Source organism: Dipodomys merriami, unplaced genomic scaffold (assembly GCF_024711535.1).
Source record: "Dipodomys merriami isolate MVZ:Mamm:240054 unplaced genomic scaffold, mDipMer1.0.p SCAF_49, whole genome shotgun sequence".
NCBI classification, from domain to species: domain Eukaryota; kingdom Metazoa; phylum Chordata; class Mammalia; order Rodentia; family Heteromyidae; genus Dipodomys; species Dipodomys merriami.
Genome location: NW_027206057.1, coordinates 1800389 through 2053286, shown reverse-complemented (window position 1 = coordinate 2053286; position 252898 = coordinate 1800389). Strand labels below are relative to the sequence as shown.

Here is a 252898-nt window from a genome sequence, read left to right as displayed (position 1 = left end):
AGGTGGCTCAGTGGTAGAGCGCTTGCCTTGCATGCATGAGGCCCTGGGTTCGATTCCTCAGCACCACATAAGCAAAAAGAAAAAAAGCCGGAAGTGGCGCTGTGGCTCAAATGGTAGAGTGCTAGCCTTGAGCTGAAGAGCTGAGGGACAGCACCCAGGCCCAGAGTTCAGGCCCACAACTGGACCCAAAAAAAAAAGGAAGAAAATCTCTTCTATAACCTACCTTTTCTCTTAAAACCATCCAATCAGTCTCATCCTTTGTACCCACCCACATGTATACTAAGTTGTTCCTCTGCGGCAAACCTCTTTCTGTCCAAGGCTGGTTCCCTTACTCTTTTGGAACCTCCTGATTCTTAGGGCAAAAGAACCTGTGTGATAGAGGACAAAATCCAACTAGTCACAGCTTCTACTTTCTTCTGAAAATTGTTTTCTAAAACTGCCTCTGAGACATATAGATCATGTAACAGCAGAATTGGGGGTAAATAATATAAATCTGGGCAGTATTATAGTTTTATGTTTAGAGAGGCCATTTCCATTTCCTACCAAAAAGTGATCTAACAATGAGACATAGATGTTAAAAGGGCTGCAGAAGCTTCTCATTTTTTGGAATTATCAGAATTATCATGGATGCTTACTATTCACTGGAAGTTTAGGAAGTTTGCCAGTAGATCCTTTGACTGTGGAAGTTTATGAATCTCAATGAACCCACAGTTAAATCACCACCACGTTAGGACAATATAATTCCACTGGTATCCTCACAAAAGGCATGCTACAAAAATATGACAGGCAATAAACACAATCCTATGTGGCCACTTAGGTAGACAAAGAACTTCATTTAAAATCATTTGAATTGTTTCATGCCCTGCTTAAAATCTCTGAATGTCACTCTAGCAATTCTTATGGGGAGATATTGGATAGAATTCAATGATTGGTAAACTTAAATGGAAATGTTTTAGTTTCCACTAACTTCCAACTAAAGTTTAGAATTTCCATCAATTTTGAATTAATGGTAGTAACCAGTAGTAACCAGACCACTTTAATATCAAGTCATAATCAGACCACCTTTATAACATATCACAGTTGTTATCACACAATATTGTTTATTCTAGGCACAATTTGGAAAGTGCATTAATCAGACCCACTGCTAGATCATGTTGTTTTAGTATCAAAGAAGCACTTACTCTATGTTATACAGGTGGTTTCAATATGGGTTTGATCTACCATAGAATTGGTTTGATATCTTTTTTTAACGTAATTGGTTTCTAATCTCACACATCTTATTTTGGCTAAAAACATTATTCTTTGAAGCGGTTCATTGGTTTTGTTAAACTGCCAAAGGTATTCATAACACAAAAAATTAACTTTTTAAAAACAGAATAAAAGAAGAAGAATTATTCCACCTCTGGAATAAGACCATACAACTGTAGCTCTAGACAGATGTTTTCAGTCATACACTAGCCATACACTGCTTTGTCTCTTATGAGTTTTCAATTTCATTACTTTTTCCCCAAAGTTTTTCAACCTCCAAAACATAACACACAAGAACACAAGGCCAACTGAAGTACTTTCGGTTTCTTTGGTTGCTCAAGCGCTCAATCTCCCCAACCCCCCTCTCTTCTCTCTCTGTCTCTCGCTCTCTCCCTTCTGCTCCACATCTGGTCAAACTCTTATCTATGACCCCTTCCCTCAGGCTCTGGATAGCCTTCCTGCCAAATGCACACATATCTGTACAAATATACTTGAGAAAGGCTCTCAAGTCACACCAGGCCGCCTCCTCTATAGCATTCCTTCTGTCCCCTAGTGCACTGCTTGGGGCTTTGTTGCAAGCTTTGCATAAACAAATACTACTTATATCTAGCACAATTTGGCCTTAATAAACATGTAGTAATTTGATCTTTGAACTAACAGAAGACAATGGTTCCTTTCTTTCATTCCTTTTTCTGTCTGCAAGCCTACACTAAAATTCTCTCTATAATGTTTCCAAATACTAAACACATCGGACAATTCCTCCTGTTATGCTTCAAACCACGACATGCTGTTGACACAACTTACATGTTATGTCTATTCCACCTCACCATTACCTTACAAGATCTGTAATGGTCTACAAGCACACTGTTTGAATATTAGCTCACTGTAATTTCTCTTTGGTTTAGATACCATCATGTGTTTTTGTTTTTTTATTTTTTTTTATTTTATTTTATTTGAGAACATCCTGTACAGAGGGGTTACAATTACATGGGCAGGGTAATGCATACATTTCTTACCAAGCATTGCAGCCTCCTCCTTTGTTTACCCTTCACCTCCCTTCCCAGCCTCCTCCCTCCCCCCCCCAATCATACCCCCCTCCCCCCCCCACTCCGACATTGTAAAGTTGGTTTTGACATGACATTTTGTACTTCTCATTGTCCATCATGTGTTTTTAATATCCCTGTCACCTACCAAGTGTTTCCTCTGAAGTTTCCCCTTAAGTCTACCTCACAGAAATCAGGGCCATCACTCCTGCCCCTAGCAAAAATCCTGCACCACACACACATCAGGCTTGTGAGTCATCTCCTTAAGAAATCTCAGACTGTTGCAGATTTTTAAAAAAATCAAGAGAGCATCCAGACGGGACAAGGTGAGGACGTGTGGAGGAATAGAAATCTCATGAAAATCCTTTAGAGAAACTTTCTAGAACATATATCCTATTATTTCCCTACCCCTCAATTGGGGCTTAGTAGATCTCTTAGAGCCTGTTCTGAGACCTTAATGATGACCATAATAACCTGTAGTTTATGTTCCCAGTGTTAATGATATTCACTTATTTATACAAAAAATACTTTTGGAAACTATGTATCAGGCATTGCCTCTCTCTCTCACAGGATTTCCCAGCTGAGCCACAGAACTACAAAAGTGGTTTTCTTAACTCTATTCAGTTTTCCCAGGGTACCATTCTACATATACAGGAGAGAGAGTAGTTCAGGACACACATATACCTCAGGCAGTTGGCTTCATTCACTTATGGGACCCTGCATAAGAAAGGTTGTGCCATAGCACAAAGTCCCTCTTATAGTGACCTACCTTGTGGTGAGAAGAGATGAAAATATCAGGACAGATTTAAGGAGTGCTATGAGAACGGTAAATGGCCAAAGGCAGAGATCAGTAAAGGTTTGAGGAATTGATTGCATTAAGAGCTAATGAACGGGACACAGCAAGTGAATGGACTCAGCTATAAAACCAGAATCCCAAAGACCAGTATGATATGCACAGGACTCAGCAAATAAAAACTGGGTGTTTGAACAATATAAGGAAGCCAAGAATTGGAGGGGAGCTTCGTGAAGTATCCAGAGTGGGATAAAACAAGTAAGAGAGGCAGAAAAGGAAAAAAAAAATATGGTCTTATAGGAAAAGTTTTTTAAAAAATGGATTTCATAGCAAATGCTGTAGAAAGGTTAAAGGTTTTCTATAAAGGAGTGACATTATAAAATCTGTTTCTTGCGTGGCGCCGGTGGCTCACACCTGTAATTTTAGCTACTCAGGAGGCTGAGATCTGGGGATCACCGTTCAAAGCCAGCCTGGGCAGAAAAGTCCCGGTGAGACTCATCTCCAAGTAGCCACTCAAAAACCAGAAATGGTCCTGTGGCTCAAAGTGAAAGAGCGCTGGCTTTGAGCAAAAGAACTCAACGACGACCACACCGAAAATCTGTTCCTTCTAAGTTTTTGTCAGGTGAATCTCTCACAAGGTGCAATGAAGAAATGCCCTCAAATTCTGCGCTCAGGTCTTCCACAGGTCTGAGCCCTGGGAAGGGCTCCATTCTAGGGTTCACACCCTGCTGTTGACATAAATTCTTAATGCATTTTGAATATGAAGGTCCACAGTCCCATTTTGCACTGGGCACTTGCAATAATACATACATACATGAAGTATGATGGGATTTAGGTAAGCGGCACATTATTCCTTCACAAGTGGTCTGAGGTGTGTGGGCCAGGAAGGTAAGGTTCTTTCACACTCTGGCGGACCTAGGTTTGGTGGCAAACTCACCTTGAATAGCGATCCCCTTAAAAAAGAGGGGTGAAGCCTAAGGAATGTCAGTCTCCAGGCCTCCCATTTTCAATGAGCCACACAACCAGCGGGCAGGAGCCTCGCAGCTTTCCTCTGCCAGGCAAACTCACGGCCGTGACTGGGCTGCTCCCCATCACACCTCCCGCACGTGCCCTGCAGTCATCTTAGCTGACAGGCGGGGGGGGGGACCCCAAGAGAACAGGAAGCCCCTCGCAGATCCAGCGAGAGGATGCGGAAGCCGCGGCGCAGTCGCCGCCCGCACCTCCCGCCTGCACACTCTGGTTTTGCGGGATGACCCCCCGGGGGGCGCGGAGGACCCGGCGAGGCGCGCCCGGCGCCGGCGCCCCGCGCTCACAGGTGCAGGCTGCGGCCCGCCCCCGGGGAGGGCAGCGCCGGGGGGTGGGGACAGACCGCGGCCTTCCAACGGTAACCCGCCCGCACCCCATCCCCACGCTTCTCCGGCCCAGCTGGGAGCGCGAGCGCGTGGTTCGCGAGGGGTTCCACCCCGCGCAGGCCCGGCGGCGGCGAGGCTCGCGGGCGGGCGCTGGGAAAGCCCCGGGCCGAGCATGCGCACGGCCCCGGGTTCTGACTTTCGCTTTTCGGTTTCCTATCAAAACTAGGGTTTCTCGTTCCGGGCTTGTTTCCCCGAAAGCACGTGGGGCGGCTCTTCTGAGCAGCTGCGTCCCTCCCGCGGAAGCTCGCAGACCGACCCGACCCGACCCGCCGCGCAGCGCCCCTGCTGGACAGTCGTGGGATAACCGGGCCGTGGGGCCCTGCTGGGATCCAAAGGACCCTTCCATCCCCACCCCAATCCCTGCCTGCCCTCCAGGACTGAGTGATTAAGGGGGCTTCACTAGGAACCTAACAGTGCTCCTTGTAGGCATTTTTTAAATTGTATAGCAGTGATCAGGAAACTAACGTTTTAGACTATTCTCCGAATGCTTGCACTTATTTACATTTCTGTATATTTTTACACGAATAGGATGGTATCTATGTTTCTTGTCCTTCCTGTTCACTTAGTTTTACGAATGGGTATCTTCCAATGTCATTAGACTTTGGAAGTACAGCTTTGATATTCTGGCATATGAATTGTGCGTTAAGATGTGTATTGTTTCTGATTTTTCTATATTATATATGAACAGCTTTGCGCGCGCGTGCGCGCGCGCGCACACACACACACACACCTCTTTTAGCCTCCTAGATGGTCATTTTCTGAGTGGATTTTTCTATAAGTCTTAGAGTAGTATAAAAATCTTTCAGAAACAATTACATTCATCAATTGTAATGCCTACTAGGGTTCTGGGTAATGTATCACTTATAGTTAATGAAAGAACATGGTTTACTTGCATATAGACATTTTTCTAAAGTACTCATGGCTTTCTTCTATATTGGTAGGAAATGTGTCATGTGTACAGAGATTTTTCTCACTGCATTTTAAACAAGGTGTTGTTGGAGGCCTCCCTCCTATGGCTCTGTGTTTTATTAAATGCATTTGTATTTTATTAAACACAAAACAAGTAAAGCAAGTGTCTGTATAAAATCTACATGCAGAGAGCTAAAGGAATTTTAGAAATCCTCTATATCAATCCACTATACTACAGATAAACAGGCCTCACTCATTTTGGGACATTCTCCGGGTTACACAGTAACAAGGCTTACAATTAAAGCTGGGGAAAAATTCATTGGCTGGCATCCTTGGGAATGTTTGCCATTCGGTAATTAGAGTTATATCAGTACTGTCAATATTAGGGAAGTATGGCTAACATACAATATGGAGAGGAGAGGGAGAGTCTTAATTATTTTGCTGTAAGTTGCTCATCAGATTTGTAGCTGCCATCTTGAAACAGATCAAGGCTATAAAAAAAAAAGAACCAGGAGAGTTGGTTTTTTGAATGACTCACAGGATCAGGTATTCTTTGAAAATGAGATGCCCCAGGGAAATACCATGGGGAAGGACAGTAGGACAATTCCACTTGAGAAGTTTACAGAATTCAGCTGTAGAATGCTTTGTTACCTCCACCTACCATAAAGATCTAGATTAGTGATCTAATATGTCCAATGTGTCACAACAGAGCCAACCAAATTAATCTCAAAACTCATTGTGGGTGAGATACAATTTATCAGTGTTTGTGAGTCTAGAATTGGTCTGAGAGTTCTGCTTATCAGGGTCAGGCTGATCTGATCATTCCCAGGCCCTCTCACACATCTGAGCCTAAACTTGGACAATGGCACTAATCTAATCAAGGCTGTGTGGTCTCTCATCACGAAGAAGGCTAGTCTGACTTGTGAAAGTGGCAGGGCTCTGAGGTTTATAAGGCTAGGCTAAAATTGGCATAACATTTCATCTGCTAGACAAAGCAAGTCACAAGCCAGGCCAACTTCAGTGCTTGGGGAAACAGCCCTAATCTCTTCAGAGTCACATTACAAAGGGGCATAAATAATAGAGAAAATAATAATATAGCCATTACTAAATAAATCTACTAGATCTCGTTCTTAATTTGTTATAATAACTATAACTGATAATTTTTTTGGCCTAGCTGGTAGGTTTTGTTGTTTTCTTTATGCTTCTCGATGTCATAAATATTTTTGTTATGAATTGTTTTAAATACTTGGTACAACAAGGCAGATATAGCCATTTAAATAACTGGATGATTGGGGAAAACAAGAAGTGTGAATGAAGAATAGGTATAACTTTTTTTTCAAACAAGAATATTTTTTTTCCAAGTGAGAGATCTAGAATAGCTTCTAAGACTCTTTCTACTGCAATATTACATGAACGCATGAGTTACTTTGGTGCCTCATTACTCACTGTAAGATGTAGTTTCTATACTCCTTAGTATCTTTGTCTTATTCTGCCTCAGGGATGAAAAGTCATAAAGTTTCTCCTACCTGCTATTTCTGATTGATTGCTAGTGACATAGGACAAATAAGTGAGCCTATAGCTTATGGATCTATAGCTCAACTGCAGCAGTTCTGCAAAAGCTGTATCTCCTTCCCAGATCAGGCTAAAGGAGCAGCAGCTACTTGAAGTATGGTGTGTCCTAATACCGGAAAGGTACACACAAGAACACACAATGATTGCTATCATTCCTTTAGCTAGAGCAAATCACATGGCCAGTGCCATAATTAGGCTGGAAAGAAAACTCTTACCCCCTAGTGACCCCATGACAAAAGAATAGGAAATAGTTTCAAATAATACATTTTACAGACATGGCATTAACTTTTTTCTCCAAGTTTTGAATAATTGATATAAAGATACAGCTTCCCAAGCTGACAGCCAAAAGACAGGCATTATGTATTTACATCTAGCAAAATCTGGATTTTTGTTTTGGACTACTTGGTTTTTAAAGCAGCCAGTATATTAATGGTCACAAATATAAAACACATACTTTATTCTCCAATAACTTTTAATTGTAGAGAGATAACACTTGAAACATGTAAGGACTTTAATAACGAAATCCTCCTTTATATAAAAATGTAAGCTAATATTTAATAAAGACTTGCCCCATTAAAAAAAAAACAATAAAGGGGAGTTAAAATTAAAAGCAACACCCCGGAGCCAATGGCTCACACCTGTAATCCCAGCTACTGAGGAGGCTGAGATCTGAGGATTGCAGTTCAAAGCCAGCCCAGGCAGAAAAGTCCATGAGGCTCTAATTTCCAATAAACCATTAGAAAATGGGAAGTGTTGCTGTGGCTCAAGAGGTAGAGCATTTTCCTTGAGCTAAAGAGCTGAGGGACAGCATCCAGGCTCAGAGTTCAAGTCCCAAGACTGACCAAGAAAAAAAATTGAAAGCAACAGGCTAGAGGGCAGATACATAGATAAGTTTAGTCAGGAAATTGAATCATGAGAGACAGGTTGAAAGAAAGACTGTCTATATTTGAGAATGATCCACACTTGCAGTCAACTCAGTGCTGGCTTTGTGAGTATACATTTGGGACAAGGAAATAAAGTATATAGATAGGAAAAGAGAAAAAGCTGTAATATCTGAACATATATGCATATTCTTGGGAAATCATTTACATCATTCTCCTATCTAGAGTTGCCATACTAGTCAAGTTGGATTCAAATCTCATGTACTTGTAGGAACTAATTAGTTTTAAGATATATACTGCAAGACAGTCTAGTCTGGCCTAGATACTACCTACCTGTGAAAGTATTTAAACTGAAAAACCTAAAAGATGAATTCGCCAACAAAGAAGTTGGGGAAGGGGGATGTTGAGAAGTTGGGGAAGGGGATGTTGGTCAAAAGGACTTTGAGAGAACTGCTGGGAAGAAGGCTAAGTTTGGAGAAGATTTTGGCTTATTTCAAGATCAAAAATGGTGAATTAAGCAAAGAAAAGAGTAGCACAAGACAGCCTTAGAGAATACTATAGGTAAAACACAGCGGAGTCCACTCATCTTAGATAAGTCAGGCCCAGAGAAACAAAGGATACATGTTTCTTTTGTGTGGAAGCTACATTTAGCTTATAAACATAGAAGTAAATACTTTTGGTGGTAACCAAGTGTATACAAATGTATTCCTTGAAATACAGTAGATTCAAGGAAGAACTCAAGTAATGTAGTTTCTTAGAAAGGCAAAGTTTAACGAAATAAACACCAGGAAGTGGGTACTTGAAAGGGGTTAGTTGGGGTCAAGGGGAAATGAAGAGGACAAGGGAGAATGAGGTCAATAATTCAATGTATATACTACACAAAGTTAAGAGTGAAGGAAGGGGTGGGAAAGGACTGGGTGAGAATGTTGAAGGGGTGACATTGATTATGATGTATTGCTTTGTTAAATGGCATCTCATTTGTACAATTACTTAAAGATAATTTAAAAAAAGAAATTTGAATTAGAGCAAGAAAAACCATCATAAAGATTCCAGGTTTGCAAAAGTGCATGATCTACTTGCAATTAAGACACACACACACACACACACACACACACACACACACACACACACACACACACACACACACAAAGTATGGAGTATTTCAATACAGAGAATAAATTAAATGGGAGCCATAAAGGAAGCAATCATTTGGCAACTTACTGCAACGAAAGGGGGGTGGATAGCTAAAGAGAACTGAAAAACAATTAGGAGCAAGAATCATCAAATCTTGAAGACCAGTGTGGGTAGGGGATTGTTGGTGGGGGAGAAAGCAATGTCAAGGAATAGCTTCTAGGTATTTGGCATGTACTAATTCCAGAAAAAAAAAGTCCAAGTTTGAGGATCAAGGTGATAACTCCTGTTCTCAACATAACAAGTGTGCAGAGGTCACTTGCTGTGCAAGTTGAGTCAAGTGGAGGCTGTGAATGCCGAGCTCAGAGGAGAGGTGTGGACATATCATATGCATCTAGAAGATCATCTAGAGTGTTATATAGACTAAACTCTAGATCACGCAGATTCTAGAAGGACATTGAAGTTGTGGTGAGGTCACCACAGCAAAGTATGAGGAAACACGCAGGTAAAGAACTAAACCCACGTCCGGACGCAGGCATTTCTCATTTAAGGGTTTAGTAGTGGAGATGGAATGCCATAGAAGAATAGCTCCTGAGCCTGCAGACATGCTAATCATCATGACTAAGGAAGAAACTGTTTCAAAATGGAAGTTTCCTCCGTGTCTGTCGTTCCTGAGAGGTCACTAAGTAAAAACAGAACCAAAAAGTGTCCTCTGGGTTTGGTAAAAGGAAGGTCAGTTGTTAAACGAAGTTTCTAGAACGACTGTGTTTCTTGCCTTCTGCCTGAGGTCTTAGTGATGAGGCTAAATCAGAAATCAAATTAGAGCCACTGCCACCGCGGAATCTCCTTCCGTTGCCCTTTGGGCTGTGGAAACAGAAGTACCAGTCCTCCCCATGACAGCCGGAAGAGGGCGTCCAGGCCTGGGAAGAGGAAGCCGGGCGCCGCAGCCCGGCGGGGGGAGAGGCGGCGCGTCCACAGAACAGCCGCACGCGATTGGCCGAGAGCGGCAGCCGCCCCGTGATTGGCGGAGGCGGAAGGAGGCAGTCCCGCGCCGCCTTTTCTCCAGCTGGATTCTTTCGTTTTCCTGGAGGCGCCTTGCTGCTACCCTCGAAGGCCACTCGGGGCTGGCGCTTCCGGACTGAGCAAAGGCCACCCGCAGCCAGGGGAAGGCTGCCCTGCCGTCCCGCAGCCCTGCCCGCTGGCCTCCGCGTGCAGTGAGTGGACGCGAGGTTCTGGGTTTGGGGAGCGTCAGTCCCGGGGTGGGGGGCGCTGGGCTGCTGGACTCCGGGCAGCCTGGGCTTGACACGGCCGCCCGCCGTCCACCTCCTTCGGGGGCAGCGACGGAGACTTGCGAAGAGGAATTGCTCCCTTCCTCTCACGGTGCCCGCTTCCAGCGTAGTAACTTTTTCTTCTCTTTGCAGAAAGTTGCACCTGCCCGGTGCCCTTCCCCAGCGCTGCCATCCTGTGCGTGCAGTTCCCACAGCCTTGGCACCCAACCTGCTGCGCGTAGCGGCTGCTTGCACGGAATCCTCAGCCTCTCTGTGGGCACAAGGTGCCAGGTCAGTACATGTTCATGGAAACAAATTCATTTGAAATCTTTTTTTAAATTATTATTATAAAGAGGATGTGCAGAGTCATTTGAAATCTTAATTGCTTACCTATGCTTGAAGATGCGGAGCTCCCTGTCCTCCGAGAATTTAAGATTACTAAAGTGGTATTTAATAGCTGCAGAAACTCACATGCTATAATTACTCTTTAGAAATTCTAACCAGTAAAGAAGACTTCAGGAGTGAGGCATATTGGATGTGTGGTTGGTTGTACTTTGGATGTCATTTGTAAAAGTTAGGAGGGAGATGTTCTTAGTGAATACAGTAAATAGTTATACCATACACTCCACTGGGCACCATTGCTTGGTTAACTTGCCAATTCTATGTGAAATATACAAGTGTCAATTGAACAAACCTTATGTTCACAGTAAGGCACAGGGGTTGATCCATATACAGGACAATATACATTGTCCAAGATCCAGCGGAGGTTTAAAAGAAAAATGCTGCCCCTGGAACTCTATTACACGTAAATCAGAGACACCATAGAGCTTTGAAAGGGGGATTGGAACTGATGCTTTAATAGAGAATGCAGTGGCCAACAGGCCAAAACTAAATATTACTGGGTATCAGCTTCATGGAAGAAGGGGACATCTATACCTAGTTTTAATTGCTTGTGGGATTTACAGAGGCAGACATATCTGGTATATCTGTTGGCAAAGGTGAGTAGCAGCAGGAGAAAAGCAGAAATGTTAGGTTCAGTCAAAATATTGCAACCACTTTGGGTTGATGGATAGAGATGAGTTGGGATGAAAAAATCAGCCTAAGAATGGACAATTAAGCATTTTTGCACAGGAGTATAATGTGTTCCTATTGATATAGCAGAGGCTTGACTAGGAAGAAAGAGTGTTAGAGGAGCCAGTCGAGACTGAAGAGGAAAAAGTCATTCTTGAGGTTTGATCCAAGTGGTTGTAGCAGGTTGTGTGAAAAGATAAGATTGATTTTTTTATTTGTTAACGTGGATTTATTGATTCACCCTACTTTGTGCTAGGTGCTGGGTAGGTACTAGCTTGTAACCATCTTGTTGCTAGGAGAGTAACAGCTTGAGTTCACATGGCTGCTAGGAGGCATTATAGACCCCACTGGCTGCCCTCACAGTCCCAACATATTTGCTATTTATGTACATCCCTAACAGGGAAGAAGAAAGCCATTATTTGGAGCTTTCTGCTCAGAGAAATAAATTAGAAGTAAAAAGTCAAATTGCAACAGCATGTATGCAGAGCACATGGGTGGGTTTGAATCCATTTCTACTGATATTTGTGATGGTAACTAGCTTTAGCCTAGAGATTGTGTCACTCTGCTTCAGAAAGACATTTATGCCGTAGGCATGGCTTCCTGCTTGTACGTGTATATTTCATAACAGGCATGCATCCACATGTTTCCGTACTCTTTTTGGAAATACAGATTTCTTTCTCAAAGCTATGTCAGGATACACAACATTGCCAGCCATGTGCTGATGCACGTGTATACTGATGTAAATCTTAATTATGTGATGGTCAAGTAACACAGTGGTCTTTTTTCTAAAAGGCTATTGGACTTCCTTAAGAGTCAAGGTTTTGTCATAATTTTTTATCTTCAAGTTCATTCTATAAAATACACACATAGAGATAACTATTGTTTTATCCTTTCCAATTGCATTAACAATGTTGCTTCAGCTTTAAAAAGTCATTACAAGATGAAAGATTTCTTCATGCTAGGTTGTTTGCAGCAGGCAAAGAAGAAAATGTATCTCTTTAAAAATGTTTGACAAAAATAATTATCTTTACCATATAAATCATAAAATATAAAAAACAAATCTAAAAAGCTTTTAGATTCCTAAAACCTACAGTTTTTGTGTCATTTGTATAATTGTGTATAATGTGCATAGTGTATAATTTGTGTCATTTGTCTTAAATCTAATAATGTTTTCAATTATTTGGTAAATGTCTATGCATTTGTTCTGGGGTATATAAAATCTCTCCCCTCCCCAGCATTTCCTGTTGTAAGACAAAAACAAGTTATCAAAATAAAAAAAGAAAGTAGGTGGTACATTTGAGGGCAGTAAGTACTTTGAAGAAGAATATACATCAGAGAAGATAGTGTTTTCCAAGGCAGGAGTGGTACAGATACTTAAATCGGGGCAGGCTATGTTGAACATGTTGACATTTGAGCAAAGTTCTAAAGAGGTAAAAAAAAAATATTGATCCCAGAACCCACTTTAAAAAAACGATCTTGGGGCCAGGTACCAGTGACTCACACTGATAATCCTAGCCCTTCAGTGAGACTCTTTTAGCTCTAATTACTCACAAAAAAGCTGGGAGTGTGAGTTGTGGCTAAAGTGCTAAGGTGCTAGCCTTGAACTCAGGGACAGTGCCCAGGCCCTGAATTCAAACCCCAAGACTAGCACACGCATGCATGCTCACGTGTGTGTGTGTGTGTGTGTGTGTGTGTGTGTGTGTGTGTGTGTGTGTGTGTGTGTGTGTGTGTGTGTGTGTGTGTGTGTGTGTGTGTGTGTGCGCGCGCGCGTGCGTGCACAAATGGACTTTAGGGGCTAGGGATGTAGCTCAGTGGTAGAGTGCCTGGCTCGTATAAGGCCCTGGTTTTAAATACTTTGCACCAAAAATGAGACGAATAAAAAAGTAGACTTTGGATATACAGACAGCATTTGAACATTTTATTTTACACGCAAATTATTTCTTGTATTAAGCAAGATATAACAGATACGTAACTAGATGTTTTCTGTGCCATTGTGGATATCTATTCATGGTGTACGTTCTTTTTCTCATAGGATGTCTCAGTGGTGTGAGCTTCAACAGCTTGATTCCAAATTCTTGGAGCAGGTTCACCAGCTGTATGATGATAGTTTTCCCATGGAAATCAGACAGTATCTGGCCCAGTGGCTAGAAAAACAAGACTGGTAAGCAAAATTCATTGGGCAAGGAAAGAAGTTTATTTGTGCTTTAAAAATACTTGTAGAGTCACGCACCACTGGCTCACGTCTGTAATCCTAGCTACTCAGGAGGCTGAGATCTGAGGATCCCTGTTCAAAGCCAGCCCAGGCACGAAAGTCTGTGAGACTCTTATCTCCAATAAACCACTCAGAAAACCGGAAGTGGCGCTATGGCTCAAGTGGTAGAGTGCTAGCCTTGAGCTGAAGAGCACAGGGACAAAGCCCAAGTCCAGAGATCAAGCCCCATGACTGACAACAACAGAAAAAAAATTGTAGGTGCTTTAAAAATGTTTGGTTTCTGTATATAGAAATGAACCTCACCAATGATTATTGGATTTTTCTGATGCAGAAAAAGCTTGTTGACTTAAAAAAGGACATATGTCTACAAAACCAAATGTATTAGTCATTAGCAGTTTTTTTTTATTTTGTCAAATCTAATTGTGTACTCCTAAATGCTTTAAATAAATTATATAATGTGCTCTATTTATTTTCCAACATAGCATCCAGTTATAAGCCAGGTGCTGATAATCCTAGCTACTCAGGAAGCTAAGATCTGAGAATTTGTTCAAATCTAACTGGGGCAGGAAAGTCTGAAATTTTTACCTTCAATTAATCAGCAAAAAGCTGAGTGGAGGTATGGCTCAAATGGTACAATACCAGACTTAAGTGAAAAAGCTATAGGATAGTGCATAGGCCCTATGTTCAAGTCCAAGTACCAGCACACATGTGCGTGTGCGCACACACACACACACACACACACACACACACACACACACACAACCGAGTTATAGAATATTGTATGTGAAAGCAACAAAGCTAAATTATGGTAAAACATTGATTAGAATATGAAGAAAGTAATAGATTAAAGCAATATCACTTAAAACTCACCCATATGTGTTGTATTTTAAGATATTATTTACTGATTGCAAAAGTTAACAATCTGAAAGCATTTGACATAGAAAGTAAAGGCCTCCCTGACTTTTTTCTCTCATTAAGTAATCATCATGAATCACTCTCTTTGTAATTTCTTAAGTGTTGTCTAGCCGTGTAACTGCTGGTTTAAAAAACGTGTCAATTTTAAAAGAAGAAAATCAGCCGGGCGCGAGTGTCTCAAGCCTGTATTGCTAGCTACTCAGGAGGCTGAGATCTGAGAATTGCGGTTCAAACCCAGCCCGGGCAGGAAAGTCTGTAAAACTCTTATCTCCAATAAAACATCAGAAAATCAGAAGTGGGGCTGTGGCTCAAGTGGTAGAGCACTTGAAGATCTCAGGGACAGTGCCCAGGCCCAGAGTTCAAGCCCCATGACCGACCAAAAAAAAAAAAAAAATCAAACCTAAGAAATACTGAAAATATTATTTTTTTAAATAACCCAATAAGGAATGCTGAGCTTCTCTTGTCAGGTTTAAGTAGCATCTAGAATAAACTTTAAAATTTAAATTTAGGGAGCATGCTGCCAATGATGTCTCGTTTGCCACCATCCGTTTCCACGACCTCCTATCACAGTTGGATGATCAATACAGTCGCTTTTCTTTGGAGAATAACTTTTTGTTGCAACATAATATAAGGAAAAGCAAGCGTAATCTTCAGGTAGGAGCTGGGTTTTGTGTTTTACATGCAGTGCTCCCATGCTTAACTGAAATGGTTTTCTTCTTTTAACAAATAGTACTGAGAATTGAGTCTAACTTTAGAGAGGTGACAAAGATAGGAAAACACTATGTGATGTGTGTGTGTGTGTGTGTGTGTGTGTGTGTGTGTGTGTGTACATATAATGCCAGTTTATTTTATAGCACACAAAAAAATTTCAAGTTGAAGAAATCTTTGGAGAAAGATTGGTGATTCAGTAACCTTGTTTTGCTAAAATTTTTCAATACTTAAACCAAAGAAAAGGAGCAACATATTAAGAACATTGAGTCATTATACCATAGTAAACTCCAAGGAATTTTAGTGATAAGTTAAATTCTAGTGCCCAGTATGCAGATGAAAGGTAAGTCTGGAAAGGTTTGACTTACCGGAAGTTTAGTAGTAACTTGGACTGGATCCCACTTTGCTTTGCTTCTGGTAGAGCTGCCCTCCCCTGAAAGAGAAAACAAAAGGTGATCCAAATGCAGAGAATGTATGGCAGAGAATTAGGACATTAACTTTACCATCTTCTGTATTAGTAGAAATTTTTGTTTTATTGGAAGCAAAAGGTATCATTTTCTTATTTTCTTATGGTACCAAACCTCTTACCTTAGCTAATTGGAAAAACCTCTTACCTTAGCTAATTGGAAACTTGCTCTTATTCTTTTTGAACGTCCCTGTGATTTTTGTAATACCAGTGAGTAGAGAAATCAGATTGATATTATATATATATATATACACATATATTTGCTCTCCTTCAGGCTTTGTCCAATTGTGTTTATTACAAAGAACATGACTGATAATATTTTTCAAACTAGCTTTGACAGTGGACACACACAAAAAAGATTATTTTTGGTTAAATTCAAAGTGGAAGTCAACACACAGATGAACTGAAAAATATTGTAGTTCTTATATCATTTTCATAATTGGCTTTAAGGAATAAGGAAAAACATTAAAAATGTTTTTGAAGGGCTGAAGATGTAGCTCAGTGGTAGAATACATGTGTAGGATATTTGAGGGTCTGGATTTACTCCCCAGCACTGAGTAAAAAAACTAACCATGTGTGAAAATATCTTGTTTTAAATAAAGTACTCTTAAATTCTTGTACTTAAATGGTAAATTAAAGCAATTTTTGTACTGGGTTATGGAAGAACTACTTTAACTTCTACAAAAATAGCTTATTCTTAATTTAATAGATGAAATTAAGGTTACTCATGGACTATGAAGTTCATATTTATAACTCAAAATAGTTTAAATATTTTGAATTTCATTTTTATTTTGGCCACCCATATCCAGGACAATTTTCAAGAAGATCCAGTTCTGATGTCAATGATAATTTGTAATTGTCTGAAGGAGGAAAGGAAGATTTTGGAAAATGCTCAAAGATTCAATCAGGTACGATTTTGTTTCTAATGTAATACTAGCACAGCAAAAATGTATTCATTTATATCACAAATATTTCCAAGGCCCAGATCAAGACAATGATGAATCTCCCTTTGATTTTATTGTCCGAAGAAGTAGAGAAAGTTGAATTTCAAGACTTGATAGAACTAGGCTTAAGGAAGATCCTTATCTAATGGAATTAAGGGACAATGAGGAGAGAGACCATAAGATAAACAAGATACTTCCCGAAAGTATTAGGGGTAGTGAAGATAATATGTGGGGTTTGGAATGACTGAAGGGATGGAGCTGTTTCTTTAGGTCAGGGTCAGGAAGTTTTCCTGATGTTCTAGTGCAGAACAGAAGTAGGCAGAAAGTTAGGGAGTCCCTGCAGAAGTTCAAGGGAGCAGCCATAGAAACTGTGCTCAGATCAGTGGAGGAGGGAAGAAGTATACAGATTCAGGTTATGTTTTGGCCTGATGCCAATAGAGTTTAGATAAAAGGATCAGATGTGGGCATGAAAGAGAGTGAAATATGGAAAATGGCTCTGTGATTGTGAGTTGAGTCACATGAAGAATGACAACCATGTTTATGAAGCTGGGAAGAAGTCTGAACAGGATTTTTGCAGATCACAAGTCTTGGGAGAACAGATAAATCAATAGAAAAATCAAGGCCTTTGTTTTGAACAATTAATTATTCACAACAATCCTAATCATAACTGAGTTAGTTTTTCTAGTACTGAGATCTTTGACCATAGTTGTTCATCACGCAAGTCTTCCCAGCAATCAGAATGCTGTAGTTTTTTTTAAGATGCTATAATACTGATTCTTTTTTCAGTAGTGGGATGATGAGAACAATCCAGTAGGATGGCAGTTACACAACGGTGGTATGAATTGGTCTGGCGAAGGCCATTCCAATATGGAAAGAGAATGCAGGGGACACAGTAGAATGTGTACTGTGTATATTTTACCAACAGATAACAAAGTGAACTGGAGGAGGAGGGAGAAAGTAGTGGTGAATGACTTTCTTTGACCCTTGAGAATGTCTTCTTCCCTAGGACATTTAGTTTCTGTCTCTCTGTGACACCAAAAGGACTTTGCTGTGTTAAGCATGTAAAGCTTATTCGTTCTTAATTTAAGCTGGCTGGTGTGTTTGGTCCCCACTTTGGAGAACAAAGCTGTATATTAAGGTTAGGGAGAAAGTTACCACCATCTCTCTACTTGTCCCCAGCCTAGCATGTACTTGGGAAGTTTGCAACAGGGAATTTGATTATGTCAGACTTTTGTTGTAATAGAAGCATGAAAATGCATGCTCTGTATTTCAAAAGCCTTGAAAGGACAGCCAAGAGAAGAGCTAGACAGAAGACCAGGGTGAACACCTTTGCAACCCAGGCATGCAACCTCACTCTTGGCTTCTTAGCCCAGAGTTCGCATTGCAAGTAGAGTAGGGAGATCTTTATTCTACCATATCAGCCTTACCCCTGACTTTTCTTTGGGTCTTGAAGTCTTGCTCACTTTTAAGCTCCCTGTTGACAATGTAGGTGATTGGGGGAGGTTTACTTAAAGATAACTGAGTGACGAACATCATGGGGGAATGCTAAGAGTGTAAGGGACAGTCTCATTGTCAGGGAATGTTAGAGATAATGAGATCCTTTCCTTTCACAATCTTCTAGCCTGGTCTTGACTGGAAAATTCAGAAATGTTTCTTTTTTATTTTCTCCCTTAACCTTTTGTGTGTGCACTTGTGTGCATATGCACCCCTTGGTACTAAGGCTTGAACTCATGCTTTTGCTTGGGTTTTTCACTCATGGCTGGCTCTCTACCAGGTGAGCCACACCTCTAGTCAGCATTTTTTTGTTGGTCATGAGGCTTGAACTCTGGGCCTGAGCACTGTCCCTCAGCTCTTCAGCTAAAGGCAAGTTCTCCACCACTTGAGCCACAGTGCCACTTCCGGTTTTTTGAGTGGTTTATTGGAGATAAGAGTCTCACGGACTTTCCTGCCCCAGCTTTGAACAGAGATCCTCAGATCTCAGCTTCCTGAGTAGCCAGTGCCCGGCTTAGTCCAGCATTTTTGCTGGTTAATTTCAGAAAGAGTCTTTCAGACTTGATTGCTCAGGCTGGCTCTTCAGATCACAGCCTCCTGAACAGCTAAGATTACAAGTTTGAACCACCAGCCCCAGCCCCAGCCCTACTCCCAACATGGTAACCTGTTATATACAGTTTTCATGTTTGTATGCATCTATCAAAAATAAATTAACAGTACTGGGATTTAAATTCAAGACTTAAACTAGGAAAGGCACTCTATGACTTGAGCCATACCTCTAGCCCTAAATTATTTTTAAAGTACAAAATATACAATTCAAAAATGAAAATGAAAAAAGAAGGCATGCAAGTCCTAGAGAGAAATGGTGAATTCCTTTCTGCCTTTCAATAGAAAAAGACTTTCTAATATTAAGTAACATCTAGGTACTAAAAAGCTGACATTTAAATACATAGAAAATTCATATAGAATCTGTGCGATGAGTAACACAGGTCTTACTGTCTTTTGCTTGTTTCTCCAAACAGAAACAATATCCATCTAGAATATGATCTCTTTGAAAATAGGGACTTGTGTTACAACTCTAACAAATAGGGTGAGCTATTACCAAATACTTACTTAACACATAGTTAAGTTTATACTGCGTGATATGCGAACTGTCCACTTGATGTGATGAACAAAGACATCATAACTTGTGAGTCTTGTGATTGCACTGAATACTCCTAGGCAAGCCTGTGTTTATGTCCATTATTGACTTTGTAGTAGCAGATTTTCACTGGAGCCCCTGGTGGCCATGCATTCCAGTTTAGTGCACCTCTGAGTCACCGGGGATAATGCTCAAATAGTATTCTAATTTTTTTTATCAGATTAAGACCTGAGATGCTCTATTTCCAGCCAGATCCCACGGTGATGATATTGGTCTGGAGACCACACTGAAAATTACAGTTTATATAAACAATTATATAACTAATCTTACATACAGAATGTGAGAAATAATGCCCTTGTGGCATGTATGAATTAAAGGAAACTTTAAGAAATGCTTTTTTAGGCATGAACTGAGCCTAGACTTTCTAGAGACCTAACAGTTTGCCAGCATTTCCCAGGGTCTTGGGAACTGAGCTATATCTTATTAACACGAATGTGGCACATTTCAGAAGATTTGATATGGAGGTGGGCCAGTAGGTATGGACTTTAGAGTGTAACCAGTGAGTAAATGTATCAGAAAAAATAGTCACTGCTGACCAAACACTTCTCATTACAGGCGCAGTCGGGGAATATTCAGAACACCATGATGTTAGACAAACAGAAGGAGCTTGACAACAAAGTCAGAAATGTCAAGGAACAAGTTATGGTGAGTAGTGAGTACATATGTCTTTCATGGTCTGTTGGGAAAGAAAGTTTCAGTGACCTTGAGTATAAGCCCAGTCCTTCAGGCAGAAAAATTTTCTACAATTCTAAACCAGAACTAAACAAATAGTAAAACAAGACTTTTTGTGGGCTCTCTTAGAATTTTTGAACATTGAAGTTATTTTTTTCTTCCCTGCATCATGCAGTAAACGTTGACTTTGCCCTCATTATGCAATAAACTAGATGCTTGTTCTAAGTAATCCTTTATGTCCATGCCTTCCTTTTTTTTTTTTTTTCAGGTAAGGGGTAGGTTTATTCAGTAGACCTGCTGGGACCAGGCAAGGTTGGCATTCCATGCATCTGGGAAAGGCCTAGGAAAGAGAGAGAGCTGGGTAAGAGAGAGAGGAAAGAGAGAGAAAAGAGCTTGAGAAGAGCTAGACAAGAGCAGAGAGAGAGTTTGTCTGGGCCTGGGCTAGGCCTTATCTAGAGTATGGGCGGAGAAAGGTATGGCCACATCAAATTCAGATGTGACCTCTTCCAGATTTCCCAGTTGCCTAGGTAAGGCAGATACTGGGTGGAGACTTTGCTGCGAGGAGGGTGGAGTCTGCTTACCATCCAGGAGTGGACCTTACATTCCAGCCTTTTAATAATCATGAAATAGGGCGCAGATTATATCTGGGTGTACCTGGGGGGGTTATCCAGAGCCACAGTATAAACATGGCCCACCTTTCTCAAGTATCTGTTTGGTTCTAAGACTTGAGAGAGGAACAAAAGTTATTTCATTGACAAAAAAATTCTGATACATTTGTGATTGGAATAGGATCTGCACAGCAATTTTAATATAAGCCACCAAGATAGCTTTAGAGAAGCCTGGCACAATTGTTGGCATGTGTTTACTCTTGTCCCTGTGAAAGGTATTTTAGGACAAGGCTAAGGAGTTCTGCTTCACACAAGATTTGTATTTGTGGAAAAGACCTGCTCGTAAGTTGGTATAGCCCAATGAGTAACATTGGGTTATATATAACCCAATATTATAATATATATGTATAACATTGGGTCTGAGTAACAGCAAAATGGCCTAGACTCATGTACTTAACACAACATCTTTTTTTGGGGGGGGTGGGTCTGGTCATGGGGCCTGAATTGTGGGCCTGGGCGCTGTCCCTCAGCTCTTCAGCTCAAGGCTAGCGCTCTACCATTTGAGCCACAGTGCCACTTCCGGCTTTTTTCTTTTTGCTTATGTGGTGCTGAGGAATCTAACCCAGGGCCTCATGCATGCAAGGCAAGCGCTCTACCACTGAGCCACCTTCCCAGCCCAACACAACATCTTTTTTAACTCCAGTTACTTGCAGCAATTTTATTCTGCAATCTCCTAGAGAAAATATTCCATTAAAAATGTAGAAGCCAAGTCATCTTGATGTAAAAGTAGCTAGGGGAATCCAGAGAAGAATCTGTAGAAATGTGATTAAATCTGAAAAGAGTGATCATAAATCAGACTCTCATTCAAAATAAGTAACTTGGGCTGGGAAGGTGGCTCAGTGGTAGAGCGCTTGCCTTTCATGCATGAGGCCCTGGGTTCGATTCCTCAGCACCACATAAGCAAAAAGAAAAAAGCCGGAAGTGGCGTTGTGGCTCAAGTGGTAGACCACTAGCCTTGAGGTGAGGGAAAGCGTCCAGGCCCAGAGTTTAGGCCCCACGACCGGACCCCCCCCCCAAAAAAGTAACAACTAATTCATTAAAATAATTAATTAAAATAGTAAATATACGAGACAGTAGGATGTGTGTAGTCCCTTTCTTGTAAAGAAAAGCGGGGGTGGTTCTCATGAGCTTGTTTTTGTTTTTTTTCTGCTGTATGCTTCATAATTAAGTCTCTGAGGAGACTCAAAAATGATGGGGAAGAGCTGGGCATTATGGTACATGCTTGGCAGTTCCAGCAATCAGGAAGCTAGGCCATCCTGAACTACATTTTTTTAATATATATATTTTTTTATTATAAAGACACTGTACAGAGGGGTTACAGTTACATGAACATGGTAATGAGTCCATTTCCTATTGACGTTGTTACCCCTCCTTTGTTTTTGCCCTACCATCCCTTTCCTCCCCACCTCCCAACTCTTCTCTCCCTCCTCCCAAAGTTGTAAAATTCGTTTTCAACATAGTGTCTTGTACATCTCCTTCTCTGTATCCTTATTGAGGCATTTTGTTATTTCCCTTCCCTTCCCCAAATTAGAAAAATGTATATGCAAGATGCAGGACACCAAATACAACGATACACATCAAATACAACGATAACATGGTTTTACCATGGGGAAGAGCATGCAAAAACCTATGCACATATGACCATAAAAGCTGATGCTAAGCGAAATGAACCCCAAGATAGGGAGACAAGAGATTTTATCTTACTTGCTGTTCTTTTTAGTGTACTCATAATGAACTATGTGCCTTTTTTGTTTCCTTTTATATTCTCCCCCCATAGCTGAACTACATTTTTTTAAAAAGTGAGAAAGAATGAAAATTTAGGCCCTGAAATAAGTGGTGAGAAGTTTTGAGAATTTTATCTATGTGGTTTTGTTTTTGAAAAATGTTATTGCTTTCTTTGTTTTTTTTTTTGGGGGGGGAGGGGTCCGGTCATGGGGCCTGAACTCTGGGCCTGGGCACTGTCCCTCAGCTCTTCAGCTCAAGGCTAGTGCTCTACCACTTGAGCCACAGCGCCACTTCCAGCTTTTTTCTTTTTGCTTATGTGGTGCTGAGGAATCGAACCCAGGGCCTCATGCATGCAAGGCAAGCGCTCTACCACTGAGCTACCTTCCCAGCCCCTGTTATTGCTTTCTTATTAATGAAACATATTTTATGGATGTGATTAGAGTTTTGCAAGTTTGATCCTTTTTTTGGAGGGCAGTCCTGGGGCTTGAACCCTGGGCCTGGGCATTGTAGCTAAGCTTTTGTGCTCAAAGCTAGTGCTCTATCACTTGACTCACAGCTTTACTTCCAGCTTTATGGTAGTTAATTAGAGATAAGAATCTCATGGACATACCTGCCTGAGCTGACTTGGAACCTCGATCCTCAGATCTCAGCCTCTTCAGGAGTGAGCCACCAGTGTTCTGCAAGATGATCCATTTGTGAAAGAGCTAGAATTGTTGCCGTGTTTTCCTACATTCCATAGAAGTAAAACTGCATTTCCTAAAGTCTTTGAACATTGATGATGAATGGGAAACATGTTTATCTCTTCATTTGTAGAATATAGAGCATGAAATCAAGACCCTAGAAGATTTACAAGATGAATACGACTTTAAATGCAAAACTGCACAGAACCGAGGTAAATAGTGTTGGCAATTAAAAGTGCAACCATTGGCTGTGCTTTTTTCTAACTATACTAGGTAACAAAGGCAATCATTCCTTCTTTTTGCCAAATATTTTATAACTGAATCACCAGTCATCAGTCACCTATCTTCTCAGTACCACTGATGTTTTGAGCCAGATGATTCTGTTATAGGATGTTCTCCCTCTTGGAGAATGTTTAACAGCATCCCTGACTTCTTCCTGCCAGTGCTCATAGCATTAGCCTCTAACCATCAATGATGACAACTAAGCCAGTCTCAGGATACTGCCACATGTCCTCAAGGGAGAGAGGCAAAGTCATTTATAGTTACTAACTATTACCTATGTATTATTCACTTTATGTATTGTACTTAGCTCTCTGACTGATACAGACTGAAGAATAATTGTAGTTTCCTTGTCCTTAATATCTAAAGTTCCTTCAAACATTCTAGCACCATGTGCATGTACCATGGAAAAACTCACTGTTTTTCTCATATTTTAAAAGCAGCTTCACTGTTTTATTGTTGCTACTTACTTATATATACACATACTTTTTAATGCCAGTTGCTACTTACTTATATATACACATACTTTTTTATGCCAGTCTTGGGGCTTGAACTCAGGGCTTGCTTAAGGCCAGCACTTTACCACTTGAGCCACAGCTCCACTTCCAGCTTTTTTGATAATTTATTAGAGCCAAGAGTCTCACAGACCTTCCTCCTTGGGCTGGCTTTGAACTGTGATTCTCAGTTCTCAGCCTTCTGAGTAGCTAGGAATACAGGCATGAGTCATCCGCACCCAGCTTGCCACTTATTTTTAATGACATTAGCAACTAAAAGTAATGTGCATTGTATAGAACATGTGTGAAATGGTTTTTATCCTAATAGTCATGTGATTAACAGAAAGTGGTATCAGTATCATTTGGGTAAAACATATGTGAGAAAGGAACTTAAGCTACTCCTTCCATTGTTCCTACTTCATTTTCAAACCATAAACTCCATATATATTCATCTGAAGTTTTGTGTCATTTATATTTATTTAAGTAGTACCTAGAGGTCCCTGAAAACTAGTACTTTGTGTCCAAATCTTATAATTAGGGCGTTTTTTTCTGTTATTTTCAATGAAGGTTGGTGGTCAAACTTTTAATTTGATTCTTATTTTTTCTAAGTTTAGGTGTGGCTTTAGTTGGATTTCTTTTCTTATACATTTATATTTATGTCTCTCGATTCTCAGAAATTGAAACCAACAGTGTGGCAAAGAACGACCAGAAACAAGAAAAGCTGGTTCTGAAGCAGATGTTTTTAATGCTTGACAGTAAGAGAAAGGTAGTAATCACTTTCCTAAGTGGCATGTCATAGATTTTAAATAATGGAAGATATATATTTTCATACCACCTTGGCTTCGAACCCCAATTAAGACTGAGAGTATAGTTTCATTTCTTTAAATCCTGTGATAAATATGATTTCATTTCACGTTGTTTCTTCCTTTCCTTTTAGGAAATAGTGCACAAAATAATAGAGCTGTTGAATGCTGCTGAACTTACCCAGAATATCCTAATTAATGATGAGCTAGTGGAGTGGAAGCGGAGACAGCAGAGTGCCTGTATTGGGGGACCTCCCAATGCTTGCCTGGACCAGCTGCAGAACTGGTAAGGTTTTCTGGAGTGGAACATTGAAAGCTGACCACAGAAAATAGTAGAGAGCAGCTTTAACTGTGTATTGGAATAGGCCCTGTCAAAACTTGGATTTAAAGTTTGATGTAATACAGCTTCTTCTTACCCTGGAACGCTTGGAAAGCATAGTGTTATTCATGACAGTTGCCACACTCAGCCACATCTGCTTGGTGGGGAGAGGCTTGGACCATGGGATGTGTCATTTGATTCTACCAAAACGCCAGTGACCTGGTTGATACATAACAATGTGATCAATGTGAGTTCTGGTGTTTTATTTAAAACAGAATATCTTGGGGCATTTTCTAAGATTAGCATGAAACATAGTTTTTCCAGGGTCATCTATTCAGTCTGCCATCCAGCAAATATCTGTGAAATGCTACAGTTTATACCAGGTAGTGTTCTGGGACTTGGGCGCACAAGGAGTAAGGCTCTTGGGTCTTGCTCATCAGTAGGTCTTCATGGACTGAGAGTGAATGGGTCCTTCTTGGAAATGAGGAGGAGGGGTTCTCTTTCAGTAGAGGGAAGGAGATGGGCAGAGGCACAGAGGTAAGACCTGCAGGATGACAGTACACTGGATAGCTGGAGTGCCAGGGAAACAGACTGGACAGGGGACTGGCAAGAGATCCTGCAGTGTGATGGGGGAGGTTCTCAGCATCATCCCAGGAATGGTGGGCTTTACCCAGCAGATACTGGAGAGCAGAAGCAGCACATGAATTTCTCCAATTTGGGGTGTAGAAAAGTCCCTCTGGTGGCAAGAAAGACAGTTGATTGACAGAATTGACAATAGACCTATTGATTGGTCTATGTTATTTATGTTAGTGTAGTTCAGGGCCCAGGAGAGTCTCACTTTGCATGGAGCAGAGGGAATGGAAGGGAATAGAAGGGATGGGTTACTGGAGTAGATGTGAGGGGATAGTGGCCTCTTTACCTACTTTAGTCTTGCCTTCCCTCCCTGAACTTCCCACAGGGATGATAATATCTGAGTATGGCTGTTTCCATACTCCCCTCTTCACAGTGTCTCTGATAGTCTTACTGAGGCAGGATGTGCTCATGTTACTGTCTTGGCATAAAACCCACAATGGCTTCTCACTACCTTCTTGCGTCAACTGAAGAGATCCACCTTGCTGTATCCCCTGTTTCTGTCCTGCTCTTGGTTCTACCTCTCTCTCTCTCTCTCTCTCTCTCTCTCTCTCTCTCTCTCTCTCTCTCTCTCTCATTCTTCTTCCTCTCCCCTTTCCTATTTCCTTCCTTCCTTCATTTCTTCCCCCTCTTTCCTTTTCCTTTTTCTCTTTTTTTGGTGTTAGTACTGGGGCTTGAACTCAGGGCTTGGGCACTGTCTTTAGCTTTTTTGCTTAAGCTGGTCCTCTACTATTTGAGCTTCACTTATGACTTTTGGAGATGAGTGTCACAGACTTTTCTACCCTGTCTGAAGTCAAAATGCAATTCCCAAATCTCAGCCTCCTGAGGAGCAAGGATTACAGGTGTGAGGCACCAGAACTGGGCTGCTCCCCTTTTTCAATCCCAGGCTGAACTCAACAGATCAACCTAGAAACCCCACCCTGCCCAACTCCTCATACAGATCTTAGGAACGTTCAGAGGCTTTTGTCCTCTCCAAGTAACCAAGCCCATTAATTCTGGTGCAAAACTCAATCCCCACAACACACTCTTTCTTCCTGGAGAGTGGAATGTAACATCCTGTGTTGCCCATACACAGATTGCTTTGGAACTGTTGCACCCGAAGACACCTTCTCTTGTATTTTCCCAGGTTCACCACCATTGCAGAGAGTCTGCAGCAGGTCCGTCAGCAGCTTAAAAAGCTGGAGGAGTTAGAACAGAAGTATTCCTATGAACAGGATCCCATCACAAAGAACAAAACGGTGCTGTGGGACCGCACCTTCGCTCTCTTCCAGCAACTGATTCAGAGGTAACCCCAGGGAGATTTATTCACATTTCTACAGTTAACATGTCTGGAGGAACATATTATGCCGATTCAGATCATTTTAAAGGGGTTAATAGGCTATATAACAATTTTAATGACAGTTGACTCTTACTGAAATGCCTTGTTTATGCCCATGGGTCTTCATTCTTTTGGCTACCTGGTTGCAAAGTGTAGTGACTAAAAGTCTTTACTTCTGCACCTTAACTAGTCTGCTGAGACCTAGCATGTCTAACCTCAGGAAATTTATGCTCTCCTTCCCACACTGTAACCTCATCATTTTTCAGGTGTCAAAGCCTCTTTTTTGAACTCTTACATAATAGCCTCCCAACCAGTCCTCCTTCTCAGCCCTTTTACCCTAGGTCCTGAGACCCAGTGCTGTGCAAGGGCAGCATTCCAGGCTGAGTCTTCATTTGCTATTCAAGTGGAGCCCCTCAGCTGGATAGATACGACTCCACTTCCACAGCAGGGAGCTGGCATCCTTTCTGTGCATAACTCACATGTTTTGGGCAAACTCTTGCTGTTTCCTAGGCCTGTGCTAGACAACTCTCTCTTCTCTTGGTAATACTTTGCCTCACAGTCTTCTTTTTTCCTTTCCTGTCCATATTGTAACAGCCAGAGCGTTTTATATGTCATCAGTCAGTCTTCCCAAAGCTTCCAAATAGATCCTTCCCTACTTCCACAGTTAAATTTTAGTCCTCTTTCATTCTGCCTTTTATTATATAATTGTTTATGTGTCTATTATTTTTGTTGAAAATGGAAGGTTCTGGAACCTAGAGAACTACCTTTGTTACCCTTTGCCCAAGAAGCCTCTAGCACAATGCTTTGTAAACAGGAAGCAGATCTTTTTATTTTTGTTGTAAGAACAGAATTCATTTTGCAAAGTTCGTTTTTTATTCTAACTTGTTACACTGAAAGTGTCTTTGGTTCCCTGAGGTTAATATCCAAACATAAATGCTTAAATGTTAGATCTTAGAAAAAACCGTAAGGACATTTAATTGGATTTTTTCACTGCTAGTTTGAGTCTTATTTCAGATTTTTTTTGTTGTTTGTTTGTTTTTTGTCGGTCGTGGGGCTTGAACTCTGGGCCTGGGCGCTGTCCCTCAGCTCTTCAGCTCAAGGCGAGTGCTCTACCACTTGAGCTACAGCACCACTTCCGGTTTTCTGGTGTTTTATTAGAGATAGGAGTCTCATGGTCTCTCCTGCCCGGGCTGGCTTTGAACCACGATCCTCAGATCTCAGCCTCCTGAGTAGCTAGGATTACAGGCGTGAGCTACCAGTGCCCGGCTTATTTCAGATTTGTAAAAAATCATCATCAAATTCAGAGTTTTCATTGTTGGCTGGTATCACAAGTCATTATAATTACATGGTTTTCATTGAATATAAATTGAATTTTGTTATTTACTAATTAGTAAACAGCACTCTTGTGAGGCTCTTTCAAATCCTTTTCAGGTTATGCACTCTAACTCTGTTTCTGCCCTAGGGCAAATCACTTATCTTTTTATTGCCTTCATTTACATGTAAATGCTAATTTGTCTGCCTTTGCTATATGTTTACAGCTCTTTTGTGGTGGAAAGACAGCCCTGCATGCCAACTCACCCTCAGAGGCCATTGGTCTTGAAGACTGGGGTACAGTTCACTGTGAAATTGAGGTAATAAAAATAAAATTTCGGGGCTGAGAAGGTGGCTCAGTGGTAGAGCGCTTCCCTCGCATGCATGAGGCCCTGGGTTCAATTCCTCAGCACCACATAAGCAAAAAGAAAAAAGCCGGAAGTGGCGCTGTGCCTCAAGTAGTAGAGTGCTAGCCTTGAGCTGAAGAGCTGAGGGACAGTGCCCAGGCCCAGAGTTCAGGCCCCACGACCGAACCCAAAAAAAAAAGAATTTCATGCATTGCTTGCCCTGTAGTTTGTACCTTCAGTTTGCTTTTGCAAAATTGTTAAGTAGGGTACTGTAGAGAAAATAATTTCTCAGTGAGCATTATAACATGAATTTTTACTTAGAATATGCAAGAGCCTAACTTTTATCGTTAAAATACAAGTTCAGTATATATGCATATAAACACATCTATACATATGTACTGCTTTTCCCCCAGTTGTAAATGTCATGTATGTTTACAGTAAAAAAAAAAAAAAAAAGGAATTCAGAATTGCAGAAATATATATGACAGTTTCCAACAGTGTCACAGCTCTGGAGCCTAGGCTTGTAACTGGAGCCTTTTGAACCCCTAAAGCAGAACTAGCATGCATGAATATGGCTTATGACATGTACAGTTTCTGGGGAGTCTGTTCCTAACTTTCCTAAGTGGTTTCCCAAGTGGTCCCTGATGTAAGTATCTATGCACCACCACAGTAAATGGCCTGACCTCTAACCTCACATAAGTCTACCCAAGTCTACACAAATGTGTGATCCCAAGGTATGCCTGTGTATCTGTTGAATACATAGCATACACAAAATATATGTCATATATCATTTTAAAAAGCTAATAACATACATATATGTTGTTTTCTAGTCTGCTTTTCTCCTTGATTTAATTATAGCATTGTTTCCAGGTGAGAACATATGGCCTGAATTTATTCTAGTGAATAGCTGCATTCATTTAATCACAGTTCTGGATATGAGCAGCTACAACCTAAAGATCTGGGATTGTCTTCAGGGTTATTCTGGTCTTTTTTATGGGATGCTACTGATTCAGGCCCATGGGTACTGCTGCTTTGGCAAATAGTGTTACTATATCACCTCATGCACCTTTGGAAGCCAGAACACAGAGCTGTCAGGAACAGGAGAAATCTAATTCCATCACCTGTTTGACCAAATGAGGCTCAACAGAGTCCTGAGGACTCCCTGAAGCCAATAGAGAAAAGGCTTATGGAATCTTGGCACTGTAGAGACAAGAGCCTTTAATCATTCCATCCTACCCCAGATGATATAATGTGATCTTCATTGTTCTGTTTAGGGGTGAAATATTTTATATTTTACTTTTTGGTAATTGTTTTTATTTTTATTTATTTAATTTTAATTTTATTTTTTTGGTAGGTGATGGGCTTGAACTCTGGGCCTGGGAGCTGTCCTTAAGGCTAATGCTATACCACTTGAGCCACAGCGCCACTTCTGGTTTTCTGGTGGTTTTTATTGGAGATAAGAGTCTCATGGACTTCCTGCCTGGGCTGGCTTTGAACTGTGATCCTCAGATCTCAGCCTCCTGTGTAGCACACATAAAGGTGTGAGCCACTGGCACCTGGCTTATTTTTATTTTTTTATATTTTGGTGATCGTTTCTTTCTCAGTAGGACAGAAAATTAGATACATGTTTCATAAAGACTGATGTTCATTACATTTTTTTGGGGGGGGGTCCAGTCATGGGGCCTGAACTCTGGGCCTGGGCGTTGTCCCTCAGCTCTTCAGCTCAAGGCTAGCGCTCTACCACTTGAGGAACAGCGCCACTTCCAGCTTTTTTTCTTTTTGCTTATGTGGTGCTGAGGAATTGAACCCAGGGCCTCATGCATGCAAGGCAAGCGCTCTACCACTGAGCCACCTTCCCAGCCCTGTTCATTACTTTTTAGCTACATAAAATTAGCCCAGAGTAGAAATTTTGATAAAAACCTGTATTAGTGAGGTTATATTCAGAAGCAGTTACCTTTACTGACATTTGGAAGGAATATAAAATCAGTGCTATGTGCCATCAGAATTTAATGTTACAATTTTACCCCAGCCACTGCATAACTCAGAATTGATTAAACAAATACACTTAAAGAGAAAAAAAGCCACTGGGCACTTGGTGGCTCATGCCTTTCATCTTAGCTACTCAGGAGGGGAAAACTAAGAATCTCAGTTCAAAGCCAGCCTAAGAGAAAAGTTCCTGTGAGACTCTTATCTCCAATTAACCACTCAGGGTTATGGCTCAAAGTGGGAGAGTGCTATCCTTGAGCAGAAGAACTCAGGGACAATGCTCAGGTCCTGAGTAAAAGCCCCACAACTGAAAAAAAAGCCAACTAGACAAATATTCATGTCAGTTTCATTGTTTGTAATGATCAAAAATAGGAGTGTGGGTTTATATAACTTCATAAGTGAGGAACTGGCATAAATAAGTTGTAGTTCATAAGTTTTTGAACTAATGACTTTAATTTTTCTTTCCAGGCTGTTGGTGAAATTACAAGAGCTGAATTATAATTTGAAAGTCAAAGTCTTATTTGATAAGTAAGATATCTTTACTTTTATCGAAATATTACTTGAAATGTTGGTTTTGTTACCCCAGTATAGACGCTTCCACTATGTAAAGGAGGAGAGTCACCATCTAATCAGCAACTTCTTACATAGGAGAAAGTTCTCCTTCCTGTGGATGTGGGACAGAGTCCTTGTCCCTGATACTATGACAAGTGAGAGTAAGCTCCTAATTAGATCCAATAAGGCCATTAATGACCACAGCAGATTTAAATCCATTGCTCCCTTTCTGGATGTTAGGAGCTTGTATTAACATGCTGTGGGTTTTTTTTAAGTACAATGAACAATACAATAAGCTTAAAAGATTGTATTCAACTGTCTCAAAGTGATTGGATTTTGTACACCATTCCCTCTGGTAGGCTAGCCCTACAGGAGAGCTTCTTAATCAGATACAACAGGACTGGCAAAACAAAACAAAATAAACACAAAACGTATACAGCATCACTCCCATTCATTCTATTGGTGAATCTAACTTAATATCAACAAAGACTCAGGGAACAGGGGATTATTTCTTGAAGACAGGTTATTGTATTCTGCTTAAGCTCAATTCCTCTTTTCATTTTTTTGTGCTTCTATTTTCAGTATGTTCCACCTGTTGTTTTCTTCTTTTCTTTGACAAGGCAGTTTTGTATCACACTGTTCCTTTTGCTTTAAATTCTGTTTCTTTATTCAGATGGAAAAATAGGTCCCTCTCATAGCAATTATTTTTACAGAAACATTGACCTCTTCTAGTTGAGAGAAGAATGATAGCTAACTCCTGTGAACGAGTTAATGATTTCGAATCTACATCTATGTGTTATTTGGTCAGAACATGTTGTTTGGTCAGAACATAATTATCTAAGTCTACAACAACATATGTGAAACTGGGTACTTTTTTAACATATTTCTTCTTGTAAAGATACTGTACAGAGGGGCTACAGTTACATGAGTAGGATAATGAATCTATTTTCTATGGAGCATTGTTACCCCCTCCTTTGTTGTTCCCCTACCATTGCTTTCCTCCCCACCTCCCCAACTCCTTCCTCTCTTTACAACCTCCAAGGTTGTAAAGTTCATGTTCAACATAGTATTTTACACATTTCATTGTTACAATGGGTCATCCTGTATTTTTATTTCAGCATTTTGTTATTTCCCTTCCCCTCCCCAAATTACAAAAATGTATATACAAGATACAGGGCATCAGAATCAAATAGAGTGAAAACAGGGGTTATACCATGGTGGAAGAATATACAAAAGAAACAAAAAAAATCACATAGTACATTTTAAATATGTTAAAAACAACAGAAACAAAGATAAAACCTCTTGTGTCCCTATTTTGGGGTTCGTTTTGCTTAGCATCATCTTATATGGTCATATGACATAGCTTTTGACCTTTTCTGCTTGTCCTAGACATATACTAGTAATTGCAAATAAGGGAAACCATGGGACCTATGTTTCTTTGGGCCTGGCTTACTTCACTTAATATAATTTTTCCAAGTCTTTTCATTTCCTAACAAATGGGGCAGTGCCATTCTTTCTGATGGAGGCACAAAATTCCATTGTGTGTGTGTTTGTGTATATATATGCCACATTTTCTTGATCCATTCATCTACTGAGGGGCATCTGGGTTGGTTCCATTTCTTAGCTATGGTGAATAATGCTGCGATAAACATAGTTGTGCTGGTAGCTTTAGTATGGCCTTGTTTATGATCATTTGTGTAAATGCCCAAAAGTGGGATTGCTGGGTCATAGGGGAGCTCTATGTGTAGTCTTTTGAGGAACCGCCATACTGCTTTCCAGAGGTTGGACAAGTTTACACTCCCACCAGCAATGCAGTAGGGTTCGCTTTTGGTCACATCCCCTCCAGCCTCTGTTGTTATTAGAGTTCTTGATTATAGCCATTCTAACTGGGGTGAGGTGGTATCTCAATGTTGTTTTGATTTTCATTTCATTTATAGCTAGAGAAGTTGAGCATTTCTTCATGTGTCTATCGCCATTCTTATTTCTCTTCAGAGAAGTTTCTCTTTAAGTCTTTAGCCCAGTTATTTAATGGGCAGTTGTTTCTTTGAGGATTTGTTGTTCAGATATTTAGCTTTTTGAGTTCTATATTTTAAATATGAGACCCTTCTCCATTGTATGGCTAGTGAACATCTCCCCATCTGTGGGCTTTCTATTGATCTTGCTAGCTATGTTCTTTGCCATGCAGAAGCTCTGAAGTTTCATGCAATCCCATTTGTCCAACCTTTCTTTGATTTGCTGTGTTTTTGGGTCTTTATTAAGAAAATTTCGGCCTGTGCCAAGGAGACCTTGAGTTTCTCCTATTCCTTTCCGTAATGTTTTCAGGGTGTCTGTTTTTAGAGATCTTTGATCCATTTGGAGTTGATTCTGGTGCAGGATGATATAGAAGGATCTAGCTTTAGTTTTCTACAGGTATTTAGCCAATTTTTCCAGCACCATTTACTGAAGAGGCTGTCTAACTGGGTACTTTATAAAGAAAAGAGATTGATCAGACTTATGGTTCTGAAGATCAGGAATGTCCAGCTGGGATGGCAGCATCAGGTTGTGTCACTGCATTCTTTAATAGGTATGAGAGACATGTGACATGGTGAGAGAAAGAGAAAACTGAAAAGACTAAATTCACTTTTTAACAAGCTGCTCTTGCAGTTAATCATTGATTCTCCTACAAGGCAAGCATTCATGTCTTCTGAGGGCAGACCCCAGTGGCCTCTAACTAGGCTCTGCCTCTCATCATCGCCATCCTGAGGACCAAGCCCCGATGCATGAACCTGTGGAGGATGAATCATATCCAGCCACAGCATAGAACAGCCAAGCAATCACTAGGTTGATAAAATGTGAGAGACCTTCCTCTAATCATGTGGTAGATCACTTTCTTTGCTTAGTATTCTGAGGCCTTCAACTTGATCCAGTCCCTCTCCACCCTTCCCCCCATACAAAAGAAAAACAAACAGGTACACACACAAGCTTAAACTTGCCTGTTTCCTCAAATTACTGAGTATTCTGGAAATTTCATGACAGCATTAATAAGAACAGAAAATGGAAGCATAGACTGGACACTTTAGAAAGTCCCGTGGCACGGAGCAGGGCTGTCTTACCTCCAATGCTTGGCACAGTGCCTTGCATGAAAGAAGTATTTAGTAAACAGAAGAAACTGAGATTTGCATTTACTGAGGCTCTTCCTACCCATTGACTCTTCCCAGTACCCTATAGACTTGGTACTGTTAGCATGTCACACAAGTAAGGCATATGAGGCCCAGATGGAATCATTCAGTGGTACTTGGCATAGTGTGAATGAGCTGAAGGAAGGAGTGAGTAGATGAAAGAGCATTACATCCACAGTTATACCTTTGTTTTTCTATCTTTCATATATATGAATATATGCACACATATGTGTGTATATACACATATACTCATATTTCTATTACAGCTTATAAACTTATTTTTTAACCTTGGAATTTTTTTATTGTAAAGATGATATACAAAGGGGTTGCAGTATATAAGTCAGGTATATAGCTTATAAATTTAAATACAAATAAATGATAATATGTATATATTTTTTTGCAGAGATGTGAATGAGAAGAATACAGTAAAAGGGTACGTGATACACTTTGCACTATGCCTTGGTATGTTTTTTGTTTGATAGTATGAAACATTCTAAGTATTTCTGTCCTGCCTTGTAGTTTTCGTAAGTTCAACATTTTGGGCACCCATACGAAAGTGATGAACATGGAGGAGTCCACCAATGGAAGTCTGGCAGCTGAATTTCGACACCTGGTAGGGATACTCTGTCTTCCATCTTGATATGTCTGTCTCTGGTCACACTGGAGCGGCACCTTGTGGCAATATGTGATAGGGAAGGCCCCTGTGGACTTTCCAGACGAGGAAGGAGGGGACTTTCCAGCATGAGAACATGGGGCATCCTGGTTCCTCCTTTTCCCAGGACTAGTCACTGTTCTCTGCCAGTCTTTCTTCTAGAAACACTCTTTTTGGGGCTGTTGCAATCTCAGGAAAAATAGTATGTATATCTTAATCTGTTCTTGCCACCTCTGTGGTCTGTGACAAATCACTAAACTCCTTCTATGACCTCAAGGTCCAACCTCCTAAGTACTCCTTCTCCTATCCTCTCACTGTCTCTAGTGAAGAAGGGCTCAGTAGGTATTGTAAGAAGAGAGACTGTGGCACCCTGTGTTGGTGCTGAGTTAAGGGAAGGTTGAGGAAGCACCTTTATCACTGGCACCCATCTTGTGAACTCACAGACCTCGTAGCTAGGGAATGACACAGTGTGAGACCCTTGCAACAACTTGAGAGTCTGAAGGTGTCTGGGGGGTGCCTTCTGGCCCCACATTGCTCCTTGAAAACCTGAGGGATTGAAGGCCATGTGAGGGCAGACTAAGTCTGCAGTCATTGGGCCAAGATTGGAAGACTGTTGAGGGAAGGGGAGGAGGAGAAGTTGCCTCTGAACCTGGGGGCACAAAAGAACTAGTGAAGGTGGTTCTGGGATCATTGCAGGGAAGGAAGGAACAGAATACCCCTCCCCTCAACTCCTCTGCCTCCATACCCTGGGCTGCCCACACTGAGTCAGGGTGCTGACTCATGAACCCAGACAAGGGCCAGTTTGCCACTCATTTGCCATTCTGAAGATAGTGTTGCATTGTTCTTCCTTCCTAGTTTTGACTTCGGGGATTAACGTGCAATTTACTAAAATGGTTTCTTGTTTTACAGCAACTGAAAGAGCAAAAAAATGCTGGCAACAGAACAAATGAGGTGAGCGTCTCTGGTTTGTGAGTGAGGCCCTAACTGGGCATGTCTGTGTCCAGGGAGGGGTCAGGTCCTGGGGGGCGAGGTTGCCTCACAGAGAGGTTCAAACTCAGTGTGGATGGGCATTGGGCCCATGACAACAGTGAAGACGCTCTGCCTTCCTTGATTGTTCGCTCAGTCCAATGGAAGGGGCAGGATGGGCTTTTGTATTTTTTTTTTTTACGTTCTGGGTTAGGAAATTGAGTCTGAGGAAGGTTGTAGAATCTAGCTAGAGTACACAGAATTACTAGCAGCTGGCATACGAGGCAGCTGATACTGAAGAAAGATACTGATACTGACTGATACTGAAGACTGAAAGCAGAAAGTTCTCAGTCACTGTACTCCCTTTGTTTTTCCACAAAGTGATGCTTAAGGAGTTAGGGTTGTGGTGCATCCTGAAAAGATCTGTGGACAAAGGACATGATGTTAAATTGTTTGGGATGTTTCTGTCCTTTGCACGCACACAGCATGTTGTCATTCTACAACATGAACAGTGGGGGTCACTAGAACAATGAATGAGACAAGCACTGACCTGTACAGTTCAGTTACCTTTCCGAGGTAGTTTGCATGTAACTGCCTTTGTAACCTGGGTCTGGAAGCTGCACCTCTTTATTTCTAAGTTAATGTGGACTTTTAGGAAGTAATGTTTCTAAAGACACTTAGAAAAATCTCTCATTTCTCCCCAACTGAGCCCTTTCTGACTTCCAGAGTATGAGAATTAGCCCTGCCAGGAGTCAATCACACCTGAAACTCCTATGCATTTTCCCCTCTGCCTCCCTTTCTTCCCCACGAAGATCTGGGGGCTGCAGTGCACAACCCTCATAAGTAGACAGATAGCTGGGGTCTAGGAAAGCCTTCCTTAGCTTGCAAATAAACCCATTAGAAAATTACTATTTCCCTGCTTTTTAAAAAATCTCTGAATCAATAACCTTTGGCATAATTTGAGACATCTTACTTTGAGAGAATATGGAGAAGCTGGGAATAATTAAATCTAGGGTAGATGATTTACTATTTTAGCCTTCTGAATTATAGCTGATTAGGTCTAGGCACGACCCAGTTGGCTTTTGAGAGTTGTGCAATCTGAGAATGGATTGTCATATTCTTTCTTTTTTTCTCTTTCTCTTCTAAGGGTCCTCTTGTTGTTACTGAAGAGCTTCACTCCCTTAGTTTTGAGACCCAGTTGTGCCAGCCAGGCTTGGTTATTGACCTTGAGGTAAGGTTTCTAGTGTCCTATGGTAGAAAACTTCATTTTTTACTTATAACTACTAGATATACTTTTTACTTTTCAAGTTTTAGAGTTATAGCAAGGGAAGGAGTGACACTGTTTAAAAATAAAAGAAATGTACTCATTACCTGACTTACCTAATTGTAACCCCTCTGTACGTCACCTTTATAATAACAGTATATATTAATTAGAGATACATATCAAATTGGTAATTTTTAAGCTAATACTCTCTTGACATTAATGATCTAAGAAGCTAGAAATTCAGTTAATCAAATTCTGTGAGCTAAGTATTACAGTTGAGTTACCTTATGTTAAGTTTTATATGTTAATCATCAGGAATAATTATTTCTTAACTGAAAAACTGATCACAGATAAACATGAACAAAAGCATATAGCTTTACATGATTACTTTTTAAGCATAAGATGTATACAAAATTACAAATACTCCTTTGCTTACTTTTGAGAACAAACATTTGCCTGAATGTGATTCAAAAGATTTCAAGGTCTTTGTCAACTTTTTTAGACAACTTCCCTGCCTGTTGTGGTGATCTCCAATGTCAGCCAGCTCCCCAGTGGTTGGGCCTCTATCCTGTGGTACAACATGCTGATGGCAGAACCCAGGGTATGGAAAAAAAATTTGGTTTTTACCAGGGGTCAACCAAAATCCTGCATCTTAGCTACTGCTTCTCTAAAACAGCCTCTCATGGCCAAATATTGAGGAGTATGGGCAAACCAATGGCATTGCTAAGGAGCTTGAGTAATTCCAGGAAAGTAATGCAAGTGCATATGTTAGAAATGAAAACAATGAATTTCCTTCTATGTAAATGAAATTAGCTGAGTATGTATCATTTATTGTAACTTTTTAAAAAAAGTTTATATATATATAATAAACACTCTAACAGTATACAATACTTCTGTTATCACAGTAATTTTTATTATTTGACATATTTATATTCTTTAAAGTCATTAGGAACACATAATAAGCAAATAATCACTGTTCCTAGGTAAAATAGTTTCCTGTGAACCTGTATGTGATCACAACATTTTTTTGTCAGCCCATCAATACTAAACTAATGTGTTTTAAGGCACCTTATCTAATATTTGAGATTCAAGAACACTGACCTTAGTACTGTAACTCACACTTGAACGAAGCTTATCTGATGCACATGTTTTCTCCATAAGGCTCATCTTAGCTTTCTGGTGTGGTTATCAGACAGCACGGTACATGGGTACTAACCGAATCACCAACAAAAATTACAAAATTACAAACGTGAGAAAATTGTGGCACTAAACAAATAGACAGATGGTACTTGTTTACAATATAAGAAGAGCCGAAGGGAAGGCTAGAGTGTCTGTTTGGGCCACTTCACTTGGGAACCTAAGCGTTTTAAGTGCTATCATCTATGTAGGCATGACTTCAAATGACCAGAAAAATACTTTTGAGAATTTGTTTACCATGAGTAAACAAATTCACAAATGTGAGTCAGCTAACATTGAGAATTTTCCTCCCGTGACCTTTTAAATGTTTCCATATGATAGAAAGTAGAACTGAACTTTGGAGTGGGCCCCATATACGGTACCTTGCTTGTGACTGGTGGCACTTCTGTAACCCTCAGCTTTTTGGGTGTTTTCTTCCTAGAATCTGTCCTTCTTCCTGAATCCCCCCTGTGCACGATGGTCTCAAGTTTCAGAGGTGCTGAGTTGGCAGTTTTCATCTGTCACCAAAAGAGGTCTCAATGCAGATCAGCTGAACATGTTAGGGGAGAAGCTTCTTGGTACGGTACATTAACTCTTTGTGTATATAAAAATTGAAATCTATTCAAATGTTTCTACTTGCTATCTCTCTCTCTCTTTCTCCCCCCCCCCCCGCCTCAGTTGTGGGGCTTGAACTCAGGGCCTGGGCACTGTTCCTGTGCCTCTTTGTGTTCAAGACTAGCACTCTACCACTTGAGCCACAGTGCCACATCTGGTTTTTGAGTGGTTAATTGGAAATAAGAGTCTCACAGGGACTTTTCTTCTTGGGCTGGCTTCAAACTGTGATCCTCAGATCTTAGTCTCCTTAGTAGCTAGGTTTACAGGTGTGAACCAGCACTGCTGGCTCCTACTTGCTCTTTTGGTTCCCTCTATTCACTTTTTCATTAAAGGTAGGAGAGTGTTAAAATGTGTTGGTTTTAAGCCAGGTGTCAGTGGCTCATACTATAATTGTGGAGCTAGTGGTAGATCACTACCCTTGAACAAAACAAGCTCAGGAATAACACTCAGGTCCTGAGTTCAAGCCCTAGGACCAACATCCCCCAAAAAGAAAGTGTTGGTATTTTATTGTATCTAAAGGGCAAGTTATACCTTACCTTAGAAAGAAATATAGACCTAGTAAAATAAAGAGCTTTATAACATTTCTGAGAAGGAATCCTAAGGAAAATTTTATTGGATTATGTACTGTATGTTATTTGTGACAGAAATAAGTTCTTGATAAAAAAAATATGGAGTGGTTAGGTTTTTTTTTTAATACTTGAAGTGTTTTTTAAAAAAGAAAACTACCTGATAGGGTAAGAATAAGGTCTTAGGTTTATAAACCGAATGTTCTTGTACCTAGTGGGCCCACGTGGAAAGAGATTGCCATCACCCCCACAAGGGGGCAACCTTCAGACCAGCAGTTCTTTCTGATGAGGCAGATTCTAGACAGTGGAAGATAATTCCGTCAGTGGGATTATTAGTCTTCCACACTAATCAGAAAGATTCATTAGTCCTAGCGTTGGATCTTTCAATGAATGGAAGTGAAAAAAATTTTAGAGCCAAGTGCTGGTGGCTCACGCCTGTAATACTAGCTACTCCGGAGGCTGAGGTCTGAGGATTGTGATTCAAAGACAGCAGGGGTAGGAAAGTCCATGAGACTCTTATCTCCAGTTAACCACCAGAAAACTGGATGTGGCACTATGGCTCAAGTGGTAGAGCTGAAAAGCTGAGGGGCAGTGCCCAGGCCCAGAGTTCAAGCCCTACGACTGACAAAAAACAAACAAACAAACAAAACAAAACAAAACAAAAAAACGGCCCTTAGAAATATCTTTAAAATTTCATGGAGAAATCGTATCCAGATTTACCTTTCTGCATGGCAGGATTGCATGTGCTGTAAACGCCATGCATCCTTCCTAGCCAGATGACCCTCAGCAGTACCTCTTTCAACTGTGCCACTTAATAAAAATTTTAAGGTCTCATTCCATTTTCGTATTTGATAGAAGTTAAGAGTGTGTGTTTTGTTGTTGCTGTTGTTATTGGTGGTGGTATTTTTTCCTTCTTTTTCTCTCTGCCTTGACTTCTCTGTGATTCCTTCAAAAATAGGTGGACTTGCATATTCTATGCTCTGAGCTTTCTCTAATTCTCTCACTTGGCTTATGATTTGCATCAGTTTCCCTGAGCCCATGTCCTTTTGTGTAAAAAGCTGAGGGAATCTGTAATAAGCTTGTGAAGACAAGTATCAGTTACATTAATCACCCAGGGATAAGCACTAAGATGATCTTAGTTTAAATTTCCAAAAACTTTCTGTAAGGTCTTTAGCAGTGGAAAATCCACCGAGTCAGTTGCATGAAGCAGTGGGAAAGGATACTGCATAGGGAGAAACTTGATGGAGCTTTTCCATAGAGACTCACAGAGAGGCCTTGGCGTAGTGCCAAAGACAAAGTCAGTTTGGAAGTCAAGATGATATGGTGAAACTTTAGGAGATTTGTCCTATCTTATGGGGTGGTCCTATCTGAGAGGAAGGGAGCTGGTGATGAGGCTTTGGGATGTTTCCCTTAAAGTTCTTATAGTCATGGTTCCCATCCATTCCTTCAAGCCATTGAATTCAAACTAACTGCCGAGTTTGGTGGTTCACTTGTAGTGCTAGAACTTGGGAGGATGACAAGTTTGAGATCATCCTGAGCTATGTAATGAGACCTTGTCTAAACAGATAAGGAGTTGGGTAGGTAAGTAGATGATAGACAGACAGGCAGACAGACAGATAGATAGATAAAGGCATGTATTGTGGTTCTTGTCTGTAATCCCAGCTATTCCAGAGGCAAAGATTTGGGGAGATCTCAGTTTGAAGCTAACATAGGCAAAATGATAGTGAAAACCCATCTCAACCAATAAACTGTGCATGGTAGCATGTGCTTGTCATCCTCACCGTGTGAATAGGATCAATAGGGAGATCACAGTCCAGCCATAAGCATGAGATCTTTTCTCAAAAAATAACTAAAAGCAAAAAGGACTAGGAATATGGCACAAAGTGGTAGAGTGGCTGGCTCCCAAACTTAAGGCCCTGAGTTCAACCCCGAGTAATGTGGAAAAAGAAGAAATAATAAAATCAAATGCAAGTTTTAGACTGCTTTATGTTTTATTCTATGATCATTGCTCAGTTAGTTTGGCATCAATGTACTTGTGAATATCAGCCATGTGTATCAGTCTACCTCTGTGGGGTATTCTCTTTACGAGTAATTATAGGACTTCTCAGTCTAGCCAGAGCATCAGAATCAAAATCTGTGTGCTTAAAAAAGCTTCCTTTTGTTTGTTTAGGTCCTAATGCTAGCCCTGATGGTCTCATTCCATGGACAAGATTTTGTAAGGTGGGTACTTCCTGGGTTTGCTGTCGTCCGAGTTCTTTTCACTCTGTTGAAGCTCTCTCCTTGGTGTAGATGCTGTGGTGGTAAATTGCTTATTTTGGCACGTTTATCTCCCCTCCGTGGAGCTCTGAGGGCAAGCTGTTTATTTTCCTTTAGTGCAGGAGGTTGGTCTCCACACAAACGCTGACAGGAAGCACCTGCTTGAGTGATAACATTCTTTCATATCCGAAATGAATCTTCAGTTCCCTCACACCAGCCTTTGCCCAGCAGGGTTTTGGCTTCGGTCATGTGAAATATGTGCTTGGCCTGCAAGACAGATGAGTTGATTGGAGTGTGCTCAAACAGAAAACTAGCAGGAGAGAACAGTTGGACCCTGTGCTAGGTCACCAGCCAGTGCTTACCAGCTCAATCGGCTGGGCTTTACTAATGGAAGGGCAGCTTTTGTTTTCCTGAGTCACCCTGGAAGTCAACCCCTGCTGGTTTGCTACTGTTTGAAGAGAGAAATGGAGAGCCCCAGGTCTGATTGCCATTAGGAGGCTAGGGACCCAGGCATTTCTCCACAAGGGATTACTGCTGCTCTGTGCCTGAGGTGGTGCATTTGCAAGTTCAAATACCATGGTGGGAGAAGGTAGTAAGTTTAAGATTTCTTTGTTCCTAATACATACTTTTGTGTACTTTCAGGAAAATATTAATGATAAAAATTTTTCCTTTTGGCTTTGGATTGAAAACATCTTAGAACTCATTAAGAAACACCTGCTCTCTCTCTGGAATGATGGGTAAGGACCACTGATACAGTTTTTAAGTTTTGTTAGAACAGAATGATGTTGCAAGGCTGGACAGAGCCTGACTTGGCTTCAACATTGGACATATTTGTACACATCTCACAGAGACACACACTTACGTGCTATCAAGGCTTCAGAATATATATATATATATATATATATATATATATATATATATATATATTTGTAAAACTAGATTTAAAACCTTTTAAGTGCCCTTCAAGCATCTACTCATTCAATACCTACTTTTTTGATTGCCCCTTAGAAACATAGTAAGTTGTGTCTATGACACAACAGATATTCAACAGAAGTCCTAAACTGATCAAATATATTGCATAAATGTGAAAGCATATTGTATGAATCTTCTGCTCCATATAAGAGATGCCTAAATGCAGACATTTTCGTGGGCTTTTAGATCAGGTGTTGATAAAAGATCCATTAATTCCCGAGCACCTGTGACAGCCCACTGATGTTCATGTTGGTTTTCCTTTCTACTTGTGGATGCACATGTATAAAGGAATGCTTCCTGAAGTGTGAATTAACTTTACTTGAAGAATAGTGTAGCTCGTTTTATCATATATTCTCTTGTTAATTTGTAGTCATTTTCTTGGTTTGTAAGTTGACATGAGAATTCAAGTCATGATTGAGCTACAGAGTGCCTCTGTCATTCTTGATACCCAGTTGCATTGTGGGCTTTATCAGCAAGGAACAAGAACGTGCTCTGCTCAAAGACCAGCAGCCAGGGACATTCCTGCTGAGGTTCAGCGAGAGCTCCCGGGAAGGGGCCATCACATTCACATGGGTGGAGCGGTCCCAGAATGGAGGCGGTGAGTAAAGATGTTGGAGCACCTGCCTGGGCACTGCCCTTGTCTGAAATCTTTCTCCATCACTGCAGGTAGCCCGTGTAGGTAAAGAGCTTTGGACATGAAATTGCTAATCCCATGCTTAGCTCAAGTGAACCCCACTCCTAGATGAGGTGCAATAAACCCCTCTGAATATCAGTGCTTCCCTTCCTAGAACATACTGTGGAAACAATAGTTATTAAAAGAAAAGGTCAAGTCCTTTCTGTCACATTTGTCATCTGCAGATCAAGGATGTGAGTCAGTATAATCTGTAACCACTTCTTGGAACAGATCACATTTCCCACAGCACAAAATTCCAGAGTCCCTCAGTGCAGTGTAAACTGGGTTGGACCAGTTCTTACACTCCTGTTAGGATGAACAGGATGAAGGGACTGCTGGAAGGAGCTGTCTTTAAGCACAGCAGCTGTACATTTATTCTCTGTTATATATTGGCATTTTATTTAGCCAAATGAATCTGTAGCCCAAAGACACTAGAAATGGTGTTATAAAGCAGGTTTCTGGAAACAGGTGAACAGAAAAGATGAAGAAATGACAGTGCCAAATTGATTACTTCCATGGTTGCTTATAGTTTGCTTAGAGACTGAGGGAACAGTGGATTTATCCCAGTGGCTTTTATGTTTTCAGTGGGTAGGTTTTGGAACAATGGAATACCTTTATTGTTCTATTCAATTGTTCTTCTGAAAAAGCCGATGGGCTGGTATCGCAGCCTGTTGTAGGCTGCTGTTGGGAACCTGCTCATTTTCTCTTTTCCCTAGTAACTTATTTCCTGAATCAACTGAGAGGTGGAGTTAGCAAACCAATCCGTGAGAAAGAAAATGCTTGGCACCCAGCAAAGTTTAAGACTAAGTTACAAAGGGCAGCTGTAACTACCAAGATTTAGGATACCATAGAGTCAGAAGTTCTAGGAAAGCCCAGACCACTGAGCCTCAGCTTCTGGGACTTGCACATCCAGAGGCAGCTTTCTGGATAAATTACAAAGAAGGTCCTGAAATAGGTCTGAAAATAACCGAAGTGATTGAATTCTGGTTTATTAAAGAGCAAAGGTAGCATAGGATCTTTTTGTGTTTCAAAAATTGTCTTCTAGGGCTGGGAAGGTGGCTCAGTGGTAGAGTGCTTGCCTTGCATGCCTGAGGCCCTGGGTTCGATTCCTCAGCACCACATAAGCAAAAAGAAAAACAAAGCCGGAAGTGGCCCTGTGGCTCAAGTAGTAGAGTGCTAGCCTTGAACTGAAGAGCTGAGGGACAGTGCCCAGGCCCAGAGTTCAGGCCCCATGACCGGACCCCCCCAAAAAAATTTGTCTTCTACATATAATCATTATATATTTTAATTAAAAGATGTTTTTCAGTATGAAAAGAAATAAACCTTTTAGTAGCTTAATCCTATAGCGAGGGTGGGGAACCTTTTTTTCTGCTAAAGGCCAGTTGGATATTTATAACATTATTTGAGGACAATACAGAATTATCAGTATAGGCAGCCAATGAGAAGCTTCCATTCTTGTCCTAGCATGTACCAAATAATATCACTGGCTTTATTCAGCCACAAGCCATAGATTCCCCATCCCTGATCTCGGCATGAGCTAAGATGACCCCATTGATAATTATTTAACTGCCTATGGGCAATGTTTTATTGAAGATGTAGGCTTTTAAAAATGTTTTCGCCAGATTTATGAATAAACAAATAATTGTTAATGATGTGTGAAGATTGACTTTGCTTTTCCTCTTCTTAATGCATGATTAAAACATTCAGATGTAAAGATTGTAGTCCACTAAATGTATGATAACTCCAGGCACACTCAAATCTGAAGTCTGCAGAGCTTTGCTTTTTCTCTGTTGTTTGGGGATATTCTTTAGGCCTCACAAAGGTTTTTTGTTTTTGTTTTTTAGAACCTGAATTTCATGCAGTTGAACCCTATACCAAAAAAGAACTTTCTGCTGTTACTTTCCCTGATATTATTCGCAATTACAAAGTTATGGCTGCTGAGAATATTCCAGAGAATCCCCTGAAGTATCTGTATCCAAATATTGACAAAGACCATGCCTTTGGAAAATATTACTCAAGGCCAAAGGAAGGTAAGTGGGTGGCAAGAAGCCACTGCCTGAAGAGAAAGAGCACAGCGCAGCCCTTCCTGGTAGTAGAGTGTTTGTTCTCAGATGTGTCCTTGACATCCCATAGGTGGAAGGTGCCAGCACAAACGCCCACAGTGCTGACACTAACCCACCACTCTGTTCTGAGCTGGAAACAGTAGGCTTTCAAGCTATAGCATAAGTGGCATGGTGGCCCCTACCTGCAGTAGTAAATTGTTAGTTCTAGGTGATAATACTAGGCTGTCAGTTCTAGGCTAGTCTGAATGTTCAGGAGACTCCATCTCAAACACAAAAAAGTCAAGCATAGGGGCACACACCTATCATCCCAGCCACACAGGAAGTATAAAAATGAGGACTTTGTCCAGGTGAATCAAGACATGAATAAAAGGCCCTAACTAAAATAAAAAGGGTTTTGTTGGGGGAAAGTGAAGGAAAGAGTGATGTTGTCTAAGTGACATTGTACTCATTACCTGATTCATTAAATGGTAACCTCACTGTAAAACACCTTAACAATAAAATTATATTTTAAAAATAAAACATTTCTTAAAAAGGCTTTGGGCATGGCTCAAGTGCTTGCACAAGGTCCTGAGTTTAAATTTCAGTACTGTCAAATGAAAAAACTAAAAGAAACCACAGTCTACACTCAGTGCAGTTGGAATAAAATGGATTATTTGGCTTGATTTAGCTAGTAAGTCATTTGCCCAGCTTCCTATTTTAGAGCTATTGGGGAAAAGCCCACTCTGGTACTGTGAGTCTGTCACAGTATCACTTTTCCCACATGAAAAGGGTAAAGGTAGTAATTACAGTTAACCAATTCATGCCAGCCTGCTTGTGTTAAAATTTAGGACACAGGTCCACAGGGGGTTCATCCAAATGGACCCAGTTACTGGTTAGATCCTAGATCCTTTTTTCTGCTAGTTGCTTCTTCTGCATTCCCACCATAATTTTAGGTGACTTGAAAAAAGAGATCATGACCCCTTAAAGATGCAGAACTCTTTTAAGTTGTCTAGTAAAACAAAAGAATTTTGACCCTCACCCCAAAATGTGCTTGTTCTGTTCTTGGATGATTTTTGCTAAGGCAAAATATACACATGTGCTTGCTTCTAGCTCCAGAACCAATGGAACTGGATGGTCCTAAAAGAACTGGCTACATCAAGACTGAGTTGATTTCTGTGTCTGAAGTGTAAGTGAACACAGAAGAGAGGCATGTTCGGAACCTTTAGCCAGTCTTGCTTCTGGCGGGGGCCTGTTGATTGTACTTTGCTTGCATTTTGCTTTTCCATTGTAATTGCTATAACCAGCTCAGTTGGACTTGTTGAAAAGCTCTTACCTAGAGGTTGGGTATCACTGCTTACCAGCATTTTACTTGCCTTAAAGAAACAAACAAGACAAAAAAATATGAAGTTGTGTGTAAGAGATACAATTGCTCCTCAAACTGATACTTCAAAAAAGTATAAATAAAATGGACAAAAATTGATGAGTGGAAAAGTAAGTTCTTTTCAATCTAGACAAGGCCAAAGTCATGACTGAGATACATTTTTTTTCCTCCACTTGCTTTTATTTTGTTGTTTCATTTCATAAAAGGTAGAAAAAGTTTTGGAAAGTCATTGTCAGTTATTTGGCCTGCAGCACTGTCTTGGGGTGAATGGATATAGCCTTCATGTAAAAACACTCTGTGGAGCAGCTTTATCTGCATACAAACTTCAAGGTAGGGATGAGGGACTTCCCAGACATTTCTCTGGTGCTTTTTCTGTACAGGGTATGCCACAAGGTCCTGTCATGCAGGGTAACACTACACGTGCTCACACAGGTTTCATCAGGCAACATGGCACAGGGTCTAGGCTGGCTATTGCTCACTCACATCTAAGTCTAGTACATCCCAAGGGGCTGGGCCAAGGGCATAAACCTCCCACAATCTCTACTTTTTCAGCTGTGTCTTATATAGTAGGTACTTTTCTGGAATAAAAATTAAAAGAACATGCAAATCACAGACAAAAGGTAAAAATTCTGAATTTTTACTGCTGCCTGAATCACTTAAGTACTAACATTCCTCTCCCTTTTTCCTGTTTCAGCCATCCTTCTAGACTACAGACCACAGATAACTTGCTCCCCATGTCCCCAGAGGAGTTTGATGAAGTAGCACGGATTATGGGCCCTGTAGAATTTGACAGTATGGTAAGTGCTGGGGCCCAGGTGTTGCTGCCCTCCACTCCTAGACCGTGCGCCCTCTGTGGCAGGCAGGTGTTGTGGCAGATCCTGCTTGTGAGAAGAAATCTCTGCAAAGTCAAGCAGAGGGTATTTTCTGGATGAGCCTTAACAGGTTGGAGCCTACTACAGTTTCAACAAACATTATCAGATTTTTATTCTTGGCATTCAACACCCTCCAGACAATATTAGATGGTATTTCAAACTTGTGTCTCCTTTTGTAAACCCTTTCAAATTAGAATTTCTGTCCCTGTTGAAATTTCACATATTAAAGAGCTAAGAATTTTCTGGTAGGAAATTGTGTTAGTCATTCCTGGGGCCAATAACAGGGTATTAGCCTTAGGCGTGCTGGTTTTAGGCGCTAGTGCTTGACAGTGACTATTATTCTAAATTTTAGCTCTACATTCTTAGCAGCAATGAAACCACTTCACTTGCTTTATACCTGAGGACTACTTTGCATTACTAGCTCCTGAAGTTGCAAAGAGCTCGCTAGAACAAATGGCTCAGTGAGAGTGATTGTTAATCAAAGGAGAGAATCTTCTTTTAAGAGAATATTTTTCCAGTATATCAAATAGTATTGTTTGCCTTTCAGCCTGGAATCCTTCCTCTGAAAGATTTTTTTTGGGGGGTTGGCTAGGTTTTTGCTGATGCTGTTTAATTTTTAAGCCTGTTTCCACATGGAGTTCTTCCAGTTCATTTTTAAAGGGCTTTTTCTGTAATGCTTTAAAAAAAAAACCCTGAGTCATGACTTTATACCTAGTTCCTAACAAAAATGTGTGTTCAATAATGGGAGGAGATGAGGGAGAGCCAAGTGAGAGGGATGGGGTACAGGGTATCTCTGGGTATCCATGCACCTGGGGAATGCATTTATGTGGCCTCAGTAATACCTGCTTGGACTCAAGATTCTTATGTAAACTTTTTTCTTTAGCCTGAAACACAGGCTAAAAGTCATTAAAAATTAACTACTATCCCTATTCCATTGGTACAGTGAACCTTTATCTGTATAATGTAGTATCCAGACACTGCTAAAAAAAAGGCAGGAGGCACGGTTCAAGTGGTAGAGTACCTGCCTACCACGTGCATGACACTGAGTTCAAACTCCAATACTACTAAGAAAAAAGGAAGTGACAAGTAACTGCCAGGTGCTAGTGGCTCATGCTAATCCTTGTTACTCAGGAGGCTGAGACCTGGAGGATCAAGGTTTGAAGCTAACCCAGGCAGAAAAGTTGATGAGACAAGTCTTTAGTGAACTAATAAAAAGCCCACTGAAGGCGTGGATCAACTGGTAGAGTCTCTGTTGTGGGTGAACACAAGTCAAGTAACTGAGAGGTTCTGAATTCAAGCCCCAGTATAAGCCAAAAAAAAGTGCATATAAGCCTTACACAAGAATGGGAAGTCTGATTCAGAAAATTGATGAAACAAACAAGGACTCTAGATGGATCTTTTACCTCTCTTGTCCGTAAGTTATATCGCTATCCTCACCACGACCATTGATGAGTTGATAGGTGGCACTTATTAAATATGTCCCATATGCCAGGCACAGGCACTTCTTCATGGAAATCCTTTGAGTTAGGTATAAACTAGGATGTAATAGTCAATAAATGGTAAAACAAGTGTTTGAATACACTTGAACTGGCTGCCTCTTATTCTCCATTCTGGAATATATCCCACAAATATCTAGGCTTGGCTTCATTCAAAACATACACCCTAAAGAGCCTGTTTGTACAGAGATCGAGTGCTTTATTCCGCTTTTTAAGATGAAGGCAGCATCGCCTGCGGGTGAGAGGCCTGTGATTAGGGTTTGGCAGGCAGAGTTCCAACTCTGCCATTGCTGTTGTTCCTATGACCTTGGGAACATAAGATGGATTAGTTTCCTCCATCTGTGCAAGCAGGATAGCTTCTTTTTGAGTCAGTGTGAGAGCAATTTAAATACTGCAATTAAATGTCAGGAAATGGGTTTGTGGTCTTTGGATGCCCCTATAGCCATTCCATTCCATTCTCTATGATTTTGTTCATTTTATTTGTAGAACAAAATAAGTCAGTCACACAGCCAACCAAAGTTTCCAGGTAAAGCCATGAAAGACCTAAAGAGCTAAAAGGACACTAGCGTAGAGGCGCAACATTATTAGATTGAGTAAAAATCGGACTAGTGTCAATCCTCAGTCTTAGCTGTGACTTCCATTTAGCACCTGCTTTTAGAATTAGGGCATGTATCCTGAAATGGATGCAGCTCTCAGGGCTGAATGATTTCTACCAAGTCTGCGGTTTCAGTTCTAGAGTACTGTGACCCCAGGGACTGATGCCTGGTGCAGCCTCAGGAGTAAGACGCTCCTGAGGAAATTGTCTAAAGTGAGTCAGAGCATCAGTATTTGCTGCAACATGACTTAGGCATTAATTTAGTCTGGATTTTCTGTATAATAACTTTCTCCGTGGACTTCTAACAGAACCAGACTACTCTCTTAGAAGCCTTTGTCCACAGCTCAAACTAAGAACATTTATTGTCACTATTTTTTTCTGCTATGCCGAACATTTTACATATGCCCTCTAATTCAGTCCTTTCAACAAATCCATATGCTAGTGTTGCCCAATTTCTACATATTCAAGGATCTTGATATTTAGAACGGGTAAGTGACATGCCACGGTCACACAGTAACAGGATTTGAATCAGGGTTCCTGTCCTTCTGCTTCTTTCTCCTTCTCTTTCCCCACCTCTAAGTAGACTAGCTTAACTATAAATTTGCACTGTCAACCAGGCTGCAATATGGAGGCAAGCCCTTTAATGTGCTTTTCAGTGCCAAAGAATTTTCCTACAACCATACTGTATAGTACTTACCATTGAGTGCTTGGGATTTGGAAAATCTTAAGAGGCTTTTACAGTTCAGTGTCATGTGTCTCAATCCTAGTACCTTGGCATTTGTGGCTAGATAACTTGTTATGCACTATTTTTTGCCCAAAAGATGTTTAGTAGGTAGAAGCCAGTAGACACACCCAGTCTTGATGATGAGAAATATCTTCAGACATTGCAGAGGACAGGATCACTACTGACAGTGATTGTCTGGTCTAACAGAACGAGCAGAAAATTAGGAATTCAAGGGCAAGCTAGGATTCTTGGATAAACATTTTACTGTCGGCAAGTTCCTCTGTTCCAGGGCAGTAAGCACTAGTGCAGGAGGTAAAGGAGTTCTCATAATAATTCTCCTCTTTTTGCCTGTATCTGTAACCCAGGTTTCATTTATTTTACCTACTGAATGACCTTAACGGGAAATTCATCATTTCATTTCCCTCTCATCCCTCTCCCTCCGGCATATAGTTCAGCATTTCCACACTTGTTTTGCATGGGCAGATTTGCCACATTGCTCTGTCACTAGACTTGCTTAACAGCAGAAAGCTTTATATAGTCTGTCTGGACGAATTCACAAAATTGAGTCAGCAGGCTGGAAAGTATAATCCATCAGCTTAAGTGACATAAAAGGTCTTGATTAGTCCAGGAAAATGGTTAGGACATGCTGAAGACTTTAATTTCATGCTGGTTATTTGCTGTTGGAAGCATCTTTCTGCTACTCCATTGTAGAATGGACAGTAATGTTAAATGTATGCATTTGCATGTCACAGGATCCATATAATGATCTTAACTACATTTTGTCTTTTTGCAGATGACCACAGTGTAAACGCGAATTCCTCTCATCTTCTCTGGAGACACTTTCTTCCAATGTGTGATTTCTCCTGCTACTCTGTTCCTTCATATGCTGTGTTTCTAGGGAAATGAAAGAACAAGAGTTTTGCTACAAACTGTTGATAGCAAGTGGATATTTCCCTAATTCTGAAACATGTTATTTTGAAGGGTTTCATTATCTTCTTGAAGGTTCAATGGAAAGAAAAGCACTCTATGCAGAGTGGAATTTGCAAATGGAAAATATCCAGATACACTCAAAGCATCAAGACTAGAAAGAGATTCCTTTGGGAAAGGTGAGAAGCGTGGTAACATCTAGCTACTGTAGGTCATTGGCTAGATACATGGATATTTAGGTACCAATTTAATGTAGTGATGGTAAATTTGTTTTAGAGAATTCTTATGTGTTGTCTCTGCTTTAAATATGATTGGAAGTTTTCCATTACTATACCTGTGACATAATTCACAGTCAAGTTTATATACGATGACATAATACTTTGTCAACATTAGCCATCCTACTACTGAGTAGGAGAAAAACACCTTATTTTCTTAAACTTGAAATTTCACATGTAGACAGACATAGAAATTTAAGGGGTTAACTTGTTTTATTGCTATCAATCTGTAGTCTATTACTCACAAAATTGAGAAAGGAGTAGAAAAAATAATAACTAAATAACTTGAATCATTCACCAGAGATAATGGGAGAGTCAAATGATCAAAACCCAAGTTTTGTGTAACTGCCTTGAGAACTTCATGTTTTTGCTGATTAATATGTATTTCTGACAAATTATATTTGCAAATGTCCCGTGATCTCTTCTGTACTTTTTCCAGACACTTTTTGGATGGGTGAATTTTGGTGCAGTGTGCCATGCATTTTTTTCTTCTTCCTCATTAGCATTGAAACAAACCAGTTGTTCCAAGGACTGGCTCTTGGGGTTTGCAGGGAGCTTTCACATAGGCTTTTATATGGCTGAACGTCATCTCTTCATCTTCACCACAACTATGTTCTTACATACGGGTTTTGCTTCTATTTGGGTGATAATTTTCTTAAAGTACAGCTTAAGTCTATGTAGTGCATTAAATGTAGTATGTACATATAACTCAGTGCTGCGTACAGACTGAAACGCTCTCTCCATTTTTACATAAGATAGCATTGGCTGGACTGGATTTTGTCTGCTTTTTCATTGGAATGGTTGAGAAACACAACATTTTTAAGATGTTGTCTTTAATTGCTGTGCTTTAAATGATTTGAAGTATTAAAATTCTAATATTAGTATTTAGTATAAAGATATATAAAGTTGCTGCATTATGAATTAGTATAATATTTATCTCATTAAAATATGTCTTTAAAATAAGATTAATAACATTATTTTCCTATTTGATTATTAAGATAACACTATTTCCTATTTCACTGTTTTGCCCTTATTCTGCTTATAATCAGAATCACTATGGCAGATTGAGAGAGCAGCTTGTGTTCTTACAAAATTGACCATTATAAGTTGTCAATGAACTAATCTGGCTTGAGGGATGTGTAAATATATCTAGGATGGTGGTTTATCCTCAGACAGTACATGTACCACCTGGGACCAACTTTTCATTATTAAGGAAAGAAAATTGTTCTGAAGTGACATTAAGTAAAGTCAATTTAGTCGAATTTGAAGATGGTTTTTTTTTGTTTGTTTGTTTGTTTTGTTTTTTTGGTGCCAGTTCTGGAGCTTTAACTCAGGGCCTGGGCACTGTCCCTGAGCTTCTTTTACTCAAGGCTAGCACTCTACCACTTGAACCACAGCACCACTTCTGGCTTTTTCTGTTTATGTGGTACTAAGGAATCGAACCCAGGGCTTCATGCATGCTAGGCAAGCACTCTTATCACTAAGCCACATTCCCAGCCCTGAAGGCAAGTCTTAAAGAACAAAAATAGTGCTATGTCACATCTGGCTATCCCAGATAGCATTTAAAAAATTCTTTATTTACCTTTTAAATCACTCAGAGCATTTGCCTGAGTGATATCTTTTATTATTCATTTATTAAAAGCTAGGTGTGGTAGCACATTATATAATCCCAGGGCATAGCGGAGGCTGGAGGATTGTGAGATCTATACCAGCACGAACAAATCTAGTGAGACCCTATCTCTAACACCTCTAACTCATCCCTATAAATCTAGCTACTCAGAAGGCTAAGTAAGAGACACAGAAGATTGTGGTTTGAGACCAGCCCAAGCAATAATGTCCATGAGACCCCCCCCATCTTCAAAATAATCATTAAAAAAGCAGGACTACAAGCATGGATCAGGTAGCAGAGTGCCATTCAAGCAAGCACAAGGAGCTGAGTTTAAACCCAGTATTAGCAAAAATAAATAAATAAATGAAAACAAAATAGCAGTGGGTACCTCAAGTGGTGGTTTGCCTAACAACTATGAGTCTCCTGGGTTCAACCCTAGTATTGCAAAAGAAAATTCTTATTTTTTTAAATGGTCAGATATAAAGAACCTGCCATGAGCCAGCATTAGTCATAAATGTTTGGGAAACATCAGTAAACAAAATATCCATGCTCTTATAATCTCAAGATGTTAAGTCACTGAACCATATTTTCTAGTGCAGTCACCTTACTTATTAAAGCTTAAGATTTTTGCCAAGTAAACATAGCCAAAAGCCCCAAATAATATAAATGTCTCGTTTTTTAAAAAAAAAAAAATCCTCAACTGCAGAGAAATAACATTTAAACTAGTTGCAGGAAGGCTAATCAATATTGTTTTTATAACCTACTAAGATAAATTTATATAGCTCTCAAATAATATGACTCAGTGATACTCAGCTTCCATATGTTAACGAAGTAACTTTTAGCTCTGTGCTTGCTGTACTCACTGAGAACTTGAAATGATCTACATTGATCAAACATACATAAACTTACTTAAGTTACACTGGATAATACAAAGAACATAGGCGGTCTAAAAGGTAGAAGCTTTTTATGAAATACCTATTATCAAATTCATGCATTCTTCTGTAATATCCATAATTCTATTACAATACATTAAATACCTGTTTGTGTGTTTGCAGCCTTTCCCTATTTCTTGCTCATGAAGTCTTGGTATTTTTGCTGTTATGGTTGATTGTCTTACTGTTACAGCACACATTTCAGAGGCCGAAATGGGCATGGCTGGCTATAGGAGGCTTAGACCCAGGGTCAGGCTCCAGAATGAAAGCGAGAACCTCAATCTATCTTTAATGCTTTCCGTTCAGTTGTTTTACCTTTCTCACCTCATTTTTAAGTAATTGCCTTTTTGAATCCTTCCCATCCCCAAATACACATACCTTCTCTTATCTAGTAAATCATGTCCCTTCCGAACCTAATTTTGTAATTCCCTTTCCCAGAAAGCCTCTTGGCACTAGAACCATTTATGCTCTGATGTATAAATGTATTCACCTTACTATGATAATTAGCTAATGAAATTAGGTAGTCCAAACCTCTAAAAAAATATTCTACAGTAATAAAATGACATCACTGTATAAAGAATGAGCTGAGATTTTCCATACATTTATTGTCACCTTCTATCTAGGGAGATATAATGTGCAGCTAAAATTGACTATAGGCAGGACTTAACACTGAAGCAACTATGCCCATCCTTAAAACTCAGCAGAGAGCCAGGCATGGTGGCTCATTCCTGTTAATGTAGCTATGCAAAGGCTGAGATCTAAGGATTGAAATTTGAAGCCAGACTGGGCACAGATGTCCATGAAACAGACTATCTCCCATTAACTAGCAGAAAAGCAGGCCTGGAGGTGTGTTTCAAGTGGTCAAGGGTCTGCCTTGTAAGTCTGAGCTCAAGACTGAATCAAAACCCCACTATTGTCAAAGAAACAAAAATCAGCAGAGGAAAGGCCTTAACCAATACACATGAATAAGTTAAAATGCTTATTCCATCCATAGCGGGTATGGTCTGTGTTGTAACATGTAGGGACAGAACATGGACTGTGAGTTCTGTTTCATGGCCCACTCTCAGTTTCTGTGACATCTGTAAGAGTGGGTTAGAGTAGATGTAGTGACAAGGTGGCTCCTTTGGCCAAGGGACTAAGTGTGTGATAAAGAACTCTGATAGGTGAAAATGTAATGGCCATGGTGTGCATACAATTTCTATATCCTTAGAAAAACCAAACCCCCTAAGCCTGAAAGGAATGAGCTGTAAGCAGGGTTTCTGGCTCTGGAGGAGAATGCCATCCCCACGTGGGATGAGTTAGTTAGGAACTGAGGTTTTCCAGTTGGTCCAGCTAAGATCGTGTTGTGGCAACACTGGGATCAGCTCTCCAAGTAGATTTTAAAGCTTCATGAAAAACATCTCTTCTTTCATTCAACGATATGTTTGGTCAGTAGCTCACTTCAGCAAGTATGTGCAACTGTCAAAGCAGAGGACTGGCTTCTAGAGCAGAACAGCTCACCTACCCTCATGAGCTTCAAGGATGAGTTTCTTACGGTCTCATCCTGGTATTGCCAGCTCCCTGTTTCATGGTAGGCATCAGAAATGGATTTGGAACCAATTTTTACCATGGTCCTATGCCCAAGAGAGTTTCCAACCCAGTGCCAAAAGAAAAAAAATATTTTAAGAAAGTTCATTTTTCACACAGTTTTGATACATGTATTTATTATGCTTTAAAAGCAACATTACCTAATTTTATTTAAAATAAATGTTTTCCAATTTCAGAATACTTACAATTTATAGTTTTAAGATTAGACTCACTTTGGGAGATGTTGGAAGCAAATACATTCATAGCTGTGTAATGACCTCATGGTCATTCAGTCCCTTCCAGACAGACAATAGCAATAGCAAATCCTGCTGTGCAGCTCAAGGGCAGTGTGGGCAGCAGAGGTACAGCATATCACCAAAAATAGGGCCATTAGAACCAAGATCAGCAGAACAACAGTGTGGACACAGCCTGAAATTAACATGACCTTCTAAAGCTCTTGGTGATACAAAACTCATATAGTCCTAATGCCAAAAAAAAAAGGTCTTTGGAGTTTACCCATGACAGCAGTTGACAGCACAGTCAATAAGCATTTACACCAAATGTACTCATTACCGGCCAATAGCAAAGGGTCAGCTCAAGACCAAGCTCACAGTCATAAGTAACAGCCTGGGTAAGTAAGGGCATATTTAACTAAACCACAAAGATTCTACAGAACAGTTTGATCTTAGAAAATAAGAGAACTCTTTTTGTTCCCAAATCATAGTCAGAACCTCTTGTTATTAGAGAAAAGCCTCAAAGTTATTGAGTCAAAAGCCACAAATCACTGAATCCAAAGCCACACAACTGAACCACTGTAATGTTTCATTTTAATCACAAAACTCCTGTTTGAGCAGTTATCTCAATTGACTTCAATTAAAACATGTCTACCACCTAACACCTTTTGGTGGTGTTTGGTGCTTACTTGCAAGCACCTCCTACTCACATGGCTTGACAGGTCTGTGGGGGAGGGGCATAGCCACAGGACTAGTTACCTACCCACCATCCTCTTCTTACAGTATCTGGAACTTGGGAACAGCTTGGTTGCTGCCTGGTGCTGCTAAGGGGCCCTGGCCATGGTTTCACCAGAATTGCTGGCCTGGGAATGGTTGAAGCACTCAGACTAAAAGCAAAAATCAAAGTACCAGAGGCTTCTGGCATGAGTGAGGTGCCATAAAAGAGGAAAGCAGCAGTTTGTGCTGATGGGGAAAAAGGAAATTGCCACTTTAATGTGGTAGCATTTGTGTAGTTGAGAATTTTGCTCATTACATAAAATGTAGCTTCAAAGAAGTCCATTTGTGCATGCGTGTGTGTGCACATGTGCTTAATATCATAAATCCTAATATACCTTTTTATCTCCTCCAAGGAATAATATGATAAACTAGGTGCAATTCCTAGAAAATTCTGCTCTTTCCTTTCTGAATTCTCTTTCTAAATTAACCATGAGTTACTTCCCCAAGACAAGAACATGATGAGCCTCAATTTTAAATAAAATGGCTTTTTCTTATTATTGAACTGTGGACCCCACCAAAACTATACAGTAGAATATTTGAAGGTACCTGGAGCAATCCAGGAGTCCCAAAGAGGACAAATAACTTGGTCTAGATTTCTAATGGGTTTAAAAACAGATTGGTTGTAGCAGTTCCCATAACATCTTAGTAACTGGTAGCTTAAAGCATTTTAAGTTTTGTCTTTATCCTAGAAGCTGAAAAATAACTTCTAACAGATCTGTAATAGTACATACCTTCATTCTTTAGACTGATTAATTTGGCTAATTTATACTTAGTAACTTCATGTCTGGTTCATCTTCTGTAGACAAATGGCAAAGTTATAGCTTCAATGCCAGAAATATGAGGCATTTACTGACTTACAGTGGAAACATGAAAACTGCATAGTATGCCAGCACTCATTTTCCCAGCTAAAGGGGAAGAGGCAGATAGTGAAACATCTGAGAAAAGAGGCTGGACTAAAGGGATATAGAAAAAGGAAAAATTTTCAAAAGTATAACTATATCACATATATATTTTGGTCACCAAACATATCTTAAACAGATTCCCTGATAAAATCTAATCAGAATTGGCTTATTATATTAACAGTTGTTAACTATTATAATTTTAAAGAGTTACACTGTTAGGTGAGGATGGTAAGAGACATTTTAAACACTCAACCATAAGTGCATATAACTTTTCAAACATTCAGACTAAATCTATATTGGAAGTCTTGAAAATCACACTGTTTGCTTCTAAAGACAGTCTCAACCCCTATGGACAGACTATATAACAGCTTAATTTACAAATGCATACAAGCAGATCACTATAAATTGAAAATTCATAAAACACACAAATCATGAAGATCACACAGTTATATGCTAGGATTGATAACTATTTCTTTTACATCAAATTATACAATGCACGAGGTAAATATTTCTCACATTATGGAGGGAGATTGTTTTATTTCTATTTTTGCCAAAGAAATAAGATTTGTCCTGTGTGCACAATGAAGAAAAGTCCAGTAACACTGAAATGATAAGTGTAAAATATACATCACTACCAGATAGAATACACATGTTCTTCATAACCATTTTCCACAATTAAATAGGTAAGTGATTTACATCTTGGAATTTAAGACCATTATAACAATCCATCAAGATTCTTATGGACAGTTTGATTTTCCTTTCCATTGTCAGAATCTCCTTGAGGTGTGTACTGGACTTGGTATTCCTGGAGGATTTTAAATACATCATGGTGTCCAAAGTGCAGCGCTTCATCCATGGGGGTGTTGTTCCACCTAATCAAGTGGCACAGTATGGACAGGATCATTAGGTAATTTATGAACAAAGATGGTCAACTAGCATCCTAGGTTTTAAATATGTTAAATGTTTTATATTGCCCAATTTAGACATTTGAGCAATAGTACAAGTGAAAATAAATAGCAGAAATGGATTTAAAGTTAAAAGAGTGGTGTCAGAGACAAGGTGGGATATTGAGGAGGAAGAGAACTGTTAAAGAACCTTGTTTACTATCGAGTTGACAGAATACTGCCTCTCTAGGTCATCAAGTTTAACTTCATGAAAAACACAAACTATCTCTTTTTAAATAAAATTTTCAAAGAAATTCAAGCACACAATGTGTACCACATTAGCCTTTGGCAGAAAATTTATGTTCCTAGGAACTAAAAAAAAAATCAATAAATCCCCGAAGTCTAGAAATTGGAAGTCACATATTGGAAGTCAGATTTTCAGCATGTCCAGCAAGGATGGGAAGCTGCTGGCTCAACAACCACAACCTGAAGAAATAACTAGAAGACTAACTCCCCTTTAATACTAACTGTGCTTTGGAGGGCTTTATTGTTTGTTGAGTTTGGTGGATGAAAATTCCAGGATAAGGTGTATAAATTTGCCAACAGGGGTTCATAATTTAAGCTTTTTGCAGAAGGAGACATCACTGTAAAACCAGCACGATAAAACTCACAGGCCGAGTGAAACACAGGTGAGTTCTCTAATCTTGGCAAAGGCCCGGCACCCTACCCCTTCTCTGCTACTCATTAACTTCTCCACAGCTGCCGCTCTCTTTCTCGATTGGCTATAGCCACTGCACCACCTTTCTTGGTTTCCTTCTCTGTTTTGAACCTTTTACCTTTCAATGTGGTGACAATATGAACCAAAAGGTGCTTAAAATATTCTGGTTATTAAACATTTTTGATAGCCTGGTCCTGATTTTCAAAAGCAGGTAAGTGTCCTTTTACTTTGATACTGGACTTCGTCAGTTTAGGAGTCAGTGGCATCATGTATAGACTTAAATCATTTTCAGCAATATGTTTGCGTCACTGTTTTAGGAAGATTAAAAGCAATATGAGGATGGCTTTTAAACAACACTTCATGAACTAATAAAGCTTTAAAGATTTAAAGAATAATATCATTCAGTAATATTTTACAATTGATTCTAGTTTTCATTCTGTACTAGTAGATGAACATAAAGTTACCAAGTTAGTTACTCAGCTAACACCTGTCAGATGGGTAGTTTTTTTTTATATTCCTATAGGCCTTATGAAGGGAAGAAAATTCAAGAAATACAGAACAGTATTTCCATCATGAATTAGTGTTTTGGGGGAGATTAGAAGCACCAACGGAAACACTCAGGTTTCTTGCTCTAGAAATTGCTAGGATGGGCATCATATTGGGATAACTGGGAGGACTATCACCATAACTTGAGGTTTTGGAATCCGTCCAATAAAGAATTGAAATAATGATTCTTTGTAACAACTATATAAATAAAATTGGGTAGCCAAAGTATTACTAAACTTACAAAATTGAAAACAGTTTCAAGACACTGATATTGAGACTTCTCTTGTCTTACAAGCTAGACTAACAATATCCAGACCAGAATTTAAAGAAATAGAGCTCAGCTGAACCAATCTCGTTACTAAAGTGTTATCAACTTGCTTCAAATTTAATGCAGCTGCATTTTTCAAATAAGAAATCCAAACTCTTTAACATACATATCAAACCTCTCCATGAAGTGTTTTATTTCTCTTGCATTCTGAACTTTTATTCTGATTACTCACTGTTGGCTCACCCACTCTGTTCCATTATATAACCTCCAAGTATACGAGGAAAGAGTTTACTGTGCATATACCTCTGAACTTTGGTTGCATTCTTACCCTGGCCCTAGCCAGCAGGTGGAGAGCTTTGCCACCGGATGAATAGCAGTTTACCATGTAGACCAGGAGAAAGAGAAGCAGAAAACACACCAAGTAGATAGATTTCTCCTACTACAGATAAAGTGCTCTTCTTCCTATGCTCCCAAATCTCCTCTTTTCCTGAAGTACTGATTAAAATTCAACCTCCACAAAGTCATTTAAAATTGATTCCACTCAACTCCAGAAATAACAAGCTCCAATATATTCATTTTAGAATTCTTTAACTTCAGCTTTCTTACAGATTCCTACATGCTTTTGGAAATGTTTGTTCACCCTGCGTATTGAAAAGCCTCATGAGAACAGATTTTTTTCTTTTCAAATACCAAAAAAAATCCTCTCTTCTTCATACAGTGTGTTCATAGTCAGATCTGAACATTTCTAAACAGGAAACCGCTGGTAGATAAGAGAGAGGATATGAGGCAAAATGACATATCTAACAGAGACAAGGTATTGTTTTTTGAGACAACATAGCAGACTCAAGAATGTCTTCAATCATTTGAACATTGATCCTGTGTAATAAAATACCTACTTTCCAATTATGTCAGAAGGTAACCTAAGCACTCACCTGTCCTTGGGGAAAGGATTTACTTTGCAAGCTTCCAGCAAAAACTTAACTACTTCCACATGACCTGTAACCACACACACCCACAGACAGAAAAAATACTTTAGTATTGAATTTTAAACAAATTAAATCTTGTGGGGGGAGGAGAGTGAACATAGGTGTTATCATCTATTACCCTCTGCGGCAGCTACATGGAGTGCTGTTCTAGAATCATAGTCTCTCTGTTCCATGTCCATGGCTGACAAGGCAAATCTGAAAATTCACAAGCATAGCTATTCATTATACATTAATACATTTAATTCACATTTACAACTTTTACTCCATCGGTTCAGTCTAAGGGCCTGTCAGGTGTCATCCCTTGCTGATCTCATTAAAGGTAATTAGAACTGTGGTTCATCTCCCTTATACAGATGAGCTTGGTAAATGCCACTTCACCTCTGCCTTAGCTTTGCTACCTTGGGGAATATAAAACATTGTCTCACAGGATTAAGCTGAACCACATTATTATTTGATCTAAAAAATAATGGTATTCTATTAATTCAAAATTTATGTCTCAAGAAAGCAAGAAATCGGTACTAACATTCTTTAAGCTGACATTTTAGTCTACAGTTAACAGGTACTCATGGAGACTTTAAAAACAGAATGAGGCACTGGTGGCATACGCTTAGCTACTCAGGAGGCTGAGATCTGAGGATCATGGTTCAAGGCAGTACTGGCAGAAAAAGTCTATGAGACTCATCTCCAATGAACTACTGAGTTCATGACCAATAACAACAAAAATAGATGGAGGAATTAAGCCTAGAGCTTTGTCACTTTAAAGGTTGGCTGCAACTCTACAAGAGACCTTATATTAGATATATGGTATTATACAGTGATTTGTAGGATACCAAAACCCTGATCCTCCAGTCCACCAGAGATAAGGAGTAGAAATGGAAAATGGGAGGGAATTGTGTAATTACAGTAAACCACTAACTAGTCAGCTTAGTTGGGTAGTTAACAATTGGGCAAAAAGTGATTTTGGCTTTTATAGGAAGTAGAAAAAGACAGCACTGGACAGCAGCTGGTCTAAGGCATTGGAAGTAGAGAGGTCTTTTTTTAATGTTTGGATTGTTTTTATTAGAGGAAAATTGGACATGAATTCTTAGCCATAAAATGGCTGCTCACCCAGAAGCAAATTTATAAAGAATAGAAAGCTACATACAAGTCAATTCACCCTTGTTAACATACCTTCGAAGGGCAGACACATCTCCAGTATATGCAGCAAACAAAAGGTTTATCACTGACTTGACCTGCAAAGAAAAGAAAAGAAACATAGAGTCCAACTGTCACTTAGTGATTTCCATGTACTCTGAACACTTCAGCTGGCAAAAAAGATCTCAAATTCACACCTACAACCAAAGCACACATGTGTGGTATTTTTTTAAACAGGATTGTGAAGGAAAAGTCAATACTAAAGATAACTGTCTGAGGGAAAGAATGGAAAGATGGTACCAGCTGGCACAAAAACCTGGATGCTCCCAATCTGTGAAATTTACAGTTGGAACAACTGCAAATTCTTTAGAACACTTCTCATTAGAAAGTACAGTGCACAACTGTATACTGAAAAATTCCTATCACATCATTATTACAAACTAAATTATGCCACATAAATGTCTCATCCATCCAAGTAGATACTTCCTTCACCTATGGCTTCCTTATATATATTAAGAGGTAAAAATTTAATGGTTTTCAATCTAAGAATAGGGCTGTACTTCACTGGATAATATTGTCTTTCCAAGATGATAAAAATTAGGGCATTCTCAGATACTATTGTAAGCCATAAATGGTGGGAAAATTCACTAAATTTTAAATCACTGCTATTGAGTACTCCAAGACTCAAAATGTATTTGTTTTTGACAACTATCTACTTCTCATTCTGGTAAACTTCTCATTCTGGTAGTTAAAGGAGAAAGGTAGTTATCATGAAGGCCACCCAATATCTATCTGCCACCATGAAGACTCCTCAACCCTGTGAATGAAAAACGGAACTATTAATTATACAATGTCTATAAACAATGCATATATCCCAAATTGTATTTGTTTATTTAGGTAATACTGGAGTTTGAACTCAGGGTCTCATGCTTGCTAGGCTAGATAGAGCTCTATCACTTGATTTATGCTGCTAGCCTTGCTTTTTGATGGTTATTTGGGAGATTGAGTCTAACAAATTTTTTCTGCCCAGTTTGGCTTTGAACTACAATTATCTATATGTCAGCTTCCAGGGTCCAGCATGAGACTGACATCAAGCATACATTCCCAATTTTGTCTTACAATGTGAATGTCAGCATTCATCATTTAATAAGCAGAGCTTATTAAACTGGAGGAAAAGAAAGTAGGCAAGGTCTTCAGGAACATGACCAGAACCCTGAAGCTGTGCTTCGGTACCTTAAAACAGACATTCTCCTTTTGCACTGCGAGTAGCCTTTCCCCATTTGTTTCTATTTGGAGCTGACTGTAGTTGGATTTCCTTGATATAATATTTTCGAAATGTGTTTCAAAGACACAACTACAAGAGTCTCCATGATGTAAAGGTCTTGTTTGATATGCTCTTAAAAATACTGAATTTCAGTCGGGCGCCGGTGGCTCATGCCTGTAATCCTAGCTACTCAGGAGGCTGATATCTGAGGATCGCAGTTCAAAGCCAGTCCGTGATACTCTTATCTCCAATAAGCCATCAGGAAACCGGAAGTGGTGCTGTGGCTCAAGCGGTAGAGCGTTCTCCTTGAGCTGAAGAGCTGGGGGACAGCGCCCAAGCCGAGTTCAAGCCCCACGACCGATTCCCCCCCACCCAAAAAAATTGAATTTCTTCCTGAAAACTCATAAGCATATGAGGTTCTATAGAATTCGTCCCAAACTTGCCTAACTAGGTACTTTTAGTAAAAAGTGTTGTTACTGATAGTTTTGGTTATCACTTTAAAAAAAAAAACACAAAATATCAATCCTAGTCCTTCATGTATTTAGCTTCCTTTCTGTTGTCTGTTACTACTACTGCCAGCCTCTATCCTGGAGGCAAATCCCTCTTAGACTAGAACAGCATTCTCAGGCGGGGAAGGAGAAAACACTTTGGAGAGCATGTTCTGAGAGTGTCTCTTCATGTCTAGTCGTCTACTCCTACAATTCAAATCCTTCAGATATATTTAGGGAAAGGAATTAAGCACAGAGATTTTTAGTCTCCAAGTGACTCTGATGTGCTCCTTTACTTAAAAGCACTGTCCCAGTGATTTTAACTTCTGGTGTAATCAAACAATTCTCATTCTCTCCTCTCTTCTTTCTCCTCTCCTCCTCATCTCTAACTCTTCACTACACTTGACCCTATTGTTTCTCCCATTCAGTGCATATTTCTGAAAGTAGTTTATATGATTAACTTCCTGAAAATTACCTTTATACACACTGCCACCTCCAATTAACATTCTCAAAAGCTCCAGCAGCATTCTTGAACCATCTCTGCCCTCTCAGCACTGCCCACCTTCACAGTGCTTGCTGTGCAGCCGCACTGCCCCCCGCCCAGCCACCCACTCATTCCCCAAGGGCAGTCTCTATCTTTTTTTGTCATCATAATGTCCTTCAAAGGTTTCATAAGTTCCTCTGGGCAGAATGACTTCCCTATCTAAACTTTTGATCTAAACTCCAACCCTACTCCTCCACCTGTCATTATGACATTGCAAACTCAAAACCAGTAACAGCTCTGGTAGCTCTCCAACCTGGTTCGAGAAGTCCATAACCACCTCCCTACTAGACATTGCCTCTGGGAACTTCGGTAGGGATCTCAGGCTTGTGTCCAAAACAGACCTACATTTGCTTTGCTCACCCCCTCAATGGTTAGTGCTTCTAGTCTTTCCTATTTGTGGATGACTCTACAATTCATCCATTTGTTCATTTTGGAACCCTGGGAGTCATCTAGGGCTGCCATAGTTGCTTATGTAGGCTGAGTTGTCCACAGGGCCGCCCAGCTATAGCCAAGTCAAAGGTGTCTGCCATTAGTTCTTCCCGCGAAGGTGTTCAAAACCCAGATGTATTTGCTGGGAGGAAAGGCACTTTCTTCACTCTAAGGTGCTGGGGATCTGCTTCTGCCCCAAATAAAGTTTAATCCCACAAATCCACCGTATAAATCGTTTCTTGACTCTGTATTCACAATCTACACCTAATTCATCAAAACGTACTTTGCTCCTCCTTCAAAATGTTTGCAGTCCCATCAATATTCAGCATCTCTGTCACTTCTGCTCCAGGCCTTAATACAACCTTCTCACACATGGAGTAACTGGGGCAGCCTAACACCATCCCATCATAGAGCATTAGCCACCCCACCCCCCTACCTCCCTGATGACTTGTCATCATATCTATAGTAACATTGAAGCTATCTCTCATGGCTTGTAGACCCTAACTCTTGCCTGGTTACACTGCTCATCTCATTCCTCACCACACCTCCCCTTTGGGCATTACTGCAGTTGGTGGTTACCATGGGTCTGAGGCACTCAGAACCTCCACTGCTGCCAGAGATGCTATTTTGCCAGACAGTGAGCAGGCTCCCTCAATGGTTACACAGATCCTAAAACACCCTCTCCCTCACTGTATCACACCTTATCCCTTACCTTGGTATTTCTCTTCAGGACAACTGTGGTTACTCAATGATCTCCCTTCCCTGAACTTGTTAAGCTCCTGTGGGGAAAGATCACTTGTCTTTTCCTTCTCTTATGTAACCAAGTGCCTGCCATGTATAATATTAAATACCTACTGGTGAAATGAAAATTCCCAAAACATCAATATTCAATTTGAAGATTAAATTGTAATCATTAATTGCCTCACTTTCTTTTATACATACTAAAATTTTACCAGATTTACCCAATCCTTTCACCAAAAACCAAAAAACCAAAAACCAAAACCCCCCCACAATCTTCCCTCATACTTCTAATCATTCCAAAACTTTGCTTACTGAACCTTTCTTAGCAGGGGAGTGTCAAGAAACTCTAAAATTCATCTCTGATAAAATTGAAATCCCACAGCCTTGCATTCAAGGTTCTCTAGTTTGTTATTTTTCTGTCCCAACTCCATAGCAAAAATCAATCTCAGTGCTCGTTTAGCCTTGATGTCTCAGTTCTCCTCTCCTTTGAGAATACCCAGACTCCTAAGCAAATCTCTTCTCTGCCCTTCAAGCCTAGTTTGAAATTCCCTTTCTTACTGCCACACTTTCCCAGGTCAAACCAGCCCTGCATTCATTACCCACTTAGTTTATTCTGTTTTGACATGTGCCTAGGACATGATCATCAACCAGTTACCATCTCTCCAATGACAACCCTAACTACAGCTTATTCACTTCTGAGCCACAATGCATACTATTTCCTGAAAGAACCTTTCCTTTACCTAAATCTCACTGAAATGTCATTCTGACCCCTCCTCTGTGAATGCTGCTCCAGTCTCTTAAATTGGAAGTAATCTCTTGTATTTCTTTCCCTCACTATGGTTCTATCCCACATAAGTACAAGTTATATTTCTGTATCTCATCTCCTAACTACTGAAGAAAAGTCAGATTCTTATATGCATACCATTAGTACATTACCCATAGCTCTTATGAAATACATCAGCTCTTCTAAGAAGTATTTTTTTTATGTTTCAGTGACTATATATGTGAACTCCATTCCTTTTAAATCTCTGAATTAAGCTTCTTTGAATATTACATTCATCACTAAATTTCTGTCAGGAATGGTGCAGTCCCCTGTAACATGGGAAGTTGAAGACGGAGGATCTCAACTTTGATGTCACCCTGGATTCCATAGATTCTGTCCCAAAAAAAAAACCCAAACAAAAATAGCCCATCACTGGTGGCTCACGCCTGTAATCCTAGCCACTCAGGAGGCTGAGATCTAAGGATTGCAGTTTGAAGCCAGCCTGGGTAGGAAAGTCTGTGAGATTCTTATCTTTAATGAACCACTAGAAAAATGGAAGTGGAACTGTGGCCCAAGTGGTAACTCAGGGACAGTGCCCAGGCCCTGAGTTCAAGCCCCACAACTGACAAAAGTAAAAAGAAAAAAAGAGAGAAAACAAGAAAAAAGTGTCTTATTTGTAAAACCAGTAAAAGGTTTATCTTAGAATATTTGATTGGTCTAACACTTCAGTTTTAAACATGTTTCAGCTCAGAAATAGTTTTAAGGCACAGGGCTTGGTCACAGATGGCAGGGACATTAGCTTGCCTCAAAAATTATGAGTAACATGGAAGTTCGTTACTCTTGCCACGAAAACAAAAGGCTAGCTTCTGTGCTGTATTTGACCTAAACCAGAAGATAAGAATCTGATCACAAAACTGAGTGTTTCTCTCTCCAGAACAGGAAAGCATTTGGAGGCATCATATGGCTAGGCACCATTTAAGAGTAAAACCATAAATGCGGCTTTACTGTATAGCCACTGGAATTTTAATGTTTACATAAATAATGAAATAAGGTATGGTAGAATGCCAAGAAAGAAAATGAAACTGCTTAAAGAGTGTTGAGACAACAGATGGAAATATTTACTTAGAGACAGTTCATTTCGTGGTCATGTAAGAGGGCTCTACAAATACTCCCAACTGAACGGGAGCCCTGTGTAATGCTGTCCATGCAGTTAGTCTCAAGGATGGTGTGCTCTGAAGCATTCATCCACCTCTAAGCCAACTCTGGAAGGAATGAACGTGTGCTCATCTTTGATGGAGACTCATTCCCTGATTCACCACAAGATAAAGTTCCTTTCACTTTAAGACATCTGCCAAGAAAGCCAAGATCTAGAAAATAATGCCTAAAGCATAAAATTTATGCCTAAAGCATAAAACCCATTGTTTTGATTACATCACTTCCAATAAATTATTCCTTAGTAACAAGGAAATACACTACATATTAACAATAGCAGCCGTATATTAATAAATCTGATGTTCACTAAGTGTTTACCTCACCTCTCCATATTACAAACTCTATTAAATGTTAATTTCCCAGTACTACTACATTTTCTTTATCAGATTGTGATCAGAGGTTGTCAGACCTAGACCCTTACCTTAGTTTATTTGTACAAAGTCATGGCAACAGTGGAACAAAAATGTTATAGTTCACAAGTTCATTTAATGCAAACATGCTTGCATCAGAATCTCACTTTTATATTCAACAGCTCGATGAGGGTGAGGATTCTATTAAATGACATTCTTAAGTCTTTCATGCTATCATTTTTCTATTTATTTCAACCTGCTTAGAAACTTAATTATGATTTTGGCCTCATACCCTGATATCTCTATATTACAAACAGCAAGTGTAGAATTACATGTCACTTTTTATACTGTTTTGGAGGTGTTATTGGGTATCAAATCCTGGACATTGCACTTTCTAGGCAAGTGCTTTGTCACTGAGCTACATTCCAGTCCTTTATATCACATTTTAAATACCTAAAAAAAGCAGCTATTTAAACATCTCTGTAAAATATATTGGTGGATGTTTTATTTAGTACTGCTGAGATTAAGAGTCATGGTTAATGAATTAGTGATTCAACTGAGATGGAACCTTTATCAAGATTCTCAATTCTGTACAATTTCACCATGATGAACTGAGTTCTTAATAGTATTTCACATTCTAATCGAAAGAAACAAGGACATGAAAGATTAAACAGCAATTTAGCTCTAACTCATAAAAGTCCTTTGCTAAATAATGGAAGAAAAAAGGAGAAGGAAAGAAAGGGAGAAAACAGAGGTACAGAGGGGGAAGATTGATAAACTGGTTTTACACTTTACTTCATCTACTTTATTTCCAACTGTTTCCAATTCCAAGAATGAGGTTTCCCTTGCTTCTCATATTTAGTTTTTGTTTTTATACAAAGACTAATCAGCTCTTTTGGAGTGGCTTTAATAAAATAAATAGAAAAAAGGAGCAACTGAAAGCCCATCCTTCAGTTTCTATCACCACCAGTTTGACGTAAACTGCTCTCTCATTTCCAGCTCACTACTGTATCTGTTGTCATGGAATGGATACCTTCATCTGTTAAATAAACCATCATCGTTGCAGATCCAATTTTCTTTTAAAAAGCCTCCCTCTAATTTCTCCATTTACAGTCTTTAAGTGAAAACAAGCTTTTAGACTTCATAAATATTTTTCTTATGGTTAGGTTAAAAAAACAAACCTCTTATAGTGTAGGTAATGGAAAATTTTAAGTTGCCACCAATACATGTAAATTAAATGCCTTGCCAACACCAGTAGAAAAATAAGCCTATACAATGTGTATATAACCAAAGATATTTCCTCTATTACAAGTTTGTTTAATATTACTAAGGATGTGTAAACCAAAAGTATAGTGCTCTTATGATTAGACTGTGAGAATAAGGCCACACACACCAAGCTTTCCAGTGATTTATTCAAAGCTATTAATATACTATATATAGATAAAACTAATCCAGCCTGGTATTACTAGATCAGAGGATTAGAGACAACCTTTTATAGGAAGAGTAATGCAGCAGTTGCATGACCTTATTTCCAAAATTTTACACAAATACAGGAATTTGTCATATGGTAATCGTGTAGGAGAATCAAAACAAATTTTATTCTATTTTCTAGTAATGTCACTTAAAAACAAAACTCAAAATGGCAGCTCCAAACAGTGCTGCTTGCTTTGGATTTAACTAATAAAATCGCAAGCAGCCATTTTCAAATTTTCTCAATGAGTAACTCATTAAAAATACTTTTTACTTAGTTGTAAGCTAAGACATGTGATCACAGAAACTCTGTTCACGAAGACAAACACCAACTACATGTTATTTATAACAGAACAGCTAATGTGAAGAATGTCCTCTCCTTTGGTTGAGCTAAGTGCTTAAGTATTGTTATTATTGTTTTTATTCAGAGGATGGAAAACAGAAGGCTGGTTTAAATAACTTGGTCAGGTTATCAGAGCTGGCAAGTGACAGAAAAGGCTGTCTGACACCAGGGCCAGCGCTCACAACCACTGCCTATCTATTGGGCCAAGAGAGTTCCTAGCAACTGGAATTTCCTTAATAATACTATACCAAGACAAAAATTTGTTATGATAGGAAATCAGAAAAGATTATCTAAGAAACAATTTACAGGGAAATCAGAGGGGCTAGTTTTATAGTGAGGTGACAGCAAAGCATTTTATGGAGAAAATAAAAGAATAAATTCAGTTTGATACAAAACTATGAACAACAAATGGAAAACTGTTAAAGATCGTATCTTTATTCTTGTAAGTATGAAATGTTTTAGATTAAGGTAAATAAAACCAAACATGCTTGTTACAGCATTGGCAACAACTAAACACCTTGTTATCTCAGTGACTCATATTATTCCAGTAAATGCCAATGAATGGTCTAAAAGGATACCAGTGGACTCAAAAGCATTCCTCTTTTTATACCAGATTATGAAACCAGCTAACAATATATCTTTGTATAGCCTAAAAATCAGCATTCCTAATTGGGAAGTAGCACACAGAAGGAAAATAGAAATAAGCAAAGGCAAAGGCAGCGATTCCTCTGAAGGATAAAACTGTATTTTTCATGTGGTAAGCCTAGGAGTATACACATTTCTCTGACAACAATCAGTGTTCCCTCTACTACACTGTTGGTGGGAATGTAAACTTGTTCAACCATCCTAGAAGGCAGTATGAAGGTTCCACAAAAGACTAAGCATTGAGTCTCCCTGTGACCCAGCAATTCCACTCCTAGGCATTTATCCAATTGACCACAAAGAGGCCACACTAAAGTTACCAGCACAACCATGTTCATTGCAGCACTGTTTATTTTTTATTTATTTATTTTTGTCGGTCATGGGCCTTGAACTCTGGGCCTGAGCGCTGTCCCTCAGCTCTTCAGCTCAAGGCTAGTGCTCTACCACTTGAGCTACAGAGCCACTTCTGGTTTTCTGGTGGTTTATTGGAGATAAGAGTTTCATAGAGCCTCCTGAGTAGCTAGGATTACACGCATGAGCCACTGGTGGCTGGCTTGCAGCACTGTTTATTTACCATACTCAATATATAGAATAAACTCAGATGCCCCTCAGTGGATGAATAGATCAAAGAAAATGTGGTGTATACACACACACACACACACACACACACACACACACACACACACACACACACACACATAGATACACTTTGGAATTCTAAGCTTCTATCAGAAAGAATGATATTGCTTCATTTATAAGGAAATGTTAAGACTTGGAAAAACTATATTAAGCAAAGTAAACCAGACCCAATGAAACAGAGGTTGCATGTTTTCCCTCATTTGTAGTAATTAGAATGTGCCTTTAAATTTGTAAGTACAATGGATGGTAAAAGATGGGTTATACTTGGATATGATAAACAGGACTCTAAACATTCACACAGTGAGACCAAAGAAGAATATTCTTAGGAAAGGATCACAAAAGCTCAGTAGCTATTTGCTTATGAACATATAAAATGATGTTTATTGAAGTCCAAGAAATGGAACAAGAGGTTTACTTTTTGTGATTTTGTTTTGTTCGATTTTTGTTTTGTTTTTCCCCTTCACTTGCTGTTTCTTATTTCTGTACTTTTTGTCTTATATGTAAGTTTATCTGGGGAGGGGAGGAGGAAATAGTGGGACAGGGCTTGGAATGTGGCTTAGTGGTAGAGTACATGCATGAGGCCCTGGGTTCAATTCCTCAGTACCACATGAACAGAAAAAGCCAGAAGTGGCACTGTGCCTCAAGTGGTAAAGTGCTAGCTTTGAGCAAAAGAAGCTCAGGAGGCCGGGCGCTGGTGGCTCACGCCTGTAATCCTAGCTACTCAGGAGGCTGAGATCTGAGGATCGCGGTTCAAAGCCAGCCCGGGCAGGAAAGACCGTGAGACTCCTATCTCCAATAAACCACCAGAAAACCGGAAGTGGCGCTGTAGCTCAAGTGGTAGAGCGCTCGCCTTGAGCTGAAGAGCTGAGGGACAGCGTCCAGGCCCAGAGTTCAAGCCCCACGACCGACAAAAAAAAAAAAAAAAAAAAAAAAGAAGCTCAGGAACAATGCCCAGGCCTTGAGTTCAAGACCTAGGACTGGCAAAAATAAAATAAAATAAATAAATAAATAAAAATAAAGAAAAAGAAAAAAAAAGTAGTGGGACAAAGGGTGAAGTAATTCAGCAGTGATACTAGACACTATGTTGAAAATGAACCATACAACTTTGGGGGAGGAGGTTAAAGAGGAAAAAATTGGGAGAAAATCAGGGAAGAGGTGACATTGTTCAAAAAGGAATGTACTATTACTTGACCAATGTAACTGTAACCCCTCTGTACATCACATTTACAATGAAAATAAAAACAAAAACAATATTCCCATTTACTCTTAAATGGTCTTCTTTCTCTCTTACAGAAATACTTGTAAACTTCATGAAGATTAGTTAATATCACACTTAGGTGTTCATAGATATAGTCATAATTATGGAATGACAGGTATGTTTGCTTACAATTTTTATTACAACTGAAACAACAGTATATTAGACCTCCAAGGAACCTAAAAAGCAGGAAGATGTGAAGAGAATTGGTCATAAGATACTTGTATTCCTTCAAATGGATTAAGATTCTAAAAAGCTCAATCTTGTGTAAATTAAAAATAAGTGCAGTGGTGGCTCAGTAGTAGAGTGCTTGCCTCGCATGCATGAGGCCCTGGGTTCCATTCATCAGCACCACATGAACAGAAAAAGCCAGAAGTGGCACTGTTCCTCAAGTGATAGAGTGCTAGCCTTCAGCTGAAGAGCTGAGGGACAGTGCCCAAGCCCAGAGTTCAAGCCCCATAACCGGCAAATAAAAAAAAGCTCAAACAAGGTCCCTAAGATATGAGTCTCTATTTCAAAGCAGTATTAGCAGTGATATGTATGGCAGAATTGTGAATAAATAATTCAGTGTAAAGTTCATTTGTGCTGATGGGATCTTGATTGTAGTGTTGAGGATGTGAATCTATACCTGTGCTATGACTGTATAGGCTTTATAATTCTGTAATTTACTAAGTATTATATTGTTACTATCTTCGTTAAGGGTATGTAGAGTTCTGTAATTTTTTGGAACTTCCTATAGGTTTATATTGAAAAAAGTTTTTTTAAGTTTTAAGTAAATATTAAAAAAAATAATTCAGTGTACGTGGAAGGAGAGAGCAAGCAAAGAGGTGACTGGCATTGTCCAAAAAGAAACACACTTTTTACCTGACTTATGTAAGGTAAAGGGGTTACCTCTTTTTTTTTTTAATCACCTTTATAATAATAACACATTTTTTTAAAAAATTAAAATGCTCAGGGTTCCTGAGTAGCTGGTATTCACGAACCACTGCTATTCAGCTTAATTCATTAATATGCATATTTTAAAATCATTTCTCTTTTCTTTTTTACTCTTCCAATTTCCCTGTGTAAAGCCAGTACCATTGTTATATGAAGGATGGCATTATTCAGGTTCCTGTGTAGAATAGATCTACTGACTTATGTTGTGTGTGAAATCAATTCAAAAATGGAAAAAAAATCCAGCTTAAAGATCTATATTTTTTAGCATGCCCTGGACATTGCTACAATGGCGAAAGACATATGGACCCAAGTTTTCTTTTTTTTTTGGGGGGGGGGGTCCGGTCATGGGGCCTGAACTCTGGGCCTGGGCACTGGCCCTCAGCTCTTCAGCTCAAGGCTAGCACTCTACCACTTGAGCCACAGCACCACTTCCGGCTTTTTTTTTCTGCTTATGTGGTGCTGAGGAATCGAACCCAGGGCCTTGAGCATGCAAGGCAAGAGCTCTACCACTGAGCCACCTTCCCAGCCCCGGACCCAAATTTTCTATAATTATTCCAACTACAGTCTGGCAAGTGCCCTAAAAATCTCTTGCCTCTGGATCTTTTGTAGCGGGAATCTATCTGCCTTAAGCCAAATTCAGGATGCAGTCATTAAGACATTGAAGGGAGAAACAACAGGATTGCCATAGCTGCTAGAAAATCCTGGCTGACAAACTCAGCAGTCTTCTGAGATACTGTCAGGTCCTTCAGTTCTCTTCAACTTCACAAGAAAACACATGTCCTACACCTTTTCTATGCTCTGAAGCCTCACAGTCCATTTAAAATCTCTTAATTCATGAGGATGAGCATACAGCCTTCCTCATACTCTTCAGGATAATAAAAGCTGAGGAAGTGGTACTCTCTCACGCCAACCATGTCTGCAAATATACCTTTCTGCTTCTCCTTGTCGTTTTTGGAAGTATACTTCCCTCAACCAAGCTAATCCCCCACTTATGCTGAGTGCTACATCATTTTCGACAGACCTCACTTCATTGATCATTGTCCCTCTCTCATGTCTATTTCAAGATCATTCTTTACTGAGTCTTTTCTACTCACACTCAATACTTCCCTGACCTTTGCAAATGCTGTATTTTTGACAACTGGAGGCAAGACATTACCAAACAATAAAAATTACTACCTGTTATTACCATTCAAAAAAATAAGGTAGTATTTTTTTTTCTAGTCAAGGGGCTTGAACTCTAGGCCTGGGTGTTGTCCCTCAGCTCTTCAGCTCAAGGCTAGCACTCTACCACTTGAGCCACAGCGCCACTTCCCGCTTCTGTTTATATGGTGCTGAGGAATGGAATCCAGGGCCTCATGCATGCGAGGCAAGCACTCTACCACTGAGCCACCTTCCTAGCCCCATAAGGTAGTATTTTAACATCAAAAGGAAAAAGAGTATCATGTAAACAGAAAGTTCCTATGTCAATCTCTATTTGGTATAGTTCAAAGTTCCTTGAAATAATCCTTCCTTGACTCCTGATATTATGCTATCCTGGATTTTCTGCTTTCTAAGGTTCTTTTCCCTCGTGGAAGCCTCTTCTACTCTATCCTACTTTTAAAATGGGACTTCCTTAGGGTTCCATTTTGAGCCCACTTTTCTTTCTCCTGGAGCACTACTGCTCACCACTACAGCTACAAATACTCCCTGTTATGACCACAAAACTGAAAATCCAGCTTACACCATTCTCCAAATTTTGGGGCTACATCAGCTGCTTACTCAACATCACTGAGCAAACAGTGTACTACTAATTTAGGAATCTCACAATGAAGCTGGCTTTTATATACTGCTAATTCCCCATTATCTGCCTCATCCCTTCCATCAAAATGGAGTATCTTTTAGGGGTAGTATTATACCCAAATTAAAAAACAAAACAAACAAAAATCCATTGCAGTAAGTCTGGCCAGTCTCGGGTAGGCTTCTGCAAAACCTTATTCCTAATTCAGGTACAATCCTTTCTTCTTCTTATTCCATTTTTGCCATTCGGGTGAGGTAAAAGGTCCAACAGCCAGCTTGCAACCATAAGGACTCAGACATGAGGGCTGAGGCAACATACTCCACCAGTAAGGCTGGCAGAAGTTTATCTTACTGATTGTTGCCACTAGAACTTTACTGTGTAACCCTAGATTGTTATATTGGAAAGATAACTCTTGTATAAAATCACTGTTATTCAACCAAGTGACCCATGTATAGTTGAATATCCTTAATTTTTACTCAAATTCTATCTATAATCCTATTCTGTATCTATCTCCATCCACATCTCTCGATATTCTTCACATGACACCTCAAGTCTGTTACTTCAACTTCTAACTCCATAGTCTACTTACTACAAAAAATATGCATGAGACTCTTCATAAATGCTTCCCCAAACTGTATCCAGAACTATTTTTGGCAGAGACATCTGGAGTGCACATTGAAAATCCACATTCTTTCATCAAAATTGAATTGGGTCCCCAGAAAGCTCATTTTAAGAATAAGGCATTCTGCCAATCCAGACACACATTACTATATGAGAAAGCCCATATGGTTTTCTCTCTAATCAGGGGTCAATCTTCCAGTCACTTCACCTCACTCATTCTTTCAAAATACCTGCTTTATTTTACCATCTGAATATGCTAAACTCCTTTGCTCTGGGACCTTCATTCAAGCCAGACTATCCCATCTATCCTACTCGACCTTTCCTTTTTCAAAACTGTGAATACCTTGTAGGGGGGAAAAACCCAATACCTATCCACTCTGACAAGATGAGGTCTTATTGTAACCTCTCTGCACTCTTTTTCTAACACTTATTATCATGTAGTTGCCCAGGCACATGTAGCATGTGCCTGTAATCCCAGCTACTCAGAAGGCTATTTGAGAATTACAGTTCGAAGCCAGCCTAGGCAGGAAAGTCTGTGAGATTCTTATCTCCAATTAACCATTAAAAACTGGAAGTGAAGAAAGAGCTTTGGGACAGTGTCCAGGCCCTGAGGTCAAGCCCCAGGTATGCATACATGGGCACAGGCACATGCATACACATAACACAGAGTCAAAACAATAAAGACCTAACAAGCTATTTCCCCTACATCCATCTCTCTCCTCAAAAGATTACTAAGACTTGCTTTCATGTTCTTATACTTGTAACTACATTCTTTTGAGTTTTATGAAGCCTTTTGTAGAAGTATAAAAAATGGCATTAGGAATATATTATTTTGTAACTCACTTCCTTGATGCATTAAAATAAGCTAGATCTAATTTTAAAGTAAGGCATAGCATTTAAATTATTTTCTGAATTATTCTATTCCTGTATCTCCTTTAAGACTGTATCATACTTGTTTCATTTACCACTGCCAATATAAATTCTAACAGTTTCTGATACATGACAGGCAAGAAATAAATACTGAGCAGAAGAATGGATCAGTGAACCAATAATGCACAGGTAAAATGCTAAGGTTAATTTATAAAGATATGAACTATTCTAAATTAAAGTACTGTGTGTGCTATTTAAGCAAAAGCTAGAGATACCTCCCCCCTATACATAATTTGGTCCTTTCTTGGTAGAAAATGAAATAATTTTAGTTATGTATTTATCCTGTATTCAGAAGGATCTACTACTGTACATTAGTTGGAGACATCTGTACACTATAAATAAACAAGAGGAAACATCTTAAAAGAAAGACAATTTTTACTACAGGATAAGTTGGTTTGTAATCAAAAGAGAGAAATTCAAGTGGAAACCTGGAAACCTAAAGATTCCTGGCTTTTAGTCACTTCTTAAAAAAAAAAACAATTGCACAGTAGGACAGAAACTTCACAAGAAGTATGAACTATCTGGTCACTCTTGTATCATACCATATTTATGAAAGAGGCAACATTATAAAAAGGTTACAGTAATTTAGAGTGGTAACATTAGTAATGATCAGACTGGCAGAATGAAAGGGATGAGACAGATACAAGTTATATTTAAAATATGCTTTAACAGCAGAACTGTTTTTTTTTAAACAACTCAGTATATATGGCATATATATATGATTTTGCTAATATTTATCTTTGAAGTCAAAACAAGACACATATAAGGACCAACTGGCAATGGCTCTAGATGAGTTAAAAATAATTTTCATCATTCCAGTTTTGTGACTTAAAAAGGTAAATTCATTCTTGGATAATAAACTTCCAGACTATAATCCATGAGCTTTATGAAAACGAAAATCTCTAAGGGATCAGGGCCAATGAAGATTTTTTAAAATAAGTTAAACTGGTAAAAAGTTTAGAGGAAACAAACAAAAGGACTTTAAAACACATTTTCTACAATTTTTTTTTTTGGTCGGTTGTGGGGCTTGAACTCTGGGTCTGAGCACTATGCCTGAGCTCTTCAGTTAGTGCTCTACCACTTTGAGCCACAGTGCCACTTCTGGTTTTCTAGTGGTTAATTGGAGGACTTTCTTGCTGGGCTGGCTGTGAAATGCAATCCTCAGATCTCAGCCCCTGAGTAGCTAGGACTACAATCGTGAGCCACCGGCGCCTGGCTTCTACAATAATTTTTAAGGGTTAAAGTAAAGATTGACATTCAGTGCTAACATATTAACAAATTCATAGTGCTGCAAGAATACATAATAAGAGGGCTGGAGATGTGGCTGAAGAGGCAGAGTACATGCCTAGCAAATGGAAAGCCTTGAGTTCAAACAGGAGTACATACCTACATATATACAAACTTTTGTAAGTAATAAAAAAGCACATCTATAATACAGTTAAAGAATCGTTTTATTAGTAGGATTTATAATCAATACATTTAATTTCCTACCTAGATAACTTAGAACATAAATCTGACCCTTTCATAAGTGATCCTGTCTGCTGAAAATTCCCCATGCTTCCCATCACAGAAGCCCCATAAAGTCTTTTGAGATAGAAATTTCTTTTTCTATAAGGAATACAGACATGCAGCTATTAATGTCATAGCATATAATGAAAAATAAGCTTATCATAGAATGAAGTTAATATGGAATTTCCCTAAATTCTTGCCCATGAGTTTCCTGATTTTCTCAATACATGAAATTGTTCATTGAATTTTACAATGGTAAAAAGCACGGTCACTGTCAATAGATGTATATCCTGAAAGCTGTGTGACTTTCGGGAACTTACACAACCTATCACAACCTACATAAATGCCTCCTATCTATATCAGTTTTTGAATACTAAGGGAATTCTCAAAACCTGTTTTACCCTGGTGACCCCATAGTATGTAGTTAATACAACTATACTAGAAACCATGCTATCCAAATTTTTGTGTTACTGGGTCTCTGCTGGTGGTATAGCCTTGTTGCTATGGTTGACCAAAATTGCTAAAGAAGCAAAGGAAAAAACTGTTTCTTCCAGGTTAGCCACATATATTGTCAGAGCAACCCTGGGCTTACTAGGTTTGGCCCATACCTTTGAAGAGGAACACTGCAATTAACTCATGTCTGCATATTGCTAAGCTTCCTGTGATAAAAGTCTGATAGAGGAACTCCAGAGTTCCAAGGTCTTTGGCACAAGCAATTGGAATGGATGGCATGTGGGTTGTTTTTTCATTTTAAATTGCTTCCAATTTTGTGTATACATGGTTATTTCAAACCTGTGGTTAAGGCTTCATGATAATAGATGTCATAGGAAGTGGCGCTGTAGCTCAAGTGGTAGAGCGCTCGCCTTGAGCTGAAGAGCTAAGGGACAACGCCCAGGCCCAGAGTTCAAGCCCCACGACCGACAAAAAAAAAAAAAAAAAAGATGTCATAATAAACACTATCTTCTCATGAAGCTAATTTTAGTTTCTTTTCTTGTGCAAAAACTTTTGAAGATCCTAAATTTTTTAAATATAAGACTTTATCTTCCATAGTACCCAGTAAGACTTCTGCAAAGCAAATACTAGGAAATATAATCTGCACAGAACAGCACCCCTCTATTCACAGCCCTCAAATATAATACAACTATACTAACAAATGATAAGTGGATAATTATATGAACAAAGTCCAACGTGTAAGGGGTATCAAATAAACAACAGTATTGATTCTGTGGTAGACACATATGGTGGATGTAAAATAAAACTGCAAAACAGAAAGTGAGTAAAAATTAAATCTTTTCAGTTTGGCATGGTGGTGGTATACACCTATTATCACAGCAATCCAGAGGTCAAAGTAGGGATACCAAGAGTTTGAGGCCAGTTCGAGCTACACTGAAAAATTCTAGGATAGACTTGATAGGAAGACCCTATTTCATAAAATTAAACAAATGAAATTAAAACTTCCCATGATTTTTGTTTTGTTTTTTTTTTGTTGGTCGTGGGGCTTGAACTCTGGCCTGGGTGCTGTCCCTCAGCTCTTCAGCTCAAGGTGAGCACTCTACCTCTTGAGCCACAGCACCATTTCCGGGTTTCTAGTGGTTTATTGGAGATCAGAGCCTCAAGGACTTTTATGCCTAGGCTGGCTTTGAACCATGATCCTCAGATCTCAGCCTCCAGAGTAGCTAGGATTACAGGCGTGAGCCACCGGCACCCAGCTCCAAGATTTTTTTTTACTTAGGTAAAAAATCACACAAGAAACTAGTTTTTCTTTGTTGTTTTCCAGATGAAGAAAAACATTACATTCTCTACTGTCACGTTTTAGGTGAAAAATTTCACAAACAAGTTAAGTATAAATTTAAGATTAACTTCCTCTTTAAACCATTCTCTAAAGCTAAAAGGACAAAAGGCAGAAATCTTGGTATGATTAATGAGTTATTTAGCACAATATTAGCAACCACAAAATTTTAACAAAATTATTTCTCCTGTAATTTCATCAAGATATCAATGAAATTTCACCAGGTAGAAAATGTTTATTCATCAGTTGAAATGATCATCTCAATATTATCTTATTAATTTATTTAAATAATAAATTATGTGCATACATTGACCAAACATACATGCACCCAATATTTTAAAATAATAAAGAACAAGCTATATTATATTGAAGGAAAAAGTTGGAACTTTTACATTTTATGTGTGTGTGTGTGTGTGTGTGTGTGTGTGTGTGTGTGTGTGTGTGTGTGTGTGTGGGGACACATGTACATGTCCAGGTTCTGGGCTTGAACTCCAAGCCTGGGCCTTGTCCTTTAGCTTTTGTGCTCATGGCTAGCACTTTGCCACTTAAGCCACAGCTCTGCTTCTGGCTTTTTTGGTGGTTAACTGGAGATGAGAGACTCACTGACTTCCTTCTTGGGCTTCAAACTGCAATACTCAGATCTCAGCCTCCTGAGTAGCTAGGGTTACAGTTGTGAGCCACCAGCGCCTGACATTCAGGTATACTTCTGAGAAAACGTTTTTTAGCCAGGTGCCCATGGCTCACACTGTAATCCTACCTATTCAGGAGGCTGAGATCTGAGATCACAGTTTGAAGCCAGCCAGTTCAGGTGAGAAAGTCCATGAAGCTCTCAGCTCCAATTACCCACCAAAAAGCTGGAAGTGGAATTGTGGTTCAACTGGTAGATCACTAAACTTGAGGAAAAAAGCTCAAGTATAGTGCCCAGGCCTTGGGCTCAAGCCCCAGGATCAGCAAAAACAAAAACAAAAGAGCTTTTGAGGAAAATAAAACTGAAATGGCAAATGGAAAAGCTACTAAAAAGATGTGAAAATAAACTTGTGAGAAACACTAAAGTACAGAAATGAAAATTCATGAGAAATTATCAGAATTATATTCAGCCAAAAATGATACAGAGGAAAAAAAGTACAATATATTTTTAAATTTTCAATTAAGATGTTCAAATTTGAGTATCTAGGAAAAAGAACACAACAATAGCCCTTCGGTGAAGTTCAATAACATATACCTATATTTAATGGAAGAAGGTCAAGAGTTAAAGATTACATTTTATACTGTTCCTACAAGATTCTTTGTGCCTTACTCTATTGGTGATAAACTGTGGATGTATATTTGAAATAATGAAAATTTAATTCTAATCTAGGACTAAAGAGAAGCTTAACAAGAGACTGAGTATCAATAATTAATTTGGATTTTACAATGAAATGGCTCAAATGTGAATAATCATTAATTGATGCTAATTATCTCAATGTCATTCTTTTAATGTGAATGAGGCACACAGAATTTATATTAATTAACAACAATTCTCTTAAAAGTCCAGGTTCTTGCTTTTATAAATGTATAGAGATGAGCTAATGAGGCAGTTTAAATTTTAAGAATTAAGAAACCTATACTATTTTTTCTTCCTAGTGCAGGAGATTGAACATAGGCTCCCACATATGCTAAGCACACAATCTACCAATAAGCTACAACTCCTACAAGGAACATTTCAGACTTAGTCTTAACATTTTACAAGCTAATAAAGGTTTGAAAGATTAATGTATTTCAAAACCACAATGTATTTTCCTCTATAAATAAAATCTGAACGTGAAATATAGTTTAATACCAAAGACAATGTATCACATAAAGGATAAATTAGGAACTTCATTGTGAGGCCACTCACAATTCCAAAAGTATAAAAAAAATGAGGGGAACTAGTTAGCTATTATACCTGCCCAAGTAAACCTACATGAAGAATTTTTATCTAGTGAATAATTGGTTAAAACTTGAATAGTTTTTTATTTATATATTTAATCTAACTCCAAAGCAATTTTTTAAAAGCCAGTGGTGCAACATTTATTTTTAGAGTCACATTTCTGCTACACTTACTTTCATTAAAAGGTACTAGAGTAATGTTTATTTTTAGAACTACTGTATATTTATAGCATCCTCTTCTAGCATTACCAGCCTTTATTAGCTGCATCATTATGACTCTTAGCAGAAAATACTATTAAGTTACTTTATAAATGCTGTTGGTACAATCAACAATCTGCCAAGTAACTTACAGTTATTATTAACCACTGCCAATTACACTTCTAGAACAAAATTAAGTTGTCCAACAGGCTAACCCCATAAAGAAAGCAGAATAAAGAACTGGAAAATATGCTAATAGAGAAAACAAGGTGATAAGAAACCTGCAAAAGGGGGATAGAGTTTATACCAGTTAACCCTTAAAAGTTATTCTCAGGCTCAATTTTATGATTTTAAAAAAGGAAATACAAGATTCCAGTGAAGGAAAGTATATTAAAAATCTACAAAGTTTGTACTATGTTGCAACAAAATAAAAGAAACTCTCAGGCTCTTTACAGGGTACAAATTTAATTATAACTCAGGGTTCAGGTGTAACTGTACTCAAACTGCAGGGAATTGAACATTACCAGAAGTGTGAAAACAGAAATTTGAACACTATTTTACCAGAAAAATTACCAGAAGTGTGAAAACAGAAATTCAAACACTATTTTAGAGTAATAATTTTCCTCCAAAGGTTAACCTTCCAAATAGAACTTTTTTTTTTTTTTGGTCTGGTCGTTGGGCCTGAACTCTGGGCCTGGGTGCTGTCCCTCAGCTCTTCAGCTCAAGGCTAGCACTCTACCACTTGAGCCACAGTGCCACTTCCAGCTTTTTTCTTATGTGGTGCTGAGGAATCGAACCCAGGGCCTCAGGGCCTCAGGCATGCAAGGCAAGCGCTCTACCACTGAGCCACCTTCCCAGCCCCAAATAGAACTTTTTAATCAGAGATATGATAGAGAAACAAAGACTTATTTTAATACTGTGTCTAGAAAAAAATCATTGCTTCATATTTAAAACTCTGTCTTAAAAGTATACACAAAAAATAATTTAAAAAAGTATACAAAATTGCCTTTTACCACTGAGACCTTATCAACAAAATTCTAATCAATTATTTCAGAATGAGTGAATGAGATTTCAAGTTAATTAACTTAGAATTATTATTGGCCAATTTACCAGAAGTGACTGGTACCAGTTCAATACGAGCTACATTCTTTCCATCAATATGGAACGTTCAGCCCAGGACCTCACATGTGCTAGATACCTGTTCTACCACTAAACTATACCTTAAATGCTCTAATGAGCTTTTAAAGAATAAGATCATACCTAGCTTTTTGAAAAATTTAAGCCATTCATCACAGTTTCCAATATTAAGTGTTTTTTAATTTACTACTGGATATAATTTATAGAAATATATCACAGATACTCCTAAAAATAATGCTAATTAGTATCCTATGTTTTAATTAAAGGTTATTGGATTAGGAAACCATTATACAAGTTTTACTAATAATCGACTATATACATGACCCTTGGCATATTAAAATTTACGGCTAGCCAAAACTTAACAATTACTAATTAGAAATGCAATCTACAAAATAACCCATCAAACAAAACCAATTTTAATTTTCTCCTCATCATGTTTTTCACAAAACAGAAAAATCCAGAGACTAAAGTTACAGTTTATAATACAGTTTATAATCAGTCTTTTGAAAAAGTATTTTTCCTATTACTACTTAAGAAGTTAAGAATTCTAAGAAACATCATGTTTTGCAGCTTGGTTTTATATTATACAGGTTCTTCCTTTGATGCCCTCACAGTAGTTTTCTAAATTTATTCAAATACTTATGCATGCATGTTATAGTATTCACATTAATAAACTATTGAGTTGGAAGAGGAATAAAGAACCTCAGTTAAATTTCATACATTTCTAAGCAACTCAGTTAAATTTCTTCCATTTCTAAGCAAGGTAAGAAGCAAATGTGACAAACTGTATTACAATTTGAAATTTAAAAAAATGATTCAACTTGGATAAGCTTCAATGTATGTTCATAAATAATTCTGCTCTTGAAATCCATATGAGAGAATAAAGTTCATGCTAAATGAAAATCTGTATGGGCCATAATTGATGGTACTAAAATTCCACTGTTCTACATGTCCAGTATCTGGTTTTGGTTTTATTACATAATGCACATATAGAATTTAATATAAAATGATAGAAAAGAAATAGAGAAAAAATCAAGTGTTAAATGAACTACTTATAAATCCTTTTAAAATGTATTCTGACATTTTTCAAGGTCATGTATCAGAAGAAAAATTAAGTTCTCACAAATGAGTAATGGGTTTCCTAAAATTTAAAATTGCACACAGTGAACCATCCCATAAAGCCATTACATAAAGTAAGTTGTTCATTCTGATAAGCACATTATTTTAAATTTAATATAATCCTTTATAATATATACTGGACAGTGCTTTAAATTCAAAGTCCACCTGAAACTAGATGTTCCTGCATTTTGCCTTTTCTGGATTTCCCCCCCATCTTGTTAGTTACTTTCTTACTCTGATAGTGCTGTAGCTGAACAGGAACAACCACCATAGGACCTATTAATCTTTGCAGTAAATTTGAATGTGGACAACGTAGTTTATAAACTTAAGGAAAGAAAGTTTTTTGTAAGTTCTTTTAGAAATACGGTAGATCAACATGCTATTTATATTAAAAATATTATGTGCACAGAGCTTCTCGTCATTTCTAAAATATGGATAGATTTAGTCATAAATGTATGAAAAAAACCCCACATATTAATAATGCAAGTAAATATAAACAAAAGTATTTCCCCTTACTAAGTTTTAAAACTTCAATAAAATATTTGGGAACTTTTCTCTGCAATGAGTACCAAATCAAATAGAGAAATGTAAATAACTGTACCTGACCTACAATAAATGTAGTCTTGGTAATTTGGACTATAATTTGAACATGTAGAAATGTACAGAAGTTTCCTTCTGATAATTAAATGCTTCAAGAAAGTTGTTTAAGTAGAATGTCTTATATTACAGTCATTTCACTCAATATATATTAACTTCTATTGAGGACAACAATTTTATTCTTATGCAATACTACTGATTTTGCAATAGTTTTTCTCTAATCTGTGATCAACAGATAAAATGATTAACGTAGTGAACAACAATCATACTCTTCCTCAGGAAAAAAACAACAACCCTTCAAATAGAGATAAATATATTTATCAAATGGAAAAATAAAAAGTGAGAATACATTTTTATTGAAAAAACTCTAAATATATTTATCAAATGGAAAAATAAAAAGTGAGAATACATTTTTATTGAAAAAACTCTACTACAACCAATAGGAAAGTTCCTCCCTTCTCCCCCCAAAAAACAAAAACAAAAAAGCCCCTCACCACTACAATGTATTAAAGAAAAAAAATTAAATGAAGCCTTTGTAAATATTTCTAGTTTCACTTTGCAATAGCTTCAGTAAACATCTACTAATACCTTCACAAAGGAAAATTCCTTCTTAAGTAAAAATTCCAATTGTTAGGTATACTTAAAATGTTTTTATAAAAAAAACAATAAAATCAGCTTAAAATAAATTTATTGTACAATACAAAAAGTAGGCATAACTGGAAAATAAAGGTACATTCTTAAATATACAAAGCAAATGAAAGAAAGCTAAACAACACAAATGCTTCAATTCAAACGCTAAGAGAAAATGCACAATAATTATTCTAAAACAAATATTTTAGGAATATATACTTCAAATAAAATGTTAACGATGCCAAAAGGAAAAAGAAGATAGACAAGAAAACAAACAACAACAAAAAAAAACACACCGCTATCCTGTAAATAAATACTTGAATATCAAGAATCAGTAGTGGCATGAAATATTAAACCCAATAATACTGGGTACTTTTCAAAGAAGTATTTTGAAAAGTATTAAGAATACTGAAGGAATAAAATGTCTTTTAAAACTGGCAAAGCTTTACTTACTTTCCTATTTCATTTAAGTTTTTAGGCCTATTCACAATATTCTTTCTTCCACTTTTACCTTCTATGAAATTTTTCTAGATGTTTCTTAACAATAATCTCCTAGGTAACCTACTTCATTTGTAAATGTGCATTTACACATTATCAGCACAAGAAAGAGTGCCATAAATTAACCTAATTTTGAAATTTATAAAATATGCATACAATATAAAAATTAATCTTCATTGTATAAAGTAAAACCATCAGATTAAAATTTAGAGCACAAAATATGAAAAAAAAATGTTTTTTTCCAACTAAGGAATTCAGTTACCTGAATCACAAATAACCTTAGTGAAATTTAGTAATGATGTTTATAGGTGGGTATAGGATGGCAAGTCCTTGAAAGGCATGTACATAACCACAAAATCCTTGGTAAAAACCTGATTTTTTTTTGTATCTAAAACTTAAATTTTAAAATTTAACTTTAATGCTAAAGTTACTCCAAATGGGATTTGACCAGTAGTTCTGCAAAAGAAATTGTCTTCCTAATATTATAGTTCCCAATCTTAAAGACTTTGTTTTTTAACTGATCAGTCGTGGGGCTTGAACTAAGGGCCTGGGGGCTTGTCCCTGAGCTTTTTTTTTTTTTTTTTTTTTGTCGGTTGTGGGGCCTGACCTCTGGGCCTGGGAAATGTCCCTCAGCTCTTCAGCTCAAGGCTAGTGCTCTATCACTTAAGCCACAGCGTGACTTCTGTTCTTTTTTGTTTTTTTTCTTCTCCCTGCTTATGTGGTACTAAGGAATGGAACCCAGGGCCTCATGTATGCAAGGCAAGCACTCTACCACTGAGCCACCTTCCCAGCCCTGTCCCTGAGCTTTTTTACTCAAGCTAGCACTCTATCAGTTGAGCCACAGTGCCACTTACGATTTTCTGGTGGTTAATTAGAGAAGAGTCTCATGGACTTTCCTGTCTGGGCTGGCTTCAAAGTACAATCCTCAGATTTCAGCCTCCAGAGTAGCCAGGATTATATGAATGAGCCACAGGTGCCCTGCTCAATTTTAAGACTTAAGATCATGTTTTCTGTGTCTTGCCTTTTCACTAGTACCTAATTCTTCTGTAAAATCTTTTTAATTTTACAGAATTTTCCCTACCATATATAGGTCATCAAGTTTACATTCCCTATCATCCCCAACAAATTTACAAGTTTAAATATGAATTTTAACTAAATAAATGAACTTCAAAGTGTAGGGGGAAAACACAGAAGGTAAATAAATGGAAGAAGGGAGAAATGTGAATAGGTCTTACAGAACTTTACAATCACTTTGCCAAGACAGACTAAAATTCCTGTGCATAATTATTTTAAATCAGGTTATGTGAAATCTATAGTTCTCCTAAAAACAAATTTTGATTCTCAATATTCCATTTTTATAACTAAACAAAAGAATTCAGATTTAAAAGGTATTTTTTTGTAGTATACTATGTTCATCCAAATTAAAAAATGCCTTAAGTCTTTAAAAGAGTTCAAATAGAACAAACTTTGATATATAATTTTTCTATCACAAAAGAAATATTTAGTAGCATTTATGAAATTAAGAATAAAATTACTAGAAGCTAAAAACCAAAAATTTGCACTCATAAATATAACAGAAAAAGTTATGTGAATAATATGAAAATAAAATTCATATTTAAGACACTATCTCTCCTTCTGAGTAACTAACCATTATAACTTTTTAATAATGAAATAATGTCATTATCTCACATTGGAAATTCTTTGGTTGGAATATTTCAGTAACTGAAAACATTCCTGCACATGGCAATTCTGTCAGAACATAGCAGTTGTAAAGAAAAAATGTATTTATGTATCTAGTAAAATTTTTGCTGAATTTTTTTTAAGAATTTAAAGTCAATTTATCACTACAAATGATACATACAAACTGAAGCTACGTTTAAAATTTATTTTAAATGAAAATTTGGATTCAGAAGGCTATTGTTTGTATTTAGCATAGAAATACTTTCTATTGTCATTATCAACATCTCACCAGTTTTAAAACTGGAACAGAATGAAATAAAATTTACTAATTCAAGTGGTGGGTTAAAACTAAAAAAATGACAATAGATTATAGAAGCAAAGTTTTAATTACATCAGAAACTTTAAAATTTTTCCTTGTTTTCTTTGCAAATAATAAAGCAAATATGCTTTACTTATTAAGTGATCTGAAGACTAAGAAATCTACTTTTAAATTTACTATCTTTATACAAAGATTACAAGCAAAAAATAAAAAATAAAAAAAGCTTTATGGCTCCAGAACCCAAGGTTAAGAACACAAAAAACTCAAATAAATATTTATAGTTTGCAAAAAGGCTAAAGATGTTTGAAAAGTTAAATGAAGAAACATTCTGTAACTAGAACCCATTTCTTTAGCTTTTCTCTCCCAGACTTTCCATTCTATATACTACAGTTGTAGAGATGTCCTCATTTGACTCAGGTGACACTTTTTTCCATACTGTCTCTTTTAAAGCAAGTTCTTGCTGGAGACTTTCATAGTCCAGTGGTCCAAAGGAATGCTAGTTGTTCAAGCAACATATATAATTTATTAGTGCACTTGAGTGAAGAAAGGTCCAAGCTATAAAATGGTATTTTTCAATGAATGTTATTAAAATTCATTAACATTTTCACCCACCACCACCTTACATCTTGCTCCATGCTACTTATGTCTGCACTTTGAAAAGTTTCATAACTGTTGATTTTTGAATAATTCTCAGATCAGAAGCTACTTTGAAACTAACAAAAATTTAATTTGGCATCAACAAATTTATTCAGTATGTAGTAAAAATTATTTTCTACATATAAATGCTTTATATTCTAATAGGTAATTTTACTATAAACATTTTTTATGTGGATGCAAAGGAAATGAATTAAAATTTGCCACAAGTCTCTTGATCTCTTTTTAAAAAAAGAACACAAAACTATACAGACCTAAAAACCTAAGTCCTGATTCCTAACAGTGACTCTAAAAATAGAAACAAATGTACAATAGTATGAAGCCAAACAATATACTACACAGAATTTCATAAGTATAATAAAAATTTTAGTAAATGCTCATTCTAGAAAAAAGTTGTTTTCAATGGCTTAAAAACCTGTTAAGAGGCTTCATAAGGTTTCTCACTAGTACTGAATTCCTTGTTCATTTCCATACTCATTCACATATTAGGCAGGGGTTAAAGATTTAATTCAGAACTGTAACTAACAGATATTAAGAGTAAGACAAGTCTTTTCAATTAGACTTGCTGAACGTAATATGTCTTCTTTAAATAGAATCAATTCTAATAATCTCACATAAAATAGCAGAAAACTGACCCCTGCCCTTTAGATCACTACTTCCAATTTAATAGTAAAACAATATTTAATATTTATGTACTTGTAATCCAGTATAAAAATATCAACAAGTTGTTTACATTTGTGATTGGCAAAGACAGGAGACCACTAGCATACTAAAGTTTTATTAAGTAGGCAAATCTCATCTTCTCTGTCTTAAAAGAATATTACAGAATAATTTAAGAAATGATTTCACTTACCCTTTGATCACCACCTTCTCTTCGAGGATCAAGTTTTTTTGCAAAGTGTCTCAAATTATCATAGTTGTGGAAATTACACAGAGAAACAAGATCCTGTAGAGTTGTACACAATCAGTGTTGAGATTGGCTATTCACTGACTACATTTATTTATATTTTAACAAACTATGCTTATTCTATCCATCTTAACTACTTAGAAACCACCAGTACATGCTAATCACACTGCACAACGCGTCAAAAAAAAAAGAATGAAATCAGAATAAGTTGTGAGAACACTCTTATTGATGTGACCTTTGGGCTCAGCTTAATTATCAGCATCTATAAAGCAAGATTTCTAATAACACACCACATAAAAGAATTTTATAAAATAACTATGAAATGTCATAAAAGGTTTTTATATATTCTGGTTCTGTTTATAATTCATGTTTATATTTATGGAATCTAATATTCTCTAGAATTTTTAATATAAAAACTGAAAAATAAATGTGTATTTTAATTGTAAAAGTATGCAAAAATTAAGCTATTTAACATGGACTCTAAGAAGTAATAAATCTGAATAAAACCAGAAGCTGAAATATTAGCAAGAATCAGATGACAATAAAAGACTAAACTAATCAACAGTATAGCAATTGAAAGTACAAGATACTTTTAATTGTAGTGCCTATTTTCTCAAAAAAGATATTTAAGTTAGTTTACAAATATACTCCACTACACATATAAAAAATAATTAACAAAGCATAAAATATTTAATTATTTATTTTTTTGTTGTCGGTCATGGGGCCTGAACTCTGGGCCTGAGCGCTGTCCCTTAGCTCTTCTAATCAAGGCTAGCACCCTACCACTTGAGTTAAAGCGCCACTTCCAGCTTTTTCTGCTTATGTGGTGCTGAGGAATCGAACCCAGGGCCTCATGCATGCAAGGCAAGCACTCTACCATTGAGTCACCTTCCCAGCCCCAAAGCATAAAATATTTTAAAATTACTTCTATATGTTTTGCTGAATTCTTAGAAACTGAAAATTAATTATAACAATGAAAATTAACACATAAGCATCAAACAAATGTAATTTTCTATAGCATAATCTGTGGGAACTATCTCATAGAGGAAAATTGAAGCTCTAAGACGAAAAATGAAGAATAAATGAACTATGAAAAATAGGTAAAAAATTCAATCACTGGATGGCTCAATTTATATAATCATTGTTTTTAATTAAGAAAATATGCTTACATGACAAAAGTGAATTCCCTTAACGCTGTTGCCCATCTTGTCCAAAGGAGGTGACCAGCACATCATGCCCATGACGTTGGGAACAACCAAAAGAATGCCACCAGCAACTCCAGATTTTGCAGGAAGACCAACCTGAAAATAATTCAGTAAAATGGGTCTTTTTCATGTAAACATTTAAAAATAAGACTGCTACATTTCATAGAGGAATTGGTTAAAAAATTATGCCACAACTTCAACAATGAAAATGTAAATCAAAACTTACCAACACATTTATAACACTGAAAATAAAAATGATAAATTATAAGGCAACTTTGCATACATTAGAATATAGTAAATAGAGACACACTGTAGGAACTTAAAGTAGCTAAGGGTAAACTATGGAGTAATATATTTTTATTTTTCTTAGTTACATTTCCTATTTGTTCTAAAATAAATAGGCTTTACCTTTAAATATAGTTATTTCAAAAGTATTTTATAACTAGAAAACTATGATAACTAGAAAACTATAAGAAATTATATCTTTGAAAATTGTTTCTATGATATACTATCAGAGAAAAGTCTAAGACACAGATATATAGTAATTGTAATTAATCCTCTCCAAAACATTTAAATTTACAATATATAAAACTTGACAATAATTATGATAAAAGACAAAATAATATCAAGACAGTATTCCTGAGTGGCTTACTAACATTCAGACACTAGTTTATAGAATTATACAAATAAGAAAACTTGAACACAAAAAAACTCCCCAAAAAGCAAATAAAATCATTTGAGTTGGATCTACCTATGGAAATACAAGGAACAATGGAATATAATTAGGAAAACCTACATTGTGAAAATATACAGGATAAACAACCCACTGTTTTGAAACAAAAGTAACAAGAAAATACGAGGTGCCATATACATTAAAATAGAGAAATACAGCTGATCACAATGAATGATGCTTATTTACAACCCAAATCAACAAAGATAATACAATTATATAAAATAATCCAGGGAGTATAAAAACTATCCAAATATTTTGATATACAATTTAGTGATGATTTAATAGTGGTACTATAATGTTTTGCTAAGGGTCCACATAAAGAATTACATACTGAAATAGGACAAGATGGGGAAAGTAGACATCTGAACAGTTAAACAAGGCTAGTCATGTATAATTATTGAACATGAGCAATGCATAAATCCATTTATTTTCATGTCTGAAAATTTTGAAAAATATTTTTCAAAAGAATATTATGGGATGATTGAAGCAGGATGAAATAAGACTACACATTTTATAAGTGGCAAATATGCAACAGAGCTTAAAGTATTAATTTTAAATTTAAACTTTAACACACTTTGATGTCTTTAAAACATCTATGGCTATAACCAAAGATGTTATGCATCACATCTATGTTCTTTAATGTAAGGAATTTTTGGCTATATAGTAATCATAATTGTAGACATTTATAAGAAAAAGTAATGTACTAACTTCATATTATGAAGTATCTTAACTAAAATGATGAGGCTTTATAACTGAAGTTTCAAATTTTTAATAACATTAAGTGTACAATTTAACCTCATTGCTTACTAATTTGTAACAAATTAACCTTGAAAACAAGTCACTCTGAAAAAATAATACACAGCTTTAAAAGTAAAGTTCAACCTGGATTTTAATGAACAAGTGCAGAGTAATCTGCTCGAGAAAATGTAGGTTAATAAGCAATTACTCACATGGAAAGCAAACTGCCCTGAAAAGTCATACATGCCGCAGGAATGCATCAAACTCAATGTATTTCGAACTGCTTCAGGACTCAGTACTCTTTCACCAGTGATTGGGCAGAAGCCACCATTAGCCAATGTTGCAGCCATCACACTAGCTGATTCACAAGTCACTTCGATGGAGCATAGCTAAAATAAAGAGATGAATTCATCTGGTACACTATATACAGCTGAAATATTTCTCTCAAAGGGATGATATTACTAAAAACATGAGGACCTTCTTAATATTTTAATTGGCAAAGTTCTAGACTTTAACATTTATCCTCATTTATCCAAAGTTGTTTTTAAAGGCAGAAAGAAGCTAGGAAAAGCTATGCCCTAAAACAAGGGTTTGATATTGTCTTATGTAATATTCAAATTTGTTTTAATGTTAATGCTTTCTGTGGGTTATGTAAGTGTAATTATTTTAGTACAACAGGGAAAAATAAACCGTAATACATATTTATTAAGATAAAGCAGCACACATCTGATATTATGACTGACAGAATCTATAGGAAAAATGACTACTTTTGTAAAAATATTGCTAAAACAGCAAATTACTATCTTTGTTGACAGTACTTGGACAAAACTGCATGTTATTAATAAATAGTAAATAAGATGAGGTTACTACATTTTACTATCAATCTCCACTATACCATTACCAAAAATTAAAATTAAAGCATCTTTAAAGTCAGGCAACTATATAGTAAATTTAAAAAATGAAACCAATATAATCTTTATAAATCTTAAAATTACATCTGATCAGTGATAGCAATAGTGTTCTTCTTAATAAATTGATCTGAAATAATAGGGAGAGAGGAGCAGTCTAATACTAAACCAAGGTCTAAGGCACAGACTATATGTGTAGTCTGCTTCCTGATGCCCCAGGCATATTAAACATTACCCTAACTTAGAGGACTATTGTACTCATACTATATAACACTGCAGAAATGAGTTAAAACAATTATCCTCTTAGAATTAATTAAGCTAAATGTGTTTCTAATGCATTTATAAGATTATTTCTTTGTTGCTTTGTATGTCCCTCCCCCACAGTGTAACCCCCGCTTTCACTATATTTGATGTCAGTATAACATGTGGAGGAGATGGGGACAAACAAGTCGTTTAAGGATTCAGGTGGACCTGTTGCAACAATGAGAAGTACAAAATGTCATGTCAAAACCAGCTTTACAATTTCGGTGTGGGGGGGGAGGGGGGTATAATTGGGTGGGGGGAGGGGGGTAAAATTGGGTGGGGGGAGGGGGGAGGCGGGGAAGGGAAGTGAAGGGTAAACAAAGGAGGAGGCTGCAATGCTTGGTAAGAAATGTATGCATTATCCTGCCCATGTAATTGTAGCCCCTCTGTACAGTATGTTCTCAAATAAAATAAAATACAATTAAAAAAAAAAAAAAGAATTAATTAAGCTAAGACGGAGCAATAACAAAGATGAAAAAGATTAAGTCAATAGAGAACACTGACACATAAAATTGCTAAATATAAATGCTCTAATAAATGAATAGTTTCTCCAAAGCAAAATATAAAAACAAAGAAAACAGAGCTTAGTTTATAATAAAAAGAAATCAATTTCTGGAGTAGAAATTATTTTCTAAGTATATTTTCAGAAAACAGCTTCCCTATTCTATACTAAGACAAATTTTTAGGAGACAAAAGTCAGCCTTCATGAGAATGTTATTTGAAAGTCAATGGAAAATGTACTTTCTCAGTCAAGACTGCAGAGTAAATAGGCAAGCTTACTATACTTCTTCACTATCAATCTCCACTAGATCATTACCAAAAAGTTAAAATTAAAGCATCTTTAAACACAAGCAACTTATATAATAAATTAGAAAATTAAAATCCTATATTCTTCATAAATTTTCAAATTGTGTCTGATCACTGATAGCAATAGTGTTGTTGATAATAGACCAGCATTTTGGAAAAAAAAAAAAATCACACAGCTATTTATAGACACAGTTCATAAAATTAAAGTAAATTACCTGGAAATAGAAATCTAGTATACCAACCATGTCTGTGCCTTCTGGAAAACACTGAAAATTAAGAAAAATATTTAAAAATTAGGTAACAGAAAAAAATATACACACAAAAACATATCAAGTTTAAAATGTACAAAACATTTCATTTTAGTTGACAAAATAGCCAATGATTTAAGCATAAATGAAATAAAAAATAAAGCTTGTATCATATGCAAATTTCTAGACACCAATTTAAATGCCAATGCTAAACTGATAAAAATTCAAATTGTTATTGGATCAATCATGTAAAAGTCAAAACCAAGCCAAGTGCCAGTGGCTCATGCCTGTAATCCTAGCTACTCAGAAGGCTGAGATCTGAGGATCATAGTTAAAAGCCAGCCTAGGCAGGAAAGTCTGTAAGACTCTGATCTTCAATTAACCATACACAAAGAAGTTAAAACTGGAGATGTGGTTCAAGTGGTGGAGCTCTAGTCTTGAACACAAAAGCTCAGTGTCCAGGCTTTGAATTCAAGCTCCAAGAAAAAATAAAAAATAATAAAATCAAAGGTAACCAATACTTATCAGGCATTTCATTTTAAAAATATGGATGAAACTGAGCAGAATTTGCATTAACAGGACTAGAGAATATTGTCAGACACAAATCAATTTAATGCTACCATTACAATTTGTTAATGGTGACATAAAAGTATTTAAACTTTTAAGTATTAAACTTAAAAACCTACTGTTGAGTTCTTAGCACATTAATTTTATTAAACAAAATAATGTGAAATAGAAAGAATTACCTTCTTTTCTTTTAAGTAATATCCTATGGCAAAATTTCGATCTCCACTTTCTCTTTCAGATTGAAACCTAAAAGAAAAAAAATGGCTGTTTACTTTTTTTTAAATAAGAATATGACTTGTAGTTTTATTTGTATATATAAGAACAGTACAAAGAATAGTGAACTAACAGGACTCCTGAATTCTAGTCTTAATTCTGTCAACAGGCTTGTTATATGGCTTTGGGCAAGTGATTTAAATGGTAATTCTTTCCATTTTAATTTTCTCAGCTATAAAAAGACTGAAATGAACTCAAATCCTTTCTAGTATTCATATTTTGTGGACTCAGGACTAATTTTTAAAATTTCAAAATTCCACCATTAAAATATACCAGGCACTTGTAGAATGCTTTGGTTCCCCAAAACTTAGTTCCAGCTTGGAGAAGCTATGTAAATGTCAATGAAAAGAGGGTCACATAAAATAGATCCTACTAGATTAATGGATATAAGGGAACATCTGAGCAGGAGTAAAAATTCCATGCATCACCCATAAAACACAGAAAGAATAAAAAGTACATGAAATCACCATGAAAGCAGAGAATACAGAGCTTCATTGAAGAATATCAAATATTCTGATTACCTGGAATATGGTACATGGGAAAGAAAGGAGGTACATCTAACTAGCAAAGGACACTAGAACCAAATTATTAAGGACAGTGAGTGTCAAAAAGTAATGGCTCATGACTGCATACAAAGTATAAGCCTAAAAGTTTTCAAATCAAATTCCTTGTTACATCTATGTTCTGGAAGAGCAACTGATCTGTTTGTCAAAAGAACATAGGTTCAACCTCTAGTATTGAAACAAACAAATGAAGATATTGCATATTTATGTATGTATAAAAATAAAAACAAGTATACACATGAAAAATAACAAAACAGTACTGAAAACAAAATTTCACGATTTAAATTTTTTTGGTTACAGAGGCCTGACCAACCCAGGCACCAGTGGCTCATGCTTGTAATCTTTAGTGGTTGAGATTTGAGGATCACAGTTCAAAGCCAGCCCAGGGCAGGAAAATCCATAAGACTCTTTTCTCTAATTCACCACCCAAAATTGCAAAGTAGAGCTGTAGCTCAGTGGTATCGTGTTAACCTTTAAGCAAAAAGCTCAGAGAAGTCTCCAGATCCTGAGTTCAAGCACCAGAATCTGCACAAAAATAAAACAAAACAAGGTCTAACCAACTCACGTTGCATTACTGAATCCAACATATTCATTACCAGCCATCTTATTCAAAAACTGCATCACCTATAAGCGAAATCAGAAAAGTGTTAGTAACCAAGAACTACCTATTTAAAGTAGCATGGAAACAAGATACTATAATGTACTTACATAGTCAAACTTTTCAGCGTTATTAACTCCTTGCTGAAAAATAGCAAGAGATATAAGTATGTTAACCACAAAAATTACCAGTTAAGTTTTACGCTATTATAATACAAATATCCAAACAGCTACCACTGTAATTAATACATTGCATTAGTACTTTTAAATCTAAGAAACACTTCTAAAGTAATTTAATATTTAAACTTTATATGTTAATACCCATGTGTTGAGGGGAAAATAAATAAAAACAAAGCTTTAAGCATATCTTTACTCAACCCTAAGTTACAGAATGCGTTACCCTGAAATCCCCTTATCTTTCATGACAGCATAGTTTGCTTATAGTTAAAAAAAATACAATCAGTTTCATCCTTAAAAAGAAATTAGGTACAAATAAATCATGACTTCTAACTAAGAACATTAAAAAAAGCTTTTAAGCCAATATTGAGTAGCAAAAAAATGAGTTATAAACTTACTAATCTTTTATGATTCTAATATATGCAAATATACATTTAGACTCATTTTAGAAGTACAGAGAAAACTCTAGCCTTACTATTTCTTACTTGTTATAATAATACTTGAACCAAAAAAACCCCAAATTATTTCATAGCTTCTAAATCATTAGCTACAACTGGGCACAAGTGGGTCATGCCTGTAATCCCAGTTACTCAGGAGGTCTAAGGATCTAAGGATCTAAGGATCCTGAGATCTAAGGATCACTGTTAAAGCCAGCCCAGGTAGGAAAGTCCATGAGACTTTTATCTCCAATTAACCACCAAAACACTGAAGTGGAGCTGTGGCTCAAGTGGTAGAGTGCTAGTCTTAAGCAAACTGCTAAGAGACAGACTGGTATAAAAAAGAAAAAAGAAAAATTAGCTACAAGTGGATTTAGCATTATATCAATTTAGAGTATGGAAGATGTATTGTTTCATCATTTCTATTTCTGACATTATCTACTACAAATGTCATTAGGGGGGAAAAAACCCAAAAACCTATGTAACGTAGATCAGTTCAAGTAGCCAAATGGTTTTATTTTACCTCGGCGAAGTTTACAAAGCAGTAAGTTGTAGATCTGAAATCAAACGTATTAATTGGTGATATGCACCCAATAGAAACAATACATCTCTAACTTCTAAAACAAAATTAAAATAATGTGACAACTATTCAAAACATTACCCTCAAAAAAAATCTAAAACATTACACTTCATATTATTATGGAGAAATATCTGTTTCAGAGTACTATTTAAATGAATAAATCCAGCTTCATTCTCTACTTATAAGATGTTAGGGTATAGGTGACAATGTGAAATCAGCTTATTTAAGAAGAGATATTAATATATACAATTAGTAACTAGAAGTACATCATTCTATTTCATAAAAGTTAGCCATTAACAAAAATTAAATATAATTAAGATAACACAATAACAGTTAATTGAGATCTATGTATTTTCTCTAAAGCATCCTAGGACAAAATCCATTTTAAACTCTTTTTCTCTTATATCAGAAATCAAAATGTAGAAATGTAACTCCAAAGCTGTTCAATGAAAAATAATTAAAAGAAGAAATTACCAACTTCATTGAACTGTTGCAGTGGTCAAAATATTCCATAGATCCTAATGCTGTAAAATATGTAACAACATTTAAGCCATACAAGCCTTTTTAACCTTTGAAAAAGCACACACACACACAAAATCCTTTCGGAAAATGATGTCAAATCAGAATTTGTACTGGAATAACTGCATAATTACTGGTTATATAATTAATCAATATAAAATAAACTATACTGAACTTTCATCCTTTGATCTAAACTATACACTGTGAAACTAATGTGTTTTCGTTATTGTTCTTGGTTTACATATAAAAAAAAACAAAATCCATTTCAAACTCAACTTTCAAACTCCATTTCAAACATACTTCGTCCATTTTGTGGCTTAGTAAATTAAAGCCAGTAAGTTTTAAGTTGTTTTTAAGAAACAACTGATAGTTACCAATGTCTATTATCATATAATATTTTTGATAAGCTACTATAATACCCTTAAGCAGATTGTAAACAGGATAAAAAATACTTAATGATTTTTGTGGACTGAAGAGTCTCTTCCCCATTTAAATCAAAAGGCATTTGACTAATGCTTGCTCTTATTATATACCCTAAATATGGCATTTAAATTAAATCGTTTAAGATATATTTGCCCCTGTATCTCTTGAAAAGATTTCATGTACCCCAGAAATATATGAGAACTAGCAATCATAAAACAGAGTAAAAAGCTTCTTGACAAAGGTCTTAGAAACATACATGGTCATACACAAAATGAACAGTAAATGTGCTTTTCTAAAAAAACAAAACAAAACAAAACAAAACAAAAAAACAAGGAGCCAGGTGCTGGGAGCTCACAACTAAAATCCTAGCTACTCTGGAGGCTTTGAATTAGTGATTGCAGTTCCAAGCCAGCCCAGATGGAGAAGTCCACAAGACTTTTTTTTTTGTATTTCAGTATTTTTTTTTATTGTGAAAATACTGTAGAGGGGTTACAATTACATGACCAAGGTGCACGAGACTCTTGTCTACAAATATGCACCAAAAAAGCCAGAAGTGGAGCTGTGGTATAAGTGGTAGAGTTTTAGCTTTAAGCAAAACATCTTAGGCAAATTAGGGAACAGTTCAAACCCCAGGACTAACACAAAATAAATAAACAAACAAACCAGAACCAAATCCAAAATATAAATTGTTATCAATCACCATCATTATGAAGCAGTGGGGCTGAGGATAAAAAATAGATAATTTTTTAAAAAATACTTTCTTTCCCTTCTGAAGTAGTAATTGACTTTTAGTTAATTTGTCTGTGGATATTTTCTATTGGTAATTGAGATGAGGATTCTCTTCCTATTTTTAATTTTTACACATGTATGAGCTGGAAATAGTTTTAAGTTCTATCACTCAGATCTTTACCTCTACTTCAAACACATACTAAAAATCACATAGTAATCTTAAAAAAAATTACACTAATACTTTTATTCTAATTTACTGAATTAAATCCTATTTCAGTATTTTGAAACGAAAGAACTGGTAATGATCTGGAATAGAACAGTACTTTTTACCAGTCATTACTATGATTCATATTCTCAATACCAGATTCCAGTATTTCAAAAAGCTGTCTTTTGTTGGTGCCCAAGTTATTTTTATAACCTGAAGTAATGCTCTGTAATAAAATTTGGGACACATGAGAAAATGCCTTTTTGGAAATTCGAAAGCTCCCTAGACCAAAGACAGATTAATTTTAAGAAGAGCACATGAGAAAAAAACATCTAGGCATGCAGTGAAGCATAGGTTTACTCCAGTTAGAAGGCTATAAGCATATTACATGCTTACATCATTTTAATTTTTCAAAGGTTTATACTGATCAGTAGTAAATAGAGGAAGAATTCTTCTAAAGAGAAACTAAACTGGGCAAAATAGACTACTAAAATTTCTAATCTTTTCACAACAGATTTTTTTTTTGGTCAGTCATGGGGCTTGAACTCTGGTCCTGGGTATTTTTCCTCAGCTTTTCAGCTCAAGGCTAGTGCTCTACCACTAGAGCCACAGTGCCACTTCCAGCTTTTTCTGAGGAATCCAACCCAGGGCCAATTGCATATGAGACAAACTCTCTACTTCTGAGCCACATTCCCAGCCCCACAAACAATTTTTAAAAACACAGCTGTGGTTTAAGAACTTTCTTACACTAGAAAATTACACATTTTTAAACAAGTATGCCTATCAAGTTATAAGAATTTATATACTTAAAACTATGAATGAAAATTTAATATAAGTTTTAACATTATTAAAAGAATTAATGTAACTATTTTACATTCTCCCAATATGTTCATGAACTAATTCACATTGTCAACAAAGATGTTTACCAAAAAAAATTAGCTTAAAATATGGCTCATTTAAAGTAAGCACATTTATAATCATTATTTCATAACTCACTTGATTCCACTCCATGAAGATACAAGCCAATTAAAAATTAGTGATCATAGTTTCCTCTGTGATCCTCTAGGAATCAAAAAGAGGTAACTGAAAATGATTTTATAAAATATTCTTTGTTTATTTTGATACAGAAAATGCTTTAAAGATAAATAGTTCTAAAAGAATTAAAAACAGATATTATAGCTAAAAAATGATGTTCTATACGTAGTATTTTCATAAATTAATCCTAAAAGTAACAGAACAGTAAATTCAGTTGACAAAAATCTACCTTTCATTACAAAAAAAGCCCTCAAATGTGTTTATTGACATAACCTGAAGTAAATAAACCAATTCTGTCTTATTAATGTACCAAATGCAGAACACTACCTGTTACTCCTCAGTCACAAACCACCTTAAAAATTTAATAGGTTACTGTAACATGACCAAATTAGCTACATATTCACATTAATTAAACTTGGCTTGATTTTTCATGGAGTGTGACCAAATTGTTTAGAAAAAAAAAAGAAAAATCAGGCCTCAAATTTTCAAATTTGAAAACACTTCTGATATTTAGAACAATCACAATTGAGTGAGGTACAATGACTCACATAAGTAATAAGGAAGCTGTTATCTAGAGGTTTGAGGCCAGGTTGGGCAGAAAAGGCTGAGACTGGATCTATATAATAACTAGGTAAGAGCAAGGCTGGAAGTATGGCTCAAGTAGTAGAATGCCAGCCTAGCAAGCATGAGGCCGTGGTGAGTTCAAAGCCCAGTATTGCCCCCCCCAATCACATTTCTTCATATGATAAAAGCTGAAAGCTAGACACAAATACAGACTATATGTCTTACTCTATTTAAAAACTAAAAACGCAGAGTAGATATTACTTTTAGTATGTTGCCTTCATTTTCCCACCCTAACCCTCAAGTCAACAGACTTGACTAAAAGTTGATAAAAATTTTTACCACTGAAAGTGTGTATGTTACTCATCTAAACATAACTGTGTTCCGTTCAAGTTTATTTTATTCTCTAAAATCAAGCAATAACATAATTAAGAAATAAAACAGAGCAAAATAAAGGTATTCCTTTAAAGTTAGTAGCTCCCACACAAAAAAAGCGAGGAAGTATATAGTAACCCTTGTATTTTTAAATTCTGTGCATTTTAAGTATAAAATGACATTTGTTTTTAAAAAGGTATTTACCTATATAGCTTTGTTTAAAATTTTAAATATTGGAGTTTTTCTATAAGCTTAGTAGTTAAGAATTTATGCAACAGGTTCCTTCTGTCCAAATCCTCCTTTTTTCCACAATCTGCTAATCCTTTTGAACATTTGCTCTGCCTCTTCCCCCATTTCCTGAGGATCACCACCAATCCTACGAGGAAAAAATATCAATACTACAAAATTATGAAATAAAGAGTCTTGCTAAAGACTCCACTTAATTTTCTTTCTTTTCTTTTGGGGTGGAGGGAGTAACATGAGGAGACTTGCTTAATGGCACCATAATAAAAGCCTTGGATTTTTAACAAAAATAAAAATAAAACAACCTTAAGGTCAACTAAAAGATGAGCAAAACAAAATTCACATCAAGTAGCCATGGTAAAATATCCATGCATTCAAACATCATTTGGGCATTCAAACATCATTTGGGCACTCAAACAGCATCTCCTTGGAAAGGAGCTCATTTTATTTTACAGATAGCAGGCACTGAACTGATGTCCAAAGAGTGATGAAATATAACCACTAAAGAACAGATGCAACTTTTAGGCCAATAAATCAGTATCTTTTGTACAAGTTACAAATTAAGAAAGTAGTATTTCTGCTTTTTCTGGCCAATATAACTATGCTAAAGTCAAAAGATGTCATCAAGTGATATGGTAACTACTATGTTAAATAGGGCACACTGAATTCAAATCAAGGAAAGATTTAGTGCAAAGCCAATTCTAGCTGTGAATAACTTATCCAATCTGTTTCCTAAGTTATATAAACCGAGGACTGGGCAATTTCAGCTAGTTTTATTACTTCAATTTCACATCATTACCAATTGATAAATATTACATAATCATACAACTAGCACAGACTGAATGCAGATATTTACACAACTTTTGACTCCTTTATTGAAAAGACCCTCAAAAAGTGTTATATTTGAGGACAATTTACAGAGGGTTGTATCAAGCTTCCTCCTACAATTTGTATAAATTTCAATTAAAAATAGCACTTATGAAACAGTCTATAAACAATAAGAATGACCTTAAACATGAACCATATCCCCAAGGCTCATTACCAACTTTGTCAGTAAATAACTTTTTCTATAAATTCAAAAGTACTGATTAAATTTGCAAATACAAGATGACTCAGTTAAATTTTGTACTTATGGACACTGAACCACATGTTAAGTGTCTGTATGCTTGTTAAACTCTGTTTCTAATTGTTAATACTAATGTGGTTCAATGTGGCTTATGGCATGACTAAACATGGTAAGTGAAACTAATGAAATGATGGTATGATATGACCTGACATGCAATTTCCACATGCAGCATTCCAGTATAGTTGGTTAAATCCATGAATCATTAAACAAAAAGATTCTTAACTGCATGCAGTTAAGGACTTTTTCTATTAATCATTTACACATCCCTTTTTGTGAAAACACTATGGGTGTGCCATGTTAATATTTCTCCAATATAAGAGTTCTTAATCTCGGACCTATGGATACTAATGGGGTTAGTCAAGCTTCTAAAATTATATGTGAAATCATGGTACTTGAACATTATTCTGACATATAATCAATGTTTTTCTAATTTGTTACTTGTTCAAATCTGAGTTATGCATAAAACTGTCTCATAATATATACTGAATCTAATGATAAGGACTTATTTACTCAGAAATATTCCATACTCAATATAAGCTACCTGAGGGCAGAACTGTGCCTTCTACAAATTGTACCACAATTTTCTACAATAGTTCTTTTACTTGAGAATGACAATTGTTTCTATATAAAACTGCCATGAATCATTAAAGTGAAAAAAAATTCCCTTAGCCTATTAAAATTAGTTACACTTTCAAATATTTGGCCACAATATCTGTTTTATAGTAGAATTTCTAGTATATGAATACATAAATCTCTATAAATTGGGCCAAAGTTGTAATTTATCCTCAAGCATTATTTAACTAGGGTACACCATTAGCAGTAATAAATTTAGAAAGCTAATAGTTATGTTTTATTTTAGCTTGAAATAAATAGGCACAAGTTTACTGAGGAAAGAATATAAATGTTCCAGACACAGTAGAGTTATATAAAATTTGTAAATCGAAATTGAAAACTGAAAAAACTAAAAAAATGGTTCTATCATGTGATAGACTTTTACATTTATTAACAGTGGTTAATAGAACCATTTTGAAACATTTATTTCAAAACAACAGTAGAGTTTCCAATTATTAAGGCAAACTAAATTAAAAAAGAAATCAACATACACTACAAACATCAAAACATAACAAAAATATACTTAATAATTGGAATATGCCTTTTTTCCTATAGTAATGACATGATTTAATTATAACAAATGAAACAAGTTCAAAATGAAAATTATGATTCCAGCTTATGAAAGTGTAAGACTTGAAGATATTTAATTGTCAGTAAAAGTATTTTATCTTAAACTTAACTGGAAATTTGCTCTTGTATATGTTTATAACAAAGTATAGTAAACCTTTTAATTTAATTAACATCCATTCATTATAGACGAGCCAAAAGGAAAAGAAAAAAATATTAAAACTTAAAAAAATCTATCCCTCTTATCAATAACCTTAAACTCTACCAGATCTTCAAGTCAAAAGGTAACTAAGTTATATTTACAATGAGTCATCTGTTTTTTGTTTTGGCCTCAAAATTACAACATGCAAGCATTATTTGTAAAATAAAAATTCTAAACCTATAAGGTAACTTTTTTTTTTAATCACAGAGAAAACTTTCCATAGTCCTACATAAACATTACAAGATGCAGGTTTATGTCTTAGTTATTACAAAAGGTTACTAGATTAAAAGGAAATGTCAACATTTTACCTTTATTAACGAAGTTACAACTATTGCTCCAGCATTTACCATAGGATTGTGTGGTTTATCTGTAAAATATAAGAGCAACAATATTATTTCAAATACTTGGAATCATCTTCTTGGTTACACAGGTTCTTTTCACTTAAGTATTAAGTGTTTTGAAATTAAAGTCACCACTATACTTTTTGAAGTCAGCTATATATCAAACCTGTGGCTTCTTCTAGAATTCAGTGTTAAAAGTCAATCTCATACTTCTTGTGTTCCTGTGAAGAGCCAAGATAGAGAATCACCCTACATGTTCCTCAGTGGATGAATGAATCAAGAAAATGTGATATATATTACACACACACACACACACACACACACACACACACACACACACACACACACACACACACACACACACACACACACAATGGAATTCTACTCATCCATCACAAAGAATAATAATGTACCATTCATAAGGAAATGGAAAGTCTTGAAAAAAATTATATTAAGCGAAATAAGCCAGAGCCAAAGAAACATAGGCTGCATGTTTTCTCTCATTTGTGGTAACTAGCATTTGCCTATAAATCTACAAGTAAATACACTGAATAATTAAAATAAACACATAAATTAATAAATACACACACATACTGGGACATGATAAAATTATATGATTCTAGACATACATATACTGATGCCAGTATGATATGAATGCCAGAGGATATGAATAGGAGTGATTGGCAAAGGCCAAATAGCTATGTGCAGATGATCATATAAAATAATATTCTATGAAATGAACTCCAAGAAAAGGAAGAGACATTTTATAGTTGCCATTGTTGCTGTTTTTGTTTTCTTTTCCTTTTGTCTTGGTTTGTTTGTATTTAAGAGAATCAGGGAGGGCACATAAAAGGTGAAACAAGGATGAACAAATACAAGCGATATTCACTAGACACTATGTGAAAAATGAGCTGGATATCTTGTGAGTGGAGACAGGAGTATATCTTGTGAGTGGGGACAGGAGGGAAAAATCTGGAGAGCGAAGAAGAAACAAGGCTCAAAAGAATTAATTGTACCTCATTACCTAATTCATGTAATTATAACCCCTCTGTAAATCAACTCTACAATAACAAACAGGAACATGAAAGAGTCTGAATGGTGATATAATCAAATACTACTATCCTATTAAAAACAACTTCAGAAAACTTTGCTCCAAATTTTACTTTTTAAAAAACGTGTGTGTGTGTGTGTGTGTGTGTGTGTGTGTGTGTGTGTGTGTGTGTGTGTGTGTGTGTGTGTGTGTGTGTGTGTGTGTGTGTGTGTGTGTGTGTGTGTGTGTGTGTGTGTGTGTGTGTGTGTGTGTGTGTGTGTGTGTGTGTGTGTGTGTGTGTGTCTTTGTGTTTTGTTGATTTGGGGGTGGGGGTGGGGATGCTGGTCCTGGAGCTTAAACACCAGGCCTGGGTATTGTCCTGAGCTGTTTTTTGCTCAAAGCTAGCTAGCACTCTACCAGTTGAGCCACAGCTCCACTGCTAGCTTTTTGTAGTTAACTGGAGATAAGAGTCTCATAGACTATGCTTCCAACCAGTCCTCAGATCTCAGCCTCTTGAGTAGCTAGTATTACAGGTGAGTCACCAGCACCCAGCTAAAACATGTTATTTTTGTACTTCTGTATATACAAAGCATAGAACAAATCACAAGTACAATGACACACATAAAATAAAAAGATAGGCTAAATAGTATTTTCTATACTAACATTTCCTGATAGTAAATGATTTATTTCTTATATAATTAAATAATTACTTTAAATTCAGTCTATCCACAATCCTACTTCTAATTCTTGCGATAGAATTTTCAAATCTTAACTGATTACATTTTCATTCACTGAATAGCAAAAAATGCAAACCTTTTAGAAGTAGTGAAACTATGTATTTGGAAATGTATGTCCTAATTTATCTGTTAATGGCAGTGATTTATCTCTTCACAAATATGCTCTTATCTAACTTGACAAAATTAATAACACTGAATTCCGAGAAACAGTCTGAAAGCTCTTCAAAATGTTAAACACAGAATTGCTGTATTACTCAGTAATTCTACCTTTATGTAAATAACCAAGAAAAATCAAATCATATGTTCGTATAAAAACTTGTATACAAATATTCACAGCAGTGTTACTGTTACAAGCCAGAAAATTAAATCAAGTCAAATATCAGGTGGATTAAAAAAACTTGTATTATACCTACAATAAAAATAAGTTTTTTGCTTTTGTTTTGTCAATCATAGGGCTTCAACTCTGGGCCTGGATGCTGTCCCTGAGCTCTTCAGCTCAAGGCGAGTGCTCTTCCACTTGAGCACAGTGCCACTTCTGGTTTTCTGGTGGTTAATTAGAGATAAGAATTTCATGGACTTTCTTGCCTGGGCTGGCTTTGAACTGTGATCCTCAGCTCTCAACCTCCTGAGTAGCTAGGATTTACAGGTGTGAGCCACTGGCACCTGGCTGAAAATAGTTTTTAAAGCAATAAGGCTACACCTTTAAAACAATAGCCAATCATAAAAGACCAAATATTATATGATTTCATTCACACAAAATCTCCCAAACAGAAAAATCTATAGAAATAGTAAATTGTAGAATATTAGTTTACAGGGCTAGAAAAGAATGGAAGAATAGCTGCAAATAGATACAGAATTTCCTTGGGAATGGCATTCTAACATTGATTATGGTGTTGATAACATAGCTTATGAATATAGTAGAAGCCATTATTTTACACATTTTTAATAAAATAAGTTGTGCGGTATGTATGTGAATGATCTCATTAGAGCTATTAATCTTTTTATTAAAAAATTAGAAAAAAAACTGAGTAAAATACAGACTACATTTCCTTCAACAGAAGATAAACAATGTGACTCAGAAGCTACATGAATTGTAAATTGTGAATTCTAGATTCTGCAATCTCACTATTCTGTATTTGCACCCAAAGGAAGTGAAATCATTATACTGAAGAGATATCTATATTCCTATGTTCACTAAGTGTCCATAGATTAGTGAATAGAAAAAAAATGTGGTATAAATATAACAATAAATAGTATAAAGCCTTAAAATGTTTAAAAAAAAATCATTGACAGTTACATGGATAATCCTGAAGACTGTATCATCCAAAAAATACTGGAGAGAAAAAAAAAAGGACAAATACTATATGGTTTTACTTGTTGTATAGAATCTTAAAAAAATACTGAACTCATATAAGGAGAAAATATAATGGTGGTTACAAGGGCTAAGGATGAAAGGATACAAAATTTCAGTTAGACAAAAAAAGAATAAATTGAAAAGACCTATAGGGTAATGATGACTAAACTTAATAATGATCTATTATATACTTCACACTTAATACTAATCTATTGCATTCTTCATGAGGTAATACAACTGTTATTTGGCTTGGTTTGAAAGTTGTTAATGTACACAAATGTAAGAACTCCTATTTCATAACAAAATTTACAGCAATTGTGCATTCTTAACTTCTCATGATAAATACTAGCTTCAAAAGTTAAAACCCTCATGTTATGGCTAAGTATTATAATAAAATTTTCACTTCTTCCAAATTATGCTAAGAGGTTTATAACACCTCTGAGTCCACATAAAATGACTCTACTTGCTGTTCCAGAATACTTTTACATGTCAAGAGGAAATTTTAAAAATTTTAATAATTCCAAATACAATCTATACTGAAGGAAAAACCACATGTAAAATGAAAGCTGAATACAGAAATCTGATTGTGCTAATTATTCCCTACTTGTACTATGTAGATATCTGTGTACTGGTTTCACAGCTTTTTTAAAATTCTGTCTTTTATTTTTATAAACAGTATTGGGTTTAGACCTTACAGACCTAGAAGGCAGATATGTGCACATCACAAAATGGGGTACTAAATAAATATTTTAAGAAACATTTGGGTACAGGGCTGGGAAGGTGGCTCAGTGGTAGAGTGCTTGCCTCACATGCATGAGACCCTGGGTTCAATCCTCAGCACCATATAAGTAGAAAAAGCTGGAAGTGGTGCTGTGGCTCAAGTGGTAGAGTGCTAGCCTTGAGCAAATGAGCTCAGGGACAGCTCCCAGGCCCTGAATTCAAGCCCCATGACCAGCAAAACAAAAAACAAAAAAAGAAATATTTGGGTACGAACTGATAAAATATTCAGCAAGTTTCAAATAAAATACATGTGAAATCTTTGAAAGAATACTAAAATATTCATGGCATGCTAGCCCTACTTTCAGATTAATCATGCTCACTCTCTCTTTTAAGTGCTAATTAAGCATGAACATTTGGAAATTCACAAAAGATAACACTACTCTAACTGCAGTACAGAACAGTCTTATACCTATTTTCTTATCTTCTGTAGGTAAATAGGACCTGAGGTGCTAAATTTAGAATTCTTAATCAAAGAACATTTATAGAAAGTAGAATGAACACATGCAAATTTAATAAATACTAGTTATGAAATAATAGCATATATTACAGCTTGTTGTGCCAACAAAATAAACTTGAACAATGTTTGAAATTTATGTGCATATTTTTAACTAGAATACATAAAACCAATCAGTTTAGATAACTTATTCTTCCCAAACCAAAAAATACCCAGAATATTTTCATATTATATTAGCTTTTCAAACTATTCAGCATATGAACCTCACAAAAGACTGGTTCATAATTGAGGCTAAGTAGACATCTGCTAATGTTTATACACTTAAGTACAAGTATTCTTTCTTAAAAAAGATGTTCCATTAGAATAGGCATAGTAGTACATTCCTGTAATCCCAGACAGTCAAAAGGCAGATAGGAGAATTGCAATTTGTATTTCTCGAAAACAGTATCCCCATCTTCACTCTTACTTCCTTCAATTCTGTATCTTAGCGAATTAATCATGTATATAATTGAAATATTAAAAACAGAAAACAACCCATGTGAATAGTTTATATTTAGCATCTTTATCAGATCAAAGTACTACTAAGTACTTTTTTACTCCTTTTCTTTTGAATTCCAATTAAAGTAATAAATTGACTTGTAAGTTATCCAACTATTTGTCAGGGTATGTTCTCAGATATTAAATCTAATGGGAGAAAACAAAACCACTAAAAATATAAAAATAAAATCTATCTACTGTCTGAATATTTTAACTAGTACCTGACTTTTTAATATGAAAGACTAAAAATACATATTATATACAAAGGTAGGAATATAGTCTTGTCAATACTATGTATCCTTGAATTTGTATCTCTAGTCCAATACAAAGCTTTCTGTCATGACATTATGTGAACACTCATGTATGATATGAATATGAAAAAATAGAAGTTCTACTCCCTAGTGGAGTTAGCTCCATGATAAAGCCACATCATCTCACTTGTGTACTTTCATATCCAACATTTAATTCAACATTTTATAGGCCCAATGAAGGTAAGAGCCTGAAAAAGTAGAAAGTGGACTAGAAACTTATTCCAAATATTAGTAAATGCTTTAATTCAGAATACATAATTCAGAAGAAATATGTTACCTGATTTTTCTCTTCTTAAAAATTTTGTCTTTGAGCTGGGAATGTGGCTTAGTGGCAGAGTGCTTGCCTAGCATGCATGAAGCTCTGGGTTAGATTCCTCAGTACCAATAAACAGAAAAAGCTGGAAGTGACACTGTGTGTGGCTCAAGTGGTAGAATGCTAGCCTTAAGCAAAAGTGCCCAGGATACCTTGGGCAGTGCCCAGAACACCCTGGGCAGTGCCCAGGCCCTGAATTCAAGCCATGTTTTCATGTTAAGAAGTTGACTTTGGATGTAGAAGACATTTATTTTTAAATCGAAGTATAATAGATCTTTTAAATCAGTTTTTTGCTAAACTGAATCTAAATGATATATCTAAATGATGCAAAAATTACTAATATGGCTGTAATCATACACAGCATTTTCAGCTTTATTTACTGAATTTTTTAGCAAATGCCAGACATTTTGAGATTTTACTCAAAATATTTCTCCTTCATAGGTAATGACAAAGTGAAAATTCTTATTTCTTGCTCTCATCTTCTCCCTTCTCTATTTTCATGGCATGAGATACCCAAGAATAAAGGTGGTTAAATTATCTCTATGGATTTCACAAAAATACCATGACAAATTTTACAAAGTAGCAACTCTTTTAATCTTCAAAATACTTTTGTAATTATTTAAATTTATATAGAAAAATAAAGTATTTCTTACCATCTTCATTTAAAAACAATTTGTTGAATCTTAATCCACTCGGCTCTTTCCCAACATATCTGTGTACATACTCAGTTCCAAGATCATTAACAGCAATGGCATATTTCAAAGGTTTTACGCAGGATTGAAGACAAAATGGAACTTTGGTATCTCCAATAGAATGCCTATTTCAAAGCAGATTAAAAAAAATTAGCATCCACCTGAAGGGAAAAAAAGCCATTAAAACCATAAATGGACTGTTTTTAAATTTTAATGCTAATCTAAGATTTTCCCACAACTGAACCACAAATGTTACTTCAAGAAATGAAATAAATAAAAGCATGTTTAATATGAATACAGAAAAAAGACAAAAGCTTAAAATAACCAGATAATAAGAGTAATAGTTCTAAACTAGATAAACAAGTTATATAAAAAATTACCTTTTAGGTAAAAAGGGTACTGCCCCCTTTTCCCTACCTATACTCAACCACATAAAATGAACTAGACCTTTCAGAGACTATGTACTTATTGCGGGAGAGGGAGGTTGAACTCAGGGCCTTGGCTCTGTACCAGAGCTCTTTTGCTTAAGGCTAGCACTCTACCACTTTGAGCCACAGCTTCACTTCCATTTTTTTTGAGGGATTAATTGGAGAGAAGAGTTTCAAGGAGACTTTTCTGTCCAGGCTGGCTCTGAACTGATCCTTAGATCTCAGCCTCCTGAGTAGCTAAGATTACAGGTGTGAGCCACTGGTGCCTGGCTGTACTTTTTTTTTTTAAAGTTAGTCTTAAGCCATGAGTGAATTATAATTAGGACTTAGACAAAGCTTAGCTTAGCTTGAGTACAATTTCTTGTCTGTAAGCACATCTTGTGGAACATGTCTACCCTCAGATGAAGCCCCAGAAGCAGTATCCAGTTTTGTGTTTATTATTATTATTATTTTGGTAGATACTGGGTTTTGAACTCAGGACATGGGCACCATCCTTGAGCTTTTTTTTTCCCCCAAAGATGGAGTCCTGTGCTTTTTTTTTTTCCTTCCAAAGATGGTGCTCTATTACTTGAGCGACAACTCCACTTCTGGCGTTTTGCTGTTTAATTGGAGACAAAAGTTTCATGGATTTTCCTGACCAGGCTGACTTAGAACCACATTCCCAAGATCTCAGCCTCTTGAGTAGCTAGGATTACAGGTGTGAGTCATCAATTTTATAAACGCTATAGAGCTGCCATGCCACTAAGGTACTCATTAATATGTAAGTAAAACCAATACAGAGTGTTCTATGTCATCAAACCAAGAGGTACATGAAATAGAAAAGAGACCTGGAATGAAAAATTTCCACCAAACCTCACAAGGGCAGAGATCTTCACTTTAATTTCTGGTATAGACCAAGTGTTCTAAACAACCCAACACATCACGCACACTCATTCATTCACAGTGAAATTCATTCAGTGAAACTAAGCCCTATTAATAATTACCCCCAGGGACAGGTGAGCAGACTTTAGAGAACAAACAGAAACATCTGGACACTTTGCTTCCATGTATATTTAAAAAAAAGCATGCAATATTTTTCCTATCAAATTTATGCATAATTTCTAACTTGCACTGTGACCTCAACTTTGCAATAATTCTAAAAAATGATTAAAAGTTCTATTTTATCATTATTTGGATCTAAAAACACATGTTCTAGCTCGAAGTCGATTTTAAGAATTTTCAGGCTTGGGTATGGCTCAAATGTTAAAATGCCTGCCAGCACCATCACCCAAAAAAGAGAACCCTCCCCCCAAAAATAATTCTCTACATTTAAAAACTAGAAAACAGAGAATAAGAAGAAAAAAACCACTGGCACCAGTGGATCACACCTAAAATCCTAGCTATTCAGGAGGCTGAGATCTAGGACTGCGGTTATAAGTCAGCCCTGGGAAAAAAAAGGCTGTGAGACTCTTATCTCCAATTAAACTACTCAGAAAAAGCCAGAAGTGGTGTTGTAGCTTAAGCGGGAGAGTGCTAGAGCACAAAGAGGCTCAGGGGCAGCACCTAGTACCTGAGTTTCAGCCCCACAACTAGCAAAAAAAAAAAAAAAAGGAAAAAGAAAATTGAAAATTGTTATGACATAACAAACTATTTCCTCAATAATAGTATCCCTCTAGTGGATTTTGCTGCCATGTCATCTTGTGTCCTTTTATAACATTCAACTTTTAATTAAAACTCACAGTTTTTCAAACATTTTATGGGCCCAATTGAGGACAAGAGTCTATAATGGAAGGATAAAGTAGACTAGAAACTTGGAGACTCAGGTGCTTGTTTCACCTCTGCCACCATCATGTTGATCTTGGACCACAGATTCTTTATCTTCAAAATAAATAAGCTAAAAACACATGCTTTTTATTATAAATGCTTCAGAGGGTAATTACTAAAAAACTACGAAGCACTAGAATAAAGGCAATGAGGAGATTAAAATTCTTTTAATGGAGGGAAAGGCTTTAACTGAAATATTATCTTGAAAAGTAAAACTTAAAATTATATAAGGTAACATGACTTAATCGTTAGTGTTAACAAATTTAGGATTAAATTACATCTACAAAATAAAAGCCCACTTTACTCAATGATTCATTATACTGGTTATGCCCACCTACAGTCAAACAAAAGTTCCCATGTACACATTATGAGGAACATGAGAAAAAAAAGTAATAACAGAATAAGTAAGAAATGGTGACTAATTTTATTAGTTCATTACAGTATAACATGTTTTTTAAGCAAATACAAAACTGCAGTTCCTTGATAAAACTAAAATAATATTACTATAACAATGAAAAGATAAAGTAACTCAAAAAAACCCTAAAATTACTGTTTCAGTTGAAATCTACATTGAAAAATTACACTAAAATCTAAACATATTTACCCTCTTGAAACTCATGTCAAGATTAATTTCCATTATAAGAGATGGTTCTCTTACTGTTAGGACAAGCTTAAACATTAGTTGGTTGTCATAGATCTGAAATAAACATACCTCTGTCCATCTACTGTACAAACGGACACACCCCACAAATCAGGACTGAACTTGGCCAACTGAGGAATATAGTCTGCAACCTATCAAAATATGGGAAAGAAATTAACATTAAATATAGGCAAATAATATATTTTCTTTTACTATAAAAGTTTTATCTCACCTTAGCTTCTACAAAAATAACTAGCTCTGTAGTTGGGGATCAGGGTAAGATTAAAGGACTTCTCTCAGTCTTCATTACTTGCTCAAAAACAAAGAACTAGCTATGTTCAGTGGTTCATTTTCAGAGTAAGGTAGGAAGAATACCAATTTGAGGCTAGCCTAGACTTTATAGTGAGTAGAAGGTCAGCCTAGGCTATATAGTGAGACCTTGTCTCAGAAAAACAAGAAAAAAACTGGAAAATAAAAAAGAACTTGAACTTGACTTTTTAAAGAAAATCAGGTGCTTGTAGAGTTTCACTATCCAAAAAATTAGGAATATAAAATAGTAATAATTTATACTGAAATCATCAAGATGTCATTTATAAAGCTACCCAAAGCTAAAAGAAATTAAAAGTTTTCAACAGAGATGGTATAAAATAGGCCCTACTATTATTTGGGGAAAAGAAAAATCTGAATGAAGGGAGAGTGTGAATCCAGGGTCCACTTTCCTAGTCCTAAAATTATTTTCTAAAATGAGAAACATTTTACTCAAGGTTCAAAGATATCAGTAATGTAGAAATTCCCAATAATATTATTTTAATTAATTAAAAGTTTAATATGGGTGCAGTGACTCAAGCTTGTAATCCTAGATTACTGGATCTAAGGCACAAAATAAAAAATTTGCAAGACTCAATCACAAACAATGGCTTGGGCATGGTGCTACATGCCTGTCAACCTCAATAACAGGGGGAAGCATAAAATAGGAGGACAGCAGTAAAGGCTGCCCAGCATAAGTGAGATCCTACCTCAAAATAATCAATGTTAAAAAAAAGGCTGAAAGAGTAGCTCAAATGGTAGAGCATCTATTTTTAGCAAGTTTAAGGCCATGAATTAATAAATTAAAAGCCAGGTGCAGTGGGTCAAACCTATAATCCGAGTTACTTGGGAGACAAAGATTGAGGAATCATGGTATGAGGCCAACCCAGAGAGAGAAAGTACACAAATCTCCATCTCAACCAATGGCTGATTACAGTGTTACAGGTATATCATCTTAAACTACAGGGGGAGCACAATGGACTGAGCACAATGGCACACACCTGTCAACGCAGTAATTAAGGGAAACACAAATAAGAGAACAGAGTCCAGATCAATGTGGGCATAATGTGAGACCCTATCCTGAAAAAAAATGCAAACATGTATTTGTTTAAGCAAATACAAAGGCAGTACCACTAAAAAAAACCAAGGAAGTGTCACCTCAATCACTAGAAAAATAAAAATTCTTACAACTTAGGTTTTTTTTTCCCCTCAGAAATATGTTTTAAAAGCATGTTTTAAATCCAGATACTTGATTTAAATTCTTAAATTAAAAAAAAATTTGGTGTTGGAAATTTTGCTCAGTGTTGAAGAGCACTTGCCTAGCAAGTACAAGGCCCTGAGTTTACTCATCAACATCACAAAACAAAAAATAAACAAAACTAGCCAGGTACCATATCTAAAGCCTGTAATCTTAGCTACTCAGGAAAGGCTGAGATCTAAGGATTATAGTTCAAAGCCAGACTGGGCAAATAAATATGAAAGACACATCTCCAATTAACCAGCAGAAAGCCAGAAGTAGATCTTCAAGTGGTAGAGTGCCAGCTTAGAGCCAAAAAAAAGCCAAGAAGGAGCACAAGGCCTGGATTCAAGCCCTAATACTAGCACATACTCATAAACACACACACACACACACACACACACACACACACACACACACACACACACACACACACACACACACACACATACACATATATATACAAACACACTTACATATACAACTTTATTCTCTATATATTAAATTGAGCTGAATTATTAAGCAATTGGCTTAGGAAAATATACATATCCAAAGTTACCTTTCCTCCAGACTGCTTTTTAGCACTTTCATATAATTCATCAATGTGTGAGGTAAAAGACATAAAGTCAGGAATGACAAACTTTCTTCTAAAGGCTTGTGTCAACAAAACAATGTTGCTTTGAACACATCTGTGGAATGTAAGAAAAATATTAATACACTGGGTGCCTCTCAATTAGTACCTGATAATAACAGCACTAATTAAGAGGATATTAATATCATATTTAAACGAGAGAAATTCATTTTATACTAATATATTTCAAAAATTACTCCCTTCATATATTATTCCTTCCATCCAGCAGTCTTTCATGTCATTATAAGCTGAACTTAGTAACTTAGATGTTCCTAAAAACTGTGTCATAAAGTAACAGCATTCCACCAGGTTTAAGTACTAGGACAATCTAAAACACTTTTTTATCCTCCCATTTTTTTTGACTCTTTTTAATAGACACTCAGCATGACATTTGGCTAACAAAAATCACTTTAAAATATAACAAATGAGCCAGTGCTGGTGGCTCACATCTGTAATCCTAGTTATTCAGGAGGCTGAGACTGAAGGACCCTTTTGGGCAGGAAAGGGTGTGAGACTCTTATCTCCCATCACCTGGGGGGAGTGGGGCTGTATCTCAAAAAGGTAGAGTGCTAACCTTGAACAATAAAGCTCAGGGATAGCACTCAGGCCCTGAGTTTAAGCTCTAGGACCAGAAAAAAAAAAAATCATAGATGAGACTGTTTACTTTTCAATTAACTTCAAATACATCCCTCTTAGTTCTAGTACAAATATTTCATTAAAAAATTAAAATTTCACATTCATTATTTTTCTTTAGAATTTTGAAAGACATATTAAGGAGAGAAACTAGAGACGAAGACAACCTTATATAGTCTGACTAATGAAGTATGACTGAAATACTTAAATGCTTATAAAAGTAATATATAATTTTAAATAAAGTTTCACACAAAATACCATAATAAATTTTATAACACCTGATAAACTAGAATGCTAAGTTACATTGTTCTATTTGATATAAGATATATAATACATGGTCAAGTAAAAATGTTAAAACCGATTTCAACTTCATGGTGAGCCATGTGATTAGCAGAGCATGAAATCTAGTGATTTCAATGTTTTTCTGTGTAATAAAAAGGACTTAAGCCAGAAAATCAGCACACTAATGTAACCTTAAAGAAGCGTTTCATAAATGGCTTACAACCATCCTTATCACTCTGAGATTAAGATAGCTTCAGATTTCTGAGTTTTAGTAACCCAGTAATACAATATTTAATCAAGGAAAAGATGCTAGACATGTAAACAAAACCATAATATACACCATAATAAGTCTTAACAGATTAAGATTTGAGTGCTTAAAAGATAAAATAATCAAGTGTCAAAATACTAAGCCAAACTATTATTATGAGAAGTTATTTATGTAACTGGATTCCTCACAGATAAGCAATTTGATACTACATTGCCATATCTGAACAACAGACAAAAAGTCTTGGCTTTCTTTTTTGAGTAAGTACTAAGTTACAGGTATTATTTTGTTTAACCCTCAAAATATTATTGCTTTGTGAAGAATTTCTCTATTTCACAAATTCACAAGTTCTAAATAAGAAATTTTCAAATTTTAGTATCTTAATTCAAGTTCTAGATGAAACACCAAATTAAAAACCAGGTTTCATACTTCTAATGTTAATGAAAACATTATATATTTACTTGGCTAACATGAACTTAATATACAGATTTAAAATAAAATTCTAATGTATAAAGGACTATAGTTTCAGTGATAAGGATCTAATACATTAAAAAACTAACGATTTCTACTCTATAAATGTAGTATTAGCTGACATTCTAGAGCTAACAAATATTTTATTAAGCTTCCAAACTTTAATAAATTTCAAGTAGTTTCCAAACAAAATGTTAATGTTAAAACTAAAATGTTAATGTAATATATCTCAGATATTTTCAATAGCTTTTAAAATTTCAACTTGAAGTATCAATTTTGCAAGAGAGTATCAAAGGAGACCTTCAAAAAGCCTAATTCCCAAGCCTGCACTATCTTTGTATCAAATCAAATGTCTTCATTTTATAAGAAGTTACAAATGAAAAGGATCAAATTCAATGAAGTCACTATTTGAATCTAATTAATCAGAATCTTTAAAAGGAGGATTTAAGGCTTATGAGTATTTATTGTTAGCAATATTTGGATTTTCTCCTTTGTCTTGCTTTATCTAGCAGAAGGTGCTGGCCAAAAAAAATAAAATAAAATAAGCTATGGCAATAGCTTTAATGATGAATTACCACTGATGGGAGAAAATATAACACTTAAAAGTGTTATAATAACTTCATACTGATAAATGCTTCAAATAATAATTCCTTTTTTTTTTTTTTTTTTGCCAGTCCTGGGGGCTTGAACTCAGGGCCTGGGCACTGTCCCTGAGCTGCTTTTGCTCAAGCTAGCACTCTATCACTTGAGCCATAGTGCCACTTCCAGATGTTTCTGTTTATGTGGTAATGAGGAATCAAATCCAGTGCTTCATGCATGCTAGGTAAGTAAGCACTCTACCACTAAGCCACATTCCCAGCCCAATAGTTTTTTTTTTTAATTGTGAAAATATCGTACAGAGGGGTTACAATTACATGGACAAGGTAATGAGTACAGTTCTTATCAAGCATTGTTGCCTCCCCCTTTGTTTCCCCTTCCCATCCCTTCCCATAGTTTTCTTGAAAGTTATTTTAAATATGTCATAAGTCTAACTGGAAAATAAAAAGTCACATAAAATGAATTGTTAGGAGGAAATACTTATGAGTGACATCTTTGTGTTCTGTTTAGATTTTTTAACTGTTTATTAGGAATAATAATTTCCTTTTTAAATGTTTAGGTCTAATAGCTATATAGTACATATCAATGTTTTACAACAGTTCATACACATGACTCATCAATAAAGTAACATAAGAATTTTTTTTAGAAAACCAAATTATTACAAATGCAGACCACTCATTTTCTAAAAAAAAAAAAGAAAAAACAGAAAATTATGACCAGAGATAAAAACAGCCTTATTACTTATAAAGTTAAAACATGTATGAATAAAGAAGCAGTTTTCAGCATATTTTTTACTTTTATTAAAGGATTATTAACACTAAAAGCAACTGACTATGTAGCTGGGCACAGGCAGTCAAAGACTGCAATATAAAGAGTGTTAGAACTCATTTTTCCATTTAAAAAACAATCATACATCATAGTATCTCTCTCATTACTACAATGGCCTCACACTTGCTAGACAGGTAACCTACCACTTGAGCTGCATCTCTAGCTCATTTTCGCTTTAGATAACTTTTAGAAAGGGTCTCCCTTTCTGCCCAGAGCCAGCCTCAGACCATGATCTTCCAACTTACTGCCACTGCCCCCTACACAGTAAGAGGTAGGCTTATGCCATATATCCCTCTTATTTAGATGGAACCTAACTTTATGCCTAGATTGGCCTCCAACTATAATCCTTCCACCTTCCAAGTTGTTGGAAGTTATAGACATGAGTATCTGACAAACTCCTTGAGTATTTTAGATGAAACATCAACACTTTGACTTCAACCAAAACTACCCACCTTTATATAAATTCACATTTTAACACCTCCTCCTTAGCTGTTTGGAGGTGAGATATTTTGCTTCTGGAAATACAAACTAAATAACTTCTTACATTTGGAAATAGCAAACTCTGAAGTAATTATCTTTCCAGGTGATCTGAAAAGGTGATTTTTGAGTCACCTCATTCTAGTGAAGAAAATAAAAATCCTGTGGACTAGTAATATCTGTACTTATATGGACTACGAAACACATGTCAAGTTTGGAAGTGGTTGAATTAAAACCATAGATTTTTGTAAAAATTGTGTTAACATTTACTGTCTGTTAGTATAATTATAAATGGAAAATTTTTATAATTAAGCTCATTTGGCTTCTTAATTCAGAGTATTTAAACTGCTTTTAATTTTGTATAAATCTAACATGTTTCTTTTGTTTTTTAGCTTTCATATCAACTTTATTTTCAGAGCCAACCTGTGTGAGCTAACAAATGCCGACACTGCCAACTACTGAATCATATTCCTTTTTACATGTACCAAAATCTCATATTCTTCTGGGTTGCAAAAGAGGATTTACTGTTCACATCTGTAAGGCTTTATTACAAATTAAACAAAGACACACACACAGAAGTGCTCCTAAACATAGCTTGTTTCTAAAGCACAGAATTTTGAATAGAATTAAATATGTAAAATATGAAACTACTTAAAACTCCAAGGTTAGTTTCTCATACCTATTATCTACAAATATATCTGCCACTTGCAAGCTATACTCACAGATAAAGCAAAATAACTCCCCAAATGACACTACACGTTGCATACATCACTAAAAATAAAATAATCCCTATTGCAAAGGAACAAATAAGTCTAGAACTAAACTCTCTCCCTCCACAATAAAAAAGGATTCCATAGACACAAAACTCCAATTGCAAAGCAAGACTAATTGGCACACTTTAAAATCAGCTGAGGTAACAGAACCAAGAATGTTCTGAGAAAAGATAAAAATACAAAACTTTTTGTAAGCAGTGCTTTACAGCATGCTAGGAAACTTAAAAGGATCTCAATAAAATATTTATCCCTTCTTATAACTTAAAGATCTAGGACATTCCCAGGAGATTTCTACAACTTGTCATTCAACTCCCCCTGTTCTGAAGAACCTAAAGGGAATTATATACACATATACAAATAAACTTTCAAAGTAGATGTAGAAATTATTTGGGTCTACTTCACTTTTAAGCCTTTACTGAGTACATCCAAACTGTAAGTGATATCCAAAGTAAGATGATTTAGAAAAGGCCGGTGTCTTGATTTTCACCTTCATGCAAGTTTCCTTAGTGGTTCCCTCTATTAGTAATTTAAAAATATTTAACTTTACAATGTATTACAAACATGCTGTCCATTAAATTTTTATTCATCAAACTAAAATGAGTAATGAAGAAAATAAACACGCAAATACAGAAATGTCAAAAATGTTCCCATTCAACCAAATTAAGGGTTTTAACCTCCCAAATTGTCTTTAGTTCTTAACTATGAGAGAAATTAAAAGTCAAAAGCCAGCCGGGCGCTGGTGGCTCATGCCTGTAATCCTAGCTACTCAGGAGGCTGAGATCTGAGGATCACGGTTCAAAGCCAGCCCGGGCAGGAGAGACCGTGAGACTCCTATCAACAATAAACCACCGGAAAACCGGAAGTGGCGCTGTAGCTCAAGTGGTAGAGCGCTCGCCTTGAGCTGAAGAGCTGAGGGACAGCGCCCAGGCCCAGAGTTCAAGCCCCACGACCGACAAAAAAAAAAAAAAAAGTCAAAAGCCCATGTCTTAATATGGCTAAAGAAAGAGAAGCATATAATGTCCTACGTAAATCTAAGAAACACAGAGCTATATGAAGCTCTGGAATGTCATTTAAATCACCTTCTAAAAAAAAGAACTAGGAGAAAGCTTGCAAGATGTGCAGTGTTCAACAGAGCACTCCCAAACTGTACGCAATATCCAGGTAAGATAAACTGGAAACATCCACAGCTAAATTTCCTTACCACAGGTTTAAAGAAAATACATTGTTAACCCAGTGTATAATAAACTCGTATATAATACCATCATTGTTCTTCAAATAAATCCAATATGTAGAAAGCACTGGCCTTCAAAGATGCAATATTGTTTTGAAAGCAAAATCACCACATAACATAGCAAATCACCATTAAAGGTTTGGCAGAAATTTTTACTTTTTAAAAAGATCTTTGTCTAGCATGACACCATCTGATGTTGTTTGAAGAGTTAATCTTAACATATCCATACACTCTTTCAACCTGGGATCAGACGTTCGCAATCCTGTAGATTTGAGTGCCTGTTTTTAAAAAAATAAGAGTTTGTAAATATATAGTGCAAATAATGTATATGCTTATTCCAAATACAAGTTTTAATCCTGTGCACAAAAACATCTACCCAAGACTTGATCATGTATGTGGCCTTTGTGTCACTATTACCCAATTTCTGGACAAGTTTCTCATTGTTTCTTTCATTTTCTTTCACTGATTACCTTGAAATGAGCATGATAAAATTTGAAAACATAGTAAGAGAAACAATGTCAGTCAGAATCTACATATCAGATGAGATTTAAGATTATATTTCAATAATACTCCATTACTGATTTAATACTACTAAACTTCTTAAAAGATAGAAAAATATAAAAACTTACTGTAATAAATTTATGAACAGGTATTTTTTCTTGTCCTTCAGCAATTGTATAGAACAGCAAATCTTCCAAGCTAGGTAACAGACCCTGTTTTATTTTACTAAAGGGGAAGGAGAAAAAGAAAACATTATTAATTCCTGTGCAACTATTTTAACTAAGTCCATTATTAATTGTTGAGCCAGACTACAGCTAAACTGATCAATTAGCCAAGATTAAAAGTCATAATATAAACTGATTTACCAAAATGACACAGTATCACTAAAAATAATACTAAAAAACAACTAAGGGGCTGGGAAGGTGGCTCAATGGTAGAGCGCTTGCCTTGCATGCCTGAGGCCCTGGGTTTGATTCCTCAGTACCAAATAAGCAAAAAGAAAAAAGCCAGAAGTGGCGCTGTGGCTCAAGTGGTAGAGTGCTAGCCTTGAGCTGAAGAGCTGAGGGACAGCACCCAGGCCCAGAGTTCAGGCCCCATGACTGGACCCCCCCAAAAAAAAATCTAAAAAATTATTACATAGGCATTTATTTACTCCTAAGATTTGAAATCCTATTTACCAAATCTACAGTGGTCTAATGCCTAGCAATGTGTTACAGTAATGCCTTCCTATAAAATCCAGTATAATCAATCAACATTAACCCCAGAGTTCAGTAATCATCCAGGTAGGGATCAACATCATGATTTTTTAAAATATAATTATTGACTATAATTCCAGTAGTGAACCTGATTGTAGAATCTGAAAGGACAGTAATTTACTCAATGAAAGTTCACAAAAGAGATTGAATTAGGGCTGGAAAGGTGGCTCAGTGGGAGAGCGCTTGCCTTGCATGCATGAGGCCCTGGGTTCAATTCCTCAGCACCACATAAGCAAAAAGAAAAAAGCCGGAAGTGGCACTGTGGCTCAAGTGGTAGAGTGCTAGCCTTGAGCTGAAGAGCTGAGGGACAGCGCCCAGGCCCAGAGTTCAAGCCCCACGACTGGACCAAAAAACAAACAAACAAACAAAAAAAAAAGAGATTGAATTATACAAACCATAGAGACTATTAATTATAAGTTTTATCATAAAAATACATTAACATTTTAATTAAACTACAACAATATAATGCTAAGGTTAATAAAATTTTTGTGTGGCTTTATCATTTCTTGTGTAGGATCTGAAAACATTTTATTATTCAGAATATCAATGATTATCACAAACATCATAGTGATATAAGGAAGGATTATATGTCTAAGATCAATCGCGTTAGGAAAATATACAAATACATATATATTTGTATGTATAAAACAGAATACAAATATAAAATATTCAGGAAAGGCCTTTATCTGAGTTTCAAGAAAGAATTTTAGAATTTAATATAGTCAATTCTATATCCTTGAGATACAGATATCTAGTCATTAAGTTCAGTAGAAACTTTCACAGGAAAATTATTTTATTTTGTCTACAAAACTGTCACAATCCTGCCTGTTTAAAATTAAAGATTCCTGCTTAACAATTATGTAGTAGTTTCATATATTAATATAATTGAGTATATTTAGTTACTTTCCAAACTACTATTGATCTTTGTAATTCTATCTTAAAGGACAGTAGAACTTAAGAGTTCTCAAAGGGAATATTTATGTTGCCATTAATATGTCTTCAAAATTTCAAACAAAATTTTAGTTTTAAAAATCAACCTTAAAATATATGAATTTTTTAAAAATTAAGGTTATTATTTAAAAATTCAGTGACATGTCTTGTATATATAATTATTCCCTGAAACAATTTTTGCTACTGGACAGTTAAAAATCTGCAGTATTTTAAGAATAGCTGAAATTTGTTGATCATTTATGTTCTAGATATTACTAGGTGCTTTACATACACTGTAATCTTCTATTGATCTTTTGATAGAGACAATTATTATATAAAATGCAAGACTATTTCCTTGGATGTCAGACTTAACAAATTCATCATTTGTTAAAAAGAAAAGAGTATTTCTATTTCAAGGTGAAGAAACAAAAGTTGAAAGAAATTAAGAAACTTCCCAAGGTTACACAGTAGTAGCAAAGAATTTAGAATCCCTGTTTCTCTGAATGTAGAGTTCAAGTACTCATTATACACTATGGTCAGTCTAACTTACTATTTAATTACTACATTTATAAGAAACAATTTTTCTAGGTCTTATCTTGATCTAATACCCTTAACAAAGTTCAAAAATACTGATGATCTAACATTTCAAGAGAAACTGAGCCAGCTGTCAAAAAAATTCATGGATGATAACATTCCAATTATTTACAGAAAATGGTTTGTCAAATAAACATCAGAGAGTGGCAGTTTATCATTTTTAAAAAGTGCAGAATAAGCTTTCTACATATTTACCACACCAGTAAATGGTATTTGCTTTGTCTAAAAGCTATGTAAATAACATAAAATATACACATCTTTAGCTTATGGTACCTAGTGCAAAAAAAATTAAAATGACCATGTTATTGTCATAGCTAACAAAAGGATAAATATTTACTTGCTCTGGAATAGAAACTAATTTTTATCCAAAGGAGAAATAATTTAAGCATGCCTAAAAATTGTCAAAATCTATTTTTAAAAAACTTCAGCGTTTAAAGGCTAAGCCTAAACCAGATACAGGTGCTCATGCCTGTAATCCCAGATACTAGGAGGCCTAGACCTGGGGATCATAGTTCAAATCCAGCCCAAGGAGACAAAACTGAGACTCTTATCTCCAATTAAACAGCAAAAGCTGAAAGTGAGGTGTAGCTCAAGTGGTACAGTGCCTACCTTGAAGAAAAGACTATCTTGAAAGAATGAACTACAATCAATATTCTGATAAACAGAATACAAATATTCTCATTCTTTCAAAATCATAGAAATTTTACCAAATTTCATTCTTACCTTACTGTCTTTTCTCTAATTTAATGTTTTTATCATAAAGTACTTGCTATTAAAATACAAATGCTAAATGTTAGTTTTCAGAAACTATATAGTTAACTAGAAAATTTCAAATAAAAAAAGATTATAGGAGGCTTTCAAATTGTATACTCAGTGATTATAAATCCAAGTTAGCCTTCTAGATTCTGTTCTTATTTCATGATAAAATTGTTATAATACTTAGGAAGTAAAATGACATACCTACAAGACAAATCCTACCATTCTTTAATACCTTTATATTCTTTGACTTTCTCTTAGTCTCTCTTTAATTTCTGCTTTGACCAATCCTTTTACTACCACTGTTATACTTGCTCTTTTACTCATTCATCTCCCTACATTAAACTTTACAAAATAACTGCCTTTAAAAAATGTGAAGAGGTTAGGGAGTGTTAGGGATAGAACTCAATAATAATGTTCTTGCCTTGCATGTGTGAGGCCCTGGATTTAAACCCAAATACCACAAGAAAGAAAGGAAAAATGGAAAGGAAGATTTCTATACATAAATGAAAAAGATAGATAAAGGTATATATACAGCATTATGTTGGGAAATTTTAAAGTCTAGAAAGGGGACAAGGAGGCATGTATGCAATGAGAAATTACAAGAAAAGAGTTAGGAAATCTAGACATTGGACTGACTCCACTATGATAATAAGATAGCTTTTTAGAAGAGGTGGTTTTATTTTCAACCTGAAAGATGTATTGAACCTGAAAGGTGGTTTTATATTGAACCTGAAACATGTTAAGCACAGCAATAGAGTAGGATTTCTGGCAAAGAAAACTGACTAAAAGGATAAAGGCAGGTATTCCTAGGCTATACAAAGACTAGATAACACAACACAGGATGTATATATGTGTTTTTTTCTATTTCTAAAAGTTACTATAGTGTCTAATTTTCAAGGTTGAGAAAGATTAACCAGTAAATGGGAGGAGACTATGTCCTCCTCCCAAAATACATACATACAAAGTTTAAATTCAGGTCCAACTTCTACAACATGAAAAGAAGCAGTGTTTTACTCTACCAACCAGCCATGTCCAATGTCACACAAATAAGTCTCTTCAATAGCTGGAAGAGAAGCAGCCCCAGAAAGCTAGTCCTAATCCTAGATTTTTCCTTTCTTTGCACACCAACTATATTCAAAATAGTTGTTCAGTTGTTAGCAACCTACTTTAGGAGGAATATCTGGAATTCTCTCAGAATGAAAGATGAGGTCTATACCTACTGAAGGACTGTCAACCTAAATTCAAACAAGGGAATTACTCATGTTAGATAACTAAATTTTTGTTCTGCCTTGTTAAAACTGTATCCTGTATGAAGCAGGGATGAACTTTTAAATAAAAGCTGCTGTTTTAATTGGACTTCACTAAAAAAATTTATTTAAAAGCCATAGTAAAAAGCACATGAGGAAACATTAGAAACAGGAAGCAGTTTACCTGTTTCAGGAAGGATAGACAAGGACCTAGCTAGGTTAAGTCCAGAATGCCTGTGTTTTTCTAACAACAAAATTATTCCATATGTGTACTGTAGTAACATATTCTACTTTGAAAACTGCAGGTATTATGTATTACTAAAGTGACTTGTTCAAATGAGTAACTAAAATATACAGGAATAATAAAAAGCAACTTTCAGCTACACCAAAGGAGAAACAAAGCAGCTCTAAAACATGAAATGGGTTGCCTTTCTACAGGAATGAAGTCTTGGTCAGTAGAGATGAGTGACAACAATCTGTGTATAATGTAACAGAAGAGGGGAAAAACAGCAGCAGCTGAAAAGATGGGTTTTTACGATCACTTCCAAACATAAACATAAAAAAGCAATCAATTCAATAAAACTTTATTCAACAGCTAATAACAGGTTTAAAAAACAAGTTCTATAACTGTAGGAACTTGGTTAGATAATTTATTGGCAATACTTCATAAAACAGGTAAAATTAGTATTAATGCTCTTTAAAATCACTTCCAAAACTAATTGTTTTTGAGTTGCTAAAAATGGACATTCTAAATTTCTCTTAAAAATCATAAACTTTAAGGCTCATGTACCTTTATTTTACTTCAGACTTACTTTGCTAGCTTATATTCCTGGAAAGTATGAACAATTTATGAATGCTTCATACAATTTAAGAACAACAATTGTTCTGAAGAAAGTTTCTATTTTGTTGTTGTTGTCAGTCTTAGGGCTTAGGAACATTGAGCGTAGGCACTGTATCTGAGTATTTTTGCTCAAGGTAAGCACTCTACCACTGAGCCACATGGGTTTTTGGTGGTTAACTAGAAATAAGAGACTCATGGATAGTTCTACTTGGGCTGGCTTTGAATCATGATCCTCAAATCTTAGATTCCTGATTAGGTAGTGATTATAGGCTTGAGCCACCAATGCCTAGTTAGTTTCTACTGGTTCAATAATTTATACCAAATATCAAAGGAAATGCCAATCATTCACAATATTACAATGACAAGTTGAAAAATATTACAATGGCAAGTTTGAGAACTCTGTTCTAGTAATGAGTAGACAAAATATACTTGTAAATTCTTTAAGTATCAACTTTTTATTCATTACGCAAAAATGAACAGTCCTATGTTTTACAAAAAGTAGTGCATTCTGTATAGACATTTCCTTAGAATTCAGTAAGCAATAGTGAATGTCACATACTTTCCCAAGAATGCCAAGGCACATTAACATTTTAGTGGTAGATAGAGAACTGCCAAGTAGTCACAGACACACCCACTGCTTCATAACCAAAGCAGTATTACACCTGAGTAGATTCCAGGATAAAACTGGAGTAGTAGTGAAAGGTATATATAACACTGAAAGACACCAATAATTAGTAACTATTTTTATAAATGTATTTGTTCCCTAAGCTGTGTTGAGAACTGCTGTACTAGCAAGTGATTTAAAAGATAAAAAAATATAGGCACCATAAAATACAACCTTGATTTATACAGCATTTAATTGCTGAGGGCTCCTTAAAGAATGTAAAACCTACCATTTGACTTTCAGTTTCTATTCATAATTTTTCTTCACTTAAAATATTCAGATATAGGACAGTCTTTTACTTCTTTCTCTCAATTGTTCAAATTATGAATTCAGAAGGACCTGCAGAAAATTTCTTAATGTGATTTTTGTTTCAGACTAAAATAGGGTATTCTCCCTCCCTTTTTTTGGCCTCTATTGTCTCAGAGATAAAGTTAAATTCTATTTGGTAGTCATTTCCTGAGTTAGCGGATTTTGAGGAAGACGGTTCTCTAAAAACAAGAAGCTAAAACTCAGAAACAAAAATTCAGGATCTAAATTCTGTTCAGTGAGCTTCACCTAAATATTAATGAAGTTTATTATCAATGAAATTTAATATAAATCATGCCCATGTTTATCAATGGCTAACAGATATCCATGATTCAATGCAAATATCAGACTGTAACAATATTATGATGAATGTAATTTTTACTTGCTATTAAAACAAATGGCCAGGAAAGTAGCTCAGTGATATCGAATATGCTCAACCTGCACAAGACTGTGTCTGATCTGCACTTAGGGAGAAAAAAAAAACCCACTAATAACTCTAGAGGAAAAAAAAAACTTTAATATTAAAGAAAAAGTTCAAAGGAGGGGCTGGGAAGGTGGCTTAGTGGTAGAGTGCTTGCCTTGCATGCATGAGGCCCTAGGTTTGATTCCTTAGCACCACATAAACAGATAAAGCTGGAAGTAATGCTGTGGCTCAAGTGGTAGAGTGCTAGCCTTGAGCTGAAGAGCTGAGGGACAGTACCCAGGCCCAGAGTTCAGGTCACACGACCCCCCCCCCAAAAAAAAAAGTTCAAAGGAAAAACTATATGTACTTTCATGAAAAACTGTATGTATTTTCACTCTTTAAGTAAACTGACAATGATTACTTTTAGAAATTAAAATTACATGCAATATACAATTGCTATCTTATTTCAAAAAAGGTTCTCTTTCATTTCTAAAATATATTACCTCCATCTGCCAAATGTCTCAACTTCGTTATTAGAACTATTATATGGACCCAATCCAATGTTTGCTTGAAATACCTAAGTATTATTCAATTCTATTTTGAAATTCATTTACAGTGCTCATGCAATGATTTTCTCGGTCTATACTTTCCATTAAGAACATGAACTAATTTATCAAAAGAAACTCCAGGAAATAGAAATATGGTGTGTATGTGAGAGAGATTGTTATTGTTGTGAGTGTTTGCTTTTGCTTTGGTTTCTTATTCTTTTGGCAATACAGAGCACAGACAGAGAGGAAGGGTGAACAAATGTAATCATGCTTCTCAGTTTACACGATGTGGAAAATGAACTATATAACTTGTGACAGAGATGGGAGAGGAAACTGGGGAATGAAGAAAGGGGTGACACTGCCTACAAAAAGGAATGTACTCATTACCTGAGTTATGAAATGATAAGCCCTCTGCACAATATCTTAATAATTTTTTAATTTTAAATCTTTTAAAAATAAAACAATATGAACTATCAAACTATAAACACTATACTTTCTAAAGCTAGGGTAATAATTTTTGCTTGCACTTTTAAGATTATATGATTAGGAAGTGGCGCTGTAGCTCAAGTGGTAGAGTGCTCGCCTTGAGTTGAAGAGCTGAGGGACAAGGCACAGGCCCAGAGTTCAAGCCCCACGACCGACCAAAAAAAAAAAAAAGATTATATGATTATAATTAAAAGTATATTTTAAATACTATGCCTATAGCTATGTAACCATACTGTATAAGGACATGTGTTTAACAGATAATAAATATTAAACAGCTTCCCAATACAGCTGAATTAATTTATACTTCCCATCCTTTTTGGATGGGAAGGGATGCGATCTGCCAATTTGACAAGAAAAACTGTACTACCACTTTAATGGGATATTTTCAACTTTGTGTTTTATGTAGTTTTTTTTTGTAAGGAATATATATATATACAAATATTTTTCCAGCCTAATACCTCTATTATGATGGGAGGGAGGAAATGAGAGGGAAAGAGGGACCAGTTTACACTAAGCAAAAGGAAAGAAATATAAATATCACCTGATATGGAAGGAAGTTGTATTGTCAAAGCTCATAGAATTCACAAACTTTATAGACCATGATACTGACAATTTGCCTTGTGAAGGTTAAAATGTGTTTGTGACTTTAAGTATCACTATTCCACAATGCTGTGAAATGTGAAATTTATGTAATCACCTAATCTCATTAAAAAAAATTAAAATGTCCAAACAAAAGATAATATCCCCCTTCCCAAGGATCCTCCACAAAGATAGGCCATGCACTTCCAGACTTTACAGAAATGAAGTATGTCAAACTTGACTAAAGAAATATGTGATTTATTAGTTAAATTTAACATTCAGGTTAATTAAAACTCTTGAATCATTGTACCCAGGTGAAGGGTGATTAAATTATCTCACCAATAGACTGAATTAGAGAAAAGAAGAGACATAAAATCATCAATGTGAAAACAAAATCAGATTCAGAGCTGGGGTATTAATTAAACAAAAGTAAGTGTCAAAGCTGAAAAAAGGGATGTACTGTTGAAAGGCAGATGAATGGAATAAAGATGTCAGCCTTACAGTTTATCCACTGAAGAAACCCAAAAACAGCTAGAAAAGCAGATGGAGCAACTTTTAATGAAATGAAGAGAGCCAAACAAACTTGGATTTTTTTTAAATGGAAGTGAGTGGTAACAAAATTAAATAAGACTAATACAGGAAAAACGGAGAAAAGGTTACTAACTCTTCTTTGATATGTTAGTTATATAACTTTAACCTAAATCAAAGTGAAGGCATATGAAGATGGTACGGTCTAACGGGATACTGTTTCAGAGTTGTACTGGTGTGTGGGCAAAAAAAAAAAAAAAAAATGAACAAGATTAACTTCGTTGTGTAAACAGATAACTTGGTTATAGCCCAAGGTCTTCTATAAACTAAGGCAAGATAAAGAAAATATTAAACCAAAGAAGAAAGAGAAGCAAATATCCCAATAATATGAACTAATGATATTGCTGTGGTTAAGCATTAAATTTACTGACCTTATTTATCAGAAAAGTAAAAGAGAAATTTAATATAAATCATAGCTTTTGTAAAACAGATGTGCAACACTTCATCAAAAGAAACTTTTCCTGGAAAATAAAAATTCAAAGGGCAATGACCTAACAGGTTTTTATAATAAATGAAGCAATTTTACTCTCCTTTAAGTGAACAAACAGCTGACTAGCTTTTAACACATGCCAACTATTGTTCTAAGCCTTTTACAAAATGGCAACTAATTTAATTTTCACATGGCTATTTCTTTTAGTAACACTCTAAAGTGTGGCAGAATCCTAAATACTGATTAAAGATGACCTATGCTTTGGAGTCTTGACCATTAGAACACAGAATCAAATGGAAGCTACCTCCCAGAATCAAATATTTGTCACACATAGGCAAGATGAAAGGAGTCAAGGAATAAGATGCAACTTCCGGAAAGTAGATCACTGGAGAAACAGAATTTTTAACCATAAAACACTCTTCATTCATAACTTCAATGTTGATGTTCTTTTAATTGCATATGTAAGATAAAGATAGCTGGGATTCACTCTCCTATCAAACCATTAATTGAAAGTCCTCAGTATTGTCATCTATCTGAATTGCTCCTAAACTTATCTATTTTGGTACAAACACATACACACACCAAACATATTCTCCTTTGAACTAAGGTAGACAAGGTTATCTTATTGGCTCTTATTTCCGTGGCTATCTGAGCCAGTCTAGAGAAATGCCCACCTTAAACTGGTTATATAGGAAGAAGATGGGGCACTATCCAAAATAACATTCCAAAGTTGTTTTAAGGAAACAAGTAAATCTGACAAATGTTCAATTTCCTATCTAACAACAAGAAAAAGTGAGAAGGACCCTTGGGACAAGTGAAAAGACACAGAATCAGTCTTATTTTTAACAGAAAGCAGTCCCCATCCTTCAGCCTTTAAGAGTAACTTAGATGGTAGTAAATGCACTTTGCAATTCTGTTAACTTAGGGCATATCTATTTAAACTTATTACATGCTTAGTAAAGCAGATGATGTTAAAGTGAGTCCCAAATGAGATTAAGCACACACATTCAGGTGTCTAAAACATTACAGGGAGGGGAAAATTTAACAGAAGTTCAGAGAAACACTTGATGGGATTTACACTAATCAAATATTAAATAATATGCCAGGGTTATATATAGATATTTTGTGGTACAAAACCATTATCAACAAATACCACAAATTTCTCCCATTACCAGGTGCTTTGTTTGAAAATTAATTTTTTAATCTGGGAAAACAACTTTTAGGAAGGCCACAACTTCAAGTACAGAAAACATCAAGTAGGCCTGAGATTGAAATTATAAAGTGCACAGGTTCGTTTTGACTTAATCTAGGGCTAGAAGTAAGAGTAAAAGGCAAGAACAGGATATACTGTGTCAGTATAAAGTCAGAATAAAAAAGGTATAAAGAAAGCAGTCAAGTAAATGCTCATCTAGATTAGGAAAACAATCTAGGTTTGTCTATATTACACGGGCCAAAAATATTCACAAGACTATGTCTCAATTCTTTTTTTAAAGATCAATTTTGTTTGGAGACTAAATTACTGCTATACACGTGTAAGATGAGTCAACATCCTACCACAAGACACAAAGCCGCAGATTCTTCACTGCATTCTATGCCATATCTTTTAGCTTTCTGACCTTTATTTTCTCAAAATCCGCCCTTCTCATGGAAGCCATCAAACTGGCCCAAGCTGTTCCCCAGTGTAAAGGTGAACAGGTGGTTTGTGAAGGGTGCCTCATCCTCTAGGCCACATGACCCGATTCCACCTAATCTCATTTCTCCAACATTATTTCCGGTGCCCCGATGGCTCTCTACGCACGCAAGCCAGAAGGAGCCACCTCTTTAGCACGAAGCACACTCGGCCACATCTGGCTTCCAGTAGGATGATAGCAGGGACCGAGAGGGCAGGCAGAGCCTGGAAAAAGCAAGGAGTCAGGAGGCACGAGCTCTGCTCACAGCCTGACTCCTAAATGTCACTTGGTGGAGATGTTTCGTGCGGCATCACCCACGAAGAGCTGGGCGGGGAGCCAGGCGCTAGCAGCCTGATGCCGAGGGGGGCCGAGCACGCGGCGCGGGCGGAGCAGCAGGCCTCGCCGGGGCGGGGGCCGAGCCGGGCCAGCCCCGCCGGGCTCACGACAGCTCCACTCGGGGAGACTCGCGCCGGGCGGGGAGGGGAAGTGAGAGCCCGGCAGAGGGGCGCGCGGGCGGGGAAGGCGCGGGCGGGGCCGGGCCTAATCACATGGCGCAGACGATGCAGGCCGCCTGGCATCGCTTTCTTTCTCTCGGGCGAGCCCGGGCTTCCATCCCGCCCCACCGCAGCAGCCCATCCCTCCCCGGGCCCCAAGTCAGAGCAGAACCAGGCCTTCTGCACCCGGTCACGACACTCACTTTTCACCCGCGGCCGCCAGCTCTTTGCCCTCGCTGTTGCCGAACGCGTCCGTCTCCCCAGCGCTGTCCTTGGGAGCGGGAGCGGGCGCCGGCGGAGCTGCGGGTGGCGACGCCCCGGCCTGCGGCTGCGGGCCCCCCTTGCCCAGCTCCTGCAGAATCTCCGAGGGAGAGCTGGACAGGCCCCCCGCGAGGGGCCCCGCCGGCCGGCCGCCCCCGCCCCACCACGGGTGGAGCCGCGCGGCGGCCGCCGGGCCCACAGCCGGCCGGCCCCCGCCCCGGGGGCGCCGGCACAGCGTCGCCAGGGGCTGCGCCCTCCTCAGAGCCGCGCAGACCGGAGCGGGCGGCCGCAGGAGCAGGTCCCGCAGCGTCGCCGAGCCTCGCAGCCGCATCATGCCTCCGCGTCCGTCGGCGCCCGCACGACTGAGGAGGATGCTCCGGGCGTGGGTGGCCGCTCTGGTCCCCCGAACGCGGCTACGGGAGGGACGGCGAGAGGAAGAGAGGAGAGGTCAGCGGCGTTGAGGTGTGGTGCGGCTACGGTTCCTGCAACTGCAGCCGCCGCCGTCGCCGTCCCTGAGGCTGCTGGGGCCAGTAGCTGCTCCGCACACCGCCGAGGGCTCCGCACTGAGGCGGGCGCGCAGGGGAGGGCTGGGGACATTCCGCGCGCACCCACCCGAGGGCGGGACAACGCCGGCGGCCCGCCCCCTATGCCCTCTCCGATTGGCTCTCACGCTCGACCTCTCTTCTGATTGGTGGTAGTAGCAGTCAAATTTCTCTCCGCGCCGGCTGCGCAGAGTCGGGCGGGGCGAGGGATCGAACTGACGTGTGAGGTAGGGGAGCTGGACTGGCTCTGGAATAGCCCCTTGGTTCAGGTTCCTGGGGACTGTTCTAATTGGGGACTGTTGGGTTCAGGTGTCTCGTGGTTTATGGGGCGGGTAAGTCCTTGTCGTCTCTGGGGCCTGGAGCTGTGTGGAAAACTAGTGGGCACGAGCTAGTGGGCGCAGAAAAGGGCAGGGCGGCCCGCGGCGTGGGGCTGGGGCTGGCGTCCGACCCGAAGTAGGAGAGGGGCCGGTCTGGCCTTACTGCGGACCCCAGCTATCTAATCTAACCAGGGGCTGACTCTCTGAGCACCACCGTCCTTCAAAGGCTGACCAGGACATGCTTCATTCCTCTCCCAAATTTTCTTGAAACTTTCCATGGTTGGCTTCTACCCAGATGGGAAATGTTTTGGAAAAAATGAGCAAAATCCTTTCAGCTATGCGATTTAAGCCAATAGGAGGGCTGATGTCTTTTGAGGACGAAAAGGGAAGAAATACAGAATAGAATGGGTTTCCTTTTCAAAAGCTGTTTTGTTGTTGTTGTTGTTGTTGTTTTAAATTGACCCCCAAATACTTGAACAGCAATGATTCCATTGTTCACGGTGGTCTGCTTGAAAGCAACATTGTAGAGGGTTGTGGGTTTTTGGTTTTTTGGTTTTTTTTTTTTTTTCTATTTTAAAAGCTGCTTCATTGTTTTAAGATAGAAGCATCTCGATAGAATACTGGTTTTCTAAATCCACTGGATCTGTGGGACTAACTGTGAGTTAGTCCCTGAACCTATGTACATTCCACTCTAGGATAAAAATTGTTTTAAACAATTTCCTGAAACAATGAACTTTAAATGCTGCCATCCACACAGGTTGACATGATGATTTTCATGAGAACAGGAAGGGCGTGTGTCAGGTGCACTATTAATTGAGCATTAGATTTAGTAATCTCTTGAATCTTAAAATATTATACTAGATTAGTAACTGGAGAATCTGGCTGTACCTACAGGTTATGTGACCTTTGGAATGTGGCAGCCTTGCCATGTTTAAGGTTTTTTTTTCTATCTATAACTGAAAAAACATGGAAACAGTGATCATATGTAAAGCATTTAATGGGCTTGCTGGGAAGCTGGGAAGGTGGCTCAGTGGTAGAGTGCTTGCCTTGCATGCATGAGGCCCTGGGTTCAATTCCTCAGCACTGCATAAGCAGAAAAATCCAGAAGTGATTGTGTGGCTCAAGTGGTAGAGCGCTTACCTTAAGCTGAAGAGCTGAGGGACAGCGCCCAGGCCCAGAGTTCAGGCCCCACGACTGACAAAAACAAAAAACAAAACAAAACAAAATTGCCGTTCTTAAAAAGAAGATATAGTAAAGATAACTGCACATTATTTGGGTGGTTTTTCTTAACACTTACTGTTATTTGTTTAAAAAATATTGAATGAAAGAAATGATATATTCAGGGATGGAAAGTTTGGAGGAATGGCAACGAATACTACCCCAGCATAACTTAAAAAAAAAAAGTGTGTGTGTGTGTGTGTGTGTGTGTGTGTGTGTGTGTGTGTGTGTGTGTGTGTGTTGGTCCTAGGGCTTGAACTAGGCCTGGACACAGCTTCTGTGTGTGTGTGTGTGTGTGTGTGTGTGTGTGTGTGTGTGTGTGTGTGTGTGTGTGTGTGTGTGTGTGTGTGTGTGTGTGTGTGTGTGTGTGTTGGTCCTAGGGCTTGAACTAGGCCTGGACACAGCTTCTGAGGTTTTGTGCTCAAGGCTATTACTCTACCACTTGAGCCACAACTACACTTCCAGCTTTTTGGTGGTTAATTGGAGATAAAAGTATCATGGACTTTTTAGCCCAGGCTGGCTTTGAACCACAACCCTTAGATCTCAGTCTCTTGAGTAGTTAGGATTACAGTTGTGAGCCACTGGGGCCTGTGTAATCCTTTAAAACTGACTTATTAATGACTTGCAAAGTTAATGTCTACTTTTATAGATGTAATTATCGATATTGAACACCACCTTTTCCTTACATATTCAAGCTACTGACAGATCCATTTTATTCTCTCAATTTGTCAAATATTCCTATGAAATTCTAATGTTTAGAAGTTTAAAGCTATCAAGGGAGCTCAGAAAGAGCTTTGCATAGTATTTTATGCTGGCCCATTCTAATAATCAGTTCTCGGACTATATTAATTGAATATATTTTATAATATAAATGCTATATATTATATATATTACATATATATATATTAGTCCACCAAAATACCTCCAGTAAACAAAGGCTTTCCAGGTTAACATGGTTGTAAGAACTGCTCTTAGGCTTTCTATCTGCTGCTTCTAGATGCAGCTATCATATACATGTTGTCCTTCCACAGCCCTTGTCAAGTAATCAACCATTAAAAGTTTATAAAATGGAAATAGTGCTCTCTGTTTCTATTCTGATTTCAAGAATTGTTGCTGAACTTCTTTTTTTAAAACATCTATATTACTTTGGAGATTAGGAAAGACAGATGTCCAAGATTATTCCATAACCTCAATATACATGTAATATATCATGAAAACTAAAGGATTATTATTTGTTGACCTAGAGGTAAAGAGATAGTAATTTCCCCTTCCTAACTGCTTAAGAGAATTATGTAAACTTTTTTTATTTGAAATCTGTTTGGTGAATAGAAGGCTCAGGAAACCTTCTAAATGACTTTTGGCTACTAGTTCCTTTTCTTCTGTTGGTTTCCTGTTTAACTAACCAACTTGAGCCTTACTGATAAACTCTACCAAACATAATACTTTTCAAAAGCTGAACTTCCATTTATATTGAAGTATTATAAATCCCTCATCTATAAATGAATGTATTATTAATACTTTACCACACCGGTATTGTAAGGACTAAGTGAGCAATACATGTAAGCACTTAGAACAATGCCAAATGCACTTTGTTAGCTATTATTATTATCATCCCATGATTTAATAAATTTTGGTGTGCAGTATGATCATTTGTCATGCCTGTTATTGAAAAGCCAAACAGTATTGTTTTAAACAGTTTCATCATAAAATATCATTTAAAGAGTAGTTAGCACCCCAAAATGATATAATTTACTTTATCTTTAGAAAATAATCATTTCCAAGGTATCTTGAAATAGAAATTGAATAGTGCAAAGATAGGTTATTAAAAACTGGGTTGAGTGCCCAAAGTATCAGCTATTTGGCAATAGCTAATAAAGAATGAAGACTCATTAAGAGGGAAAGGCCTTAGATGTGCAGATCATATATTAAGTATCCAAACATAAAACAATTAAAATTTAAGTCTATTTTTTAGCTTTTTCTTTCGTGTTCTCAAATCTGCCATGTATGTAAATGCAATAAAACTTTTCTTAATTGTGACATTACACAAAAAATGAGAAGATTTGAGCCAGTTGACTCATCAAATTTGAGCCAATTAGAATGCTCTGGCTTAAAATACTATAGGGAGCTTTTTGTGAGAGTCCCTTGGTAGCTAGAATGGGAGCAGAGTATGAAGGAGTTCTTTTCCTTTATTATAAGTTTCTAAGGTGAAGATTTCAGTTCAATCTTTGTATTTTATATTGTACCTAGGACATGGTACTTCCAAATACACATTAATTTTTGGAAGTGATTTTAATTGTTATTTTTTCTGTTGCTCCATAGAAAAATCAACAAAACTCCATCCCAGAGATAAGATAGTCTTACTTGTATATTAGCAAAACTTAAAAAATAAAGTTCATTTTGTAAATAGTCCAAAAGTTCATTTCAAGAATATTTACTTAAAGAAGAAAATGACCTCTATGGTAGACTGTATTATTGTTTCTAAAAATTTTTGTCCTTCCTATTGGAAAGACTGGATGGTAAGCTTGGCCTTGATGAAATGTGAAAGGATGTAATGTGCCACTGCTGAGTCATCACTTGATTCTGTCATTTCTTTTCTTTTTGGGGCAAGAATGGTCTGTCTCAGAATGGGTGTGCTTCTTTACTGGCATCCACAGTGATAGAACAAAGCCAATGACTTTGACAGATGAAACAAAGAGAAATAAACCTATTATAAATCATTTGGAGTTGAAGGTTATTAGGATAGAATGATTTAACTTAAGCTGGCTGATAAGTTATCCAATTTGAATTTAAAATACATGACACCCAGGAGAACAATATGAGTTATGAAGAGTATGTGAGAACTCTAGAAGTAGTTGAAACCCACAGAGCAGGCAAAACTGAGAATCATTGAGTTTACAGTGCAAATGCCAAAAGCTATCTGTCAGAGACAGTTAAAATACATTAAGTAGCAAACATTTTTATATTTTTCAATGGCATTTTTTAATGCCACTATGTATTTGGACATTTTAAGTAGAGAAAATTAGTAGTGGTTTGAAATAGCCACATATCAACTATGTTACACATGGTTTTAGGCTGAAATCTAATGTTGGCTCAACATTTTCTATGCCTAGAAAAGAAAAGGGAGCCTGAAAATTTATCTATTGATAGCCATCCAATGGTAAGATCATATTATCAATTCAGAAAATAATTACTGAATTCTATAAAGATATATTTGTAGCTAAATCAAAGCTTCAAAATCTACAATGCATCTTGATATACCAGGGTACAGAGGATTCAGTTTGGTCATCTGGAAAACTTTGATTCCTTCAAACTATATCTTCACTTTTCAGGTATATGGCATTCATAGTAAGAATTTTGATTCCCTCTGTCCAATGATAGGCACAAGAATTCTACAAAATGCAAGGCTTGTTACTGAACTACCTGTTGTCATAGAGACAGCACCATGTAGTGTGTTCTGAGCTAGCACTTTATGTTTGTGTGCCATGTACTTTATTACTATATGAAAGCATACTGGAATACATTTTTTAAAATCTTTTTTTTTCCCAGTCATGGGGCCTGAACTCTGGGCCTGGGCACTGTCCCTCAGCTCTTCAGCTCACGGTGAGCTACCACTTGAACCACAGCTTCACTTCCGGGTTTTTTTTTTCTGCTTATGTGGTGCTGTGGAATTGAACCCAGGGCCTCATGCATGCAAGGCAAGCACTCTACTACTGAGCTAACTTCCCAGCCCTAAAAAAATCTTACATAAGCAACCAAATGTTTATAAGTAAGAAAATGGATTCAAATAACATTTCCACATAATGGAGTAGCACACATTATTTGAAAGTAATGACTCCAAATTTATATGTTAAATATTAAAGTCACAAAAATAATGCTGAGAGGCAAAGCAAAACAAGTAGATATATAATATATATAATCATGATTATAAAAATTTTAAACATGAACAATGTATTACTCATAGGCTTCTGCATATATGCATGCATAGAAATAATGAATGCCAAATTTACTATAGTCTCTGTTATCTCTGGCTATCTATAACGGTGACATGAGATTGGAGAGTTAAACACAGAGGGCATCCACTATATATAGATATAGAGACATATTAGTGGTACTAAAGATTGAACAGTCTTATGCTTGTTAAGTAGATGCTTAGGTAGTAACCATGCACCCATCTAGATTTCCAACTAGATTCCTTGTTTATTCCTAGGCTAGCCTGGACTCAGAATCTCTTATATACATGTCTTGCGTAGCTATAATGACAAGTATGTACCACCACAGTTAGCTTTTTTATCATCGATTGAAATGAGGTCTCACAAACTTCTTTCCCTAGGTTATCCTCAAACCTTGATCCTATTGATCTCTGACTCCAGAGTAGCTTGGATCACATACATAAGCTACCATGTCCTGACTGTAGTGACAAAACAACAGTTTAAAAAAAAATCTAAAGCAAGTATGGGATTTATATGGTTTGATATATTCTAGTTTTTATTTGAAGTATTTTATAATAAACCTTATTTCAATCAATGTTGAAAACCATTATATCTAACAATTTTTATAAATGTATAAAATATTACAAATACAATATTAAATTTTTATTGACTCCTATTAAACTTTAACTTTCCTATTAATGCTGGGCGACACAAATAGTAAGCAAATGAGATACTTTGTAAATATTTTTCAAGATGCTAATTCTCAAGAAGCTATCCTTAAACTAAAGATTTTATAAAAGAATACAAATGGTTTATATATAACTGAAACTTTATAGGGAAATTATTTGATTCTTGGCTATCACAAACAAATATAAAAGCTATTCCTTCACTAATAAAATATAAATTAAGAAATCCTTCCAGCATTCCTTTGAAATTAAAGAAGCCATTTAGTTTTTGTAATATTCCTGCAGGGCACAAATGTCAATTGCTGAATTTTATGACTAAAGAAATTATAAGTTAATAAGGTCACACAGATAATTAATAATAAGGTTGTAAAGACATCCTCCAGCTGCATCTGGCCCTTGCTCTTATTTCTTTAGAACCAACAGAAAAAAGCTTATACAAGTCATGTTTATTGGAGGAAAACCACCCATGGGCTCTTTAAAATTATTCTTTGGGATTAATTTCCCCAAGTATGTGACTAGGCATGTAACCCAAATATAGTAAGCCAGGTGTTATGTGTTAGGGAATGAAGAGGCACTGGCAAATTGGAGTTGGAATATTCTTTCTAAACAATAAGTAACTAACCTCCTGAAGCTAATATTAGTTAACTAAGAATGCAGGCAGGTAGCTAGACCTCTAGAGTCTTCAAAATAATCTATAAATGTTTATTTTAAAATTAAAATTTTGGCTGGGAAGGTGGCTCAGTGGTAGAGCGCTTGCCTTGCATGCATGAGGCCCTGGGTTCGATTCCTCAGCACCACATAAGCAAAAAGAAAAAAGCCGGAAGTGGCGCTGTGGCTCAAGTGGTAGAGCGCTAGCCTTGAGCTGAAGAGCTGAGGGACAGCGCCCAGGTCCAGAGCTCAGGCCCCCAAAAAAAGTAAAATTAAAATTTTTTCTGATACTTAAATGTTAATAGCTCATTTTTTAGAACAAAGTAGTCAAAAACACCTGCAACAATATTTTGGCCCAGAGGAAACTACATTTTCAGCACTGTCTTGAACACAGGATGGCAATAATATAACATTCTTTTAGGATTATTTCCTACACAGATTGTCCTGCCCAAACATGAAAATCTAATACACTTTAAATCTCCTGCTACCATCTTGCTAACTGGAAAGGAGCCAACCTTATAGTAAAGCCATACCAAAGCCACCTGACCAGAAAGAAAGAAAACTTGGAAACTTCAAGAGGTACTAACTCAACTTATTCTGCTACCTAACCTCCTGTAAGAATTCTTTTTAGAGCTTTCTTATTTTATTAGACAAATATATTTAAATATGGGCTTCCATGGAGAAATCCTAACAGTATCGAGAAATCCGAACAGTACAATTTATTATTTTCTTTTTTTCTCTATCCTCTCTCTTCTTACCCCCCTCTCTCTCTCTCGTAGTTAATTTGAGATAAAAGTCTCACAGACTTTCTTCCCCAAGCTGGCTTTGAACTGTAGTCCTCAGATCTCCACCTCCTGAGTAGATAGGATTATAGGCATGAGCTACCATGACCCACTATGAGCTCAGCACTCTCAGTTTTTTAAACCTCACCAAATTATACGTCTATGGTTCAGCCCATTTTATACTTTATACAACTCCCCAATTATTTGGGCTACCATGCTTTAAACACAGTGATGCAATTAGAAATATACTAAGCATTAAATAGTCCGAAATTTCAGTTTGGACCCTGAGTGATTTCTTTAACTTCTTTTGCTCCCTTCCACCCACAACAAAAAATACTGAACTATAGTGAGACAATGAGCTTTACTTTTTTTTAATACTCCAATACTTGTACATAAATGGTTAGTATTTCAATCTTAACTTGCTGTGCTTAGTTCTAACAGAATAATAAATATTTCTCCTCCTAATTTTTCTTTCTTATCAATTTATATGTCTTAATGCCCTTTTTCCACCCACCAAAATTTTTCCTTCCTCAAATTTTCCATCTTACATCTCCATCGGCACATTACAAGTTCAAATCAATATCATTTCTGTCATTTGAGATGACTAGGTATTTATGTTTTCATTTTTCAGGTGAGAACATTGGCACAGAAGTGTTAAATAATACAGTCAGCATTTCAGTTGTTTGCCTTAAAAGTACTAACTACATACTTTTTTTTGGCATTTGTAGGGCTTGAACTCTGGGCTTGGGCGCTGTCTCTCAGCTCTTGAGCTCAAGGCAAGTGCTCTACTGCTTGAGCTACAGTGCCACTTCTGTTTTTTTAGTGGTTTATTGGAGATAAGAGTCTTATGGACTTCCTGCCTGGGCTGGCTTTGAACCGTGATCCTCAGATCTCAGCCTCCTGAGTAGCTAGGATTACAGGCATGAGGCACTGTCACCCAGCTACATATTTCTTGACTACATATTTTCCCCCCGCCATTGTCCCTTTACTGTCCCAACCTCAATATATATTTTCTGTCCTAAGAATCAGCTCCTTGGGGAAGCCTCCTCTGCCTCTTGTGGAAGCCTCCTCTGCCTCTTCAGGCAGTGTTAAATGGTTCATCGTTTCTATATCAGGATTTACTTGGTAACACACTCATTTATCTAGCTACTGTAATTTGCCATATCATCGGTCTCCCAACAAGGCAGAGGATTTATATCTTTTACTCATGGTGGAGGGGTTCTTAAAGTCTTTTATGTTGATAAGTAAATATTTAGAAGTCTCAACATCATCCTTAGGTTTTTGAGATCAGAGACAAAGTCTGTTATAATTTATAGCTATGGCATAGTCAGACAGGGGCTATATGGTATACAGAGACCTATGAAGGAGCTTGGTGAGTGTCAAGTGTCTTGGGCAAAGAAATAGGTGGTACACAGTATGGGGGAAAAATAAAGGTAGAGAGGCTGGAGAGGCATAGCATATATAGAGTCTTTTTTATTGGGGGGGGGGGGGGAGGGTCCGGTCATGGGGCCTGTGCTCTGGGCCTGGACGCTGTCCCTCAGCTCTTCAGCTCAAGGCTAGTGATCTACCACTTGAGCCACAGCACCACATCTGGCTTTTTTCTTTTTGCTTATGTGGTGCTGAGGAATCGAACCCAGGGCCTCAGGCATGCAAGGCAAGTGCTCTACCACTGAGCCACCTTCCCAGCCCCAGAGTCTTGAGGCCCTATAAGGAGTCTAGATTTTATTTTAAGTGCTATGAGAAGCTATTATGTGTCTGTATTTTTAATCAGAAGAGCAACTTAGTCAGATTTAAATTTTGGCCATGCAATTGGTTAAGCAATGAAAACACAGCATTTAAGGAATAAAAAATTCAGATGTTTTAATGTTAGTTTAATTGTATGCTATGTTAGCTTTGAACATATCTATCATCAGCTTGGATATAAAAATCAACATAACTGAAGCTACATAGGAGTTTATTAACTGAAACAGAATAAATACATCAGAATAAATTAACCTTTCATGATTTTATTTGAATCTTGAGTAAATTATTCAACAGCATCTCACAAAAAGGAAATTCATCAAATTTTCAAACTACATAAGTGTTTTTAAAATTTTTATTTATTGTTATGATAAAGGTTATGTACAGAGAGGTTACTGTTTTATAAGTCAGATAAAGAGTACATTTCTTTTTGAACAATATCACCCCTTCCCTCACCATTTCCCAGTTTTTCTCTCCTGTTCCTGCCCACAAGTTATATAGTTCATTTTCAATATATTGTCTAGTGAGTATCACTGCAGCATTTGTTCACCCTTTGCCCCAACATTTCTATGCCCCCTTTTAGCCTCCCAAAGACAGATAAACAAACAAGATGAAAGGCATTGAAAACAAAACAACAAAAAAGAAAAGTCTCTTGTTTACATAAGCGTTTTTAGGGACACCTTATTTGTCTGCTTATATTAGCTTCCTTGGTAGGATCTAAAATTACAGATGTCATATCTTGGCGATGGTAAATAATACTGCAATAAACATGGTTGTGCTGGTAGCTTTAGTGTAGTCTTGATTGTGCTCTATTGGATAAATGCCCAGGAGTGGAATTGCTGGGTCAGAGTGTTTAGCTTTTTCAGGGACTGCCTTACTGCTTTCCAGAATGGTTGAATAAGTTTACATTCCCACCAGTGTAATAGAAGTCTCTTTTAGCCACATCCCCACCAGCATCTGTTATTGTTTGTTTTCTTGATAATTGGATCTTTGATGTATAGCTGGTAAAAATCTTCTCTTGTTCTATGGATTTTCTTTTTAGCTTGTTAGATATATCCTTTGGCATACAGAAACTTTTAAGTTGATACACTTCCATTTACCAAGTGTTTCTTTGATTTGTTGTGTTTCTGGAACTTCATTTAGAAAGTTTTGACCTGAGCCCAGGAGCCCTAGTATTTCCCCTACCCCTTCCTGTAATATACTCATGGTTTCTGGCCTTACATTGAGGTGTTGATCCCTTTTGAATTGCTGCTGATGCAAAGTAATATACAGGGATCTAGTTTCAGTTTTCTGCATGTGGATATCTAGTTTTGCCAGCACCATTTGTTGAAGAGGTTGTCTTTCTGGCATATTTCAAGAAAATGTTGTATACATACACCATAGAATTTTACTCATTCATTAGAAAGAATGATATTGTACTATTCATAAGGAAATGGAAAGACTTAGAAAAAAGTAAAGTAAGTAAAGTAAGCCAGACCAGAGAAAGAAAAGTTACATGGTTTCTCTTATTTGTGGTAGATAGAATATGCCTATAAATCTATAGGCAAACACATTGGGTGGTATGCAAGCAGTTAAAATGAATTAACTGAAGTATAATAGACTCTATGGAGAGCTCAACTAGTATAATTCTTTAGAAAGACTAAGACAAAGCCCAACAACAGAAGTACAGGGAATTGGGTACTTGCAAGAGGGGAGGGTGGGGCCAAAGGGAGAGGGGTAGAAGAATGAAAGGGGAAAGAAGGGAATAGGAAAATTTGCAGGCAAGAATTCATTGTATACACCACAGAATTTAGAAATATAAAGGAAGTAATGGGCATCTTTACAATAAAGTAATAATAAATAAAAGAAAGTGTTGGGTTGAAGGAGGGTAAAGATGTTGAAGTAATGACACAGATCAAGATATATTTTACACATAAATTGCTTTGTTAAATGGCAAAAATACAATATATAACCTAAAATTAAATAATTTTAATTTGGGGGGGTGGGTTGGGAGCAGTGGGTCAGAATGTTGATATACTGTATTCATAAACCATTTTGGTGAATGGCAATGCCTTTGCACAAGTACTTTCTTTGTTTGTCTTGGGGCTTGAATTCTAGGCCTGGGTTTCGTCCCTGAGCTCTTCAGCTCAAGGCTAGCACTTTACCACTTGAGCCACAGTGTCGCTTCCAGTTTTGGGTGGTTAATTGGAGATAAGAGTCTCCCGGACTTTCCTGTCCAGGCTGGCTTTGAACCACAATCCTCAGATCTCTGCCTCCTGAATAGCTAGGATTACAGGCATGAGCCACCAGTACCCAGCTAATAAAAATATTTTTAAAATAATATAATTCTTAGGTTTGAGGAGCTTAATAGCATACAAACTTCTAATTAAATGCAGCATTGTAGATCTTACAAACATTTCATGTATATTTGATTAATATCATATAAAAATGAAGTCTATGAGAGAGATTGGAGAATATTCTAGAAAGAGGATGACATTTTCTAGGCATAAATCTTGGTGTATAAGGACAAAAAGAAGACTGTTTTAAAAACAAATAGATTGGAGCTAAATACAGTTGGGGAATTATGAACAAGCTGATATATTATTTACTAGTCTGGCATAGTCTTCTCCAATGTAGATGGTACATTTCTCCTTCCTTGTAGCTGTATGTACCCATGATACTTGTATTAGCTTGAAAAGATAGGACACAGATTTCTACTCTTTTTTTTTTCCTTTAGCTAGTATAACTGTCAGTGCCTAAAACTGCTTGAATGCCTGGGTGCAGAGTAAAACATTTTGTCATTTTAAGCTGCTGTAATTTTGAGGTTTTCACAGCAAAATTTATCCTATTCTGAGTGATCCATCTTCTATGACAAAAAAGTCAGAAGAAGAGTTTGGGTTACAGCAAAGGCAGATTTCCTGGCAGCATATAAAAAGGTCCATCCATAAAATGGCCACTTACCCAAAAGTATGTGCCCAAAATATGTAAGTGAATCTATGTAAGCATATTTTATGCTTTTTCTAATGAATGCCTTTTCTGACCAGCTGTTATTTCCACAAGTAACTCCAAAGTTGACAAATGTAGTCTGAGTCAAGAAAATGTCTTCACAATCTATCCTTTATGTAATCTGACAGTAGCCAAGTCACTGAGCTATATGTCCTAGACAGAGAAAAAAGTTTACAGAAGTATGTGCAACATCTTACTAAATACTTACTGGACTAGGTATTGAGCATTGAATTCTATTATATTTCCACTGCAAGGACTGTGCTACAAAGGAAAAAAGTTGCATGTAATTTGGAGTGGTACAGGTTGTACTTGAATTCTAGCAAGCTACTACCTTCCTAAAATATTACCTTCATGAATTTTGCCTTCTAGGTGACAATGATTGTATTTTAACAAGGACTTCTAGAAATAATGCCTTAACTCCTGAAAGTGCTGAAATAGGGAGAACTCCACAGCCAATGAGAGGCAAAATAGGAGACAAATGTGCCAGTTAAAACCTAAACTTTGCTATATATAGGAAATGTTAAATTATATAGGCAGAGGAGGAAATGAGGAAAGGTTTAGACATGAAGGGTATAAGGCCAGGGGTCTAGAAGCAGATTGTCCATCCTAAGATAACAGAAACACTGAACACAACATAAAAGGAAGAAGAAAGGATGAGAGATTCTTTAGAACTCAATAGATTCTTTTTTAAAAAAACCTTTATTATTGTAGATTTTCCTCAATAGTTTGTAAAGTAGACTATAGGAAGAACCTTATTGAGTGTACTTGCTAGGATCTGCCCAAATATCAAGAGAAAGCTTGTGTTTTTGTTTCAGAGGAGGAAACCAATTCATAAATTTTAAGTCCAATTCCAAACAATTTTTTTCTTAAAAGTTTATTAATAAGAGGCTGGAGATTTAGCTTAGCGGTAGAGTGCTTGTCTAGCAGTCTCGGTGTCTTGGGTTCAATCCTTAGTGCCATAATAAAATAAAAGTTTAATAATGAAAATTAATGTGATAGGGCTGGGAAGGTGGCTCAGTGGTAGAGCACTTGCCTTGCATGCTCGAGGCCCTGGGTTTGATTCCTCAGCACCACAGAAGCAGAAAAAAAAAAAGCCAGAAGTGGCGCTGTGGCTCACATGGTAGAGTGCTAGCCTTGAACTGAAGAACTGAGGGACAGTGCCCAGGCCCAAAGTTCAGGCCCCACAACTGGACCCCCCCCAAAAAATTAATGTGATATATGTACATTCTCTAAATTTTTTTCTGAACTGGGAGTCAGGAGACTGGAAGGGTATCAGTAGCCAGTAGCCTGGACATTACCTAATTGGTGGACCTGGGCAAATCCCTTGACATGTCAATGCATGTTACCGTGTCTAAAAAGTAGAAGGTTGGCCCAAGTTACTTCAAAGGTTCCGCCTGGATCCCATTTATGAGCACTGGTTACATGGAATTGTGGCATTTATCTGTAGAGTATTATATACTTACTGATGAAATCTCACATCTATTTTTTTCCAACAGATAATCAGGAATTGCAGGTGACACATTGGTTGCACCAAATAAAGTTCAGTGACTAGTCAAAAGCTATAAACAGCTTAGCAAAAGGCAGTTTTGCAAGAGTCATAAAAGGTATACACTTTTAGGTTAATGATCAAGATAATATTAAGACATGGCGTGAGAAAAGACAAAAGGGCTATATAACCAAACAACCCAATATTATTAAGAACCTCAAGGCCATATGAAAACTTGTCCCATAGTATGGAATGATGTCTCTGTAGCTTGGTTGATGTCAGTGGGTTTTTTCCAAAGGCTAAATGTTCTCAGAATATAAAGGCAATTATATCTGAGGCCAGTTCATGCCCTCTTTGGCTGGAGGGCCTCATACTCATGTCAGGGAAATGCTGTCACTGAAAGTACACATGCTCACTGTCATTAGAGACAGCTGTTATACCAGGAAATCAGACTCCTCCACCAGTCTCCAGGACAATGTATTGGTCTAAACCATTGTGCTTTCAGAGTCATTTGAGAACAGAGATAACCTCAGGTAAATAGAAAGCATGTGGACAAGCGTCAGCAGTGTGAAATACAGTTTTCAAGGCAATTACTATATTTGGTGTGTGTATATGTGCTTTTTAAGGAGCTGGTCTATCTAGAGTCTACTTGTCTCTAAATAATAAAATTACTTCACTCCTAGAAACCACTTCCTGGGAAAGAGCCTGACTAAAACATCAAAACAGTGAAAATAGGTCTTTTAGACACTTAACAATAAGAGAGGTTTAAGAGCAAAATCCCATAATAGCTTCAATCATATAAATATATCTAGTCTTTCTCAGATGAGAAGCTAGGATCATGAACTTTCTTACTGCAACAACATATGTTAACTCTTCCCTGATCATTCATGCTAGATAGGACCATCACCTAGCTACAAAAATTTTTAATCATACAATGTCGGTGCGGGGGGGGGGAAGGGGGGAAGGAGAAGGATTGGGATTGGGATTGGGGGGGAGGGGGGAGGCTGGGAAGGGATGTGAAGGGTAAACAAAGGAGGAGGTTGCAATGCTTGGTACTAAATTTACGCATTATTCTGCCCATGTAATTGTAACTCCTCTGTACAGTATGTTCACAAATAAAATAAAATTAAATTTAAAAAATTTTTTAATCAAATGATCATTGAGATTTTTATTGGCATATAGTGTATCCCATGCATTAATGCACAATAATGGAAGGAATTGTATTAATTTCCCTGCATCTCCTTGAGTTACTCCAGGCAATTGATATAATCCTAAAGTGCCCTTGCTAGAAGTAAATGAAATAGTGTGTGTATAGAATATTGTTTAAAAATAGGCACACACCGAAACACAACAGATGTTAGCTCCTCGTCCAGTAATCTGTTTCTACCCAGGAGCCAGAGGGTGATCCTTCTTAAACATAAATCGGATCATGATATTCTCCAGCTTAAAAACCTTAATGGCTTCCTTTTATACTTAGGATATATATATATATATATATATATATATATATATATATATATATATGTAAAATTCCCTACAAAGCCTTTCTGACAGTGCCTAGATTTTAGCCCCCTTTTCAGCCATTTTCCTACCAAAATTCTGTGCACTAGCTACAATTGTCTTTGGTCACATCTTCAAATGCTCCAGAGGTACCTGTAGCAGCAAAAGGGAGATTTGAAGGGGCTTATCTTTTGTAATATGCATCAAGCCCATCCTGTGTTAGATATGAACAATTAATATTTTATAAATCTATAAAATGCTAGGCATAAACAGCTCTAGACTACCATTTGGTGTAATTACTGCCTTTAAAGCCCCCCTAAATTGTCATTTTGGGAGCTGTCTTTGCTTCTACACATGCCACTTACTCTGCCTGCACCTCTTACTTTTCCTCTTTGCTTCTGGCAAAAATCTTGATCAGTCTTCAAATCTCAGCATAAATGTCACTTCCTCTCATTGAACCCTGTCCTTTCTTTTCAAGCAAATGGATACTCTGGTGTGGTTTTTTTCTCTCCCACTTAACCATAAGTGACTTGTATCTGTCTATGCTGCAATCTAGTATAGAGAAAGCAGGCAAGAAATGTCTGTTGCTGGAGCTCAAGATCTACTGACCAATAAAATCCACCTATATATAACACACACACACACACACACACACACACACACACACACACACACACATCCCATATATAACAAAAACACTGCCCACTCCAACATGAAAAAAATAGAGATACTACACTAGCCAATCTGTTATCTAATTTTGAGAGTCTGCTTGAGCTGATATCCAGGAAGAAAAGAGAAATTGTCCCCATCAAACATTATGCCTTGATTTCTTGGCCTTTTTCTATATTCTCTGTATTTCATTTTCTCCCATCTTGTCCACTGCATTTTGATATACACAGATGGCTCTGGAGCAAAATTAAATTTTATGTGGAAAGTAAGAGTTGGCAAAGGGAATGAAGGAGGAGGGAACTTACTGAACAGAAGAGATAAAACACAAGCACAGCCTCTATACACTCAGCATGTTCCTTCAGGGCATATCCTTCTGCCATCTTTCCTGGCTGCCCTATATGCCTTTACATCTATTTCCAGTGGACTAGTTTCCCATCCCAGGTCATGCTCAGCACTGGTATCTGAAAGGAGTACTAAATCCTTCTCTGCTTGGAGCCTAGTTATGTTCTCATTTGTCTATTACTCACCACAGTATTACTCTATAGCAATCTCTCCCAAGAGTTTAAGAAGCTTTTACTGGGAAGCCCTGTTCTTTCCTGTTGCTTTCTTGAGTGTTTTTGGAATGTCATTACATGCCAAAAATTGTGCTATGTGTACCCCCTGCATTCTCTGCCTTGTAAACTATCTAGAGAGTTTGTTTTGAATTTTCTTGGTTACTTTTAGTCTTTCCTGGATTTTTTTAAAGATTCTTAAATTCTGGACATTTGATTCTTTTGATTTTTTTCTTAAAAATTTCTCTTTTTAGCTCAGTTTCTCACTCTCTTTTAGAATATCTTTATTCAGAAAGTTATATGTAAATTCACATGAGAAAGGTTACTCATAAAAAAAACTTCTTAGAGGGCTGGGAAGGTAGCTCAGTGATAGAGCACTTGCCCTGCATGCATGAGACCCTGGGTTCGATTCCTCAGCAACACATAAGCAGAAAAAAAAGGCCGGAAGTGGTGCTGTGGCTCAAGTGGTAGGGCCCTAGCCTTGAGCTGAAGAGCTGAGGGACAGTGGCCAGGCCCAGAGTTCAGGCCCCACAACCAGACCAAAAAAAAAAAAAAAAAACTTCTTAGCGGTCCATGTGTGTTTAAACATAGGTCTAGAGGGTATAGCTAGGTGGTAGAGCTCTTTGTCTAGCATTTGCAAAACCCTAGGTTTGATACCTAACACTGAAAATTAAATGTATTGTTATGTTTTCTATCCTTTGACAAAATATCTAGACAAAGAAAGAAAGAGGAAGAGTTAATATGGGCTCAATGTACTAGAGATTTCAGTCCATGCTCTGGGTGCACCAGTGGATTTTGGCCTGAGGACAAATAGTAAAATATGGTGAAAGCAGCTGATCTCACAGTACCTGGGAGGAGGTGGAGGAGAGGCTGCAGAGAAGTAGGAGAAGAAAGAGGAAGAGGAAGAAGAAAGGAAGGAGAGGACAAGAAAAGAGGAGGAGAAGGAAGAGGGATGGAAAGAAGGAGGAAAGAAGGGACAGGGCACAAGATAGTAAATATCCTTCCAGAGCATTCTCCAGGGACTTATTTCTTCCAACTGGGCTCAACTCCTAGAGGCTTACCACTTCCCAATGCCATTAGCTGGCAACCAAGCCTTAGCATATGTCCTCTGGGAAACATTTCAGTCAGATTCAAAGCTGTCACTGGAGACCTGAAGCCTTCACTCTGAAGTATGAAAAGTGGTATCTGCCTTGTTGGGGTGGACGTATTGTACCTTTATTCAGAATTTCTACCCTTCCATTAATTAAGGTTGCCACATAAGCAGATCTTTTTTCCCAGAATTCTATTGTGTGCCCTGCCTCTGAAACAAGGTAAACAGAATGAGACTATTAACAGTCCTGGGGGATGAGGGGGATTGTGTAATTGTGGAAGTTAGAGGGAAGGGATGGTAGGGGAAAAACAAAGGTGAAGGCAACAATGCTTGATAAGAAATGTACTCATTAGGGGCTGGGGGTTTAGCCCAGCAGAAAGGTGCCCACCCGACGCGCGCAAGGCCCTGGGTTCGGTCTTCAGCCTTGGAAAAAAAAATGTACTCATTACCTTGCTCATGTAACTATAACCTCTCTGTACAGTATTTTCACAATAAAAAGCTAATAAAAAAGAATATTCACAGTCCCAAATACCTATTTTTATACTCTATAGTTCATCTATATTCTTTCTACCACCACCCCAACTATACTTCTATGGTGGAAACCCTTTATATATGATACAATAAATCTGAGAAGCCATATTTCAGGCTCTTAAATTCTATCTTTCCAGAACATGAAGCTCTGTTGTTTCCCTCTGCATCTTGATCGCTGCAAAAGAATTTCATACGGAGGTGTCCCTGTCTTCTCCATGGTCATACCACATCGGATTTTCCAGCTACACAGTTACTTGAAGCCTGCCCTGTCCTGATGCTCCCTTCCTCCTTCAGTTTCTTTTTTTTGGGGGGGGAGGGGGGGAGTCCGGTCGTGGGGCCTAAACTCTGGGCCTGAGCGTTGTCCCTCAGCTCTTCAGCTCAAGGCTAGCGCTCGACCACTTGAGCCACCTTTCCAGCCTCCTCCTTCAGTTTCTAATGCTCACTTTTGTTCTCTAGACACATGACTCTTCTTTTAGTAGAAAGTACCCATTTTGATGCTGATATTGTAAAACCAAGAAAACTATGCCTAGAAGGTGAAAATAAGAAGAGACTAGACTGTACACTGTGGTTTTGCTCATTTAGCAAACAATAACTCAGGAAGTTACTAAGGATTTTCTACATTTTAGCATGATCCTTCATCATGTGAACTCTTTATTGGGGAAGGAAATATACTATACAGTCTAAAAAATTGGGGAATCACGAAGTCAGAAAATGGAAAGAAATGAACCTCAGAGACACAGTCTGCTTTCTCATCTGTGTATTAATCTCCCCTGTAACATTCTTTAACTGTGACATCCAGCCACAGTTAAAATAGATATATTTACAGATAGATAGATAGATAGATAACTAAATAAATAAATAAGTGTATTTATTTATTTTTGGCGGTTGTGGGTCTTGAACTCTGGGCTTGGGCGCTGTCCCTGCAGTGCTCTACCATGTGAGTCACAGTGCCACTTCCGGTTTTCTACTGGAGATAATAGTCTCACAGCTTTTCCTGCCTGGGCTGGCTTTGAGCTGTGATCTTCAGATCTAAGCCTCCTGAGAAGCTAGGATTACAGGGGTGAGCTACCAGTGCCCTGTAAATTTATATTTTTAAACAACAATAAAACTTAGCTTTATACCTTAATCTGTATTTTTCAAAATATTCTGGACAGCCACATCAAAATTAGCTTAGATTTTGTTGTTTGAATCTACAAATACAGAATTCCATGAATATGGAATGCTGATGATATTATTTGAAAAATAAAACAAAAACAAGCCTTAACCTCTATTTAGAGGATGAGACCCTATATTCTAACAGCAACCAGACAGGGATGTGAGCAACAGATTTCCTTCTCATATTTCCCAGGACAGAAGCAGGTTTCTTACGTCTTAGGAGGACCAATCTATGCTTGCAGGCATTTTTGCAGGAATGTGATGAAAACAACTGTTTCAAACCTACGCCTGACATTTTTCCTACATCAGACTCAAAGCAGCCAAGGGCATTACTGAATCTGGCAGAAGCATAGGTTTCTGCTTCCTGATGAAAATGAGGAAGATGAGCCCCTCTTTGAAACAGAGAAGGAAAAAGAAGCTGAATATTAATATCACATTTGGTATTGGAGAAATTATGTCTTGGGCCTTCTGACAGTATAACTAGACAACCACACTAAGAGAAATGGTTCAGTGTTAACAAAAGTCTAAAGAAACAGACTTATTAGGAAGCAAAAGTAAGTAATTCTAGAGTATGGATAGGTAAATAGTCAGTTTGTTCAAGGACATGAAGGTAGAAAGATGGCCCAGAACATAGGAATATGGAAGGAAAAAAATGAAAGGAATGCAGACACCACTCAAGCTACAATAAAATGAGTCTTCATAATAATTTAACCATTTCACTGAAAGCAGCATATTTTTAGAATAAGGAGAGTTATGCAATATTTAGGCAGGCTGAACAGCAATCCCTTTGAAAGAGGTTCATAGTGAGTGTTTCAGAAAACCACGGAGGCACTGAGCTCAGTGCATAAGAGTCGGCTGTTCTAAAAATGCAAGAGCCAGAAATGACACATACCTAGAAAATGACCCAAAACAAACTGAAGCAGGACAGAGAAATCAATTCTTCTTTCTTCTACAAGGGGAAAACACCTCTCTTGACCTCCTTCTTCCTTCATTTCCTAAGAAAGAGCTTCAGACTGAGGATCAGAAAAGCCTAGACTTTAACCTTGGCTTTCTGACTACCTATATGATTTTAACCAACGAATTTGGCATCCCACGTCTAGATTTCTTTGCCTACAAATAAGATATCTTGGTCAAGATTGAACTTTAAGTTTTGTATTTTTCTTATTTTTGTCTTTACACATATTCATTCATCTATAATGTAAACTTTTTTTTGCTTTAGCAAATAAATCCACAAAAATGTCTCCTTCTAGTTATATAAATATAAGAAAAGTACCATTAATCTAAACAGGCTGTTGTTGGTAATAGACCTGGCTGAAGATGTAATTTGCGCTCAAACTTCTATCACCAAGTATAAGGTGTTTACTTATATTTAAAGTGTTCAAAATGTTTCCTACTACTAGATCTGCATTAACAGGAAATGAATTAGTTTCTTTATTTTTTTGTTGGTCGTGGGGCTTGAACTTGGGTCTTGAACTTGGGGCCTGGGTGCTGTCCCTGAGCTCTTTTGCTCAAGGCTAGTGCTGTAACATTTTGAGCCACAGTTCGACTTCCTGTATTCTGGTAGTTAATTGGAGATAAAAATCTCAAGGATTTTCCTGTCTGGGCTGGCTTGAACTATGATCTTAAGATCTCAGCCTCCTGAGTAGCTAAGATTATAGTTGTGAGCCACTATTACCTGGTGAATTACAGTTTCTTATTACTTACACGTTTCTTATTACTAATAGGTTTTTGCTTAGAGATGATGAATTGGGAGGAAACTAGTGAGATAAACCAGGAGGTAATAGTGAGATTTGGGAGTATCCTGGCTTTCTGGGCAATGGTAATGGCTGCAACTAAGAGTGAGCATCTTTGGTTTGGATAATGGGCTGTTGGATAATAGACTTACCTCTTCCCAGTGACAGCAATAGGTTCATTAGGGAAGTTTCACTGCCATAGAAATTGTCCAGACAAGATTCAAATAGGAGGAGAAAAATAGTCTCTGTGAGACAACCTTCTGTGGCTCTCAGAAATAGCAGGAGATCCTGTTTATGTTAGTGGCACTCATATGAAGCATATCTATCATACAAGAACACCTATCAGAGACATTCATGGTAAACAATGTATAGGCAGGCTCAGGAGCATTGTTCCCACTCCTCCTGATGATACTTGGATTTGAACGCAAGGTGTCCTGCTTGATAGGCTGGTGCTTTACCAGCTAAACTAAGCCTCTAGCCCTATTTGCTAGTTTTTTTGTTGTGGTGGTTTTTTAGATTAAAACTGGATAATTTTTCTGGCCCAGTTGGTCCCAAAACTTGCTCCTTTAGAGCTTACTCACCTGACTAGCTAAAATCATAGACACTGGCATTCAGGGCCAGAGAATCTGATTCATCTACCTCAGGCAATGTGCTTATACCTTGATATACATGGATGGATGGCTAGAATGAGTGGAATATTTTGATGCATACATTTCATATGAGATGGGAAAAATGTCTTGTTCATAAATGGGGAATACTTAGGTACCAAAACAGGGAGATATGCATTTAGAAATATATGTCCTGAGACTTTTTAAAATTGGTATATAGATTTCTTTTGATCAAATATTTATTACTTGGTAGATCAAATCAGTAGATTTTTAAGTAGTGCTCTAAGGACGGCCTTTGTCAGAGAATGGGTTGGATATCTGTTTCTTATTCCTCTGTTCATTTGCCTCTTTCCACCTGCTATTTCCTGGTACTCACCTCATTCTCCCCATGTACTCAGGGAAGAGGAATGAATGTGTGTGTGTGTGTATCTGTGTGTATGTGTACAATTGCTGCCAACTAAACAACATTTATATATATGTACAATTGCTACTAACAACTGAACTGTCTTGAGTAGTGCAGAGTTGTACAAGGATATCTAGACATAGAACAAGATTGTTTGATTCCCTAGATGGTATGATTTAGTATGTTTTGTATAACTTCTCTACCTCTTGGAATCCAGAGACTAATGTGTAAATCGTGTCATTTTCCTATGATCATAGGTAATAGGTATCTGCTTTTTCTTCCTTAAGTTCTGTCTATTACTGCTTTGATATTTGGATTATAGTCCATTTAAAAGTGAATGGAATGACTTGTTTCCTTTGGTCTCATCAGAGGGCAGAGGTTTATCTTTTAGAAGTCTCTAGCCCTACCACTTAGCACATTTGTCTCACTCAGAATAGGCATTCAACACATAGTCTCAGGTCTTAAACACCTGGATTTGCATTTGGGGACCATGTTAACTTGAACAAATTTTAAACTCCCTGTATGACTTAGTTTCTTCATGTGAAAATCTTGATAATAATATATGCTCTCTGACATTGATGTGATAGTTAAATGAAATAGTGACTATCATATGCCTGCTATGCTGTAAATGGTTAATGATGACAATTGTTGCTAGTCATCAGTTTGTTGTGTGGAGTATGAGTCAGAAAGAGAAATCACTAAAGGTGATGACTGTGGCACTAGAAGAAAGGAGTGGCGGACTTTCTATTTGTGCGCCTTGTACATGTTAGGCACAAATTAGGGATATCTAAACAATTTCTGTATTCTGAAAACTTAAAGTAGAGTGAGTTTATTTTTATAAACTGGCAACTGAAGTAATCCAGGCCCAAAGAAACATAGGTCCCATGGTTTCCCTTATTTGCAATAACTAGTATATGTCTGGGACAAGCAGAAAAGGTCAGATAAGATGATGTTAAGTGAAATGAACTACAGAAGATATATTGATCTTCTTAATAATGTAAATAAACAATTAACCACCACCACCGCCAGGAAAGTATCATCATGTACCAAATTTTCAATGCTTAACATGGAGGCAATTTTAAATATATACTTTGGAGATAAAGTATTAATATTATTAAACAAAAATCTTGATTATCTCAAAATCCATGCCCCTAGCTTCCAACCACTCAAGTCTTCAACAGGTTATGTTTTAAATTGTTGTAAGATGAATCATCCCAGAAGCCACATTTTAAAATATGGAATATTGGAGTCTTCATTATACAGTTAACAGGCTGCAGGCTGCCAGTTACAAAGGCCTGTAGTATGCAAATACACATAACACAGCTAGGAAACATGCTAAGAAGGAAAGAAATAACAAAAACAATACCAACAAACCAATACAGCTCCACTGGAGAGCTGAATTGGAACACCATGATGACTGGAAACCAGACAGGAGACAAGACAGGATCATAGAGACACGAATGGCATCCCCTGGCAGCTAGGCTGGTCCAGGCCTAAATAGGTTGGCGCAGGAGGCAGATCCTCAGGAAATGCCTAGTCCCAGGCACTGGACTGACAGATTCAGTAACCTATCAGCCAAGTAACTCCCACTGCCTCCAAGGGGCCAGGCATGCCCGTGGGAGGTAGGTGATGGGGGGGACTTCCTTCCCCCATCATGAAGACAAGGTGCTAGACCCTACAACCCACCAAGTGGCCAATATGGCACTGACCAGATCTGACCTCCTTACTTCAAAATGAATTGTTTTGAAAATTATTCTCTATGTAATTTTCTTGCTAATCATATCCTTTGAGCAGTATTCAATAAAATACCACTGTTAGCATTCATGTGTCTCTTACACAAATATCTAAAGGAAAACAAAAGGGCTTTATTCCACAAATGAAACTGTTTATGACCACTAAATTTTGATTTGTCATCATAAACTAGCCAGGTATTTTATCACAGTGCTATGTAGTATCCTAAAAATATTTACTTCCAAGATTGTAAAAACTTCCTAAGATTAATACAAATTGACTCACTAAAAATTTTATGAAGGAAAAATTTTAAATGAGTATCAGCGTTTTACAATGGCCTCATCTTTACATCACAGTTTTTAATATATATGATTCTTGAAAAAAATTATACTTTGGGCTGGAAGTATTGTTCACTGCTAGAACATCTAGGAAGCATCACCTTGAGTACAAATTTTATTACCACCAAAAATGAAGAAAAAAAGATCTTTTGACAGACTGTGACTCCAACTTTAGTTAGATGGAAGTCTGAAGCTGTGCTACCCTTCAGAGGAATAGTTTCTTTAAGGGCTGCTGTCACAATATTGGAAATATCAGTATAAAGCTGCCAAATTAGTCTTCATTAAGATGCCATCCCCAGAAAAGACTTTTTTTTTCAAACAAATTTCCCATACTATATTGGATTTCTGATTCATGGTGAACTGGTAGGCTAAAATTAGTTTGAGAATGCTACCCGGGAAGGGAAATTCATGTCTGCCTTTCTCCACACATACCCTCTATATGTGAAAAGAGATGTGGTCAGTAGAGGTCCAAGGTTACTCAACTCCTTTGAAGGTGAGACCAATCGACTACATTATGCTTCCCACAGAGAAGGTTCCAACTGGCTTAAAAAAGATTGGCTAGGAATGGGGTTATATAGCTCAGTGGAAGAGTGCTTACTTTGTATATGTAAGGTCTTGGGTTTAATCCCCAGTATCAATGGGGAAAAAGTTAGCTAAGAGTTCTCACCATAATTATTCCACATTTTTTAAAATGTAGAGGCAATATGTTAATTGTCATAGTGGTGGGCTGGTGAGTGTGAGGGAGAGGAGATACTTTTGGAATTCAATGGATTGAGACAAGAACTGTTGAAATTTCTACCATATATAATATAACATTATAGGAGAAAAAGTATTATTCAGCTCTAAAGCCATTCACATATCACTTTTGAGAAATATACTTTCCCCCAACAGGAGTTATGGAGAACTGGAGTTGGCTACTTGAAATAGAGGATTCTGCAGATAGGGCGTGCTGCTACTGGGTCTTGAACTCCATCCTGGGTGTTATTCCTGAGATCTTTAGCTCAAAACTAGTGTTCTACCACTTGAGCCACAGGTCCACTTTTGTTTTTTATTGCTGGTTAATTGTAAATAAGGGTCTCATGGACTTTCCTGCCAGGGGTTGGCTTCACACTATGACCCTCAGATCTCTGCCTCCTGAGTGGCTATGAATACAGGCATGAGCCACTAGTTCCCAGCTTCTATACCTACTTTTCTTTGATGGTTTTTGGTAAGCATACTATTAGATATTTCTCCAGGCATTATGAACCCTGAGTTCTTTTCTTCTCAGCCCTCAGGAAAGGGGACAATGTTGGCAGCCCCTTAAATAATAATTCTTGAATGATACCAAAAGACTAACAGGGCATGTAGAAATTCCCACTGTTAGAGTAATTTCTATGCATTAACATATTGTCTCTAAAAAGATAATTAAAATATGTTTTTTGAAGATTTAAAACCAGAATATACCATGGTTAGTTTACTAGATTAGCTATCTATCTCTTTGACAACTGGTCTCCAAGAAAACATAAACAAGTAATCTTTTTATTTTTTAAAATTAATTTACTTTATTGTTTTTGTAGCAGTAATGTACAGAAGGATGACAATTACATGAGTCAGATAATAAGTACATTTCCTTCTATACAGTGTCTTTTGTTCTCCCATTCTCTCCCAGTCCCTCTGTCCCGTCTCCACCCACAAGTTGTATAGCTCACTTTCATCAATGTCTAGTGAGCTCCACTACTGTACTTTATAAACAAGTAATTTTTATGTGAAAATGATAAAACAATGAAAATGAAGAATGAATGTCTAAAACAGATATCAAAGCAGAAGAAAGACGCTTATATATAATTTGGGCATATTCTACTCATATTGTCACTAGTATAAGCTTTCTGAAAAGCAAAATTCCATTGTCAAAATAACCTAATCCTCCCAGCCACAGTGACTTATGACTATAATACTAGCTACTTAGAAGGTATAGTCCAGGGTAGTCCAAGCAAAAAGTTCACAAAACCCCGTCTCAGCCAATAAAGTTGGGCATGATGATGTGTGACTGTCATCCCAGATATTTTGGAAGGATAAATAGGAAGATCACATTCCAGGCCAGCCTAGGCATAAACACAAGATCCTATTTGAAAAATAACTAAAACATAAAAGGGCTGCAGATGGAGCTCAAATGATAGAGAACCTGCCAAGCAAGCTGAAGGCCTTGAGTTCATACTTCAGTAATGATAAAACAGAAAAAAAGCACCCTACTCTCTTGAAAAAAGAAAAAGAACCTTTTTCTATCTACTGAATTTCACAATGCTTTTTCACCACGAACACCCAATAAGTTGGACAGTTAAGCAATCTAATACTGCATCTTAGATCGGCTTTCCAGAAAACTATCAGATTCTAGGTTCAATAAAATAGGTGCCACACAATGGTTTGTTTTGTCTTTTAGGTTCACAGTGCAGTTTTTATAAACATGAGCACACAAGTTGCTTTCTTTTAGTATGAGGAATGCTTCCAGGTGATTTAGAGGAAATTGAACCTGGATAGAAACAAAGTGGACTTTAAATTCCATATCAGCACTATGTTTGAAAAGTTTATGCCACATCCTCTTATTTTAAGATTTGAAACAAAGAAAATTTAAGTAATCTTGTTTAAGTGATAAATAATCATGTGTTATACTGGAACATGGTGTTTTCTTATATAATATGATAACAGAAATAGCAGCAAGATGATACTTGAAAAATAATATTAAGGTGAATAAGTCTTAAGTGTTTTATTTAATATATTTCAGCTTAAATATTGGCTCTTAAAGTAGATGAAGAATTTAAACTGCACTTTAAAAACCTATAATTATATCTTATTTTTCCCACATTTAATTAGTATCAATTACTTGTACAGGAGGCTTTGCTTGACATATCAATATATACATATAGCAGACTCGCTTCCTTTGAAACCCTGTCTCATGATCCATCTTTACTTCCTAAACTAGTTTCAACAAGCTTCATTGTTCCGGTTTCACACATGTACATAAAGTATTTTAATCACATTTACTCTCCACCCTCTCCATTTGCCCTCCCACCCCTGAAACACATAATGTACACCCACAAATCTTGCATTCTGACCAGATGAGAAATTTGATCAGTGAAGAATATCAGTTCCCTCGAAAAGGTAATAAGTTTGACAAGAAATGTACTTATTACCTTACTTATGTAACTGTAACCCCTCTGCACATCACCTTGACAAATAAAAATTTAAAAAGAATATCAGTACCTTCAACCATTAGTCTCCTACATTTTTTTTTTTTAGTTTTAAAAATACACCTTTGGATCCAGAGTCATAGATATCCTGTGCTGTGTCTTTATGCAAATTAAAAAGATTCATGTTTGTAGGGACAAATAAAGCTTTCCCTGACCTCCCAGGTCATGAAACTTCACACACAAAATAAGTCTGGAGTTCAGCAGTTCTGGCTCATCAAGTAATGCTACGAATACTTGTAAACATCACTGAGATGTTCTCACCTCCAAAGTCAATCTATTTTCTTTATATTTGCTAGGACTCTTCGTTATCCCATCTCACTTTTTTATTTTATTACTCCCTATAAACTACCTCCACTCTTTGCTTTCTTGTGGAGAGACTTAAAGCAGAAGAGACTGTGGCACTTAATGGTAGGAATGGTGGTAGTATACTCTGTCCTCAGATTCTAGTCACTAGCATGGAGAGGAATGTCACTCAAGTCACAGAGGCAAATGAATATATTTTTAATGCTCTAATTGATTATCTGACTGATTCAGAAATCCAAGTTTATATCATTTGATTAGTTGAAAATCCAATACTAAAACCCTGAGAAGATATAATTTTCAACAATATACAGAGGGTTTCAAATTCTAGGCTAGCTCATGTTGACTTCTTTGCTTTAAAGAACTCATTCAAAACAAATTCTAATACTACCACCTATAAGACTATAACTAATTAATAAAACCTACTAAGGGAAATCTATCTAATGTGCTATAAAGCAATTGCATATATAGTATCTTCCTGGTGGGATAGCTGGACTGTTAGCGGCAATAATGAAATACTGATTCAGAAATTTTCTTTCCAATTTTCCAAGACCACTTAAAATGTACAATTTAAAAATTATACTTTAAAAAATTAAACTGTTTCTTATATCTCAAACATATTAATTTCTTCCTTTTAATGTTTGTACTGTTAATATCAAAACAGCTTTAAATGTTTGTGGACCAGATGGAGTGGTGATAATAGCAATATATAGGGACACTTAATAATAATTATAAAGGGACATTTCTTTCTTTCTCTCTTTCTCTCTCCTTTCTCTCTTTTTCTCTTTCTTTGCTTCTTGCTAATACTGGGGTTAAACTCCAAGTGTGGAAAGTTCCTTAGATTTTACATTCAAGGCTGCTGCTCTGCCACTGGAGCCACTTCAATTCAGATTTTTTGATAGTTAATTGGAGATAAGAGTCCTCTGAACTTTACTACTTGAACTGACTTCAAACCACGATCCTCAGATCTTAGCCTCTTGAGTAGTTAGCATCATTGGTGGCTGACACATCTATACTAAAAGAGAAAATTGATATTTCAGAATGCTCCTTTTCTTTTTTCTCATTCTGTTAAAAATATTTTTATTGTAAAGATACTGTACAGAGGGGTTACAGTTACATGAGTAAGGTAATGAGTATATTTCCTCTTGAGCAGTTACCCCCTCCTTTGTTTTTCCCCAGCCATTCCCTACCTCCCCATCTCCTCCCTCTCCCCCTGCCAAGTTGTAGAGTTGGTTTTTAACATAGTGTCTTGTGCATTTCCTTGTTAAAATGGGTCAGCCTGTATCCTTGTTTCAGCATTTTGTTAATTCCCTTCCTCTCCCCAAATTAGAAAAATGTATATACAAGATGCAGGGTACCGAAATCACATACAGTGAAATCAGGGGTTATACCAATAGGGAAGAACATATGAAAGAAACAAAAGAAATCACATAATACATTATAAGTACATTAAAAACAACAGCAACAAAGATAAACCTCTAGTATCTCTAGATCTTGGGGTTCATTTTGCTTAGCACCATCTTATCTGGTCATATGTGCATAGCTTTTGACCTTTTCTACTTGTCTGGTAGCCACCTAATCTTTGACAAGGGAGCTAAAAAAAATAGAATGGAAGAAAGACAGCTTCTTCAGTAAATGGTGCTGGCAAAATTGGTCAAACACCTGTAGAAAACTAAAGCTAGATCTGTATATATCACACTACATCAGAATCAATTCCAAATGGATCAAATACCTCAAAGTAAAAGCAGATACCCTGAAAACATTACAGGAAGGAATAGGGGAAACTCTAGGGCTCCTTGGCACAGGCCGAAACTTTCCTAATAGAGACCCAGAAACACAACAAATCAAAGGAAGGTTGAACAAATTGGATTGGATGAAACTGCAGAGCTTCTGCATGGAAAATGACATAGCTAACAAGATCAATAGAAAGCCCACGTATTGGGAGAAGATCTTCACTAGGCATATAATGGACAAGGGTCTCCTATATAAAATATACTTGGAACTCAAAAAATTGAATGCCCCAACAACAAATCCTCAAAGAAACAACTGCCCAATTAGTAAGTGGGCTAAAGACTTAAAGAGAAACTTCTCTGAAGAGGAAATAAGAATGGCCAGTAGACACATGAAGAAATCTCAACTTCTCTAGACATAAATGAAATGCAAATCAAAACAACTTTGAGATTCCACCTCCCCCAGTTAGAATGGCTATAATCAAGAACTCTAACAACAACAGATGCTGGAGGGGATGTGGTCAAAAGCAAACTCTACTGCATTGTTGTTGGGAGTGTAAACTTGTTCAACCACTTTGGAAAGCAGTATGGTGGTTCCTCAAAAGACTACACATAGGGCTTCCCTATGACCCAGCAATCTCATTTGAGACATTTACCCAAATGATCACAGAAAAGGCCATACTACAGCTACCAGCATAACTATGTTTATCGCAGCATTATTCTCCATAGCTAAGATAAGTAACCAACTCAGATGCCCCTCAGTAGATAAATGGATCAAGAAAATGTGATATATATATATATATATATATATATATGAATTCTATGCTTCCATCAGGAAGAATGACACCACCCCATTTGTTAGGAAATGGAAAGACTTGGAAAAAATTATACTAAGTGAAGTAAGCCAAACCCAAAGAAACATAGGTTCCATAGTTTCCCTTATTTGCAATAACTAGTATACATCTAGGATAACCTTATCAGACAAGTAGAATGCTACTTTTCTTACTACTGTAAACTCTATTATTTATTCCCATATACTTTGTCTTTTGGGGGAACTATGCTAATGAGATGGGTTCAAGTATATAGCAAGGTTATGAAAGGATTTTTGTTGAATGTACTTAATTGTTACTACAAACTGACTTCAATATCAAGAAAAAAATTCGTTATAAATGTTAGGTGATATACATGAAAGGGATAACAGAAACAGAAATTTAGTATTTTAAAGTCATCATTATAATAATTGCTTTAGAAAAGAAATATGGGGAAGAAATAAAAGACCAAAACTGTATAAAATATGAATAATTGTTGAATCTAGATGAAAACTGTTTTCTATAGTTTTTCTTTAACTCATAAGTTTGAAAAGAAGTTAGATTCCCCTCTTGTCTTTTGTCTTACCATTTTGTTGTTCCCCTTTCCTTCTCTAATTCAGATAAATGTATATATAATACCCAGGGTACCAAAATCAAATACAGTGACAACAGGGGATAAACCATAGTGGGAAGAACACCAAAAGGAAACAAGAAATCACATAGTACATTAAAAACAACAAAAAAGTAAAACCTCTCATGTCCATGTCTTGGGGTTCATTTTGCCTAACATCATCTTATATGGTCATATGTATGTAGCTATTGAACTATTCTACTCATCTGCTAAAATTATCCTAGACGTATACTAATTATTGCAAATAAGGGAAACCATGGGACCTATGTTTCTTTGGGTGTGGCTTACTTCCCAACAATACAACAGCGATACTCACAAGACAATAGGTTGGAAATGATCTGTACAACTTGACAGAGTAATTGAGGGGAGATGAAAAGTGGGAGAAAAATGAGGGAGGGGTAATAAGTTTGACAAGAAATGTACTTATGACCTTACTAATATAACTGTAACCCCTTGGTACATCTCCTTGACAATAAAAAATAAATAAATGATAAAAATATGAAAAAAGAAGTTAGATGAGAGGTGGTAAATTTGAAATTTTCAATAGAGCTTTGCTATATAAAGTGGAGTCAAAATATGGGATTTGATACATAAAATATATATCCCAACCTTCAGATAATAGGACACAGTGACAAGTCAGAATCATTGAGATTTAGGTGAAACTGGCAGTCTGTCTGGAAGGCAGAATCAAATTTAATCTTGGTTAATTCACTCAGCTAATGATTTTTTAAAATTTCTACTATGTGCCAGCACATTGTATGTGCTGTAGAAACAGATGTGAACAAGACAGGAAGAACCTGCTCTTACAAAATTCACACAATATGGAAGCAGAACATTGACAAACATGTTAACAAAGAAATGAACCAAGTGATTTCCTGGAGAAGATGAAGCAGGTGATAGCTAGTTATACCCAGGACAGTAGAGCATCACTTTAGCCTGAACATAAGAGAGAGCTTTAAGTGGGAGATCTAATAAGTGAGCCTAGAATGACACAAAGGGTATGCCACAGGAGTAGTCAAGAAATGGGAACAGCAAGTGAAAGATATATACAACTGGTGTGTTTCAGTAGCAGTTAGAACATAGTAAGCAACGGAGAGAGAGAAGACCTGGTAAGAAGTTGTGCATGGGAAGCCACTGGAGGATTGTTTATTTATTTAATATTTTTGGTCCCAGTCTTGGCCTAGGAATTGTTCCTGAGCTTTTCTGCTTAAGACTAGCACTCTATCTCTTGAGCTATGCCTCCACTTCTGGTGTTTTTGGAACTCAGTCTCACAGATTTTCCTGCCTGGACTGGCTTTTGGACCACAGTCCTCAGATCTCAGCCTGCTCAATAGCTAAGATTATAGAAATGAGCCATTGGCACCCAACTCTTTTAGAGGATTTTTATTAGAGGATGGGAGAATAATAGTTGAAAATGGTAAAAAGTGAAAGCATTTAAAAGGTCATTACTGAAGTCCCAAGTAAGAGATATTGGGCAAGGCTAAAAGGGCAGTAGTAGAAGAGAAAGGTGAATAAATTTGGATATTTTGGAAGCATGAGTCAGAAAGACCCATAGAGGCATGAAGGGTCAGAGTGGGGCTAGAATTGCATAAATAGTATAAATGGAAAAGCAAAAGTTTTTTCAAGAGTTGATCAACCAAAGGCTCAGCAGCAATTTCAGTTCTACCAGAAAAAAAATGAATCAGATATGAACTGCTGATATTTTATTTTTACTTTCATCATTCTCTTGGTAGGTAGCTCCAGACAAGACAGAAGAGGCTAAACTACAGTAGATATCTCACAAAGAAGCTTAGGTATAAGTGAAGCAGGTTTTTTCTTTGCCCAGTCCTTGGTGGTGCTAAGAAGGGGGACAGAGGACACAGGGAGACACAGTTGACTTGAGTCCTCCTCCATCATGTGACTTTGCTGTGCTTTAATAGGAATTTCATTATGTAGACCAGCCTGTACTCAGGCCTCCTGAGTAGCTAGGATTAGGTGTACACCACCACACCTGGAACCTCATTTGAATATTTGTATTTTGAGTTTTCCAAATTATTTGTACTCCAGATAGAGTGGGATTTCTCCATTTAAATTTATGCATATTCCTAGAAGTTGGCATATTTCCTGGATTCTGAAAAAAATGAAGATTAAATATCCTTCAGATCCTGCCAGCAGGATTTGTTTATATCACATCATCATATTTTACCCTATTATGAGATGGCATGTTTCAGCCTCCTTATGAGCTTAGAATGGGTTGAGGGCAGGAGGATAATTAATACTTCCCAGCAATGGAACAAAAAAATGTTTTGTTATGGTTTTATTTTGAAACCCTTGTGTGTATGTGTCTGTATACATAATGTACAGTGTATATAATATATACAGTGGCAAAGCAAACAGAGAGAAGTACACAGTTAAGGGAAATGATGAGCTCTAGGGAGCTGGCTCAAGAGCTAGATTGGAGAAAAAGGGGGGGGAGGGATGGAGGAGAGAGAGGGAAACATTTTGTTCCCCTTGCTGAAAATGAGAGTTAAGGACTCAAAATGGTAGTGGTTACCTGTTGCCTTTATTCTTTTGGGGCTAGGGAAATATTCATGGTCCTGAGATTTAGCAACCTCTAACCCTATGTTGCCCAGATGGGTGTTACTTAGTATTCTAAAATATGGCAGTATCTCTGCACCAACCTAAAATATAGGGACTATAGGTGAGCTTTAGGGCTTCCTTTTCTCAAAGAAGGTTCTGTCTCTACTTGTCTACACAGAATTGCCAAGTTTTTACCATATATATATATTCCCTTTTAGACCCTTGTTCCATACCTTATAACTTAGCAATTGAATTGTTAGTTGTTTCTAGATTTCAGCTCTGAGTCTGGACCTATTTTATGTTTATTTTTGTTTGTGTATAGTATTGATAACATATTGTCTAGCAACTATTTCTGCTAGATTTTTGTTTGTTTTTTAATTATTTTCTTTATGAAGGGATTTCAATTCCACATGCCAGTTTGTGAATGCAATGCATCTTGACCAATGTCACCCCTTTCATCATTCTCCCCATTACTCCTAACTCTACCCATCTCCTCAATCTATCTAGTTATATTTTCACATAGGTATATTGACTCTTATGATTGCATTCACAGAAGGAGAGAGGTATGGAGGAATGAACTTTTTATATTTATTATAAGTAATATAATTTCCCTGTCTCTTAATTTATCTCTCTTGCTACATTTCCCCCAAACAGTCTTTTTTAAATTTTATTTTATTGCAAAGATGCTATCCGGAGGGATTACAGTTAGATGAGTAAGGTAATGAGTACATTTCTTTTTGAACATTATTACCCCCTCCTTTGGTTTTTTCCTGCTGTCCCTCCCTTCCCAGGGAGGATCCCTGCTGCTGAAGTTGTAAAGTTCATTTTCAGCATAGTTTCTTGTGAGTATCATTGTTGCAATGGGTCATCCTGTGTCCTTTCAGCATTTTGTTATTTTCCTTCCCCTCCCCAAATTAGATAAATGTATATACAAGATGCAGGGTACCAAAATCAAATACAGTGACAACAGGGGATATAACACAGGAGTAAGAACATACAAAAGAAACAAAAATCATATATTACATTAAAAATAGCAGCAACAAAGAAAAATTTCTTGTGTCCCTATCTTGAGGTTTATTTCACTTAGCTTTTGAGCTTTTCTGCTCATCTGATATTATCCTAGGCCAGGCGCTGGTGGGCACCTGTAATCCTAGTTACTCAGGAGTCTGATATCTGAGGATCACAGTTCAAAGCCAGCTTGGGCAGAAAAGTCCATGAGACTCTTATCTCCAATAAACCACTAGAAAACTGTAAGTGGCACTGTGGCTCAACCGGTAGAGTGCTCACCTTGAGCTGAAGAGCTGAGGGATAGCGCCCAAGCCCAGAGTTCAAGCCCCACAACTGACAAAAAAAAAATAGATTATCCTAGCTGTATACTAGTTATTGCGAATAAGGGAAACCATGGGACTTATACTTCTTTGGGTCTAGCTTACTTCACTTAATGTGATTTTTTTCCGTCTTTCCATTTCCTAACAAAACCCCTGAATTTATTATTATAAACCAACACAATGTAATAAAAACTATATTTTTGTTCTAATTTTAGTTGACAGTACTTTTTTTTAAAAAGAATTCAGGGTCTTGTGTTCACTAGCTTGATCTATCCCTCTAATTATTTTTACTTCAGGTAAGGTCTGAACCAGCTTTGACTATGAGCCTCCTACCTATGCCTTCTGTATAACTGGGATGATATTATGCCACTATGCCAGCTTATCAGTTAAGATAGGGGTTCACTAACTTTTTTCTACACTGTGCTCAAACTAGTCTTCTCAATCTTGATTCCTGAGCAGCTGGGATTATAGGTGTGAACCACTATGTCTGGCCTTGGTCTAAATTTTAACTAAAAAGCATTCTGCTAATAAATGTGAAAGACTTATTGTCTTGTTTTTACAATCCTGAACTATTTTCTCTCATTTTGTTTTTTTCCTTTTATGTTATTGTAAAGGTGATGAAGAGGGGTCATAGTTACATAAATCAGATAATTTTCTCTCATTTTGTAATACTCGAGTTTTAAGTCTGGTTATGGTTGGGCTGTGTGAATTATATTTAAAAAGCCAGATTTCTAAGACTCAGTTTGCCTATTTAATTTCTGATTTATGAAAGATTTCATGACAATGGGATGTTGCTGTCTGATGTACTTCAGAGTCTATATCCTTCTGTAAAATTAAAACCAGATAATTGGTAGAGTTTTAAAAAACTCACTAATTCTTCCTAAAATTGTTTTACTAGAAGGATGAGGATAAAGATCTTGTCCATATGCCTTCTAATTACTGAGCTCTCAGAAGTAGAGAAGTGGCTATCTCAGATCAGTTTTCCTTCGATGCATTTCCAAATTGTTGTATATTATATGTTTTTCCTAGAATTATTTTTCACTAATACATTTTTACAAGGTCATGGAATAAGAGTAAAATTATTCCCATTTAAAAGTTTAAAAAGTTGAGCATCAGCATACGAGTCATTGTGGACATTTATCCTCGCATACTCCATGAAGAATTCTAGCCCAAAGCCAGGGCTGTCTTCTACTCCAAACTACCTCTACATAGTCTAGCAGTAATTTCTCTATGAAGCCAAAAATTTGTTTGAATCTCAACAATGAGAGGCTGGCAAGAGAAATTATACTTCTTGCCAAAGCTTTGAAAATCATTGTTGGCTCTTTCTGCTTGTTTCTGATTGTCAATAAAATTCATAGAAGAACAGGAAAAGATAAGAAGAATATGCTCTTTTTTTATTTTCCCCTCCAGTTTGTTTCACCTGCTAGGAAGATGAGGAAATAATAACTTGAGAAACATTGTCTAATCAAGCTCTTTATGGCAGCTGTAAAATTCTTGCTTTTATCAGCACCAGTGACCAGATGCCAAATTGTTTTGAGGTAACAAAAGTATACAGCATGGTAGTGTAAAAGGGCTAGACTCCTGCAAGGGTGATTCAAGATGAATATACAAATCTCTTTATAAGTTGGAAGTAAAGATAAAGTTAGAATAAGTTAATTAAAAGGACTTAAGTATTAGTGAACAATATATCGAATTATTTAAATATTTTGACCTTTATACTAATGTTTAATTGTTGTATTCCCTGATAATGAGATCTTTTGTGTGTGTGTGTGGACTTTTGCTCATTGTCTAGCACTCTACCAACTGAACTGTGTCCCCTACCCCATGATATTATTGTTTAAATAACGGTTACCTTTTTTTTGCTTAAAATATATGCAATCAGTGCATGTAATCTTTCTTACTGCCATATTTCATGCCATAGTCTGATTGTCTAGAAGAAGAGTTCACAGATCCAAATGCCACAGAGACCAGGGAAACCACCCAAAGTGGGCTGTGTAAGCACATATGTGTAAGCACATATGCACACATCATACAATTGATGGAGTTCTGAAAAGGACCAGGCTATCCAAACTCAGCAACTGGATTAGGTACAGCCAATTATTACTTTAAGCAAGTTCAAAGCCAGAATTGCTGGATCTTCTGATTCATAAATAAAAGTCCATATTTTATGTAGACATTTCTGATTATGAAATACTGGCTTAAATTTTAAAACAAACAAGCCAACAAACCAAATATGACTTCTAGACACAAGTTTGTTATTTTTGGTTCTGATCATGTGATGGGCTATACGTGCCCTCTGGTGGTGATTACATTAGTTCTGCATTCTGGCTTGAACTTTAAGAGATGAGATGACAACACATTTCTGTGTTGGGTATTTTATGGCAGGAACTCTGCCCTACTGAATGGGAGAATTGCCCATTTCCAATATCCTTGCCAATGCTTCTTCAGTTTGGCATAAAAGGCCCAAAGTGAAATTCATCACTAATGTGAGAGTTGGTACTTCAAACGCTGAAAAGAAATAGTCATTAACATATGTTTATATCATAATCATGGGGAGTTATTTTTTAGCATATATAATCAAATATTCAGGGTATGTGTTGGCTATAGTTAGAACCAAAAATATTGAGTAATTGTCTTGGGCCCTAGAGGCTAAAGCTAGAGCATCTGGACCATGACTCACACAGGCAGTCATCCAGTTCCCGAACTGGTACTAAAAATGACCTGAGAAGCAATTTTCTCACCTGTAAAATATGAGTTAATAATACTACCTGGACTGTGGGGCTGCAAGGACTTACTGCCCTTGACACTGAGGGAGTTTTTACTTCTATATAGGGAAAAAGTATATGAGGAAGTCTTAACCTACTACCATATCCTCAATCACCAAGACAGGCAGGTAGGACTGGCTGGTCTTTTATGGTCACCTGTAGTCCAGACAGGGTGTGGTTCTTTGGGGACTTCCTCATTCTCTTTCAAGGTTGATTTTTTTTCACCTGATGTTCCCGTGTGAGAATGAAAAATGTGAGAGTACAGTATTAGGCTCCTTTCCATCCAAGGTCAGCCCTGTATTTAGAGTATATGAAAGATGTGTTTACTTGAAAGGAGCTTGAATGCTAGTCTGCGGTGGAAAATTACAGGAGTCTATCAGGAAAAAAAAATGTTATAAAGAACCATCTTTCACACAAGAGTTGAGAATAACTTCATGTACACCTAGGTTGTTTTTTTTTTTTAAACTAGGAGACTGAAGCAGCAGCAAAGTCTCTAAAATTCCAAACAAATAAAAAATCAAAATACAATAGAAATATAATGCTAAAAATCATATAAACATTCTTTTCTATCTGTTCCATATTTAGATATGAGAATGTAATAGAGAAAAATGAGATTCTGCTAAAAATTAAAATGTACCCATTTCTATTGTGAATGCTATTGGAAGTGAAGAGATCTTAAATCAAAGAGAAGGTACTGCATAGCACAAATGATTAATATTAATACCAGGTACAAACTAAGATAAGCAGTACAATAATTTTAAAACAAATATTATAGCTCTTTTACTTCCAATTCTACAGCAAAAGTGATGTGGCTGTACCAATGTACCACTATGGTTCAAAAGGTTATGAATTTCTTCTTTTAGATCTATACACTTTGAAAATCACTCACACTGGTTGGGGATCATTACATAAAGGTGACTTTCATGAGTGAAGTAGCAGTATTTAAATGGGAAATGATACAGACATTAAATAATATTTTTACCAGGAAGAAGACAAATTAGATGAGCCGGAGATAACATAAAATTAATCAATCATGACACTTAAAAAGATATATAAATATTTATGTAGCCATAGGGATGTCATGAAATCTTTGTGACAAAATATTTTCTCTACCCTAAAATAGTATTATGAGCAATATAGCATGACACTTACCCTTCAAATAAATGTGGGATTTTAATAAAACAAGAAGTTGAGAAAAATAGCTGATCTTATGCAGACACTCCAAAGTCCTGATTAAGAAATATGGAATCAAGTAAAGAGAGTCAAAGAGAACATTAAAGAGAACATATTAAAGAGAACATATGGAAGCTCCCCTCCTGAGATAATTTGCAGTGCCTTCCTGGAAAATTTTAAATCCATCCATCTTCTCAAATTTTTTTGAAGAGAGAAATATTTATAAAATGAGTTTGTACAAGACTGGCTGCCATTCAACTTTTGCAGAAACAAGCTGCTTATCTAATTCCTGTCTGAAGGGCATTTATTTTTATTAGTAGAAATTGTACCAGCTATTCAAACCAGCTAACTCCCCTTCTCAATAGGGAAAACATTCTTGAGATAGTCTACTGCAGACTTTTTTTTAAAAATTACACGTCAAGTAATTACATATTTGTGTCATCAACTATACATACACATGCCTAGTAGAGAAAATATCTAGAGAAAGATATCTTTATAGGAATGGAAAGGAAAATAGCACATTTGTGAGAAAGACTTTCTAAGTAGTTCTGCATAAAAAATAATGAACTTAGGCTTAGGAACTTTATCTCAATTACAGATAAACATAAAATATTGACTGAAAGCAAATCCCTGTTATAAAATGTAGTCCTGAAATTTGGTCAAAATCCAAGCACCCTGTTGTTGAAAGGAAGGGTGATATCAATGGAGATAAAGAACCTTAATCAAGCATGCAAAGACTCCAATAATTTCAAAATGTATGTAGGACCCTTATTTTATAAGTTTGTACCTTTCTTAGCCTATCTAGAAAGATAGGATTATGGCTGATGCCAGGGAGATCATTTCCTTGAAACTAATGTTTGGATTATTTGTCCGGAAAGCATCTGCTATCCTGTCCTTGAACATCCATCTGCCATCTCTCTGCCCACTCACCCAGACTGCACTCACTCCTCCTGCAGTTTATCCTTTTGACTTGGCATTTTACTAACTCAAAGTTTCATGTCATATGCCACTTCGGAGATTTCACACATATGCTCACCTCTGAATCATGTATTTACCAAACAGTTTCATAAGATTGCCTAGAGCCAATCCCTGATGTGCCTCTTCACTCAGGCATGATGGAATGTTAATGTGAAGTTTTGGCCAAGATCCCAAAGTGAAAGGTATTAGATATCAAAATGAGTTCATGAAACTTAAAGCTGATACAAATTAAAATTTTAATACTTTGAATACATTTCCCTTTCCCATAGCATAAAAGAAGTTTCACTAGGTATGAATAAAACTGACTTTGTTTTTGTTTTTGAGCAAGAGAAAATCATGAAGTACCACTTTCCTTTTATGCCAAGTAAGAATCTTAAAGTGAGATGCAAAGTGAATTATTACTATGTAATGATAGAAAGAAAATGAGTTTATATGGAAAATCAAAGGAAGGTTCAAACCCACTGCATATATTTAAGTTAGCAAAGGAAGAGAAAGTTAAAGTTGTTTTTCTGGTTACATCCCACATGTTAGTGCTTGTTCAATGCAGTGATAACACTGGTAAGACTCCCTTTATTTTTATCCCTAGAGCTTTTAGGACAGTTCTTTATCCATTAAATAATTTCTATACTGTTTTTGCTACTTTATTTTAAAGTGTCTTCAGTAAAAGCTCTTATCAAAGTGTCCCAAAAATGTTACATCTACTGCTGTGCTTTCACTAGGATATTTATTACAGGTTTACTAGTGCTTGCCTGTAATCCCATCTACTTGGGAAATAGGCAGTAGGATCATGAATTCAAGACAAATTCAGACACCAATAGTGATAACCTCTCAAAACCAATTTTTTTTAAATAAAAGGGCTAGAGCTGGGCTCAAGTAATAGAATGTTTGCCTAGCACACATGAGACACTGGGCTCAACCCCCAATATTGAAAATAATAACAATAATTTTTCTAAAGAATTCTAATATATTATCTATATTTAATTTCCTCATAGCAAAATAAAATGTCCACCAGCATGTAACTAATAATATTTTCTACCACTATATGAAGTGTGTGCACGCTTTCAATGGTCTTATGTTTATGGAAGATTCTATCATTAGAGCTTAAAAAACAGATGAGACTGTGCTGCTTTCTCCCTTCTTCTTAAAGTCAAAATAAACAAAAAATAAGCTAAGAAAACAGAAAAATAAACTAATAAAAGTAAGCCCCCTCTGCTTTCTGTGTAGATTTCTTTCTGCGTTAAAAAAAACCTAGAGTGGTCACTATTTTTACATCACCAAGGTCTTTAATGGTCAATAATTTCTACCATACTTCTGGGATATGACAATATTTTTTCATTTATTATCTTGGTTAGCTGGGGACAGTTGGGTTTCCATTAGTCTTTGCTACAATGAAAAATTATTATTCTTTTGCCCATTCTAAGGCCCCATTGTGGGGGTTAGTCCAATTACCAAGCCACTTTCAACAATGTTGTCAGGAACCAGGGAATAACCACTGTGGATCCCTGAATCCACTTGGCCAAGCGGATAATGTTTAGGTGAATCATTAATTAGCCTTGTAGATACCTACCCACTCTAGTAAGAGATGGGCACAATGATATCTTGGATATCTAGTATCAATATCAACTCTGTTTTTATATAAACAGTTTTAAAAGTGGTTATGGCTGGGTAATGGTGGCTTATGTTTGTAATCCTATTTAGGAGGCTGAGATGTGAGTATTGTGGTTCAAGGCTAGCCTTAGCAAGAAAGGCTGTGAGACTCTTATTTCCAATTAACCACCAGAAAACTTGAAGTGGCTCTGTGGGCACAAAGTGGTAGAGTGCTAGCCTTGAGCAAAAGAGTTTAGGGACAGTGCCCAGGCCCTGAGTTACAATCCCATAACTGACATGAAAGAAAAAGGTTGGTTATATGTAGGCATCAGCCATTCTGACCTCCATACATTACAAATATTGCATTTGTGTTTTCCACAGCACTAGAATATTCCCCTCCACTAGAATATTTTCCCAGTCCACCAAAGGTAAAGTCTAGGAATTGAGTCTCTATCACCTTATGCCAAGTACCATTCATGTCCTACCTGCCAACTTGGATGAATCTTTCTCTGCATCAATCCAAACTCTAATTTAAATACCTTCTTTTCCCATTTTATTCTCAGTACCACTTGTGTTCATTTGTGTCTCACAAGATGTAAGATACAAAATAGAAGGAAGGAGCAAGAGACTTATTAGGTGTTAAAACCCATGAGGACAAAATAAGGTGAATGGGAAATAGAGAATGAGAGTCAGGAAAACCATGAAACTGCAACTCTGGTTTGATTCTTTGGTGAAAAATAGGAAAAGAAGGGAAGTTGGAGAAGTTATCTTAGACTTGGGTTAATTGTAAGACAGTTTGTCAAGTCACAGAGAATTTGTGGAGTCAGGCCGCCTGTCAGATGATTGTTTTTGTTGCTCAGGAGCATAATTGCCTTAATATTCCTGCCTTGCTCCGTTTCTAGCTAGGCATAGTCCAAAGGAACTATGAGTTTGGGCTCAAATGCAGCCATGGATTTCAGAGTACTACATGAAAGGGTGCCCACAGTCAGAGATCTGAAAGGCATATTTTCTTTTCTTTAAAATTTCTTTATTTTTGGTTGTTATTATAAAGGTGATATACAGAGGTGTTACAGTTACATAAGTCAGGTAATGAGTACATTACTTTTTGGGCAATGTCACCTCTTTCCTTGCTTTTTCCCACTGAAAGGCACATTTTCAAAGCCTCACAGAGCAGAACAGTATAGGAAAAAGATAATTGGATTTGATAGAAAAGACAGTAATCTTTCATGAAACATGGGACACTCTTCCAGAATTGATGTGTCAGAGCTTCATCAACATGAAGCTATGGGTTGGAAGCTGGTGAAACAAAGGTCCACCACACAGTATGGACACCTAGAAGGCAGTAAATGTAGATTACTGAAAAGTCCCTCAGTGACAAGGGGAAAGAAAGCAACTTGCTGCTTCAGAGCAGAGGGTATTTTGTACTCTAATGAAGGTTTTGTTTATGTTTTATGGTCTAGACAGTGAGTTAGCCAGTGTGTGCTCTGTAGAAATTTGACTCCAAGATAGTTTTTTGGACAATGTGATGTCTGTGAAGAAGGAAAACTGCCAATCTGAAATGAAAGAGTGTTTCTGTGCCTGTAATCATGGACTTTGTGATTTCATTTTGGAGAAAAGCCAGTACTTAACTTTGAGACATAATCACTATATTAGATATTTTATGGCAATTTAGTCAAAGTTCAATTTGAGATTAAGCCTTTGAGGAGTTAAACTTTGAGGATGGAAATGCATTACTTTGGATTGTATCCTTTAGAAAAATGTTTCTTTTCCAAACAGAGTTAGATTTCTTTTTTAGTTTCCCTTTTCATTTGTTTATTTGTATATTTATTATCTTTAGTTGTACAAAATAGTTTTTGTTCAACATGTGGGCTTGTGAGAATAATGTGTCTTGATCAGTGACTCTCCTTTCATCATTTCCCCCCATCTCTCTCAGCCCAACTCATCCCGTCGATTTTCCTGGGTCCATTTTCATGTATGTACACTGAATAGACTTCACTGTGTCTGAAAGTTGTTCTTGTGTGGTGATTTCATGTCATTCTGGCTGAGCATTCATAAAGAGGAGATCAGGAAGGGGAACAGCAAGCAACTTTGAAAGGTATGCTTTTATCTTATGCTGGACTCTGAAGATGAGTAGACTGGGTTGATATATTCCCATATTAGACAGACTTTTTTTCTAGTGTTTTTCTGAACTAAATAAATGAACTCTGAGGCATAAGTAATTAAGCCTCAATATTTTAAAGAAGAACAAGCCATTTGTTTCACTTTCTCAATTATTATTGAAACTTTATCCTACCAAGGCACTATTGCAGCCACTTGGAAAATGTCAGTGAAGCAGGAAACAGGCCATGGTCTTTGGAGCTTAATTCTTATTCCCTGATATTCTAACTATAAAAGATCATCTTGGAGTAGGAAATAGGAAGAAGAGAAAATTTCTTTTATCTTGGCATTGTGTGATAGGACCTCAAAAAATGGGAAAAGACGCTGTGTTCAAAGATCTCTCAAACTTATGTCTTCATAAAGGACATAAGTCAGCAACTAACATGTCAACTGCTGGGGGTCCAGGTGAAAGATAACCAGCTGAGGACTCCTGCAGAGAATCTTTGTCTGTAGACTCTGAGAACTACTATATCTGGCATAAATTCTTAAACTAGCAGAAAAAAATCTCATGTGTTATTTGTTACACTTCCAGAAAAGTCTGTTAAGAGTTAGAGCCTAGTCTCAATAACTGCTTTAGGGATTGGAACGAAGTATTCCAGGCCTTCTTGGTGGTGAAGTAGTAAAAGAGGAAGTTTCAGGATTGCGTATATGCAGTTCAGAGTCATTTGATGGGGGGAGGTTGTAAGCCAGGGTATACCTCTGGAACAAGGAAAACTTGTTTGGTATTCCCAGTGATTCTTGGGAAATAGTATCCAATAATAATTTGGCTAATTAGCTGGTCACTGGTGGCTCACACCTGTAATCTTAGCTACTCAGGAAGGTGAGATCTGAAGGTTATGGTTCAAAGCCAGCCTGGGCAGGAAAGTCTATCAGACTCCTATCTCCAATTAACCACCAGAAAACCAGAAGTGGCATGGTGGTGCAAAGTGGTAGAGCACTAATCTTGAGCAAAAAAATCTAAGGGACATTACCCAGACTCTGAGTTCAAGCCCCATAACAGACCACACACACACACACACACACACACACACACACACACACACACACACACACACACACACACACACACACACGTATTGGCTTACTGAAGTCAAGCAGGACAGAAGGTTAGATACAATGTTTTTAATATCTCAAAGACAAGTATGAGTTCTAAACTGTAATAAAATCAGGTTGTTTAGCTCCTGAGAGCTTCACAGAGCACTAAAGGTGACATTTGTATATAAGCTCTAAGGAGCAACAGAGCCTGACTCACATAATAAGAATGAGACAAGGTTTTCAAAAGAGACATTATAAATGTCAGTTAAGGCCCAAAATTCTGTGCCTAACTGCATGTATATACATTCCTGTTAATAAATGATATGTGTTCCCTAGGATCCCCATTGATTGTCTTTCTTCTAAAACTTAATGGTTGAAGCACCAAACATCTCATACCACCTTAAGAGTGCAATGGAGGTAGAATCCATTCCCTAGAAGTAGTCTGTGAAATTAATTTCCCTAAGGAAGTGCACTGACCTTAGGATAAATGTCTAGGTATGACAAAATAAGTTGTATACTTTCAACCTCCATTTGTTCTTTTCTTCCACCTAAAGGTTTGTGAGAACAGACACTTTTGCAGGTATATTATCCTAGAACAAATAAAACAAACATATATAGCAATTCACCCTAAGCAAAGTGTATCATCCAAGTGACAGGGTAAATTAGCTCATTGTTTTCTGATAATAATAAACTCATATTTTAAACAGTATTCCCAATAGAAATGTTTAGCATGAAATTTGCATGTTATAATCTCATATGGTATAAAGATTATATTCTATGGCAGTAGGGACTGGACTTCCTGACTTAAGCAGCTGTTTCAGTTGTTTTCTCCCTCACTCCTTCCCTCCCTTCTTCTCTCCCTTCCTTCTTTTCTTCCTTCCTTTTTCTCCTTCTTTCTCTTTCCCTCCCTCCATCTCCTTCCTTCCTTCCTTCCCTCCTTCCTTAGTTTTATTCACACAAGACTGATGATGTTCTACTACTTGAACTATACCTCTACTTCCAGAAAAAGTCTTGGGATCTTTCTGTCTGTGCTGATTTTGAACCTTAATCCTCATATTGTAGCCTCTTGAGTAGATAGGACTACAGGCTTGAGCCACTGATGCCAGCTCTGTTGCTCTTACTGTGACTGCAATGTACAGTTTTAGATGTCAGTCTTTCATAAAGTTTATACATAATTCTAAAATTGAATTAGGTCAACTGAGCAATGTAAGAACCACTAGAATACACTGTGAAATTTGACCAAAATTTGAAAAAGAAGAAAAGGGTGAAGAGAAACAGTAATCTTTATCTTCCCTCTTCTGTGGTTCATGGACCAAAATGGCTGCAGTGCCATCCAGAAGCAGAGTCTTTCAAAACCCCCAATAGGGAGCTATTCTTATATCTTGACCTGGCCAAGAATGTGAGAGAGGTGACATTTTGTGTGTTTTGAATACATATTTCCAAAGCCTTAGAGCTTCTTCTTCTGCTCTAGATGTCCCTACACAAGATAACCTGAGTATTAAGAGAGTCCTTGTGGAGCAAAAAGCTATTCTGAGTTATCATTGTTCACCCATCTCAGCTGACCCTAACTGACTACAGATGCATGAACAAGCTGAACCGGAAGATCTATGGAGCCTGGTGAAGGCCAGAAGCACTAAGACGTGCCCAGTCTAAATTGCTGAACTATAGTTTGTTTTGGGGGAGTTTATTAAACAGCAAAAGCTAACTGATAGCTCTTCATATTTCTATGGGCCACAGAGGCCAGAAATGTCATTCACTTAGTACTTTCCTCAAAGTAAGTTCAAGTGTCACCAGGTTAGTTCAGTCAGGGTTCCTGAAAGTGCTGATCCATAGAAACACAAAGATCTCACATCAGCATATAAATCTATTCACTGCTTCCTTCAAGAAACTCTTCTTGCTACAGAGCTAGATGCTGTGTTCCATTGAAATTCCAGCACTCCGAAGGCTAACCTGGACTAGATAGTAAAAACTTCTTTCAAATAAAGAATGGAGAGATAGGGAAAGAGACAGAGAGAGAGATGGGAGGAAAGGAAGGGAAAGGAAGGGAAGGAAGTAGAGAGAAGGAAAAGGAAGGGGAAGGAGAAAGGGAAGAGAAGGGAGAAAAGAAAAGCAAGTCTTGTTACAAAAAGGACATCATCTTTAGCTGGATTGGATGGTGGTAGCTCACATCTGTAATCCTGATGGCTAAGGAGGATGATATTTGAGGATATGGTTCAAAGCCAGCCTTAGCAGAAAAGTTAATGAGACTGCTATCTCCAATGAACCACCAAAAAGCCAGAATTGGCTCAAAGTGGTAGCGTACTAGCCTTGAAAACAAAAGCACCCAGGCCCTGAGTTCATGCCCAGCACCAAAATAGAAATAAAAATAAAGGACATCATAGTGACACAGTTGATTTACATTTTGGTGTAGGGGCTATATGTTAATGCAAACTAGTGATAAATAATTAATGGACTAGCTGCTAAGGGCCACACTGTTGGTAATAATGATCTAGACATAGGGTTCAAAACTTTGTACAGGTCTGATAGCAAGTATTTTAGACTTTGTGGGCCATATAGTCACTGTCAACCCTGTTACGTTGTGAAGTGGCCACTCCCTTAGACAACTTGTTATGAACAGGTACACATAACTGTGTTCAAATGAAACTATTTTAAAAACAAGCAAAAGACTGGAATTGTTGTGTGGTATGCCTAAGCTGTATCTGCAGTTCATCACCATCAAAGGTCATGATTGGGTCTGTTTTTTTAATGATGTCAAAAGATTATAGGTATCAGGTGCTGGTAACTCATGCTTATAATCTTAGCTATTTGGGAGATGGAGACCTGAAGGATTGCAGTTTGAAGCCAGGCTGAACAGAAAAGTATATCAGAGTTCATATGACGCTAACAAGAAAAATGTAGGATTGGAAGCCTGGTAGAATGCTAGCAATGAGCAAAACAAGAAGTCTTTAGTTCAAGCCTCTTTAATTCAAAGGTTTCTTTAATTCTTTTTTTTTTTTTTTGTCAGTCGTGGGGCTTGAACTCTGGGCTTGGGCACTGTCCCTCAGCTCTTCAGCTCAAGGCAAGTGCTCTACCACTTGAGCCACAGTACCACTTCTGGTTTTCTAGTGGTTTATTGGAGATAAGAGTCTCACGGACCTTCCTGCCTGGGCTGGCTTTGAAATGTGATCCTCATATCTCAGCCTCCTGAGTATCTAGGATTACAGGCATGAGCCACTGGTGCCCGGCTTTTCTTTAATTCTTAATCTTTTTATTCTTTAATTCTCCTGCATATATATGGATGTATATGTATATATATGTATGTATAATACCTATGTTTATATATGTATGTATATGTGTATATATGTATGTATAATACATATGTATGTATAATACATATGTATGTATAATACATATATGTGTGAATAATACATATATATGTGCATATTATACATATATACATATATACATACATATATATGTGTATATAAGTAGTTAGCCACCACTAGAGATACTGCACTATTCATTTAGTGTCATGCCCACCGGATTTCCTCAATATAATGACATTTTCCTTTGGAAGCAGTATATGTGGTATGAATCTGTAACCTTAGGTATCTACCTGACCATAAACTATTTTCCTAATAGTTTTAACAAGTTATGTGATTACTTGTTTTCATCAAGTAGTCATCTGCTGCCACCTCTGTGAAATAAATGGATTTGTCTAGGTCATCTCAAACTTCACTTTTAGCTCTAATATTAGATGTCAGTCTAATACTGACATTATTTGCATTGTACATGATCAGATCTGTTGCTGAAAATGACTAAGTGATTAAAAAAAATAAATCCCTAGGAAGCAGGGAGGAAGCCCTGGTGAATGATATTTTAAGGAGGTACAATATTGGTTTCCCATTTATTTTTTTCTTCTACTGTTTTGTTAGGCTTCTGAAGAGGCTGATGTGGTAACAACAGTTTCATGCTTGAAGGTCACTGTGCTAAATATGTGTAATAAATCCAACCTCTGGAGATAAATAAATAATGACTGGTTGAATACATGGTAGACTTTTCTTGAAGCTATGAGAGAAGAGGACTGGAGAAGACTAAAGAGAGAACAAAACAACTATTTCTAAGAATCTAGATGTCTCATTCTGGGACCTAGGAAAATAGACCTATTTTTTATTGGTTAAAGAATTTAGAGGAGTAGGTGGAATTTAAAGGCATGTGGGTTACATGTCAAAATAATTCGAAATTCAAGCTGACTGGAATAAGCAGATTGTTTTTCTTTGAGGCTAAAAGGTCTTACTTACCCCTTAGAAGGGTCTCAGCTGAGACTGGTGGGTCATGGTTCAAGAATGCACAGAAGAACAGGCCTTCTGCATTGAGTCAGAAAGGAGACTGAATCACGCCTAAGACTACATTTCTACTTAGAGATCTGTCATTGCAAAGTCATCTTTGCCTTCTTCTGCATTATTGAACTCTACCTCTCATTCCACTTCTTCAACACCTTGTATATTTATCCATCTTTTGGTTCTGTTGCCACTGTGACTATAGTCTCTACTAATTATCTTTATGAACTGCATGCCTAAGACATACTTTGCTAAAGTTGTTGGTCCTGTCCTCTGTACTCCCCATGTGACTTTAATTACTTTCCAACACTCAACTCAAAATCTCTTTTAGAAGCATTTTCTTGTCTGGATAACAGCATCTTCCATGACATCCACTGAACAAAATGATATTTGTACATACTTCTATTGTACATATTCCTCTATATTGTAATTTTACATTTACAAATCTGGCAAATGAAGGTCTTCTATTTAGTTTACTGACACTGTTTACTTCATAAGGGGCAAAGTTTATTTGGGCCCATAATTTCAGAGGATTTACTCTGTGCTCATATGACTTGATTGCTTTGGGCCACCAAGTGAGAACTGGTGTCAGAGGATGCCTAATCATGGCAGGGCGATAGAGGGGCCAGTGCCAATATGTTCCCTTTGTGGGCACACTTCCGATGGCCTAACCTTCTAGTGGTACATCACACTTCTTAAAAGTTCCACATCTTCTCAATAGCACCATAGGCTTGGACCAAACCTTCAATAAATGGATCTTTGAGAGACATCCCAGATCCAAATGACAGCATCTCTTCTAGGACAAGGGTGATGCCCATACCCTTGTATTACTAGCACATGGAAGAGTATTCCCTGGAGGAGTTGATAAACACTGACTAAATAAACATTGAGATTCCACATTTATAAATTCTTATGATCATATTATTTTTTGAGGTGAGAAAAGAGGGCCTATGACCTAGGTCAGTATTTTTATATATAAAAGAGTATAGCTCAGTTTTACAACATTATGTTCCCCAGCACTCTCCTGAGGGGAATGAGTTTTCTATGGATGTTTAAAAAGAAAATATTAGCTGTAGCAATAAAAAGAAAAAGGGAAAGAGAAAAGTTATTGCAAAGAGCTTTGGGTTCTGCCAGAGCCCCATACAAAGACTTAAGTCATGTTGGTGAGGAAGACATCAAAAAATAGAAAGGATATCATCTGAGGAAAAGAAGAGAGAAACAGTAAAAAAATCAATTAGTTAAAAATTAAAAATGTATTATAGCTAGTACAAAAATAAAGACAAAAAGAGAGATAATGATACACAATTTTGTGACATTTTGATCAGACAGTCATGCTTACAGGATCCTGAAGGTTCTCAATCTCTGGTAAAGAAGAGAAGCCCAAAGGGGGCATGACACTGTTTCTGGGCAGCTTTGTGAAGAACAGGCAGAGGAAGATTAGCTGAAAGATTGGTGCTTCCCAGTGATTCAGCTACTCATGTGAGGCTTTTTCCCCTTCCTGTCCTGAGCAGAATCTCTTTGTCCTGGTGCCAGGGGAGGTACTATTTGATTCTCTTGGCTAAGACCAGTCTAAAAAAAAAATGGAGAGCAGAATTTAACTCTTATTCATTTATTTTTACAGCTTCTCCCTCCATTTTACAAATTTTGCCATTATCTTCAATTTCCTTCTAATTTCTTTATTCTCTCTCCTTCGTTCCAGTTGCTTATTCAGCCTTCCCCCTCATTTGTGGCATCCTACCAGGGCATCCTGACATGACATTCTAGCTCTTATTCTCTTCATCCCTCCTTGGTAGCCATAGTACCATGTTCATTTTCTGGAAAATTTGCTTGTCCAGACTGAGCCAAATTGCAACGACTTTGATTTTTCTAGTGTACTTTTCTCCCACACATGCATTTTGCCAGGAACTTTCAGTGGCTTAATCAGAAGATGGAGTAAATATTAAATATTAAGAACAGGACACCATTTGAAAAGCTAACTCACTTCTTTTTAAAAGTGGAGATTTCAGTCCTAAAAAAGCTTCAAATCACTAACAAATACATTTCATTAAAATAGGCAGAACACAGGCTGGGAATGTGGCTTAGTGGTAGATTGCTTGCCTAGCATGAGTGAAGCCATGGGTTTGATTCCTTAGTACCACATAAGCAGATAAAGCAGGAAATGACACTGTGGCTCAAGTGGTAGAGTGCTAGTCTTGAGTAAAAGAAGCTCGGGGACAGTGCCCAGGCCCTGAGTTCAAGCCCCAGGACTGGCAAAAAAAAAAAGGCAGAAGACACAGTATTTGAGATTTTCATTTTGCTATAATCATTTTGATAACAGCTGTTGTTATTTGGGGAGGAGTTTTTTTTGTCAAAATAGCTGACCATCTTGTACTAATTAAAAGCAGAATATAATAAGTATGCTTTTTTTGAGAAATTGATGGCAATGATTGAATTCACTATTTTTGTTGACTTTTTTTTTAATGTGTGCCTCTTCCTGACATTTCCTAACAAGGGCACACACTGCCCCACTCAGAATGAATCAAATGGTGGTTCAAATGGTTGAGTGCTAGCCTTGAGCACAAAAAGACTCAGGGAGAACTGAGCTCTGAGTTCAAGCCCCAAGACTGGTAAAAAAAAAAATACAGGATGATTTGGAGAAGCACTTTCTCTGGTCTTCTAATATTGGCTTCTGCCAGAAGAAATGATGGCCCATATCTCCTGGACTCTATTGTAGTTCTTCTCTGTACTCACCACTATACCAGTTGGCAATGCATGTAGCCATGTAATAGGCAACTCCCATACTTCTTTTTGGGGGCTCTTGAAAGCAAGATAAAAGCTAGGCATCCAGTTCACCATTTTGCATCTGTGATTTTGATGTAAACCATTTTTTCCTGTGGTCACTTGGTAACCACCTCCAGGAAGGAAGGGATTTATTGATGAAAAGTCAGCTCTACTGACAGGCAGTGCCATGTTATCATCTTGTGGCAAAATGATAAAAGAGAACAGCTAAAAGTTCAGAACGACCATTTGCCAGACAACAGTGACTTTTTTCCTTTCCCCTCGTGAAGTAATCATAACTTTTTGTGAACCTCCTTAGAGGCAAAGACAAGTCCACACCTGTGACTTGGGACTGTTTTAATTATGCACATTTACCTTATGCCAATTCTCCCTATTTGATGATGTCTGTACTCCTGAAGACTGTAAAAAGATGTTCCTAAGTGCCATCTTCTCGGGGATGCCAAATAATCTACTTTCTTTGGCCTTCACTGTGTCTCTTTATTTGGCATACAGGAGGCAATGGCTGGACCTGACATAAGGAACTCCTGGAATTGGGGTCTGAAGTAAAACATTGCAGTTTCAGGTGGTCGAGAGTAGCTTGTCAGTGTCTCTCTTCATTCTTCGCATGACAGGAGCTTCCTTTCTTTTTACACCAGAAGCTGGCTGGTCTGGGAAGGTTCCCACTTCCTCTAGAGCCCTACCCCTAGTTTGTTCACACACAAACAGCATATACCCAAGCTGAAGACCATCCTCTAAGTGCGTCGGATGGTTTGCATGGTAAGTACAGAATTGTGTATTTGATGGAAAGAGCTTGAGAAAACCCGATCCTTTGCCTACTGGTTTCAAGATTTTCAACTCTGCCCAGCAATAAACTTTCCTTTAGGAAGGAAGAGTCTGGAGAAATCAAGAAATTTTCTGGACTTGGCTCAGAGCTCTCAGTACTGCCATGCAACAAACCACAGGAGACATAGAATTAGCTCCAAAAGTGGAGAAATCCATCAGGTTTGGGGCTGTCAATCTTCATGGTAACCCACAGGTGCCTTGGCTTCCTTCTTACGACTTACTATAGGACCACTGGCCACCAGCTCTCTATAGCCCAAGTTCTCTGCTGCTCAAACTTTTCAACAGGTCTGTGTCTGTTGTCTCTTTCCCTATGACTTCCTCCTGTGGCTGTCTCTCACACAGATACTGTGGCAGCATACCAGGATCTGTGGCAGCATATCCCCAGGCTCCTTTACTTGTGATTATTAGTTGCTTTCAGGTCAGAGTAGTTCAGTCTCAAATGACAGAAACCCCTCTCAAGAAGTCTCCTGGCTACAGCACTCTAACATATGGGGAACAATGCAGTGGATTTCTTCTCCAGTGCTGGACTGGCAGACAGAGAGGATCACTATCACACCGAATCCCTGCACATGATTTAAGTCTTATTGGAACTGAAGGCTTATACTACAGCCAGGACTGCCAGTGTTTTGTCACAAGAGTTGCCTGGTTTACCTTGTATTTGTGGTTTCCAGTTCCCTGACCTCCAAGAAGCTGGGGTTGGAACTGTGGAGGTTTTTTGTTGTTGTTGTTTTGTTTTTGTTTACTTTGCTCTGCATCATCTTCAGTTTCTCCATGTTTTTAGCTGTCCTATGACCTCTTTTTATTCCTGATGGTACTTCTTCTATCTGTTCAGAATATAATCTTACTTTTGTTACCCTGATTCTTTTCATTCACGGGGAGAATTTATAATCTTCCATGTTTCCTACTACATTTTAAATATTTTAAAAGCATATTATTTATATTATAAAGAATGTATTATCACTGTATGGAGGTTAACAAACTTGCTCATCAAAGTTAGCAAGAAAAAGAATAATCTTTAGTATCAAATTATATAGTGATAAAATGATAAAAATACCACATTTTGTGGAATGAGATTTTTTTTTAGATGGTTTGCTATGGGCTCAGCAAAGTGGACTAGCTAGCCCATATAACAGCTAGTGCACATCCCAGAAGTGGGAAGCTGTCATTCTTTAGGACTTATTTATTCTCCAAGGAAAGTCAAGCACAAGTATTCAAAGTCCACACTGTCTTTTATTAAGTGGAGTAATTCATCTTTCATCATGAATTCAAAGGACCTATAACTTTAAATACATATGTACTTTCTGTGTTGTTCAGAATACTTTTAAATTGAAGGTTTTTTGTTTTATATCAATGACAAAGGTGTAAAACAGCACAAAAGGAAAGTGGTTATGTACTCACCTTGACAAAGATAGGGCAGAGAGGAAGGGTGGGTGGGAAAGATGGATGGATAGATGGATATTCGGGTCTGGGCTGTAAGTTCAGAGGTTAGCATTTGTCTAGCAAGGCTAGCAAAGCCCCAGGTATGACTCCCAGCACCAAACAATCAATCAGTGTATTTTCAGATTTCAAATTACCTTTCTCCATGGATTTTAGTATATTTAAAATAGATATAAAATAGATTCCATGTAGTTTGGAGGAAGTGGGAAGGAAGATGAAGTATAAGTTTTATCAAGTAGGTTTTCAGGAGAGAATTAAGCTCTACTTTCCTTATTATATACTATCTGTAGTAGCGTAGAAAAAAATGCTAAATCATGACTATATTCTGTGCTTAAGAGGCACACAAGGAGCACTAAGATTCTCTATAATGAACATAATGGGATGAGTGAGAGAAATGCAATAGGTGAATATCTAGAAGATAAATGTAGCATGAAAACTGACACTTAACCTGCAAAAATATTTCCTCTGAGCCTTTACCATTTAACCACTAGTACTATTGTGTACTTGATTGAAATTACACTTCAAATAATATTGTGAAAGTCTGTTTAGTAAGTTCCAACTTAATGTAGGGAGAATTGATATAAAACTGTAAGAGCTGGAGCTCTTGGTTAATTTCTAAAAGAAAGTCATTGGTAATACTTTAAATTCTAGGATGATCTGACTTGCAAACATTGTGAAATAAATTTCATTTCAATTAAAAAGAATGTATTACACCTGCTGGGCCCCTGTGACACATGCCTACAATTCTAGCTACCTGGAGAATGAGAGTAGAATGATTGAAGTTTGAGGTCAGCCCAGGCAGAAAAACTTATGCGACCCTATCTCAAAAATAACCAGCAAAAACAGGTCTGGAGGTATGGTTCAAGTGGTAGAGCACCAGACTAGAAAACTGAGAAGCCCTGAATTCAAACTTCAGTATTGCCTTTTGCTGAAATATTTTCCCTAAAGTCCTCCTGAGAATCTATAGAACATCCAATCAGTTATAAACTCCTGCTGTGTATCTTTCCTGAGCATGAATGTTGTCTCCCCAGTTGGGCCTCATTCTCCCTCAGTACTGCTGCTTTTCCATCACTTACCACCACTGCTTCTCCATGACACCACTATCTCTGGATTAGTATAGAGTCTTTCTTTTTTTCTTGACAGTTGTGAGGCTTGAACTCAGAGCCTGGGCATTGTCCTTGAGCTCTTCGGTCAATGCTAGTGGTCTACCACTTTAAGCCACAGCTCCAATTCCAGTTCTTGAGTGGTAACTGGGGACTTTTCTGGTGGGACTGGCTTTGAACAATGGTCCTCAGACCTCCTAGGTACCTAGGATTACACGAATGAGCCATCAGTGCCTGGAGTGTGGAATGAAGAAGAATATCCTCTTCTATCTTAACCTTATTTTATATAAGAAGGGGCTGCTTATGCTAGAATGGCATGCAGTAGATTAGTAAAACAAGTCTTTCAGCCTTAACAGACAGGAGCCTGAGGAGCTAGACCACAGATAAGTAATTCAGAAATAACCTCTTCTCTTGTTACTCAGTTTTTGCTGATTATATGTGAGCACAGGAAAAGTAGTAAAACAATATAGGGAAAGTGAACAATTTGACATACATTTAAATTTTAATGTAAGTACAGACTTTTAATAATTTATACATAAATGGAATTTTTACACACTCATACTGTATTCTATGGTTGGATGTATCATAATTTATTTAACTAAATCTGTTCTCATAGATTTTGATAGTTTGTTGTTGCTATTAATTACATTATGCTGTCATAAACATCATTGTTCGTGTACGCATCAGTTCTTTAGGATAGATCCTTGGGGAAACTGGTAAATGGATATTACAGGTTTGACAAACAAAGGAATGACTACTCTTCCCAGGATTTTGTACTGGAAGACAACTTAGATGGTGTGAAACTCTCCCACCAGCTCTGAATAAATCTAGCCATTTTCCCTCATCCTCAGTGGACTGGATATTATTAATATTTTTCTTTATTTTCAGTTTTATGTGATATTTTCTTCTTGTGTCAGTTTGAATTTAAAAAAGTCCACATTTGTCAATTCATCTGTATTTTTGATGATATATTTTGGTCTTTTAAACATATACACACACACGCAATTTTTTTTTGTCAGTTATGGGGCTTGAACTCAGGGCCTAGGTGCTGTCCCTGAGCTCTTTTTGTTCAAATCTAACCCTCTACCACTTTGAGCCACAGCTCCACTTCCTGTTTTCTGGTGGTTAATTCTACATAAGAGTCTCATGGACTTTCCAGCCTGAGCTGGCTTTGAACTGTGATTCTCAGACCTCACCTTCTTAAGCAGCTAAGGTTATAAGTATAAGGCCAGCACCTGGCCAAGTATATAATTTTAAATTGATATAAGAATATATTTATATAAATTAAATACTGATAGAGTTTTGATCTTAGATGTCCCCCTCCCAAAGTCTATGTGTTAAGACTTGTTCTTCAGTGTTACAGTATTGGGATGGTGGAGTTTTTAGAAGTGAGACTCAAGTGAAGGTGTTTGAGTCAATGGGAACATGCCTTCAAAGGGGGTTTGTGTGACCTAGTCTCTTTTTTCCCTTTCACTTGCCAGTTATGAGGCGAATGGTTTCATGCTGATACATATTTCCATGATGATATCCCATTATAGGCCCCAGAGCAACAGAGCCAACCAATTATTGACTGGTATCTCCAAAACTTTGTGTCAAAATAAAACTTTATCTTTATATGTTGATTCAAATATTGGTTATAGAGACAGAAAGCTGAATAACACAAATCCTAACATAGGTGTGGTAATATATAATACAGAAGTTCTTCCCTTGTTTAGAATGAGAACTCTCTAAAAAGTTCTTATTCCCCATGAACAGTCCTCATTTATATTTAATAGGAATACTCATGTTTGCCTATTAGGATAGCTATTAGGATAGGCTATATCAATAAAATGTGCACATTATAAAGTAATGTTACTTGAAAGAAAAATTGCAGTGTTAAAAATGGTAGTTATTGTCTAATGGAGAAGTATCACCTTATTCAAAATAAGCATAGTACAAAATGTAAGGTAATATCACAATAAATTTAGTATCAAAATGTATTAATCCAATGCTGGAAGCTTGAAGAAGAATTTATGGGTGATATTTTCCTAAAGAGAAAAACTTCATACATGCATGAGAGCTAAACATCTTCCCTTCTAACCCTCCTGTGATCACAACTTCAGCCTTCAACATCCACATACAGTAAGTCCACCTTATTCATTGACTTATTACACATACTTTAATGAAGTAATCTAAAAAAAACAAATGAATAAATAGCATAAGAAATTTCAAAAATTAGAAGTATTATACAGCTCAAATAATACAAAGAAGCTCTTAGTCAGTTGCACCTTATCATCAGTTGTTTTAAATCATTTGGGTGATTTGCTAAACATTTCCCTATCATTTATTTATGTATGTATTTATTTATTTATTTGGTGGTCGTGGGGCTTAAACTCTGGGCCTGGGTGCTGTCCCTGAGCTCTTCAGCTCAAAGCAAGCACTCTATCACTTGAGCCACAGCACCACTTCCAGTTTTCTGGTGGCTAATTGGAGATGAGTCTCGCAGACTTTCCTGCCTGGGCTGGCTTTGAACTATGATCCTTAGATCTCAGTATCCTGAGTAGCTAGAATTACAGGTGTGAGACACTGGCGCCTGACCCATCTTCTATTTTATAATAATATTACTCCCAGAAAGAAAATGGATCTCCAAAGAAAGGTGAAAGTTATGGCAATCCTCCCATGCAAAAAAAAAAAATAGGCATGTGATATGCCTAAGTGGTGAAAGTTTTAGATTTGTTGAAAGGTGATGTATCATTAGTGAAAGTTGGGTGGTGTCATGGGAAAAATAAACCAAGTATCCATAAAATAATACTAAATTCTATTCATCCTGAGTACTCACTGTGTTTCCTCAATAGCAGTCTCCTTGGAGCCAGCTATCCATGGTAGCAAAAGGTCTACTGCATAGTAGTGATTCTTAAATTATCTGAACACTAGAATCATCTGGGGAACTTTAAAATCTACTAGTCTCTGAACCCAATTCAGAACTTCTGAAGTAATTGGTTTCTGCTTGAGATTTTTTATACCTCCCCAGGCAATTCTAATGTAGAGCTAGGTTATGAGCACTGGGCCTACAGAGTCAGCACCATTCCTAGCTTGGAAATAATTTAAGCTTAGACTGAAGAGCTCTGATTTAAATCACATTAACTTTGCTAGTTCTTAACTCAGAGTACTACAATGAGAGAAGGGAGGAGAAAAGCAATATCCAAAACTAACAACAACAACAACAAACAGCAAATACAGCAATAGCAAATAGTACTAGAAAAAACAATAGCTATAGTTTTTCCAATTTAATTTAAAAAGCATTAATTTATGCATCTAAAAATCTCAAAGAACTTTAAGACAAATACTAAAAGGTTCATTCTCTGATACACTGTAATAAAAAACAATTACTAAGAGCTTCATTCCCTGATAGTTTGTAGTCAAAATGTTGGAAAGGCCAAAGGTTGAGAAACTCTTGAAAGCAGTTTTGGAAAATAATTTATCATACACAGAGAATCCTAATAACAGTTGACTTCTTATTAAAGAATAATAAGGCCAGAGGCAGGAGATAATACATTTAGAGTGTTGAAAGTTAAGAAACTAAGGATCAGATCTTATCACAGAACTAGCTTTCAAAAACGAAGATGAAATAGAGATACTTCTAGTTAAACAAATATGTTGCTAGCAGACCTGCTTTGCAGGTAATTATGTAGATAATTATAACAGACAGTATAATTGCATCTTTCTACATTCCTTCTTTTAAGTGGTCTGGAAAGCAATTATGTAAAACAATTATGTATATAATTCTGTCACATAATGTATGTATACTCAATATGTATATATCCCTTATGAATATGAATTTAAAAGCCCAAAAGGACATCCTGGAACATCAAATTCAGTGACATATAAGAAGGATTATATTCCATGACCATTTCAAGAATTGTTATTTTAACACAAAAACATAAATTAATAAATATACCATATTAATTGGACAAAGAAAAAACATTTTAAACAATGCTTAAAAGACACTTGATAAAATTAACATTGTTTAATTCTAAAAAATATTCAACAAATTAAGAATTGAAAGGAATTCTCTCAACCCAACAAGAGGAACCTATGAAAGCCTACAGGTTACATAATATTTAAATTAAAAATATCTACTCTTGTCATTTACACCCTACATTGCCATTGCATTGGAGATTGTAGATGAAACAATTATAAACAAACAAACAAATGCAGTCAGACAGCAAATGAAGTAGTACAACTCTCCTACTTTTAGATTATATGATCCTAAATATAGAAAACTATTCCCAATCTACTTTGAAATGATAAGAATTAATAAATATGTTTATTGATAATTCTTTGACACAGTCTAGGTACACAGCAATTTCATTAGATTATGACATTACATGAAAGTAGCACAGATTCCATAAATCAAGACAATCCCAGAGGACTATACTTTAGACATAAGTCCCAAGTGAGTTCCCCAGAGTAGCTGTACTTCTGGCCAACTGACTACAAACTTGCAGGTCCCAATGACCCCTGTTAATGTTCAATGATTTGCAAAGAGAACTCAGGAAAGTACTATATTCCCAACTATAGTTTTATCATGAATTATATGACTCAAGAATAGTTTGGTGGGAGAAACAGGTAGGACAAGGTAATGAGGATGGGGTCACAGAGCTTTGATGCCCTCTCTAGGAATACTGCCTTCCCATCATAACAATATATTCACCAGAAAATCTCTAGCTTCATCTTCAGATGAGATCAGGCATATTTATGGTGGTCTGTCTATAGATTTTAAACATCATTTTTAGAATCAATCTCAAAAACAAAATGAAAACAAAAGGGCTAGGCATATGATTCATGAGGGAGGAGGAGGCAGGAATTATATACTCTAAATAGCAAATTATAAACACGAACTATATTTTAATAAATGCATTATTAAAACTGCACTCATCCTGAACTACCCATCTCGACTTTCCCCAAATTACTTATATAATTTCTCTCATATATATGAGAGAAAGTAAAATATTGTTGAGGGGAAGGGAGGGAAAGGGAGGGGAGGGAAGGCAAGGAAAGAGAAGAGGAGAGAGGAGAGGAGAGGAGAGAAGAGGAGAGGAGAGGAGAGGAGGAAGAAAGGAGGAGAAAGGAGGAGGAGAGAAGGAGAAATCCCCAAAATACAATAGTCCCTTTTTATCTATTGGAGGTTTCACTCCATTTCAAAACACTCTCTATAGAATATCTGAAACTATGGGTAAGAGCTGAGTTCTGTACAATATTATGTTTTGTTCCGTACACTGCCATCAATTGGAATATGTAGTCTGTCCATATCTCAACCCATGTATTCAATGTCTTTTCCACATTATCTAAGTATTTATTGTAGTTTATACTTTGAAGTGTGACAAATTTAGCATGGATTTTTTCCACATTTGACATAGAGAAGACTTTTTTTTTAATCATAGATCTTTGTAACTTCAGAATACTATTATTTCTGTCTTTATTGAGAACTTCCACCTTTCACTTAGTAGAAGCTCTTTAGAGCTTCTCTTTGGCACATCCTAATTTCCAGAATCATTACTTCCATGCTTTTGGGACCACTATTAAATAAAATAAGGTTTCTTAGGACATAAACACTACTACAGCCAACCATCTGATAAGTGAGATGGCTAATGGATGATACACTGGACAAATGTATGATATAGGTCATGGGCAGAACATGGAAGGATGGTGTGACATTTCATTACACTACTTAAGTGTGCAATTTAAAATTTATGAATTCTTTATTTCTAATTGACTGTCTAGTATTTTGGACTACAGTAGGTAGGTAACTGAAATCACAGAATGTGCAAGCATGGGTGAGGAACGACTTCTTTCTGTCTGCTCGCTGCAGATGAATTACGTAGAGATCTGTAGGCAGTAAGCACTCTGTGAAAACAGTTATCCTTTCTTGCTAATTTTGGAAATGCTGTGTGTGTTAGGAAAACAAGTTTTCACCATAAGCACAACTGCTTAAGAGTACAAAATTTCTAAATTCTTAATCTCTGAAAAATGCTACTCTCTCCTATCTGAATGGCTCTCCGTGAGTCCTTTGGCTTCTGCGGGCTTCTTCTGCGGGGAAAGGAAGCACCCTAACTAACTTCTACCTACTCTCATCCCACATTTCTGTGACCAGTATCTTTGTGCCCTGGTTATCACTCTCAGAAATAAGCCAATAGGAGGAGAACTGGAAGGAGTAAAATTACTAGAGGGGGAAATAAGTTAGAAATAGAGAATACCTTAGAATCTCAATTGAATTAGTTGGATCTGGGATGCAGCATTTTTAGAGAAGCCACCCAAGCAATCAAGAAACATTTTTTAGGGATCCCTGGAATGTTGGCATCCTAAGAAATCAGAGATCCCCCACCTCCTTCTGTTCATAATGAGACTGAATAGATACGTCTGTCACCATCTGTTACTTCCTTCTCCAACTTTTTTAAAAGCTAAATATTTTTCTTTAGTTAACTTCTGCATTAATGTGCTTCTCTTCATATAATAAGCTATGGAGTATATGGCTGTAGTATTAAGAGATGCTGCTAATTCCACATGAACCATAGGAGTGTTACTATTTAATAGCTGCAATTTCATTTTTCACCTTTGGATAGGAGTCATCAGAGATCAGAGATGTGATAGGGCATATAGGTTTACATCAATCTGTTATGTGACACTAGTGCTGTTACCTCCTGACAGAAACTGGATCCTATGGAGCACAACACTCTGACAGGAGTGTCACAGGAAGGGTTAAAGCTATTTCTACTGAAATAGCTTTCTGGCTTTAGTCTGAATAGTTTTGTTTACAAGTCAGAAAAGTCTGAGCCTTCAAGTGCTTTTCACCTACCTTCAAATGAAGTTCTGATCCATTTGATTGTTCCTCAAATAGAACCAGAAAATCATCTTTATACCTACCCTCCTGACCTTAGCACTTCCCATGTTAGCACAGAAGCAGACAAAGCTGGTCTGAGGTTGGCATTGGTGATACAAAAATTTTAGATGGGTACTATAACTTAGAATACTTTTATACAGTGAGTACTACCTTAGAGGAAGTCAGGCATTTGTCTGTCAACCTGTGTAATAATTTATAGCCTTTCCTGGAAAAGATACTGCTTGTTTGCCAGCATGGACACTAATAAGGAAAACAAATGCCTACCCAGCTGATTTGAGAAACAGTGAGATAAAGATTAAATTCCCTTTCTTTTCTTTTTCTTTCTTTCTTTCTTTTGTCGGTCATAGGGCTTGAACTCTGGGCCTGGACACTGTCTCTCAGCTCTTCAGCTCAAGGCTAGCACCCTTTCACTTGGGCCACAGCACTACTTCCAGCTTTTTTCTGCTTATGTGGTTCTGAGGAATTGAACCCAGAGCCTCATGCATTCAAAACAAGCACTCTACCACTGAGCCACTTTCCAGCCCCCCTTTCTTTTCTTGTTGCTAAGTTTCATCCTTACAGAGCTTCTTCCTGAGAACTCTCAGAAATGTAGGCATTTGGAGATTATAGAGTTTTGATGGGTGTGTACTCATGACCCTGTCCATGATTGCAAGTTCAGGTAGGGTACCACACAGGCCACAAGAGCACTGACTAGATGACTAGTCCCTCTGTTCAAGGGAAAAAGCCTCTAATATCAGTATTAACTTTCTAGGGTTATCATGATAGAATAGGACAAATTGAGTGCTTAGAACACAGAAATTTGTCTCACAGTTTTGGAGACCAGCATCCAAAATCAAAGTTTTGTGGGGCCACACACCTACTAAAGGTACTAGGAAAGAGCTTTCTCTAGACCTTCCTTCTACCTTCTGATACTCTCAAGAGTTGCTTGGTTTATAAATGGCTATGTTCTCCAGTGTCTCATCATACAGTTCTCTTTCTCTCTCTCTCTCTCTCTCTCTCTCTCTCTCTCTCTCTCTCTCTCTCTCTCTCTCTCTCTCTCTCTCTCTCTCTCTCTCTCTCTCTCTCTCTCTCTCTCTCTCTCTCTCTCTCTCTCTCTCTCTCTCTCTCTCTCTCTCTCTCTCTCTCTCTCTCTCTCTCTCTCTCTCTCTCTCTCTCTCTCTCTCTCTCTCTCTCTTCTCTCTCTCTCAGCGTGTGTGTGAAATTTCTAACTTTTGTGAGGATACCAGTCATAGTGGGTTAGTGCCTATTTCCGTAACATCATTTTAACTTGATTACTTGTGTAAATCCCCTATCATCAAATAAACCTTCATTCTAACATATGAGGGGTTAGAACACAAAAATGTGAATGGAAAAGATGACTGTGCAAGCCAGTTAATAAAAAATGTGTATGTGTGTGTGCAGGTATGTTAGGCAGCAATCTGAGGGAGAATGTATATAAAGATAAATAGTAATTGAATACAGAACTTACCTAATTCACAGCATGCTTTTGTTTGGCTTTGCCTATTTAGTGACATTGTACAATAAGACTAGAGTAACATTCAGAATTACAAGAGGTCAGGACTTTAAGCGGGTGAAACAAATAAGAAGCTGAACTTTTATAAGCCACAGGGAGGCAAGAGCTATCTTAAAAAGCTTTTCCTCCCCTCAACATTTATAATAAAAAAATCTCAGATCTAAGCCTGGTGCTGGTAGCTCACACCTATAATCCTAACTACTCAAGATGCTGAAGTGGGCTCGTGTGGGAAAGTTTGTGAGACTCCATCTCCAAAACAACCAGCAAAAAATTGGGGCTGGATATGTAGCTTAAGTTGCTGAGTAAAAGCACAAAATTCTGAATCCAAACCTCGGTACCACCACCACCACCACCAGCAACAAAAATCCCTCAGACCTAGTGTAAATGAAACAATTGGATAATGAAGCTTATTTACCTAACACCTAGATTCTACAATTCACATTTGTTTTTATCACATATCTCAGTTTATACATTTCTCTATCTGCATTATTCAAGCTTTTTTTCTTTTTTCTATATTTCAGATACTTTGCTATCTGGAAGGACTTCCAGTCTCAGGGATAGCAAATTCCTACACAGTAAGAGTTGTCTTCAATCATGTATTTTATGTGAAAACTAACTAATCAAGATTTTCAAGACCTCCTTTATCAGATTTTCATACTCAGGGACACTGTTCACATATACTAGTCACTCCATACTCAGCCATGAGGCAACTAGAAAATGTCTACATTTCAGAGCACATTGACAAACTTCAAATTAATCACAAATGTACTTACCTTGTGCTATGGTCTGAATATGAAGTGTCCCTGCAAAAAAAAAAGTTCATGTGCTGAAAGTTTGGTTCCATGGCATTATTGAGATATAATTGGATTACAAGGATGCTAACTTTAAAGTTAGCATATCATAATCAATGGATTAAGGCATTGGTGAGTTCATACTGAATAGCATGTTAGGAAGTGTACTGAATAGCATATTAGGAAGTGTTTGGATAAGCTAGATCACTGAGGGTATGGATTTGAAAGAAAAATATAGTTTGTATTTAATCCCTTCTTTTCCCTTCCCCCTTGTTTCCATATACCATGAGGTAAGCTCTACAACATTCTTCCTGCCATGATACTCTGCCCCATCACCCACTGACCCAGAAGCAGCATACCCAAAGGACTATGGACTGAAACCTTTAAAACCATAAATAAACATTTTCTTCCTCTAAGTTATTTTACTCAGACGCTTATTGCAGCATTGGAAAGGCTGACTAACCCAGAAAATTGGTACCAAGAAGTAAAGTAGTTACCTGAAGGTGTGGTTCAGAAGCCATTGGAACTGGTTTGTAGAAGTTTATGAAAGTTTGGAGAAGCAGGACAAAGAAAGCCTAGAATGCTATAAATAAAAGAATGTGTAATTATAGTGGGAGCCCAGAGGACAGAATGCCAATAGAGCACAGTAAAGACTGTGCTCATGTGGTTTCAGGAACAAGGACTCTTCTGGAAATTAAACTAGAAGACACATGTGTTATATTCTGGCAAAGAGTTTGTCACATTGTCCCTACAATTTTGTATGAGGCTATTTAAAGGTGATGTAGTTGGTGGGGTATGGTGGCTTACACTTGTAATCCTACCTCCTTGGGATGCAAAGATTAGAGGATTGAAGTTCAAGGACAGTCTAGTCAAAAAGTTAGTGAGACCTTCTCAAAAAAGAAGCTGTATGTAGTGGTACATACCTATAATTCCAGATATTCAGGAGACAGGGGCAGGAGGATCATGGCACAAAGCCTGCTTGAGCAAAAATGCTAGGCTTTTCTAGGAAAATAAACTAAAGCAAAATAGGTTGGGTGCATGGCTCAAAGGGAAAAAACACTTGGTTAGCAACTGCACCACTTGTTAGTTCACATCTTATACGGATAGATATAGATAGATAGATAGATAGATAGATAGATAGATAGATAGATAGATAGATAGATAGATAGATAGATAGACTGACAGAGAGACAGATAGATACTAATAAAAGTGTTGGTGAAAATTTCAAAGCTGCTCAGAAGTCAGTCTGTCATGGGTATCCTAGTTGCTTTAAGGCAGGTCTATAGTAAATATTTGGAGCCAAAAAAGATTTTTTTTTTTAAAAAAAGCTGCCAGCAGCAGGTTGGTGTCTCATGTGTCCCACTATATACTAGGACAGATAAGGAAGACTTTTTCTTATTGGTCACACCTCAGCATGATTCCTTTCCAAGCCCCACTGATCTGTGGAATGAAAGAATTATTGATGCAAATTTATGAACCTTTAAAAATTCTAGGAGAGGGGCAGCAGTAAGGTAAGGTAAGCTATAAGGTAAATTTAGTTTCCTATTAGACATATCCAATATGGTACTAGCATCTGGGGCAAGGATTGAGAGGAGGGGTTAAGAGCAAGGTGGCAAATTTGTCTGTTTTTTAGTTACATATTACTTTTATATTTGATTCTTTTCCAGAAATGTTTCAATAGGAAATTTTGAGTGAGAGTCCACAAAGTAATCAATATCCTATACTGAATTATCTTAGGGCTATCTGTATATATGGAAGAGAGCTAGATCTTGTGGGTGGATCCAAGAAAAGGATTCTTTTCTTGGCATGCCTGTACTTTAATGTGTGACCTTGCAGGCCATCGACCTGACAAGAGAAATGACCCCAGAGATAAGGGTCTGCCTCCATTTAAAAGATGGCTGTTCATAAAGATACAATATAATCTCTTGGGTTTTACATGCTTAAAAAGACTTGTGAGAATTATAAAGATAATATCTATCAAGGACTTTGACATCTTTCAATAAAAGTGTTATATATATATATATATATATATACATATATATATATATATATATATATATATATATATATATATATATATATATCTCCTAAGGAATTCTGGTTTACAAACATTGTGACACAGTACACAGTCTTTGTATCTCAAGTTAAATGTTAAAAGCAACTTGGCTAGTGTCCAAGAGTTACACCTAGTTATAAAGAGCAGATGCTCCATTCTGTGTATTTAGCCCAAGCCCATCCTCCAACAGAAAGATAGGTAGATTTTCCTCAAGGCTCTAGAACTTGAACTGGAGACCTTTTTTGCAGTGAGAAATAAAGATAGATGAGCTCTGTTTGACAAATATCCTATGAGACATTTGTTTATAATTTGAATGAATAATACGATGTACCTTGCAGTGAAAGGTTTGTCAACTAACATTATTTCAAGTGTTATTTCTATGAGAATTCAAGTCCTGTTTTACATAATTATAAAGAGCTTCACATTTCATGATACATTGTAAGGAATTATTTTTTGGCTCTAGCAGTTTACTCTTCACAACAATATTCAATTAAGGTAATGTAAGCACCAAATAGATATACTTATGAAACGTGAAAGACAAAGATCATTTGAGTTGTGTGTGTTGGTGTATGCTTCTTGTACATTTTTAAATGAGATGGTTACATAAAAGAGACCGCTAACCAGGGAAAGGCTGAAAATGGCTGTTTCAAAGGTCAGTATGAATCAGTAGTATATTTGGTGGCAATGTGGAGGAGAAAAAAGAAAAAGAAAACCAGTAAAAATAACACCTGGGGCCAGGCAGCAAAATCAAATCAAGAAACGGGAATCTGATGGGAAAAAAAAAAAAACAAACAAAAACATGGGATAGCTATAAAAGAGGCATTTGAAACAGGAAATGATGTGAGAGAAGAAGATAATTTTAGCCTAGTTAAGGGAGGTAGCAGCTGTGGGTGTGAAGAGAATGGATTAATTTTAAATGTGTCCCAGAAATAAGAGAAAGATTTTTTTGAGGAATGTGGAAGAATAAGGCAAATCTGGTTGAGTGTTGTACACTTACTTGAAGCAAGAGTCCAGCTGGAGTATTATGTATTGGAGTTGATGTTGATATGCTTTATTATATATGGTCCTATGCACTAAGCAGTTGGGTTATTGAGATCCCCTGTTAAGAATATCATTTATGGGACTGGGAAGGTGGCTCAATGGTAGAGCGCTTGCCTTGCATGCCTGAGGCCGTGGGTTTGATTTCTCAGCAACACATAAGAAAAAAGCTGGGAGTGGCACTGTGGCTCAAGTGGTAGAGCCCTAGTCTTGAGCTGAAGAGCTGAGGGACAGCGCCCAGGCCTAGAGTTCAGTCCCCACAACCAGACCCCCCCCAAAAAAAAAGAATATCATTTATGTATTCTAGTCTCACAAATGAGGGAGATCATGCAACCTACTTTCCTTTGGGTCTGGCTTACTTCACTTAATATATTTTTTTTCCAAGTCTTTCCATTTCTTTACGAATGAAGCAATATTATTCTTTTTGATGGAAGCATAGAATTCCATTGTGTATATGTACCACATTTTCTTGATCCATCCATCTACTGAGGGGCATCTGGATTGGTTCCATGTCTTAACTATGTTAAATAATGCTGCAATGCACATCGTCGTGCTGGTAGCTTTAGTGTGGCATTGTTTGTGGTCATTTGGGTAAATTTCCAGAAGTGGATTGCTGGTTCATAGGAGAGCTCTATGTTTAGTCTTTTGAAGATCCTCCACACTGCCTTCCAGAGAGGTCGAACAGCTTTGCACTCCCACTAACAGTGTAGTAGCGGAAGGAACTGTTTTCAAAGTGAGGACACTTTTAAAGGAAATCAGCAAGGGATTAGCATGGTCTTCCAGGTTTTCTGTGAGCAAGAAAGTCCTTATTATCACCAAGCTTGAAGATCAAGGCAACAGAACTGTTTCTAAATTGTGTGTGGGTTTTGTGGTACGACTTCTGAAGGTGAGATTACAGTTAACCCAAGAGAGCCAGGGGAAGAAATATTCTACTTCTCTCTCCCAATGTCCAAACCCAACCATGAGCCAAACCCAGACAGATCTCTGATTCAGCATCCAGGGACACAGAACATGACAGAACTGAGGTCTGGAGTGGCTAATGGAAGAAACCACAGATTGTAAATTCCTCCATTAGGCACCATTGGTGCTTAGGAAAGAGTTATACTTATAGGAATGTAGCAACATATTTCAAAAGAGTTCTAGGATTCAACCCTCTGCTACCTACCCTAAGGCCAGTATTCTAAGCTCACTGCCCTCCATTGGGCTGTTATCTAAAGCTAGTGTTTAGCATCTCCACTCCATTCCAGGAAATGATGCTTAGTGAATTTGCAGAAAGGAGGACATATAGATGTTTTTCATTTCAGTGGAATACATCTCACCTTTGAGTAAGAGAACAGTTGAGCAACATTTAATTAGAAGTCAGGCTTCCTGTAAAGTAATTGAAGCCTAGTCTTTGAGTCACTTGCTTGGGCACCCATGACCACTTCTGGGGCTATAGAATGTTCTAAATGTACAGGGAAGTCAGATCAAATCTCTATGAAAGCAGTTCTGGTAAACTCTCTAAAGAAATGGCCAAAGAAATGGTTATAGATAACTAAGGCTCTGATCATTTATTGTGAATCCATTTCTTATCCTTGAAGACCATTCTTTTATAGTACCTAACTTTGTTTTTCTTAAAAAGGATAACCTAATAACATGAACTTTAGTTTCCACAAAACTGTGATTCGCCTGTCTACCCTGGGGTGTTAATTACACTCAAAACAGGTCAACCATCATTTTAAAGTAAAGAGGATATTATAAGTAAAAGGAAGCATCTGGAACGTTTGTATGTGAGAGGGAGTACAATGCAAATGACAGCTCTAGCCTTGAGAATAGGACTTAGCTATGAGCAAACTAACCTGAAAGAATTAGAATGTGTCTGTAGCCATGTTCAAGCTGATGTTTCATTTCTCCCCTTCACATTCTGATTCTTGGACACATACTTTTTAATAAACACATACACTTCTTAACTCTCTCAGACTTTCCATTATAATTACTTCTCTGCTCTTCTCCTCACACTCCTCTTGTCCCTAGAAGCTGCTGTTTTCAACTGGGATATTACTGGCAATGTCATAGAAAATGAAAAGAACAATTTCTAATATTGTCTTTGCAACTTTGGACAATGCCATTAGTTTTCCCTTCAATTGTGATTACTTCTACAAAATGTTGCTACTAAACCTAAGCATCTAGACTCATGGCTTTGAGGATTCTATTATTATTATTATTTACCACTTTGCCATGTCTACTAGAGTTCTTCAGTCTTTCTCCTGAGTATAATCTAGGAATCAGAACCCTGGCATTGCATGGGGTATTCCCCATTTTTAAATATATATATTTTCTTTCAAACTTCCCTGACTGTTTTTATGTTATTAACCTCCTCTTTGGCTTCTTTATACCTATTGTTCTAACTCATCTATTTAATCCATAAGCCTGAGTCATCTTTCATTGGGAGTACTGGAACAAATTTTTAGAAATCTGTATGCTCTAGATCTAACCTTTCATCGTGGCTCAAAGTGATTATAATACAGACCTCAAGTAATCCCATCTGCCCTGCCACTTCCCTCCTTCACATGCTAACTGCTTCCATAGCCAGATGAAGCACCTTCAAGGCATGTACCAGAAACCACATCACTTCTCATTAAAAAGTCACTTGCTTACTTCTCATGGGCAAAAAAAAAAAACCAAAAAATGCAAGATTTATCTATAAGCAGTCCTTTTGCTCTAAACTGGATCCTGTGCCATGTAATTAGTCTGAATTCATTTCATTTACAGTAACTTCATGGGCTTACTGTTAGTATCTCTGTTTCATAAGGAAATCAAGCCTTGGAAAAGGCAATTTGCCAAAGGTTATAGCCATGGTAAATGTTTCACAATATTGAGTACAATTGTCTGGTTCCAAAGTTCATATTCTTCCCTTCGGTGCCAAGTTGGTGCCATTGACTATCTACAACAGGTGTGGGTTCCTGTTTCACCATAAATTCCTAGGACTCACTTCAGTTCTACCTTTTCTCCCCCTCTTTCAACTGTCTTCTTTTTTCCCCTGTAAATCAATTTATTTTTATATTAGCTTAAATAGTTGTAAAAAGGTGTTTCATTCAATTCCACACATCAATTTGTAAGAACAATGCATCTTGATCAATATCATCCTTCCCATAAGCTACTTATCATGAACAGCAATTGGTTAAATGCAGACCTAGTAAAGTAATATTCTAACCCGAGACAACAGCAACTGTCAAGGTGGATTAACAAGAAACAGAAAGAAGGCTGTGAAGACAAGAGTCAGTGACTCATGCATGTAATTTCAGCTACTTAGGAACCTGAGTTCTGAGGACTGTGGTTTGAAGCCACCTGAGGCAGGAATGTCTATGTGACTCTTGCTTCTTATCTCCAACTAACCACTGGAGTGGAGCTGTGGTAAGTGGTAGCATGCTAACCTTGAGCAGTGCTGGGACAGTGTCCAGCAAGATTCAGATGGGTACCCCCTCAAAAAAAGAGGTCCATCAAGGCCACATGAGACCAGAGGCAGATCATGAAGGCACGGAAGCTCTGTAATTTTCACTTCATGAGATGGGAAGCTCATGGATTTATAAGCAGATAAAGGGCAGGCATGCCTGATACTATAGCAGATGTCAGCTGCCACTACAGAGCTATAGAGTAGTAGAGTGGTTGCAGAAAGCAGCTGTCCATCTTGGAGGCTCTCCTTGCACCCAGGCAGGTTGTGAAGGATATTTTGCCATTGGAATGTGGGCAGGAAGGATTTATGGGTTACTTCTGATCAGAGCTATCAAAAGAGCAAATATATACAGGTTGACCCATTGTAACAATGAGATGTACAAAACACTATGTTGAAAATGAACTTTACAACTTGGGGGTAAGGGGGAGTTGGGAAAGTGGGGAGGGAAGGGATAGTAGGGGAAAAACAAAGGAGTTGGTAATAATAATAGGAAATGTACTCATTACCTTACTCATGTAGCTGTAACCCCTCTGTACATAATTTTTACAATAAAAAACATAAAAAATCAGATATACCTGTTCCATTCTTTTTCCCTTTACAAGCTACATGTTGACTCTAACTATTGAGGTGATTGGGCTTTGCCCTTTCTCAGCTTGGCATTGACAAAGGAACTATTACCTGAGTGCTATTAGGTCAATGACAAATAAAAATTTATAATGCTCAAATTTGTTAATTTCCTTGTTACAGTAGCTACTGTTAAACTTAAAGTACATATGGCTTATGCTTATGCTTATGCTTAGCAGAAGCTATTTTGACTTTTGGGTAGATAGTGGCCTCAAGGTGGAAGGAGGTAGCTGAAGTGTCATTAGGGAGACCAGATAAGAGACTATTGCAGTAGTTCTAATAGGAATGAGGTTGGCTTAGATCAAGTTTGTACACTGGAGCACTGGAAAGAATTTGGAAGAATTTGACCTGGAGCCAACAAGATATGCAGATAGACTGGTTGTTAGAGGTGACAGGAGAGAAACCACAGGCTGCAAAGTTTTTGGTTTGGATTCATTAAAAATACAGAGCTTGCTGGTGACTTATACCTGTAATCCTAGCTACTCAGGAGGCTGAGATTTGAGGACTGTGTTTCAAAGCCAACGTGGGCAGAAAAGTCCCCATGGGACTCTTATCGCCAACTAACCACTCAACTCAAAAACTGGAAGTAGAGCTGTGGTTCAAAGTGATAGAGAACTAGCCTTGAGCAAAAGATCTCAGGGACAGCACCCAGGCCAATGAACATGTGAATATACATATACATATACATATACATATATATATATATATATATGTAGAGAGAGAGAGAGAGAGAGAGAGAGAGAGAGAGAAATAGAGAAGAGAGGAGAAAGAGAGAGAGAAAGAGAGAAGAGAGAGGAGAAAGAGAGAGAGAGAGAATTTAGTGAGTACCAAGACATGCTGGAAATCTGTTTTCAGTTCTCTCTGTATGTGATTTCCTTGAATAACCTTTTAGTGGTGGCTCTTGGGCAGCATCATTCATCAACAGTGGCCTTATCCATACTCTGTAGAACTTACATGTACTTCACATATTGGAACTCAGATGTTCTTAGATGGAACATTGGACAGTTTGATAAAAATGAAATTTATAAACAAAGTACAGAGAACCATCAATAGGTTTTTGTTGCTTTTCTCTTTTTTAGTACTTACCAGGCCAGAGGACAGAGAAGGGATGTGCCTTTTATGTCTGCAAACAGACACAAAGCAGATGGTATTAATCATGGAATTTCTGTTAGCTCTAAACTTATCTTGATTTGGAGTAAAGAGTTTGATTTGGAGTATGGTTGCAACACACTTTATAACTTTAATTGCTCTGATGCAAGTTGTTTATGGCTTTTCTTCCCTCTGTCTTCTGAATGTAGGTCAACTTAGGTTCACATTTTCTCTGGGTCAGGGTTCTGCTTACCTCATTCTACCCTGGACTTTACTTACCACAGTGTTTATGGCAGAGCTAGGTAATCATGACTCTGGGAAAGATAATGCTCTTTGAAAGAGAGATAAGGCATAAGAAAGAAGAGGTAATATGCATAAGAAATATAAGAGTGAATGTGAATGAAAAATGTAGTGAATAACATGTCAATAATTTAAGCATTTTTTTCAAATTAGTCAGAATATATGTGGGGGTTTTATTTAGAACCCTTATTTTATTGTTCTAGGAGTTCTAGAGGAAAGCAGTAGATATAGCCCTAATCCTCAGAGAGCTTGCTGTCCACTCCAGACCCCTACTAATACAAATGGAGTGATGAGAAGAGACATTATCTAACAGGTTTGTAAGTGTTGGAAAGGCTACAAATGAAGAGCTGTGGGAGGCTGTAACAGTGGGTTCTGCGCTTCCATGGGACCCAGGAGCAGTGATTATTTCTTTTGGAAAATAGCTACTTGAGTCCTCAGTGGCCATCTATAACCATGTACAAGTAGAACTAAGACAACTGTTTGGCTGTGAGGTAATTTGTCTCTTCAGTTTCTTAGCCTTTTTAGTAGAGAGGGGAGAAATGAGGGTAGTGAGGGATGTACACAGAGAGGAGACTCATTATGTACTCTGCAGAGAGCTCTGCCTGCTGTTCCGTTGCAGTCTACTACGCAGGCTTTGCTTCACACCTACTCTGTGTGATTTTCCATCTGTTCCTAACCCCATTATTGCAAATTTTATGTTAGTAACTCTTATCAACAACCAAGTAAAAGTCCATAAAAAAATCTATAGAGACTTGTCCATTCATCCACTCGCTCCATTTACTCAAGGTAGTGCTTACCACAGATGTCCTTAAGTGGAACAAATAATGTGTAAATGTCATGATAGGATTTAATGTAGGAATAGAAATAAGAGAATAACAAGAAAGAAGTAACAAGAAAGAGCCAATTAGTTCTGCCGGGGCATGTGTGTCTGAATGTTAATATATAGGCAGACTGACAAAAGATAGATTTCAAAGAAATATCCTATAATATACACATATACACACATATTATAACTTGGTGGGAGTGGCTCGTGTCTGTAATCCTAGCTATTCAGGAGGCTGAGATCTGAGGATCCTGGTTTGAAGCCAGTCTGCGCAGAAAAGTCCGTGAGACTCTTATCTCCAATTGACCACCAGAAAATTGAAGTAGAGCTGTGGCTCAAAGAGGTAGAGTGCTTGCCTTGAGCAAAAACACCTCAGGGATAGTGCCCAGGCCCTGAGTTCAAGCCTTACAGCTTACTATATGTGTGTGTGTGTGTGTGTGTGTGTGTGTGTGTGTGTGTGTGTGTGTGTGTGTGTGTGTGTGTGTGTGTGTGTGTGTGATATTATGTCAAATTGTTTCTGTTATTTACTATATTTTAATTCACATTCTCTCATATCTCTCATGCATATTGTTTCTTGTTTCTTATGCCTTGTTTCTTGTGCCTTATCTCTCTTTCAAAAAGCATTATCTTTCCCAGAGCCATAATTACCCAACTCTTCCATAATCACTGTGGTAAGTAAAGTCCAGGGTAGAATGAGGTAAGCAGAACCCTGACCCAGAGAAAATGTGAAATTAAGTGGATCTATAGTCAGGAGATATATATATCTGATATATAATAATATATAATATTAAAGAGCATTTAAAGATGAATAATATTTTATCATGCTGAGAAAAGGAAAGAGCAAAGGAAAATAAAAATATTTTAAAAAATCATTTTCCAGTGTTGACAGTAGTTTACCAGCTGTGATTCTAGTTATTTAGGAAACTGAGACCTGTAGGATCACAGTTCAAGGCCATCACAGGTAGAAAAGTTCACTAGACTCCATATCCCCAAAAAATAAAGGGGATCCCCAAAAAGAAGGGATGGAAACATGGCTCAAGTGGTAGAGCATTAGCGTCAAAAAGTATGAGACACAGAGTTCAAATCCCAGTACTAATAGATCACCACAAAAAGTGTATTCCACTTAAATCTTAGAAATTCCATCCTTGGGATATTCTGGGCTGAGCAAATCAAGATAAATCATCACATCATAGTATAATAATTAACCAATATTGGTTACTACCTATATTTAATCCATTTTATCTCTCACTGATGTCATTAGTGATATGAACTAGAAACTTGTATGGAAACACTGATGGCCAATAACCTATAGAAACTCAGATAAGAGCTACTTGAGTGTCCCACTAGATGTAGGAAATGTCTTCTTTGGCATAGGAAGAATATGACATTATCTGTAATTTTCATGCTAGGCTCAATAAAAAGTTTCTATTTGTATGACTGAATGAGTACTTTCTCTTAAAAGGAAGCATTCTATAATCTCTTTAGTTATATTTCTTCCTTAATAATAACTTAAACTGGGTGCTGGTGGTTCCTGCCTGTAATCCTAGCTTCTCAGGAGGCTGAGACCTGAGGATCACAGTTCAAAGCCAGCCTGGGCAGAAAACTCCATGGGACTCTTATCTTCAATAAAACCACTAGAAAATCGGAAGTGATGCTGTGGCTCAAGTGGTAGAGCGTTCGCCTTGAGCTGAAGAGTGCAGGGACAGCACCCAGGCCCAGAGTTCAAGTCCCACAACTGGCAAAAACAAAACAAAACAAACAAAAATAATCTTAAAAGTAGTAGTAAATACATGTTGTTTAAAATTAATAGTAAATAGGAGAATATAATAATGAAAGGTTTTCAAATTTTCTTTTGGCAGATTAAAATCATTGTGTGTATCTGTGTGTGTGCACACATGTGCGCACGTGCATGCGTGCAAATGTAGTGGTATAATCACAACTACTCAAGAGACAGAGATAGGAGGATCATGGTCTGAAGCCAGACAGACAAAAGCAAGAGCCTGGAAAAATAAGCTAAAAAGAGTTGGGAATGTGACTCAAGTAGCAAGTGTTTCATAGTAGATGTGAGGCCCTAAATTCAAATTCCAGTACTATTTTTTTTTGGGGGGGGGTCCGGTCGTGGGGCCTGAACTCTGGGCCTGGGAGCTGTCCCTCAGCTCTTCAGCTCAAGGCCACAGCGCCACTTCCGGCTTTTTTTCTTTTTGCTTATGTGGTGCTGAGGGATCGAACCCAGGGCCTCATGCATGCAAGGCAAGCGCTCTACCACGGAGCCACCTTCCCAGCCCTCCAGTACTATTTTTTAAATAATTCTTTTTTTTTCAAGTTTATTTTTCATTGATCCTAATTTTATTATGGTAAGATGGCTCCAAATGGGTTATTGGGATTACCATTAAAGTTAATGTGAGTAATAACACTCTCACAGATTCCTGACAGGAAAAAATAAAAGTCATTAATGTTATTTTGATCCTAGACAAAAAAAAAAGAGACACTGTCATTCATTCCTATAGATTTTACTGAGCAATCAAAAGTGAAGGATCTGTGTTTATTGAGTATGAGGGATGTATCGTATAACTTGTGTAAGCCAGCCTATCTACTCTAAGAACATTAAATGCATTGCTGCCCAAAGCAAAATCAGAAATCCTCCTAATGCTACTTATTCCCTAACACTTGGCCATTAGTAAGATCTTTCTGATTCCCATGTAATGACCTCATATACTAAGTCCTAGTTATTTTCTGTTTCAACTGAACCTTACCCAAGCCCTAGTGCCGTTCTATTTGAAGAGTGTCAGTGGAATGTGATTTTTGATTACCTGTCATAAGTGAAGAGCCAGAATGGTATTCTAAATATGCAGCTAGTGTTTTCTGGGCATGTGAGTTCCACAAATTTCAACTCTAGAGTTTCCTGAAGATACACTACAGCAAATGAGCACCTAATGTTTGCAGTTATTTCTTGGTCAAGAATGCAAGGCCATTTATTTATTTGTTAGTTAGTTGTTCATTTATGGAGTATCAAGGAACCAAACTTCTCTGAAGAAAAAATAAGAGCATCCAATAAGCACATGAAAAAAATGTTCAACATCTTTGGTCATAAAAGACATGTATTGAGATTCTACTTCATCCCAATTAGAATGGCCATTATCAACGAAACTAATGATAACAGATGTTGGTGGGGATGTGGCCAAAAGGGAATGATACTACACTGTTAGTGGGAATGTAAACTTGTTCAACCACTCTGGAAAGCAGTATGGAGGTTCCTCAAAAGGTGAAACATAGAGCTCCTCTATGATACCCAGCAATCCCACTCCTGGGCATTTACCCAAATGACAACAAACAAGGCCACACTCAAGCTACCAGCTACTATGTTCACTGCAGCATTATTTACCATCGCTAAGATATGGAACCAAGCCAGATGCCTCTCAGTAGATAAATGGATCAAGAAAATGTGGTATATATACACAATGGAATTCTATGCTTCCATCAGAAAGAAAGGCAGCGCCCTATTCATAAGGAAATGGAAAGATCTGGGGGAAAAAATCGTATTAAGTGAAATAAGCCAGACCCAAAGAAACACAGGCTCCATGTTTTCCCTCATTTGTAATAATTAGTATATATCTAGGGAGTTCTAGTGGAAGATGATAATAGTTCAATAGTTATGTACTATATGACCATATGAAATGATGCTAATCCAAATAAACTCCAAGATATAGAAACAAAAGGGTTTTGTTTTTGGTTGTGATTTTAATGTACAGTGTGAAGTTATTTCTTTTGCTTTCATTTTTTCCCTTTTGATTGTCACTGTTTTTTATTTCAGTACTTTGTCTTGTATATAAGTTTATTTGATTTGGGATAGGGATGGGGAATCACAGAAAGGGTGAGAAAAGGACAAAGGATGAACCAATGCAACAGTGATACTCACAGGACATTATGTTGGAAATGAACTTTACAACTTGATGGGGAGGGGAGTCACAGGGAAGGAGGGAAGTGGGAGAAAATGAGGGAGGAGGAAACAGAGTTCAAGAAGAATGTACTCATTTCCTTACTTGTGTAAATGTAACCCCTCTGTACATCACTTTTACAACAAAATTAAAGAAAAAGAATGCAAGGCCATGTAACTGTTTTCCAGCTAAACACTCATCTTTGATATAACAGTTATCATACTACTGCAACAATTTTGTTCAACTCATGTTGGTTATGTAACACTCTGTTCTGACCTATTGGCTATTTTCAGCAAGAAGTTCTATTAGTGTTGATGCAGTAGGCAAGGTGGCAGGAATAGTTTTTACCTTCAGTAATGATCTTTGACTGCAGTGTATTGCAATACTGGAACTCACTTAAGTTGAACCACAGTGCCCTCTGGCAACTGTAGCTGATATTCAATGAGAGTTCCATTGAACTCTCATTACTGGCATATCTTAATTGTGTAAAGGTTTCATTATTATATTTCCCTATGTAAGCTTATAATGTACTGTGATCCTATTCATCCCCTGTTACTCTCTTATAATTCATTCCATTTTTAAATATATAATGATTTATTATTGTATATGTATAAAAAGTACTTTGATCATATTCACTTCATCACCTTCTACTTTTGCTCTCCCAACTCCTGCTGGTTCTCATTCCCAAAGAGTCTTCATTTTATACTATTTTCATTCATTTTTTTTAAAGTTTAGATTCCACATGTAAAAGAGAACATACATTTCTCAGTCTGATTTATTTTGTTTAACATGATAATCTTCAGTTCCATCCATTTTTCCTGTAAATAACATAATTTTACTCTTTTTCATGTCTGAATAATACTGCATTATGTGTGTATGCATGTATATATATATATATATATATACACACCATAAATATAGATCTCTCTATATAGATTTCTACCTATCTATCTAATCTCTCTATCTATCATCTATCTATCTATCTATCTATCTATCTATCTATCTATCTATCTATCTATCTATCTATCTATCTATCTATCTACCTACCTACCTATCACATTTCTTTATCCTTTTATCTTTGGTGGGCATTTAGAATAATCCCACAGTTAGACTATTATAAATAGTGCTTCAGTAAACATGAGTATAAAGCTATCACTATTGTATGAAGATGTTATTCTTCAGATACATATTGAGGAGTGGTAGTTCTATTTTTAGTTTTTTGAGGAATATCCATGCGAATTTCCACAGTGACAACTAATTTACATTCCCATCAACCATTGTATAACACTAACATTTCCTTCTTCTCATTAGCATTTACTGTTGTTATCTTGATGGTGGCCATTCTGATGAGTGAAATAAAATCTGAATGCCAAGGCGGGGCACTGGTGGCTCAAGGCTGCAGTCCTAGCTACTCATGAACCCTAAGATATGTATTCAAATGTTTTTTTCTGTCATGCATTTGTTTCTAATGCATTAATAAGATTATTTCTTTGTTGCTTTGTATGTCCTCCCCCACAGTATAACCCCTGCTTTCACTGTATTTGATGTCGGTATAATTTGTGGAGGGGAAGGGGAAAAACAAGTCATTTAAATAAGGATACAGCTGGACCCGTTGCAACAATGAGAAGTACAAGTTGTCATGTCGAAAACAAACTTTACAACTTTGGTGGGAGGGGGAGGACTGGGTGCGGGTGCGGGGGGGGGGGGCTGTGAAGGGACAGGAAGGGGAAACAAAGGAGGAGGCTACAATGCTTGATAAGAAATGTACTCATCATCTTGCCCATGTAATTGTAACCCCTCTGTACAGTATTTTCACAATTAAAAAAAAAAGACTGTAAAAAAAAAACAAAAAAACAAAAAACAAAGTTCAAAGTCAGCCCAGGCAGGAATGTCTGTGAGACTGCAATTAACTACCAGAAAACTAGAAGTGGCACTGTGGTTCAAAGTAGTAGAGCATTAACCTTAAGCAAAAGAGCTCAGGGACAGCTCCCAGGACCTGAGTTCAAGCCCCATGAATAGCAAACAAAACTAAACTAAACTAAAAAACAGCAAAAAAAAAAAAACCCAAACAAACAAAAACAAACCTAATGCCTTTCTGTAGCATTTCATTTATCATTTATGGTGAAGAATTTAAAATGTTTTTTTCATGTATTAGCCATTTGTACTTCATTTTCATGGCTAGAACTCTACCACTTGAGCTACACCTTTACTTCTGGGTTTTTACCAGATAATTGGAGAGAAGAGGCTTGAGTTTGTCTTCCAGGGCTGACTCTGAACCTCAGCTTCCTTAGTAGTTGGAATTATAGGCCTGAGCCACTGGCACCAGATTTTCAGAAGCTTTTTAATTTGATGCAATCCCATTGGTCGATTCTTGCTCTAATTTCCTATTCAGAAAGTTGTTTCTATGTCTTTATCTTCAAGACCCGTCCTTACACTTTCCTGGGGTGTTTTTAAAGTTTCAGGTCTTACCTTAAAGTCTTTGGTCCATTTTGAATTGATTTTTTGTACAAGGTGAGAGATGGGGACCTTTGCATTCTTCTACATGTGGATATTTGTTTTCCCAGCAGCATTTGTTAAACAGACTCTATTTCACATATATATATATATGCATATAATACCTATATATATGTATATATTAGCACCATTGTCAAAAATCAAATGGCTGTGTCTATGTGGGATTATTTCTGGATTGTTTATTCTATTTCATTGGTCAATGTGTGTGTTTTTGTGTCAGCATCCATCTTTTAGTGTTTTGTCCATTTTCTTTCTTTAAGGTTTTTATCATTTCTATTGTATATGTCTTTTGCCTCCTTAAGTTTATTGTTAGGCTTTTACTTTGGGGATGGAATGGAATTTTTCCTGATTCTTTTTCAGCATGTTCATTATTGGTATATAGAAAAGCTAGTGACTTTTGCATATTGATTTTTTTATCCTACTAGTTCACAAAATATATTTATCAACTCTGGGCTTGTTTTTATGCAAAATGTTTGAAGTATGAAATCATATCATGCAAATAGGAACATTTTGACTTTCCTATCTGTATTCCTTAATTTTTTTTCTAGTTTCACTGCTCTGGCTAAGAGAATATTATTGAATAAAAAGTCAAACCCCTTGTCTCTTTCCTGAAATGGTTTATTTTTCCCCTTTTAGTATCATCTGCATCTATTGAGATGACAATCTGATTTTTTTAAAACCTTTATGCTATTTACATGTTGTAGTGTTTGTTAATTTGCATATGTTGAACTATTCTTTCATTTCTAGCATGGAATCAAGTTGATCATGTTCAACATTTTGAATGTATTGTTGAATTTGATTTACAAGTATTCTGTGGAGAATTCGTATATCCATTATCATCAAGAAAATATCTATAATTTTCTTTCTTATGTCTTTGCCTGATTTTGATACAAGAAGAATACTGAAGTCATAGAATTAGTTTAGTAGTATTCCTTTCCTTTATATTTTCATGAATTAGCTTGATGATCATTGTCATCAGTTCATTTTTGTAGGCCTGGTAGAATATAGCAGTGAATCCATCTGGTCCTCTACTTTTCTTTTTTGGGGAGATTTCATTACTGATCCAAAGTTGTTTCTTGTTATAGATTAATTTTAGGTGGTTTATATCCTCTTGGCCAATTTTGATAACTGATATTCACTTAGTAATTTATTCATTTCTTTTAGGTTTTCCAGTTTATGAAAATGTCAAGTTTCTGAAGTATAATCTAATAATCCTCTGGATTTCATCTGTACTTTTTTTGTATCTTCTTTCTAGTCTCTGTATTAGTTTGGGTTTTCTTTTCTTTCTTTTTATTAAACTCTTTCTTTTGGTTAGTTAGATAAGGATTTTTCAATATTGTTTTTCTTTTTAAAGAAAGAAGTGTTTTGTTGATAGAACTAAGTCAAAATGCAGATAAACATAAAATGAAGTCCCTGAATATCTTGAAGCAGAATAAAGTTTGGAAAACTTACTTAGAAATAAGACCAGAAAGTGATGTTCTTTTCTGTTTGTTGGTATACACACATACACACACACATACACACACACACACACACACACACGCACACGCACACACACATATATGACATAGGTTCTTACAATGAGCCCAACATAGTACAAGATACTGAAATGTTTTAATTCTCTCAATAGTGCCGCAGAGTGGAATTTACTATGTAGTCCCCTCTATACGGAAGAGGAAATTGAAGCCTGAGTAATTTGCCTATGTTCAAATAACAAAGAAGACTACAAAGCAAAGAAAAATCCTGACTCTTCATTATCCTATGCTTATTAAAATATGGTAAGAAAAATTTATAATAAAATGACATTAAATGACAGAACTTTCTTGACAATTTTTCTTTGCAATATCAGAAACATCCAGCAGGCTGTACCCCTGAATCAGTTTTCTAATCAAAACTCTAAACCATTAAACAAGAATTTTACTTAGTACTTCTGCTGATATTTTTATTTATTTTAAATTAGGTCTATAACAATATTTTATAAAATTTGATATGTACATCTGGAGGCCAAAGTAAACATTGTTTAAACATTAAGTATACATATTTTTCTTATGAATCAGTTAATTTAAATTTTAAAAATAATGCATATGTTATTGGTGATGTTTAGGCACTAGGTTTACTGTAATCAATAAATATGGTGTAAAGTAACCACTAACAGAAAATGGAAATGCTATATTTAATGAATTGATTTTAAATTAAAATACTACCTTATTAGCATTATTAAATACTACCTTATTAAAATTGATTTCATAGCCAAAGACAGAGCTTTGTTTTGTTTAATCCTTACAAAATTCATGCTTTTTAATTTCAGGCTGCTACACTAACTAAGCTTGATTTTCAGAAAGGTGAATTCGTTTATCAGAATGTGTCTGAATGTGGCGTATGATACAATTATTCTGGAATCATCTAAGATGACTCTAGACTTACTGAATCAGAAACTCTGAAAATGGGGTCCAGCAATTTGTTTTGACAAGGCCTTCAGGGTGATTCTGATGCTTACTGAAGTTTGAAAATCGCTGATGTAGTACCTCAACTAAGAGTAGATTTTTTATCCCTGGCCAGATTGGATCAGAATCTTTGGTGTCTAGAGACAATGTCTATTAATGTGTGTGTGTGTGTGTACATATCTTTGGCACATAGGAATTTGAGAACCACACTGGTCCATGTAATATGATTTCAGAGGACAAAGAAGGATCATTTCTTTAATATTTCTCTTGAAACACTGATCAAATCACAGCAATTATAAGTTTAAGTTTAATTGATGTTTGTTAATAAGTTTCTTCACCCTTAAGGGAAAACTGAAAAATGAACAATAAGAACAGATAGTTATTAGGCTGAGAGCCTAATATAAACATTTTGGCTTGCTGTCACCCTAGATTGACTTACAATGTCTCATATTATTTATTAGGGGATGTCATCAGTTCAGTATAATATTTTCAGTACAGCTCTTTTTGGCAAGGCACCAGTGGCCAGTACCCTTATATCCTGCTTTCACTGCTAAAAGAAGACCTTTTTAATAATGTTCTTGTCAGTAACTTAGCAATATACATAACCTGATGATAGGTAGTAGAATATTATGGAGTTAATTTGTTGTGTGGCATACTTATAGCAGAAGAAATCTCATTACTTAATTATGTCATCTAAAGCTTTTTGCAACAATATATATCCAGTTGATTGACCAGACTATGCTTCATTTCCAATAAGAGTGATTTCTATTGCTTTAAAATAATATATATGCAACATGGATGATACTAAGTTTAAAAAAAAGAACCATTGCACTTAATGAAAAAAATTAACAAAATATAACACATATTTTATGGTTTCAGTTACATGAAATATCAACAACAGATAAGTCTATAGAGATAGTAAGCAATGTAGTAGTTTTCTGGGGTACCAGAGGAGGTTTTGTGGAGTAACTGCATGAGAATGTGATTTTTCTTTTGGAGGGGTATAATAAAATTATTCTAGAATTAGATTGTAGTGATGGTTTTACAATATCATGAATGCACACCACAAAATATACTCTTAAAAACGGTTATTTCTATGTTTGTGTATTTTATTACAACAAAAATAAGTAAGTATACAGAATAGAACAGAATATCTCCTCACAGGATACAGGGTACTCTGGGTACAAAAATAATGTACCGTGGGGGAGGAACATACAAAGCAACAAAAAAAAATCACATGGTACATTATAAATACGTTAGAAACAATATCAAGAAAAAAAAACCACTTGTGTCCCTATCTTGGGGTTCATTTCGCTTAACCTCATCTTATCTGGTCATATGCACATAGCTTTTGACCTTTTCTACTTGTCCCAGATATATACTAATTATTGCAAATAAGGGAAACCATGGGACCTATGTTTCTTTGGGCCTGGCTTACTTCACTTAATATAATTTTTTCCAAGTCTTTCCATTTCTTTCTTTTTTATTGTGAGTATACCACACAGAGGAGTTACAATTACATGGGCATGATAATGAGTTCATTTCTTATCAAGCATTGTTGCCTGCTCTTTGTTTTCCCTTCCCATCCTTTCCCATCCTCCCCCTACCCTCCCACCAAATTTGTAAAGTTCATTTTTCAACATAACGACTTGTACATATCATTGTTGCAATGGGTCCACCTGTATCCCTAGTTAAACGATTTGTTTTTTCCCTTCCCCTCCAACATCAAATACAGTGAAAGCATGGATTATACCGTGGGGGAGGGACATACAAAGCAACAAAGAAATCATCTTATAAATATGTTAGAAACAATTTCATAAAAGGAAAAAAAAAAACAAAAAAAATTGAATACTTATCTTGGGGTTCATTCCCCTAACACCAACTTATCTGACCTTTTCTGCTTGACTCAGACATGGGCGATGTCATTCTTTCTGATGAAGGCATAGAATTCCTCTGTGTGTGTGTGTGTGTGTGTGTGTGTGTGTGTGTGTGTGTGTGTGTGTGTGTGTGTACCACATTTTCTTGATCCATTCATCTACTGAGGGGCATCTGGGTTGGTTCCAGATCTTAGTTATGGTAAATAATGCTGCAATAAACATAGTTGTGCTGGTAGCTTTTGTATGGTCTTGTTTGTGATCATTTGGGTAAATGTCCAAAAGTGGGATTGCTGGGTCATAGGGGAGCTCTATGTGGAGTCTTTTGAGGAACCTCCATACTACTTTCCAAAGTGGTTGAACAATTTTTAACAAGTTTACACTCCCAGGAACAATGCAGTAGGGTTCCCTTCTGTCCACATCCCTTCCAGTATCTGTTGTTATTAGAGTTCTTGATTATAGCCATTCTAACTGGGGTGAGGTGGTATCTCAATGTTTTTTTGATTTGCATTTCTTTTATGGCTAGGGAGGTTGAGCATTTCTTCATGTGTCTATTGGCCATCCTTCTTTCCTCTTCAGAGAAGTTTTTCTTTAAGTCTCTAGAGCCCACTTATTTATCAGGCAGTTATTTCTTTGAGGATTTGTTGTTAGGGGATTTAATTTTTTGAATTCCAGGTATATTTTAGATATGAGACGCTTGTCTGTTGTATGGCTAGTGAAGATCTTCTTCCCATCTGTGGGCTTTCTATTGATCTTGGTAGCTATGTCCTTTGCCATGCAGAAGCTCTGCAATTTCATGCAATCCCATTTGTCCAACCTTTCTTTGATTGGTCTCTATTAAGAAAATTTCAGCCTGTGCCAAGGAGACCTAGAGTTTCCCCTATTGCATCCTGTGTTGTTTTCAGGGTGTCTGCTTTGCTTCTGAGGTCTCTGATCAATCCGGAGTTGATTCTGGTGCAGGATGATATATAAGGATCTAGCTTTAGTTTTCTACAAATGATTAGCCAATTTTGCCAGCACCATTTACTGAAGAGGCTGTCTTTCTTCCGTTCTATTTTTTTTTTAGCTCCCTTATCGAAGATTAGGTGGCTATAGGTCTGTGGGTTCATTTCTGAGTTTTCAATTTTATTCCATCCATTGGTCCTGAGGTCTGTTTTTGTGCCAGTACCAAGCTGTTTTGATCACTATGGTATAGCCCCTGTTTTCACTCTATTTGATGTTGGTATAATTTGGGGAGGGGAAGGGAAAAAGCAAAATGATTAAATAGGTATACAGGTTGACCTATTGTAACAATGAGATATACAAGACACTGTTGAAAAATGAACTTTACAATTTAGGCAGTTGGGGGTGTAGTTGTGGAGGTGGGAGGGGAGGGATGGTAAGGAAAAACAAAGGAGGAGGCAACAATGCTGGATAAGAAATGTACTCAATACCTTGCTCATGTAACTGTTACCCCTCTGTGTAGTATTTTCACAATTAAAAAAACATAAAAAATGTACCACTGAGGTACATTCTAGAGAATTCTAGAGAATTCTAGAATGCACCCTATGTATAATGTTGTAAGAAGTGACACTAAATTTGGAAACTGTCAAGCTACAATTTTGAAAACCAATTCTCACTTTACAAAAAGATAAAACAAAAACAGGAGACTAAGTAATTTAAGATTATATAGCCATAGTGCTGCACATATAATTGTAATGGACACATTCACAGTCACTCCAATCTGAGTCTCAAGAGACTAGTTCAGAGCGGGGAGTTTTCTAAGGCACAAGTGCTCAGCTGGTTTCTCACATAGAAATAGGTGGGCTTGGGTGAGATTCCCGGCTTGACGTACCCGTGAGGCCCCTGCCACCAAGCCTCTAGAACAAATGCAGTTTTTCCCATGAGATAATTTCAGGTTGGGAATTAACTTATATGCAGGGATTAACTCTTGGTGTCAATCTGACTATACACAAAGAATATTTATTGTTACTTTCCTCCTTCAGAAAACTCAGATATTTACAGCTGTGACCTCCGTGCTTGCCCGTTTGTACTTTCCCTCCTACTACCTACAAATCAAATTACTCTCATAAAAATTCATCATTTCCCATTAAGTTTAGGTAAGAAACTTACTGCCACATCGCTTCTACTAGAATACGGGAGGAGATGAGCTGCTTTGCAATGAGACATAAGTGGTATCTTCTTGGCTTTCTGAAGGGCAGCTCCTTCTGTAGGTGCTTTTGTGAGGTTCTGTCACCCACACTACCCATTACAATTCTTACATGTACATGTCTGACCTGGAGAAAATGTAGCTGGCACTTATTTATCAGTTGTCTCCTGTCTCAAAGCAAAAGGCTAGTGCTTCCATGCAGCCTGGAATCATAAACATCATACAGAACTTCTGAAGATCAATCTTTTTAAAATAGATGTACTATTTAAAAAGTGTAGTGTTGATCCAAAAAATAATTTCAGATATATCCATGAGCGACAAAGAGATTGTAGTCTGCTATCTTTGTACACAACACACAGGCTATTCTATTTTGTATGGTCACCAATTGTATGCATTTGAAAAACAGATTCTTATGCTGTTAAGGAGACATAACATAGGCTAAGGATTTGATATTGCGCCAATAAAATTAAGAAAAAAAATTAAAACCTGCCAAATGGATGTTTGCCCTGTATTAGTGACTGTCATTTTGATATGAAGCTTAACTTTAATGAATACCTGACAAAGAAACCTTTTAAAGGAATGATTATCTTTGACATGAATATATTCAGTTACTGTTTATACAATGAAATCTCAACTAGCTGGTAAAAATGGCATAATATTACGACACAGATATAAAACACTACATAAAGAAAATGTAAGGGTTGCCTGAAGAACTAATGAATAATTCTGTTATCTAGGTTGGTGTTTCAGTGAGGATTTGCTTTGAATAAAGCTTGTGGGTTTGACTTGTACATTTAAATTATATCCAGTGCCTTATTAATGCTATGTATAAAATTATAGAAATTACCAAAGCAAGAAAGCTTTATGTTTGCATTTTCCTTTCAGATTCAGGCAAAGGAATTCTAATTATGGCCTAAGACTACATTTTATATCTTAAATTTGTAAGAAAAAAGGAAAGTGCTTGCATATGAATGTAATAATACTTAAAAATGAATACCTTAGTCATAACCGTTGTATCTTTTCTCTTAAGATGACATATTAGAAAAGGCAAATAATTATTCTGTTATATGGTGGTCTAATTGTGTTCAGAGAAAAGGAATGAAAAATACAAATGACTATGAAACATAAACCATAATGACCAGGTTGTGTTACTTGTTATTAGCTTAAAGAAAAGAAGGCTAGCTTGTGAATTTGTGATGATGCACAGTGAAACAAAAGATAACAGGCAAGCTGTTCCTTGTTCTCCATTTCCATGGAAGAAAATGGCTTACACTGGTTAAATAAAAGAACGTTCTTTATGTTGTGTCTAGGAATAACAAAGAAATGTGAAACCATTCTCCTGGGAGATATTGAAGATAGAGAACATGCATCTATAGGTAAAGATTTCTCTGGTGACTGAGTTATGAAATGATGTGCTTCTTGTCAATGGGCTTTAAAATGGTGTAATACTGCTTGGTCCCCAGAAGGTGGCAGTGTCTTTTGAATCTAATGTAAAATAAAATAAATGTTTTTAGTGTTGACCTTCATTAATTCAGGAAATTTCCAGTGGTCATTGGTGAAACCTAAATGAGTAACTATTTGTTCTTTGTGATTTGTAGTTAATAATAGAGTGAAGTATGGAAGAGGAGTTGTAAGGTGAACAAAAGAGTTGAGGAAAAAGAACACTGAATAAAATTTAAATAATTTTGATTTAAAAATTGATTTAAAATTAAAGGCAATGATTCTCAATCCTGACTGCAATTAAAGTTAGTTTAGTAGCGGGGCCTGGGCTCCGTTGACCTGGAATGATGTTCTGGCATAAACATTTTCAACATATTGAGATTTACAATGCTAGGACTTTTAAGGGCTCGCAGTGTTTATGAAATTAAGCAGAGTATGATGGCTGAAAAGCTTTGACACCAGCTATTGCTTCAGGATAATATTTGAATGTAAGATACAAACAATTATTTTCAACTGTTCTTGTATGGATAGATCCGTAAGATTATTTAGCAGAGACCTCATATTAAGAACAATGAATCTGGAAAAAAAAAAAAAGCCATGTAGACTGGCTCCTTCATGTGTGTGATATGGGGGATGGAGTGAGTTATTTTTTCACTCTGGGCTTTAGTCTCCTTATGTGAAAAGTGAGGGAGCTACATGACCTTCAAAGTCTCCCTACTTTCCTGTTGTCCGGAATTCTTTGTGATTTTATGTATCTTTTTGCAAGAATCTATATGTTTTCCTATTTGAAAATTTTAAAAAAGCCACTTTATAACAAAAGGAATGCAGAACTCTAATTGTATTTTGTTATATTTCTCATGATCTATTTAAAATGAGACATTTACTTAAGCCAACTTATGAAGTTGAAGAGAATATTGTGAAAGGCTTTATGCATGAATAACTCAGGAGACTTATTTGAGAACCTGAGCTTAGAAGACAAGTCCTATTATCAAACTCATGGTTTAGTAGGAATGACAAAGTGAATTTGTTCTCTTAGTCTTTAAAAGACATGCCTTTGTATCAACATTCCCAAAATAATAGCATTAGCCATCAGAGAAGTAGTATGAGAGATGTGGTCTTTTACTAAATTTTCTTTACAAACCATTTCTGTAAATCCCCCAGGAACACTTCCAATCTGTGTTCTGTATTGTGTTTGAGTTGCTCCTAAACCTCCAGGTAAGCATTCAGTATTTCAGCTCCATCTTAGATGTGCTTTGGTGATTAAGTGAGAATTCTGTGTACACATCTAGTGTGAAACAGAAAAGAGCAGTAACAACATGGAAAGGACATTATTGGACATCAAATAGATTGTGAAGTCTGCAGCTACAACGTCTGGTTCAGAATGGCTAGTTAATTGACTAGTGCCCATCCTGGCAGCTTGTACTTCAGCTGCTATGAAAAGTGGCTTGCTACTCTTAGGATCCCATCAATAGGAAATGTGAATAGATATTTATTCAGTAACGATTGAGCACCTTCTGTATGTTGGTTCCACATGACAGGTCTGCCCTAATGAAACCAGAGGTTTTAGGCCAGAAGTCCAAACTTCATGTCAGGTCTGGCCATTTGCCCCTATACACCAAATAAAGAGACATGGTGAAAGGCAAAGAAAGACCTATTATATAGCATATGCATGCCATGGGAAGACAGCTTCTTCAGTATTCCTGAAGACATCTTTGGGGTGCAGATATAAGCTTTAACTTTAAATAGACAAGGAACTAGGCAAAGGGACAAAGAAAGGGCATAGTTTTCAAACCGTCTTAGTCAACATGACCTGGTTGGTCAATATTTCAGTTGCTCTTTGGGGAAGGGTTTGGGAGAAGTTCTTAAAACTGGTCAGGATTAACAAGTGATAGTTGTTCCATAGGTGGTCTGTCCTGAGAACACGTTATTGTGCCTTAGGGGTAATTTCAGTCTCTTGTCTTAAAGACACTATTGATCACTCTTGTCTTTTTTAGAATTCAGGGTGATTATAAAGACATTGCAAAGAGAAAGTCTTTGAGCAAAGACATTAAAAATGGAGGCCAGTATGCCAAGTCTTTCTCCTGCTTGTAGCTAATTCATGGGCCTAGGTAAGTCGTCGGTGTTTTTCAGCAAGAGTAGCTTTTAAACACCTTTTTGCATTGTGGAGTTATTTCTCTCTCTTTTTTTCTTTCTTTTATGTTTTTTTTTTTTTTAAATTCAGGGCCAGGGCACTGTCCCTGAGTGTTTTTGTTTTTTGTTTTTTGTTTTGTTTGTTTTTTGCTCAAAGCTAGCACGCTACCACTTGAGCCACAGCTCCACTTCTGCTTTTTGGTAGTTAATTGGAGATAAAAGTCTCACATACTTTCCTGGTCTGCCTTTGAACCACAATCCTCACATCTCAGCCTTCTGAACAGTTAGGATTACAGGTGTAAGCTACTAGTTCCTAGCTACAGTGGCACATCATGCAGTCCTTACATTTTTCCTCTGTTCATGCTGAATCTAGGAGAAAGAAAATTCTTCTTTCTGTTCATTCCCAGGCTTGGCTTTTCTCCTACCTCAGAATGATGGATAGTGGAAACATCTAACATATCACCCTCATGAAATAACACTCTCCCCAAGGGCAAGATAAAGCTATAATTAAAGGATATGCTTCAAGATCTGAATTATTCAATTTTTAAAATGTCTGAATTACCAATAGGCCAGCCAGAGAAAAGATATCACCAGACCATTCCTACTCTTCACTGCAGCATGATTCTAAGGGAAGGCCAGTCTTGGCTTCTAGTAAGAGCTGTTCAAAACCGGGCTGAGAGAAAATTGTTGCATAAAGGTTATTCATATCTCTAGCAAGGGAGAGAAATTTCTAGGAGAAAACTAAATCCATATTTAGGACTGAAATGTTCATCTCTATAAGGGAAATATTTTACTAAAATAATACAATTTATATTGACCAACTGATTTAATGATTCTATCTGAAGCACTAGTTTTCAGGTTAATGGTGACAAAATATTTCAAAGAACAATAAGAAGCTAATATGCTTACAAAAGTATTCTGGTGATTTTCCTAAAGTAAAAGATAGAATGTATTTCAAGGGGGGTTAATGTTCTACTATGAACACACCTATTTCACTTGAGAACTTATTATAAACTGGATGGCATAAGAACAGAAAGAAAAGTACCGAGGAGACTTGAGGCAGGTTGGAATGAAGACAGAGAAACACTTCAGGATGAGAAATTACAGAAAGTTGGGTAGGAGCCTGGAGAAGTGGGGAGGGATATACCACAGAGTGGGTCTACACAGATAGAGCAGCACTTAGGAAGTCTTAAGGTGTATGGATAAGGGTGACTTAAAGAGGAGTAAATGTAACAATCACACTCATTTCATGGCCCTATTTGACTTTTATGTTTGAAAGTTACTAGATAATTTGGAAAGCAGACACCTTCATCCTCTACCCCATTCTCATTCAAAATCAGAGAACACAGAATTCTTTTCCAATTAGTTTAGTGAATTGCACATTCATCAAAGACAAATGGACCAAAAAATCATCACATTTCCCAGGACTTAATCATAAAGTACTTAGTATTTTTCTGTACATAGTAGGTACAGTATGTACATGAATGAATGAATGAAGGCGATGAAAAGTTAATAAACTTGTTTAAATGAGAGTATCTAAACACTGAAATAATAATAGTTTCAACTAACTTAGTAAGATAATCTCAGTTATATTATCTCACTTCATAATCACAGAAACTTCTGAAGTATATCAGACCGTTTCTTATTTTACACATGTAGAATCTATGCTCAAGGTAAGTAATTCAGGATCAGAGATTGGAAATGTAAAAAACTGAGTTTGAAATCCAGACCTATTCTAGTTAATTTATTTTTTTTTATTTACTCAAGAAACATCCACTAAAACTTCATTCTACAATTTCTCCTGTTGAGATGTCTGCATCTCATTGGTGGAACTCTAAATGACAAAGACAATTATTCAGGAAACAGACCCTATTATTTACTAGCACCATTTAATGAAGTACATATTTAGTTTGCCCTTTACCTAATCTAAGCTGGGTTACTAGGTACCTATCTACATTTTCTTTGACATTTAGCTCTGGTGAGTGCTTGTCCACTAATTTGAAAGAAGGATCAACTAACGTTATGGATGAAGGCTATAATACTTTTAAAATTAGAAACAGATTATGTTCTCATGTCTTCAAAGAAAAGAGCACAAACTGCAGAAAGTTACTTGCTTATATCCCAGATGGGAGTTGGTTTACTAGGTATAATGTTGTATCACTAGCATGCCATAAAAATCTTGTTCAAATTTGTGGTCTAATGTAGTTTTGTATAGGAATTTTGACAATATTTGAAGGTTTCTTACTTCCTCCAATAAACTACAAATTAACAATTTAAAAATAATGTTTTTAGCCAGGCACCAATGGCTTAGGCCTGTAATCCTAGGTACTCAGCTGAGATCCAGGGATCATAGTTTAAAGCCAGCCCTGGCACGAAAGTCTGTAAGGTTCTTATCCCTAATTAATTATCAGAAAGGTGAAAGTGAAACTGTGGCTCAATGTGGTAGAGCACGAGCCTTGAGCAAAAATGATCAGGGATGGTGCCCAGGCCCTGAGTTCAAACCCCAGGGCCCACACACAAAAAATGGAATTACAATTTTGTAACTTTGGCCTTCACCTTCATTCATTATTTTAACTCAGAGGTGGGAACTGTATAATCTTATAATTGTAAGTTACCAATAAAGCTCTCTACCCTTTTTAGCAAAACATATTACAAACAATTTGGAATATATAATTAATTAGCAATTAAGTAGAAAGGCGGCTAGACAACTAATTCTCTGTTGTATAGATAAAGGCAGTAAACCCTGAGTTACAAATTAAGTCTTGTGTTAGTTATTTAGGGTATGTAAAAATCAGAGCATAGATTTTTTTTAATCATTAGAATAATATGTTGTTGAGTCAAGAAATGTAGATTTTATGCCATTGGATGTGAAAAAGAAATGGATAAAAATACTTTATGGATATATTTTTTGAAGATAATGTTGTATGTTTTGGTGATTTTTCCCCCTTTTAAAAATCTTTCTTTCTTTGCCAAAAGTTTTGAAGGCTAGGAGGTGGAAATGTCATTTGACTTTTTCTCCCACAGTTTCTTCATTTGAAAAATAGAACTCTCTCTCTTTCTTTGTCTTATACACATGTATTTATATATACAAATTTCATAATGTTTAATCTTTTTAAAATTGTTATTGAAAAGGTGATATACAGAGGGGTTACAGTTACATAGGTCAGGTAATGAGTACATTTCCTTTTGATCCGTGTCATCTCTTGAGATTTGGAATGAGACAAGTATCAGCTGCTGCCTTGGTTCTGTTGTAAATTGTGGAAGGTAGGTTCTATATATCTTATATAACTACATATGTACTACAATTACATTGTCTACTTGTAGTTGTATTACTGCCAAAGCCAGAATTCCAGGCAGCATTTCCCAATGCAATTTAGACATGGCAGTGAATTTCACCATAGAATAACTGAAAGAGAATCTTTGCCTGACTTATTTGCAGTCTGGACCCTGCCACCCTAGGGTAGATGATAACTAGAAGTATCTAAATCCTATATAGAATGTCAGAGGCTTCAGACTCAGCCTCCCACAAATGGGAAAAAATTTTGTCATCACTGGTGAAAAATGGTGGCTGGGACCTCCTGATATCATAGTTGCTATCATCCTGTGTTTGGATCATCAGAGCCTATCCTTTCTTTAGTCCTTGTCTGCTCTTTCCAAATGATATTTTTGATGGGATTATTAAAATCTAAAATTTTGACTGTAAATCCTATTTTTGCTACTAAGTCTTCCCTTCTAAACACAATGCTCATATGCTTAAATTCACCACAGTCACAAATAACTACACAGTGCTCCTCCTTTTTTAAACCTGACGTGAACTACAAATATGCTATATATAACGCCACTTTAATAGTATGGGCTTGTATGAAAATAGAAAAGTCTGTCATGTGGTGTGTTTATTATAATGTGTAGGTATAGCTACTTTAGAAGTGGGTGGTATTTTACATGACTTCTTTATATTGCTTAAGGATAATGATTGCTTAAGATCTTTGCTGATTTTCTCTATAGTTTTCTGGGGAGAAATTTTACAGATAAGAAGTCATTTAAAACTCATCACAATATAATCATCTCAGCTCACTGACCTGGGCAATAATAACACACAGATGAACCCTAGAGCTTCTGTTTTTTAGGGAGGCCATAACTTACCATCATTAAAATTGCCAAAGAATTGTTTTAGTGATTCCATCATGCATAATATGCTTGATGGGTATAAAGCTAATCAAGCAAACATCAAGACCACTTCAAATTCTCCTTTGAGATAAAAAATTTAAGTATAATACACAAATAGTAGTATGCTAGTCTCCAAGAGTTTCTTTTGACAAACACCTAAAAATGAATAAATATGAAGTCTATTCAGTTAAAAATTATAGGGAAGCATAACTAGTATTATCAAGAATGAAAATATCCATCTGATTTATTTTTTCTGATGATAAAAACTTCCATTTCTTTTTACAGTATCAAAGCATGTTAACCACTTTGAGGGGCATTTTCTAAGCTGGCAGATCTTTTCCCCCTGCCTCCTCAAACCATGTGCCATGACCTGAACTTAACATTTTCTTAAAGATACTAGACACCATTGTGGCCATCAAATAGCACGGTGTACTGTGAACAGAGATTCTTTTAGGAGTAATATTGTGGTGTGCAGAGCTATTTTGCTATGTAAAAAAGGGTCCAGATTATGTTTTTTAGTCCATCTGTTTACTTACTATAAATATCTTTTAAAATCCTGTACCTATAGTAGTTTAACTGTGTGCATTACTTCACAATATACCACCTCAAACTTACTGGCATTTCAGAAACCTTTAAAAATTTATTTAAAGGGGTGAAGGGTAGTACAGATGTTTGACCTCAGGACCTTACTCTTGCTAGGCAAGTGCTCTGTTTATCATTTTAAGCCATAACCCAGATCTTTTTGCTTTAATTTGCTTCTCAGATATGTTTTTATGTTGTTGTCCAAGAAGCCTTAGCCTCAGACTACTGCCTTTCTCCAGACTACCTCCTTCTTCAGAGTAGCTGAGATTATAGGCACATACTTCACTCATCTTTGAGAAAGGAACTCTTACCTTTTTACCTAGGCTGACTTCAAACTATATGCTGTTACTACCTCCACTTCCTGAGTACCTAGGGTGATGGGCCTATGCCTAAAAATGCCCAGCTTAAAAATCATTTTGTTATATTCTTAGACTCTCATTCAGGAAAGCACACGTGGGAATGGCTTTCCTCTGCACCACAATGTCAGGCACTTTATCTAGGAAGACACAGTTATCTAAGGGTAACTTTAGTGCCCAGGTCAGGAACAGCTGAAACTTGCGCTCTGGTTCCATGGTGACTTTTCACTCACCTGCCTGGTGATTGGATTGGCCTAATGGAAGTCTGTGCTCTGCTGGGATGATTGACAGAACACTGCACATAGCCTTTCCCATGGCTTCAGGTGTTCAACATAACTGGAGTCCCACATGTAAAACCCAAATGGAGGCCTCCAAAGATTAGTCTGCACCACTCTCTTAGTACCCTGGAAGTCAATCCCATCATTTAAGGATCAGTTCAACTATTATCCTCCTTCCTATGTTTTACTTAACCAACCACTGACATAGACCTACTCCCTCTATTTCTACACACATCCCTTGATTTTGTTATTTTTACTATTGAATGATAACTGATAAGTAGCAGCCATAGACAATGGGGATAGGTAAAGGAAACAGAATGCAGGATGAAATGACAAGGTTTCTGAGAGGAGATAGTCTAATTAAACTTTCTCACTTAAAGGTGACCAGCCTGGAGGGGATGTGGACAGAAGGGAACCTTACTTCATTGTTGGTGAGAGTGTGAACTCGTTCAACCACTTTGGAAAGTAGTATGGAGGTTCCTCAAAAGACTCCACATAGAGCTCCCCTATGACCCAGCAATCCCACTTTTGGGCATTTACCCAAATGTTTACGAACAAGACCACACTAAAGCTACCAGCACAACTATGTTTATTGCAGCATTATTTACCATAGCTAAGATATGGAACCAACCCAGATGCCCCTCAGTAGATGAATGGATCAAGAAAATGTGGTATATATACACAATGGAATTGTATGCTTCCATCAGAAAGTATGACATTGCCCCATTTGTTAGGAAATGGAAAAACTTGGAAAAAATTATATTAAGTGAAGTAAGCCAAGCCCAAAGAAACTTAGGTCCCATGATTTCCCTTATTTGCAATATCTAGTATATGTATGAGTCAAGCAGAAAAGGTCAGATAAGGTGATGTTAGGAAAATGAACCCTAAGATATGTATTCAAATTTTTTTCTTTCATGCATTTGTTTCTAACACATTTATAAGATTATTTCTTTGTTGCTTTGTATGTCCCTCCCCCACAGTATAACCCCTGCTTTCACTGTATTTGATTTTGGTATAATTTGTGGAGGGGAAGGGGAAAAACAAGTTGTTTAAATAAAGATACAGGTGGACCCATTGCAACAATCAGAAGTACAAGTTGTCATGTCGAAAACAAACTTTACAACTTTGGTGGGGGTCGGGGAGGACTGGGTGGGGGGGTGGGGGGAGGCTGGGAAGGGATGGGAAGGCGAAACAAAGGAGGAGGCTACAATGCTTGATAAGAAATGTACTCATTATCTTGCCCATGTAATTGTAACCCCTCTGTACAATATTTTCACAATAAAAAAAGAAAAAAATAAAGGTGACCAGCCTATGCAGTACACCAATGTCACAGAGTGTCATGAGATTTTTCTTCTTAATACCCCACCCACCTAAGGATTAATGAAAGGCTTCTTTCCAGACTGAAGTACATCAACAAATAGTTCCTGGAACGACATACCTGTAACTTACATACTGAGGTCAGAAAACCAGAAGTCTTCTTACTTTGGAAAAGTGACTTTCTTCCGAGGCCTGGTCTTGGGGAGGAATTCAATTCTCCAAGCTTATTATACTCAAAAAAACTCCACAAAACTTGGGCTTTGTGTTGGGGTAAAAATAATTGTCATTCTCACCCTAGAGATGATCTGTTTTTAGTCTTCTAAAATTGTACTTCTTTCCTGATAAAACTTTCCTATCACTTTCACTACATCTTGAAGCTTTCCTGAATTCTTTTCTCACAAGACACAAGGACTGAGGTAGATAGCCAGCACTGACTTTCAGTCATCTCTGAGGCTCTGTCCCTTGCTGTGGAAAGAGATACTGAGCTGGGCGCTGGTGGCTCACTCCTGTAATCCTAGCTACTCATGAGGCTGAGATCTGAGAATCACAGCTCAAAGCCAGCCTGGGCAGAAAAGTCCATGAGACTCTTATCTCCAATAAACCACTAGAAAACCGGAAGTGGCACTATGGCTCAAGTGGTAGAGTGCTTGCCTTGATCTGACAGCGCCCAAGCCCAGAGTTCAAGCCCCACCACCACCAAAAGAGAGAGAGAGAGAGAGAGAGAGAGAGAGAGAGAGAGAGAGAGAGAGAGAGAGAGAGAGAGAGAGAGAGAGAGAGAGAGAGAGAGAGAGAGAGATTGAGTTAAGGAGCTGGGGAGAGTAGGGGTAGCAGGGGAAAAACAAAGGAGGGGGTAACAATGCTCAATAGGAAATGTACTCATTACCTTACTCATATAACTGTAACCCCTCTGTACAGTATCTTTTGTGTGTGTGTGTGTGTGTGTGTGTGTGTGTGTGTGTGTGTGTGTGTGTACAACAGTAATAAAAAGAAAGATATTTGAAAAAGAGACTATATTCTGGTCACTCCATTTTCTGACTCAGCACATGACTGTGCGTACTCAATATGTATTTGTTGAGTTAATATATTATACTTTGAAAATCATAAAATTTAAGAAGTGAAAGGTACCTTTATTAGTCCATTTTATTTTCCTATAACTGAATACTACAGGTAACTTATAGGGGAAAAAAGTTTACTTGCTTTGTGGTTTTGAAGGCTGAGATGTTTAAGATTGGACAGTTTTCATCTAGTAAGATTCTGACTTGTTGGGGACTGCTGATTGCAAGGTGTTACAAAATGAAAAGGACTAAGGAGTCATGTTTTTCTACCTCTTTTTTCCCTTTTCCTCTTTTTCTTTTTTGCAGTTAGCACTTTACCACTTGAACCACATCTCCTCTGCCTCCTAAATGGCTAGGACTAAAGGCATGAGACACCTCTTTTGATAGAGCCATAGTGCCATGCTTTTAGGATCCTACTCATTTTGCCTCATTGAATCTTGATTACTTGCCCCCTCCCCCAGGACCTACTTCTAAATGTCATAGTCAAGTTAGTTTCTACCTTCCAATGCCTCACAATAAGAATTAAACTTCAACATGAGTTTTGCTAGGTATATTGAAACCATAATGGCACACCTATGATGAAGAAAGGTGAAGAAAGGTAGTCTGAAAAGACTGTCTCAGACAAACATTCCAATCATGATTCCTACTTAGTGCAAAAGGTAGTAATTTTAGTGCATGATTGAACTATTGTAAAGGAATGAGTTCACAGAGCTGAGAGGGAGCAGATGACATAGACATTGGGTGGGGCATTCAAGAAGGTTTGGAGGCAGAGGTGGCTGGCTAAATAAAGGGAGGTCTGATGTGTCCATGTTGAAAATGAGCTACTGCAGTTGGGAATGTCTGTTTACAAATCAAAGCAATTAAAAAAATTTTTTTTTTGCTTTATCAATATCTTCCAATTTCCCTGCCTAAGGGTATATGTGTGTGGGGGGGAGGGGGGGTGCTGGTACTGGGGTTTGAACTCAGGGCCTGAGCGCTGCCTCTGAGCTTTTTTGTTCAAGATGAATGCTCTACCACTTGAGCCACAGCTCTACTTCCAGATTTTGATGGTTAATTGGACAGAAGAGTCTCACAGACTTTTTTCTCCCCCAGGCTGGCTTTGAATCACAGTCCTCAGATCGCAGCCTCCTGAATGGCTAGGATTAGAGGTGTGAGCCACAAGTGCACAGCTTCTCTGCCAAATTTTTGAAGCATAGGTAGGAAATATAAAATTGAGACTTCATTTAAATACAGATTTCTTTATTACTGAGTGAAACAGAATTGTGTTACATGCATATTCCAGACTTTGGTAACTACAGATAAGTTAAAACAATAAAATCACATTTCTCTTTTTATCTCAATATTCCTACCCAGTCATTCCTTTGGCAAAGCAAAAATATTGACCATTACCTTATAAATAAATTACCTGACAAACTTCCAAGGATCAGTGGGAGGGCTGTGGCTCTACCCTTATTCATCTTCCCTCAGATATACTTTCCACTTAATTCCTATGGAGAAAATGATGGGTGTTGTGAAGGTGTGATTTACTCTTTTGCCTCCTAACACATAAAGGCAAACTGGACTCCAGAAAATAATATTTGAAAAAGACCCATTACCTTCCGGTTTTTGAGTGTCCTTTACATCTCTAGAGACAAACACAACAGCAAAATAGTAGAAAATGCACGAAAGAAACCTCAAGTCCTATGTTTTGTTTATGGATAAAATGATGGCTATCTTACTAACACTTAAGTAAGAACACATGAGGGCTGGGAAGGTGGCTCAGTGGTAGAGCGCTTGCTTTGCGTGCAGGAGGCCCTGGGTTCAATTCCTCAGCGCCACATAACAGAAAAAGCCAGAAGTGATGCTGTGGCTCAAGTGGTAGAGTTCTAACCTTGAGCTAAAGAGCTGAGGGATAATGCCCAGACCCAGAGTTTCAGGCCCTTGACCAACAAAAAAATAATAATAACACGAAGTTGTAGTGAGACATTAGTCAGGTGGTATGGTAAGATACAAAAAGCTCAGTTCAATAGCTAGAGATTTAGGGGTGCTCACAACATTGAAATATTAGTTGTAAACATTTTGGCCAGTAGTTCCAGGAGCATAAATTTGGGATGATTATTTACCTTTATAAACAGTTTTCCAGTCTGTCAAATGGAGAGAAAGATGCCTTTCTATGGGGCTCTTGTGACATGTCAAAGCATACAAGGAAGGGCATAGTGCTGGGTATTTCACAAAGACAAAGGTTCTTTACTTTTTCCTCCTATTTCTTTCCTTCCTCCTGCTTCCTTCCTTTTCCATCTCTTTCTTTTGGAGATAGGATCTTGCTTATAAAGCCTAGGCTGGGCACTTATTATTAAACCAGGCTGGCTTTGAACTTCTCAGCTTCTGCAGTACTGGATTTACAGAGGAATGTCTCATATAGAGTCTTTTATGTTAATTTATTTGTTTTGCCTTTTGTGGGGCTTGAACTCAGGGCCTGGGCACTGTCCTGAGCATTTAAGCTCAAGGCTATTGCTCTACCTCTTTGAATGACAGTGCTATCCCCAGGAATGTCTCTTTTAACTAAATTTAATAATGAAAAAACTCTCATTAGTGATTATTTCAACATACTATCTTTTCTTCCCTTGCCTGTTAGTGATTGCTGTGAGGTCTCTTCTACAGAGAATCCTTAAATGATAGCGAAGAGTAACTTGTCCTAACCATGGGAAGAAAGTTTTTCTTAATACAGAGATGAACTGACAAAAATGTTACATTATGTAAATAAGCATATTGACAAAATGACTAACAGTTTCTCCATAGAGCAGGTAGTGACCCATTTTTGTCCTTTGTTCAGAAGCCAGATGATCTGCAGGAATCAAGTTCTAGAGCCTCTAATTTTCCACACTTCGTAGGAGCCTTAGGTCACCACTTACGCCTAAGAGCATAAAGACTGGAAGGTTAAGCATTTGGAGGGATGTAACTATAGCATTTTAAAAAACAAAATATAGTCACAAAGAGTACCAGGTTTAAAAATGTCAAACTATAAATAACTCTTTGTATTATGCAGGCCCAACAGAAGCTTGCTCTATCTCTGCCAAGATGGCTACTTTCAAAAGTGACTCCTTTTTATCTTTTGAATATTGGGGTGAGCCGATAAATTCTGTTTCTCTAACCCTACTTTTTCCTAAAATATACAAGAATTAATGGATAGTTAACAAATGCAGATTCTACAATGTATTAAGCACAGGTTGTCTTTAGCAATGAGCAGCACATTCTGTAAGAACTGATTTTTCTAGAATTTAAAGGGAACATAATATAGAGTAAGAAAAAAAATCCTTTGGAAATGCAAGAGTGTCCCTCTAAAAAGGGCACTGAAGTGATAAAGGAAACAACAGTGGGAAAGAAGGGAAGGATGGGGGCGGAAGCTGATGATTCAGCCTGAGGGAGTTGGGGTGAGTACTGTGGGCAGGGCTGTCTAAGTGTGAAGTAGGCAGGCAGTTATGACTAGCATTGAATGGGAGATAATTAAGAGCAAGTTGGTACCAGTAACTGCCAGGGAAAGAAAGAGAATGTGTCCAGAAAAAGCAATTCTTTCTTTCAGTGCTGCATTTAAACACCTACCCCATTTGGACTTGAGAATTTCATTTTAAAATTAAAAAACAACCCCCAAACAGTTGCTTGAAAACAAAATGTTAGATGATTGTGAAATTTTACATGCTTTCTTCTAATAGTATGGGGACAACATTAAAAAAAAAAACTGTGCTGAACGTATTTTCTTGGAAAGATATATATGTATGTCAGTCATTTTATAAAGGAAAAAGTATTACTGTTAAAAGTCACACACAAGTTATCAAGTTTCAATGTGGGATCAGCTACACATAAAGTTCTGAATCATTCATGATAGATAGGCCTGCAAATGCACAGCTTCCACAATCCTTTAAATAGCTTTCTGCATTGAAGAGCATTGTAATTAAACTGCATCGAGTGTCACTGCAGAAAAGCCTCTAAATTATGGGTCTAAGTGGGGGCGAGGACTGTTATTTGATTGCTTGACAATCAAAACCAGAAGATGTTCACATATGCATAACCCAGACTTACTGTAATTATATCAGATGCAGAAGAAGTGGGAGGAATAGGAGTAGCTTTGGATTCAATAATCACTTGTTTATCTTTCTTTCAAAAATAATTTTTAAACTATTCATAAATCCTCCAAGAATGCCTACTCCAAATGGTTTTGTATAAGAAAAGATATATTAGCAAGTAGCCAGTCCTTTGGTGTATCCTAGAAAGAGGTTTTGAAAAACTGATCCTAATAGGATATTCAAAATGTAGACTTCAGTACTAGCCAGCACTCCATGTTTCTCATCTCTTTGTTCTCTTACAAACTCCCCTATCTCTTAAGACAGGGAGGGTAGGTAGCAGATGTTATGAGAATACTGCTTAGACAATGGGGAACTTTTCTCCCCTCTTAAAGAAGCCCAAACCTTGCCTTTTAGAAAGAATAGACACCATGATGTCTCTCCAAAGCGCTTGATGACTTATTAGGCAATACAAGCACCAACAACCACACCACTGAGAAACTTGGGAACCTGAAAACTGGTTTGGCTATAAAGCAAGGCTGTACATCTTTTATAATTCTTCCCTCCAAGGAAAACTAAGACCATTAACTGTATTACTCCATATGTAAAAAATAAAATGATCCTAGCCAGGAGCCAGTGGCTCACACCTGTAATCCTAGCTACTCAGGAGGCTGAGATCTGAGGATCGTGGTTCAAACCCAGCCCAGGCAGGAAAGTCCATGAGACTCTTATCTCCAATGAGCCACCAGAAAACCGGAAGTGGAGCTGTGGCTCAAGTGAGAGTTTTAGCCTTGAGCTGAAGAGCTCAGGGACAGCACCAGGTCCAGAGTTCAAGCCCCACGACGACGACCACCACCACCACCACCAACAACAAAAAGATCTTAAGTAATAGGATCATTTGCACTTGACCCCTTCCTTAATATTTAAATAAAAATGGCTCTGGTAATTGTACTAAGTACAGATTTACTTAGTAGCCCATCTCACTTAATTAAGAAGGTTTATCAGTAATTGATATATTAATATCAATTAACATTTTTCATAGACAAATGAGGGAGAGGTAGACAATTTCAAGAATAATTAAATGCTCTAAGAATGAGGTTCAGTTGAGTGCTGATAGCTAATGTCTGTGATCCTAAATACTCAGGAGGCCGAGAACTGAAGATAGAGGTTCATAGCCAGCTCTTATCTCCAAATAGCCAGCAAGGCTGGAAGTGGAGCTGTCCAAGTGTTAGAGCACTATCCTTGAGCACAAGTCTTAGGGACAATGTCCAGACCAGAGTTCAAAGCACAGGGCACAAAAAAAGAATGAGATTAAATGATTTCTAAAGAGATTGTATAAAACTTTCTAAACAAGATCACACAAAATATATGATCCCTAACATGTACCTCTAGAGGGCAGTTGGATAATGACAGTTTTCATTCCAGTAAGGGAGGGGGGGCAAATATTTTCATGAGCAGGGATATACAAAGACAGTCTCAAGGAGCTTGGTATTCAATAAGTCCCTCATCTTTAGTGGTGTTGAGAAACAATTGACTATATGAATATGAGGTTTCCAAGAAGTAGACCCTCAAAGGAAAATACCAATTATACCCATTCAAGTAAATCAGGGAAGACTGGTAGGAAAAAGGGAGAGGAGATATGGAAAATATGTGGGATACAAAGCATACTTTATCACACACTTTATCCACTGTGGTAACAGGCACTCTAAGCCCACTCGGGAATTCTAGGAGCCAGTGCAAAATTCACACCCCACTTATTCAGCCTCAGCAGACTGAAGAATCTGGGATATTTATACACAAATGTCTATCAGTTGAAGTTGAAAGCTGTTCTAGGAGGGCAATTTTAACCACCTGTCACTTCCTGTCTGCCTAGTGAGAATGTATTAAACCAGGAGCTGCAGGTTCAAAAAAAAATCCTGTAGCAGAGAAATGTTGTGCTGGCAGTTGGAAGCCAGGGTGGGACATAGGGAACTAACTGTTAAGGGAGAATTTCTTGAAAGTATCTACTGTACTAGTGGAAAGTTTGGTAAGGCTTACCCAGACAAGCTATTTTGATATAATGACAAAAGGATTAGTCAAACCCATTTTTTGTTTTTACGTAGTGTTTTATTTTCCCAGATTGAATATGACTGACTATCAGATACCATTATTTTTCTTTGGAGCTTTTCTCAGGCCTCATCACTGTCTACTAGCTGGCTTCATGCAACCTGTCCATCTGTTCTGGAATTTGCCACCCAGAGGAAATTCAAACTTAAGATTCTAGAAAGGTCTGGATACTCTGGAAGGCCACTGAAAAGCTTGAAATTCTATGATAGTTAGAAGAGGTGATGACTACCCCTCCTTCAACAATCATATTTTATGATTTAATTGTATGATGTCTTTTTTAAAAATCATGGTGCTGTAGATTGTTCTACCAGTGAGCTATACCTTGGCTCTTGTTTTGAGACAAAGTCTTGTTACATAGCCCATGAAATTTCAATCCTCTGGTCTCTGCCTCCCCAAAGTTGGAATTATGGGGGTGTAGCCATCATATCCTCCTAGCCTACAGCCATCTGCTGTTTTTAAATTATGCTTGCAAATTTATTAAGTGAAATAGCTTGGGTCTATAAATACTCATGATCTAATAAAGCAAAATTATGTGTTTCTAAATGCTAGTTAATGGAACAATATTCATGTACACATTTGCTACTACTATTGTTATTTATGCAATACAAGTTTAACTTGAGCCAACATATCATAATAGATTACCAGAGAAACTGCTTGGCATACCCTAGGTACAGTTTTGAATATCCAGCCATGCTCCAATGAATTTGGTAAGGCAAGTGAGAGTCACCTTCTTAGCCTTTGACCAGAAGGAAGGATGACCTTTGAAAAGAATAGTTAAGCTAAAACTTTTTAACAATCTGGCTTTCCACATTATGCTAAGGGCAAGAAACCGGATGCAAAAGGTTAAGTGCCATGACATACCGTTTATGTGACATGCTAGAAGAGACAAAACAACAGGGACAAAAATTAAAAGTGTTCATCGAGAGTGGAGCTAGAAAAGGGGAGGAGAACAGTGTAGGGAAAGATGGATTTTGTGTTCTTTGGTAATGCTTCCACTATTATGTACATTTGTCAAATCTCATCAAATTTATATCAAGAAAGGGTAAGTGTGCTGTATTTACATAGATCTGTAGATCTGATTTTTTCAAATATGAAAAAATAAAACAATAAAATCTTCAGGCCTTAGGCAATCTCTACAACTGCAGTGACTGCAGCTGTTGGGTAAGATGACCTCTGAAATAGGAAAAGAATTTAGGTTCCCTGACTCTCAGGTACTTCTTTCTAGCCATTCAAAATCTCTTTGCTCTTCAAATATGATTAAACAAGTCAATGGATAAAATAGGATTTATTTTGTTGTTGCTTTCCACTTCCTGTAATATCTTTTTACCTCCAGCGTTTCTCCCTAGGCCCTACTTCTGAACTTGCATTTTATTATCTCAACATATTTGTTCTCTTAAAGGAGATTTACAATGGCTTTCTATAATTTCCAAGTAAATTCCTAGGCTGTTAGAACCATAATCTCATGGGAGAGATGGCATAGTTTGATGCAGACTTAAGTTCTTCCAAGATGCTACTTCAAAGGCTGATGCGCTTGTCCTCCCTGGCAAAGCAATTTCTCTTTTCTTGAATTCAATGTGCAGAGCACATTCCCGAAGGACCTTGACCTAGATTCTTTCATCAAGTAAGTCATGGGGCAGCTGCCAAAGGCAGTAAACTGGGGAGCAAGGCGACATGACAGAGTGGCTGGCAGGTATTTTTGTATTTCCTTGGGTGACAAGGGTGAATACTCATACCACTCTGTCACTGAGGTGGGATGGGGGGGTGATGATGAAGGAGAGCATATTGAGACAGACTCCACAAAAGGATGATAATAGAAACCCGTGTCTGTCTCCCTCTATCATCTGGCTTATATCCCTGTTTCATCCTAGGTGCTTAAAGGTTGCTTATTTGATTCATTGTTCTCTTCTCTGTGTCTACAATATCACCTCCTTTACTTCCAAGCAACTCATTCCCCTTCCTCATAATTCTGCACATCTTAAGCCTCCCATTTCTCTTTCCTCACCCTCTGGCCTTCCCTAACACGAGGATATTAGCCTATAGAGGACAAAGATTTTTTTCATTTCCAAGGGATATTTCTCTTATCTGGAACATGATATATTCCTTATAAATGTTTCCCAATGAATAAAGAATTTACTTATGATGCTTTTAGAGGTCGGCTCAATCAGAAATTATTTCAACTGAAATTAAGTTTTAAAAAACTTGCTCATTTGTGTTGGCTTACACAGATGGACATTTCTTATCTGGCTTTAAAATCATAGGTTAGAGAAAAGAAGCTGCTATTTTAGAAGAACTAGAGGTCAGGGCAAGCTTCTGATTTACTTAATTCTTCATGATGACTAAATGATCTTCAAAGCACATGACCTTTGAGATCATGTAAAAAAAATGCAATACTAGTTATATTAGTATTCTGTTGTTGCATTAAAAATTCCCACACAGAACCCTAAGCAAAAACCTATAGATTTAGTATTTCATGGTTTCTAAAGTATGAGTCTGATCATTGGTTAATTAAGTTCTCTCCTTAAGAAATCTCGAGACTAAGGTCAGAAGATCAGGGTATCTACTCTCTATTCTTATTCAATATAGTGTTTTAATCCCTAGCCACAGCAATCATGGAAGAGAGATAAACAAAAAGACTACAGTTAGAGGAGCAAATAAAATTATCCCTATTTGTAGAAGAAATGATCTTATAGTTAAAATACTTAAAGAAAAAACACTTAAAACTCCATGCCCCACCAACAGAAACCCCCAAATCCAAAATTTATGGTAAAAAATTTTTCAGCAAAGTAGCAGGATACAAAATGAGTGGCTTTCTGTATACCAATAACAGAAAGGTTGAAAAAGAAATAAAGAAACAATTCCATTCCTAATTGTTCCATATATGATGAGTAAATTTATAAAATTATAGTAGGGGCACAATAAAATTCTGCCAACTGCAGAAGCAATCGTAATTATGCCTGTCTCTACCTTCCCAAAAGCAAAAGCCTTTCCAGATTCCCCTCTATAAAGTTTTCTCAGATTTCATTGGCCAAGATTATGTCTCATGGCCCTCAGTAGCTTCCATAAGGGTGACTGATAAAGTGGATATCTAGCTTTTCTAATTTCTGTGGATAAAGTGAGAAGAGAGGAGCTTTGAGTAGGTGTCAGTTAGTCTACCAACAGAGCATTTCGCCTAGTTAATCCCCTAGAATCCTTAATTCTAAAATATTAGATCTGGAAGAAGACCAGATAGTGAAGGCCTCGATATTGAAATAAAGACCAGAGAGCTTATGTGAACTTCTTTTTTAAATATATATTTTTTTATTATAAAGATACTGTACAGAGGGGTTCTAGTTACATGAGTAAGGAATGAGTACATTTCCTATCGAGTATTGTTACCCCCTCCTTAGTGTTATGTAAACTTCTCATAGTCACATATTATTTGCTTTAGAACATCAAGCAAAATTTAGTAGCCCTGGCACAGTAGTTTATTTAAGCCACAAGGAAAAAAGAGAGAACACACATAAACTAATGAGGGAATGGGTCACTATTGAACTTGATCCTTAATCCATTTTTTAAAAACACATAAAACTGTTTTCTACATTTGAATCATAATTTATGGAGCTGACACCTTGGGACAGGGAGATGACCATTAAAACAAATCTACAAGAGTTTAGAAAAACACAACTTCAGACTTGGGATGGCAAGGAAAGTATCAAAGAAGACCTGGGACCTTAGAGGACAAATAAAGTGCAGCATGGGAGATCAGAGGAAGGTATTCCACCTAAAAGGAGGTAAGAGCAGATCAATTCCATTTGATCAGGCTGGTTTCAGAGAAGTCTCTTAAGGAGCTGTTTTCTTTTAGTCTAGGAAATGAGTATTGTGTACTAGCTTGAAATGGTAGGTGACAGTGGGGTTGGAAGGAAGGTTGTGTTTGTTGATTGGCTAGAATTCATAAGTAGAAGTACAGCAATCCAGTCTAATGCATTTCATAGCTTCAGTTCCATGGCTGACCAGTACCTCAACATATAATATAACCAATACATAGTTTTCATTAAATTTATAGATGATTTGGAATAGAAGACAAAAATGGAAGGACATACTGATATCAATAGGGCCTTGTGGAAGAAAACACCCAAGAAGCAAATGAGCCTAGAAATGTATATACCCAGGTACCACATTTTTTTTAATTTTTTAATTTTTATTTTTTATTGTGAAAATATTGTACAGAGAGGTTACAATTACATGGGCAAGATAATGAGTACATTTCTTATCAAACATTGTAGCCTTCTCCTTTGTTTCCCCTTCCCATCCATTCCCATCCTCCCTCACCCTCCCTACCCAATCCTCCCCTCCTTCCCTCCCCACCAAAGTTGTAAAGTTTGTTTTTGACATAACAACTTGTACATCTCATTGTTGCAATGGGTCTACCTGTATCCCTATTTAAACGGTTTGTTTTTCCCCTTCCCCTCCACAAATTAAACCAACATCAAATACAGTGAAAGCAGGGTTATACTGTGGGGGAGGGACATACAAAGCAACAAAGAAATAATCTTATAAATGTGTTAGAAACAAATGCATGAAAGAAAAAAATTTGAATACATATCTTAGGGTTCATTTCCCTAACATCACCTTATCTGACCTTTTCTGCTTGACTCATACATATACTAGATATTGCAAATAAGGGAAGCCATAGGACCTATATTTCTTTGGACCTGGCTTACTTCACTTAATATAATTTTTTCCAAGCCTTTCCATTTCCTAACAAATGGGGCAATGTCATTCTTTCTGATGGAGGCATACAATTCCTTTGTGTATATATACCACATTTTCTTGATCCATTCATCTACTGAGGGGCATCTGGGTTGGTTCCATATCTTAGCTATTGTAAATAATGCTGCAATAAACACAGTCGTGTTGGTAGCTTTAGTGTGGTCTTGTTCGTAAACATTTGGGTAAATGCCCAAAAGTGGGATTGCTGGGTCATAGGGGAGCTCTATGTGGAGTCATTTGAGGAACCTCCATACTGCTTTCCAAAGTAGTTGAACAAGTTTACATTCCCACCAACAATGCAGTAAGGTGCCCTTCTGTCCACATCCCCTCCAGCATCTGTTGTTATTAGAGTTCTTGATTTTAGCCATTCTAACTGGGGTGAGGTGGTAACTCAATGTTGTTTTGATTTGCATTTCTTTTATGGCTAGGGAGGTTGAGCATTTCTTCATGTGTCTATTGACCATCCTTTCTTCCTCAGAGAAGTTTCTCTTTAAGTCTTTAGCCTACTTGTTCATTGGGCAGTTGTTTCTTTGAAGATTTGTTGTTGGGGGATTTAATTTTTTTAGTTCAAGGTATATTTTAGATATGAGACCCTTGTCCATTGTATGGCTAGTGAAGATCTTCTTCCCATCTGTGGGCTTTCTATTGATCTTGCTAACTATGTCCTTTGCCATGCAGAAGCTATGCAATTTCATGTAATCCCATTTGTCCAACCTTTCTTTGATTTGTTGTGTTTCTGGGTTTCTATTAAGAAAATTTCAGCCTGGGCCAAGGAGACCTAGGGTTTCTCCTATTCCATCCAGTAATGTTTTCAGAGTGTCTGCTTTGACTCCGAGGTCATTGATCCATTTGGAGTTGATTCTGGCAGGAACCACATTTTTGTCAATGATAGGCTACACATATGTCAGTGCTCCTATAAGACTATTTATAATGCAGCTGAAAAGTTCCAATTGCCTACATACATTGTAGCTTTTGAAATATTGTAGTGAAAAATGAAGCAAAAAGCTTAACTCTCATGTTTGTAGTGACACTGGTGTAAACAAACCAACCATGCTGCTAATCATATGAAAGAATAGTACATGCAATAATGTACATTGAGTGAATCAGGATTATGATAAAGGACTTACATTACTGGTTTATGTACTTACTACACTATACTTTATATTGTTATCTTACCACATCCTCCTACTTACAAAATAAGACTTCACTATAAAAAAGCATGAAGTATTATGCTGGCTGCAACTGCATATATCTCATGGTTATGCTATCTCCCAATGTTATGGATTAACTGACCTCTATCATCTTGGTTTGAGTAAATACCTAGTATGATCTTTGCATAATGAAAAATTATCTAATGATGGATTTATTTCTAATTTTCAAATGACATTGGCTGTAGTTTCAGCTTGCAGATATTAGGGCAGAAAGAAAAGGCAGTGACAAGAATTGGAAAGTGCCTTCATTTAAATGGGAGGAAGTGAAGCCAGAATTAGAAAACAGGTATCTAAGAAACTAGAGGAAAAAAGATCAAGGACCCAAGAAGACAACAGAAAAGAATATATAAGAGAGGGGCCAGCCAGCAGTTTCTAATACAACTTCACAAGCGAAGGGGCAGAGTGAAGAAGCAGATTTCGAGATTTTCAAGAGTGAGTTGGAAAGGGAGCTGACAGCTGATATCAAAAGTCTATGATAAAAAGACAATCAGAGCAGGTGGCTCATGCCTGTAATCCTAGCTACTCAGGAGGCTGAGATCTGAGGATCACGGATCAAAGCCAGCCCAGGAAGGAAAGTCTGTGAGACTCTTATCTCCAATAAACCACTAAAAACCGGAAGTGGTTCAGTGGCTCAAAGGTAGAGCGATCGCCTTGAGCTGAAGAGCTGAAGGACAGCGCCCAGGCCCAGAGTTCAAGCCCCATGACCGAAAAAAAAAAAAAAAAAAATCAGAGGTGAAAAAATGAAGGGAAGATTATTTTGTTTGCTTAAGTCTTAGAGGATATTGGCTTGAGAATGGCTTCTGTCTTAGGGTGCAGGTCAGAGGAAGAGGTTGAATGGATACAAAGAGAAAAGAACCTGCCAAAGGAGTCAGAAAGTGGATTCACATAAAGGCACCCTTTGTCTTCTGGATTCTTTTTTGTATTTATTTTAGTGATATTGCTTAACTGAAGTTCGATCTCCATGTCTCTGGGCAGTCCTGGGGGATTGGGTCCAGGATTGGGAGGGGGTGGGGCGTGTAGGTGGTTCCAAGATTCCTAGTTAAAGAGCTCCCTCTTCTGTCAGTGTAGCAAAGTGCTATTTATATAGTTTTTTTTAACTTCTAATTGGTATAAGTTAATTGTACAAAGGGGTTTATTGTGTTATTTCCATGCATGCATATAGTTTACTTTGATCAAATACACTATTCCTTTTAAAATCATCTTCCTATGCCTCCACATTTATAATCATTGGTGAATTTCATGATATATTCATAAGTACTTAAAATGTACTTCAATTATGCTCACACGCAATCATCTCCTTTCCCCTTCTTCCTTCTCACTGGTTTTCCCAACCAAAGAAAAGACTGCCTTTTGAAAATATATCACTTTTTAAGATATATGAATGAAAATAGGTGGTATTTAACTTCCTGAGCTTGGCTTAACTCACTCACCAAGGTGATCACCAATTCCACCCATTTCCCTCAAACAATATAATTTCAATCTTCTTTATAGCCAAATGATACTTCACTGTGTACCACAGTTTTACATTTTTTATGTATTCATCAATCATTGGACACTTCTGTTGATTTTACAGCTTTATTATTGTGAACAGTACTACAATAAACACAAATATGCAGGTATGTTCATTGTATGTTAACTTATATTCTTTTGGATATATACCCAAGACTGATACGACAGAATCATACAGTAGTTTTATTTTCAGGTTGTTTTTTTTTTAGAAATTTCAAAACTGATTTTCATAGTGGCTGTACCAATTTATGTTTATGTTTCTACTAACAGGGAATAAGGATTTCTTCTCCCTCCACTCTCCCTCAGACCTCTCAGTCTCACCAGCATGTGTTGCTTATTTGTTCGTTTTGGTGATAAAGGGGTTTGAACTCAAGGCTTTACACTAGCTAGTCAAACTCTGCCATTTTAACTACACCTACAGTCCATTTTGCTCTGATTATTTTTTTGAGATAGGGTTTTGCTTTCTTGCCCATGTTGGCTTGGCCTGTGACTCTACTTATTCTTACTTCCTGCATAGCTGGGAAAACAGGAACATGCCACCATGCCCAGCTTTTTCTGTTGGAATAGGGTGTCCTGAACGTTTTCCTCAGTGTGTCCTGGAGCTACAATCTTCGCAATCTTAGCCTCTTGAGTAACTAGAATGATAGTTCCAGGCTGTTATTTGTTTTCCTAATAATAGCCATTCCAACAGAGATGAGCTAGAATCTCACAGTTATTTATTTATTTATTTATTTATTTATTTACATTTCCTTTAAGACTAAGGATGTTGGACCTTTCTTCAGTTATTTATTGGCTATTCATACTTCATTTGAGACTCACTTATTCAACTCATTTTCCCATCTATTGATTTGATTATTCAATCATTTGGTGTTTAATTCTATAACTTTGTATATTCTGGATATGAATCCTTTGTCTAGTGGATTTTCTCCCATTTTGTAGGCTATTTCTTTGCTGTGGTTTTTTTCCTTTGATGTATAGAAGTGTTTTAATTCACAATCCCATTTTTCAAATCTTGCTCTTACTTGGTCTATTCAGGAAATCACTGCCTATCCCTATATCTTCAAATATTTTCCTGTAGTAGTTTCAAATTTTCAGGTTTTATGCATTTTGATCCATTTAAGTTGATTTTTATACAGGGTAAGAAGTATGTCTTGTACATATGGATATCCAGTTTCCTCAGAAACTGGCTATCTCTTCTCCAATATATGTATTTGGACACTTTTCAAAATCATATGGCTGTTTCTGTGTGAGTATATTTCTGGGTCTTCGATTTCATTTTTCTACATGTCTGTTTTGTACCAAAACCATAATGTTTTTGCTATTATGCCCATGGTACAATTTGAAGTCATATATTATGATACCTGCAGCATTGGCTCTCTTTTTTTGGTCAGAGCTCTTTTGTGCCTCCAAATAAATTGTAGCATTTTTTTTATTTCTGTATTTCTGCGAATAATTTTGATAAAGATTGCATTAAGTCTACAGATTGATTTCAATATTCTTTTTTCTTCTTCTTTTTCTTTTTTTTTTTTGGGGGGGGGTCCAGTCGTAGGGCCTGAACTCTGGGCCTGGGTGCTGTCCCTCAGCTCTTCAGCTCTTATTAGCTCAGCACACATATAGGAGTCAATTGAGTCAAATTATTTTAGGAAAATCTTCAAGCTCCTAAATTAGTTGTGCTGCTAGTAAAGAAAAAAATTCTTAAGTAGTTCTGTTTGCTGCTTTTTTAAATTAACTATTTGTAGTATCTTTAAGTAGTTGTACAAAGGAGTTGCCATTCAACAAAGCAGTTTATGAATACATGCATCCTAATTAATGTCACTCATTCTTACCCATCCCTCCCAACCCACCACTTCTCTCACTGTTCTTAATTTGATAAGATATGTATTGAATTTTTTGGCCACTTAATAAAGCAGTTTACATATACAATGCATCTCCATCTGTATTACTGCCTTCAACCTTTCATCCCCCTGCCTTTAACCCACCCTTTCCCTTCTATAATGAATTCTGGACTATATTCTCCTCTTTCTCCCCCTTCATTTGTCTAGCCTTCTCCCTTGGCCCCACCCCCTCTTGCAAGTACCCATTTCTTATACTTCTTTTTTGTGTGCTTTGACTTAGTCTTTTTTTGTAAATTTAATTTTATTGTCAAGGTGATGTACAAAGGGGTTACAGTTACATACATAAGGTAGTGAGTACATTTGTTGTCAAACTTGTTACCCCCCCCCCTCATTTTTTCCCACTTTCCCTCCCCTTCCAGTCCTCCTCCACCCCACTGCCCAGGTTGTACAGTTCATTGTCTTGTGAGTGTCATTGTTGCATAGGTTCTCCCTTTGTCCTCTGTCTCACCATTTTGTTGTTCCCTTTCCTAATTCAGATAAATGTATATACAATACCCAGGGTACAAAAATCAAATACAATGACAACAGGGGATAAACCCTAGAGGGAAAAACACAAAAGGAAAAGAAATCATATAGTACATTGAAAACAACAATAATAAAGAAAAACCTCTTGTTTCCATATCTTGGAGTTCATTTTGCTTAGCATCATCTTATATGGTCATATGTACATAGCTATTAAGCTATTCTGCTCATCTTCTAGGACTATCCTAGACATATGTTAATTATTACAAATGAGGAAAGCCATAGGATCTATGTTTCTTTGGGTCTGGCTTACTTCTAATCTTTCTAAAGAATTATACTAGTTGAGCTCTCCATAGAGTCTATTACACATCCATTAATTCATTTGAAACCACTTGTATACCACCCAGTCCAGATTTATAGGCACATTATAACTACCACAAATAAGGGAAACCAGGCAACCTTTGTGTCTCTGGATCTGCCTTACTTCACTTAATATAATTTTCCCCTTTGTACAGTATCATTCTTTCTAATGAATGAGTAAAATTCCATGGTGTATATACCATGTTTTCTTGAACTGGGCCAGAAAGACTACTTCTTTACAAATGGTGCTGGCAAAACTGGATATCCACATGAAGAAAACTGAAACTAAATCCTTGTATACTACCTTGCACCATCATCAATTCATAAGGGATCAAAGACTTCCATGTAGGGCCAGAAACCATGAATGCCTATACCTAGGATTCCTAGGCACAGGTGAAAACTTTCTAGGTAAAGATCCAGAAAAACAACAAATCAAAGAAAGACTTGATAAATAGTATTGTATCAACTTAAACGTTTCTGTATGCCAATTGATTTAGCTAACAAGCTAAAAAGAAAGCCCATAGAATAGGAGCAGCTTTTTTTTTAACCAGGAATACATCAGACAATAACCCAATACCCATAATATAGTTAACCCCCCTAAAAATAAACCCTCAAAGGAACAACAACCCAATTAATAAATGGGCTAATGGTGAAGGAGAGACTTCTCAGAAGAAGTAAATGGTCAATAGATACATGAAGAAATATCCAACATCTCTGGCCATAAAGGAAATGCAAATCAAAACATCAACATTGTACCTCATCCTAGGTAGCATGGTATTATCAAGTAAACAATAACAAATGCTAGTGAGAATGGAGCCAAAAGAGAATCCTACTACACTGTTGGTGGGAATGTAAGCTTGTTTAACCACTCTGGGAAGCAGTTTGGAGGTTCCTTAATAACTAAACATAGTACTACCCCATCACCCAGAAATTCCACTCCTGGGCATTTATCCAATAGAACATAAACAAAGCTACAGCAAAGCCACAGCACAGCCATGGTCATTGATGGACTATTTACCATAGCCAAGGTATGGAATCAGCCCAGATGCTCCTCAATGGAAAACTGGATTTAAAAAATGTGGAATTTTACTCCTCTATCAGAGTGAATAAGAAAATGGAAATACTTGGAAATATTATAGTAAGTAAAGTAAGGGAGACCCAGAGAAACAAAGGTTGTATGTTTTCCCTCATTTGTGGTAGTTAGAATGTGCCTGTAGATCTGTAAGTAAACACACTAGTTGGTATGCAAGTGGTTACAAGTGAATTTACTGAACTATAATCGAATCTATGGAGAGCTGAACTAGTATAATTCTTTAGAAGGACTAAGTCAAAGCCCAACAAAAGAAGTGCTAGGAAATGGGTACTTGCAAGAGGGGAGTGGGGCCAAGGAAAGGGGGATAGCTAAGTGAAAAGGGAAGGGGGCCAATGCAGCCAAGAATTCATTGTGCATACCATGGAATTGAAAAAATAAAGGAAGGGTCAGGTCAAAGGAGGGTGAAAATGTTGAAAGAATGAAGTGCATCAAGATGTATACATACTTTGTTAAATGGCTCAAAAATTTAATATATATTCTGAAAATAAAGAAAAATTAGAGAAGGGGGGTGAGGCTATTGAAAGGGTAACATTAATTATGACACTATATTCATAAACTGTTTTGTTGAATGTCAACTCCTTTGTACAACTACTTAAAGATAATAAAAAATATTGAAAACAAGAAAGCAAAAATAAAAAGTACTGAAAGCATGAGTAATGAAAGAGAAACAGTGTTGACAAGGATGTGGAGAAATGGAATCTTCAGGTTCTTCAACAACAGAATTACTTTATGACCCACTAATTATATTCCCAAGAATATAGAAAAAGAGTTGGAAAGCTTCTGTGCGTACAAAATGGGATATTATTTTTTTTGAGGGGGGTCTGGTTGTGGGGCCTGAACTCTGGGCCTGGGCACTGTCCCTCAGCTCTTCAGCTCAAGGCTAGCACTCTACCACTTGAGCCACAGCGTCACTTCCAGCTTTTTTCTTTTTGCTTGTGTGGTGCTGAGGAATTGAACCCAGGGCCTCATGCATGCAAGGCAAGCACTCTACCACTGAGCCACCTTCCCAGTCCCAAATATGGGATATTATTTCATCATAAAAGGAATGAAATGCTGATACAGGCAACAATATGGATGAACTTTGTGCCAAATGAAGAAAGCCACACACAAATGACAAATGTTACATGATTCTACTTATGTGAAAAAACCTACAATGGACAAATTAATAGAGATAGAAAGTTAATTAGAAGTCACAAGAACTGGGAGGATAGAAGAACAAGAAGTTATTGCTTAACGCCTTCAGAGTTTCTGTGTGAATGATGAAACCTTTGGGGATCAGAGAGTATCAGTTATTTTCTCAATACTGGGAATATAATAATCCCATAAAATTATATAGTTTAAATTGTTTAATATAACAAGGTTTGTGTTATGTTTTTCTGCAGTAACATTGATGGAGACATTTGGAGGCAAATGATCATATTTTCAGGAAGCTATTAATCATGCCTTGCCCCCCACACACATAGACACAAATACATATATATGTTGTATATTATATGTGTATTATCTATTATCTATTACAATATATTATATTGCAAATACATGAACAGAGATAACACCAAGTGTCATATGTACAGTTCTAATTGCATGCAATATGCAATCCTGTACAAGATGGCTAAGATAAACCACAATCAGGGTTCAATCAAACCTCCACAATATGTAAAGCACTCCTCCACATTATGTAATGCAATGTATGGCCATACATATCAAAAAACCTGTTCACCTACAGAAAAGCATATTCTGATGGTGAAGGAAACAGACCACAAACCTGAGATAGAACCTGAGTTATCCCATGTGTCTTGTTACAGTGAAAGAGTTGAAGGACATATAATTGGGTTCACTGAGGGGTAGAATCAGGATAGTGAATGTACAGGTGAATGTTCGAGTCTGAAAATTGTACTAAAGGGGGATTATCAGAAGGTTAGTTAAATGTTTGAATGAGAAGATGAGTTAATAGATAAGGCAGCATTGTCTATGGCTTCTTTCATTAGCTTCAAAATAGAGTAAGATTGAGTTACCAAGTTTTATTCTTTTCTCTTGAGTGGGACTGACCTCTGGTTGTGAGAGATCAAAATGTACTGTCATATACCTTTATAATTGTAGTAGTCACCCTCACCACACTGATTCCTACAGTATTCTAAGTTAGTTCTTGGGTGATCAGTGAGGTGCTTTCTCTACCTTCTTTAAGCCTGGTACAGCGAACCTGCCTCACATACAGCCCTACTTCAGCTGTGTTGACTAGCAGCCAGCCCAGACCCACAGCTGAGGATGAAGGCCCAGAATAAAGTATTTTTACCAAGAATCCAGTGGAGAGATGAGATATTGGAAATGGTAAATCAGGAGCAAAAGCCAACACACACACACACGCACGCACGCACGCACGCACGCACGCACGCACGCACGCACGCACAACAGCCATTGAATAGAGAAATCAACTCTCATAAAGTAATCATAGTGTTGAGGTCTAAAAGGAGAGCTGCCTCAAATTCTCCTTTTATGTTGATCATGATGTCCTTTGTTATGACAAACACTGTCCCTGCACAAGGCAGGTGTGCATAGAAATATATCGCTAGAGGCTACTGGGAGAACACGATGGAGGGAAAGCCTCCTGCCACTGGTGCTGGTCCCTTTCCTGGGCCTTTCACACCAGCACTGGCACTTTATTTCCTCATCATTATGAGACTGACTACTTCTCCCTTACCTTCTCTTAAAACCCTGAGCAATAACAAGGATCAACATCTTATCCTATCCTGTTAAGACACAGAATTCTCAACTCTAATTAAAAAATCAGAATGTATTACAAAAGATTTTCAGCATTTCCTTTTTCATTCTGCTTTAGAAAACTAAAAACAGCATCAAGTATGGGGTATTATAATATAGAAGGAAAAAATGACATCCTAGTCTAGTTTCATAAGCGTTTTTTGAAGAGTATAGTAATTTAATACAATTTGGTCTTTTTACCAATATTGGTTTTGAATTGTGATTGTAGGCAATATCTTTCAAATAGCATATTACTCTGAGTTAACTTATAAGTGGTTATAACTACTATAATTTTAATAGATGATAATGAATTTTTAGAACGTGTGATTGCATATGTGCAGGTAACAGATGTGGGATTTTGCCAAGTGAAGTCTATTTTTTATATGATCACTATTCTTAATACTGAAAGTAATTGAACTTTTCCATCTTTCAGGTGCTATAAATCCATATTACAGGTTATTTGAACTACAAAGGAGGTAGATTCTTAGAGGAAATGATCATATTCTGGTCCTTCTCTTTGAGTTCAGTTGTGGTGGAATTTTTTTTCTGTCTTTGAAAATAACTTTTGCAAGCTTGCATGCATGGATAATCTCAAAAAGAAAAGTGCTATTAAAAGCTGAAGCCTCTTCTGACAACAGCTTGACTTATTCTGGAAGAAATTAAGTAAAAGAAAGGTAAGAAGTCTATGTCCCATTTTTAGATATAATACAGTCTTAAGGCAAATATCCTTCACTTGGAGCATCTGAGAAAGGATTTTGAGAGACTTTGCATGTGATTTGCATATAACTCACATGCCTACACACAATATCACAAGCCAGCTGCCTCTGCAGGTTTCCTACTCAGAGGAAAGAAAGCAAACCATTGTTAGAGTGGGGGAGGTGAGGAATGAACAGCAATTATTCATGGACTCCAAACTGGCATAAACTCCAATGTACAGGAGTAAGGACCCACCCCACTTCTACCTGGACTCCTCTATATGCTTAGGCAGAGACCATCTGGAAGATATGGTTTGTTGCCTATTATCCAAGGCACTGTGGGTAGCAAGGTGGTA

General features: G+C 37.0%; 2 protein-coding genes, 1 long non-coding RNA gene and 1 pseudogene across 6 annotated transcripts; 2 read left to right on the top strand and 2 right to left on the bottom strand.

Annotated features, from left to right (window-relative positions):
• The first annotated feature begins 10081 nt into the window (after window positions 1-10081).
• On the top strand, window positions 10082-52077 carry Stat1 (signal transducer and activator of transcription 1). The gene is made up of 25 exons (XM_069995672.1): window positions 10082-10203; window positions 10411-10548; window positions 13361-13489; window positions 14965-15109; window positions 16439-16537; window positions 19821-19910; window positions 23144-23222; window positions 24458-24549; window positions 24721-24872; window positions 26662-26820; window positions 28392-28484; window positions 30966-31025; window positions 34611-34640; window positions 34727-34820; window positions 35769-35810; window positions 36973-37056; window positions 37592-37690; window positions 38708-38843; window positions 41617-41666; window positions 42345-42439; window positions 43127-43272; window positions 45192-45377; window positions 46500-46575; window positions 47465-47567; window positions 51251-52077. The coding sequence occupies exons 3-25, from the start codon at window positions 13362-13364 to the stop codon at window positions 51263-51265; spliced, it is 2253 nt and encodes a 750-aa protein (XP_069851773.1). The 5' UTR covers window positions 10082-10203; window positions 10411-10548; window position 13361; the 3' UTR covers window positions 51266-52077.
• Window positions 52078-55874: 3797 nt separating this feature from the next.
• On the bottom strand, window positions 55875-134056 carry Gls (glutaminase). Of its 3 annotated transcripts, XM_069995673.1 has the most exons (18): window positions 133446-134056; window positions 122077-122173; window positions 121604-121725; window positions 115819-115948; window positions 113789-113868; window positions 110807-110970; window positions 104605-104663; window positions 96617-96649; window positions 96474-96532; window positions 95252-95318; window positions 94473-94523; window positions 92452-92628; window positions 90733-90864; window positions 89510-89602; window positions 62251-62312; window positions 61199-61275; window positions 61027-61090; window positions 55875-58550 (listed from the first exon to the last, which is right to left on the bottom strand). In XM_069995673.1, the coding sequence occupies exons 1-18, from the start codon at window positions 133835-133837 to the stop codon at window positions 58394-58396; spliced, it is 2016 nt and encodes a 671-aa protein (XP_069851774.1). In that variant the 5' UTR covers window positions 133838-134056; the 3' UTR covers window positions 55875-58393. The 3 variants fall into 3 exon arrangements, with proteins under 3 accessions (XP_069851774.1, XP_069851775.1, XP_069851776.1); XM_069995674.1 differs by lacking the exons at window positions 55875-58550; window positions 61027-61090; window positions 61199-61275; window positions 62251-62312 and adding an exon at window positions 85035-88498; XM_069995675.1 differs by lacking the exons at window positions 55875-58550; window positions 61027-61090; window positions 61199-61275; window positions 62251-62312 and adding an exon at window positions 88472-88557.
• Window positions 119908-120024, bottom strand: LOC138809310 (small nucleolar RNA SNORA40; annotated as a pseudogene).
• A 190-nt stretch (window positions 134057-134246) lies between the features above and the next one.
• On the top strand, window positions 134247-252475 carry LOC138809213 (uncharacterized). Of its 2 annotated transcripts, none has more exons than XR_011366749.1 (4): window positions 134247-134272; window positions 215507-215654; window positions 241854-241959; window positions 252281-252475. It is a non-coding gene; the product is annotated as an uncharacterized lncRNA (long non-coding RNA). The 2 variants fall into 2 exon arrangements; XR_011366750.1 differs by lacking the exon at window positions 134247-134272 and adding an exon at window positions 177243-177324.
• The last annotated feature ends 423 nt before the right edge of the window (window positions 252476-252898 follow it).

Excerpts from the sequence above, each read along its gene's own strand:
- Stat1 (XM_069995672.1), top strand. The coding sequence starts at position 13,362 with ATGTCTCAGTGGTGTGAGCTTCAACAGCTTGATTCCAAATTCTTGGAG. Across the intron at positions 15,110-16,438 it reads AAAGCAAGCGTAATCTTCAG|GACAATTTTCAAGAAGATCC; the intron begins GTAGGAGCTGGG and ends ACCCATATCCAG. Across the intron at positions 19,911-23,143 it reads ATGTCAAGGAACAAGTTATG|AATATAGAGCATGAAATCAA; the intron begins GTGAGTAGTGAG and ends CTTCATTTGTAG.
- Gls (XM_069995673.1), bottom strand. The coding sequence starts at position 133,837 with ATGATGCGGCTGCGAGGCTCGGCGACGCTGCGGGACCTGCTCCTGCGG. Across the intron at positions 110,971-113,788 it reads TGTACAGTAGATGGACAGAG|GCATTCTATTGGAGATACCA; the intron begins GTATGTTTATTT and ends GCTTTGAAATAG. Across the intron at positions 96,533-96,616 it reads ACGCTGAAAAGTTTGACTAT|GTGATGCAGTTTTTGAATAA; the intron begins GTAAGTACATTA and ends TTTCGCTTATAG.